This window comes from Falco biarmicus, chromosome 1 (genome assembly GCF_023638135.1).
Source record: "Falco biarmicus isolate bFalBia1 chromosome 1, bFalBia1.pri, whole genome shotgun sequence".
Classification (NCBI taxonomy): Eukaryota; Metazoa; Chordata; class Aves; order Falconiformes; family Falconidae; genus Falco; species Falco biarmicus.
The window spans coordinates 19,739,995-20,013,008 of NC_079288.1; the positions used below are offsets into that span (position 1 = coordinate 19,739,995).

The 273,014-nt window shown below is 54.6% G+C and overlaps 15 protein-coding genes, 1 long non-coding RNA gene and 2 other non-coding genes across 32 annotated transcripts; 10 read left to right on the plus strand and 8 right to left on the minus strand.

The window, feature by feature from the left end:
- Positions 1-12,416: 12,416 nt before the first annotated feature.
- LOC130160119 (uncharacterized) lies at positions 12,417-29,433 on the plus strand. The gene is made up of 4 exons (XR_008825940.1): positions 12,417-12,500; positions 13,224-13,341; positions 18,782-18,923; positions 29,165-29,433. It is a non-coding gene; the product is annotated as an uncharacterized LOC130160119 (long non-coding RNA).
- Positions 13,965-27,628, minus strand: SLC13A2 (solute carrier family 13 member 2). Its single transcript, XM_056362014.1, has 12 exons — positions 27,437-27,628; positions 24,145-24,273; positions 23,661-23,797; positions 22,356-22,582; positions 21,272-21,452; positions 20,929-21,051; positions 19,846-20,067; positions 19,652-19,743; positions 18,943-19,064; positions 16,741-16,902; positions 15,628-15,765; positions 13,965-14,859 (listed from the first exon to the last, which is right to left on the minus strand). The coding sequence occupies exons 1-12, from the start codon at positions 27,536-27,538 to the stop codon at positions 14,728-14,730; spliced, it is 1,767 nt and encodes a 588-aa protein (XP_056217989.1). The 5' UTR covers positions 27,539-27,628; the 3' UTR covers positions 13,965-14,727.
- Positions 29,434-29,877: 444 nt separating the features above from the next.
- SLC46A1 (solute carrier family 46 member 1) lies at positions 29,878-34,843 on the plus strand. Its single transcript, XM_056357703.1, has 5 exons — positions 29,878-30,270; positions 30,380-31,232; positions 31,617-31,700; positions 32,737-32,893; positions 33,442-34,843. Exons 1-5 carry the CDS (start codon positions 29,878-29,880, stop codon positions 33,515-33,517), a joined length of 1,563 nt encoding a protein of 520 aa, XP_056213678.1. The 3' UTR covers positions 33,518-34,843.
- Positions 34,844-38,062: 3,219 nt separating this feature from the next.
- Positions 38,063-45,410, minus strand: SARM1 (sterile alpha and TIR motif containing 1). Its single transcript, XM_056355620.1, has 9 exons — positions 44,618-45,410; positions 41,353-41,971; positions 40,960-41,172; positions 40,746-40,837; positions 40,017-40,252; positions 39,804-39,897; positions 39,160-39,349; positions 38,948-39,069; positions 38,063-38,367 (listed from the first exon to the last, which is right to left on the minus strand). The coding sequence occupies exons 1-9, from the start codon at positions 45,076-45,078 to the stop codon at positions 38,238-38,240; spliced, it is 2,157 nt and encodes a 718-aa protein (XP_056211595.1). The 5' UTR covers positions 45,079-45,410; the 3' UTR covers positions 38,063-38,237.
- Positions 45,411-47,875: 2,465 nt separating this feature from the next.
- Positions 47,876-51,420, plus strand: VTN (vitronectin). The gene is made up of 8 exons (XM_056357420.1): positions 47,876-48,024; positions 48,508-48,627; positions 48,931-49,245; positions 49,352-49,491; positions 49,755-49,911; positions 50,034-50,183; positions 50,765-51,037; positions 51,233-51,420. The coding sequence occupies exons 1-8, from the start codon at positions 47,892-47,894 to the stop codon at positions 51,349-51,351; spliced, it is 1,407 nt and encodes a 468-aa protein (XP_056213395.1). The 5' UTR covers positions 47,876-47,891; the 3' UTR covers positions 51,352-51,420.
- KIF12 (kinesin family member 12) lies at positions 51,386-56,232 on the minus strand. Of its 8 annotated transcripts, none has more exons than XM_056355119.1 (16): positions 55,828-56,232; positions 55,455-55,520; positions 55,059-55,333; positions 54,808-54,886; positions 54,535-54,669; positions 54,311-54,446; positions 53,976-54,067; positions 53,601-53,736; positions 53,393-53,511; positions 53,151-53,255; positions 52,782-53,071; positions 52,417-52,600; positions 52,254-52,328; positions 52,041-52,177; positions 51,806-51,942; positions 51,386-51,627 (listed from the first exon to the last, which is right to left on the minus strand). In XM_056355119.1, exons 1-16 carry the CDS (start codon positions 56,023-56,025, stop codon positions 51,386-51,388), a joined length of 2,406 nt encoding a protein of 801 aa, XP_056211094.1. In that variant the 5' UTR covers positions 56,026-56,232. The 8 variants fall into 8 exon arrangements, 7 of the variants coding, with proteins under 7 accessions (XP_056211094.1, XP_056211019.1, XP_056211151.1 ...); XM_056355044.1 differs by having other exon boundaries at positions 51,806-51,945; XM_056355239.1 differs by having other exon boundaries at positions 51,518-51,653; positions 51,806-51,945.
- A 76-nt stretch (positions 56,233-56,308) lies between these two features.
- Positions 56,309-57,054, plus strand: SEBOX (SEBOX homeobox). The gene is made up of 2 exons (XM_056361407.1): positions 56,309-56,680; positions 56,806-57,054. Exons 1-2 carry the CDS (start codon positions 56,408-56,410, stop codon positions 57,052-57,054), a joined length of 522 nt encoding a protein of 173 aa, XP_056217382.1. The 5' UTR covers positions 56,309-56,407.
- Positions 57,055-57,109: 55 nt separating this feature from the next.
- On the minus strand, positions 57,110-60,834 carry TMEM199 (transmembrane protein 199). 4 transcript variants are annotated; one of them, XM_056360119.1, is made up of 6 exons: positions 60,580-60,830; positions 60,430-60,503; positions 60,264-60,353; positions 59,066-59,099; positions 58,617-58,729; positions 57,110-58,502 (listed from the first exon to the last, which is right to left on the minus strand). In XM_056360119.1, exons 1-6 carry the CDS (start codon positions 60,749-60,751, stop codon positions 58,407-58,409), a joined length of 579 nt encoding a protein of 192 aa, XP_056216094.1. In that variant the 5' UTR covers positions 60,752-60,830; the 3' UTR covers positions 57,110-58,406. The 4 variants fall into 4 exon arrangements, with proteins under 4 accessions (XP_056216094.1, XP_056216029.1, XP_056215954.1 ...); XM_056360054.1 differs by having other exon boundaries at positions 59,066-59,102; positions 60,580-60,828; XM_056359979.1 differs by having other exon boundaries at positions 57,110-58,729; positions 60,580-60,834.
- Positions 60,835-60,859: 25 nt separating this feature from the next.
- On the plus strand, positions 60,860-68,795 carry POLDIP2 (DNA polymerase delta interacting protein 2). The gene is made up of 11 exons (XM_056359221.1): positions 60,860-61,065; positions 61,559-61,640; positions 62,344-62,441; positions 63,207-63,303; positions 63,775-63,850; positions 64,438-64,545; positions 64,783-64,919; positions 65,944-65,970; positions 66,156-66,281; positions 66,680-66,759; positions 68,318-68,795. The coding sequence occupies exons 1-11, from the start codon at positions 60,899-60,901 to the stop codon at positions 68,430-68,432; spliced, it is 1,113 nt and encodes a 370-aa protein (XP_056215196.1). The 5' UTR covers positions 60,860-60,898; the 3' UTR covers positions 68,433-68,795.
- Positions 68,796-71,015: 2,220 nt separating this feature from the next.
- TSR1 (TSR1 ribosome maturation factor) lies at positions 71,016-77,554 on the plus strand. 2 transcript variants are annotated; one of them, XM_056355410.1, is made up of 15 exons: positions 71,016-71,165; positions 71,257-71,360; positions 71,674-71,890; positions 71,969-72,103; positions 72,652-73,079; positions 73,366-73,525; positions 73,854-74,011; positions 74,310-74,512; positions 74,965-75,127; positions 75,350-75,460; positions 75,796-75,928; positions 76,347-76,463; positions 76,760-76,900; positions 77,024-77,098; positions 77,194-77,554. In XM_056355410.1, exons 1-15 carry the CDS (start codon positions 71,066-71,068, stop codon positions 77,370-77,372), a joined length of 2,424 nt encoding a protein of 807 aa, XP_056211385.1. In that variant the 5' UTR covers positions 71,016-71,065; the 3' UTR covers positions 77,373-77,554. The 2 variants fall into 2 exon arrangements, with proteins under 2 accessions (XP_056211385.1, XP_056211473.1); XM_056355498.1 differs by having other exon boundaries at positions 72,652-73,073.
- Positions 74,582-74,674, plus strand: LOC130143985 (small nucleolar RNA SNORD91 family). Its single transcript, XR_008819971.1, has one exon. It is a non-coding gene; the product is annotated as a small nucleolar RNA SNORD91 family (small nucleolar RNA).
- Positions 75,991-76,083, plus strand: LOC130143988 (small nucleolar RNA SNORD91 family). The gene has a single exon (XR_008819973.1). It is a non-coding gene; the product is annotated as a small nucleolar RNA SNORD91 family (small nucleolar RNA).
- A 405-nt stretch (positions 77,555-77,959) lies between the features above and the next one.
- On the minus strand, positions 77,960-80,265 carry SRR (serine racemase). The gene is made up of 7 exons (XM_056359476.1): positions 80,038-80,265; positions 79,721-79,856; positions 79,357-79,460; positions 79,164-79,283; positions 78,977-79,051; positions 78,530-78,739; positions 77,960-78,242 (listed from the first exon to the last, which is right to left on the minus strand). The coding sequence occupies exons 1-7, from the start codon at positions 80,248-80,250 to the stop codon at positions 78,045-78,047; spliced, it is 1,056 nt and encodes a 351-aa protein (XP_056215451.1). The 5' UTR covers positions 80,251-80,265; the 3' UTR covers positions 77,960-78,044.
- Positions 80,266-80,276: 11 nt separating this feature from the next.
- Positions 80,277-195,931, plus strand: SMG6 (SMG6 nonsense mediated mRNA decay factor). Its single transcript, XM_056354174.1, is given in 20 exon segments — positions 80,277-80,425; positions 81,458-82,692; positions 82,694-83,229; positions 85,347-85,539; positions 86,238-86,348; positions 87,071-87,177; positions 88,331-88,409; positions 89,756-89,866; positions 90,472-90,684; positions 106,306-106,367; positions 110,263-110,408; positions 136,029-136,145; positions 136,671-136,842; positions 145,579-145,780; positions 176,947-177,123; positions 180,213-180,359; positions 187,901-188,054; positions 191,471-191,682; positions 191,909-191,990; positions 193,654-195,931. Coding segments are annotated over 20 exon segments (4,281 nt in total). The 5' UTR covers positions 80,277-80,331; the 3' UTR covers positions 193,785-195,931.
- Positions 195,932-196,246: 315 nt separating this feature from the next.
- HIC1 (HIC ZBTB transcriptional repressor 1) lies at positions 196,247-200,915 on the minus strand. The gene is made up of 2 exons (XM_056355894.1): positions 200,586-200,915; positions 196,247-199,837 (listed from the first exon to the last, which is right to left on the minus strand). The coding sequence occupies exons 1-2, from the start codon at positions 200,635-200,637 to the stop codon at positions 197,892-197,894; spliced, it is 1,998 nt and encodes a 665-aa protein (XP_056211869.1). The 5' UTR covers positions 200,638-200,915; the 3' UTR covers positions 196,247-197,891.
- Positions 200,916-214,120: 13,205 nt separating this feature from the next.
- On the minus strand, positions 214,121-215,252 carry OVCA2 (OVCA2 serine hydrolase domain containing). Its single transcript, XM_056353913.1, has one exon. It carries the CDS (start codon positions 214,929-214,931, stop codon positions 214,170-214,172), a length of 762 nt encoding a protein of 253 aa, XP_056209888.1. The 5' UTR covers positions 214,932-215,252; the 3' UTR covers positions 214,121-214,169.
- Positions 215,225-234,548, minus strand: DPH1 (diphthamide biosynthesis 1). 4 transcript variants are annotated; one of them, XM_056353880.1, is made up of 13 exons: positions 234,458-234,542; positions 233,602-233,754; positions 231,127-231,190; positions 226,070-226,370; positions 223,080-223,201; positions 221,191-221,345; positions 220,352-220,473; positions 219,043-219,111; positions 218,077-218,233; positions 217,013-217,113; positions 216,611-216,689; positions 216,153-216,284; positions 215,225-215,363 (listed from the first exon to the last, which is right to left on the minus strand). In XM_056353880.1, exons 2-13 carry the CDS (start codon positions 233,734-233,736, stop codon positions 215,289-215,291), a joined length of 1,512 nt encoding a protein of 503 aa, XP_056209855.1. In that variant the 5' UTR covers positions 233,737-233,754; positions 234,458-234,542; the 3' UTR covers positions 215,225-215,288. The 4 variants fall into 4 exon arrangements, with proteins under 4 accessions (XP_056209855.1, XP_056209849.1, XP_056209865.1 ...); XM_056353874.1 differs by lacking the exon at positions 234,458-234,542 and adding an exon at positions 234,071-234,390; XM_056353890.1 differs by lacking the exon at positions 226,070-226,370 and having other exon boundaries at positions 234,458-234,548.
- Positions 234,549-262,854: 28,306 nt separating this feature from the next.
- RTN4RL1 (reticulon 4 receptor like 1) lies at positions 262,855-265,410 on the plus strand. Its single transcript, XM_056357740.1, has 2 exons — positions 262,855-262,924; positions 263,373-265,410. The coding sequence occupies exons 1-2, from the start codon at positions 262,855-262,857 to the stop codon at positions 264,734-264,736; spliced, it is 1,434 nt and encodes a 477-aa protein (XP_056213715.1). The 3' UTR covers positions 264,737-265,410.
- The last annotated feature ends 7,604 nt before the right edge of the window (positions 265,411-273,014 follow it).

A 273,014-nucleotide genomic window follows, 5' to 3' on the forward strand; every position in this document is an offset into this window, starting at 1 on the left:
CTGAGATATCCCTAGGGAATACACACCTTGGTTTAACCTACATACACTTCAGCCCATTTTTGTCCCTAACAAATAATCCCAAGTGCATTTATCTGGTAGTTTGATAAGTCTAGAAAAATACATTGGTAAACTGAATTTATCGATGTTAGCATTCAATATATTTAAAAGAGTATCATTCTCATTCCTTTCTGAGCTGCTTCTTTTGATAAAATCTATCTGTCTTTTGCCCTATGGTTGTTATAGCTTAGAGGAGCTGCAAGTTGCAGTGTTCAGTTGGAAGACTGAAGGATAAAATTCACCAGGGAGATCTCAATTATAGCCTCCAAATCTGACATGCGCTCAAGATTGTTGGCATTTGCAGAACTTTCTATTTGTTAATTGTTTAATCTTAAATGAAAATATAAAGAACCTTTATTATATATGAAATATCATTTCCTGACCAGTGATTTAGTGTTGCCTATAAAGCATAGCATCTGTAGCAATGTGACAGCCACTATAAGCTATTATTGTTTTGTTATTTTAGAAATGAGGATGAGCTCAAGAGGTGGTGTTAGACTTGACTCTGTGCCTTTCTGCTCTAGGTGAAATTCAGGTAGGTGATATAGACACGTGTTATAGTCATTGTGTCATCTAGCAATATGTTTTGTTTTGCTTTTTTGACAAGACTGCTATTAGTATGCAACTTCCAATACAGGAGTGAGATAATTAATTAAAGACAGATATTTGGCTTATGGAGTAATAACCTCTGATTCTCCTCACAGGTTTATTTTGTCTTGTGCTTAGTTATTTGTTCCTTATAACTATTCTGTATCATATGCCATGTTCAGGACCCTGTATCATTCCAGAGCAGCTGGACCTTCCTCCTATCCTCAGGGAGGAATGCTTATTCCTTCTTGGAGCTGATCACTGTATATATTTAAAGTTTCAGACCTCGGAATCAGGTTGAAATGTCCTGAAACATATAAACTTTCTTCTCAGAGAACGTAGTTTGTAAGGAGTTGGCAGCATTCTGTCAACTTTTCCTTGTTTGTTGACATTGCACTTCAGAAAGAGTCTTTCGTGATTTTCTTCCCTTTTTTTGTTACAAGGTTAACAGAAATAGCGAAAGCTTTCCTAGCCTGAAGCTGCTGGATGAGTGGTAGGTTGGCAGGCTGTCTTTGTTTGTTTGGTCTTACAGCTTCTTTTTTGGCTGCCAGTTTTTTTCTGACATCACAGAGTTGTGCAGAGTTGAGGGTATTGGAGGAGTTTTGGTGACATTACAACAACAAGAAGAAAGTCTACCTTACATCAGTTGCCAGAGCATGGTAATTTAATGAATGAATTCTCTGTCAAAGTCAAGAATATAAAGGAGTGTGGCCGATGTCAGAATCCTAGCAGTCAGAATGACTGAATCCTAGCAGTGTTTCATTAAGCCACATGATAATGGCACTGGAAACTTTGGTACTGATTTTGGGGAGAAAAGAACAGTTGACTGATCCTGACAGAGTTAGTCACCTCTAACTCCTCTATCTAAACAGGACTTTTCTAAAGGTCATACCACATAAGATTCAAAGGAGAATGCTATTGCATTCTGGTTTTAAGGCCCTGAGGGACTGTGGGAGTTTCAAGAACATGTGGAGCTGCAAGTGAGTCTTTTGAACTGTGTGAGTCTTCCAAATCCAATCCTGTCACATTCATGATTCTGAATATGTTATGCAGGTTTGGCCACTTAACGCTAAGGCATAAGCAATGAAACCATCGCTCATACATTACTTCATATTATTCCTTCTAAGGCTTGCTGCCTGCTCTTTTTATTTTCCATTTATTTTAAGCTGCAAGATTATTTCAAAGGTGTTGAATAACCCACACGTACCCCAAATAGTGTGCATCTTTTAGTTCTTGGCTGTTTTCTAAGGTCTGTTCCTCCTTGCTAACGTTCTATCATGAACATCCTTTCTGGAGCTGTGACAGAGCTTAGAAGCAACATTTGTTTGTGAATGACATGCGCTGTTTCTTCATGGTACAGATGAAGCATGTTAGCAATTTACTGTACTTACTCTGCAACCTGAGATTAAACATGTTGTATTCTTGCACCATTCTTTTACAGCAGCCGAAGAGAATCTGTTTTGAATTGTTTGAGGATGTCTCATGTAGTGCTTAGAACAGCGGATTGCACTCAGAACCTGCTGTACCTCTCAGCTCACAGAACCTCCTGTATCCCTTTCAAAAGACTCATGAATTTGCTAACAACTGGAATATTGCTTTTGTATTTGCCTTGCTTAACATATTTTCTGTAAAGCTGAGGAATACTGCAGCTAGAGATAAAACAGTACACCTTCTCTGTACCACAACCTTTAACCAAGTTTCTAACCAGTTAGTGACATGATTGGTTCTAAACAGGATGATTAATATTTAGCTAACTAGAAGACAGCTAACAGTGTTTTACTCCTGCCAGAGGCTTAGGCTAGCACATGATTATGTTCTTATAACTGGGCTTGGCAGAAGTGTGTGTGTTGGTTTGGTTGGGGCTTTTTTTTTTTTTTTTTTTTTTTTTTTTAGCCCCTTAACCATGTCTAATAACCAGTACAACTGGTTTGTCTTCTTCCTTTCTTGGAGTGTGCTTGGATGTTCCTAACTACAGTGCTCCATAAGCGGCTAGTGCCAATACATGCACTCCCTTTTAGCGTTTCTCCACTTCCATAGATTTTTGGGGGAACATTCGTCTCAGACTTCCCAAAATGCACTGACAATATTAATGGGAGAAATACAGATGCATAAACAGCATTAGTAGAGTTGTATTGCAGAAAAAACTGTTTTAGGAATACAACTCACATTTAGTTCTTGAAACATGAGTTTCTTATGAGCTCATTAAAAGAACATAGGTATAAATACCTGCAGTATTTATAGGCAAAGCTGACAGGTGCTTAATATCACCACTCCAAGGTGTTACCTCAAATTCTACCACAGCTATTATTGTCTTGATTCTGAAACATCAAGAAAAAGTAGGAATAGTTTACCTGGTATATTAAAAAGGACTAGCATACTTGAGTTTTCCTAACAAATTATAATGCCAACACAGCCTAGGATATTCTTTGACACAGTCTAGGGCATTACTTAAATTTGGGGAAATACACAGCACGTTTTGCAGGAAGGTTATGGAGCTATACCTGGCTGGTAGTCAGGGTTCTAAGCTGACCTTCCTAGCTCCTGTATGCAAGACTTTAGAGCCATCAGGGTCAGTAATTAGAACTATGTGAGAGAGGTTCCCCCATCCTTTCCAAAACATTTTCACATCTTGCTTGGGCAATCCTTCCTTCATCTTTATCTTCACACACAATAGTGGAAAACATAAACCCCTGTGCTTCCGCAAACAGCAGTTGAAATCATCCCAGAGGTATTATCTTAGAAACTAGAAAATGATTCAATGAAAGAAGGAATGAATCATATAAATACTCAAAGTGTTGTACCTCAGCAATGTCCCTCCCTTCTTAGTACAAAGCAAAGAACAAAAGCAGGCTGCTGCCTGGCATGGGCCCCTCCTAGATGACTTACTGGGACTGTGAAATCATCAGAAGCCTCAGAAAGAAGTGCTTATGCAGCGTTTATGACTTGATTTTCTTCTCTTCAGTTCTCTGTAAGCATGGGACCGGTAACTGTGTTCTCTTGAATGCCTGCATATATTCTAGAAGATGGATGAGGAAGGGCATGGGCTGAAGCAAATATTTTTATGTCCACAGATTTCCGGATGGCTTTTACATTTCAGAAACTGAAAATGGATTTTTAGAGATAAAACATATTGCATAGAAAAGGGCACATAAACATTGTCAGGTCATGAAAACATGAAACCACATTTTCATTGCTGAGGATGATTTTAAACACTCTTAGAAAACAAGCAATGTGAAATTGAGTGGTCTGTTCAAATGGAAAGTTATAATGGGAGGTAAAAATCCTGAACAGGCCATTAATTCCTATCTGGCAGACAAACAGACACTACTTTAGCACTTAGAGGAACTTCAGTGAGAACAAAATATTGATCTCAGATTGCCAGATCTAAACTTAAATGTGTGAGACACAAAAGTCAGTGTAACCCACTATAGAAGGTATTCAGTGCAAATTATTTTCTGAAAGGTCATTGTTCAAAAGATGAAAAGAATTAAAGAGGATAAAAAGAAGTAATTGCAACTGAAGTTTTCATTCTAAATTCAGTTAAAAACGTTTCATCTTCTTAAGCAAGTATTGCAAGTTCATGTGATTCTCCAAACACTCCAGTCTGTGGGGTTTCATAGGAAGCAGTAGGCTTGGTTCACCTTCCTTGTCAGCTCTTTCTAAGTCCTTAGTTTTAATGGTTGGTTCCGTAGAATGACAGTGCACTGCAGCTACTCTACATTGCTTGAATGTGTCTTTGTCAGTGTTTTTTTCTTCTTCTTTTTTTTTTTTTCTCTTGTTTTTCTGCACAGCATGCTTTTCACTCAGGCTCTTGTGACATCAGTGGCGAATGTCTGTGAGGAATTGCCTCGGGCTGGTGTGACTTTCAAAGGATAAGACAATTTGTTACCTTGCCAATGAACAGTTTATTACAATTCTAATTATTGTTATTAGTCTGGCAGGTGGTGCCATGCATGATATTTTTACAACTGCCAAAGATGCAGGTACTTCTTTCATGACAAAAAATAACCTGAGTAAGATTTAAAGAAAGAACCAGCATTCTGCTGTAGTACATGTTTGATAATTCTTTGCATTAACATAGTGTATATGGCACCTGGCTATTTTTAAATCTGAAGCTGAAGCATACTGACTGTTGAAAGATTTTGTTGTGAGACCAATTGTAATTAGAGTGTGTTAACAGCCTAAGTTAGATATGAAGGTATCTCTCCGTCTCTCAAGCTCTTTCCTCTAATCTTTATTATTCTACTTGTTGTGTAAAGACTCATCATATTTATAAACTCTAACTCACTGTTAATGACTGCCTAAGAATACCAACTATCCCTTTCCCAATGAAGACCTATGTTCCTAAACATAGGGACTTTGCTTTCTCTGGTTTGTAGGGTTGCATGCAGTCAGCTTCAAGAAATAAAAATGATAGAAATATTATGTGCATTTCAGGATGGGCTAATACAATGCCATACTATCCCTTTTGAGCAGCACAGTCCAATTCCACCCATTGCTCCCTGTACAGAATGGTTGATAAAGCACATCATGCCTTTTGCTCTGTCATGTACTGACATACTTTCTAAAAAAAGTTTCACATTGCTTATTCTGCTTCAGTAAATACTGAAGCTGCAGTGCATCCACACCAATGCATGCAGCATAGGCAGCAAAGAGGAGGAGCTGGAAGCCACTGTGCAGCAGGAAAACTGTGATACAGTTGCCATCATGGAAACATGGTGGGATGACTCGCATAACTGCAGTGGGTGGCTATAAATTCTTCACAAGGTACAGACAAGGAAGGAGAGGTGGTGGGGTAGCCCTGTATGTTAAGGAGTGTTTTGACCATCTAGAGCTTGACAATGGTGACAGTAAGGACAGTAAGGTTAAATGTTTATGGGTAAGAATCAGGGGGAGGGCCAACAAGGCAGATATCATGGTGGGAGTCTGTTATAGACCACCCAACCAGGATGAAGAAACAGATGAACTAATCTATAGCAGCTGGGAGAAGTCTTGTCATTGCTAGCGCTTGTTCTTGTGGGGGACTTCAACTTAGCAGATGTTTGCTGGAAATAAAATACAGCAGAGAGGAAACAGTCCAGGAGCTGGTGAGGGAGCCAGCTAGGGAAGGTGTCTTGCTGGAGCTGTTGTTTGTGAACAGAGAAGGACTTGTGGGGTGATTTGATTTGGTTGGAGGCTTCTTGGGAATAGTGATCGTGAAATGATAGAGTTTTTGATTCTTGGAGCAGTAAGGAGAGGGGTCAGCAGAACTGCCACCTTGGACATCCAGAAAGCAGACTCTGGCCTGTTTAGGGGCCTGGTTGACAAAGTCCCTTAGGAGGCAGGCATGAAGGGCAAGGGAGTCAAGGAAGGCTGGACATTCTTCAGAAAGGAAATCCTAAATTTGCAGGAGTAAGCTGTCCCCATTTGCCAAAAGATGAGCCGATGGGGAAGAACAGAGAGCTTTGGCTGGAACTTAGGGGAAAGCAGGAAAGCAGGGAGCTTATGACCTTTGGAAGAAGGGGCAGGCAACTCAGGAGGACTACAGGTATGTCATGAGATTATGCAGGGAGAAAATTAGAAGGGCCAAAGCCCAACTAGAACTTAATCTGGTTACTGCTGTACAGGACAATTAAAAAAATGTCTATAAATACATTTGCAACAAAAGGAGGGCTAAGGAGAGTCTCAATCCTTTATTGCTGCAGGTGGAAACATAGTGACAAAGGATGAGGAAAGAGGTGAGGTACTTAATGCCGCCTTTGCCTCAGTATTTATTAGTAAGACCAGTTGTTCTTGAGCCTGGCTCCCTGAGCTGGAAGACAGGGATGGGGAGCAGAATGAAGCCCCCATAATCCAGGGGGAAATGGTCAGCAACTGGCTACACCACTTAGACACACACAAGTCCATGCAGCCAGATAGGATCCACCTGAGGGAGCTGGCAGAAGTGCTCAACGAGCCACTTCCCATCATTTACCAGCAGTCCTGGCTGACCAGTGAGGTCCCATTTGACTGGAGCTTGCAAATGTGATGCCCATCTACAGGAAGGGCAGGAAGGAGGATCTGGGGAACTCCAGGCCTGTTAGCCTGGCCTTGGTGCCAGGGTAGGTTATGGAGCAGCTCATCCTGAGTGCTATCACGTGGCATGTACAGGACTACCAGGTGATCCGGCCCAGTCAGCATGGGTTTATGGAAGGCAGGTCCCGCTTGACTAACCTGATCTCCTTCTGTGACAAGGTGACCCGCTTAGTGGATAAGGGAAAGGCTGAGGACATTGTCTACCTAGACCTCAGTAAAGCCTTTGACACTGTTTCACACAGCATTCTCCTGCAGAAACTGGCTGCTCATGGCTTGGATGAGTTTATTCCTCGCTGGGCAAAAAACTGGCTCGCTGACCATGCCCAAAGAGTGGTGGTGAATCCAGTTACATCCAGTTGGTGGCTGCTCGCAGGTGATGTTCTCTAGGGCTCAGTGTTGGGACCCGTGCTGTTTAATATCTTTATCAGTGATTGGGAGGAGGAGATCGAGTGCACCCTCAGTATGTTTGAAGACAATGCCATGTTGTGGGGGAGTGTTGATCTGCTTGAGGGTAGGAAGGCTCTGCAGAGGGATCTGGACAGGCTGGATTGATGGCCAAGGCTAACTGTATGAGGTTTACCGAGGCTCAGTGCTGGGTCCCGCAGGCTGGGGGCACCGTGGCTGGGAAGCTGCCCGGTGGGAAAGGGCCTGGGGCTGTCGGGCGGCAGCTGCTGGAGATGAGCCCCCAGTGTGCCCAGGTGGCCGAGGAGGCTGAGAGCATCCTGGCTTGTGCCAGAAACGGTGTGGCCAGCGGGAGCAGGGCAGTGACCGTCCCCCTGTACGCTGGTGAGCCCCCACCTCGAATCCTGGGGTCGGTTTTGGGTCCCTCACTGCAAGAAAGACACTGGGGGGCTGGAGCGTGTCCAGAGCTGGGCAGGGGGCTGGGGCACAAAGCTGATGGGGAGCAGCTGGGGGGGTGTCAGCCTGGAGAAAAGGGGGCTCAGGGGGGACCTGATCACTCTCTACCTGAAAGCAGGTTGTAGACAGGTGGGTGCCCATCTCTTCTCCCAGAAAAAGAGTGATGGGACAAAAGGAAATGGCCTCAAATTGCACCAGGGGAAGTTTAGATTTGATTTTACAAAAAAAATTATTCACCAAAAGGGTTGTCAAGCACTGGAACAGGCTGCCCAGGGAAGTGGTGCAGTCACCATTCTGGGAGGAGCCATGGCACTTGGGGACATGTTTTAGTGGTGGGCTACGTTAACAGTTGGACTTGATGGTCTTAAAGGTCTTTTCCAACCTGAATGATTCTGTGATTTTATGTTTGGTCTCGTGTAATCAGTATTGCAATAGCAGCTACTTTGTTCTTGTCATGCGGCTACTACCTTAAAAAACATGCATGTTTTTCTGTCATTCTCATGATACAAAGAAATCTGGTTTTGTAAAAAAAACCCAAATAATTGTTCTTTTTATATATAACCATCTTTGCTTCTTCCCTGTTTGCCCAGGAATATGAAACAGTCATATTTTTGAAAACCAGACGGGTCTGTTACAGTTAATCCAACTGGATTTTAGTGTATTATACTTCAGTTTGAGAAGCTAAGGGGACAGGCATGTCCAGCTCTCTCTCTGTCCCCTACCTTGACGTTTTATGATACAGCTGCATTGTGACCAGACAACATGTTTCATTAATGCCACATTTATGTCCTGTAAACATGGAACATAAACCGGCAGCAACAGGAAATCAAGTGGTGTGTCCTGTAAGGAAAATGAATTGATACAATTGTTTAGTACAAAATTTAGTGTTTTGTCTTTCTGTGACTTGGAAGAACTGCAGCTGTGCTAGAATGGTTTCAGGATTTGGCTGACTTATGTGTGCACCCGCCAGGGCTCCAGGTAAGAACTGATCTTGCTGGAGCAGAGAGTGTGGGCATGTTTTGGAGTCATTCCCTGCAGGGGCTGTTCAGCAGGTACAGTAGGCCAAAAGTGGCACTGATTCAAAATAGTGGCGAGAAAGATATTACATACTTGACTGCACCTGGTGCAGAGGAAACTAAAGATGTTAGTCCCCTCCCCTTTCCCCATCAATTGTCTCATATTTCTGAGATACAGGTGTGTGGTTACAGCGTAAACAGACCAAAGATTTTTCTTCTAGGCTAATAAGTTGCATGGATTTTTTTCCTGTAGTATCTCTGCCAAAATACAGAAACATACAGTATGAACTCTTGCACTTCCACACACCCTGTGCACACTGGAGAGAAAGACTTTTCTTTCTGGAGCCAGGGTGGCAGACTGAACCTGCCCCTCTGGCAGCTATACTTCAGTCTTTTCTGAATATATTTTAGAAATTTATTTTTGTCTTGTCCATATTCTATGTCCATGCATTCTATGAACAGTCAGAGCATCTTAAATTAAGAGATAATGTATGAGCATGAAAGTGCAGTTTGTTTTTTCTGTGCCATTGGCTGATCTTGTGTGACTATCCAGGACTGTAGCACTAGCTGTGGTCATTGCCTTAGAAGAAAAGCTGTTCTGTCTTCATCGCAAAGCCTGCAAGTCTAAAAGTCATCTGAACAAATTCTGATGAGGTTACTATTTTCTGTGTAGCCTGGATGATAAAGATGTACACTAAAGGAATTACAAAGGTGATTTTAGATTGGCTAGGTAGTATCTTCTAAGACTACTATTTCTTCTGTACCGGTTGTAGCTCTTGATACCACAACACCGCTTGCTTAGGTCTAAGAAGAAAAGAAAAAGCACAGGTGTGAGGAAGCTTGCATTGTACAACTGTGTTATCTCCAATGCAGACAAATGATTTATGATTGCATGTTTCATGTAGCAGGAATGATATTGCCAGAGGTAAGAATAAGGAGGAAAATTCAAACTCCCTTCAGGTGACAGACATCTTAAAAATAAAGAGGATCCTTTTGAATTTTCTGGCAAGTCTCATCAGGCTAGTCCTTCAGCAAAAAGGGAAACGTAGCGTCACTACAACTGCCCCAGAATAACCACTACTCAATGTCTAAGATTCCCTTGATAGGCAACCAGGAAAACTGGTGCCCTAACAGCTAACTGTACCGAGACTGCATTCCGCTTCTGCTTTTGCTCAGAACTTGCTCTTCTGACATTGTGCAATTCCATATTAACGTGGACATTAGTTTCACAGACAACTCTGACCATTTTCCTTTTGCTTTATAGAAAGAAATGAGAAGCTCTGTAATCAGCAGAATTAATGAAATCTCGTGTCCTAGGGCTTTCCATTCCCTTCCAAAGAATGGAAAGCCCTAGGTCCCAGTGGCAGTTATTGGGAAAACTTGAAATTGCTCTGCTTCTCATAGACTGGACAGGGATCAAGGGAAATGTGGAAATTCCTGTAATGCTGCAAGGTTGGCAAGAGAACCTTAACACTAATCTGAAGCTGGCTGAATAGTATAAACTTGAAGCAGAGTCAAGTTTCGATGTTTTGGTTGATCATACTTAATATTTTAAGTACAGTGCCATCTAAAAGTAGTCACGACTAATGCTTTATTGAGATAGATACCCTACACAGGCATACAAGGTCTGAGCCTTGAAGCAGTTGCATCTGGTCTAATCTAAATCATGTGTAACAATATCTAAGGGTTGAACCCTTGAATTAATTGTTCTGTTCCTTCTCTATTTTCAAGTTAGTTTGTGCTTTGTTTTTTTCCTTTTTGACAATTTGAACCAATTTTATTAATTTTGCAGCTATGCTGTCCTGCACTGCCTTTGAAAAGTGTTCCTCTTGTTCCATTACTTTCCCCTTAGCTATTTAAGGGTGTTTTCCAAGGAAGATCAACACCAGACTAGGTTCTTGGCCTGGATTTAGGAACCTTGGGCATGCCCTGGTGAAGTGTCTGCAGCCACTAGACGGCACATTGCGAGGGAATCTGTACATCCTGAAGAGCAACTTGATGTTTTCAGTCTGTTAGTATGATTAAAGGATAAATAATATTAAATGTTTCTTTAATAGGAGAAAAGGCACAGCATTGACAGTAGTGATTAAGTTCTATTAAACAGTTGTTATTTTGGACACCAGGTGATTAGTACATTCAAACCACTTCATTTCCAGACTTTGGCACCTTGGTCATTACTAACTCAAATCATAAAGTTCAGTGAATCAAGTTGTAAATAGTTTTATTGGTTCCGTGTTGAAAAAAATTGAGGGTTGTGAAATTCCTTGATGACTTAAAGTTATGTATTTCCTAAGTCTTTGTACTTCTATTTTCTGTTATTTATTTATTTATTCATCATTGCAGAAATTTTAAACTGTTTCTGCCTTTGCAAACACTAAACCCAACATGCTAACTGAGAGCAAAGAGTTGTATTCCTAGAACAAATACGCCGAATGGAGAGAGCTGGAGTTTTGCACTCGGGCACATGCTACTGCCAACATGCCGTAGTTATCTGAGGGAGGATTTACCTCCAAGGATGAGAGTGGACCTGCTCTTGTAGCTTGTGGAGAAAAGTCCATGTTTACGTACATGTCAATGACTATTGGATAAAACACAGGACCTTCATGTTTCTTTTGGTTTGTATTTTGTTTTCTGAAAATATTTTTTCATCTTTTTGAGAATTATTTTATGTCCATTATATGACAAGGCTTTCTTCAAAGTAGGTTTTGGGTTTTTTTAATGAAAGCTTACAAATTAAATTGTGATATCTAGGTATATTTCAAGGTTTCAGTGCTATACAAGAAGGCTTCTTTAATGTTCATTTTAATACCTTTTAAGTGACTGGGAGCAAATTCTTGGTTTCTCCAAACCAACCTGAGGATTAGAAAGACATGCTGGCTTCATGCTATTGTGGCTTTAAAATTGTCATGTGTTCTGTTAAGTCTGTTTATGATTTCAGTGCCTGATGAAGTGACCCTTGCATCACTTACATGCCACTTTACAAATTTCAGTCAAGTTGTTTATGATGAAGCAAGTGCCTTTCTCAAATGTAAGCTATTTTCATTGTTCTATTAGCCTGCTTAAAATTCATCTGGTTTTCTGGTGTGGTCAAGTGTTGTAGAAATGTATATGTTTACCAGGATAAGTCCTTCATATTCTTTTAGGTATACACGTATGTGCCTGTAAAACTTGTGTGTGTGCGCGTGTGTGTGTGCGTGTGTCTGGGCAAGGCAAGGCAAGACAGCACCATAACTCCAGGGAAAATGGAGGAGGTGACTGCGAGTCACCCACTTACTCACTGGCATATACTGTGGGAAACCTGTATTTTGTGGTTTTGTAGAGCACTTGCTTTTTAGACAAGGCAGGCAAGAAGGCAGACATCCCCTTCTCATTAACAAATTTATCACTTACAGCTCGTACATAAAACAAACTTAGTGTCAACTCTGAAATGAAGAGCTGCATTGGAAATCATACCTAACTACAACAGGTGCTGAGCTGGCAGTTTCACAGAAGATTGTGAAATCTGATCACACAATGGGAAATAGAGCCACTCCTTGAGGGCAATATCTGGAAACATAATGGGGAACCACCCTTCAAAGGTGATCTGTGTAATAATGGGGCTTAGAAACACTTTCTACCTGCTTTGCTTAGAAAATTATGAACATTTTTAATAGTGTTACTGGGTTTTGCACAAGCACACTATATTTAGCTGTACCTCAACTAGTCCTGCGCTCAGACACACCCAAGGCAATAAACTGCCCAGTGCATACTTGCTACTACCACCACTTCAAGGTGGAAACTATTAATGAAATTTTCCGTTCTCTTTATGTCCTGGTATTATTGTTAGCTTCTCTTCTCTGTCTACAGACTACAGCTTTTCACCTGTGTTCTTCTGGAAGCTGGGCATTTGTATACCTTCTGAGTAACTTTCGCTGCAGCCATTTTCTGGTAAGTCTCTAACCTTTATGTACTCATACATGCTAATGAACATGGAACACCCAGCATTATTGCACCGGCCCCATGACACTCTGTGCTACTTGATGTCTCCCTCTTTCTTCTTGAGATTGCCATAAAGATTGCACCTGTGCTCCTGCATGTACTTATGCACACCACAGCCTCTGAATAATGTAGACTAATAGAGAAGACTTCAAAGAATCATAACACAGTTTTAAAGGGCTGGAAGGAGAGGCTGATGGGAAATGTTCTAAGAATTCAACATTTCCTGCTTAGGTAAGCAGTAATTTAGAAGGACATGTAAACTATGTGCAAGTATTTCAAAGAAAACAAAAAGCAAACAAAAGCTATGCACACTGCCCTGATGCTGTAGACAAAGAGCAAAGAAGGGAGAGGCTTGCAGCAAATCATCTGCTTGAATTTGTAATTTTTAAGTACTTGGACACATGGTGAGCAGGAGAATGAAAATATTTAGACAGATTTGGATGTTATTTGATAGAGGTAAATGCAAAGGAAAAGAGGGTGAGCGGTTTAGCAGTGACCTGAGCAAGTCATTATGTGATTGAAATCAATTACCCAGGAGATCATTAGCAAAAGAGAATAAATACCCGCCCTTGTGCTGTGGATATTCTATTGGATCCCTATCACACATCAAATCAAAATACTTTCTTTGAAAGGCACTGAAGGGTTAATACCAGACTGTTCTTTCTGAGACAGTGATTTTCCAGCGCAACTGTGCTTGTCAGGCCAATGAAGCTATCAGTGCAAAGGGAACCAGTGATCAGCAGATACCAGAATTGTTTTTACAGTTGGAACTGGAAAGAAAATACTGCAGGTCAGTGAATTCTAACATTTTATAAATCAAATGTACACTGTGCTTTGTCCTTCTCTCCTAATAATTAGGATAGAGAAAGAAGAACGATTTTTAAGAGCATGCATAATACTTGAGAGTGAAAATCACTCGGTAGGGTTCAAGTGGGATTTCCAAAATGCAATGGACTTCGTGCAAAACTTAGGCAGGCAACAACAGAACAAAACATTTAGCGCAAAGTTCAGGGGCATGTATTGTATAACTGATGTGTCTGAACCCAACCTCATTTATGGTGCTAAGTGCTTGATTTGGCCCAGTGTCTTTGCATAGTCCGGTATCTTTGTCAGTTTGGTCATTAGGGTTTGGTCATTTGGTCATACTAAAAGTCAGTTACAGCAGAATAGGGATTCAATATTTAAGAGTATTGGGGGCTTTTGAAAAGGAAGATCTTGGTTTTCAGATTCCAAGAAAATTGGACTCTTAATAATAAAGTAATTACTACTTTAATGGTAAGAGAAAATCAGTTATGCTAACTTCTCTGACTATTTGAAGGTATTTTAAGTAAGCACACAGGCAAATAGTTCATACATGGAAGACAGAAGTAGAAGCAGTGATACATATTAGGAAAAATCTCCTTAACACAGAGGTACATAAAAAAAAATCTTTAATTCAATCATAAACATTCTAGGGCACAGGGATTCTCCCCTTCTCAAGAGAATATTGATATTCGTATCATGACCTTGCAGGCTGTAATCTTACATAAATAACAATGGGACAGATGTTCTAGGAAAAAATGGTCTTTTACATTCATAACAAGTAGACTGCAAATAAATACATTTCAAAGTAATATAACAAGCTTACAGTATGTGATTTGTCTGTAATCATACAACACATGCCTTGCTGGGAATGCCCATAGAGTATATAACAATCATGTACATTTTGAACATATATACAGAGGTCTGTATATTCGTATACAGGTGAATAGTCATATTAGTTGTGACAATACACAGACATATGCATGAAATCAGGAATGTAGAGTCTCCGTCCTTCCTTTTATACACACACACCTCTCTTTCTCATTGCAGATTGCAGTCTTTACAGGCAGAACCTGAAAAGCACTTGGGGAGAATACCCCTGCAGAGACAGAAAATCTAAAGATACTTGGAACAGTTGAAAAGCCCAAGATTACCTCATCTTACTGCTGGGGTAACAGAATTGCCCTCTGAACAGCACTGTTAGGCAATTTTATTGCTGTTATCAACTGAACAATTTTGCTTGTGGATGGCTTGTCCTTTTCCACAGAACAGGCCTGTCTCTTAACTACTGCCTTGGCAAAACTTGTGTAGGTGATAGTCTTGCTCTCATTGCAGTTCTGACAGAAGCAGCTCTTGGTTCCCTGGCCTCTCCATTTTACGGGCATGTACCTGTCCTATTTGCCCAAGATGGGAAAGTTTGCAGTTGGAACAAAGATGAACCCCAGGTGTTGATGGCTAGAGTTATCGTCAGAACTCCTAGAATGTTGAGCACAAACCCAGCTTTGGCCTAGAATTATAAAAGAGAAGTGTTATTAGTTGAACTGAGCACTTTTTTCCTCCCTTGCTGATTAGGATTGTTTGTATGGTTAGATTTTCTCTTTGGCCTTTTTTCACAACTCCATCAGACCTTCATCAAATTACATTTAAGCTGGTTTTCTTCACAAATATAATTTGTATTAGGGGAAAATGAGTTTCCATTGGGTAAAACTCTTAAACTAGAAGTCCTGAAATCCTTTCAATCCACTTATGTAGGACTTTCTCATCTGACCTGGCATCTGTCTCTAATGTTACTTTGGATTTCTTCTTGAGTCAATTATAAGTTAAGAGCAGTTATCAAGAGACATGGCGTCCTTGTCCATCTTTCCCTAAGACAGCAACAAAGGGCATCAGGGCAGCCCAGTGAGATGTGCTGGGCTTTCCCCTAGTCCCTGCAGAAGGACTGTCTAGATGATGGGACTCTTTGACATCCCTATGATCTACATTTGGGCTTTTCAAACAGTTAGTCATTGCCATTTCTCATTGACAGCAAGATATTATTGGAACATCTTCAAGAGGCTTTGGTTGTTCTTTAAAAGCTCAATAGCATCTTTATAAGGCTCTGAGTGTAAAGAGTCAGTGTCACCCTTTATTAATTCACACATGTATGTTCTTCTTTCCATTTGACATCAGCTGAGTACAGTGAGTTTCTAACACTCTTTCAAGAAGAGCCAATATTAGAAAAAGGAAGGATCAAAACTAGTGATGGAAATTCTGAAAAGAATGCACTTTTGCTCACCATATCTATAACCTTGAGCTGTCCATATGAGAAGACAATGGCATTGGGTGGAGTGGCCACTGGGAGCATGAATGCCAACGATGCAGAAAGTGTACAGGGCAGCATGACATAGAGTGGATTGAGGCAGATTGCTTCAGCCTATCCAAGAAAGAAGAGCAAAGATGGTGGTTTTGATATACAAAAATGCATAGAAACCTTTTGGCAGAAGACTGATTATATTTGTCCAAGTCAGAAGACTTAATCTTTCACAGACACTGCAGCCACTCATATTTTGGTTCTGTTTCAGAAACTTCTAGCCAATGTCTTTATGCAGCAAATGCAAGACTTGATTTTGCAGTCAGTGCTTTGTGTTTCTGATTGTGGAATCTGATCACTGTTGCAGTATAAATTAGTAATAATGGTTGATTCAAATCCACAACCAGGAAAAAAAGGTAGAGTGGCTTCAAACTGGTTAAAACAAAAAATAAATGATCAGAGGAAACAGGGTAGCCCAAGCTCTGAAGGTGAGTGGATCAGTTTAGGGGTTAGCCGGAGTCTGTGGCCTACGCAAAAATATTTTGGTAGAACTTATTCCAGTTTCTGTCTGGAACCAGCTTTTCATGCTGCAGAACTATGTCTACCCCAGCAACAGGAATCTTCTGTGGAAATGCAAAAAAGTCTGAATTAGGTCATAGAGCTTGACTAATGCTATCACCTTCAGAGACTTCTGGAAGGCTAGTGGTCGGAGTGAAATACAGTAATGGAATGTTTCAGGGAAGCAAATGCTGCTGCTATTGCTGTCTGTATGCAGAACAAATAGGAAAAAACAAGTACAGCTGGCAGTGACTTCATGAGGTTGTTTAGGCCAGAAGGCAAAGTCTAATACGCCAATGAATGTAATACCTTTACTTTTCACCAGCAATGATTTTAGAAAGGTTGAACTAAGCACAGTGTGTGTGAATATACATGCATGCACATACATACATATATATTTTATTAAGTCTTGTATTCCTGATCAGATACATGAACCAGTGTTTGGCTATGTCAGTCAGTTAGTTTTTATAATTGAGCAGACACATGCTTGGAGAAGAGTTGAAAGCTCTTCTAAGATCATTTTGAAATGCTGGAACTTACCAGTGAAGCCAGAATAGGGAGGAAGAGGGTAGTGGTGGCCACATTGCTGGTGCACTCAGTGAAAGTGGCAATAAGGAGACACAAGAGGAGGACAATAGCTGGATGAGGGATTTGCTGCAGAGGTGTCAGTTTGCTACCTAACCATGAAGACAGACCAGATACCTGTAACAGAGGAAAGAGGTCTGTTGAGATAGTAGGCTGGAGAAGAAGTAGCCCTGTCACATTGGCCTGACAAGCCACATCTCATACTAATTCTACCTTCCCTTCTTATGAAAGTTCTCAAACAGCTTTCTGTAGAAAAACATGCAAGAGGGCAATGATGATAGACATGATCATTTGGTAGGTTAAATAAAAATAAACATGCTTTCCCTTCCAAAGAATTTGAATGAAGATGATACTACATTTACAGTATGTTATTGATAGCAATTAATTATTTCTCTGTTTAGGCCATTAGTTGTACATGATGAATATTCAGGGATTTATTTTTTTCTTAATCTAAACAAAGATCTTTGAACTCACTGTCTAAAATACCTTCATACATCTTTGCAGATATTCTATCAGTTTAATGGAACTTCATCACATTGTCTGAGATCTCGATCAACTATCTGAAGCTTCTCATACCTTTCATTTTTCTCAGTCACTAGAAAATACCAGCATCTTCCCTACCATTCTGGGCTGTAGTTCAGCCATCATTATTACTCAGCTGTTCTTCTCAAGAGAACATATCCTAATTGTGCCTGTCTTGCTGCTTCATGCATTACAACCTAGCTTTCTTACTGGTTTTGCAACCACCATTCTTCTTTATGTCCGCCCTGCTTCATGTCTTGGTAAAGTCAACCTGACTTTTCTGACACTGAAAAGTGCTATCTCACAGGGGAGTTGGAATCTGTCCTGAAAGGACTAGTCTGATTCCTTGTCCTAGGGCCGGATCAGCTCTACCTAAATTATTACTGATAGATGTTTTTCAAACTTGCTGTTAAAAATCTCCAGCAATGAAGTTTCCAGAATCTCCCCAGGTAATTTTTTCACTTAACTATCTTTACAGTTGGAACATTTTCCTTCTGCTTAACCTAAATCTCCTTTGCTGCAATTTAAGCCCTTTAGTACCATCAGAATATAAAAAAATACACTATCTTCCTTTCTGCAGCAGCTTTTATGTATTTTATTACTTATTTGAGAATAAATTAATGTAATTTCTTGAGTCTTTCCTTTTCCAGACATGTTTCCCAGAGATCTGATCATTCTTACTCCCTTCCTCTAAACTATTCATATATCCCCACATCTATCCCCACATCCAGCCCACATATACACAACTGAATACATTACTGTACCTGAGGACTTACCAGTCCTGAGTGGAAGGTTTATATTTTATGTCTTATGTATGATGGTCCTACCTATAGTTTTCAATTGTTTACTTTTTTCTCAGTAGAAACATGAAAATATTGATTAGAATAAGGTATATGAGCAGCTTTAAAACTTATCCAGTCACTTCCACATCTTGCACTTGTGATACTTGGTTATTTCTTCATATTTCCCATACTGAGTTGCATCCTTCTTTTCTAGAAACACTTGTACAGGTCATTGTGATGTTTGAATTCTAAACTAGTATTTCCAGGCACTTGAAGCCTTTCCCAATTTATTTATTGTCTCTAGATTTAACAAACGTATTGTCTGTTCCATCATCTAGGTCATTACGGAAAAATAATTTGTAGCACTGGGCTCTGTAGCTGGAAATTTTTATCTGCTCCTGAAGGTTCTCTAGCTAGCTCTACATTTGTCTTCCAGTAGTTTAATTTAAATCATATTTCCATAAGTAGTTTGTTTGAAGTAGTTTGTTTGAAATAGTTTGTAGACCCATCCTGGGCGCATTCTCTCCTCACGCGTGCTGCATCAATTAAGTTTTATTTAATAGAACCTTTAATGTGCCGGGGTAGTTTCTTAATAATCCACTTTTCTAGAAAACACAGTTAATCATGCTGCCTTGATTGGTAGCACCATCCCAGTTGCATAAAACAACAATAAAGATTTGTTCTAATCGCAGGACTCCTAAGGATGGTGAAGTCTGTCCTACTGCCACTAGCTGAATAAATGCAAGTTTGGTGCTACCAGCGTGCCCCCTTGCGTTCTGGGAGAGCATGCGTGAAAAGCGAGATGGAAAACACCCAGGAAGACACAAATGCCAGGTAAGCAGAGGAATGTTACCTCACTGCCTTTGGCTAAGGCAAAGCCACCTCCCAGCAGAAACACTATGTTCCATGGCATTTTCTGGTGAACTGCCTTCCAGTCCAAGAGAGCTGGAGGTGCTTGGATCTTTGACTTGCTGCCTGAAATCCAGAAAGATTTTGTAAGCCATGTTACGTTCTCCAAAGAAAGGAGGACTTCTTTGTGGGAGGTGAGTTTAGTCTGAAAATCAGGAAACACTTCTGTCAGCAAGATCAAGTAGACTGTGGAATTATCTCCTAAAGCAAATGATGAGAGCCTCATCAACAAAGATTTTAAAACCTGACTTGCAAAAATACTAATGAATGATCTGTAGTTGCTCCAAGAGCTATAGTAGAATACAGGTCAGAGTGAGTTAAAAGTATGGCAACGTATCTGCAGAACTGTATGTGTTTCTGTTACGTCATGTATTCTCTCCTGAAGACTCCAGCTTCAGAAGCTTTTACCTGTGTGCATACTAGTGTCTGGAACACTGCTGAGATAAGACTTTCCTACTTAGTTAAATTACAAGAAACAGAGAACTTTTATGGGATATGTGCATTGCCTAGCCTAAAGCATACAGATGCAGCTATGCAGAAAGAGCAGTTTGAAATCTTGTTTAATGTTTGAAATTTCCTTTGTAAATCTAAAATGTAAAACTTCCCATGTACTTATTCTGACAGTTGATTTTTGATGCCTTCAGCAAACTTACCTGTTTGTTGTTTGTCATTTTTAGAAATGTTGGAAGGAATGATGAACAACAAAATTGAAATGAAGATGGCAACTGTAGCATCAGTGACATAGCTGCAATAGATCAGTCAGACATTCAGTCTAGCCCTGTTTTCATTTTTATGAAATCTAGCCTACTTCATCGTTATTCAAAGTGAGGAGGAGAGGTGGTAATACCTTGTATCATTTTTGTTGAAAAGAACTGTTGCCCAACCTGGTATGAAACCAGGGTCTCTGGTAAACCAGAGCACTACCAGTAGTACGAAGAGGATCAAAACGGCTATCTCAGCAAATTTCATTGAGCCCAATTTCTTGGTCTCTTCTTTGATAATTTCATAGGCCCGTTGCTCTTTAGCCTTTGCAGAGGCATTTGTAGCACAACCAAAATTCTTCGGAAAACTAGAAGAAAATGGACAAGAAGCGTCAGATAAATCTGCCAGATGTCCTCAGAGTTAAGAATCTAAATTTTATACTAGTCATATTGTCTTTTAGATATATGTATTTATATATGCATATAGAAATTATATATGTTATTGAGAATGGAGCTTCCTGCCCCTGCAAGCTCATGATGTAAATATAAACAGGTGTGCTACCTGAACATATGGGGAAATAATGACAATGTCAGTGTGTAACAAGGCTATATGATCACCAGGGAGTAAACAGTTGCGAAGCTTTTTAAAAAGATAGAAAAGGAGAATTTTGAAAGAGGAATTTGAAGATGAATGTATGTACCATTTCAGGTACTACAGTGCTCTGTCCATTTAAAAGAAAGGAGGTTAGGGATAATACCAAAGTGATAGGCTAAGTATTAAACAGGTAGGTAACGCAAGCCGGTTGTATGGGGTGATTAGCATTGGGAACTGGCACAATACTAATCCTCTAGGTCTGTAGCAACTCTCATTGCAAAGGTATTTACCAGCTGTATGTAGAAATCAATTTCCTGGTTTGAAGCACAACAATCTTTCAGGACATGAAAGCAATACTGCAGAACGGGTTATATGAAGTTTAGCTTCCTATTTACATCTACAGAGTATATTTGGCTGGGTTTGGTCAGGTTCCTTGGAGAAAATGTTGCAGTATTTTAACAGGCACCTAGTATGCTAAGTTCTGATAGTCTCTGTCATAGGTGAGGACCTTGCCACTCGCTGTCTGACTCTCAAGCATAGGCTCATCTATAAAAGTATCACTTGTGTTACAACATGTAATGAGTACTTGACAACAGGCCTGTCAGCTGTACTACAGTGCGTAAAGGCTACTTACTTAAAGCCCAAGTACAGTATCTGCAGCCAAATCCACGTCAAAACCAGTAACACGATCATGGTGGGGAAGGCAAAGGAGAACCAAGAAGCAAAGTTGATGATGTTGCCGTTGTTAGGAAAGAGCCTGTAAAATGTAGATGTTATTAGCATCCAAAATTCTGCACTCTCTTCTGTATTTAATTAATGATTCAGAAAAGTGGAGGTAGTGAGGCCCAGTAAGGAAGAGAAGTTACTGACAAAGTTACCAATTTGATAGTTTTCCTTCTCTGTGTTGGCTGGAAGTCAGCTGTAGCAGAATGATGCAGTTTTAGGAGCTATGTAATCCCAAATTCAACCAGACTTACTCATCAACTTGTCCTTGCAGTACCAGGTTTGGTGTTGTCCCGGTCAGAGTTGCAATCCCTCCAATACTGGCTGAGTAGCAAATACAGAGAGACATTCCCTTGCAGAATTTCTTGTGTTTCTCCTCTAGCAGACTTTCATTTCTCTTTCTGTCTTCCTCGACTGTCAGGACATGACTATTCCCTAGGTCCCAAGACAGGAACAAAAGAGTTACAGAAGATAGCTTGGATAGAAGATGTGCCTGTGTAATTCAGTATTTCAAGGCTAGGACACAATGGACTCAAAGCTGAAGGAGCCAAATATCCTCATTTTAAGGCTGACATTGTTAATTATTTGATCCTCTGTCCATTTTCACTGGTTGTCTTGATACAGAGCAGTTTTTCGGAAGAAGAGAAGTTGAAATGTGTGATAAAGTCTGAACATACTGCTGACACTTCTCAGTGAACTAGGGCAATGTCTGAACTGCACATGGTAGGGAGAGAGGCAAGAATTCGGGGAGGTACAGCAGAGTCAAAGGAGGTGAACTGAAAGGAACTCTTTCCGTATCAGCACCTGACTGCCGGCACTAAGATTTACATTCAGAAACATTTGAGTTGTCTCAAAGATGGGAAGAGGGCAAGACAGCCGATAAAGAGAGATTGTTGCATGATTGTATATCTTCGGATTAGAAAGATCATTTTAATCCCTGACCTTCTGGCATGAAACAGGCCAGGAATTTTCCCTCTGGAACTCCCTATTATCTGATAAATTACACAGTAGATAATAATTGAACTAACATAAATATATAGGGAAATATCAAGCCCAATATAAGGCTTCAGCTAGGGGAGAATTTGTGCATTTTGTTGTTTCATTGATTAGTTACCTTCTCTTCATATTTTCAATATATTTCTAACTTCAGCCAAGTAAGTAGATCTTATTGTGCTTTTGTCGGGTTCATGGAAGAGCCTCATAAATGTTCTTTGATACAGTCAGGATGCTTTAGGTACATTCTTCTTTTAGACTTTACTTGCGAGTATAATTACAGTGAAGAAGGCATCAGGTCATCTTTCATTACCCCAAAGAGAAAAATACCCATAACCCACTCACCTTTTTCCTCTGCTTCTTTGGAGCTATCTGGTTTAGTTGGCTCTTCCTGCAGTTCAAAGGCTTTATTGATGTTTTCAGATGCTTGGCCAGCTGTGCTAGACTCTGTTTCTGACTTGTGCAACTGTTCCAACACTGCTTGTGCTATTGGGACCATCATGGCAGTGGTGGCTGTATTGCTGATCCACATCGACAAGAAGGCGGTCACAGCCATGAAGCCCATGAGAAGTCTGAGATGAAAAGGATTTGAAAAGTCAGTTCAGATCTCAGTGCTGCAATACCTTTTTTTAGGTACAAAGTTTTGGTTACAAATGCTGGGTTTGGAAAATGCTTCCACAATTCACACCTGGCACATCCTCTTAGCTAGTTTGCTTTGTAAATGACACAGTAAGATTTAAAGCAATTTTTTATTTTTTGCCATTTCAGCCAGTTGTGCTTCTACATTCTTACAACTAGGAAAATGGAAGCTGGTATCTTGGAGAAAACAGTTTATCTAGTCAGTATCCTGCTTCTGAGGAAGACATATCATCTTAATAACATGTTACTGTATTATATTTCAAAGAGGAATTATAAGTTGAATTTGATCTCAAATGGCAATCAATTTAAGCCATAAGGAGGATGATCTCTTTTTTTTGTAGTTTTATCCACCTCTATTATTTAAGATTCTCTTCTTACTCATATAAAATTCTAATCCTTGTTTCAGTATTACTCTGTTATTTGTCTCAAAATGATTCTTTAGATGAGATGTAGATTATATATTAGATCAAAAGGGCTTTATCTTGTATGCATTTTTATTCTATTGCTTTGTAATTTCCTTCAGTATTCCCTCTTATGATCTGAGACAGATTAAATAGGGCCATGTAGCCTCTGTATAGCTTAAAGTTCTAGTCTGGTAAATATTTGTTGTTTTCAAAACAAACATCCCCATATTTTCTCTTCTCTTTGCAATCAGTGTAACAGTTAGTAAAGTGTATTAGTTTTCTGCATTTTGGCTGTAGTCTTTCCTGATTGTTTAAAGCTGTGCTTTTGGCCAAGCCTAGCAGCACCCTTGTCTTTTCAGTGTCGACTTGCTTGTTGTTATTTCTCCACCTAAAGCCATTTGGAATTCAAAAAAGATGCACCAGGTCTGTAACACATCAAAGGATCCCCATTTGCAAGGTTTGCTCAGGCGCTAACTCACTTGGACTGTAGAGAAGCATTTGTAGGCTATGATTTGCAGATTCATATAGGAGACTACAGGCAACTCAGAGATAGGAACTAATGCCATAAAGTCCTTTTTCCCCCAGCATTTTTACAACTGTTACTCACAGGGCTGGTCTGACACCAGTGATAAGCAAGACTCTCAGAGCAACGCGCTTGTGTAGGTGCCAGTTCTCAATAGCAATGGCCATCAGCAGTCCCCCAATAAAAAGCATATTGGTGTCCTTCAGGTACTCCCGGCAGACCTGTAACATGGAACAAGGGAGAGAAAATAATGACAAGAAGCCAAGGGAGAAGGCATTTTCTGAGGGAGGATCTTGTTCCAAAGACATTAGCACGCAGTAACTATGGATTGCATCTAAACAGTGAATTTGCTTGGATTTCAGATTAGCCGCTCCCCCCAGAGCTCGCTCTAGACTCATGCAATTTCTGTTCCACGGGGAGGAGGACAGCCAATTCCCCGTGTAACAATACCGCAATTCTCTCTTCTTTGCATTACACTCTGGAAATCACCACGAAAATAATAATCCCAGACTGAGAGAAGCTGACCAATAAATACATAGGCAAACATGTATAGAATAAGATCTCTTACTGTTGTTGAATCCATGATATTCATTAGTGGAAACAGCAGGACAGGAAAGAGAGCTGTGACAGCCAATGGCAAGGCTTCTGTGCACCAAAACAGTGCCATCACTATGATAACATAACCGCATTGGGCCTCCTGACAGAAGAAGAGTACGTGTAGTCAGAACAGACGGTACATCTCACTTAGGCTTTGAGAAGGCAACAGCCCATAATTATATTCATTGCCTGATAAAGGGATTAGAGAAAAGGTTATTTTCTATCTTTCTCTCCCGTCTATCTTGCTACCTATGCAGATCAAATGACAAACTGTTCCAAAACCTTGCCAGACCTGTGAGGCAAAGATGGGGGCCCCCCATGGGGAAAAAAAGACACTTAGGAAAAGAAACAAATTGATTACTTTGAACCCTTCATGATAAGGGATTGGCAGTCCCTGCACAGACTTCTTGATTTTGCTGATGGTGGTATTTTCTTTTTATGTATTTCTGTCTTTGAGTTGCAGAAATAGTTACTGATCCAGTCAAGGTTTCTCCATCTTTTTCTTCACATTTCTGGATTTGGCCCAAGTGAACCCCAACAAATTTCAACAGCCTGGATTCCTTATACTGTAAATACTTCCATCTATTTTTAATTGGATTTTAAACGTAGTACAGACTTTAAAAGGCTCACTGACAAACTGGTCACAGATCAGCTTCCACTGACTTTGTCTTGTTTCTTTGAAGAAAGTATGTTACTCTTTTTCTGAGAAAACATTGCTTTAGTTCTGTTGGACAACCACTCCAAATTTATATAAAAACATTTAATTCAGTCCCTATACACTAAAGAGGTTAAAAATAAATTGTCACAATGCATTTTCATATGGCTGGGCTGATGAAGAAAGACAGGAAAAGTAACATTGCAGGCTACAGTGCCTTCCTTGTTTTGAAACGTGAACAACAATGGGTGTCAGCAAATTCAAAGGAAGGAAAAAGTGCTTGTGTGGTCTTGAATCAAGGATGTCTGCTAAAATATACTGGACAGTATGAAGAAAATGTAGTGATGATCCTTACTGAGGAAACCATGAAGAGGTGGAAATTATAATGGCCAGATTACAGAAGATTAATCCAAGGAGCTGGAAGAACGGCTGGCGGGATCAAACTTGTGATGCTTTAGAACATGCTCAGGTCTTCTGAACATGGCATGGAAGTTACAGAGTCGGTGAAGGGAAAGGATGAAGCAGCTGTGAGTAGTCTGGAGGAGAGAAGAAGATAGCAATCTGCGTGTTAAATTGCCAGAGCAGCAGGGTTGGAGAAGTAAAGCTGGAAGAGATTCATTAAGAGATGAAAAGATGCTTTTCTGAGCCTTATTTCTGAATGAGAGCAGTAAGAACCTTGACTATGCATCCCATCAAACACTGAAAGCTGTTTTCCATTTTGATGATCCTTTTTCTCCCATTTTTGTTAAGAGATGCCTTTTGAGAGACTGTAGTAGGACTTTGGAACGTGTATCATAGGCACAGTGCTAGTCTCTTCCAGCCTGCTGTGAACAGGCTCTCGGTAAAAGCTGGAATGAGGCTTTCCACAAAGTCAGTTGTCCTCTAAGGACATTCCTCTGTCATTAAAATCTTTAGCATTGTTTGTGTTCATTTGTAATAGTTTAGTGCCCAGTGCTATGTCATTATGGGACAGGTTAATAGCTCAGCAGAAGAGAAAAATGTGAAATTCCATCCTGTAAATTGTCTGCTTACAACTCTGCATGCTAAGGTACCAGCTTTTCCTGCTTAGCAGTACCACGATGCACAATTCTAACACAAAAAAATCTTCTTAGAGATAGCAAAGGGAAATGTCCAGGACATTTTAAAGTTTTCTGTTGTAGCTGACTACATAGAAACCAGAGAGTCCTTTTCAAGGAGGAACTGAACGGAGACTGACGAATCCATTCCACAGGCAATAGTTTTTGCATGGTGACAACGACTTGAGCAAGTAAGTTTGAACTCGTGGCCTCAGGAGGAAAAACAAAACAAAACAAACCCACCCACCCGCATTTCTCTGGCTGCTTAGAACTTTTCTGACCCAGATCTCTTAACTTCAGTAACTCTTTTGCCTACAGAAAGTTAACTAGCAAAAAAGTACTTTTTCTGGTTTTCTTCTTAGTAAGCTTTTAAGTGATAGTTTAAGCTATTTATTTGCATAGCAAGGGAATAGGAGGACACGCCTGATCAGTTACCACATTTCACCTCAGGCTAGCGCTACTCGTTCTTGCTTGCAGTCCTCTGGTCATAGCTCCAAAGTCTCTGATAACACTCAGAAAAAGAGCTGTGAGGAAGAAAAAGCTTTGGAACAAGTTGCATAAAAAGGCAGGTAAGAGCTAGTGGAATGAAGAATGAAGTTTATCGAAGGAGACTAGAAACTGGGAGTCAGCAGGGATCAGGAGACAAGCAGGCAGGCAGAGACCAGAGGAAAGGGCTAGGAGTTGACATCCAAAGAGCAGTGACAGGAGGAGTAGATTGGGACTAGCTATTTAATGATGCTGGGACTGTAATAAGAGACCTGAAGACCAGATTCGATCCGTCTGCATGAAGAGACTGGGAGTGCAAGAAATAAGCAAGAGCGAAGAAGTGGCAGAATGCTGGCAGTCTGCCTGCTCACAGTGCTGTAGTTAAATGATCAATGCCTCAGAAATACCTGCCCCACTACTACAGGTTTTTGTAGTTAATTTTTCCTGAAGGAATCCTAAGCAAGGTGTCTTCCAATGCTTGACATTTTAAATTTTATACATGGTTTGGAAAGATTCTTACAGAAATATGCTAAAAGAGAGTGAAATACATATTATTTCATCCTTATGTATCAGAATGCTTTGTCCATCTGACCAAGAAAAATGCCTCTTCTATCTGGCAATGACAACATGGAAAGAAGTAGAAGAAAATGTGGACTGAATATTTTTTGAAAACCAGAAGAGGGATTAAAATTGAGCTTTAGATTGTAATTTAGGTTCACACGTATGAGCTTCAGCATAGAAAATCCTTTGCTAAATCAGTTAGATGCAAAACAAAAGTTACAAAATTGCACATCACTGAGCATTCTTCTAGCATATGCAGTCACATATGTACCTGTCCATCCATCTATGTCCCATTGCTTTTATATTCCCCCACTATCAGTATTCAAAGGGGTCTGCTCAGAAAAAAAAAAAGAAAAATCTTCAAGCAATAAATGAAGGAGGTGCCTCTGAGAAAGAATCTGTACATTCTCTTCAGCACTGTCACTTAAAAAGAACAACTCTAAGGAGAGATTTGGCTCTCAAATTCAATTTAAAAAAATTCTTACCTTGGTAGGAACAGCCAGAGGCAGAGGAAGAAACAAAAGGGGTACAAACACTATGATAAGATATTTCCTGAAGGCCAGGGTCATCTGCAAGAAGCCAGCCATGGTGCTGGAGCTAGCCCAGTGCTGAAAGGCCTGAACTCTACTGCTGGAGACTATATAAACACTCGGGAATATTAACCATTGACCTCAGGAGGTTGGGTGTTGTTTTTGGAACTGTAATCAGAGAAAGAAGGAAGAGAACAAAGAAGGGAGGGGACAGCAAGAGTGTCAGACCAGGAACTTTCTTAAGACAATCGTCCCTATACCTGATAAATCTGGGAGAGAATTAACTCTTTGCGGACCAAGTAGTTTTATTAAAAGCATCCTGGAATTGACCTACACATTTTTAAAGAATATTAGTTTTGGTCTTTAATAATGCCTTCTTTGAATAGGTACTGTTATTCCTCCTATAAAAAAGAGAATCTGCTCCTCCCATAATAGGTTGAAATTGGTTTTAAAAATATGTAGAGTACTGAAAACACATCTGCACCTGTAATACTCAAATACAGAGATTAGAAACATCTACAAAAAATGTTATATAAACATCGTCGTATTCGCTGAGAAATTCTTTGAGTAGCAAAATCCACTAGAGCAGACCCCCTGTCACCAGATGCCACATCAAGTCCCCACGCAAGAAGGGACTTAAGGACTTACGGTCCTTCTCACCTGGGAGCAGGGGCACCCATTTTTGTGCAGTCCAAGGATGACCCTCATGACAATTCTATTTTCTTCTACTCAAAGGGCAGCAGGGGAAATGTTAAGGTCTGGTCAGAACTCAGTTCCTCCCACATGGCAGCCCAATATGTATATAGAAGAATATATATATATACACACATAAATATACATAAGAAAGGCTTAGGGCCAAAGAGGGAAGCTAGTACTCTTTCTGACCTAGCCTGTTATATCTCAGTGGATTGGGAAAGACTTGGCTACAGGGCATCACTTTGCAGACACTGGGCTATTTTTTTCACCTCTCTGATCTTTCAGGTTTATAGGCACGGGTTTGGTAGCTTGCAGGGGGAAGTGCTACTGGGAAATTCCCAGCAATTCTTGTGCCAGTTGCAAGAAACTTCCAAAATCTAAGCAGTGAATTACTTGGTTCTGTAAATACTGAGCAGGAACGGAACTCAACTTTTTAATTCCAAAGGGAGTGTCTTGTTAACGTCACTTTGATGTCTTTATTTGATAGATCATGTAACCGCATGCTTCAGATAATGATGATAACATTTCCATTTTACTGGTATAAATTGTCTTAGCACTGTTTATAGCTTACTCAAGCAGAGACAGAAAGAGAAAAAAAGGAAGCAGAGACAATAGGTCATATGATGCCAGCTCCACAAATAGCTTCTACTATTTCTCTCTCCCATCCCTTTTCTGCCGTGACTTGCTTGCTTTCAATAACACGCTTATGATTGAAAAAGTGGCGTTTGTGTTGCAAACTCACAGCTTCCTTGCGAGCTTGACTTAGGCATATTGCTCACAAGAAACAGCCTCATGTTACAGAGCTGCCGATCCTGAGCTTTAGCATTTCACCTTTGGTACAAAAACAATGAGAAAGAGCTTTTAAATGGATTATATTCCCTGACATTTTTGCATCCACTTAATGTTGAATTAGTGTCTGAAAAGACGCAGTGACAAAATCAGCCAATGGCAAAGTAATTTTTCTACTTTCTACTCTTATGTCCTAAGGTTGCAAGGAAAATCTAGGAGGACGCTGCATTTTCACATAGCTGGAACGTGAAGGCTGGCCTCCAGCTGCAGCCCAACAACGCAGAAGGGCCTCAGCTAACAAACCCTGCCTGTTCTTTAGAAGCAGCACATCCACAGCAGTGGTTTCCAGTGCTAGGTAAGTACTGTTCCTTTCAAAGGCGCTATAAAGGAGCTCTGTAGGTGTGTTACTGCAAAATGTGTGGTTTGTGTCTTCAGGGGGGTTTATTAGAGCTTCACTTGTAGCCTGTTAACGCTCCCTCAGTGGTGTCAAAGGAGGGATGCTATTTACACGGATGTGGAACTACTCCAGTTTATATAAATGGGTTAATCTAATACTCTGAATTGTGTTCTTGGAATTTAAGGAACAGCTTGGTCTTTGCTTATGGAGCTGCTCTTCCAGGCAGACCAAACCTAACGGGAAACCTGCCAGCACAGCCAAAACCTCTTGCGTGTTACAGTTTCTAAGTTATCTTGTCCTTTAGAAAAAAAGGAGTATTTTCTAACGGGAAGGAATAGCTGTGAGCACACGTTGCTAGAACATTTCTCAGATCTTAGTGCATTGAAAACGACGATTGCAAATTTCCTTTTGTTTGGAGACAGGAAAAAAAATAATAAAAACCCACCAGGTTTTAGGTTTAAACTTCTTCAGCCATCAATAAATACCACAGCCGGGGCTGAAACGCTGCCGGAGCATGCGTTGCCGCCCGGTCTCACCGGTACCTAACGTGGTCCCTTCCCCCGTGGCAGCAGGAAGCGCCCCCGCCGCCGCAGCCCCCCCCGGTTGCTCGGGGCGGAGCCGGGGCAGCCCGTCCTGTGCGTGCCGCGCCGTGCCGTGCCGCCCGTCCGCCGCCATGGCCGCCCCGCCGTCCGCCGCCGCCGCCCCGCCGCCCGCCCGCCGCTGCCCGCCGCTGCCCGCCGCCGAGCCGCTCCTCTTCCTGGCCACCCTGGCCCTCGGGCTGCAGGGCCCGCTCGCCACCCAGTACCTCTGGGACAGGCTGGGGGCCGAGCACGGCTACAGCGGCCCCAACGCCACGAGCCCCGCCGGCTGCGGGAACGGCAGCGCTGCCACCGAGCCCCTGCGGCAGGTGGGAGAGTGGGACGGGATGGGTCGGGATGGCACACGGGTGCTGGCACTTCCCCAGCAGCTCCGGCGTGGTGCTGGCCCAGCGCCTCAGGAACCTGTTTCTCTTGCAGGAGGTGGAAGCGCTGGTCTCCCACTGGAACCTCTACATCAACCTGGGAGGCTTCTTCATTGGTCTCTTCTCCGTGACTCTCTTTGGACCATGGAGTGACAGCATAGGCCGCCGTCCGGCTCTCATCCTGCCGGCAGCGGGTATGGCCATGCAAGCAGCCATCTATCTGCTCGTCATGTACCTGCAGCTGCATGTTGCCTATTTTCTCCTTGGACGTGTTTTGAGTGGCCTCATGGGAGACTACAACCTGATCCTGGCCAGCTGCTTTGCCTACGTGGCTGACACCAGCGACAAACGCACACGTACATTTCGCATCGCCATCCTCGAGGCATGCCTCGGCATCGCGGGCATGCTGGCCAGCATTGGTGGCGGCCAGTGGCGCAAGGCTCAGGGGTACATCAACCCCTTTTGGCTCGTGCTTGCTGTCAGTCTTGCTGCCACTCTCTACGCTGCTTTCTGTCTTCAGGAATCAGTGAAGCAGCAGAAACCAGCCAAGCTGTTCACGCTCCAGCATTACAAGGCTGTCTACAGGCTGTACACAGCCCCGGAACACCTGAGCTCCAAGCGGAAGCTCGCTCTTTACTCCCTGGCTTTCTTTCTTCTTGTCACAGTACATTTTGGAACCAAGGACCTCTTTGTTTTGTATGAGCTTGGCTCCCCTCTCTGCTGGGCTGCAGACCTCATTGGGTATGGCTCAGCCACCAGTTACCTGACTTACCTGAGCAGCCTGGGAGGGCTGTGGCTGCTGCAGCTCTGCCTTGAAGACACCTGGGTGGCAGAGATAGGATTGATCTCCAACATTTCTGGACTGGTTGTGATTTCTCTTGCTACCACAACATCACTGATGTTTACAGGTGATGTTGAATTCTTAAATCCCTGTATCTCAGGCTCTTAGCCAGTAAATGTGGGAGGCCAGTGTACTTCTGGGAGTTCAAGCACATGGAGGAAGTTCTGCCTCCATTTCAACCCGTGTACCAATAAAACAGTGGCTTGCTAACTGTAAAGTTGGCCAAACGCTGAAGCTGAAAGTGTAGCCATACAGTTCCTAGAATATTAGGTTTCCCAGAAGCTGTATTACACTGCAGACACAGACTGAAGTGCATTATGAGATGCAGGAGGGTGAATCGAGACTAAATATAGCAGGGAGAAACTGCCTGGAGCTGCAGATTTCTGGGATTGTCTTTGGAGACTTGATTCTTCAGCTGAGCTTTCCCTAATGTGCTTTATCTTGCTCACAGGTTATGGGATTCTGTTCCTTTCAATGGCAGCCACTCCAGTCATCAGAGCCAAGCTCTCCAAGCTGGTCAGTGAGACGGAACAGGGTAAGGAGTTAGGCAGTATGCTTAAGCAAGGCCCTGAAACACTTGTCTTCTTGGTACATTGAAACCAAACTGCTTTGGGAGGTTAGGATTTGCCTGGCTCATTTGGGCTCCTGTGCCCCTGCATTTACCCTTAGGCCCAGGGTAACATTTTATTTTTTCGGAATAATTGTCTTTGTTGATTTAGACTTGCTACGTTTTCAAGGTGAGGACAAGAGAAGAAAAGCAAAATGAAAAGTATTACATTCAAGGTCAGGAATAGTTCATTCATCCACCTGTTCGTTTCCAAATCTTTTACAAGCAGTAAGAGTTTAAATTAATTATATAACAAGCAGAAGATAGTAATTTCCCTGATCATAACTTTTTTTTTTCTGTAGATCAGTAACAGTGGGAAGAAACCCAGTGTTGTTAGAGGGTTATATCATTGACCATGCTGAAAGAGCTTGGATAACCTGTAGGAGGAGCATATTTGCCTTTCTTCCAGTAATTTGTTTGGAAAGCTTGCACTTGCTGCTAAATGCTGCATAGGAATGCTTCTCCTATGGGGAGAAGGGGAGAGGAGGGAAACAAGGTGTGAGAGATCAAAAGGTGACTTTGCACGGTTTGTGTTTCTCATATAAGAATGAAGGTGGCACATACTTGACACCAGATTTATGATGCTAAAATCTATAAAGTGCAGTTTTCTGCTGTACTTAATGTTTAACAAATGATAAGATGTGCTTGGCTGTAAAGAGATCTATGTGGCCCTGTCTAAAGCATTTACAATCCAGCTGATATAGAATATCCCTGGTCAGCTTTGGTGATACATATTCTGGAGGTCAGTGAAGTGGTCCTGGCTACAGAGGATCTGGGGTTGACGAGTTTGGCCTTCCAAGCTGGCACGGTGTGCCTGATTTCTGCTCCCAGCTCTGCTTACCACACTGATAATCAGACACCAGGTTTCTGATGGGAAGATTCACAGAATCCCACCGAAGGTGACACATTAAAAGATGTTTGCAGGCAGGGCTGTCTCACCGTTAACCTCTCATATCTTTTCCAGGTGCTCTCTTTGCTTCTGTTGCCTGTGTGGAAGGGCTGTGTTCACTTGTGGCTACAGGAGTGTTCAACTCTCTCTACCCTGCCAGCTTGCACTTCATGAGGGGATTCCCATTTCTCTTCGGGGCTGTAGTCCTCCTTATTCCGGCAGCTATTCTTGGGTAATTTACTTCAAATCTCTAAACTTTGCCATAGGACCTGGGAAGTGTAACATGAAAAATACTATTTACTCTACTTAGGCTCACAGTTTTTTAAGGCATATTTTCAGTTACACTTGTGAGAGGGTGTGTAGTGCCCCAGTAAGCAGAGGTGCAGATCCAGTTCTTCTGGCATCTGAATCATAGAGATAAACCTGCAGCCCAAGTAACGTAGCTGCTGATGTTCAAAGTGCTTCAGGGTCTCACTTCAACCTCAGAGTGGAATCCAAAATCTGGAGCTGAATTTGAAGGTCCTCCTTTATGGAAGAGATGCAGCTCTCTTAGCAGTCTCTCTTCCTGTCATTTCTTTAATAACTAGAGCAAAAGCTGTGTCGTGATAGAAAACAAATCCCCTCCTAAGTCCTGGGAGGGGGAATGTGTTAGGATTTGCAGCAGAAGTGCGACAGCTCCTGGCAGGGTCATTTTGTTCTGTTCCTTTGAAACTTTAAAACTCACTTCATTCAGCGATATCCTAGTGTGCCTTCTTAGGCTGACTGTTCTTTCTTTCTTAGGTGGATAGAAATCTGGGACTCAAACCATGACTACAGTCACTTCTCAGATGCTTCCCTGTCCCCTGCAGATGGCTGAGCAGCAACTTAGCAACAAGGAATTGGCCAGCTCAGCCGTGTCCATCTGAAGACTGCACTTTATTCTTCCGTTGAAGGACAGATTACCGTGGGATGGACACCCTGCTTGTCTTACTAATTCTTAAATGCCAAATAGTTGGAAATTGTGGCTCTAACTACCAGTAGGAACTTGATTTGCAGATATGAATGCCTTCTCACCGTTGTGTTGGCTCATTTGTCAGAGAAAACACAAGAGACCCAAAAGGCAATCAAGAGTAAAAGCTATTATTGGCCATTTGCAAGGCTGTTTAGTGGTTTGGGGGTTGGTGGGGGGGGAAGGTTCTGTGGCATGCTTTTAGTGGTGAGAGAGGACTGAATTCTGGTTTAATTGCCAAACATCTTCCCCTGTGAGTACTACAGTGTGCAGTAGATGAGCTGTTGGTGTGGTGAGGCCCAGAGCAAAGCCTGCAGAGTGAGACTGAAGCAGAGGTACCCAACAGCACGCTACTGAGAAGTAAGGTCTGGGCTCCAAATCAGCGTGTTGGCAATAAGTGTCACACAAATGTCATGTGCCAGACTAGGCTCCCGCAGAAATTCTTCTGATGGTTGGTGTACCACAGGAGTGCTACTGCTCTCCTTACTGACTAAACTAACTTTAGCTTCGCAAGTTGGAGTTGGCTTAGGGAGAGAATCTAATGCATGAAGTGCTTGTAGTTAGGAGTGCCAGTGGCATGTCCTGCCTGTCTGTCTGCAGCTCAGCCAGGATTTCAAAGGTCTTTTTGAGAAGTAATAGTTCACCTGAGAATACTACTGTGCAAGTAGGTGCCTTAATTGACAGTGGCCGAAACTGATGAAGTTAAGGCTAAAATTGACAAAATTGGGCCCCCCTAACTGAAGACCCTTACACTACAAATTTGAGGCCCCACCCCAGCTTTCGCAAGTGTGCCCTAAACACTGCTCTGCTTATGGCAGAGCCAGAAGCAGTCCTTCCTCATCGATACACAGTGCTGTTGCGATGAGCTGCTGTGGGGAACAGGACCAGTGTCTTTGGAGGTAAATTTTTTTGTTTTATGGGGCATAAATTTGTGTCAGTGACCTCAGTTCTGCTGCCCTTCTCAGGCTGTGTTTATGCCAGCAAGCAAACCCCATGTTCCTGGTACTCATAATTGTTCTTTTCAAAGCATTAACTGTATTGCCTCAATCCTATTTTCTTCAAACTGTCATAAACCAGCAGTCGGTGTACACTGTATTGCACATACTGTTCAGATGCATGCAATAATGTCTTTACTGTGAAATTGTTTAGCAGACATGTTACTTTCAGAATGAATAAACCCTCCATTCTCTTTTATGGTTGGTTAAAAGATAGCTTTTCTTGTACAGCTGTTGATGTAATTTTCCCTTGCCTCATTCTGTGCTTCTCTCCATTATTTTCATGCTTCTTCCTTTATTGAAGATTGCAGTAAAGCAGCAGCGGGAAGTTATCTGCCTGGTGGAAAATGAGCGTGTGAGAGTCCCGAGTCAGGAAAAATGCGGGTTTGGCATTTGCAAGCAGCCAAAGCTTGCTTTTCCCAAACACCAGAGTAAAGCTTGCAGGAGTGCCTGGTCTGTAACCTGTCCTTCAGTATGCAGTAAAGGTAAAATGCTTGCATTCAGCTTTGTTCCCTGTTTGTTAGGAATTTGCGATAAAAGTAGGGGAGAAGCAGGAGGTGAAGAAGTAGGGAAGCTTTAAGAACTTGGTGTTACGCCACTTGATCCGTGTAGTTACACCAGTGGACATAAGCAGGAGTTAGATGACTGATTGACGGGCTTACCCCAGAATTAGCCTCCCTGAGGAACAGGGCATGCTGTGAGTGTCGCATTAGATATTTGTAGCTGAACTGATTGTGAAGTAAATCTTCTCTACCAACAGACTCCACGAACGCCAATGCTAGCAGCTGCTCAGTGTTGTGCAGTGAAGTGAAACGCGTGTACTGGCTCTGCTTTCCTGTTTGTGCAGTGTGCTTGCAAAGGAGAATTTCAATAGGAACTATTATGCTCTATTAAAAAATTATAACAAAGTTTTTCTAGGCTGGCCTCCAAGAGCTGCAACCATGAAGCACATACACGATCCATGCCTTGTGGCTGTGGGCAGCAGGTAGGGTCCCTGGGGATGCAGGGAGCTACATCAGTCCATGCAGAGATGAGCGTGAATGTGGGTCTGCACAGAGAATGGTGCCTGGAGAATGTCAACTATGCTGTCCCTTCAGAGGATGAGAAAGCATGACAGCAAGAGAGAGCAAGTGTGAGAAGGCTGCAGGGAGAGAAGCATGTGACGCAAACAGAAAAGAGGTGGGGATTTAGAGTATAAACCAGATTTATTAATAATGTCTGATAGAACAACTTTAAATGCTTTCTGACATGACATAGCGAAGGAATAAGGAAGGGTGAGAACAGAATTCATTTTCTTGAGACTGCTCCAACTGGAGGAGGCCGGGTATGGGATGTTTTGCCAAGAGCAGGGTGAGTTCGTTAAGGTGAAGATAACTGAATGGTGGGGAAACAGGAGGAGTCACGGTCTGGGCAGCTGGAGTATGAGATGGGATCTCGTTGCAGGTGAGACACCTAACCTATAGAGAACAAGTAAATCTCTACATTGAATGGTGGGTGAGCAGGTTAATTGCTAGGGCGCTCCTAGGAAACAAGACACAATAATCTTACTGTGTGTTATTGTAGGGAGAAAAATCCTGAGGACTGTTTGTGTGGGACTCCTTCAGTGGCCATGGAGCCCTTGACATTCAATCAGTTACTCAAGGCTCCCTGAAGTAGCTCACAAGTAGCTTTTATCCTTTGGCGGTTTCACCTTTGGGCTCATCTGCTGGCTTCCTTGTATTTAATCTGGAGATTAGATAGGTTCTATTTCTGATGAAAGCGGGGCAGCTATAGCTACTAACCTTTCACTGGAGAGCAAAGATGCCATTAACAATGAGATGATAAGAACTATCCATAAAGCTGTGATTAAGCACCAGAATTTAACTTCCCCCCCCACCCCACCCTTCGGCCCCCCCTCAAATGTTCATGGATCTAAGCCAAAAGTAAATGCGTTTGTGCTCCTGCCAGTTAAGGCAGGCAGCAAGGCTTCGGGGAGAGCCAGGAGAAGGACAAGTTGACTGAGAGTCCTCATTACCTCCTGAAGGAGTTGAGTTGTCTTGAGCAGGGGACAGGCGGAGGAGCTTGCTTCTTTTGCAGGGTGGTGCACCAGCCTGGTCTGCCGAGCGTCAGGGCAGGCTGATGTTCCCTGGGCATGGCTTGCTTTCCCTCCCGTCTGTGCTCTGAACAAGGATGTCTTTCTGCATTACTCACTTTGTTCTGCATCAAAAAAGACAAACTCAGGTAGGAGCTGCGGTTGCTGCTGTTGTTGAGAGCCTGCTCACCCTCCAGGCAGGTGTGAGAAGCAGAACAAGGCTGGGAGTGCAGAATTCAGGGGAGGTGTGTCGGGGTGACCGTGGTTCCTCACCTGCAGTGTTTGCCAGCCATGCTCCCAGCCGGTGCTCACACCTAGCAGCATCCACCTGCCCATTGCATCGACTTCGCTCTTTCCTGATACTTCAAGGTGAGTAGCTGCAAAAAGACCTGGTGGGTGTTGAGAAGAGGTGGGTAGAAAGAAGCTGATGCGACTTGATATTGCATCCAGCAGAGAGTAGGGACAACCCTGAGCCTGAGGAGCTTAGCCAGGGCTGTCGGGGGTGAGTGGTAGTCAGCAAAGAGATACACCAGCTCGTTTTTGAAGGAACAGACCTTGGGACATCTGCTGTGGAGCACCAACACCAGAATGAAATACAGCCTGTGTGTAATAACTCCACAAGTACAGTGCAACAATTAGCATCTTCTGTATCTGTATGGATACATGTTTTCCAGAGTCACAATCCAGCTTCTATGCCCTATAAGTACAGACCTGATGAAGTGGTAAAGCTGAGACATCAGATGGAGGGAAGGGGGTTGCTTTAAAAGCACTTTTTGCAAAGATCCTGCGGAAACGTCATGTGATCTAACCCCAAACTTCCATCGCCAGAGTTAAGAGCACAAATTGGTTTTGCAGCATTAGGAGGTGAAAGGCCCTCAGGGAGGAAGCGAGCTCCTGTGATAAAGGGACATTACTGGGAAAGAGAAAGCTTCTGCTGAGCGGTTTAGAAGGCCTCTGTGTGTTATCTTTCCCAGACATGGGGATTTTGTTAGGGCTTAGCTTTTATTTGCCCTTTCCTGCTCTCAGCTTCTGACCACAATGATACTCCTGTGGCACACGGCAGAGGCCGTATCGTGCTTATGGACTGTTCCTTCTCAACTGCTCTTCTCTCTCATGTGTCCTCTTGCTATGTATCCCTCACCAATTCCCCTGTTTTCCGTCCTCAGAAGATCCCTTCTCTTCGGACATGCTTCTGGGGGATGCTGCAGCCATTTGCAGGGGTCCTGAACAGCATCGGTCTCCCTCGCACCCCCTGCATCGTGGGAGGCATGGCCTGCACGTCCTGCCACCCCATGGGAGGACGTGGAAGATGATTTGTCCACCCCAGAGTCCACCCTAGCTCACCAGGCACCGTGTAAGTGAGTACTGCATTTGGAGGGTGAAGGCGGGGGTTGATGATCCACCGGCCTTGTCTCAAGCCAGGGTACTAAGATGGGGAAAAATCTAGAGGGAGAAATTTGGCCCCACATAAAAAGGGGTAGCCTGGGCAGTCTGTGGAGGGGATGAGGCATCTGTGCTGGCTCTAGGTCTGCCCCAGGGAGGGCAAGCAGTCCAGGCCATTCTCCGACCCAGCTGACGAGTCCCGGGAGGAGCGGCCCTGGAGAAAGCGGATGATTTTGTCAATTGTGGCCTCCTGGTACTCGTGGGACCACCTGTATTGAAGGGGAAAATTTGATTTAATTTTTCCATTTTGCAAGATGCCACAGAGTAGCTCAGTTCATCTGGGGCAGGAGCCAGAGACCCCCATCCTCCACTCCAGCTCTCTAGGAGCTTTCCTTTTCCCCATGGAAAATTGAGGGACACTGGATGCTGCAGGAAAGCCCCCTCCTGTGTGCCCTGCCAGACTGGAGGGCTGCGAGCAGGTTGGGCTGCCAGCCCGGGGTGCTGGAGGGGAAGCAGGAGGTGAGAGGAACCCAGCTGAGCTGTGAATCCTGGCAGCATCACTCCTGCCCAGAGGGCTGGGGGCACAAGGGTGGGCGTTCTGCCAGCCGCGATGGGGTGGGCAGTTCTGTTACCCAGGGGAGCCCCAAGCACAAAGACAGCAGAAGGGTTGTGCTGGAGACCTTTGTCCACCTCATGCTCTGGAATACCTGAAGTGACTCACCTCCCCTTTAGCCAGTTCTGCTTCCCTCATCTGTTTTTCCCAATTTCCTCATGCCCTTTGCTACTGCTTATGCAAGCCATTTTCTCCAGGTGCCAAGGAACCCCGTGGCACATGTTCCTTTTACTTACTTAATACCATTAAATTTCAGGACGGCCCTCATGTCCTTGGGAAGTGTTTCTGGGTCCGGCCACTCAAAATGGTCTGTAACGGGTACAATGTTCTTTCCAGAGTTCAGGGCTGTCACAATCTCCTGCAGGAACATGCTCAGGCTATGTCAGCCCATCACCAGCCCCTTCCTGCTCCAACATCCACCACGCTCCCACCCGATGGCATCTCCTACCTTGTGCACCCAGTCCTTGCACTCGGGGTCTCCCATGCATTTATCCAGTGCGTTCGGTGAGAGGACCAGCACAAAATTGCGGGCACTCATGACACTTTGGATCAGCTTGTCCTCAAACTTCCCTGCCTCCAGCTTCTCCACATCGATGAACACGCTGAAGCCGTGCAGCTGCAGGTGGACCTTCAGCAGGCTGGTGGCAAGAGGGAACAGCACTGTGAGGAGAGCTACTGCCAGCACCTGGCTTTCACATGCTCTCCCACCACATCGGCCAAGACATGAGGAGCAGCGAACAGAGAATGACACGGTCCTTGGGATGCCAGCCGCCCGCCCAGCCTGCGTACAGGTGTCTGCACCCATGCCGAAAACACAGGGAGCCCGACATTAACTCCCTGCTGTGATCCCCTACAGCCTGACGAGCACAGCGTGAGAAAAGGGTAAGACAGTGTCAAAGAGGGAGAGGGTGGCAGTGACAGGACTGGGAATTAGCCTGTCCACCGTACAGCTTATGGCACATGCTGTCCCCATTTGCACTGCAGCTTTTGGCAGCCTCTCCCTCCTCCTAGCTCCATGCTCTTCCCACAGCTGATCACCAGCTTCGCTCTGGCCTTCAGCCCAGCTGCCGTATCATTGCCTGCAGGACTCACCTGGCCAGCTGTGACCCGGTGCTCCTCCGGTAGCTGATAAAAACATCAGTCCCGTTGGATGCAGTTTGCAGCGTTATAGGGGAGTGAAGTGTTTCTAGGCAGAGCAAACAGCAAGTAAAAGTTAAAAATACCCAACAGCTCATCCCAAACAACCCTCGGCCACTCGCCCCCACCCGCTTGCTCCGGTGCAGCATGCAGCAGCAGGACCCGCACCCCTTGCAGCAGTGAGGATGCGGACACGGTGGAAACCCGTGTTGATGTGGCAGTCCTCCTGCAGCTGCTGCTCTGTCACCCGGTGCAAGAAGTTGCGGTTGATGCCGCACGTCAGCAGGTTGTAGGTGTACTGACGAAACTTGGGGTCGATGCCACCCAGCCAGTCGGCCAGGTTGCTTCGGTCACAGGTGGAATAGTTTGCGAAGGTCTTCAGCTCTGTCAGCTCCCGGAAAAACCTGGCAGAGAAACAAATGAAAGGGTGGAGCGGAGGAGGAAAGGCTGCTGGACCAGGCAGGAGCTAGAGACATTTGGTACCGCGTCTCTTATCTGCACAGGCGAGAATGCAGCTACATGCTGTGGTGAAGGGTGAGCTAAAGGGATAGAAGAAGAGAAGAACAGCTGCGTGACTGCAGGAGCGTTGGTCCTCAGGACGCAGGGGTATGAGGAGCTCAGCCAAGGAAGAGAAGCTTGGGTAGGTTCCTGTCTTTCTGAGTAACTTGCAGGATTCCACCTCCCTTGTGCTACAGGTGATCTCTCCCCATCCCACACCTCTCCCATGCATTGGTCCCATTGCAGGAATCCCTCTGGGACTGCTGGAAAAGCCCTGGCAGTCCAGGTTTTGCTCCGTTCTTGTCTTTGCAAGAAGGGGAAGGTACAGACCGTTTCCCTGGTTCTGCCATTGTGGTGATGACCATGAGAGAGGCCAGCATGCCCCAGTGGTGATCCTACCTTTTCCGAGTGATGCTGGAGTCCATCCCCAAATCCTCCTGCAGCTCCTGCTCTGTCAGCCTCAGGAGGATGTCCCCATCCACTTGGTGGTCCTGCCAAGAGAAATCCAGGCTGGAAAGGTCCCAGGAAAAACTGTGAGATGTTTACACCTCTGCTGCAAGACTGGGCAAAAGGGGGCCCATCCAGGTGTCCCTCCTCCAGCCCACAGTCCTACCAGGAAGCTCTGGCAGTATTTGTTGAATCCGATCTGCTGCAGCCATGTCTGCACCTCGCAGGGCTTCCAGTTGGGAACTGTGGGCAGGATGCGCCGAGGAACCTCCTCCCCTATCATGCGCAGCACCTTTTTGGCCAGGGAGGAGGTGGTGCTGCTGGTGGAGTAGCACACCACCCTCTTCAGGCTCTGCGTAGCTCCAATTTCACTGAAAATCTGGGGACGCAAAGGGAAGAGACATCACTCTGCTTTCCCTCCTCCTCCCCACAACCTGTGCTGGGCCAGCTGAGGACCAGGGCACGTGGTGAGCTCCCGGGGGAGCAAAAGACAGCAAGATGCAGTCGTGGCAACCCTTCCCTTTTGCATCTCCTTCCTTCAGGCCAACCTACCCTTTACCTTTGTTTGCTTCTGCCTGGTTTTGATGGCAGCCTCCATGCAGAGGTAGAAGGCAGCGATGCACTGTGCTTCCAGCCGCGAGCTGTCCAGCAAGGGTACCAGCCGCTGCAGGTCGTCTGCCGTCCTCCCCTGGCTGTTGTCGCTGCTCCCCAACATCTCACAGGCAAACTGCTCTGGATCCAGCGAGGCGATGAACGGCTCCACCAGAGCCAGCGTCCCCGAGCGCTCCACCTCCTTCTCGATTTCTTTGTTGGTGGCCAGCACCGTGATGGCCAGGCATGCGTGCAGGCGGATTTGTTCATCATCTCTTGAGAACACCAGTGGGAAAAGCCACTCCGCCGCCCTCTTCTCGATCATCAGGCGCTGGTTGGCCTGCCCTCCGTACATGGCACAGTTGGCCAAGGCCATGGCGCAGTGCCGCAGCACGACGGGGTCTGTCCAGCGGCACCAGTAGAGGATAGCATCCAGGCCTCCATCCGAGATGAGCTGGTAACAGGTCTCCTCAGTGTGTTTGAACATGTGCTCCAGGATACCGGAGGTGCTCTGTGCTAGCTGAGGAACATCTCGCTCCTTGGCTAAGTTCAGAATCACTCCCAGACCGATGCGAGCAAGCCGATCCCTGCAGGAAGGAGAGGCACAGGCAGATGAGGTGCAGATGGCCACGCAGGGAATGAGAACAGTGACTGGCATCTGAACTCACCCCTCCCCGTGCTTTGATGGCGTTTGCCACCTGACAGCCAGATGTTACCCTGTAGGACACAGCTGCCAGATAAGCTGTCAGGCTGCAATGCAGTGAGATGTGACAGGAAGAACCTGTCTCGATCTGATGGAAGAGCTTGTGATGGGACAGGGCAGGGAGTACATAGCCCAGGACCACCATGCCAGAGGCTCTTGTGCTCGAGATAAAACGTACAAAGTGATTAACAGTGCAGGGTAGGCTAATGCCAGCCTAGAAATAGATCCGCTTAGTCAGCTCTGCTGGGTGTGTGTGAGCTGCTCCGTGTTTGGGGGTGAAAACTCCTTTGTCCCTGACCAGTGCTGTCCTCTAGCTCTTCTCCAGATCGGTGCCAAGCTCAGGACAGGGGTTTCACCTCTGGCTGAGCAACCACGCAGAACTGCCCACTGGGGTGTGTGAGAGATGGGGATCTGCCTGCCCTGGGATGGCAGCGTGGAGGCAGTTCGGGGGAAAGCTGTTTATTTCCTCAGTCCTGCGCACTCCTAGAAGAGGACAGCAAGAGCCTGGGTGCGGGTGGCTGAGGGCCACCAGCTGCTGCTCAGCCATGGCTGGCTTTGGGAGCCCTGTGCTGTAAGGATAGTCTTAAAGTGACACCTGAATGGGGCTGTGCCCTAAAAGCACGAAGTGAGGAAGGGGGAAATGATGGACTCTTGGCTGCCCTCCCATGAGCTTGCCTGGGGCAATGGGACATCTCCGTCTCTGGCCTTAGAAATGACCCGGTTGGTGCTGTGGTGGAGCTGCTCTGTTCCCAAGGGACAAGCACTGGTGCAGATGTCCCATGCCATGCTGCTCACAAGGGCAGTGGCACATTTGGCCCCCAGCAATGGTGGGGTGAAGGCACATCAGCTTCTCTGTGCTGGCAGGCGGGAAGAGCATTTCTGGGAAGCTTGTGGCCCACACGGCTAATGCTGACCTTGGGGTGGGTTTGGCAGCAAATGCTCCGGAGAGCTCTGGAAAAAAAAAAACAACCCGGTCCTCAGCCTGGGACTGGCTCCAAGCCCAGACTTGGCCATTGAGCTGGATGACAAACACAGCCCTGCCAGGTCCCTGGTTCCCCGCAGCCATGGGATGGGGCCAGGACCAGTCCAGCTCTGGGCTAAGCACCACTGCTGCCGTGCATGGATGCTGGGAGAGATCGCTAAACCAGAAACTTGGACCCAAGGGGGGGACCCTACCCCTCCCTGCATTGCTCAGAGGTTGATGGTGGGTCAGGCTGTGGGGAGCAAGGGGCTGGGGGCCTACAGCTGCCCCGAGACCTTGGCCTGTGAACTGCTCCTAGAGCAGAGACAGCGACTCCAGCAGTTGCTTTCTCTTGCCAGGAAGCTAAATGCTGAACTCAGACCGTGCCAGGGATGTTTCCTGGGATTAATTCCTCTCTAATGGACTTTCCTGATTTAGCTGTTGCTTCTTTTTCCCTGCCAGCGTGTGCAGCAAGGCCCCGGCTGTGAATCCACAACCCTACAGCAAGACACATTGACCATGAAGTTTGTCCAGGCTTCCTCCACGCGTGCCCAAAGCCCTGGCTGGGTCCAGCTGGGCTTGGCCATGCTGAGGGAGAGTGGAGCTGGCAGAACCGCGTGGAGGAGAGAAGGGCCTGATCCTGACCCAGCTCGTGACAGGTATATGGCTCCTCTCTGGGGCCAGCATGCTGGGCAGTGCTGCCAGGGAATGCTGAACCAGACACGGGGCACAGCAGAGAGTTTGCCTGTCAGGGGACCTTGCGGGAGGGTGTTGACGGTGTTTGAAGGGTGAGCTGTGTGTGGGTGCCGCATCAGCACTGCTGTGCATTTAGATGTGTTGGGTGCTATGTGAGCACATGCAGCCTTGTAACCGTGCTTGTATGTACACACACGCACACACACGCTCTCCCCCGGCCTGTGCTGATGCTTTGTCAGAGCCAGCCCAAAGCTTCTCATCTGTCCTGGGGAGCAGCACATGCATCTCTAGCCTCTGAGCTGGGGGCCGTGAGCTGGGGGGGCTCCGAGGGCCGCTGGCTGAGCAGCCCCCTCCTTATGGCCTCACTCCAACCCTGGTCAGCCACAGAAAGGCTCTGGGGACTGGCTTTTGTCCTCCTCCTCCTGCTGCAGTTATGGTTGAGGGGGTATCGTGTCTCGTCCTTGGGACAGAAGCTCTGGGCCAGCCAAACCGACCCAGCTCAGCCATGAAGGGTGTCTTGTCTGGGTGGCCCCCAGCTAAGGGTGGCTCATGAGGACACCCCGATCCTCACCATCATCCCTGAGCTGGGGCTGGTTCTCCTTCCTCCAGCCCTGGGGACGCAGGTTGTGCTATCACCAGGGTGTGACCAGCAAGTCAGGGACCCCTCTGTGCAAGTGCTGGCTGCGGGGGGCTGCGGTGTGGAGCCCAGGGGGTTTGATGCACCAGGAGCACCCAGAGCAGGGAAATTTGGGGAGTGTGGGTAGGATGGGTGGAGGAAATCCCTGCTGTGCTCGGGGCAGCAGGTGAGCCTGCGGGGGGTGGGGTGGGGGGTGGGGGGTGCCTGGCGGGGCAGGGGGCTTTTTGCAGACTCACCTGTTTTCTGCCACCAGGATCTGCTCCAGGAGTTTTCCTGCCTGGCACTTGGTCTCCAGCTCCGCTGTGTACAGCAGGTTCAGTAGCAGGTCCAGGCCCCCCTCCAGGCGGATCACATCGCACAGCACTTTGGCCACATCCCTCCCCAGCGTGGGCATCCCCCAGGCTTCCTCCACCAGCTGGAAGACCTCGGTGATGGCTCTCCTCAGCTCCGCGGGGCTGGCTGCCTGCTTGGCACGGGCGATAGCATGGTGCAGGGCAGGCAGGATCCGGTCCAGGGCTGCCCGCACATCCATGTTCACCCCGGGGGAAACCTCCTGGTGCTCCCTGGAGCTGCTGCTGCCTGCCCAGCTGCCTGCCTGGCTCACACACTGGGGCACCACCAGCCTCTCCGCACCCGACATGGCGAAGAACCGGCACAGTTTATAGAGGGAGACGAGCAGGGTGAGCACCATTGGCATCTCCTAGCGCAGCATCCTTGGTCACCTGCCCCCTGGGAGGGCCACCACGCCCTTTGGGGGGACCCAAGGTGGCTGGAGGGGAGACACAGGAGGGGGGACGGAGCTGGCCAGGGGTCCAGCCGCAGGGCCAGGCTGCCAGCTCCCTCTCCCCTCCCTGCCCTGCCGGGATGTGGAGCGGGAAGCAGTGGCAGGAGCCGCCTTCCCAGAGTCAGGCTCAGCATCTCCGGTCCTTAGGGGCTGATGTCACCCCGCGCAGGCGCCGCCTTTCCAAGGAGGGGCTCATCTCTGGACAGCAGCATCTCCATCCTTGCTGCAGATGCTCCGGCATCCCCCTGGACCCCTCCTTCCACAGCCCTCCGCCTGCCCAGCGTGTCCCCGTGACGCATCTGTCCCCCACCCTTGCCCAGGCTGCTGCGGAGCCTGTGGTCACCTCCACGGCAGGCAGGGACCCCCACACTGCTTTTGCAGCAGGTCTTTGGGACGCTCTACAACCGGCAAAGTGGGCACAGGGTGGAAGTAAAAGGCCAGGCACGGTGGTGGCTGTGGTCACAGTCAGGTTGTGGCCATCCTGGCACTGCATTTTGAACCCATTTGGTATCAGTGCAGAGGGATAAATAACTCCCTTTGCCTGGTGGAAATTCAGAGCAGCTTTTCTGGGCGGGCTCAGGATTTGCATGATAAAAGAAAGAGCGGAGGCTGACTGGGCCCCTTTTCTTTTTTTTCCAGGCCAGACGTGCTCAGGGCAGAAATGCTTTGGATGCTTCTTGTCTGTGTTGGGAGGAGCAGCTTAAATCCTTGGCTCCAAAACCAGGTTGTTGCCAGCTCAGACTGAGACTTAAATTCAAGTTGATGTTTTGATGCGACAGAGTCGCTTTTAATCCTCTCTGAATCCACTACGCAGGGATAGACAGAGGAAAGGGACATTAGCTCACAGCGAAGGACGGTAAACAAGGCGTCCCGAGCGGCACAGTACCACAGGAGAGGCTCAGCACAGAACCAGTAAGGATTTTCCTGATAAATTATTATTAAGCAGGGGCAATGCTACGGGCTGTTGCAATGCAGCACAGCAGAGGGGTTTGCTGCCTCAGAGGAGGATGCTGCCTGGGGAGGGCAGAATTCAAATCGTTGCCTTAGGCTTGTCCTGACAAGCCCAGAGAGCTGAGCTTTGCTTTGCTTTTAGTTTTGCTTTGTTTTGTTGTTTGAGAAGGATTCCCAGCACCAGCAGCCAGGGCTCTGGGAATGACAGGGATTCCTAGCCTTGCCCTGGGGGATCAGCCCCATTACCTGAGCTTTCCTTGCTGGTTCTGCTCAGCCCTTGGCTGCAAGAGCTCCCCAGGACCCCATTACCCGAACCAGCCCCTCTCTCGGGGTCTCCTGCCATGCCTTGAGCACAGCAGCCAGGAAAGGGCTCACCGAGCCTTCACGGGTCTGTGGTTGCTGGTGGTCGGGAGCCTGGAACAGCAGGAGGGAGCTTTGTCTCAGCTGATCAGCAAAAGCAGCTCAGACACTGCCCAGCCCTTCTTCCCCCCAGCTTCCCCAGGAGCCTGCGCCTGCTCAGGTCACTTGTGCCCCATGCTCTATTCAACAGGGATGTGATGTAGGTTTAGTGAACGCTGGGCTAGTGCTTGCACCCAGGGATGGCACCAGCCCCACCATAGCTGAAGCCAGGGGACAAGGAGGGGGGCGACAGGGCTGCAAGAGAAGTCCTGCCCCAACAACCAGTGTCTGGTGGCTTTCCTTGGCTCGCCGGGGCTTTCCAGGTGGAAATGCCTTTCTCAAAACCAAATCAAAGCTCTTTCCGGCAAGGGTGGGAGCAGCCAATGCTGGAAACCACCTGTGTCTGAGCTGGTAGAGGCAGGGCCCCTGGAAAAGTGGACACCCTGCTTGGGTTCTTCTCTCCTCAGATCTTCCATCACTTATTAAAGCGCAGAGCTGCGCTGCTCCTGCCCCAAGGCCAGGACAGACCCCACGGAGCTCTCGCCCCAGCAGTGCCACAGCAGCGGAGGCAGCCAGAGGCAGTATCTCTGTAGCCTCATGTGCGTTTGCTCCTTGCCCCTGATTAAATAAACATCCTGGAGTTATCAGGAGCTGCTAAAAGAGCTGAGTCAACATTAATTAGTAACCAAAAAGATTGGTTGGGAAGGGAATGATGGGAGCAAAATACACAGGCATTTGTTTGCCGACTGCAGTGAAAGTGCAGAGGGTTCCCGCTCCCCCCCTCCTGGCCACTCACCTCTGGCCCCTGGCCCCCGTGCACAGACCTGGTACCTGCCCCATCCCGAGTCGCCTGCCTTGGGGCTCCCCAGGTCTGCTCCCAGTCGTGCTGACGTTGAGAAAGCTGAAATCCCAAGAGTAAGTTCTCCGAAACCGTAACATTTTAGGCAAGCATAGGCTCTTTGCCCTCTGAACACCACACTCCCCTTCTTTCATTAGTGTTTTTTCTCCCCTTTCTTCATTCCCAAGACCAGGCTGGGAAACGGCCTCCCCTTGGGGCAGAGGCGGGGAGCCTTAATACCATGAGGTTTGCTATGAAATAAGTGTGGTGGGACCCCAAAACTGGTACCTGGCTCTGGCCTGCTGTCCTCCCCTGCTCTCTGATCCAGCGCCCAGCCTGCCCCCGGGCTGGGAAGGTGCTGGCAGCAAAGGCTCTTGGAGCTGCCTGCATGTGTGGGGAGCCCTGTCCCCCCCATATGCCCCCAGCTCGGCACAGGCTGTGGGGGATGCTGGGTGGGAGAGCGTCTCTGCCCCTTTTCCCCTGTTCTGACCTTGGCCTGTTTGTTTTCTCCCTTCGGGGCAGGCTGAGCAAACAGTGGATGCCGGGCCCTGGCCGCAGCCACGCTCCAGCCCGCACAGTCACAGGAGGGCTGCGCTCCCGGCTGCCCAGGATGAGGCTGCTCTTCCCGGCCCTGGTGCTGGCCCTGCTCACCGCTGCCTGGGCTGCTGAAGGTGAGTCGGAGCCCACCAGCCCCACGCTGGGTGCCTCCCACTTGCAGCCAGGGTGGGGATGGAGTGAGTGTGCCCTTGGGCTGATGGAGGGGCTGGGGAGCCTGGGAAGGGTGAGGGGACCTGGTGGTGGTCATGGCCACTGGCCACGTTGGCTACGCCTCACAGCATGGGGAGAAGGCAAGCGGGCAGCACTATCAGAGATGGCCTGGGCAATCCCTGGCTGTCCTGCAGCTGGACTGCCAGTGTGGAGCTGGGACCCCGGCACAGCCTGGCTCACAGCTCCCGTCCCAGCAGGACCTGGGTGGGAGTGGGGAGAGGTGCTGCTGTAACCCCTGGTGATGGGGTTGACCATGGAGAGGTGGGGTCCCCCCAGCCAAGACATGCCATGTTTGCTTTCACCCCTGGGGCTGGGCCGGGGGGCAGACGCTGGCCCCGCTCCCCAGCCCACGTTACTCCTCCTGCACCGGCGGGTGGCTTTTGCAGACTCCTGTGTGGGCCGCTGCGAGGATGGCTTCAACGCGCAGCGCAAGTGCCAGTGCGACACCCTTTGCATGTACTACCAGAGCTGCTGCAGCGACTACTCCACCGTCTGCAAAGCCAAAGGTACCGGTCTCACGGCTGCCCTCCTATCTGGGGCAGGGGGTGCTGGGATGGCCGTGGGTGCCTGACACCACGGAGGCTCGGAGGGGTCCGTGCTGGGTCACCTCTGCACCCACCCATGTCTGCAGGGTGAGGTCAGTGCCAGGGTTTGGTGTTGCAGCACCAGGGTGTTCAGCAGCTGACTCACTGCCGCCCGCAGCGTGGGGTCTGTGCAAATCCATAGCACCTGGGAGCAAGCGGCTGCTGCCCCCACATCCAGTGGGAGATGCCCAGGGCTCCCCAGGACGAACCTGCTCCCTCCCACAGTGACCCGAGGGGATGTGTTTGCCTTGCCGGAGGATGACTACCTTGACTACAACCTCACCATCGACTTGGGCACGCCAGAGAGCACCATGGCAGACACCACGGAACTGCCCACACCCCCGTTGTCGGTGCAGCCTACACCGCAGAGCAAGCCAGACCCTGAGGAGACAGTGGATGTGCCTGTGGATGATGTGGTCAGCACCACACCAGATGAGGTCGGGGAGCACGACCCCGTGGAAGAGCCTGAGGAGCTGTGCAGCAGGAAACCGTTTGATGCCTTCACCGACCTGAAGAATGGTTCCATTTATGCTTTCCGAGGTACCTCAGGGACCTTTCCCAGGCGCGTGCGACATGCTACCACCCCGTCACCCCGTGCCCGTGGCTGTGGTCCCTTGTGCCACTCCCACCTCCCCTCTGTCCCCAGGGAAGTACTTCTATGAGCTGGACGAGACAAGTGTGCGGCCTGGCTACCCCAAGCTCATCAGCGACGTCTGGGGCATCGAGGGCCCCATCGATGCAGCTTTCACACGCATCAACTGCCAGGGCAAGACTTACCTCTTCAAGGTGGGCCGGAACCTGGCTGAAGGGCTGAGTGTGCTCCCAGGGCAGCCAGCACAGCTCCCCAACCCACCCTGTCCCCACCCTGTCCGCCTCCATGCATGCACACACGCAGTGGCTGCCAGATATCCCCAAATCCCCGCAGCTGTCCAGGGCCCCAGGCAGCCGCAGCCTCACAACAGGGCTCCCCAGCATCTGCTCGCTCCCCCTGGCAGTCTGGGGGATGCTGCACCCACCCCCTGACCCCCCCTCTGTCCTGCACCCCCCAGGGCAGCCAGTACTGGCGCTTTGACGATGGAGCCCTGGACCCCGGGTACCCACGCAACATCTCCGAGGGCTTTGAAGGCATCCCGAACAACGTCAACGCGGCCTTCGCCCTCCCGGCGCACAGCTACCATGGCAATGAACGAGTCTATTTCTTCAAGGGTAAGGGAAGAGCCCCTGCTCGCAGGCAGAGCCTGGCACCAGTGGCCACGGGCTGGACACCCCTCTAGCTACTGCTGCCCTCCAGTGTGTCCCCCACTAATGCCCTGCGCATCCTCTCCTAGACAAGTACTACTGGTCCTATGACTTTGCCAACCAGCCCACGCAGGCCGACTGTGAGAAGTCCTCCCCCTCCACCGTGTTCAACCACTATGCCTTCCTGAACCGTGACAGCTGGGAAGACGTCTTCCAGATCCTCTTTGGTGGAAGAATGAGTAAGGGCTGGGCCAGCCCCGGGGGAAAGGGCTGGCAGGTGCCAATACGGCCCGCACTGACAGGGTGCGAGGGGTGCGGGCACCCAGGGAGGAGGGAGCGATACCTGGGAGCATGGGCAGGCTGGATGAGCGGCCGTGCAGGGCAGGAGCTTGGGCTATGCACAGGAACCCCCCAGGCCACACCTGCATCTCCCACAGCATCCCAAATCCCACCCTCTGCAGCCCGTAAGCCCCACGCTACCCGTCACCAGCCATCTCACACCACAGCGTCGCTGCTGGGGGCTGTTTATTCCCACTGGGGCTGGAGATGCCACAGGAAAGCCCCAGCCCTGGGCAAGTGAAGTGAAAGATGGAAAGGAGGAGAAGGGGGCTCAGCAGCACAGGGCTCATCCCAGCCAAGGGTGGGGTGAGGGGCTGCTCCTGGCTCTGCCTCGCCCATGTCCCCATCATGCATCCCATCCAGGCTGGGATCCTCTGGAGCATCCCTGTGGGTCTCGGAGCTGGGGGCTGTCTGTGGGGCTGGGCTCAGCTCCCCCCCATACGTTGCTGCCCCTCTCACTCACCCTCTGCCTCTTTACCAGCGGGGGCGAGCAGTCCGCGGTACATCAGCAGGGACTGGAGGGGGGTGCCCAGCCGGCTGGATGCCGCCATGGCCGGCAGGATCTACGTGGCCTCCCACCAGCCCCGCAGGAGGAAGTCTCGCCGCCAGCGCAAGAGGTACAAGAGCCACCGGTCACTGAATTTGGGGTTCTGGGGCTGGCTGCAAAACGACTCTGACTCTGCGGGTGTTGAAAGCGACTGGCTGTCCGGTTCCCAGTGCGAGACCCTCCAGAGCGTCTACTTCTTTGTAGGAGGTGAGTCTGGGGCAGCAGGATCCGGGAGGGATGCGGAACCAGGGCTGCTGGGGCAGGGGGAGGTCTCCTCTCGCTCTGCGATGTCTCTGAGCTCTGGGATGCAGCGGGAAAGTGCCCAGGGCTGGCAGCGAGGGCAGCAGCTCCCCGCGGTGCTGCCCCGTGGGCCCTCCTGACAGCCACCTCCCCTTCCTCCAGACAAATACTACCGCGTCAACCTGCGCACCAAGCGCGTGGACCTGGTGCAGCCCCGCTACCCGCGCTCCATCGCCCAGTACTGGCTGGACTGCCCGCAGCCGGGGGAGGAGAGCACCTGAGTGGCACCACCGCAGCCACCCGGCAGCACAGCCCCTAGCTAGACAGAAATAAACTGCGAGTGCTGTGCAGGCTGGAGAGCCCTGTCTGTCTGTCCGTACATCCCGCCCGGGGTCTGCGCAGTCCTTGTAGTCTGAGATCCCCGTGCCCCCGCGGGCTGTGGTCATCCCTCCAGGTACAGTAACTGTGCGTGGGCTGTGCCAGATCCCCGCTGCTGGCTCTGTCCGCGGCGCGGCTGCTTAGATCTGCTCCGCCAGCCATTCCGGTGCCTCTTCCCACTGGAGGAGAGGGATGGTGCCGGCGGCTGCCAGCCGGGAGCCAGTGGGGTCAGGTCTCTGGCACCCCCCGGCTCAGGTCCACAGCCCCAGGCATGGGCAGCTGGGCTGGGGATGGGTGCCCATCGCCAAGGGACCCCAGCCGAGGCACTGCCTGGCCTCCCCCCTCTGCCCTGCTCACCTCTTGGCTCCGGTAATCCCGGCCACGGCGGGGCCGAAGGGATGACCCTTCCCTCGGGGCTGGGACGGCGCTCAGGGCCTGGCACCTCCTGGGGGAGCAGGTGCCGCTGAGTCGAGCTCCTGCTCCTGCCGCGGCTCCTGCTGTGAGGACACATGAGCAAACACGGACCCGCTGCCCCAGCACCCGTAACCACAGGGGCGATGCCCAGCGGGTGGCCTCCAGCCCCAGCTCTCACCGCTTTCCCTGGGGTGCCTGGGGGTGCCTGAGGAGCTGATGGGAGCCAGGCAGAGCCGAGTCCTCCTGGCCGGGTGGCAGGACACCCATGTTTCCCTCGGGGAGGATCGGCTGCGGCACGAGGGGCCCTGGCAGCACCTTGGGGTGAGCAGAGCGGTCAGGCTGCTGCACTGTGCTGTGCCGCCCCTCTCCGAAGAGACCCCCGGGGTTGTACCTGGGACACGGTGGCATTGGCCGGCCCAGGGCAGCACTGGGGGCAGCCAGGGCGGCTGGAGGCAGGAGGCAGCTTCTGCAAGAGGGGAGATCAGCGGGTGGGTGGTTCGGGCATCCTCTCCCCACGTGAGGATGTCCGTGGAGCCCGGGCCCCCCATGCTCACCGGGAGCCGGGAGCCAGAGGCAGGTGTCGTGTCGGGCTGCCGGAGCCTCGTGGGGTGGCTGGTGGGGACATGGGGGGTGCGGGCACTCGGGAGCAGGGGCTGGCCGTCACTGGAGCTGCGGGTGGCTCTGCAGGGTGGGCCAGCTGGGATGTCACCGCTGGGGTCTGGGGACAGCTGGGGCTGCCTGGGGAGCAGTGGGGGAGCAGGGCAGGGCACTGGCAGCCTCTGGCGAACCTCAAGCCTGCCCGGCCCCAGGGAGCCCCGGGGAGAGGCTGGCTGGCACAGGGTGCTGCCCGGCCAGGGGCTCTGGCTGTCCCACCAGCCCCTCGAGCCCCTGCTCGTGAGTCCTGCGTGCCCCCCCGTACCTCAGCTGCTCATTCTCCACCACGAAGTCCCGCAGGAGGCCGTAGAGGCTGGGCCAGGCAGGGGCTCCCTGTGACGGGAGCTGCCCTTCGACAGGGGAGCACCGCAGCCCTGCGGGTCCATACCTGCCTCCCCAGCCCGGCCATGCCCCCTCCCTTGGAGGGGTCCCTGGCATCTCCATGCTCCTCGCTGGCACCCTGGGCAGGCACAGCTGCTGGCGCAGGGAGAGGTTTTCCAGCTGCAAGGCATGGATTTCTTTCTCCAAGGTTTGCAGCAGCTTCTCCCGAGACACCTGGGAGCACAAGGGGGTGGCTCAGGGGCATCCCAGCAGTGGGGCAGGACACCCCGCCCGCAGCCCCTGCCTGCCATACCCTGTTGGCCAGGGGTCTGGTGGTGACCCTCCGGGCCCGGCTGGCGTAGTGCAGCGTGCTTAGCGTCTCCGAGAGGCAGTGTGAGGACGGGGAGATGCAAGCGACCTGCCAATGCAGAAAAGCCACAGGTGAGCTGCCAGCCAGGGGGTCACCTGTCTCCCCCCAGCCTTCCCCTCAACAGAGCAAGCCCCCAGCCCCCTGCAGCTCTGCGCAGCCCTGCCCGGCCTCCTCCATGCACATACCATTAGGGTGATGCCCGAGCCACCCAGGGAGCGTGCCAGCAGCCGGGTGAGCTTGCTGTCCCGGTAGGGGATGTGCGTCCGCTTCCCTCGGGGTTTGGCCAACAGAGAGATGCAGTGTCCTGCCAGAGGACGAGCCACAGAGGGGGTGACAGGGCTCTGACGGGGACCTGCAGCTCATGCTCCCATGGGGGTGTCCCCTGGCCCTTACCCAGTGCCAGGAGGCTGCGGTTGATATTGTTGGCTTCCACGGAGAGCTCCCCGCTGGAGCCGGTCTCCTTCACCCGCTCGCTGCCAGCCAGGTCCACGAAGCACAGCGTGCCCTGCTTGCCGGGGCAGGTGCTGGGCTGGGGAACCCGTTTTGGGGGGGTGATGCTCTGGCCTCCCTCACCCCTTCCCCGTGGCCCACAGCAGCGTTCCAACCCCTGGGTCTGGGATTTGGCTCCTTGCTGCTCGCCCCAGCCCCACCAACACATCCTTGGGGAGGAGGACATGATCCCCCATACCCCGGGGTTGTTTGCATCTCCACAAAGAGCCCCAGCCCCCCCCCCCCAAGCCCTCCCCCTGGAGCAGGATGTGTGCTCACGGCCCGTCTGCGGACATTGATGGTCAGAAGAGCGTGGCTGCGGCTCGAGTGCCTATTGAGGGCGTGCGCCGAGGTCTGTCGCCTCTGGGATCCTGCCGGGGGGGCAATTGCGAGCTGGTAGGGGGCACCATGCCCCACACCCTGGCACGGCACCCACTGCCCACCCCCGCCAGACACGAGCCCGCCCGGGCTCTGCAGCAGGATGGGGAGCTGCCCCCCTTGGCTGCCAACAGAGCCCCATTAGCCCCAGGGATGGTTTGTGGGGGGCTGAGTCCCCCCATACCGGGTCCAGCACACCCTGAACATGGCCCAGCCCCGCACCCATGGCTCAGCACCTTGCAGGAGCAGGTTGGCAATGGCCTCCAGGCTCTCAAAGTCCACACTGAGCTGGTTCTCCACGTAGAAGCCGTGGGTTTTGCTCCACCGCAGGGGCAGGGCGCACGGTGGCCCCGGGCTCAGCAGGTCCCGCACCTGGGGGGTTCAGCGGAGGGGAGGCACCAGGGGCGTGGGGGCACGGGGTGCCAGCGGGGCTGAGCTGGGTGGCCAGGCAGGCACTTACCTGCTCGTTGTAGATCTCCAGGTAGGAGGCACTGAGAGCCAGGTCAGAGCCGCGGCTCCGGCTCTGCTCCAGGAGGCAGGCAAAGGACCTCTGCATCAGCCCCAGCAGGGCAGGGGACGCCGGCTGGGTCTCGCTCTGCCGAGATGCCAGAGAGGTGAGCGGTCACATCGCGCTGGGCACCCACCTGCTCCCACCACCCCAGCACCCGAGACCGGGCGAGAAGAGCCCATCCCACCATCATCACCAGGTCAGCTGGGGGTGACGGCGTTGTACCTGGGCGAGGAGGGGTCCCATCAGGGTGTAGGTCTTCCCCGAGCCGGTCTGCCCGAAGGCAAAGACGGTGCAGGAGAAGCTGGGGAAGATGCTGAGCCTCAGGCCCGGCCCCAGGCGGTGGCACGGGGATGCCACCTCCCGGCACGGCCCTGGCAGCGCAAACCTGCCGCCGAGGCCTGGACGGGCGCAGCGAGCGGGCACGGGGTGGGCTGGAGGGCTGGGGTCGCGGGGGGGGGGTCACCACAATTTACCCATCTATGGCCAGCTCCACCAGCTGCCTCATCCCGCTGCCTTCGAACACGGCCTCCTGTGAGGCGCCCGCGTCGAACACGGCGCTGAACCCGAAGGTGGCATCGTGCCTGGCTGCGCTCACCTGGGTGCAGGGTGAGTGGCGGCTCAGGGGGTGCTGCGGCCCCCCGACCCCCCCGGCGGGGAGGTGGCACTTACGTGGATGGTGCCATCGCCGAGGCTGTGCACAACCCGCCGGTCGCCTCGCAGCGTCTCTGTGCAGGTCAGTGGCCGGACCCTAATGGCGGGGGGGGACACAGAGGTGTGGCTGGATGGGGACCCCGTGGAGACCCCCTGTGCCCCTGCCCCAGGCAGGAGGGTCCCCACTGTGTCCCTGAGCCCTTTGCGTCCGCCCTCACCTCAGCACGACTCTCAGGCGCGTCTCTCTGCCCACCACGGCGCCCTCCCGCTGCTCTCCGGGGCTCCTTTGGGGAACAGAGGGCAGAGGGGCAGTGGGTGCCCCCCAGGCTGGGGGTCCCGCCCGCGGACACCCCGGGGCAGGGGTAGAGGGGCTCACGGTCGTGCTGTGCTCACACCACCCTCCTGTTCCCACTGTGCCCTGGCAGGGGACAGGGTGCAATGTCCCCCCGTGTCCCCGCAGAGGGACCCTCACCCTCCTGTCCTCACCAGCCTTTCTGGGGTGCCAGCCCCGCGCACCTGGCGGTCGCTGCCCAGCCCCCACCCCTCCAGCGCAGGGTGGTCTCCGTCCCCTCCGGCTCCCCCCTGACTTACGGTCTGTCCTGGCCCCGTGGGAGCGTTCTGGGCCGTGTGCCCGGCTGGGGGTCCCAGCCCCGCTCCCCCTCTGGCTCCATGTGCCCCCCCAGCACCCCTCGCTCGGGGTGTCCGCAGCGGTCGGCGGGTCCCGGCAGGAGCCACCGCCAGCCAGCGCGGGCTGCCCCGCACAACTGGTACCACCGCTCGGTTAAACATTGACTGGTGCCAGCCCTGCGGGAGAGCGGCCGCACGGCGGGGGGCGAGGCCGGGGTAGGGGTGGGGGGCTGGTGGCGGCACCTCGGCCCTGGGAAGGGGGGAGGGGGCCCGGGGGTCGCCGGCCCAGCGGCACCGGACCCCTCCAAGCCCCCCTCTGAGCCCTGGGATCCTGACGGGCCTCAGCGTGCCCCGACGGCTGTGGGGAGGGGGGCCAGTACGGGCAGCCGGGGGGTCGCTGGTCCCCGAGGCAGCCCCAGGAGCGCCGGGGAAGGGGTGTGGGGGGGGCAGCGCCGCCCGCACGGGGCGGGCCCAGCCCGCCGGGGGGGCCCGGGGGGGATAAAAGCCGGGGAGGCGGCGGCGGGGCCGGGGGAACCGGGCCAGGATGAGCGCGGCCCCGGGCACCTCCCGCGCCCCCCAGCCGCTGCTCCGCTTCCCCGACGGGGCGGCCGGGCCGGGCGGCGGGCGGGCGGCGGGGGGGGTGCGCGCCCCGGGGCCGTGCCCCTGCCCGGGGGGGCCACGGAAGCGGCGGCGGACCACCTTCAGCCGGGGGCAGCTGTCGGAGCTGGAGCGGGCCTTCGCCGCCGTGCCCTACCCCGACATCGCCACCCGGGAGCGCCTGGCCGAGCTCACTCAGCTGCCCGAGGCCAAGATCCAGGTGAGCGCGGCCGGGACCACCCCCCCCCAACCTCCCCGTCCGCCCCTTCCCGGGGCCGAGACCCCCGGCCCCACGGGGCCGCCCTGTCGGTGCCTCACCGTGTGTCCCCCCCTTGCCCGGCCCAGGTCTGGTTCCAGAACCGCCGAGCCCGCAGGATCCGCAGCGCCAAACTGGAGCCGCCACCGCTGCCGCCGCTGCCACCACCCGGGGAGCGGTGTCCCCCCACCGCACCCCCCGACGGCACCCCCCCGGGCCCGGCCCCCGCCCTGCCTCCACCCGCAGCCCGCAGCCCCGCTCGCGGCCTCCCCACCTCGCTGGGCTCCATCTCCGACCTCATCTACAGCGCGGCCATCACCAACTTGGGCGAGCCGTAGCCGTGGCAGGGACCCCTGGCACCGGGGACCCCCCCCGGCACCCAGGCCGCCCAGCTTAGCGCCACGATTTCATTAGGGTGTGGAATTACTGCCGGTGCCAGTCCCAGGGATGCCATCCAATATCCTAAATGCCGGTGCAGCCGTGGCGGGGCCGGCTCCCCATCAGCCCCTAATACCGACTAATCTTTTGGAAAAAATACCTTAATCTAAGGCCGTATCCACGGATGATTGTGGTGTAGCCGCCCCTAATCCGCAGGCACGTTTGCAGGTGCCGGCAGATCTCCCTGTATCAGATATTAAAGCGTGTTTGCAGAGGGGCTTAGCTGCCATCAGAGCATTAATCACCGTGTCCGACCCTGGCAGGGTGCCCACCCAGCAGGTGTCCAGGTCCACAGGCCGGGCGGTGCAAACCTCGGTGTCCCCTCCCCACCACGGATGCACTGAGCTGGCTCCCTCCGCTCTCTGCTCCTCCGTGGCACTCGAGAAGCCCCCAGGCTCTGCGTTAAGGTGTGTCCCCTCCCCACCCACAGAAGCCGGGCACCCTGTGGCAGGGGAAGGCAGAGCCATGCACCCCTCGTTGCCCCGTCTGCCAGGGGAGCTCTGCCATGGCACGGGCAGGCAGCCACGGCTCGTGCTCCTCCCCAAGACACCAACAGCCACAGGGCCGCGTGTCAGGAGAGGCGGCGAGGAAACCGAGCTGCTGCAAAGCCCAGTCGGGTGCCAACGCCAATGTGGCCGCACCGGATGTCATCCAATTCCTGATCCGGCTGGAGGGAGAAAGAGCTCGCCCCCAGATACAAGCTGGGTCGGGTGCTGCATCCGCGTCACTCGGGAATAACACTCTCCTGAAAGTGGGCAAGGGAGCAGGCAGGAGCAGTGAGGGCAGGCAAAGGGAGGCTTCAGCAGGGGACGACGGAGTAGGATGCAGCGGGAGAGGGAAGATTCACAGCTCTCTGCGGTGTCTTTCAGACACCAGGCTGGTGTTCCACATAGCAACCGCCATCTCCCGTCAGGCAGGAAGGTTGCAAACACACGTTATTTATTGCCAGAATAAAAGGACGGTAACTTCACAGGAGAAGAGGAATGGTGGGAGCTAAGGCCCCTCTCTGTGCTGGAGTGGTGAGAATCCACAGCTGTTCCTCTTCTGTTCTGCAGCTGCAAGATTTTTAATCCATGATTCATTTCAGGAATGTTAAGGAGCGGGAAGCACAGGAGGAGGCTGGAGGAATGCAGCAGTCTTCCTGGTAGCAGCAGCAGGTACTAACATCATAGAAGATAAACCTTCCCCAGTGACTCCTGGGGAGGGCAAAAGCCTCCAGCATGAGGGCTGCAGTTCACACGGACATGTGCAGTTAGAGTTTCCCAAGGTCCCCTTCAAGGGTCTGCACCATTACGTACAACTCAGCTAAGCCAACCACGGAGGCCACAATTACCGCTGACAGGACGCGCTGGGGACACAAAAAGAGAGATAAGCGACCCTGCGCACGCGGTCGAGCTGCTGCTCCTGCCTGGCCAGCACAGGGCATGCCGCAAGCATGCTCCGAGGCCCCGGGCTCACTCACCGCTGCAGTCTCCGCAAAGACGTACTGGCTGCCCAGGTACGTGCAGGCAAAGGCGGTCACCACCGTGACTATGAAGTTGAATATGGTGATGACAACGGCTTTAACAGATCGAACTGGAGAGAAGGGGGAAAGACAATTGCTTTTAGATAAGGCTTGGAGATAAGGCTGGGGACAAGCTATAGTCTTGCTAATGCAGCCTGCCTGAGGTTGCCTCAGCTGGGCTACAGGATACTTAAGGATTCCCATGCTTTATGCCTCCAGAAATATTTACAGGAACAACCGACAGGCTGCTCCTTTACTTGAGGAACACTTCTGTGCATTAAAAACTTCCTGTGAGATATTTGGAGAGGGGAGGGCTGTCTGATGTCATCAGCTAGCGATACAATAGTTCCCGTGACTGACCTGTAGGTACACACTTCCAGGCATCAGCAGGATGAGCGGCCACTCACCTTGCCTCCCAAACTCAGCCAATGTCCCGTTCATCTGCTAAAAGAAGGGATTAAAACTTGTGATCAGTTGTATTTTAATGTTAATTGCATAATAAAAGCAACACCAATGCCCTGTCCTGTCCCTAAGAGTCAGAATTTCAGAGAGATGCTGGGGAGCCCTGACAGCAGTTGGGTGGGCCGTGGGGAGCAGCAGTTCCAACACGCCCGGGTTTCTCTGGGTTTTCGCTTGTGCTCTGATTCAAGGACGTTGGGATGGGATGGGATCATTTCTAATCAAAGCACATCTCAGAGTGTGTTTTGTTGCATTTGGGTTCTCTGCTGCAGGCTTCTCTTTAACAGAGACACTAAAGGGTCTCACCTTACCATCCATGTTCAGGCAGCTGGCAAGAACTAAACATTGTAAAGCTCTGCATGCTCTTTGTCAAATCGGACAGCGTTACTCAAACACCAAAAACCAGGCGGGAGGCAGGGAAGAATGTGATGAGCACACAGACATGGGAATACTCCTCTGCTTCTCCGTTGCTTGAAAGGAACGCGGCTGCCATTACTACCCAGCTCGGCTAAAACCACTCTGGTTCATAGATGAAGCTGCTAAGCTCGGCAGAGAGCAAAGCAGATCTTTCTACAACAGTTAACCTAACAGGAGGATACGTGCAGGGACTTAAACACACGGGGATGGCAGATACAGCTGGAGAAGGGATAGCAGGATGGGATCACAAGGAATGCCAGCAGGAAGGGATGCTGGCTTGTGCAAACAGTCACTGTGCCAACAGATCTCTTCCTGGGAAAGAACAAGTGCCCACATACTACCCTATTTTTTCAGCTTTTACCTTGACGTGAGTGATCTCATTTCAAAACTATGATGAAAATGTGACCGTTCAGACAAAGGCAGCACAGACACTCCCAGTAAAACATTTACCGCAGGTAGATCAAACCTTGAGATCTCTGGCACAGTGAGCTGTTCCCAAAAGTCAGGCTCTCTTCTATTCCACCATCCTGACAGTCCTGTCCTGCCTCTGCCCTCAACATCTGCTGTCCCCCACACATTTACAGTGTGCACCCCTCAAGTCCCTGCCCACGTTCCCTCTGTACTGCGCCCACTCTAGGGCGCAAACTTCCTTGGCTATCGGCCAGGCTGCTACCGGCCTGGCTTCAGAAGCCCGAATCCTGCCAGCAGGTGATGCAGCAGGCCCCTCACCTGGCCGGTGACGTTGCGGGTCATCCGCCGGTACTCCTCGTTGGCCAGCTTGGCCTTTATCCGCTCCAGCCGGGCCACCAGCTCGGGGTTCTGCGGGAAGGGCAGAGCCACCGTAAGGGCCGCGGCCGCCGCCCCCTCCCACGGCTGCTGCCCGCTCATCACCTACCCTCGGCGGCACCGGCACCTCGGGCAGGTCGATCTCGCAGCCTTCCAGAAGCTCGTGCAGGTAGAGGGGGTACCCTGCGGGTGGGGGGCGGGGCGGTTAACGGCGGCCCGGCCGGGCGCGGCCCGTCGCACCGGGGGCGGCGCGGCCTACCTGCCTCCCGCAGCGCGGTGTGCAGCCTCCGCAGCAGGCTGAAGGGCACCAGGGCGCCCTGGGAGGCCAGCGCCGCCTCCAGCTCGGCCTGTAGGCCGGCGGGCAGCGCCGCCAGCTCGCCGCCCTCCGCCGCCCGCCGCAGCCGGTGCCCGGCCCGCACCGCCGACGCCATCTTGGCCGGCCGCCGCCGTCTAGGCCCTGCGGAGCGCCATAGAGCGCGGCGGCGGGCTAGAGCGGCGCCGCGGGGGCCCCCGGGAAGGGGCGGGGGCGAGCGCGCGGTGCATTGTGGGCTGGCGGCGGGGGTCGGCCCGGCCGCGGGATGTCGGGCTGCGCGGCGCGGCGGTACGTGGCGGCGGCGCTGGGCCGGTGCCGGGCCCGCGGGCTGCCGCTCTGGGAGCAGCCCCCGGCCCGCGGCCCGCGGCTCCCCCCGCGCCCGGGGGCTGCGGCCCTGCCGCTGCTGTTGCCGCGGCGGCACCTCTCGTCGCGGTGAGGCCTGCGGGGGCGCGGTGAGGGGCGGCTGGGCCCGGGGGGGCGGGCTGGGCCGGGTGTGTGGAGGGGAGGGTTGGGGGGAGGGGAAGGGGGGTGGGGGGGGCTGTCGGGGCGAGCGGGGTGGTGGGGGCCGCGAGGGGTGTTGGGGAGGTGATTGGGGGATGTGTGGGGTGCGGTTGGGTCAGTGGGGGAAGGCTGGGAAGGAACTGGGGGCTGTCGGGGTGGCTGTGGTGGGGTGGGTGGGAGAGGAGGGATTGGGCTAAAGGGACGACTGGGTAGGGGGTGGGGGACATCCAGGGCGGCTGGGAATGGGGAGGCTGGCAAAGGGTTGGAGTCATGGAAACGGGGGGTCACTGGGCAGCCCAGCGTGTGGTGGGGTTCTCAGGGGGGGCGTGTGGTACCCGAGCGGGTATGAGTTGGGGGGAAGCGCCTGGGGCTTGGGGGCTGGCTCAGCCCCTGCAAACCCACCGAGCTACTTCTTTGCTCCTAGGAACCGTCCTGAGGGCAAAGTGCTGGAGCCCGTGGGGGTGTTCGAGGCACCCAAGCAGCACGGCAAATACGAGACGGGTCAGGTGAGCGGTTCTGGGGAGCAGAGCTGACCCTGGGGGTGGTTTCACAGGGATTGGGTAGCCAAGTGATTTACCCCTAAGGAGACTGCGGCGTTGTAGCAGAAGGCCAGAAGTTTCACAGTTCAGTGCTCCTTGTCTCTGCTGCGTCTGCAGTTTGTCAGTCATCTGACAGTAGCAAGTTGATAAGAATCTACAGCGTGCGTGATGCGACTGTTTCTGCAATGGCGTTTGCCCCACTGGTGTTATTGAAGGGTTTTCTTCCTCTAGGAGCAGAAGAGACAATCCCTGAATTTGAGAAGTAACAACTAAACTTGTAACTTCTGTGCTCAGTAATCAGAGATGTGTCTCTGTGTTCCTGGGTGGTCTCTCCCCTGCTGGGCTCCTTTCTGCACTTCTCCTGTTCTATTACTTGATGACTGGTTCATCCATTCACTTTTATGGGGTAGAGATGAGGTGAATTTCTTCTCTCATTCCAGACTGTTTATATTCCCTCTTTGTTTCTGGGTTCACACAGTGGTGATTCTCCCCGTATTCCCATCCCACACATTCATACCCTTTATAAATGTTTCTAATTTTACCTCAGTTAACAGATATTTTTTTTTTTTAAACACTATTAGAAAAGGGCTTTTGGCTTCATGTTTTCTTTTGTACCTTAAGTTTCTTAAAGCTTGGTGTGTATTCAAATGCAACTGTTTGTTTCTTTCAGCTATTTCTTCACAGTGTGTTTGGCTATCGAGGAATAGTCCTGTTTCCTTGGCAAGCCAGGCTTTATGATCGAGATGTGGCTTCTCCTGTCACAGAGAAGTAAGGATTTGGTTTATATGTTGCACTGTTACATTTACGTTTTTTAGCGTGTTTCCTGTTTGCGTTAAACAAGTCTTTTTAAGGAGGACAGTGGTATGGGTCTGTTTTGTGTGACTGTATGAGTATTAATTTTGTGTTAATTAGAGACAGGGTGGAAGTATGAAGGATGAGAGTGAGTGTGTGTATGAAGGAAGTAAAAAAAATAAGTAATCATGCTCCTGGCATTTTTTATCACAAAAACACCCCCTTGTGTTGCTTTTTGAGTTAGGTCCAGGTTCCTGTGTTAAAATTGCAGGCTGTGGCTTCTGTAAATTTCCAGTGAGTTGGATTTGTCAGTTGCCTCCCCAGTTTCAACCCATTAGATAGGCCAGGTTCATCCTTCTTGCAGACTGAGTCGCTGTTCAGTTCTCTCCCCTTTTCCATCCATTTCCCCCCTGGTCTGTGTTGGAGCTGTGCTGGGAAGGGATGAGGATGAGGATCGGGGGGCAGTGGAAGTAGCCACCCCAAACAGGAGACTGGACTGAGCAGGAAGAACTTCTCAGTCTGAGAACAGAGCTGTCGTGCCTGTGACAAACACTGTTTGTCATCTTGGCTCATCTGTTGTTGTGTGGGTGGTTGACATGAATTTGATTTGGATGGAGTTGAATGATTACAGACTGTGAAATGTATTTTTTAAAAAAATATTGTTTATGAATGTGCTTGGTCCTGGTAACAAGTTTGCTGCCATCCTGTGCTCGAGCTCAGTGCTCTGCTTTTCTCTTTAAGGAGCGAGAATGTGGCAGGCCATGGTTCCAAAGAGGTCAAGGGCAAAACGCATACTTACTATCAGGTGCTAATAGATGCCCGGGATTGTCCACATATAGTAAGTAACTAATAATCTTGGTATTGAAACTTAAATATCTTCTCCTTAATGAATGGTTCAGATGGACAGGTACTGAAAGAAGGTGGCTGTGGTGGCTAACTTGATTGTTTAGAATTTCAGAACAAATTTGTTCTTCAAGACATATTTTCCCTGAGAAAGACAATCTGAAATGTCATGTGACTGTTTTCTGGATCATGTTTCCTTCTTCCAGCCTCCTTTCCTGATCCTGTTGGCGTTCCTACTCTGTTGTGTACAGTCATTATGAATGTGGGTTGCAGCATTGAAAATGCTCCTCTCTTGTTTGGGTGGAGAATTAGCCTAGAGGAATTAAAAGAAGAGATGTTCTGCAGTGAATTGGCTAAATAAAATAAACATTATGCACTTCAGAAATCACAATAGTAAACTGAAATGTGGCTGGCAACTGACCCACAATAATCCACACAGAAAGACAGAAACCTCCCTTTTTCTCAGTCCCAGAGATCGCAGACGGAAGCAGTGACGTTCCTGGCAAATCATGATGACAGCAGAGCTCTCTATGCTATACCAGGTGAGGAAAACCACCTTCAGCCTCTGTGGAGACGGGGATTTCGTGAGATGAGGTCAGAAGAGTCATCAACAGTCAACCTCTGCCAGTGAAGCAGCAATTCCTACAGGATGTTCCTGTAGGGAATCTGTCTGTAGTTCAGGGCTGGGCTAGAGACAACAGGATGACTAAAGTATGTGAAGCTGTTTTGGACAGATGGAAGTTGGGCAGACTGTGATCGGACACAGGCATGCCTGCTTTGAGCTCTCGAGACTGATCCCATGCGCATACCCTGTTGTATACGGGCTAGTCTAGTTTATTATTGGGACAGCTAGATCTCTTCCTGTCCTGTGCATTTCTTGCCCAAAGTCCTTTTGTGGCAGTGCAGTTGCTTCGCAGGCTGTGTGTGTTTATCAGAGGAATCATTCTGTGGAGAAATTGCACAGAAGAATGCTGCCAAGGGTTATTACTGGCCTGTTTCCTCCATACTTGCAGTCATGGCAGTATTATCTTTGGCTTCCTTCTTGCTAATGTGATCCATTTTTCTGCCAGGAGACTTCTGAGCTGCTCTTTGCTAGGGAAACTGAACAGTTTTGGGGTTTCTTTTTCAGGTTTAGACTATGTAAGCCATGAAGATATCCTTCCCTACAGCTCCACTGATCAAGTGCCCATCCAACATGAGCTCTTCGAGAGGTTTCTCATGTACGACCAAACAAAAGGTAATCTCTGGCTTCAGAGAGAGCTCTTCAGAGCCAGATGCCCGAGGTACTCTATAACAAGTACCCAGAACCTGTCATCTTAGTTATGGTGGAAAAATTGTGGTCTGGTTTGGGTTTTGTTACAGTAAAGCTTCCTTTAAATAGTTTTTGTAACTGTGAAAGGAGTTGCTTTGAGGGAAGAGCGCTCTGGATACAGTATGCCTCTCTGCATAAACTCTCACCTTTCCCTCCCCACAGTTCCACCTTTTGTAGCAAGGGATACGCTGTGTGCTTGGCAGGAGAAGAACCATCCCTGGCTAGAGCTTTCTGATGTGCACCGAGAAACCACGGAGAACATCCGCGTCACAGTTATCCCCTTCTATATGGGCATGAGGGTAGGTCTGTGTTGCGTGTTGCTGTGTTAGTTCTGTGATCTGCTTAACTTGCATGTTTTGCTAAGACCAGTTTACTGGCTGAAGGTGCCGCCTTCTTACTGGAGAAATGACTTTTTAATCACAGTTGTGATTTCCTTGTCATGTTGTCCAGCAGAGAGATGAACAAGAAACTGTTTGGCCATACATTTTTGGAGGACAGCTTCTGAATATTAGTGTGTGTTTGTTATTTGTAGGATGGGAAATACCCTGTACTGTTCTGCAGAACATTGCTAGTGAGATATTTAGGAAGGCTTGTGAATTGGTCCTTTATTGCCTCAGTCACAGATGGGCATGTGTGTGAGGTGGCAGTGAGGCCAGCTGCCCCGTAATGACAGATGTGCCTGTTATCCTGCCCAGGGATGAGGTGCTGTGGGTGTCTACCCCTGTTTTCCTGGCTGTAATATGGGTTAGAGGGTTTGGTTAAAGCCTTCTGGATTTAGCTGATAACTACGAGCCCTTTATAGCATAACAACTTGATGTGGACCATCCCAAATAATGAGGAGGCTCCAGTAGACTTCTGAGTGGGAGGGCTGGGAATTACCACAGCAGTTTGATTTCCAAGTCCAGATGAGCACAGCTGCTGGGGGCCCGTGCTGTGACAGGTGGATGTTTTGGTGTGGATTTGCAACTTCTGTGAAGCCCAACTGATGTTTGTCCTAACGTTGTCAGAAAAACAGGTGCCTGAAGGCAAGGAAACGGGTGTTTCTAAATCTGTAGAAAGTGCGTAATTAACATGGAGATCAACCCTCCGTAGTCGAGATCCTTGCAAATCTCCCACCTCATGATTACATGTCTAGAGCAGAGCCAGTGCCAGGCGGTAACTGATGGACTGCTTCGGAGAGCAGCTGTCTGTGCTCATGTGAGTTGTCCGCGTCGATCTGGCATGAAGCGAGAGCCCCCGTGCTTGTGCTGTGCTGACAGCTGATGAGGTTTTGGCACCAAGTGTTGAAGGGCAGCTGCTAAAGTCTTTTGTTTCTCTTGACAGGAAGCCCAGAATTCCCATGTCTACTGGGTAAGTGCCTTTTGTTTCATGAAGCAGCTAAAGGGAAGGAGTTTATTTGCTGTGGCATCACTGCTGTGTGATAAGCTCTGAGGGAGAGTAGCCCTTGCCTGGCAACTGTTTCCCAGTATTGGCTATGGGTTATCAACTGTTTGCAGCTGATTCCAGTTCTTGATAACAGTCTTTCTTCTGTCTAGTGGCGCTACTGTATTCGCTTGGAGAACCTTGACAGCGAAGTGGTACAACTCCGAGAACGGCACTGGAGGATATTTAGCTTGTCTGGCACTTTGGAAACTGTCAGGGGCCGTGGCGTTGTAGGAAGGGTAGGTATTGTGTAGCTTCTCTTGGGAAGCACAGTGCTTTGCTGGAGTCCTCTCGCTTGGGTTGATCCGCTGGTAAATTGCTTAGTGGCAGTAGAAATAGATGGAATAGGAAACTGGCAATGAAAAAAATCATTAGCTTTTTATCAGTTGTTAGTGTGCATTAATCAAAACTTCATACTATTAGAGAATGATCCTAAATGACTGGTAACAGGAAAACTGGAATGACGTGTGATTTTGGTGCTACTCAGTGGGTGAGTTGTTTGCTGTGCAATTGGTAGCGATGCTCAGGTGTGGCTCTCTCTGTTTTTCTTTTTGCTATATAAATTTCCTGTTGATGCCTGTCTGTGGAGAAATATTAAGATCTGTTGCTGATGCAGCGTGGTCTCTTGTCTTCTCAGGAGCCAGTTTTGTCCAAAGAACAGCCGGCATTTCAGTACAGCAGTCATGTCTCCCTGCAGGCATCCAGCGGTCACATGTGGTAAGAAGCACTTATTACTGCAGTGGTGGTTTAGATATAGGGCCCCACAGCGCTGAACTGGGACGCAGTTATTGGCTGAAAGGTGGGTGGAAGTGGACTGAATGGGACATACTTGATAGCATACATTTTTTTTGAGCCTCTCTATAGCGGTATCCCAGTTAGTGATAAGATGATCTGTTGATTCTTTGCACCAAGAGAGGTTTCAGGTTAATTTATCTTTCTTCTGTGGTCTATGCTGGATTTGAAAAGACATGAAGCAGTTCTCCATCTTCTGCTTTCCTCAGTTTCTGTCCCTTTCAGTCCTTGGTGCACGAGGATGCTTGGCTTCATGCTGGTGTTTCCCCAGGCAGCAGGGATGTGTGCACTGATATCCTCTCTTGGGAGAGGACTGGGCTTTGATTCTATCCCTGTGTGAAGCTGTGCAGTTTTGCGTCCACAAGGAATCGCCGCGTGGGGTTATTCCCAGTTGAGGCCAGATAAGGCCCTCGTTCTAACTGGTGTTCAAGTATCCTCTTCTGGTAGTGCAGGTAGGAAAGTGCTCAGCTGTGTTGTTCTTCTTCCTGTGCCACAGGGTTAAAGCCATTTCCCTTTGTTGTGCATTTCAGCTATGTTAGCACATCTAGTGTCATTTCTGTGTGGACAAGAAATGTGCAGGCACCTCTGTCTTCTATATGACAGGTCTTTCTGGCTTGCATTTTTTAAGTAAACATGTTTGGGAGTTAAGCTGCCTTGGAACTGCCTTTTTGCTGGGGAAAACAAGAGAGCGGCTCTTTGCCTATAGGATATACTCCTGTTTGCCATGTTAAGCATTTTGCATTGCCTGAATGCATGCCCTGGGGAATAAAACCAGCTTGTTTAGTAGTTTTTCCCTCTCTGCATGCATCCTGAAGAGACAAAGGTCCTGCAGCTCAGAAGCTGCTCAGCTTGACTTCTGGTTTTTGACTGTGTCCTCTCCATCATGAGAACCTGTTGGTTTATCTCCACAATCCTCTCGCCCATGTCACGTTCTGCAGTGCAGTCGACTGTAGTTCAAGGCAGTAAACAAATTCCTTGTTTGAACAAGGACAGGCAGATTCAGTTCTGAAATGCAAAGCAGAAGCTGTTCCAAATTACATCTGTGATGGGATTTCATATTGTCGCAGACTTCTTAACCAGTGGAGCTTCTGCCAAGAAATATGAATCTGAATTTACATGTAACCAGTTCGTAAAAATAGCTCGGATGGTTTTGTCTCCTGTGGAGTGGGAGTTAGGAAAACACTGTCGCAGATGTGTGGAGTGTGTTTATCTCCTGGAGGCTCCAACCATGACATCTTTGTTCAGGAAATGTACATTAGAGATGTGATGTAAACTGCCCAGGAGTTCTCCAATAAATGAGTCAATTTGGCAGGCAGATGTTCTTGCTGTTGAACCAAGGTACTTGCTGCTGGGCCGGCCCTGCAAATAGAGCCCCAGAGTCCCTGTGCAGGATATGGAAGAGCTCATGTCTTGCTTTCTTGCTGATGATTCGTACCTGTGTTTGTCCCTGGCCTCAGTGTGATCTCTGCCATTATTTTTGCAGGGGTACTTTTCGATTTGAGAGGCCTGATGGCTCCCACTTTGATGTCCGAATCCCACCCTTTTCTCTGGAAAGCAACAAAGACGAGAAGACCCCTCCCTCCGGCCTTCACTGGTAGAGCAGACTGAGTGCCGAGACCCACAGAGGCCTGTGTGTGTTGTAGACCTTTGCCTCCCCATTATCATTATGCTGCAGCCAAGAACACAGAGCTTTTAAACATTTTAAACCATTTTTGTTTTAACTATTGTCTAATGGGGAGGCTTTTTTTGAACTTTAATACTGGCTCTCTTGGGCTGCTTGTAAACATAAGCTGTGTTACAGTTAACCCATCCCTTCGTGGCACCTGCTGGGGTTGGAGCTGGGGGATGTAGATCTGTGCTGCTGCAGACTGGCCCCCTCGGCAGGCCTGGACCCTTTCCAATGTGTTGTGAATTCTCTGCAATGTGAGGTTTCTCTAATAAACTGGCCCTTCCAGTTGCAACCAGTCTTCCTTTATAAACCAAGGCCTAGGTTTTGCATCCAGCCTGCCCCAGCTTGTTGCTTCTCCCTTGCCCATGCAAAGTGGGGTCAGCCCAAGACTTCTTGCTGTTTCAGAGGGCAGCAGTGAGGCTGTTTTCGGGAGCAGGAATGTGAGCTCATCCTTCCTGCAATGCAGCTGCTTTTTGGGATTTAGCCAGCACGCGGCAGAGCAGCCTGTGAGCTCCGCTCCTTGTTGCACAGCCTGTCTGGGCTGTGCACTGGAGCCTGTTTTGTCAGAGAAAGGGAGTGCAGAGGTGGGAAGGTGGGTTGGCAGGCTGAGCAGGCTGCCACGGTGTCTTGTGTGTGTTAGAGCACCAGGCTGTGTGCTGTGATAGTGCAGGAGAGCTGAAGCGGGCCCTCCACCTGCAAGGGCTTGCCTTGCTGCAGGCATGTGCATCCCAGCTGCTGGAGGGTGCTTCCCTTGCTCGTGCTGCAGCTGTAACAGTGTTTTCTTGGTAGTTTCTGCTTTGGCAGGAAAAGCTTGTTTTAACCTGCAGTGCTGTCAGCGACAATGAGGTAGCACTTGGTTTTCTGCTCCTACTTGCTCAGCTCGGTGGGTTGTGATTTTTTTTTTTTTTTTTTTTTTTTGGTAGTCTGTGTGGTAGGCCCTGCAGAGCTGTGCAGGTCAGTGAAATACCTGTAAGCTTACGAGGTGTGGATTTGGGGGAATTTTACTTTTACAGGAAGGGCCCAGTCTGCAGTGTAAATTGGGTATTAACTCTTTTTACAAGCCAGAGCAACTCTTGGCAGCTCTGAGGGTTGCAGAGATCTGCAGAGACATCAGCCTGTGTGGTGGGACCCTTCGGGTTGTCTCTGGGTTTCCAGGTTTCTGGGAGACTTGTGGAGCCTGAGGTAGCTGGCTTTGTGATAGGAACCTTGGGCAGAATGTTTCCAGCCTTGCTCCTTTCCCTGATCTTCCTTAAATGACAAGGTATAACTAACTCACAGGACTGTTGTTTTTCTATATTGAGACATATGCTAGTTACTTACTCTTTCCCCAAGTCCTCTCTGAACAGCCTCTTTGTGTCTGGCTCCGCAAGGCGGTGCTGTGGCCGTGCTATGGGTCGTCTTGGCTGATGGACAAACAGACTTTGGAAATGCTGGCAGAAGAGACTTGTGTGCTGTCCTGCAGCCGGCAGATACTTGTATAGAGAAACTTAATTACTACTGCTTAAACAGTGCTTATCTGTCATGGGTCTCTTAATTTTATGTCTTCCTTTGTGTCAAGTAGGACATGCTATCTACATTGCTTTTGGAGTTTGAAAGGTTTCAATAGCCAGCCTGCTTTTAGGGGTAGAAAAGGATCTGTAGGGAACAGCCCACAGCTGACAACCCCATGTTGCTGCTGTCATGCAGATTTCTTTGCAGGGTGAGAAGTGGGGGGATGATGCCCCGAGTTCAGAGGAAGCAGTGGACCTGTAGGAACCTGCTTTTTTCCTCCTATGCAGTTGCTCGGAGTACCAGCTGCCCTGTGTCTCCCTTGGGTTATTGACTTCAGCTTTACTGGCAGTTACAACACCGCTGTAAATGTTTAACCCTATTGCTCACCGGCCCGTGCTTCTGGGGCGCTGTGGACCTAAAGCTTCCAGTAACAAGCAGAGAGCAGTTGTATTCCTAAGTGGTGGCATGGTCCTGGGGCAGGGGCTCTGCCAGCGCCAGGAGGAGCAGCTTTGGCAGCTGTGGCGTGTTTGGTGCGAAGGGGCAGGGTAGGGCAGAGGCCTGGGGCCCAGGAACAGCCGTTCTTGGCTGGGTAATGACTGGCAAGAACCGAGGTGACCAGCGCTGCCGGGAACGAGCGGGGTTGGGCCGAGGCGCAGGAATGTTTCCGCTCCATCGGTCTGCGTGGTGGAGGCGGCGGGGCCGGGCCTGCCCTGGGGCCGGGGCGCGGTGCCGCGGGGCCCGGCGCTCGGGGAGGGCCCCTCCTCAACCGCTTCTCTCCCCAAGACTGTTTCCAGGGCCGGGGTGAGCCCCCTCCCCGCGGGCGGGCAGCTTTCCTCTCCTGTAAATACCTGTACAAAAACCTAATCAATAAAGCGCAGAAGGAACGGCTCTCGCTTCTGCCTCTCATTCCCCCAGCGGCGCTCGGGCACCCCCCACCTCCCCACAGCGGCCGCGGGGCCCGGCCGCGCCCCTGCCCTCACGCCGCCATCTTAGTTTGTGTGCTCCCGGCGTGCCCTGCGGGGCGCCGGAAGTGACGCAGCGGAAGTGCTGCGGAGGAGGCCAGGCGGCAGCATGGTGGCGGCAGGCGCGCACCGGCCCGGGCCGCTGAAGCAGCAGAACAAGGCGCACAAGGGCGGGAAGCACAGCGGGTCGTCGCAGCGCCGCGCTGGAGGTGAGGCGGGGCGGGCCTGGCCGCCTTCCCCGCCGCGATCCCCGCCGGCTCTGCGCGCCGCCCCCCCCGCCTGACCCTTCTCTCCCCGCAGGCCGCGTCCCCGTCAAGGCCCAGCCCCGCCGGCGGCTCCGCGCCCTCAGCAGGGTGGATCGACGGCACCAGGCGCTGCAGCTCCGCCGGCAGCGCAAGGAGGCGGTGAGGGCCGCGGCGGGAGCGGGAAACGGGGCGAGGCGGCTCTTGGCGAGGGGGCAGCGGGAATGGGGCCGGGGCGGGTGGCGAGGGGGGTGCGAGCCTGCGGGCACCGACCCGGTTTGGGTTTTTGCGGGGGAATGGGGAGCTGGGCCGGGGGGGAGGGACGGGTGCCAGGGTCCGTTCCGTTCGGCGCAAGCAGAGCATTGCTGCACCGAGCGGGTGCGGGTGGAGCTGCAGGTGGATCCGGCCTTGATCTCGGGGCCGGGACAGGAGCTGGACTGGGGTTGGGGTTCATGCTCTGCAGCTCTGCCCACAGGTGCTGTTGGAGAAGCGGAGCCTGGGCAGCAGGGACGGGCCTCCACACCTTGTGGTTCTGGTGCCGCTGCACAGCAGGGCTGCAGCCCATGACACCCTCAGCTTGTTGCGGAGCCAGGACTCTGCTGTTGTCTGCGTGGATGATGGGAGAGCTGGTGGCTTTGCGCTTCTCTGCCCCCGACTCAAGCAGCGCTGGCGCTTTGTGACAGCACAGGCAGGTGAGGAAATGCTATTGTTGGTGTGATTCTTGGCTCCGTACCCTGGTAGCCTTAGTAATGGAGGTGTTTTGCGTGCAGGGGACCTTCATGCTGTCTTAGATCTAGCAAAGGTTGCTGACTCCCTCCTGTTCATCCTGGATCCTGCAGATGGCTGGGACAGCGCGGGGGAGCACTGCCTGTCCTGCCTCTTTGCACAAGGGCTTCCTAGTTATGGTGAGCGAGTGAGAAACTTTAAGGGTTTCTGGTGGGGTATAGGTCGAGGGGGTGCCTCATGGGAATTTATTGTGCAGTAAAAAATTCCATATATTAATAGGTGATCGCAGGTCTTTGACCGCTCTGTTTTTGAGCGTAGCATGGTCGGGTGAATGCCATTGTTACGCTGTCTTGTTGTGTTACTGCTGTGGTGGGGGAGTGCTGGAGCTAGAAGGGATGTTCTAGGTTTAGGCCTCTGGGTGTGTGGTGGTGTCACTATTGTCATGGTTATGTAGGTGTGCAGAGCAAAGGGATTCAAAGGCTTTCTTTGCTAAATTCGGTTCCTGGGCCCATATCTCCGTGGTCTCATCTAGTCTCAAAATCTTGTCTCTAAAGACAGGTTTTCTGTCTCAAGGGTTCTTCTGACTATGTGAAACTACCTTTGCACCTTGTGGTGTGAATCTGTTATTTGGGTGCTGATATCCGAGTGTTTTGTCAGTGCTTGGTAAAAGGGATACAGAAAGGTTTACAATCTGATCCTGAACTCTGTTCTATGCACTGTTTGGCAGCTCTTGCTGTCCCAGGAGGCACTGACTTGCCATCTAAGAAGCGGATAGATGCCAAGAAGAAACTTGCCAAAGCCATTGAGAAGCGCTTTCCTGAGGTCAAACTCTTCCCCCTGAACACAGAGCAGGAGTCCTTGCTGCTGCTGAGGCACCTCGCCACCCAGAAGCAGCGGCATCTCGCTTTTCGGGACAGGCGGGCTCACTTGCTCGCATACACTGCCGAGTTTGTGCCTGGTCAGGAGAGCGACCTGGTTGGGACCTTGAAGGTGTCTGGCTTTGTCCGGGGACAGACCCTTGATGTGAACAGCCTGCTGCATATTGTGGGGCATGGAGACTTCCAGATGAGCCAGGTGGATGCTCCCCCTGACCCCCTCTCTTTGAACCCCCGAGTGGTTAAAGGACAGAAGAGGAGTCAGGACATGGAGGTACAGGTGTGTGGGAGGTCAGGGCTTTGCTGTCTTTTTAGAACATAATGTTTCTAAACTTTCATCAGGAAAATACAACTGGGTGTATGTGGTTAGGGGGAGGGGAAAGGGAGTTGTATCAGAGCCAGTAGGCCTGTGTTCTGCCACTGAGCTGAGGTTCCTTGCCCACAGCACTTAATTAATGTTATGTTATGACATAATGAACAAGATACTGAAGGGAGTTTCGCTTCAGACTGGTTGCTAGCTTGAGTTAGGTGTGTTCACAGCTGGGGGCTCTGCTCTTGCCCTTCAGGACGACTCTGTAAATGGTACTGATGAGATGGAGGAAGACATTAAGGTCCTGATGAAGGCAGATCCAAATAAGCAGGCGTCTTTGCAGTCAGAAGTGGTTCCTGATCCTATGGAAGGCGAGCAGACGTGGCCTACTGAAGAAGAACTGCAAGAAGCAGAGGGTGAGTAGCAGCAATACTTCTGTATTTTTTCCTTGTCCCTGTTATGAGTGTTGTTAGAAATCCTCTGTCACTGCGATGGCTGAGGATGGCTGTGAATAAACATGCTAGTTGGGCTTCCCTGCCTAGCCCCATCACCTGACTGGCAGGCTATGTGGTTTGCCTGGCAGGTAGCAGGGTTACATTTTAGCTGCCTTTTCTGGGCCCTGGCAAATTCTGTGCTGGGCAACAGTGATTCTAGTCTAGAGCTGATCTTGGCTGTCCTGGTTGTAAATGTTGCTGAGGGGAAGGAGAATTGTTCCTGTATTAACCATTGGTGGGAATCTTACAGCTTCTCTGAAGGCTAACAGGAGGGTGGTGAAGGTCCCCAAAGGCACATCCAAGTACCAGGCTGCCTGGATTGTGGATGATGGAGAAGAAGGCAGTGAGAAAGATGATGATGAAGATGATGACATCGACGACGATATGATGGAGGCGGCAGTTTCCCAGGTACCTCCAAGAGCTGATGCTGCAGGCAGTCTCCAGGCTGTTACTGCATATTCTAAGACAATCCTGTCCTGGCTTGCTCCATGCAAGGGCACAACACAGAGCCAGGACTTGCCTGGATTTCCTTTGCTAAATCTCCCCCTTGTATCATGTTGCCTTTTTTTGCCTGTTAGATACCAAAGTGAGGGGCTGTGGTGGTATAGCTTGGGTCATGATTCACACACTGCAAGTATAGCAGGGTTTGCAGTGCTGTGTGGACATCTGCATGTGCTCACGGGCTCTGTGCTGCCCTGTGTGTCAGGAGGGGGAAAGCAGTGAGGAGGAAGAGGAACCTGCAGAGGAGGAGTGTGAGACTATGACCATTTCCGAGTGCTTGCGGGACGACCAGTATGATGAGAAGGTGGAGGAAGATGAACAGATGCTGGAGAGATACAAACAGGAGAGAATGGATGAAATGTTTCCAGATGAGGTGGACACGCCACGTGACGTACCTGCCAGAGTCCGGTAAGAAACAGGGTGCTTTGTTGGGAGAGGAGCTGGAGGGTTCCTGTCTGTCTAGTGTGGTGAGATAGGGCAGGAAGCCTGTGATGTCTTAGCCGTGGTGTCTGAACCTGGCTGAAGGATTCTTCTGAAGACTCACTCCTAGGCTCTGAGGCTTCCTGGGAAGGCACTCGCTGGGGGGCAGTGGGTGGGCCTGGGCAGCTCCCTGCAGCAGGGAGAGCTGCATCCTGACCTGGAAGAGGGTGGAAAAGGGCAGAGCCCTGATGCGAGGGCAGGTTGCCTGGGGACTTGGCTGCTGTTTCTAGCTCTCTCAGCACTAGTATCTTTTCTGAGCACTAACGTTTGCTTTGCTCCCTTTGCCCTCTCTGAAGGTGTGAGTCCCTGCGGACCACAGAAGGTGCTGCCTGCGCACCCCAAGTGACGTAGTTTGTCTTTCCTGTTATCTATTCTCCTAGGTTCCAGAAGTACAGAGGGTTGAAGAGCTTCCGGACTTCTCCGTGGGACCCCAAAGAGAATCTCCCAAGGGATTATGCCAGGATTTTCCAGTTCCAAGACTTCTCCCGAACCAGAAAGCACCTCTTCCGGCAAATAGAGAAGGGGGAGACTGAAGGAGCCTCGGTAACTCCCTTTTGCTGGTCTCTTCCCCTACTGTGTTTCCTTGCTCCTAATAGGAAAGACAAGTTAGGTGGCTGGGTGGACCTTTCAGCCAGCTGGTTCTTAGCGTGAAGCCATGAGTTCAGATGATACTGCTCTCCTGGACTCCCTCTCTAACCCAGGCCCATGTTACTTCTGACACTTTTTTGTTGAGAGAAGTATTTACAACCGATCCTCTTTTGGCAGGTTGGCTGGTACGTTACACTTCATGTCTGCAACGTCCCTGTCTCAGTGATGGAGAGCTTCAAAGAAGGAAAGCCCTTAGTCCTGTTTTCACTGCTTCCCCATGAACAAAAGGTGAGTAAGTATGGCCCTGCTGATATCTTGTAGGTGTACAGCTCCTTGTCTGATTCTCTCAGGCTGCATGAGTTGGAGAGGCTCCAGCTGCAGAGGGTTTGGCCTGAAATCTCCTCTCACTGCTCACATTTCAACGTAGGACCTTCCCTTTGGTCAGTGCAGGCTGAAGCTGTCACGGGTGTTTAGGCTAGTGTCTGAGCCTGGCCGAGGTGTCTGCATTGGTGACCAGCAGTTAGGCATTCATCTCTGTTGCAGCATCCCGTTTGCTTTCTGCTCTGTCTGCCACCACTTGCCAGCCCTGCTGGCAGCCCCTCACAGCGCTGCCTCTCTTGCAGATGTCCGTGTTGAATTTCCTGGTGCATCGGCATCCAAGCAACAGTGAGCCAGTGAGGGCAAAAGAGGAGCTGATCTTTCACTGTGGATTCAGACGCTTCCGAGCATCCCCCCTGTTCTCCCAGCACACCTCAGGTTTGTGAGGGACCAGTGGGGTGGCCATGGCTATGCCAAGAGGTGGGGCTGCGGTTTCTAGGGCAGGAAGCCTGTGATGTCTTAGCCGTGGTGTCTGAACCTGGCTGAAGGACTCTTCTGAAGACTCACTCCTAGGCTCTGAGGCTTCCACTGGAGGCACTAAACAGTGGGGAGTGGCTGGCTTGGGGAAGGTGGCTCACTGGTTTGGGCAAGGCCATGGCAGGCTCCACGCAGCGAGCTGGTAGCTCAGAGGGTCACTTTTATTCCCCAATACTCCATGCCAGCAGAAGAGGGGTGTTTATCACCTGTTTTGCTAAAGCACAGAGCCTGTTTGCCAGGGAAGAATGGGCTCAGTGGGGTTTCTTAGAGCTCAGGACTGCTGCTGGCTTGAACTTGACCCATTGCTGTTCTGTCCTAGCTGATAAGCACAAGCTGGAGCGTTTCCTGCGTCCAGATGCTGCTGTGGTGGTGACTGTTTACGCTCCCATCACTTTCCCTCCTGCCTCAGTGCTTCTTTTTAAACAGAGAAGTAATGGTAAGTTGGTAAGTGCTGAGGAGGCGGTGTCTGGGAAACAAACATTTGCAGGCTATTCCCACACCCCACTTTGAAATGCACCTCTCCGGAAAGTATGACTTGAAAAAGCAGCCCCCTTCACACTGTTGGAGAAGATTAACACGTTTCCTTCCCCATTATGACCTGCACCTTTGTCCATGCTGGGGGGTTGCTCTGGACCTGGAACTGTTTGTGGAAGGGGGTTGTGGTGGGGGAGCCGGTGATGGAGGCACCTTCTGTGGCGCTGCCCTCTGATGCATTAGTGACTCTCCTTGCAGGAATGCATGACCTCATCGCCACTGGTTCTCTGCTTTCCATGGACCCGGACAGAATTGTCATCAAGCGGCTGGTGCTCAGTGGCCATCCTTTCAAGATCTTTGCCAAGACGGCTGTCGTGCGATACATGTTCTTTAACAGAGGTATGGCTTGTCTCTGTGTGGTGGGAAGAGGGGATGTGGAAGCAGACCTCCTGCCCCTGCGGTGGTGGTTGTGTTGGTGCAGCAAAGCTGGTTTCTTACCTGCCTTTTATCTTTTATGTCCAGATGATGTAATGTGGTTTAAGCCAGTGGAGCTGAGGACAAAGTGGGGTCGTAGAGGACACATCAAGGAGCCATTAGGTAGGTTTGATTCAATATTTATTTCTGATGCTGCGCAGGATGTGGGCCTCCTGGGCAGGAGAGACGGCTCGTGGCCTTTTCTGCTTTCTGCCTAGGGACCCATGGTCACATGAAGTGCCACTTTGATGGACAGCTAAAGTCCCAGGACACAGTGTTGCTGAACCTCTACAAGCGTGTTTTTCCTAAATGGACTTATGACCCCCATGTTCCAGACCCTGTGCCATGGGTGAGGAGCGAGAATGTGCTGCCAGTGCAGGAGGTAGAAATGGAATGAGTCTCCAGCATGTTTGGACTTTGTGCCTTAGCTCCCTGGATGCTATTCTCAGCCTGTGCGCAGTGAGGACAGCACTGATGTCTTGTTACTGCTCGGGTCTGTACAGGGGTGGCTGTCTCACCAGCTGCTGCTCAGGTACGAGCTACAGCTATTTATTTTAATGGAAAATGTTTTCAAAAACATCCAAGTGCCTCTGTCTTCGTGGTAGCTGGTTGTGGAGGCCAAAGGGAGAGGCTGCGTGCACACCTTGTGTGGGAGCCCCTTGGCTCGCTGGCGCTGTTGTCTTTCCCTCACGCCCTGCCCCAGTGGTGCGTGTGGGGATTTTGCTGCATCAAAGGCAGGAGTTTGCTGGGATTATTGTGATGCTGAGAAAGAAAGGTGAAGTAGCAGCTGGGGAGAGTGACAGCCCAGTTCCCTGGAGGCCTATCCCAGAGCAGGGCAGCTGTGGAGGGGAGAACAGGCAGTGCTTTGTTTCCAGGCCCCCCCAGTAGCAACCCTTTACTGTGGAACCAAGTGACTGTCTCTGTGCTGTAGAGACCAGCACCAGCTCTCCCTCATCCCTCTACAAAAACTCTGAAATGTTTGGGGTTGTTCATCTGTTTTTAGTAGTGCACAAACCAGACTGTACAAATTCAGAGTGAGGTTTCTGTTGCTTGAGACACCGCTCTGTTCTCATTCTGCTTTCCCAGGGAGGTCTGTGAGCCAGGTCAGGGAGCTCAGGTCCACGTTTCCCCCACACAGCACGATGCAAACATTTTCCACATCCCGAGGGACTGCCTGGAACTGTTCCGAGAGCACAGCCGCCACTCCCACGCCAGCTGTTGGCTCAATCAGCAGCTTCATCCTTTCCCACACCAGCCGCGTGGCTTGCTGTCAGGACAGAGCAGCAGCTGTCATCCCAGCAGCAAGTACTGGCTGCTCCAGGGCTGCGGAGGGCACTGCATGTGCACATCTCTCTGCAGCGCCCTGGGAAGGGAGAGCAGAGCTTCCGCTAGCCCTTTCCAGCTGGAGACAGTGTGGGTGTTGCACAGCTGTGGTGGTGTGCAGGGGCTTGTGCTGCCCTGGGAGAGCGTAGGGGTGAGAGTGGAGGGGCAGAGCATGGCTGGAGGCAGCTGCCTGCTGGCAGCTACCGTGAGAAGGGAGCCGGGAGCGTTTACCTTGATTTCTTCCTCTGAGACTGTCAGGACATCATCAACCAAATCCCTGATGATAGGCCATGTGTTTGGGCCGATGCTCGTTTTAACTGCATCTGCGATGGTATCCAGTGGATGAAGGTTGGGGGTCAGTTCCCCTCTTACCTTGGACTGGTAACAGTCATCCACGTTGCGTGGCTCAGCAGCAAACACTTTCACATCTGGTCTCAAAGCCTGTGGAGAGCAGGAAGAGCCACTTGGTTGAAACTAGTGTATGCCTGTCTGCTGCTGCTGTGCAGGCAGGGGGGCAAGCAGGTCACGTTGCTTCTGTGCAGAGCCCAGGCACCCAGAGATTTTCACAACAGGGTGTCCATTTCTGAACAGAAAAGCTGCTGCCTGCCTTGGGAGTCCTGCCCTGCCCTTCCCACAGGGAGATGCAGCCATCGTGTCCCAGATGAGCTGCTGCCTTACCTTGATGGCAACTGCTATTCCTGCAATCATTCCTCCGCCTCCGACAGGAACCACTACTGCATTTACCTCAGGTGCCTGTGCAGAAAGGAAGCGTGAGTGCTTCTGGCACCTCGGGCACTCCTTTTCACTGTGCCCCTGCCTGAGGAGCAGAGCTCCGGGCTGTGACCGGGCTGTGCGTTTTCCTCACCTGCTCCAGCACCTCCAGGGCAATTGTGCCTTGCCCTGCCATCACTGCAAGCTCCTGGTTGGGGTGCACCATGACTCCTCCTGTCTCCTGGACTACACGAGCTGCTGTCTCGGCTCTGGACTAGGGGAAAGCATGGATGGTTGCCTCTCAGTCTGGCTATGCCACTTCTCTGGCTGCTTTCTCCATGCCTTACCTTGTCGCTGGGCTCGCATGGCACCAGTGTGGCACCGTAGCTGCGGATGGCAGCTTGCTTACAGTGCGGGGCTGTCCGGGGCACCACGATGTAAGCAGGGATCCCTGTGTGATGGAAGAGGAGGCAAATCCAACAGCCAAAAAGCCCCAAGCAGCCAGTTAGCGCTGCAGGAGTGGGCCATGCCTTGCCTATGCTAGCTCCTGCAGGTGTTCAAGAGTGGAATGCCACTGCTTATCTCCAGGGGCAGCGGAGCTGGGTGGGTTGGAGCTGCCTCTGCCCAGGAGCCAGCTCGGCACGTACCCCTGGCCCTGTACCTGCTGCCTGGCCCCTCCGAGCCGGGGCTGGAGCTCAGGGTAAGCGTTACCTTCTGCCTGGGCGGCACAGGCGAGCGCCTGCCCGTGATTCCCGCTGCTGTGCGTCACGACAGCCCGGGGCAGCGCCCCTCCAGCGCGCTGGCTTTCCTCGACGAGGCTCCTGACCGCGTTGAGGGCACCGCGGATCTGGAAGGAGAGCACAGGGGCCTGTGCTGCTGCTGGGAGCTGGTGCACAGGGTGCTGCGGGCAGGCTGGGAGCCTCCTTCCTGGCAGCCCCCCGTGCCCTGGGAAGCCTTTCAGCCCCCGCACAGGGGGGCAGGAGCCACGTTGGCTTCGAGGGCTGGGCGGGCAGCGGGTTTCTGCGCACCTTGAAGGAGCCGGTCCGCTGGAAGAGCTCGCACTTGAAGAGTAGCCGCCGGCCGGCCAGGCGGGCCAGGCTCCGGCTGGTGAGCAGCGGCGTGCGGGGCAGGCGGTGGCGCAGCCGCCCCTCGGCCGCCCGGACGTGGGCCAGGGCCAGGCGGGGCGGCGCCGCCATGTGCTCGGTGCTGCGCGGCCGGCGGCCCCGGGGGCGAGCGCGCATGCGCACGGCGGAGCGTTTTGGCCCTGCGCGGCCGCCGTCCGTCGGGCCCGGCTCGCTCCTTCCCCCCCCGGCGGAGGGAAGATGGCGGAGGGGTTGGAGCGCGTCCGCGTCTCGGCCGCCGAGCTGCGGGACATGGTGGCGGCGCAGGCCCGCGCCGCGGCTGGTGGCGGGCGAGGTGAGGGGGCGGCAGGGAGCGGCGGGGCGGCGGCGGGAGGCGGGAGCCGCTGTGTGGGGGCTTCCCCCGCCCCTCGGCGGCACCTGCCCGGGGGCGGGCCGGGCCCCTCGGCCGCGCCGCCCGGCTGGGGCTGAGGTAGGGGCCGGGGCCGGACCGCCGCGCTGGGCCCGCCTCGCCCGGGGCTCGGTTCTCGCCGAGGTGCGAGCAGGCGGACGGCGGGGCAGGGAGGGCAGGGCCCGGGGGGGCTGCGGGGCGCCCCTGGGGAGCTGCGGGCGCGGCTTCCCCCGGCCTCAGGGCGGGCCTGTCCCCCGCCGCCCCCGGGCCGAGCCCCTGGCAGCGCGGTCGCGTCTGGCTGAGGGGCCGCGAGCTGCTGCCGGTCGGGCAAAGCTGAGGAAACGCAGCACGTAACGGCCCCGCTTTGGTGAAACACTTCATCGTGTGTTGTTCAGGCTGTGTTCTCTAACGAGCTGTTGTGTAAACACAGTTATAGAGAGGAGAGAAGCGTTACTGAGTTGTGAGCAAGGGGGGAAGATGCATCTGTGACTCAAACAACCCCTTGGCAGAGCAGGGGGGGCTGTTGGAGAAGGTGGCACCTGCAGGCAGAAAAGCTCCTGCACCAACAGCAGGCAGGGAATTGCTGCCGAAACCTGTAGCACTAAAACTTTATGGCTGGTACTCGCTCAAGTCTGGTGGTGTGCTCTCATCTCTCCTTTTCTTGGCTCATTGTCGCTTTGAGGTAAAACCTGTTGTGGATTTGTGTTTTGTAGGTGGCCGAGGGTTTGGTCAGTTTTGTTGTACCTTAGGTGGCCGAGGGTTTGGTCAGCTTTGTTGTACTTTCTCATTTTCTACTCTTGTTTTGTGGTTTCCTGTAAACCTTGATGTAGATTTTCATGTCTGTTCTCTTGGACTTGCCCTGAAGGGTGGTAGGCTCTTTCCCTTTACTTAATATTTCTACTTGTGTATTTGTCATGATACAGTTTTTTGTCCCTGGCTGGTTTGTGGTGGGAATAAATTTCTTCTGTTTCTCCCCAGAAAACATGAAAGAAGTGAAGGAGCCAAGGCATCGCAAAGACAACAGGCGCCCGGACCTGGAGATTTACAAGCCTGGCCTGTCCCGGCTGAGGAGCAAGCTTGTGCAACCAAAGCACGAGGCCTCAGAGAACCAGAGGAGCAGAGCTGAGGAGGGCAAGGAAGAGGGTGCCAGTGACAAAGGCTCTTTGGGAGGAGGGGCTCCAGTCACGGAGGATTGCAGCAAAGGCAGTGGTCCCAAGCAGAATGGTCCTTTGCAAGAAAATGAAGAGGCAGAGACTAAAGGTGGTCTTCAGAGCCAGGAGAACATGTCCAAGCAGCCTGCTCTGGATGAGTGGTGTTCCAAAACCACCAGGAGAACCAAGAAGCCGGACCAGCAGATCTACCAGCCTGGGAAACGTCTGCATTCAGCTGCTAAAGAACCATCCCTGCGCTCAGCTTCTGAGGAAGTCACCAGTAAGATGGAGCAGCTGAAAGTCGAGAGAGATGAAGAGGCTGAGAAGGGTACTGGAAAGGACAGTAACAGGAAAACCAAACCAAGCAAGGAGGATAGAGAGGGGAGCCAGGTAGGGGAAGGAGTGAAAGCCTCAAGGGGAGAAAAAGGAAGACGGATAGAGCGAAGCGACAGGGTAAGGAGAAAAAGTGATGAGGTGATGCAGGGGAAGCTGGGCTCTACCAAACGGTACTCCCGCTCTGACAAGCGTCGGAGCCGGTACCGCACCTGCAGCACAAGCTCAGCTGGAAGCAACAACAGCATAGAGGGAGCTCCACTTGTGGATGGGGTGGAGAGGCGGCAGGAGCGTGCCAGAGAAAGAGTACGTCCTAGGAAGCAGGTCTCTGCATCCTCCACTGACTCCTTGGATGATGATAGAATCGACGAGGCAGAAGCATATGTCTCCAGCAGGGGTTCGGATAATAAAAAGCATTCAGAGCAGAGTCGAGCTTCTAGGAGTGAGAGCGAATGGAGCAGCAATGGCAGGGAAGTCAAGGGACCCTTTCGAGTCACATTTGACAGCAAAACTATGAACAGGGATATCAGTCTGGCAGATACAGATAAAAAGAAGCCTCTGAAGGCATTTGTTAGTTGCAAAGACTCAGAGCCTTTTGAGGCGAGGAACCAGAGCAGAGAGCCCCAAGGGAGGGGCCGTGGGATTCTGTTCCTGCCTGCCAACACTGATTTCTCTGCCAGCACCGTGGGCTCTCCTGAAGCCAGTCACCCTGGGCCCAGGCTCCTGCTCAGCGGGGCTGGGGGGTAAAGGCCTCCGAAGCAGAGGCCGAGGCGGCACTGCTCGCAGGCTGTGGGACCCAAATAACCCGGACCAAAAACCCGCTCTGAAGAGCCAGACCGCTCAGCTTCACTTTCTAGACACGGACGATGAAGTGAGCCCCACTTCCTGGGGGGAAGCCCGCCAGGGTCAGACATCCTACTATAAGTTCCAAAACTCTGATAATCCCTATTATTACCCTCGGGCCTCTGGTCAAGGCTCCCAGTATCCTTACGGTGGGTACTCCCTGCAGTATCCTATGGGTCCAAGCAATGGGGTGTACCCAGGAGCCTATTACCCGGGGTACCCTCCCCAGGTGGGGCAGTACATGTGTGGCCCGCTCCCCCCAGCTCCTCTGAGTCCTGAGATGGAGCAGCAGATGCGGAACATGCAGCAGCAGGAACTCAGCAGACTCCTCCGCGAGGCTGGGAACCAGGAGCAGCAGCTCAGCAATCTGCTTTCCAGAGACCGCATTAGCCCGGAGGGGCTGGAGAAGATGGCCCAGCTGAGGTTTGTGCCTGTGCTGTAGCGGGGCGTGTGGCAGAGTTATTTTCAGGGTGGACTACTAGAACTGTTATCCAGAGAATGCTGTCTCCTTGGGGATCTGGCATACTGGAGACATCAGCATCTTGGAAACTGGAAGAGGGGGTAGTGGCTTGCTAGCTTTTGATGTACTGGGTCTGTTTTTCACGTGCTAGTGGTATGTGTGTATTGGGAGGAAACTGTGGGTGAAGATACCATTTGCTTGGGCTGGGAGCTAAGCCGTGGCTTTTTGTGGTTGTGGAATGCCTTGCCCTTGTCCGCAGGGCCGTGGAGGAGCAGGACAAGCACCTGCTGTGGCTCTTGGGTTCTTGCCTTTGCTGGAGCCACTCTCAGTTCCAGTGCCCTCATATGCTTTCAGTATTTGCTGGTGGACTTCTACTTCTTTGCCTGTCCTCTGTTATCTGCTGTGTAACTTGTGTTCTGGACTTCAGGGGCAGTGACTGTTGGCTTGTACTTGTGAAGCCTTGTGTGGGGTTCCTGATGCTGTTAACAGTGACAGCACCTTTCAAGCACCAGGTGGTTTTGCTTTTGACATCACTTAATGCTGTGACATACAGTGGTCCAGTGGGAGTAGCCTGGTGACACCAGCTAGCATGTGGGAAGTGACACTGGTGCTCTGGAGGGTGGTTAACAAGGCTGGAGCAAGTTTCTACTTGTCATCTTTCACATTTACCTGTGGCCTCTGAGTCTCCAGGGCTTCCCTGGGGACTTATTTTTGGAGCTGACTGGCAGGAAAATTAGCAGGTGAGCTCATTTCGGGGCTTGTTTGTTGTTTTGGGCGCTTGTGCTACAGACCACAGGGTGAGATATGTCTGCGCTTGAAGCCACACTAGAGGTTTCAGCCCTTCCTCAAGGTGTCAGGGTCACCTAGAGCTGTTGTCTGGAGGGAGAGAAAAGACTGCTCAGTGCTGCTGTGGCCTGTGTGAAGCCCACCCTGCCCTGGGAGTGTAGGCATGGTTGACCCCGTCCCTGCTGGCAGTGTCCCTCTGTCTTGGTGTCTCCTGCTTGTGTCTGAGTGTGTGCTGCCAGCCTGTCTGCGGAGCCGTGCTGGGGCTCTTGGATGCAAGTGCTGCTTATCGGATGCCCATCTGCAGAAACTTCTTAATTCTCTTGGTCAGTGTTTCTGCTGTCCAAGTGCGTGTGTGCACAGGCTTTGGGGACTGCGTGGGGCAGGGCAGCAGAACCATGCTCTGTTCTTTGCACAAGGAACCTGCCAGCATCCTCCTGTTACTCTGTTGGGCTCTTCCAGGCATTGCCACCTGGCTTCCCTCCAGGCTTTACCATCTATGCTGTAGTACTGTTTTCTGTAGGCCTCAAAGTACTCTTAAGGGACGAGGCTGCCAAGACAGTAACAGCTGAGGATGCCCTTTACTGTAAACTTGCCCCACATATTGTGGAGCTGTTTCTAGTTTGCAACTATGTTATTAAATTCAGGGGAAGGGTTCTGCTCCAGCATCTGGGCCAGGCTGTAGGTAGTTGGTGAGGGGAATGTGATTTCTGGGACTCAGAGGCTTTATTTCCTTCAGGTGTAATGTTCTCAGCTCTTGTTTGTCTTTGAGGAAGTGGGGGTCTCTGTTTGTGCTGTGTATTTTGGATGGATGGAAGGGAGGTGGGGATCGTTTCAATGGCAAGGCCTCTGTTGCCCTCTGGTTCTTTGTGGTTTTGTTCCTGGCCCGTTGTAGCCAGACTTTGTGCTCAGAAGGAGCAGAGTCTGGCAGTGCATGCTTTCTCTATGTTAGTATAAGGAGTTGCTTGTGCCTTGCTCTTCCCAGTGGCAGAACTGTAGCAGAGCTCCTTGCTCTTTGCCAGGAACTGATCCATTCCGATGCGTACATACAAGGGGGATGGTCTTTTCAGATTTGCTCTCTTGGAGCAGGAAGGGTGTTTGATTGTAACAGCTCTCATCTCCCTTTGAGATGAGTGTGGAAGCGTCAATTTGCCACAGCGTGCAAGCCGGATGAACTGCTGACATCTCGTGCTTGCTGGATGAAAAGCAGCAGGTGGCTTGGCACATGTGCCCTGGCAGCTCAGGCCCAGGCTGGGCAGTTGCTGTTGTGTTGACCGCTAATTGTGTTTTGTTGTAGGATGGAGATGCTACAGCTGTATGAACAGTGCATCCTGATGGATATAGAGTTCTCTGATACCCAGAATGTGGACCAGCTGCTATGGAAGAATGCGTTTTACCAGGTGATAGAGAAATTCCGGCAGCTCCTCAAGGACCCTCAGGGTGAAAATGCCCAAGAAATTCGGAACAAACTGCTCCAGCTTCTAGATGAGGTAAGAAGAGTGAAACATCCCCAGACTCCACTAAACCTTTGGGTGGGATTGGCTGGTGTTTGGAATGGGGTGGTGTGACTGGGCAAGTAGTCTTCTTGATCCTATTCATATCTCTGTGTGCCTTAAGCCATCCTTGTGCAAGGAGAATGTTCAGACGGATTATGGTTTAGTGTGGCAGGTGTAGGTCCAGGTGGACATCTGTTATAATTTAAACCAGGCTTGTTTCGGTGTGTTATGTTAATTAGAAATTGATTTAAGCTAAATGAAACAAATGCCCTGAAGTGGAAGTAAACAGAATGAGAAATGAAAAGGAGGTATTTGTGCCATCTTTATCACATTTGCTTAAAATTCATTGTGTTAAACTGCAGCTCAGTTTACTCTTTGTTGAAGGTAGGCTGACAGATCCGAGAGGATGTGTTTTATAGAATTAGGTTGGTGGGAAGGGACTGCTAGAGGGCTTTAGTCCAACCTCCTGCTCAAAGCAGGACTCCTCAAACACTAGATCAAGTCAATCTTGGTTTGTCTAGCTCAGTCTTGAAAACCTCTGAGGCTGGAGATCCCCTGACCTCCTTGTTGTTTCTGAATAGCCAAACCTCAGGGAGAGGAGGCTTCTTTCTTGCCTGTGGTAGGGATGGTGTGATGATTTTATACTCATCATCCGAAAGATTGTAACAGCTAAGTATGTGTGTGTTTTGCAGGGCACTTCTTTTTTTGATGGCCTACTCCAAAAGTTGCAGGTGTCGTACCAGTTCAAGCTAGAGGACTATATGGACGGGATGGTCATCCGCAGTAAGCCTCTGAGGAAAATGGTAGGTTGGCTTCCTTCTGGAGGCTTCTTACCCTGTTAATCATATGCAACGTGCTGAACTCAATGTGCTGCCCTTGACAAGAGGGAGGTAGGCAGCTGAGCTCCAAACCGGTGCCAGTATGTTTGCAGGGAATGTTTCTCAGCTTCTAGAGAACTTGTTGAACCAGTGCTGAGGCATTAACATTTCTTAGCTTCTTTTGCAAAGAACTTCTTTTTGTACCAGCTCTGTGACCAGGGCTAATAAAGGGAAAGTACTCTGACTTTGCCTTAGATATTGAACTTTTCTTTCTGCTTGGAATCCAAAATAATGAACAAGGAAAGCTAACAGTTGCACTGCCTCCCTGACACTTGACAGCATATTGCCCTGAGCTGTGATGGCAGGTGTGAGGGACAGCTGGGGAAGGATATTTTAGTCCAGCTCCATTCCCAGAGAGATGTGTTTGTCTAACAGCTGTCCTCAAATTGGTCATGGGCTGAACAACTCTCTCTTGGAGAGAGATGGGACATTGTTGTAAGAGAGGAGTGTTTAGGGGATTGGCTTGCTCCTAGAAATGCTGAACCAGTGCCATGGAGCCTTGTCATTTCATTCTGCTGCCCTTTTGCGAGACCTTCAGTGTGTCAGTGACCTCCTCTTAGCTCTCTACAGTCCCTGTGCACGCACCGGGTCTGCAGGTGAGCCAGGGCTGCGATGTCCCACATGATGTACTGAATGCTTCTTTCCAGGTGAAGTATGCGCTGATCAGTGCTCAGAGGTGTATGATTTGTCAAGGGGACATTTGCCGATACAGAGAACAAGCAAATGACACGGCAAACTACGGAAAGGCACGCAGGTATTGTGTTTTTCACCATAGCGCCGGGGACAGCTCTTCTTCTATCTACAAGGGATTTGTCTCATTTCACGCTTAAACTTGCCTCTAGCCAAAGAAGTCTTTCCACTCCTTTTTATTGTATTGCAGTCCTGTGAAGCTGGAAGCTGTAGCTCAGACTGTTTTGCTGTCCTAGAGAGCAAGTCAGCAGATCTAGTCATCCTCCAGCCATCTAGTGTAGAAGTTGTCCTGTGCTGATCCTGCAGCAGGGAGGGTTTATGCTGTTGAGGCTGGCAGAATAGCTGTTGAATTTTCTGGTAGCTTTTCAGCTAGGAGAGGTTTCTATATGTGTCCATATGTACTGACTGCATCAGGAGTTCCTGGCACTTGTTGCTTCCTGTCACTCTTGTCTTTCTGATGTTTTTTTTCTGGAGCGAATACTGGTGTGGGGGCAAGTGAGCACAGCATGGGGGATGGAGCCCTGAAGTCTGTGGAAATTTGGAGGTCAGGGCAAAGAAAGCTGCCAGTTTTGGGGTCTGTGGACATTGTGGGGTATGCTTGATATCTGAAGGAGGCTGGAGGGAGTGTAGTGGGTTCATTATATGTCTGAACAGTATTGACGGATCAGTGTGGCGTGAAATAAGCTGGAAAATGGATAATGGAATTGAGGGAAGATTGGGAGAAGAATGGAGGGATGAATGGATTGCCATTGAACAGATACGTCTTCTCTTGTGATAAGTATCTTGAAAATATGGGGTGCAAGCTAAGGAACATGGGGGGTTTGGTCCCAGCTGCTATGGAGCTAAAAAGGGGACTGAGAGAGAAATGTTCCCTGAATAGCCTATGCTCTGTGCCAGAGGCTGCACAGGGGACAGTGCTTGCTGGGTCTGGCTAAATGCTCATCTTCAGGCTGAGCCATGAACATTGCCTTCTGCAGCTGTATCTGCTCCCTCTTTTGACCTTTGCCCCAACTGCCTCTCCAGGCCAGGTGCAGGCTCACTGCCTGTGCATGCTTTTGCAGGCAGAGGGCATTTGTGCAAAGGGCCTGTTCCCTGCAGCACTGCTCATGCTGTACTGCAAGGGGAATTCTGCACCCTTAAACAGCAAGGAAGGCAACCTGATGTCCTTTTAGTAAGCCCTTCTTTTTTTTTTTTTTTTTATCTTCCCTCTTCCTCAGCTGGTACCTGAAGGCACAGCAAATTGCTCCCAAAAACGGCCGCCCATACAACCAGCTGGCGCTTTTGGCCATCTACACGGTAAGACGCTCATCATGAAAGGATGTACCAAGCATCGGGAGAGCCTCTGGGATGGCTGTGAGATTCCATCTGGTGGACAAAGGCATTGTTTAGGGCATTGTTCCCAGATGTGTGTTGTTGTTTTTTTTTTTTCAAAAAGAAAAAAGCTGATGGCAGGATGTGCTGTGTGGATTCCAGCTGCTGTGGCTTCAGGCAGCTTTGTTAGATACACGCTACTCCCTCAAGCTATTGGCATTTTGGGGACTGTTCTGTGGGCTGAATGCAAATGTTTTAAAAGTGGGTTGTGTTTAAAGTTTTGCCTGAGATTTTTGTGCTGAAGACCATGCTGTCATGAGGGTGCTGTTACTGTTTGCCACATCTTCATTGAACCTGTGGGCACTGGTCTAAGCAGCATTCATATGCAATTTTGAAGTTTCCATTTAGCTGGCTGCTGTGGCCGTGCAGGAAAACTTACTTCCAGGAGAATGTGACAGCAGGTAATGGAAGCATCAGGCTGGGACACAGGAGCTGGTAGCGGTCTGCCTCTTCACAGCACTGAAGGATGCTGGTGTAAAGCAGAGCAGCTGAGAACTGCAGGGTTCAGAGGTGCATTTCCTTCATGGCTGGGAATGACCTTTCTGACTCCCGGTGTGGGGCTTGGAGCAGTGAAGTGTCCTGCCTTCTGTGGTGTTTTCTAAGGCCAGCAGCATGTGGCCAAAACCCTAAATGGCTGTGTGTGTTGGTAGCATTAAGTCCTGGGGGTTGCCTTCTGACAGTATTCCCTGTGGCCAGCCTGTGGGAGAAATGATGCTGAAAGTTGCTCCGAGCACGAGGGGATTAGCCTGGCAGCAGGCTGAAATGAGGGGGGTGTCCTGCCCCACCACAGGCAGAAGTCTGGCAAACCCCCTAGTCTTCCTGGGCCTCTGCTCTTTGTAAAACTCACGTGGAGTAGTTTCCATATTCGTAGTAATGTTGAAAAGAGTTATTTCCTGAACTGTCTGGAATTCAGTATTTATACCTTTGCCCTTTGCCATGATGTCTGGTGAGAGACTGTTTTGTGTGAGCCTCTGGGCTGATGGCTTCTGTAGAAGCCCTGAGGCTGGGGTAAGCGAGTCCACAGCTTACCTGTGCTCCCTAACCCTGGCAGAGGGCTTGTGCTTTGTGCTGGGGGTTGTAGGTAGCTGTGAATGTGGACAGAGCGTTCAAGGTCCTACTTGTCATAAGGTTTGTTGGCATGTCTGTCTGTCCCAGGCAGTATTGAGGAAGAGGGCATGCGTATGGAGGGACAGGGATGGCAAGTATGCGGGAGCTTGGCTCTGAATGCCCCAGAATGAGTGGCAGCTCTGAGTCTGGTTGTGTTTTTGCAGAGGAGAAAGCTGGATGCTGTCTACTATTACATGCGCAGTCTGGCTGCTAGCAACCCCATCCTCACAGCCAAGGAGAGCCTCATGAGCCTGTTTGAAGAGACGAAACGCAAGGTGAGTTTTGGAGCTGGGCTGCAGGATGCTACAGCTGCCTGTGCTAACTGTCCTGTGCTGGAGAGCTGTGATCCAGAGCAGAGGGTGATGGTGGCTTTTGGACTTGGAGTCACCACCTGTCTACTTCTAAGAAATTTCGTGTTGAGAGGCAGTTTTCAGAGTGGTAGTGTCCTTTCTGCCTCTCCTCAGACTGCTTTTGGGGTTGTTTGAGCATCTGAGTCTCGTTTCTGGGTCTCAAACTATAGAACAGCTGAGCTCAGCAAGTTGCTGTGGTGTGCAGCATGATCATTGCCTTGTCCCATAGGTGCCCCACACCTGTGAGGGTGGACCAGAGAGGCTGCAGTCCCTTTGTGCCCCAGAGGGTCATCCCAAGTCAAAGATACGGCATGCTGGCTGTCACACAGCTTCCCTTGTCCTGGAGCCGTTGGGGTTGAAAACCTCTCATCTGCATTGTCCTGTAGTATCAGAAACCGAATTCTGGACCTGTCAATGAGTTACTGTGGTTCTGAAGCAGGGGAAAGGGCTAATTTCTCCATACAAATGGAATTATTTACTTTTCCTGAACTTTGATCCCTGAGTGATCTGAATCTGTCCTGTCTGCCCAGGCTGAGCAGATGGAGCAGAGGAAACATCAGGTGCTGGATCTGAGCCCCAGCCGCCGGGGGAAGGGCAAGAAGCCCACATTGCGACAAGTTGGAGATGATGCCACACGGCTGGAGATCTGGATCCATCCCTCCCACCCCCGCTCCTCCCAGGGCCACGAGTCCGGCAGGGATTCTGAGCAGGACAACGGTCTTGGGAACCTCAGCCCCAGCGACGTGAGTACTGCAGGAGGCGGCAGTTGGCTTTAGTGTCATGTGTTTGGAATGCAGTGGAATGACACTGGATCTGTTTTGCTTTCCTGTTGCTAAATTTTCCAGTGTTTTGGCTTCCCCTATGGGATCTGTGCCTGGGTCAGGCTGAGGAGCTGGTGACCTCGTGCCTCTCATGTTTAAGGCATGTTGTTACCATCCATTTCTTGGCAGCGTGCGCTGGTGTGGCTGATATGGAATAGGAGAGGCACAAACAGAAGATGCTGTAAAATGCCTCTGTTGAGGGCTCTAACTTGGGTGAGGTTGCTGGTGGGAAATGAGGTCAAATGCTGAAGACCAGGGTTAATAGTGACCTTGTAACTTCTGAGGCTTGTTCTGGAAGTGGGTCACTTGTCCCCGTGCCAGATGATTGGAGGTTCGCACTGGGAATGTGAAAACCATGTTTTTAATTTCCAGTGTAGGTGTTATATTTGCATTACTTGTTCTGCTGAGAGGCCAGAGTAGCGTGCCTTTCTTTTGCAAGAATAAGAAAAAAAATTGACTATTGGTATGTCTCGTCGGTCCGTTGGAGCTGTGTACCTTGCAAGAGGAGCCCGAGTGAACTCTGTTTGTCAGGCACAGGAATGCAGGCAAATGCAGTGGTGGTTGGGAGCTCATCCTCTAGGAATTCTTGCACTGCTTTGGCACATGCAGCTTGCAAGAGAACTTGCCAGGGAGCTCTGGGCTGCCTGTCCTAAAATGGCTGTTAAGGATGTGAGTTTAGCAGAACTGGGAAGACCTTCTCCGCATACTGCGGGGCCCTGGGCTGCTCAGATACGATTGCACTTTTATAACTAGTTTGTGACTTCAGCTGGGTGGAACTGGGGTGAAGTCTTGGGGTTTTGAAAGATAAGCTCTGGCACATCGTTGCAGCATTTTTAAGATGTTACTGCCCTTGGTTGTTTTCCCTCCCCTCAGCTTCTCTTCTGGAGACCTTTGCTTCCTCAGCATCATTGAAAAGAACGTGCCAAGCTTTAGCCTCTCCATAAATCATTGATGAAGATGCTTTGGCATAAGATGCTGTGAGTGTTTTTGAGGCACTAGGGGTTTCTCTTTTGCAGCGCTCCCATGTGAGGCAATGTAACAGCTAGCAAAGTGGGGGGCAGCAATTTCTTGTTTTTTATAGTGCAGTGCTGTTTGCTAGAGCTTGCATTTGGTCTTTTCTGTGGTGTCTGTGCTCTCTGAAGTGCAGGTTGCTGGCGATGCCTGTACAGATCGTGTGTCTGATTACTGCCATTATTCTTGATTTCTTCATCTGTTTGAAATGTTGATTCATGGAAAGCACAAACTTTCTGATCGTGGAGAGGTTGCCTGATCAGAAATATAATGGCAAGAGGGCGGGGGGGAGCTGGGGGCCCAGGTTTGGGCACTGCTGGTTTTGGCAGCCTAGGTATTTGTGCTCAGGCAGCCTGTGCCTGCTGTGGTGCAGCACTCCATTCGTGTTGGCACAGCTGCTTATGGGACTGTGCTGTGGCCGTGTCACTGAACTGCTCTGGATGGAAAATAACGAGGTGAAAAGCAAACCTTAAATCTTTTGTCACTGCCAAAGCTCCTGAGCTGTGAAGCTGTGAGCTGGGTACAGACAGCAGCTCTTTGGGAGTCTCTGGACTCCTTGCTCTGTGAAGCTATGGCCTCTTACCCTCTTCCTCACTGCACCTCTCGGTGGTGTGCGGCTCCTGCTCTGGAGAGGAGAGGAGCCGGCTGCCTGTTGCCACTGTGCGGCACTGTTTGGCCTTGGAAGGGCCCTGCCTGCGCCAGGGACAGGGAGCAGTTCTCTGGCAGCACCTCTGCCCCACGTCCCGCAGCCGGGCGGGAGGGAACAGCTCTTCTCCCAGGGGATGTCTGCCAGTGCTTACGTGTCATTTTGGGGAAATGAGTGTAAATGTGTCATTGCCTCCTTGGTCCCTTCCTTGCCAGCTTTTGCCCTTGAAAAGGCTGAGGCAAGCCCTGTTTTCTCATCTGTACTGACAGCTGTGCTCTACAGGTAGCTCCTCAGACATCAGTCTTTATGGCAACTGTTTCTGAGTTAGAGAAGGGAATTTTGCAGGGCAGAATGGCAAAGTGTTCAGCTTCCAGAAGCAGATACAACACTGCAAGTATAGACCCTACCAGCTCTGGATGTGTGCTGGGCAGAAATGTGGGGGAGAGGTTCGCTGCACCCTTAAAACGGAGGCTGTTGCTTCAAACCCAGCCCAAGTCAAAGGTATTTTTACTGTGGAGATGCTGGCTGTTTTACAGGTGACAAGAAATTGATTTGAGATCTTTTCTGTCCTCAGTGGTCACTTTCTTCATTGTGCAGGCGGTTAGGTGCCAGTCCTGTTACGTGGCACGCTTGGCAGGGAGATGTGAATGTTTACTCTCCCAGGATCTGCTGATGTGCGCGCCGTCCCCGTCAGCGAGCAGAGAGTCTGCTCTGCGTATGCTTGCATGTCTCTTCTCAGTGCTGACTTTATTTTATCTTATGCAGCCCTGTATGAAAACAGAAACATCATTACTTTATTTTAGGGTTAGAAGCCAACTGAATGGAGTTAGTGAAGTGTGATGGCATGTCTGCAGAAGGCCAGCTCACGCTGCAGCCATTGCTGTGACAAGGGAAGGTGGCGTGCAGAGCAGGCAATTTGCCTTGTGCTGTGTTTAGGTAGAGGCTTGGTATAGCTCACAGTTTGCTACATCATCTTTTCTCGGAGGATGCAGAACTGGAAGAATGTCTGCCCACACCAAGGGACATGTATCTTTGGCCCCTTCCTCAGTAACTGGATTTGGCACTGCTGGCATGCATGGTGTGGGACAGTTTCACACCGAGCTGAAGAAGTGTTTTGAGTTGCAGACTGGCTGTTTTGTGCTTAGGGTTTTGTCCATTATGTTTGCAGCCTTTTGGGGTTTCATTCTGTGAATGGCTGTTCTCTGTGGTCTCTTGTACGTTGCATGTTTCTAGGTGTGTGGTGGCAGGAGAGTCCAGGTTGGCCCAGTGCCCTGCTTACCTGACAATGTCAGGTCGCTTTGTGGGGGATTCCAATAAGAAATGCAAAAATGGAGATTGAACCAATGAGCTGTTGTGTTTCTTTTTAAAAAACAGCTGGACAGGGCAAAGTGAGCTGAAGAGCTGAGTCTCTGCAATTTCTTCTCTGCCGTTGATTTCGTTTGCTATGGGTCTGTATTGATCTTAAATCTGCTAGTACCATATACAGCTTACAGTGCAGGCTGTGAATTGGTAAGGTAAACAGGGCAAGTGTGCTGTCAGTCTCTTGAGAAAGTGTTAATATTACACTGAGTTTGAGATTTTAATCACTCCTCTCAGGAAATGCTGAGTTAAGGTTCCCACAGTTGCTATTGCCTACTGCCTGTGCTCTGCAGTAGATACTTCCTTGTGTTACCACACAGCATGCATGCACTAATAAAAGATTACTCCATAGCCATAGCTAAGATTAGGGAAGAGAGGTTTTCCCTTGGCAAGACAGTAATTGAATAATACTTCTCTCCAGATGTCTGAATACTTTAGCCTCATTAAAGAATTAAGGCTCCTTGCCTCTTTGTGAGAGGTCAGTCTTGTAGAGCCATCAAAAGTTTGGTAGGGCCACCCAAAAAGCTCTTAGGAAAATCTAAGGTCAGAGTCAAGATCCGCTGTCTCAGGCCTGCGTGTTGGCTGCAGGAACATTCCTGTTTCCACCCCTTGGCCTGCTGATAAGGGACAGAGGTGTTGCATTTGCCTGGTGCTGGGTGCCCATGGAGCAGCCACCCCTTTGCAGTAGCAGAGAAATTGTGGTGGAATTGTGAGCTCTGAAGTTTAGAGCAGGTTTTAACCTCTGTTTCTTTATACAGGCTCTATTCTTAGTGGCAGGGAATGTGGACAGTGCATCAGGATTTCCACAAGTAAGCAGTAAATACCACCAGGAGGTCTACCAAAAAAAAAAAAGAGAGGTTAAAGTTCTCTCAATAGGCTGAATATAGAGAGAGGGTTTATTTTGTGTTTCTTCTTTGTTACCTACATTACTTGTCTTGAAAGCTTATTACATGTACAGGTGTTGCTCTGTGCTGGTAATGGGTGCAAGTACCAGGAGACAGAATGACGATGTCAGAGTTGTAAGCGCTGCTTATCTTTGTGTGATTATTTGTGTTTTCTTTCAGATAAGTAGTGCTGGTCTGTTTTGGACCCCTTCGTCTCTTTCCATCTCCTGAGTCCTAGAAAATCATGAGTGCCAAGCATGCAGGGAAGTGGTCCTCTGCAGCTGGCGGAGGGCACTGTCTTCTCAAAGCACTGGAGGTTGTGAGAGCTGTCCTGCTTTTTTCCCCTCTGGGCCAGGATTCAGCTAACTGGGAACTTATCCAACAATGCCTGGTTGGGGCTGTTTTCAAAAATTTACTGTAATTTGTTTCTTTCAGAGATGAGACATCTCTAAGGATTCTTATCTTATGTCTTTCTCAGTTCTTCTTGCCTGCTTAGTTTTATTTCTGACTTTGCCTGCCTCACCTGTACACCATGATGCTGCATCCACTTACACTTCTGCAGCCCAGTTGCAGTCCAGGGGTGGAGAAGGCACTTTTGGGAATGCCTGTGCATGAGGACTTCCCAGTGCTCCAGGCTGCCCAAGTCACCGCCTCAATAGAGGCCATGTGTCCTTAGTGAAAAAGGTCGCTGTCCTAGTCAGCTCCTGCATGTTTCACATCTGTTTTTCCTTGGTGGTATTTGTTGTTTCTGCTTTGTGCGCTTGTTCCTCTTGGGCAGCAGCCACTCGGGTGACTGGGCTGGCTCCTTCTCCTGGCTGGTTTCCATTGGTACAGTTTCTCGGCTGGGGGAGCTGTCTCTTGGGCTCTGCATCCGGAGAGGGGTGCTTCTAGGGAGCAGTGGGATAAAACCTCGTGTTAGTCTGGTAGCAGTTCTGGTGGGGGTTTCTTGGCCATTTTGCTCCATCAGCCTGACCTTTGCTTGGAGCAGTCACACATGGGAGTGGGAGCGACCTGTGTTCAGAGTTGGGATTGCCTTGATTTCACTACCGCTGGTGCCTAGGAGTGTCTGGTTTGTTAAAAGGCTGCTGTGGTGTGTAGCTGGTGTCTGTGAGCATGGCACAGCTTTGCTTATGCAAATACACCACAGACACATCCCTGTTTACTGAGAGCGGCTCCCTTCAATCTCTGCTCTTTTTTTAACCTTGTAACTCTTTCCTGTTACATATGGCTAGAAATAAGTGATAGGAAAAAGTGGAAATGATATATTGCTGTAATGATGTTTTTTCTTCCATGCAGATGCATGAGTAAGAGGCTGTTTGGGGAGCTTGTTTCTGGGGTGTCTGCCCCTGAGTTTGCTACCAGGCTGGTGGGATCATTTCTCTACACTTTCCAGCCTGGCTGGGTAGTTTTTCTCAGGACAGCGAAAGATTGGTCTTTTCTCTGCCATGCAGGCTGTCATGAATAATCCCTGCTGGCTGAAGCACAGGGCTCCCTCACCTGTTATCTCCATGGCTTCAGGTGGGCACAGTGCTCAGAGTGGTCTGTTTTTTATTTTCCAGATCAAAGGCTTCCAAAAAAAATATATGTCTGGGCAGCTGGGGCTGGGCCTGTGGTTTAGAGGGGCAGTGTGAAAGCACAGTGATGACTGCCTTCCCCCTGCTGCTGGGATATGACTCCCCAGAAGAGTAACCCTGCAGGCTGTACGCGACGCCCTGGAAGCCTGTGCAGACTCTGGCATAATTTCAGGCATTTTTCACCCACACTTTATGCCTGTGCAGGGTGGAGGGAATGGAAGCCACTATGCCAGCAGTGCCTGGAGATGCCCAGTGGGCTGTCTGCTGAAGCCATTTCTCACACCAGTTAAACATCAGAGCTGCACCAGAGTGGTGGCATAGGTGTGTCCCCAAAAGGAGGGGACGCCCTTTCGGGACAGAGAAGGGAGTGTCCCCTTGGTTTTATTCAGCATACAAGCCAGTAGTGGGATATACACAAGGTCTTACAGCAAGGCCTTGGCTCAGGCTGCCATCGGTACCTTGTCACAGGAAGGTGGCTTGTGTTAAGTCAGGAGGTTTGTCCCTTCTGCAGTTAGGTGCTCTCTAGTATCTGGTGCAGTCCCGTCTGTGGACTGTTGCATTATGGTCTGCCCTTGCTGTTAAGGAAAGGCAGTGGTTCCCCTCCAGCCTGCTGCTTGTTGCTGCGTTTGGTCCAACCTCTGCTGTGCTGTGAGCCTCTGCTGAGCCTCCCCTGCGGAAAAAAAATGAGCAGAGAAGCTCTGGGGTGGGAATGCTAGGCGTTAGCAGGCAGGTAAAGGCTGCCCTTATTTCTGTCCCTTATCCACCACCCACCTGAAAAAGCAGCAAGAGATGTCGCATCCTTAATTTTTGTGCCCAAAGCGGGACTTGGGAGGGAGACACCTGGAGTTCCCTCTCTCCTGCCCAGGTAGCCTCTTTTCTTTGCCTCTGCAAGTTTGCAGGAAGCTGTTGGGTTTGGTTACTCATTTGTGGAGGTCAGGACTAAGTCTGGGGTTTTTTTCCTTTGTGTTTAGGAAACAGTTTACAAATTGTTTTGAGCATGGGGGAGCTGGTGGCGTGTGAAAGAGGCTCCTCCGCCTCTTTGCTGCTGGACTTGCATTAATTCTCTGCCCTACCTCTTTTCTCTAATCTCTTTCTTGGTTGGTAGCATGAGTATTTCTGAGTGCTTTCCCCAGCCTCCGACCCCTCTGTCTCCTAATATAACCTCGGTCACCAAACCACCTTGGGGCTTTATTTTTACTTTAGCCGTTTTGTTTTGCGTGGTTAAGGTTGGTTTCTTTCCCCTAGCAGTGAGAAGACTTCTCTGCAGAGGAAGTAAGAGAGTGCCAGGCTGCAGTTGAAACTGGTTAAACACTGAAACCACACTCCTAGCCTCTCTGGGTTTGAGACGTGACATTCAGCCATGCAGCTTAGCACTGGCTTTTTTTGCTGCCAGTTGTGCACCCTCCCTATTTGCACTTATCTTTTTTTATAAGCTCTGTTTTATACTTTAGAATGCTGGTAAAAACCTTCTTGGCTCCAGTTCATGCATTATTATTTTATTTTAGTGATCCAACCAGAAATGCTGTTGCACCTTGCCTGCACTTGTGATCTTCTGTGGATGCTCAGTGCTGCTGTGATAAAGCTCCTGGAGCTCGGCAGAGCTCACAGGACCTGGTTACTGGTTTAGCCTGTGCGCACAGGTTGTGTAGAACCCACATGTTGCCTTCCAATGCAGCTTGACCTTTTGTCTCTTCACCCAGAAGGTGAAGGCTAAGCTATCAGTAGGAGTTTCCAGAAGCTGGTATTGATCTTGGTTTTTTGGGGGTTTTTTTTCTTTCTTTTTCTTTTTTCTTCTTAGACCACGTTGGTGGTTTGACTTAACTGTGAAGAACAAGGCAGGGACTAATGTTACTTGAATGGGAGAGACACCGACATGTTCTCCTTCCGGTAACAGGCATCTGGTGCTAATGTGTGTAGAAGTATCGTGGTGGATCAGAGGTGGGATCACTACAAGGACATCAATGTGTTATGCCTGTGTGATATCCCAGTGTTCAGAGAGGCACTGTGGTGAGGGGAGTGAGGCTTCAAGTTCCAACAAGCTTCTCATACTCTAAAACCAAGTACAATCATCCAGAAACTGCCTTTCCCTGTCAGTCACTCTTTCCTCATTTCCTCTCCTGCTGGTGCTGATCAGCCAGGGATTTGTGTGTAACCAAAACCCCTCCTGCTGCTGCACATTAGTCCTTTCTCGTGGCCATGGATTTGATGATCCAGGGCTGCAGAGTGGTGTTGGGAGGGAGAGTTTGCACTTCAGATGAGAATGCTGCCAGAATTGGCAGTATTGGTAAAAGAAGTGAAACGCCTAATAGCAGGGTTGGGAAATTTCCCAGAGCAGGGTGAAGGCTGTAGATAGTGATTTCTCTTGAGCTTTTTTTTTTTTTTGTTAGTCTAACCTTGATCTTTGTACGAAGTTGGCCCAGGCCAGGTTTTTCTGCTGTCTGTTGTACACGTTTTTTGGGATGGGCACCTCATATTTCACAGCCAAACCTCTTAATTCTGCCACAGAGAATGTTTGTTCCTCTTCAGTGTTGAATGAGCCATTTCCAGACAGGCTTCGTATCCACTGTGGAGGTGGGTATTAGGAAAGAAACTTCCTTCCGGAGGATCAGGGAGTGGAACCTGCTGGAATCCATGTCATTTCCTCTGTCCTTGGCTCTACTTTTCCTCCCCAGCAGATTTCATTGCTGTATAATTCAACGTGGAGAGGGAGATGCCTTCGTGCTGTGTGTTACACTCCTCAGGTAGAAGCAAAGGTTTCAGAAGTACTCTGGGAATGCAGCAGGGAGGACAACTACCTCCAGGCTGTGGGAGGCTGGGGCACAGGCTGGCTGTGAGCAGCTCCGTTATCCCTGCCGGTGAGCGTGGCCGGAAGAGCAGGAGTGTGAAGATCGCATGTGATAATGCTGTCATTCTTCTGGAAGGCACGCTCTTTGCTCAGCCTGTTGTCCAAATGTCTTCTCTGTTGGCCTAACTCCATCCTAAGCCTTTCAGGGTTGGATCTCTTCAGTCTTTACCCTTCTTAATTTCTGCTATTGTCTCCCTCCTTTGTGCTTTAGCTCCACAAATAATCTACTCTGGAGTAGTAAAGGAGGCTGACAACACCTGAGCTTCATGATCAGGAGATCTTTTATGACCAGAACTCATCACACGTTTCTCAGTGTCAATTTTCTGTCACAGGAAGGGGATGCTCTTTACTCCTGACAAACACTTGGGGCTGGTTCAGTGCACAGCATGTGGCCTCCCCCTTACCTGCTGGACAAAGAAAAGGCTCTGCCTGGGTCAGCTCACTTTCAGTGCTTAACCAGATGCAGCCTCAAAGAGCTGAGCTTGTATCCTAAACGACCTGCAGCACCAGAGCCAATTTGTGAAAAGTTTTGTGTTGAAAGTTAACTTGATATCTCAGCTGAGGACTCTCTGGCGTGTTTGCATAGATTCGTAGAGTTTATGGCCAGCAGGGACCATTAGATCATCTAGTCTGATCTCCTGTATATCACAGATCCTTAAATTTCACCCTGCTACTCCTATATGAAGCCAAATAACTTGTGTTTGGCTAAAGCAAAACTTCCAGAAAGACATCCAGTCTTCAGAATCCACCCTTTTCCTGGGGAGTTCATTCCAGTGATAATTGCACTGGTTCTGAAACACTTATACCTTATTTCCAGAGTGAATGTTTCCAGTTTGTTCCTGTGCTTTACTATCGCGCGAGTGTAAAGAGCCCTTAAGTACCGTGGAGGCACTTTGCACCCTGCAATCAAATCGCCTCCCAGTCTTTTTTGATACACTAAACAGATTGAGCCGTTTAAGTTTTTTCACTGCAAGACATAATTTCTAGCCTTTGAATCACTTTTATGGCTGTTTTTTGGACCCTTTCCAATATTTCAGCGTTCTTTTTAAAAATAAGGGCACTAGAACTGGGTGCAGTATTTCAGTGTCAGCCTTGCCAGTGCCGTATATAGATGTAAACGTGCTGTCCAGTGCCCGCTCCCTGCTTGTATAAGGGATGCATTAACCCTTTTTGCCGGATGTTGTGTTGGGAAATTGGCCACTGTAGTCCCTAGAGCCTTTCTGGAGAAGCTGCCTCGGGCACGGTCTCCTGGAGACTTAATTTTACATGATCCCAGATGCATAACATGACATTTGATGCTGGAAAACCCCAGATTTTGAAGCGATTATAATAACCTTGCGTGAATGCGCTGTAGCCATCGCTACTTACTGCTCCATTTGCCTTTGTGTCGCAGGCAGTTTGACAGCAGAAATTGCTTTCAGTTTGTTGATGAAAAACATTGCTAGTGAATCTCAACCAACCTCCTTCCATCCAGTTCAGCACGGGTCCCCAAAGACCATTGCTTTTTAAAAAGCTACTTAATCAGTTTTTAATCTGTTCAATAGTGATACTTTTTTTTTCAGGAATGTTGCATGTTACTAATTCATAGAAACCAAATGTAGATACCAGTTTGGTTGAAAAGGAAATAATGTGTATAAATACTCTATTCAACCTGTTTTTCCTTAAATCAAAAGTTCTGCTAGTAAATTAATTGTTAAATAATGTTGAATTTATTTATAGGTCAGATATTTGTTTTGGAGCCAGTGTTACCACAGCTTGATCTTCACATTACTGAAGTGGACAATTTTCTTGCTTATGTTTCCCGACTCACCTGCTCCCTGCAGGGATAAGGGAGAAGTGGAAAGCTCATTGGTTTTGCTGAGGACCTTCCTAAATGCCTCTTTTTCTCTTGCTGGGTTGCTGACTTGTAACTCTTAACAGCCATGAGGTATGTCCTGGAGCTGGAGCTGCTGTACTGCAAAAGATGAGGAAGCTGCAGGAGTGTCTCAAGATCTCTTTACCTGTAAATTAATTTTGTATGCCTCAAGGCCACGATACATCAGGGTTCCTTCTTTCTTCCATGCCAAAGCAAATTAGATTTTACATTTGTGCAGTGTCTGATATTAAGTATCAGGATTCTCGCTGGAATTGCTTCTAATGCTACAGAAATTAATCCATTTCAGGGCAGGACATTGCAACTGCTAAACAGAAACCTGCACTGGAACACGTGGCAAGAAGTAGTCAAGGCAAGCTCTGTATCCATTTGTGGTTGCAGGTGGTATATGAAGAGGAATGATTATGGTAATTAGCCCAGCTGGAATTTGCCCACAGCCCTGTGGGTACCTTGTAAACACTGCAAAAATGCTAGACAATCTTAATAGCCCTTTTGTCTCCTTTGTGTAGGTAGCCATTTGCACAAAAAACACTTTTCACCAGCGCTTTGTTGCAATTGCACCTGTAACAGTAAAAACCTCCTCCTGGTATCTTGCCAGTCGAGCCCGCTGCATCGTGGGCTTTTCAAGAAGCTCTGTATCAGTGCTTGGTGTTATTCCAGTGAGATACTGCTATAGAAAACACCAGCCACAGCTGTGCCTTGCAACTTGGGAACGGCACAGGATAAAAGCTCAGGCTGATGTCATTGTAAGGCCATCTCCAAGGGAGGTAGCGGGCTCACTGCTGCTTTCCGGTGGTGTAAAGCTCTGAAGGAGCTGCCTGCGGAAGAGAGGAATAATCTTAATAGTTAATGTGTTATATATCAAGCCGTTGGGTTGGGAGTGAGAATATGGCATGGTTTGGGTGCCTGGTTGTTATTTCATGCAGTTCTCAGCAAGAAAGCTGTGCCTGGAAAAGCCTGGCTGCCCAAGAAACCCTGAAAATATTTGGGATGAGTGTGGTACGTGTTTTGGAGCAGAGCTCTGTGGCTCTGTGGTCTGTATTCCAGCTCCTTGTCACTGAGGAGACCCCTAGACTCAGGAGAACATCCCACTGTGCTCCAGTCCCTTCCACTCCAGTGGAAAACAGTGCATTTGTTACAGGCAGTTTTGCATCTGGTCTCTTGATTAATGGACTTGTCTTTTGCAGCCTATTTTGACTCTGACACAGCTTTCTGCTCCACAGATGCTTTGCTGATGTTGAAGAAAGTTTGCCTCGCTTGATAAAGACCAGATCCTGAAATTTACTTCCAAACCTGAAGTAACAATTTTTAACTTGAAACGCTTTTTCCCCAGGAGTCGCTGCTCCAGAATCCTTCCCTTATTTGGTGCCTCCTTCACAGCTGGGACTGATGCTCAGGTGCCAAAGCTCTGTGCACTCCTTGCCATGAGCCAAATGGGTCTGTGCTGGGTTCAAGCGCAGCAGCTCTGCTTCCCAGCCTTGATGCTGGCACTCCTTTTCCTGTGCATCCTGGTGGCATTTCCAGTGTTTCTGTGCTGGGGTGGGAAACACTGTTTTCAACCCTTTTTGATCGGTGCACAATCTCTTGAGGTTGGGTCTTGCTTTCTTCTTTTCTGGCTCGAGACATGACAAACCTTTCCTGAAGCTGTCTGATCGCCTCTGTTCTGTGTGTTGTCAGGACGTATTCCTCGTGGCCTCTCAGTGATTTGAGCTGGCTGTTCCAGGACCGTTGCTATCTCTGCACTTAGCTGCTCTGCGAGAAGTTGTTAGTCACTGTTGATTTCTTCCATGGTAACAAATCCAGTTTGGTTGGCTGTGCGGTGTGTGAATGCTCCCCAAGCAGCAGTGGGCTGCTTCCTCTGGTGAGGTTGCCTCTTCCCAGGTGGATTTAGTCTGTCTGCACATGCTGACTCATGACAGCCGAAACAGCTGTTTTCAGCTTCAGGCACTACTGTGTGCAGGGACCCCTTCTTCTTCTTGACAGCTGGTTTGTTTTTATAACTAATGCCTTCACTATATGCTCATAACTTCCATATCTGTGATGCCCGTTTTTCAACTGGAAGAGCCAAAATCCATTTTTTGATAGTTTCATCGTTGTATAAGCCTTACTTGGTGGACTCACTCTTCCCAAACGACCGATTGGGACCAGCCAGATTTCATTCCCTGTCCCAAGGAGCAAAGGTGCCCATTAAGGGCAGCAATGTAAGTGCACAGGGAGTCCTGTCTTCCCCTGGCATCAGCACAAGGACTGTTTTCAGGAAACCTTTGGCAGGGGCCACCTTTCGACTGCACAGTGAGTGAGATGAAGGCAAGAAGCTGTTGCAGGTCTCATGCTAGCACCATCAGGGTAGCAAGCACGCTAGCAGGGCTTTGGGGAAGTGTTCCTCTGCCATGCGAATGCTGAACAGCGGGTGATGGGACTTCCTCCTCCCTGCCCCGAAGCTGGGCCGCTTGGTGGAATTCACTGTTTTCCTCTTGCTGTAAGAAGTAGCGTTTGATGGGAGGAGCAGGGGAGGGCTCCCGGAGACTGAGGGACAGGTGAGTCACTAGAGAAAGAGTCATTCAGAGAAAAGCCCAGTCAAAGCAGCCCATGGCCTTAGTGTGAACTCGGAGATGAAAGGTCCAAAGTTAAGTGATGAGCTCATCAAAACCTTGAGGCTGTGAGAGAAAAAGTGATGAAAGAAGTGTGAGAGGTGCCTGCTTGAGATGCCACAGTGCTGGGGCACACAGGCCTCTGCCTGGGCTTGCTGAGTTCATGCTTAAGTTGGCAAGAGGTACAAAACATGCTTCTTTCCTAGAGGCAGGTATCCTGCTTCCTTTAAAAAAAATAATTATAACTCTATATATACATATATGCACATATCTCCATGTCCCAATTCAGCACTGGTTCCTGTGGAGTGTGACTGGGTAGTCCTTGGGACTGAGAATGAAAAGGCTGAGTGTGAAACTTGCTCTGAGAAGATGGGGGCGAAGCTGATGTCCTGGCAAGCCCTCCCAGAGCCGGGTGTCATTGTGGGAACACTCTGGGCACGTCCCCGCTGGGCGCAGGCGTCACTTTCCATTCGAGGTGGGGACTTTTGGTACTCCCCTGCTGCCAGTAAAGTGGTGCGGGGATTGCGGGGTGAGTGCTCCGGGGGCTGTGGGTGAATGTGGGCATTGGAGAAAAACTGCCCCAATTTCTTCTTTCCTTCATGTGCAGCCTGCTGCTCAGTGTTGTGACAGGCTTTCCAGTAGAGATGGCTCAGGCCACGAACTCCTGCTCTTTCCCGTATCCCCCAGCAAAGAGCACAGAGCATGGACCCTCTCCTCCAGCTCTTGCAGGGAGCAGCAGCATTTGGCACTGGCCGCTGCCTCACCAAGGCTCTTGCACCTAGGGGCTCAGACTTGTTAGGCTGTGTCTCTGTCAGGGTGTGTGGTTGCAGCTGGAGCCAGAGAGATGGTCACAAACCAGCTTTCAACCTCCACAAGCTGTTGCCTGAGGGAGGGGAAAAAAAAAAAAAAAAAAGTACATGTTAAGGGTTTCAAGGTCTGAGCTGCCTTGGTGTCCTACGGAGGATGGTGGAGAAGCAGCTACATCCAGAGACTTCACTGGCTGAGTGAATAAGGGTTTTGCAGTGCTGTCCCAGTATTCTCCAGTCTCTTCTGGGTTTCATCTGCAGAGTTAATAAAATGGTGGCAAATAAAGTTGAGTTCCAGTGGAAAGGGCTCTTAGGGCAGCAGTAAAATAGTGAGTAAGCAAGAACCCCTTGCTGCGGGGGCCAGTTTAATTGGTCTGGCTTGTTTTATGAGACAGGTTTTATGTTTAAACTCGCACATGGCCCAGGAGCGACTCTGCAGCAGGGCATCATTCTCCTGCATGGGTCCTCTGGGAATGCAGCCCGGGTTAATTACACCTAACCGAGCAATCGCACCTCATGGAGCAGCTGGCATAAGTCATGGCGTGAGCTGAGGGGTTCGGCAACGGGGTAGGAGGCAGTGCCAGAGCTGGGACTGCCAGTGATAACCGTCCCCTCCCGGCAGGCCTGGTAGGGAGCTTGGTGCTGCCAGGAGGCATCGGCTGATGCCCATCTTGCACCCTCTGATGTGCGCCTGGCTCTTGGCCGGGCAGTGCCACAGCCCTTCCTAGTAACCTCGTCCCTTCCCTGTGCCTCTGTTCCCGCTGTAAATGGAAGTGGCGTCGCTGACCTTTGCAGAGGAGTTCAAGATACAAAAATCTTGCAGGAATGGGAGCAGAGCTCTGGGTCGCTCCTGGTCAGCATCTCCCTGCGCGGTGCTTGGAGCCTGGCTTTTCTCACCATGCTGAGGCTGTGCAGGCACGCGGGTGCGGGAGGAAAGCCTCTTGTGGAGATGGTAAGAGGGAGGCCAGTCCACTCCTGGTGTGACACAGCCACCTTTAAGGCCAGGCAGTGAGCTTACCCACCCATAGCCTTCTTCAAAGCCCTTTAGATAAGGACCGGGAAAGCCCAGAGCTTGGCTGAGCTAGGGAGGCAGCTTAGAGCAGTAGTAAGTAATTATTCAAATCACATTTTGGTGTTAGTGGAGCTAAGCAGGGCAGGAGGCTGCGTTTGTGCTGTATGCTACAGCCAGCTCCCCCTGTATCTCCTTAACTCCGTGTTGCTGTAATAGTTCAAGAGTAGCGCTGCTGCTGCAAGCTTGCAGAGGCTTTTGTGAAACATCTGAACACCTGCTCCCTCTCTCTTAATTGCTTAAGGCTGGATGTGAAGGAAGGGGTGCAGCATCACCCCGATGGCCCCTTGCTTCTTTCCTAGAGCAAGTGCTTCTAGCTTTGTTGCTGAACTCGCCAGCGCAGAAAAGCACCCGGGAGGACATCCCGCTCCTCTCTGCGTTGACCAGATGCTTTTTCGCCTGCGCCACAGTCGTGGAGCACGGAACAAGTTGCTTCTGCCGTTTTGTTGGGGTTTTTTTCCCCGTTGGTGGGAAGGGCGGCCTTTGGGGACTCCTTTTGCATAATCCCTTAGGCTGTGCTTCGAGCTTACTTACCGGGTGCGGAGGAGGAGGAGGAGGAGGCAGCCTTCGGCCAGAGCTGCCCGGGGGTGGTGCCCGGCGGGCAGGCAGCCCTGCGAGGGACCCGGCAGAGGGTGCTGTGTCTCCACCGCCTCTCCCTGCTCCTGCTCCAGCTGTTTGGCACTTGCCTGTGCCTGTGTGCATGATGTTTGTAAGAATTTGGGCATGTCCATTTGGTTCCCATCTCCAGTGCCACCCCCAGCATCCAGGCCAGGTTCTTCTGTCACTAGGGACATTCTTAATTCACAGGAAATCGGAGAGAGTTTAATTGTTTTCTCCTCTCTCTCTCTCTTTTTTTTTTTTTTTTTTTTTTTTTTTCCCATGCAGCTGAACAAAAGGTTCATCCTCAGTTTTCTCCATGCCCATGGGAAGCTGTTTACCAGGATTGGGTAAGTGTGCAGGATGTTTATTTTATTTTCCTACATTACAAGTCTTTTTGGAATTTAATATTGTTAGCAACTAAGCTGTGTTTGGAGCTGAGGGCACAGGGTGTGAATTCTTGCAGGCCTAGCCTCCTGGTTCTTATTCTCCTTACCCGCCCTCCGATCCACACTCGTTATTGTTTGGTCTTTTTCTTCCCGCACCTTAAGGCTCAGTGCTGCACCGGGACCCTCTGGCAAAGGCTGAGGTGGGATGGCTGATACACACACAGGAGGGACTAGAAGGCTGTTTTCTCTCTCTCTCTCTCTCTCCCATCTCCTTGCTCCCTCCCCTTTAATCTGTGGGCTTACACCCTACCCCACCCCTTCCATTCTCCCTAGCTCTTAGCCAGCAGAGAGGTGATTCTGGGGGGCTCTCAGTGACTGCTGCCTGTGAGGAGCACAAAGCCATCAAGGCAGAACCGTGTGGTGGCTGCAAGCTGCTGTCCAGAGCGTGTCAAGACAAGCCTTGCCCTTCATCTCCTTGCTGCCATTTCAGTGAAAGCCTCATAGCTGAGAGCTGCCCTGGCTGTGGGAACTGGTTTATACAAAGTGCCTTTGGCAGTGTCTGTCAGAAACTGGTTTGGAGGAGTTGAACAGCTACCCCTGAAGCAAAGCAAGACTGATTTGGCCTGGGCTGAGATCCCAACCTTGGGGACATCCTTATGACCCAGAGAGCAGAGCTCAGCCTTGCAGCCGGTGGGCTTCCCATAGAGCTGTCCCTGCTCCGGGTCCAGACTGGCCCTTGCTGCTGGGTGATGGGGCAGCTGTTGCAAAGAAGCCTCGTGCGGGTCCCCACAGTCTCTGGCAGCGGTGGTCTCTGCTTGAGCCTGCCAGTGCCTCATAAGCAGACGTTGTCTTGTGAGCTCTGTTGGCTCCTTCAGTCTCTTGTGGAACTGTTGGCTGCAAGTTACAAGACTGAGAGACCTTTTCCAAGCCACTTAAGTAAAGGTAGCGTGGATGCAAAGTGGCTTGTCCCTGCTGTTGGTTTTTTTTCACTCAGATGTGCAGTTCCCTGTCTCTGGGCCTGCCCCCTTTCCCTCCTGGAGCAGGGAGGCACAGCAGCACAGGACACAGCTCTGATCTTGCCTTGCAGCCTGAAACCTTGGTGCTTGCTCCACCCAGCATGCTTTCTGGGATGACCAGTCAGGAGTGGCATGTGCTTGACCCTTCGTAAAGCAATGGGAAGTAGGAGCTGGCTGGCCGATTTGTTGGAGATGTGTCTGAAGGCGAGGGGGAGAGCAATGTGCTCACTGCCAGGGCTGTTGATCTCTCCCTGAGTCACAAGGCACTGATTATCTGCTCGCGGGCAGCAGGCTGGCCTGCAGTGAGGAGGCAGAGCTGGATATTCTCCTGCCTGCAGGAAAAGAGGAGGAGAGCTGCGAGAAGCCATGAAAAGTTTGGTAACTGCAATATGTCTGTGCCGGAGGGCAGAGCATCCGGGGAGCTGCTGGTCTCCAGCTCTGTGGGGCCAAGCTCACAGCCGAGCCCTGGTTGAATACATGCCATTGCGGGGATTAATGGGGATGTTGCAGAGGTTGCTCGCATATTTGGCTCCTGAGAGTTTTGTGAAATTAAGATGCAGCGTTTGAGGTGGTTGCTTCCCAGGACAGTCATTTAGAAAACCAAGTATGTTTAATGGTAGAATATTCCCTGAAGTACTTGGAAGGGAACTAGAAAGTAATACCGTGACACAGGAAGAGAAAATCATCCAGCCCTGTTAAACAGCTTCCACATTTAAAATAGGTAAAAGGTAAGGGGTGGCTGAGTCCTCTTTGGGCAGGATCTTCAGTGATTTATCTGTTAAAAGTACGGAAAGGATGATGTTGCCCTAATTGGACTCTTTTGCTCCTAAAACCACAGGTAAGCAATTTATTAAAAGCTTCCGCTCTGCTCCTGACCTGCTGGTTCTGAGCTCAGTGGGGTTCCTGCGTGCCGTTCCAGATGTGCTGTGGTATCAAAGCACAGCTGACAAGGCTGAGGAAGCCCTCGCTCCTTCTTATTGTTATTCCATGGCAATAATCTTCATCTCCTTGCTAATAACCCGTCCTGCAAAGGGCTTCTCCATCCCCAGTGTCCTGTCTGCTCAGAGAGGATGTTGCTGGATACGCTGGACATAGTCTGAGATTTCTCAAAATTAGGAAGTCTTTACAAGCAATCAGTTTGCTTTAATTCCCTGTCTGCACCCCAAATTCAGGGAAATTGCTTCTTCCAAGGAAAGCAGTGCTTTTGTACAGGCAGACCTGCTCTGTTCTGCACAGCTACAAAGTACAAGGGGCCTATTTGTTACAGCCCATGGTTTGTGGGAAGGTAACAGAGACTTTGATCCGCTCCAGCAAGCGGTGCCCACGGAGAGGGTACCATTGCTGCTAGGCAGAACCAGTTGAAAGGCTTCCGTGAAACATGGTTAAGAAGAAAGCCATTACTGTCTTTAAAAATAGAGCCTTTTACTGTCCTGAAAGTCTGTTGGGGAAGCCCAGCAGAATTGCCCATGTGGGTTACCAGAAGTGGCTTGCTAATCCAGCCTGTAATGTGCTGATATCACCAGATCTGAATCTCTCGGGGAAGACAGAGGAAATTGCCATGGAGGCTCCTGAGGGTGCCTGCCCTGGCTCCAGATGCTTCACCCACTGCGGATTCTGGCTCCCTTGCTCCCATGTGGGCACACTGGTACAATGTCACTGATAACTGGAGCGGACAGTTGCTGTGAGATAGCTGTAATTCTTGCTGGGTCTACCTGTGGCTTGTTCTAGTGTAGGAGCAAGAAATAACACAGTAAGCTCAGCAGAAAAGGCAGCAGGACAGGAGGACCTGCCCCCCCCCCCCCCCCCCCCAAGCCCCCGCAGTAGTTTCCAAGGTTTTTGGCAGCTTCTTGGTTGTAAAGTTGTCTTCACGGGATACCAGGTGAGGACTCTGGGAGGGCTGTTGTAGGCAACTGTGTCTCAGTCATTTTATGAAACGACTGTGCTCTTCTTTGCAATCAGTTCAGTTTTTGACCCCGCTTCATTTGGGAAGTTGCTGAGGATCCAACAGCCCTGACAAGTAACCTCAACTAATTCCCATAGCAATGCCAGATGAAGAGTAGGATAAACGTGTCAGATTTCCGTGGGCGCTTGTGAGTGGTGTTGAAAGCACACCCCATCCTCAGCCGTGGCACTGCAGCCGCTGGCTGCTGTGTCCTGATGAGCGACAGCAGCGCTGTGTGCTGCAGGGACCAGCTCCAGCTTTGACATTTCCAGCAGCTAGACAAGGCCAGTCGTTAGTCTGCAAGTCCTTGTCCTGTGGGGCTCTAAGTGATGAAGTTTAGGGGCTCAATCACAGTGCCGGGGAGTGTGTAGCCTGGGGGACAGGGCTTGGTGCCATGGGATCTGATTCTGCAGTGAGGAGCCCGGGGACAGGCACAGTTCTGGAGGAAGCATGCTCTGGCCAACATTCAATGCACTGGAATTGCCACATCCGCATGTGGCACCAGTGTGTGCAGTTTGCTGCAGCCTGGGCTTCTCGGGAGTCCCATGGGCTGCTCCTGGTCCAAGTGAGCTGCTGGCCTCTTGGCATCCCTCCCAGCTTGGTAGAAGTCAGTAGAAAAAAATGGTTGGTCAGAAATGACTCATAAAGGCCGTGTTTTCCTGCCAAAGGAATGCTGCTTGTCAGTCACAGAGTAATCCCTCGCTACCCTGTGCTAAGGAAGGCTTCAGCTGCCTCCATCGCAACCTGCACCCTCATTCCCCACGGCTCCTGGACAGGAGACAGCACCCCAGGGGGTCCCCCTTCCCCAGGAGACATGACACGGAGTGAGCTGTGCCGACTGACTGCCCTGCACCCCGGGGCATAGCCTGTGCACTACAGACTCTCTTTCTGTCTGCAGGATGGAGACTTTCCCTGTGGTGGCCGAGGAGGTCCTGAGGGAGTTCCAGGTGCTGCTGCAGCACAGCCCCCCTCCCATCGGAAGCACCCGCATGCTCCAGCTTGTGGCAATCAACATGTTTGCAGTGTACAACTCCCAGCCCAAAGGTACCACGTGCTGCTTCAGGGGAAGCAGGCTGGGGATCAGCCACTCTTTGTATGGCAGAGTTGCTCATGTGGAGAAGGCGGGGGGGATGGGACAGGACAAGACACTCACCAACTGAAGATAGATGGGGAAGTGGAGTGGTGGTTGGATGCCTGGGGGTATTGGCGTGTGTAGGGACAGCAAAGGGACCTTGCTTGGCTTGGCCTCGGTGGAGCTGACTGAGGTGTCTGAGGAGTGAGGAGGCATCGCATCTCCCTGGAGCCTGAGTCATCAAGCACAGAAGGAAGGCACTGCTTTGTCACTCTGCCTTCCCAGCATTTAGCCTGGGCACTGCTCAGTGCCTGTGGCAGCATCAGAAGGGCTGGGAGCATCTCAGAGGCCTTGGCCGTTGGGAGAGTGGTGTTGCCTGCGGCTGTGGCTGTGCAGGTGGCTGGGTGACCCGATGCGACTCTGAAAGGCCAGGTTGGAGGCTGTGCCCCACACTGAGGCATCTGGAGAACAAAGCAGATCTCGTATTACTCATCCTCCTCCCTTGCCTCCTCCGTCCTCCCGGGAGGCTGTATGTGGTCTCTTCCATTGTCGAGTTTAATGTATTGGTCAGCAGAGATGCCACCAAACCAGAGTCTCTTTCAATGAGTTTGACGTGGTACTTCCAGGGAATGTGTTCTTCCCTCTGGCTCCCCGAAGTGCACACAGCGGCAGGTACCCAGGTCTGCCTGAGCCACGTGTTTGGGAGCAGGGATGGGGCTGTGCTCCTTGGGTGGGAGGGAACAGTTTCGCATGTGGATTGTTTGGGATGCAGATCCCAAAGATGGAGGCCTTCAGCTGATGGATTTCAGTTAAAGCCACTATGTGGGCGATCAGGCTGAGCCCCGGAGAGCTGCTGCTGGAAGATTTATCCCTCATGAGCCAGTTGGCCACTTGTCAGACTAGTGGTTAGTGGCCAAGGTCAGCTGATGGAGTGAACCAGTATCAGCCGGAGGACTGGGAAGCAGCTCCTGTGCACTGTGCCTGCTGCCCGGCCAGCCTTGCAGGCACCCTCCTCTCCCAGGGGAAGCCCTGGGGGAGCTGTCAGTCCTGCTGGTGAGGCAGGCTTGCCCTCTCGCCTGCTAGATGCCAACCAGCGACAGCGTGTTTATCTTTGAGCTGCAAAGTACTTTACAATTATGAGCAAATGCCTCTGCATGGCCCCCCGGTAGGTATATTAATAGCTATGTCTGTGCTGCAGGCAGGAGCGGGTGGTAAAGAGGAAGAGATTTGTCTGGGCTGTACAGCAAGCCCCTGTGGCAGGGCTGGAAGCAGTCCCAGCTTTCAGACCACTGGACTCTGCTCTTCCATCCATAGCTGAGTTGTGGATGTGTGTGAGTGACAGAAAGGGAGTGCTTTTTATCTCATGTGAAAAATAAGTATTCTCTGAGTTTTCTGCCTCCTGTGTGGGTAGCTGCCAGCTGCTCCCAGCTTTCAGATCTCTGGAGAAAGTGAACCTGTTCCTGCTGGGGACTGCAGGCTGCGCAGAGCAGGTGGCACTGTTCATGAAATGCCTGCAGGTCGGGTGGCACTGCGGCTGCCATCTGATGCCTGGCACCCTTCAGGGATTTCCCTGAGGGTACTTTGCTCCGGTGACCCTAAAATATCACTGAAAATATTGTTGGCAAAGCAAATCCTGTTGTCAGCGCAAATGCCCTGGTGGTCTCCGAGCGCTCGTGTGCCGAGTGCTGGCACAGCGCAGGTTGGGCTCAGTGCCGACACTGTGATACTGAGAAGACCTGGGTTCAGAAGGAAAAAAAAAGGAAAAAAAAAAGAAAAGCAAAGGGTCTGGAGCTTAATAGGCAAGCAAGAATGTTTGTTGAATTATTACCAAGTGCCCAGCACAGAGCGAGGGTGTTGGCTCCTTCCCTGGCGTGTGGGTTGCTGTGGGCAGAGGACTGGCTGCGCATACGGCAGAAACGGCTGTCGGGAAGGTGCGGGGTTTCCATTTCCCAGCACATGAGTCACCTCCCTGGGTTGCAGTAGCATGGGCAGCGATGGGAGCGGGTGTGAGGAGGCTGATCCACCCCTGTGGATGTGAGGGAGGCTGGGGAGGGCACAGGGAGCAGTCCCACCCTGCCTGCATCCCAGTTGCCAGGAAGTGTTACTGGGGAGCCGCGAGCTGGGCTCGCTGTAGTCAGAACTTGGCTGTATCAGCTTCGTGGAGCTGGATCTAACTTTGCAGTTGGACCGAATGACCTCCAGAGATCTCCTCCTACTGAAATCTTTCTGCAAATCTGGGATCAGAATGTGTCTGTGTCCTTCCCATCGCAGGGGCCTGTCTGACCTTCAGCTGCGAGCTCACAGTAGCAGGAGGAGATCTGTGGGTTTGGGGCCAGGGAGGGAGGTCTATCTGAGAGCCTCTCTTCCCTGCTGGCCAGGGGTAGTTCTCTCTGGGGTTAGCTGCTCCCTCCCTCCCCTGCCATGTATTTCCAGGTCTCTGGAGCCCTAACTACTCCCGAGAAACTTGGAAACTTGCTTGCTTGCCCTGTGTCTGGTGTCTAATCAATCCCTTGTGCTGGGATTCAGTGGTGCTAGCAGTTGTGGGGCGGTGTCGCAGGCAGAACAGTCTCGACGTGGGGAATTTTTACAAAATGTTATGCCCACGAACACAAACATTTAATCATAGATTCAGGTATTGAGAAAAAGGAAACTTGAACAATGAAATTCTTTAATAAACACCTTCCCTTACTGTTTCTCTGGCTTACGCCAAACACCTATCCTGCCTCGTCTTGGTCTCGGCTTCCCCAGTTTTCACTGCAGATTGTGCTTGGCCTGGCCCAGTTCCTTCAGTGAGGCAACAGGCAGCACAGGAGGCTGGGGACTTGTGTGTAACTGTTTTCTATCTGCTGCTGTTTGCTTTTTACTTGTTTTCTTTTGCTGAGGTGTGGGTTGGCCGTGGTCACCGAGGGATGTCCCTGCCCCAGTGTGTGTCCCCGGGGCAGTTGTGATGTGTCCTCCTGCGTCTCTCTGGCTCCTACGGCTGCCACCCTTCCGTAAATCAATCTGTGCAAGGTCACCATGTGCTCTTCTGGCAGGCTGACTTTTTGGGGTGCACTGGGGTGTTTAAACTGGGTTCAGAAGCAGCCAGCTGTGAGCAGCACCTGGCGTTTTCATGGCCTCTTGCCATGCAGGTCGCTGCTGCAGCCCCCGTGTACCCAGACCTTGCAGCGTGTGCCCCAGGCAGGGCTCGGGTGAGTGCAGTGAGAGCCCTGCAGTCTGTGCCCAGCGCAGGCAGCTGCACTGTGCTTGTCCCCCGGGGGCCACACCAGGCGTGCCAGAGCTGGTCTCGGCTGCCTGTGCAGCCAGGCAGCACTGGGAAGACCCTGGGAGATGCATCGGGTCTGTTGTTTTCTCTGACAGAGGAAGCCAAAGAATTCCTGCATGAAGTGCTTCTCCCACTGTTCGTATTCCTCTGAGTGAGCCATGTTCCCCATCATCCAGGGAGGCGTGCAGGAGGCGTGCAGAGTCCCTCTGACCTCCTGGTTGCCTCCTGTCAGGAGCATTCAAGGTGTGAAAAAGCTTTCTGTAGACCTCAAACCTATGGGGCAAGGAGGGCTCCCGCAGGGGAAGGAGGCAGAGAGAGACACAACCACTCTACATGGTGGAGACATGCAATTGCTGGAGTTTTTCCGTCATGGCATGTAGGTGACTACCAATGTTTTGCGCCATCCTGGGCTGGGGCGGGACCTTTGTAGGGTGGCCTGTTTAACAGTTTGGTGGCCATCTGCACAACCAGCTTACAGAGAAGTTTGGATCCCTTTATCCCAACCGCAAACACTCCAAGAATTTTAATTTTTTTTTAATTCTGTAATTTGGGGAAATAAAACTCTGGTTTCTGAAAAGACTAATTGAAGCCGTGCTTGCGGCAGGGGCATCTCAGTGAGTGGAGAGAGAGAAACCCCCTCCCAGCCCATCTGTGCCCAATTTACTCCGATCTGGCCTCTCTGAGGCTTTTTTTCTTTCTCTCTCTCTTTAATAATTTGTTTTATAATTCCTGGAATCAAACCCATCTCAGACACACTGTTTTATTTTACTGTATTATTGGATTATACTTCCTATAAATCACTGGATGTTATTCATAGGCCACCACCAGAATAACTTCCCCTCTCTCCCCCGACGGCCCCGCATTCCAAACAAGCGCACACCAAAGTGGGGGTGCAGCAGCGCGGGGCACCCTAGAGACACTTCCCGGAAATCCCAGCAAATTTGCCTGGCTGCGGGTGTGAAGCATCAGGCTGCAGCACCTGGATGCCTTCTGGCACTCTTGGGCCGGTCGCGTTGTGCCGTGTGGAGGTTGTTAGGAGGTCGGGCTTAGGTGGAAGTGGAGAGGGGAGGGGGCTGCCATATGTGCATCCTCAGCACATGTAGGGAATGAAGTTGCATCCCCCGGGGCCGAGCAGAGTCGGGGCACAGAGGCACAAGGAGGTTCTGGCCAAGCACACGGCTTTAGCTGCAGATTGGGAAAGTGGCTTGTGTTTCAACCAGAGGGAAGTCATGGCAGGGCAGGGTGACCAGCCTGTAGGGCATCTGCTCTGCCAGGGCCGATGGGTGACGAGGAAGACCTGCTACTTGAGCAGCAGTCCCAGCCTGTGGGATGTGAGGAAGGTTCAAGAGGGGAGCCGGTGAGGCTGGGCTTTGGGTGGCAGCCCTCCTGGGTCTGCTGCCTTGAGCGGAACACGGTCAGGTTTTCTGTGCGAGATAGGGTTGGCTGGGAAACCTCGAAGGCTTATGCAGAAAGGGAGGATTCACATCCCACTCCCTGCAGCAAATTCAGAGCAGTGTCTGTTCCCTTTGCACTGCCACACTCGGAGCTGTGTAGAGTGGCCCAATACTGGACAGGCCACTGGGTGCAGAGGTACTCTGCAAAGAACTGCTCTTACACGGTGAGTGTCTGCTAACTACAGCCTTTGCAAGGGTTTGCATGGTTCTGCTAGCTCCTTGAAGACCTGCTCCACATTCTGAGATGCTGATCTTGCCCAGGTCTTCTTGATAGACACAGCAAAGGATCCATAGGTTAGTGCAAATCAGCTGCAGCGTCTAAACAGGTGCAGAACTTTCCCCTTTTGCTTGTGTGTTCAGCACCCAAGCCTGGCTGGAGAGGATGCATCGAACCCAAAGGACGCCCTGAAATCAGGCTGTGCTTTTGTAACCAGCAGCCTGCTCTGCTGCCATCTTGCCACTGTGCGCAGCTCTGTGCTGGATGGAGCGTGTTTCGCTTTGCTGACCGCAGCTGCTCTGGCTTGCAGGCTAAAGCGTGAACCCTTAAAATAACCCCGGAGATGTTGCAGAGGCTGGTGGCGTCTGCCCTCGACAGAACCTCATCTCTGACCATCTTCACGGTTCTTGTTTGGTTTCTGATGCTCGGACCCAGTTTGCTGGAAGGGCTAACTGCAGCATCAGAAACTAAGGCTCAGCGGAAGCACGTACCTCTCTTCTGCTGCAGCCACATCTCAATGGCTTCTCATGAAGCTCTAACCACATCTTGCATATTGGAGCAGACAAAAGGTGCTGGGACTCAAATGCAAGGGAGTCCAGCGCATCTGACTGAGTTTAAAAATAAAGCAGTGCTATGGACGACTGCCTTGGTTTGGTGAAGTTTTAAAATTAGGCACAAAAGAAAGCTTGATAAACCTCAGGCTGTAGATAGCAGAAGCGGCAATTTGATCTTTCACTGTCTGGGGAGCAAAACTGAGTCTTTTTCTCCTAATTCGCCTCTTTGCATGGTAAATATGCGCTTCACCAGCGTCCAGCTGGCACCTTTGAGCAGGCAGCTCTCTGGGCCACGACAGCTTTGGGCACAGCGACTGGGAGGCTGATGGAGATGTCTTATTGTAAAGCTGTGTCTTGGGGAGGCTGAGCATCTGTAGTCCTGTGCCCCACTGAGAGCAGAGCCCGAGGTCCCTCCACTTGCCTGGGGGACTTGGTTTTATAATGCGAACACAGCCCCCTTAATGCAAGGAGGATGGAGCTGAGCGGTTTTGCAGCTGGCTTTGTCAGGGCTGCTAGGGCTTCGGTTGTCATATAGCAAGCGTGGACTGAAATGTCTGTACCGAGGTAGGCAGCATGCACCTGGCGGTGTGCTGGTTCCCTCTGGGACTGGGTAGTGCTGTCTTTAGTGAGGTGATAAGACATAACGCTTCCCAAACCTGAAGTTTGGAAGAACTGGAGATTAAATTCATCCTTCCCCTCCCTTCACGTTGCTGCTCTTACTCGGTTCAGGTTTGAGTTGTCATCGGGAGAGGAAACCCACAGGAGGGCTGGCTGGTACTGGTGTCCATCCTTCGCTGGGCTGCCTGGCTTGCACAGGGGCTCTAGAGCGAGCAGGTGCTGAGGTGTCAGTGCCTGGGTAAAGGGCTCTTATGCTTAACCCGTTGTGGGTGATGTCTGCTGCTGGCTGTGTGCGGGCACAGCCCAGACCTCGGCCGTGTGAGTGGGATGAAGGGTTGAAATGGTGCAGTGGCAGATACCTGCATTGCTCGTCTTGGGAGCTGCATGGCTTCCTGTGCTGAGCTGCTTGCTCACACTGAGCCTCCTGAGGGACACGTGTCCGGAGGTGGCAGCTGACCCTCCAGAGTTTCTCCTCTGAGCAGTTGGGAGTGTTGGAGGCTGGCACAGTTGCCAGGAACTGTCTGCGCCTTTCCTTTCAGGGAAGGAAGCTGTCTCAGACTTGAGACATCAGCAAAGTTCAGGTAAAATACTTCTGGCCCAGACGTGTCTTCAGAGTCTCGCTCTTGGGCTCTTCAGGCTGGTGGCAGCGATGTTTAGACCAAAGTCTTCCTTTGCTTATTCCCCTCTGTTTCCTGTTTAAAAGGCAGATTGTCACATATTTGGGGATTTATTTACCGTAATTGGAGTTATTTTCCTGGCTGCTGGCTTCTGCCCTCTGATGCAAGATTCCTTAGCAAAATGTGTGTTCAGAAAGCCATGTGACTTTTTTTCCCCCTTGCCATAAGTGCCAGCAGGAGATGCAATAATCAACGCGCTGCAGGGAATTTCCACTTGCAGTTCAGGTTTCTGAAATCTAGACGTTGGCTTCGGAGGCAAAAGATTGAGCAGGGCTTTGTGGCAGGGAAGGGGAAGGTTTCCAGCGAAACAGAGTGCTTGCTGGTGTGTCAGACTCTCCAGTCCTGCCCTCCAACCCAAGTGCAGCAAAAGTCCCCATCAAGTGGTGTCAGATGAGCTCACTGGGGGCTTCTGCCTGGTCTGCCTGTCACACAAACACATCCTTACGTCTGCTCTTGAAGCTGTTCCACCAAACACAGGGTGATACCGAGATCTCATTTCAGGGCAACAAATAAGAGGGGAGATGATTTGTAATCACAAAGCCCGAGTCTGCTTTACAGCCAAGCTTCGAGAACTTGAGCAGCAAGTCAGGACAGAGCCAGTGACAGGCGAGGTCAGGCTGGAGGGGCTTTCATGCTGTGGTGCCACCAAGGCACGGGCCAGCTCTGTGAACGCTGAAACAAACCCACTATTTTGATGAAGAAGCAGCGTCGCTGTATAACATTAAAGGCAGGAAACGGAGTGCTGGCACAAAGTGTCTGTCCATCCTGCTGTAAATTGAGAAAGGAGGTACCTGAGGCAGCTGTCCTGGGGCTCTGCCTCACCCCTGCTTTGGTGGTGGGGAAAGAGGGGTGCCAGGGAGCTGGAATGGGGTTGCACCAGGTGCAGCAGCTTTAGATGTTTGCAGCGTGACAGGAAATCCTCTCGCTTTTAAAGAGATGTTTCTGACTCTTTAATGTGCGTTGCACCTTTGATTTCTTCGTGCATCTAAGCAACACCAAGTCAATTACTGTATTTTTGTTTAATTCTCTGAGAGAACATTGTATAATTAGGCTAATTATGGTGCTTTGTGAAGTTGTAAAACTCTTGATTGAGCTTGCGGGGCTGTTTTATAGCCTGCCAGGTGTAGGCAGGGAGGGCTGCCTGCCCCCGTGCCCTGTGCAGGTCTGGGTGCAGTGCCAGCTCGGTGAGGGGAGCTTCCTTCCTGGGGGCTGCTCTGGGGGCTCGTCCCCTGCCAGCTCCCTCCTGCCTCCATCTGCTTACGGGCTGCAGTCCCTCGGTGAATGGGATGCCTGGTGCTGGGTGGGCTTCAGCTGGGAGTGAGCACCACTGGGGGGCTTGTTGGGATCTCTTCTTGCCTTAAAGCTGAGATCAGGAATGGCAGCGCAGCCAAGGCTGTGTTTCTACTCTCAAGTGCATCTGCAGCTAGGAGGTGATCCCACGTAAGTTTACATATGGAGATTTATTTTCCCTGATTAGGGTCTGCTGGGGGCTGCGTGTCCTGTGCAGCAGGTTCTTGTCAGCACAGCACCAGCTCTGCATGTGCTAAACATGCTAATTGATGATGATGAGGAAGATAAGGACTTCTTGAGCGTGACCAGGAGTCACCCTGGCTAACGTGATGCTCAGTCTGTCCAGCTTCACAGCCAGGATGGGCTGGGGCAGTTTAGCCCTGGCTGGGTGATGGCACTGAGGGTACACGGCCCTTTTCTAATCGAAGGGTCGTTTTTAACGCTGATTGATGTGGCTGTGGTTAATGTGACTGTAGGGCTGGCTCAGAGGTGACACAGAGAGGGAACGAGTGGTTTGTCTGTCGGTTGGCACAGGTCTCCAGCGTGCGCTCTCAGGTCCTGCGGAGCGAGACAAGAGGCGGGTGGGAGCATGTCACCGCAGGGTGGGAGGGAGGTGCCTTGTAGGGATGGTTTCGGCCATGGGGTTTCTTCATTCCCCCTTCTGTCCCTCCCGGGAGCGTCTGGTCCCCTGACCCTGCCTCAGTGAGCTCCTGGTGCTTCTGCGCCGAGCAGGGGAGCCTTGCCTGAGCAGTGCCTGCTCTCTGGGGTGATGGCACAGAGACGGAGCAGGGAACAAGCATAAACCCTTCAGAGCGGGGCCGAGGAGCCGGGGTCTGACAGGACCTCATGCCTGGTGCTGGGAGCAGGGCTCATCCCGCCCGGGGGGGCCCATAACACATGCGGGGCCGTGGCGGGGAGCGGCGAAACGCGGGCTCGTGCATCTTTAAAAGCAGGCGCAGCGGAAGTGATGCTCTCGGGCCCATCTGTGCGGGGAGCGGGAGACGCACCCCAGCTGGTGCGAGGCCCTGGCAGCCCCGGGAGTTGCCGTCTGTTGGGGTTTACTGCTGTCTATGTTGAAACACGGCTTGGGAAGGAGGGGGATTGGTGGCACGGTGCCATTCCCGGTTCGCCTGGCCTTCTCGTTCCTCTCTCCTCCTCCTCCTCCCCGCTCCCTCCAATGCTTTAAAGTCACATTTCCAGGCCAGACATAGAATTAATCTCTGGGCACTTCACATTGCTGGCAGCGCAAAGCAGGATGTGGGATCTTTTTTTCTCTCTCTCTGCGTCTTGGCTGACTTTTTTACCTCTCGAAGAATTTGGAAGGGCCGTGAGATTCCCCCCGCCCCCCCTCGCCTCAGTGCCGTGCAGTTTTTCAGCACGCTGATCACCCTGCTGTGGCTTCACCCTAATAGATTTCATATGCTGACACAGTTGACATCAGTACCAAACTATTTTACATGTGATCTGGTGTATTTCCTGAGGAAATCTGCAAGATATTTATTAAGAACTAATAAAATAAACCTCTCCATGAGCTTTTAGGTAGTTTTCAATTTTTCATGTCTCTCTCGTTTCCTCTTATCAATGAGTTTCTATTTTCTCCCTCCTCTCTGACCATTGCAAAAGGAAACAAAAATAAATGTTTTAAACCATTCCTGAATGGACACTGGGAATACTTCTGTAGTGATGTATTAGCAAAGTCGTATTTTTAGTGCTGTATTGTCAGGACTAAAAATATCCCGCTTCAGTGCATCCTTTTTATAGGGCTTTGTGTGTGTATGTGTGCGCTGAATGTTGTACAAGTTTGCACCAGTGTGTAAAGGTCTGTCTTTGTACTACTGCAGTGTTGCCTCCCCATCACAGCTGGACTCCATTAGGCCTTGAAAATTAAAGTAATCCTGGTTAAGAAAGGAGAAAAAAAACCCCCAACCAACAACTTAATCAATCTCGCAGAGCCGCGTTTCCCCAGCCGAGCCTGGATACCTGCATGGCAGCCCCGCTTTGAAAGACTCCAGCGGCTCAGGCTTGCGTGGGCCGGTGGTTTTGCTGCTGTGTTCTGCCACGGAGGGTGTTCCCGGCGTGCGCTGGCTGGAGAGCAGCGGCTCCGCTTTCCTCGCTGTGGTGCGGAGTGGCGGGGCGAAGGACGAGCTCGCTATTGCAGTCGCCCCGTGGGTTCCTGCTCATTTTTCATGCCCAGGAAGCCCTTGGGGGCTGCGCTGTGCTGGCAGGCGGGAGTGTGGGTGTAGCTGGGAGCGGGCTGGATACTTCGCGTTTTCAGAGGAACTTTCTACCTTTCTGCTATTTCTGTCTGCTTCGATTAACTGTGTGATGGAGAGAGCCAAAGGTGGGGGCTGGGCTGAGAAGCTGCCTCCCCTCTGCCCCCCGCAGCCAGCGTGGGGGGACCCCCGCTCCGAGGGCTGCTCCCCCGAGCTGTGATGGGAGGCGACTCGCTCTCGCTGCCGCGCACGGTTGATGCAGCTGTTTCCAAATATAATTTGTTGGCTGCTTGGCGTCCGCAGATACTCAGCGCAGCGCTGCGGCCGTTGCTTTGGCCCCCAGGAACAGCCTTGCGTCACAGGTAGTGGGTGCTGCGACTGACGGGGGACCTGACGGCCAGCCCCGGAGCACCATGCGCATGGCATGCAGCGTTTTATGAACTGATGCGTCTCACGCTCCAGCCAGGCGCAAGCGCTCCCCCTTCGCCCGCCCCTCCGGCGGCTTGTCTCCTCTGAGTCACTCGCTGCTTTACTCGCGGGTGCCTTGCTTTACTGTCTGCTGCCGTCTGGAGAGCCGCAGCCTTTCAGTTTCCTGTAGAGCAGTTCAGCGAAAGCAGTAATTAGGGCCCGTAAAAATTTATTTTATTAGCATGAAGTGTTGGTGGGTAATTGGCCATAATTTGAACCCAGCCAGATTGGAGATTAATAAAAAAAAAAAAATAAAAAAAAAATCACAGAGATCTTTTTACCAGAAACACCAGGGCTGTTACTTGCAAACCCTTCCCGAGGCGGGTGGGATGGGGTGGGCTGGGCTGGGATGGGATGGGATGGCAGCTGCTGCGGAGAGGGCGGCCGGCAGCGAGTGCCTGTGCTGTACCCGTCCTTGAGGGTGTTTGACACTGGCATGGGAAGAAAGGAAACCTTGTTTTCCAAGAACTCTGCTCTTTCTCAGCTTGATAAGCATTTAAAATAAAAGCTGCACAATTGGAATTGGCAGAGCATCCTCATTCTTTTGTCTGTCTGTTTATTTTTTTCCCCTCATCCCTCGACATGTGTGCTACAGCCCAGGGTTACTACACCCCGCAGAACCACAGGCCTGTAGCTCTGCAGGCGCGCGTGGAGCTCTGCCCACCCCCAGCCTGGCTCTTTGAAGCCTGGCAGAGCAGCAGAGATCCGGCTCCATCCCCGGTCGGGCCCTGACCCTGGCAGCCTCCTGATGTCCAGGGCACTGAAGTATTTGGCAAAATGTCTGTTTTCAGCCCCTTTTGGTTCCCCCTTTGCTTGTGGGACAGCAAACCCAGGGCTCTGCTTGGAGCTGCAGTGGTGGCTTTGGACTCAGGCTGTGACTGCGCTATACGGACCCGATCGCTTTGGTATTTATAGACTTCGTTAGAGTAGCTTGAACGCGGCCAACGCATCAGAGCGGGAGCGGTCTGACTGCCGAAGCCTGCATCCTGCGCGCTCCTTGCGACGGCTGGTGTCAGCGATTGGAGAATTAACCGCTCCACTCAGGGAGTAAGGAAGAGCCAAGCCCCTGCACACATGTCACGCTCGGTTACTGCTGGTTGAATCAGACCAGGGAGTTACTTCAGGTTACTAGTCCTGGTTGTTGCTTTGGTGGAAGGGATAGGGGTGTTACTTCAGGTTAGTAGTGCTTGTTTTTTGCTTGGCAGCCTGGGCTGGAACCTGGTGTAACTGTTTCCCAAAGAATATTTTTGGTTTTAAAACTGAAGGTCAGCAGTTCGCAAGTGCTGCACTTGCAGCCAACTCTGTGGTTCGCCTTGTGCCACCGGGCCAGCAGCACTTGAAATCCTGATCAATTGATCTGCAACAATATGAAACCACGAAGGGTGACTGCCAGTTAAAACTCCCCGTCTCGCCCCGTTTTCCCCACCCAAAGTGTCTTTCTGCCCGTATCCCCTTTCTTGCTGCCTGTCTCCCTCCCTCCCTTTCGGCTGTGTATTGGAGTTTTTGTCTATCTTTTTCCATCTCTCTGTCTCTTTTCATAACAGTTTTTAATAATGTTTTAGTTAGTTCCAGCCTTTTCCCTCAATGGATCCCATTGGAAAATGCATTTGAAAGGAAACAGTTATACACTTCCCTTCCTTTGAAACTCTGTTGGCACCTTTTCCAGTGCAGTAAACCATACAACATGGATTTTCAAAGTTTCCAAACACAGACATGCTGGCGTTAAATTTATGAAAAAATATTTTATTCGGCTGTATAGTAACTATGAGTCTCTGAGCTGCTGGTCACAGTGAAATCGAAGCTCGCTTTGGAACTGCAACAGGTTTTCAAATCTCTGCAGGAAACCTAGCGGCGCTGGCTGTATAGGAGCCTGCAGCTCCCTCGTGCCCTCCTGGCAGAGGATGCAGCAGCCAAGGAAAGGGGTGCTGGGGCACCCCAGGGCCGAGCCCACCACCCTCGGTGCAGCCTTTCCCTGCGGATAGCTCTGCTGGGAACGGTGCAGCAACAGTAGCTGCAGGGAACTTCACAGTCATGCCAATCCTGTCTCAAATCACAGGGGAAAAGAGGAATTTGGCATGAAACTGTAATGTCTTGTGCTTGTTAATGAGTGTAGAAGGTTGAGGCTTTTCAGTTACTGAGTCCCGTGGCGGGGGCGTTCAATAGCCAGTGTGAGTGTGCGCGTGCTGCAGTCTGCACGGGGGTTTGGGACCTGAGGCTCCGGCTGCATGTAAGTTGTTGGAGCACTGAGATCATATTTTCTAATATTGGGGCTCGGATGTTAAGCTTCCTGGAATGGTTTCCCTGCGTGCTGTGGGTTTGTGCCTGTGGTCTCAGCCCTTCCCGTAGGGAATTGCTCACTTGACACCTGAGAACCTCCCTTTGTGTGGCACCACTCAGAGCAGATTTTTTTTCCAAATTTCCACAGAAGACCATGGCCCCCGTTCACCGTGAGAGGTCGGGTGGGTGGATCTGGTCTTATCCTTTGCAAGGACCATTGTGAGTGGTTGTTTGCAAACAGAGCGAACCTCGAAACCTGTGCTCAGCAGCACTTCCATGTGCTTGAGGTGTGGTGTAATGCAGATAAGGCCTCCTGTGATAGACGAGATGATGACGTGGCAAAGAGATCCTGGGCTCAGTTTTCCTGTTGTCCTTTTGCTTGTAAAATTCCTTTCCCTCCACACGGGAGTTTTCCAGAGAAGTTGCTGATTAAGTGTTACCATCATGCTCGGTGCTGCATGGAGCACAGGAAAAGCTAGATAATTCAGGTCCAACTAATAGGACAGCGTAAACACACTGGCTTCTGTTTTAAAGCATCTCAGGTTAGGATGTCTTTCTGTGTGGTATCTCTAACAGTAAAGATGGGGCAGGACAGAGTGGGGAACTGAGCTTAAGGAAAATAACAGGTTTTCCAATTTCTTGACTGTTCACCTGGAGATACAGGGGATAGAGTTCTCCTAAAAACAGTCCTCCAGGAACTGCCTTTGTTCCTCCTCAAAGCAGAGGTGCCCAGTGTCTGCAAATTTCATCCCCTCTGTGTCACCATGGCCAGCCAGCAGGTGAGGAACACACAAATACTGACCACGTGCATTGGGAGGAGTTAAGGTGACTTCTGGATCCTTCTGGAAGTTCAGGACCCAGGCAAAGATACAGTTCTCCAGATTAGCGCCGAGCTATCTTAATCCCCAAAACGTCACCGTGTTGTGCAGCTGTGTCCTGCAGCCATACTGAACGCACACCCGTTTTAGCACATCGGAAGGCTCTGCAGGAGGGTCTCCACTGACTCTTAATTTTCTGCATTGACTGAAAGTGGTAACTTGAGGGAAGAAAAAGTGATATGTCATTAGGACTACCTTATAATAAGTAAGTGTGATGGCGTGAACTTGAACTTGCATAGATGGCTTTAAGTCTGGGCTCTTGACCTTTGAGCGCTCGACTTTGTGTTTATGTAATGGGTTTTGTATGTGTAATTCCCATCGTTTTTAGAAAAGCGAGCTCCCCCGTGGAACCACACTGACCTCATCTGGGTTCCTTGGCTGGCACATAAATCTAGATTCACCACACAGCCTCTGCTGTGGCAGGAACACTGGACACGCAGGGCTGTTACCCTCCGTTCCGCACCAGGCGCTGGGGAGAGCAGCCACTGATGGTACCAGCAGAGCAGCGTGGGGACCTGGAGAAGGGGCTACTACGCTGTCACCTATCTTGTGCTGCTTCGGCCCCCTTTTCTACCTGCCTTTCTAGTGTCTCACCTGGCTAGGTTTCTTCTTCCCGCGTCTGTCCAAGCAGATGAGCCAGCTGCTGCTTCAGTTGGAGCGGCACGTGAGAGCTGTCTGATGAGCACCCAGATTTCCATAGCCCCCCCGCCTTGGCAAAGCAGGGGTGGACAGAGGTGGCAGAAGGCATGCCCAGACCCTGCCGCCGTCCCTGCCAAACTTCTGGTTCCTGCTCCAAAGTGTGAAGGTGCTAGGGATTTTGCTGAAATGGTCTAAGAATTTTTAACTTGAGAAGAACAATATATTTTCCCTAACCTCATTCTGGCAAATGGCTGAACCTTTGTAGATGAAATTTTCCCAATAAATTTAGTTTGAAGCTTTTGGCATGAAGGATTGCAGCCTAAATGGTTAAAGTTTGGCGAAGTTCTTAGGGACTAAAACCAGGGTCTTATGATGGAAAGTGTTAGGTAAGCTTCTCTGTAGGCACAGCAGCTGGGCTGTGCTCCTCTTGAAGGGCTGGCCGGGTGCTGGGGGTGCCACTGGCATCAGCCGGGGAAGCTGGACGGACTGAGCAGGCGCGGGAGGTGGCCAGGGGCTGGAGCAGGAGGTGAGGAGGCAGTTCAGGCCTGCAGGCATCCGATGAGGACCCTGGGATTTACTGCCTCCCTGGAATTGGGGGGGGGGGGGGGGGGGGGGGGCACGTGGGTTTCGCTTTATGTTTTGGCATTTGCTTTGCAAACTGACACACTGGCGCTCTGGTCCCTCAGGAAGCTGTAAAAAGAAGAGCAGCAAACGAGTGAATGTGTTGAAACGGAAGCTCCGCACTTTGCTGTTCCTGCCCCATCAAAGGCTGCTCTCTCTGAATGCGCCTGTCTGCAGGCACTTTCTCTCATTAACTTTACTCCAGGCTTGAAGTGCTCACCAAGGTTCACACCAGAGGAGGCATGTTCCAGGCTGTCTGTTTGCATTTGCTGCCAAAGACATGCCCACCTCCAGCATGGGGGGGGGGGGGGGGCGGGGGGAGGGTGGTGGAAAAGGCTGCCTTTTATTTGCTGTGATTGTCCTGGTAAAACTTCACTTGGGGCTGGAGTAAATCTCTTGGGAAGCCCTGTTCACACCTCCTCCCCCGTTGTAAATAACATCTGACACAATTATGGTTGGGCGCATGCAGCTCCTGGGTGGGATGCTAGTAGCAGCTTGCCATGCCTGCTGCGTAGCACCGAGCCGGGCTCCCCTGGCAGCATACTCCCCTGAGTACATGCACCGAGGAGCCTGCTTTCCTCGCTGGTCCTTTTGGGATGAGGCTCAGGGCTCTGGCTGTGCAGCTGGCTTCTTCCAAGGAGGGCTGACAGATTGTGCAGACAGAGGATGGGCTGTCAGGGGTTTTCTTGTATCGGGCTGCATCATCCTGCCTCACCGCAGTGCCCCTGACACCTTTTAATGTCGCCATCATCCACATTGTTTCTTCCTTTGGTACAGTGTGCCCTGTTTCATCTGATGCCCTCCGCACGTACTGAGCCCTGCTCGCCTTTGGGCCCTTTAGCCCTTGCAGCCGCATCAATCCCATCCTGCTTGTGCATCTTATAGCAAATATTCCCTGCGCAGCAAGAGACAGCTGGTGCCAGGCTGGTCTGGAGCTATATATACATGCTGATGAGCTGGCTTACCAGCTTGGAGGGACATACTTTCATACGAGCTAGCCAGGAGTTATGTACATTTGGGTTTGCCAGCCTTTTAGCTGCCAGACAGGTCAAATTCGTGTTGCTGTCAGTTGTTGGCAGCAGAAACAGCGGCTCTGGGGATTGCGCAGAGCCTTGAGGCTAGTGAGGATTTTGTTCTGCCTGTGTCGTAAGTCCTAGCATCAGCTCACCCGCTTGGAGCGGCTGTGGTGAAGACAGTGCTGAGAAATAATAGTTTCTCTAGTCATCCTCCAGGCTTTGCCAGTGTGGGTGAGACTAGATGCCTTTGCCCCAGCTATGATGATCTGGGAGTGTCTCAGTATGAATGTGACTAGTGAAATCTGGGATGTATGTGCCTCCCCGAGCAGAAAGAATGTTCCTGACACTGCATAGGGTGTTTCGTATCCAAAACTGACTCCTGCAGCCTTGCTGGGGCCAGGGGTGCAGAGCAGGATCCTGGCCCCGCCAGCTGGGTCAGGCACCCCAAGTGCGGAGGGAAAGCTCCAAAGTGCTGCTTAGTGCAAGTGGAAATGGCTTCAATCTGTGTTTTGACTGATGGGTCTTTTCAGGAAATTTCTGAGAATAACATTTCTAAAAATGGCTGCTTCTTTCCACTGATATTTCCTGGAAAAGGCTGCAGTTAATTTTAAACCACTATCCTTTTCCCTTTTCAAGTGGAAATGGCTCTGTGCTTGTCCTCAGGGCTAATGTCATTCTTTCTGCCCTAGCCTGGGTTGCGTGGTGGGGAGGGGCAGTGTGCCACTGCCCTGACCTCCTCTTCCAGGACCTGTTGGGTTTCCAGAGCTGCAGAAATTGGGGTGTTGGGGGCAATCTGTGCACATGTCTGCTCTCCCTGTTCAAATGAATAACTGTCTCTCCCTGAGTCACTTCACAATGATGTTTTTTGTCAGTGACTCCTGGCCAGTCCCGAGTAGACAAGAAAGCCGTCTCTAAAGTCATTCCCTAAACAGAGCCTAAAGCTCTGTTTGTCAGTGTCAGGAAGGATATACTGAGCTGGTGGTTGTTGCACCTCAGGTGCAAGGATCCAGCCCTGTGCATGGATGCTAGGCTTGGGGATGGTCAGAGCTGGAGGCGAGCTCCCGGATCAGCTGGAGGGAGCTGGCAGCACAGAGCTGTCCTGGGCAGGCAGCCCCTTCGTGACAGGCAGAGCACGGCTTCCCCTGTGGCTCTGGGGCAGGCTTGCTGCTTCGGGTGGGAATATGTCATTAATTTTTATACCTTCCCCTGTAAACCATCGACCCTTTTTATGATGTCATGAGGGATTCCTTAATTTTGCAGCTGCTTCCTGGTTACGTCAGAGAAGAGCCTCCCGTCCTAGAGCCCAGCGCTGCAGTCCAGAACGGCTGGAAACAAATGAAGTGTTGAATATCTAATGGCTTCCACAGGGAGAGCTGCTCCATCCTCCCCAGGCCCCCGGCATTCCTCACCTCCTAGGCCTCCCTCCTTCCCTCCCTCGGACAAAACCGGGTTTCAGCATGAAGCAGAGGGAGCCGAGGGCTTCTGGGCGGTCCCAGCTGCTTTGGGAACACGTGCAGCGAGCTCCCCAGTGCTGCTGCGTGTCTGGGCGCTGCAGCTGAGACAACCCCTGCCTCTCCATGGGGAGAGGTTGGTATGGGGAGGTGGACTGGGGGCATCCAGGTTATTACTGCAATCCAGAGTTGCTTTGGGAGGGATTCAGCCCTGTGTGCTGCAGGTGGTGGTGTTCAGCTGAGCTGCAGGGCTGTGCATTGTTCTGGGAAGGCTGGGGCTGCCATCGTGTCTGCTGCCTGCAAATGCAGAGTCAGGGAGCATCTTTCCAGGAAAGCTGCCCATCATTCCCAGGCTCTTTGCAGGGTATTAGCCAGGGCTGAGCAAGTGCCTCCAGGTTCGCAGGCTCTTTCTGGAGCAGTTGAGTGCGTGTGTGACTCGCCAGTGCCCATGACTCACTGGTCCTCTGTGAGGGGTGTTGGGGAAATGCCCTGCAGCTGTGAGTATCCCACTTGCTTTGCTGCTTTATATTCCGGTCGGCTGTGTGCGGTCTCCACCATGGGCAGGCGGCGGTGGGACCAGCTGCCTGGGCCGGCAGCGCAGCTCTCCTTACCCGCATCCTGCAAACAGTCCCATCCCAGTGGGCTGCCCTATAGCCCTGCCAACACTGCGTCTGGCGGAGAGTGACTCACAGGGAAAACACTTGTGTCTGAGCGGTAAGAGAGCAAACGAATTGCCTTCAGGTGGTGTCAGCTTGGAGGTGACCAGCCTCTGTCTTCTTCCCCGCAGGGCAGCAGCCGGCTGGTGAATCAGTTGTCTGTGGTGCTGAGCTGCTGACATACCAGCCGGGTGCCTTAGGCACAGCTCGCCTGCAGCCCCACACTCTTCAAGCTCCTCCACCTCCTGTGTCCCCTGGCCAGCCCATTATGTCAGTCCTCGGGACTGTGCCCAGAGACCTGTTCGTTCCTTTGATTGCATTCACATTGGGTCCTTTACCTTGTCACTGAGGAAGCTGGGTTCAACTGTTGCTCCTGGGGAGCAAAGCACATCCCTGCTGCTCTCTCTGCCTGCGCTGGGGCCACCTGCTGCCAGCGCTGCTCCAGGCTTCCCGGACTGGAGCCGCAGCTCAGGTTAGAACGGGGAGGCCAGCATGGAAACTGTCTCGCTGGAGTCCTCCTGACCCTTGGCTAGGGCAGTCTAGTTGCCTGAATCAAAGGAATCTGGTCTCCTTCGAGACTCTAACGCTTGTTGGCTGGTGTTGTTTTAACTGTAAAAGATTCAGCATTCCTTGTGTTGTGTTAGCTGGGATGGATGTAGGAGCATGTCTGCTGCTTGCTTGTGAGCTTGGGGGTTGCCGTGGCTCGCTTCCACCGCTGCCTAGAGCATGCTCGGAGCGGAGCAGCTGGGAGCCCTCACTTCCAGCCCCCCTGCCCCGTTCCTACGAGTGCCCCCCTGGCCGAGGCCACGTGGCCTGCGCTTGCTCTGCCCTGATTGTCCCTCGCAGGATTTCCTTCAGCACATGGCACTCGAGCAGCCGCGAGAAGCTTCCTCCAGCAAATCCCTCTCCTCGGAGGTGGCTGTCCCTTGCATCGCCTGCCCTTTTCCCATTCCCATTTCCTGTGGCTGGTTGCGTTGCCCTAATAGAGGTTTGGCATTGCTGTTTTGCACACCCTAGTGGGAGAGGGGATGTGTTTATCACTTTTCCTGGAGATTATCTGTTTAAGCACTCTCTGACAGTTACAATAACAAGGGCAGCGTGTTGTGTTTCCCAGCAAAAGGACACTCGCTGCTGAAAGATGTATAGCACTAATTAGAAATACATAACATCCGGCCACATGGCAGCCTTCTCCCGGCCGCTCCATTTCCTGAGCTCAGACGACTTTGACGACAGTTGGTTTATGTTTTCCATGAATATAACCTTCTCAGAGAAACAGAAATTTCTCCCCGTTACAAAAGTCCCCTTTCTCGCCGTCTCTCTCTCTCCCCCCTCCCGATGCCCCCTTTCCACTGTGAAGCAGGTAGATTTATGACTGAAGAAAGCCTGGGTTGGATTCTGCTGCCGGCTGAGTCGGAGCAGAGCTCGCAGCCCCTGCGTGGATGCAGCTGAGAGCCCAGGTAGATGCTTGCAGAGGGCGCTGCGGCAGCTGTGCTGGCCGACCCACCCCGCTCCCCCGGCTCTCTGCAAAGGAAACTGCCTCCTGGTAGAAAAACTGCTCTCCGTGCACACCAGTACCCAGCTGGAGAAGAACCCTTTTCTGTGTGCCAAGAAGAAACAGGAGGACTCTTCTGCAGCTCAGAGGGTTTTTGTGATCTTCAGAAAAACGGCCTGTCCCTGGTTCCCGGTTGCTTTTCCTCTCTGCGCGCAGTCTGATGCTCACCAGCTCCCATTTTTTCCACCCCATCCCCTCTCCCTCCTCTCGCTGTTAGGCTTTGCTTCACAGCAGATAGCCTGGGCGCCGCTGGGGGAGTCTGGGTCCAATCTCCAGCTCGCAGCAAGCAGCAGTGACTAGTACAAGGACATTTTTTCGGAGGTCCCCGCATGCTGGATGGGAGCAGGGCAGTTCTGCTGTGTGTAATGCATGTTAGGTGTAAGGGAGGTAGGAAGATGGAGCATGCTCAGGGAAGTGAAATCTTAGAAGGTTTTAGCTGCTGAAATGAATTCCTATTGAATATGGAAAAACTGCTGTATTTCAGATGTTTATAGCTTGGCCAAGTGTGGACAGATTTCTAGTAGGACAGGAAAACTCTCTGTTAAAAAGGTTATTCTGCAGCAAAATTTCAGATCCCCTTTCCAGGATTTGCAGTTGCTAGATTAGCTCAAGGAAGAGGTTGTAAGTGTTTTTTTTCTAACAGGGGTAAGCCACTGTCTTGTTTCCTAGCCTTATTCTCACAAGTAGCCGAACTGTTTTGGCTGAAGATTTCCGGAAGAATTCGGGCTGAGACAGGCACCCAGCATGGAAACTTAAGCTCTGATAGTTAATGCCTGAGCCAACTGGAAAAAGGGTCTTATAAGTGGCTAGTATCAGGCAAGCTTCATAACATGGTGCTCAAAACTCTCCCTGCAAAAAAGACTGTCAGAGCTCACGTCCTGCTGACCAGTCCAGCATCTGGAGCCCTAACCTCCACGGGGGGGTGGGGGTTGCAGCGGGCTGCAGGGCTCTCGCTTATTTTTCTGGTGCAAAAAGAGAGATCTTCGAGGCAAATTCAGCCTGTGAAGTGTGGGGTAATGCAAATTACCCAGCCTGTTGTTTCAGGCTGCAAAGTGTTTGATGACATTCCTGCTTTAACTGCCTGCTCCTTTCTAGCCCTGTGCAGTGTTGCACGTACCTTAGAGTTTTGCTGGCGTAGTTGATGTGGGGCTACAAGTGACTGAGAAATGGATCCAGCCTAAGAAAGCTCCCAGAAGGTGGGTTTTTAGGCCAGCTCAGCTTCCTGCCGTGACTACAGCGTGGCTCCACGGGCTGTGTGTAGGTACAGCAGATGGTGGTGCTGCGTGCGACAAGGGTATGGGCTTACCCCGAGTTAGGCTCGGCTGCAAGTGCTAAAACCCTGACCTGAGTTTGTGGTTTAACAAGCAGTTACTTAGGCAGCAGTGCCAGCTTTACCCACCCTCCTCTTCCCCCACACAGCACCTTTGATGGTGATGGCACAGCTGAAAGGTGACATTTCTAACCCTGATAAGCTGCGTGATTCTGGTTCACAGGGTGGCTGCGCAGGCGAGAGCTGAGAGGTGATGTGGTGGCAGGAGCTGTCAAACTGATACTGGCATTAACAGGGACCTTTGCCTGGTTGCAGGGGGAGAAGGTGGAGGGGGTTGGTTGTGGTGGTTGGTGCACAACCTGGTGTTGGGCTGGATGTTTTCCTGCAGGGTGTCACTGCTGTGGCTGCTGGTGGCACAGAGGAGCCATATCTCTGACAACCTTGGGGCCCGTGGTGTTGTAGCATCTTCTTTTGTGTGTGATTTCTGTCCGTAGTCTGCCTGACCACCTCCGCACCGTGCCCCAGCTGTGTGGCATGGCTGGGTCTGAGTATAGGAGGGTTATCTGATCACAGCCTGATTTGGGGTTTCAGGGGAGGAAGTGGAGGCTGGGCTTGTGGCAGCTTTAACTGATGAGATGCCATCGATGCCACCTGAAAGTGTCTCTGGCACCAAGCTTTCGGTGACTGCCTGTGGACCTGGCGATTTAGTTCTGCTTCACCTGCACCAGCTGAGCTGTGGATCTGGGGAAACAGATATGGGAATTAGAGGGTTTGCCCTGACCTGGGCAGTCAGGGTGTCTTTGCCTGCTCTTGCTGGTCTGTGGCAGCTGGTGTCCCCAAGTTGTACTAAGCACTGTTCAACTGCAGGGACAGGAATCACCAAAGTGTCACTCTGGCTTCCAAGAACATCTCTTTCCATGAAGTTGGTGTCTAAATGCATGGTGCATTACCAGCAGCACAGACCATTGCTCAGCTCAGAGGTAATGACGCCCTGTGGGCTCCAGAGCAGATTTATTGCTCCAACACTCCTTTCAGTATATCTTCTACAAGATATTTTTCCCTTAGTGCCAGAGTAGGCTCAGACACTTCGTGCTGGGGGTGAGAGACCTTGCTGGGGGTTCAGAGAGCTAGTTTCCCTACTGCCCATCACTCCGAACACCCACAGGTTTCTGTCTAAACACCTCCCTTTCATGAGCATTTGATTGTACCCTCATCTTGGCTGTCTTCTGTGGCGTGGGGGGGGTTAGCCTGCAGCCCCACAGCCTCTACATCACGTGGTTGTGACCACTGGCTCCAGGCTCCCAGCTCAGTGAAAGCCAAGGCTCTCTGCCTCCCAAGGAAAGTGGTGAAAAGGCACAAAGAGAAAGTTTCTCCTGATTTATGGTACTTACCTCTTTCGTCCGACAATTAAGCTCTTAAGAGCCTTTGCTGGTAGGGCTGGGAACTGGAGTGCTGGTATATGTTCAAGGGTCTTGAACAAGCACCCACCTGGACACTTGTCGTTCCTTGCCAGGTTGTTGGGCTGAAGGAGCCTCTTCGAAATGAGGCTGACAAGCTTGGCCGGGAAATGAACTTCCAGGGCCAGGGGAGTTTTGTGTAATTTAATGATGAGATGACAACACTCACAGTAGCTGAGCTGGAACAGTGGGGAAACAACCCTTAAATTTGGGTGTCCTGTGCCTCTTACCTGTACAGTGGGAAGCATCACAGGCTGTACTGGGGCTGAGCATCGTTGTGGTACATCAAAGCACTGTGGCTTTATGTAAACTGGCTGTGAGCAGGTGGGAGCGTGGTTCACATGTGTAGCGATATGAGATGTTTGATGGAGCTGTGGCTGTAGTGCTCAGCTTGAGTGAGTGGGTTGCAGATGGCGGTACCTGCAACAGCTTATGGGCAAAAAACATTATTACTGTTTTTTAGTTGTTCAGTGTTGTATGGGGAGCTTGTAGCCTGTCACAAGAGCTGCTGGTGGCAATGGGAAGAGCTGAGGCTGCAGCACCAAGCCTGGCCATGGTCACCACCGAGCATTGCTCCAGCGCTTGGAGCCAATCTCTGACATACAGTCAGGGCTGTGCAGTGCTGATGATCCTCAGCATCATGAAAGCCTTTAAGTTTTGCCTTTCTTGGAGGGAGAGGACTTAGCTTTTGTACCAGCCCAGATTGGGGGTGACTGTGCGTCTGGCTTGAGCACAGTGCCCAGAGTCCTGGGGTGCTGGCTGAAATGCCCAGAGCTTTTCACCCACATGAGGACTCACCAGACTCACATGTGGCAGCACGATGGCCGTGGTCTTGTCTTGTGCCCGCTCAAGAAGTGAAGAGTCCAGCATCTTGCCCGAGTGCGGGAGGAGGGAGCGCTGGGAAGACAACTGTAATTTCTTGAACTGGACTGTGTCCAGAGCACTGGGACTAACACTCTTAATTGTGGGAAAGGCTTCATGAAAGAGATTTACTGTCCCAGAGTGGTCACATCTTGAGTTTTATGTTTCCTCCAAAAGTTGACAGCCCCTGTAGTACAGCACTTCCTACCATTGCTCTGCAGCACCAGCTCAGCCCTGGCTCCAGGAACAGAGCACCCTTCCTTGGCTACCAGCTCCCACTGGTGCCACCTTGGGTTACCCTCAGTGGTCTCCCCACTGGGTGCTGAACTCATGGGTAGCTGTAAGAGCTGGACAAAATCAAGCCTACAAATCTTCCTCCCATTTTTTCCTGTATTTTCTAGGTGTGTTTTAGTCTTTTTCTGGTTGTTTTTAACCTCCCCCCGCACTGCTCTGAAATAATTTGCACTTAAAACCCCAATGTTTGCTCTCTGCACCTTAGGTGTTTTGCTAGCCCTGGCCGAAACAGGGTCTCAATGTCTTGCTTTAATCCTCTTGCCCTTTGCTCAAAATCCCTGGTCTGCCACATCAGGGGAGTTCAGCTTCCAACACCTCCTCCTTGCCCACATGCAGCTGATGCCGACTGCAGTGGAGGTCCTTGAGAGCTGGGGCTCCGCAGGGGCTCTCCCTCCCCATTCTGACACTGGGGCTTTGCTCACACGGGCACCGGTTTGGAGTCAGTACCTGCACGTTTGCATTCACTGGGCAAGTCCTTTGCCTGGCTTGTAGCAGCTTTTCTGACGGTGGCTGCCTGTCAGCAGGGTGAGGGCTGGAAGCCCTGGTCCTGCAGCAGGTGATGCACCAGCCGGTGAGGAGCAGCCTGCACAGAGCAAACGGTACAGACTGGTAGGAGACCCCTGAGCGGTGTGGATGCGTCCCACCCCGGGCTGGGAGGAAACCCCTGAGCGGTGTGGATGCATCCCACCCCGGGCTGGTAGGAGACCCCTGAGCGGTGTGGATGCATCCCACCCCGGGCTGGGAGGAGACCCCTGAGCGGTGTGGATGCATCCCACCCCGGGCTGGGAGGAGACCCCTGAGCGGTGTGGATGCATCCCACCCCGGGCTGGGAGGAGACCCCTGAGCGGTGTGGATGCATCCCACCCCGGGCTGGGAGGAGACCCCTGAGCGGTGTGGATGCATCCCACCCCGGGCTGGGAGGAGACCCCTGAGCGGTGTGGATGCATCCCACCCCGGGCTGGGAGGAAACCCCTGAGCAGTGTGGATGAATCCCATCCCGCTGGGCAGCGGCTCTGCTCCCTCCCGCAGCACTTCCCCGGGGAAGCCCCCAGCCAGCCACTCCCCTCACATCTCGAGGGAGGATGTAAATTGGGGGCAGAGGGGATTTGGAGGGCAGAGGCTGCCCCTAAGGCTTAAAAGCCTTCTGCGAGCAGGCAGCGCGGTGCCTGAGCAAGCGCGGGCAGCCTGGCATGCCCCGTGGTGCTCTCGGCATCGCTCAGCGTAACCCACGCCCGGCTCCAGGCAGTTCCCTCGAGCCAGCTCCCTGCTGCTCTCAGCAGCCTCAGAAGTGGTTTCTGGCTGGGTGTAGATGTGCCCGGGGGGTTTGCTCTCACTCCCAGCCGGCTCTGTTTGGAAGAGCTGTGGTGGTATGGCATCTACTTGAGTAACAGTTTCAATTAAGCTCTCTTGACAAGCTGTTGTGTGACTGGTGAACTAATGGGAGGAGCCCCCTCCTCAGCTGCTGAGGTTTAAACTCCAGCAGGGACAAAGATCAAACATGCAGCTAATTACCCTTTTAACACTTAAACATATCTCCCTCCTTCAGGGGAAGGCATCAGCTCCAAGCAGCAGCTTCTGTGCTGGGAGGCCTGAGTGCTGGCTCGGGCTGGCTAAACACGTGAGGTGAGGTTGGGCATGACATGGGCAGTGTAACTGCAGCCCCTTCCTGCTCTGGAGTGGCCACTCGCCACCTTTTTTCCTCTCTATGTGGAGTAATTGGGTCCAGGACAAGTGTGAGCTGGGGAATTGCCCACCCCTGCAGAGATCCATGTCCCATGCTGGAAGCAGAAAGGGAGGCTGCAAAGGCGAAGCAAGATGGAGCATCTGACCTTGCTCCCCACTGAACCCTCTCTCTGTCTCCTAGAGTGTGTCTCTGAAGACTGCCGCTCTGTCATCCAGGAACAGGCCACGGCCCTAGGGCTCTCCATGTTCGCACTCTTGGTGAGGCGGTGCAGCAGCCTGCTGAGAGAATGCGTGCAAGGTAAGGGGTTACTGGCAGGATCCATGCAGCTGCCTACGAAGCAGCCTGGTGGGGTTCAAGCCCTCATTCCCTGCTATTTTGTACACCCCTTTCCCTCTGCTGGGACCCTTGGATTCTCCCCCAGCATCCCAAGCTCTGCCCAGGTTATGGCTGGATCAGCTGGCCAGAAAGCCCCTGATGTGTGCAGGCCAAAACATTTGGAAGAAAGGAATGGACTCTGGACATGTTTTCTGCTGGCTATTGGGAAACTTCCCAAAACTGGGACCTCGGAATCCTATCTTTATGACTGGTGCAGTGGCACTCCACTGTCCTCAATCAAAGGGATCACAGATGTCCTGGCTTTCCCCTTAGACCAGTCTGTGTAGGGAGAACAGACGTGTCTTTGTGCTTGCTGTGAGTTGTGGCTGTTCCCTTGTGGGTCCAAGGCTGGGATGTTGGGATCCGTGTCATGCACCCCCAGTCCCTGCCTGAGCCTGGCTCCTGGCTGCAGTGAGCTGCCTCAGCTCTACTGTCTTGTATTTGCAGTTCAGCCACGAGAGGTGGAGCAGGAGGATGATGAGGAGGACGACATCAAGGTCTCTGCCTTGCCCCAAGACCTGAAGGAGCTGCTCCCCAGTGTGAAGGTCTGGTCGGACTGGATGCTTGGCCACCCAGACACCTGGAATCCTCCTCCAACCTCTCTCGAGCTCCCCAAACAGTACGTGCATCCTCTGGTCTGTCTTCTGGTGTCTGCTCCCTCCCTGATCCTTGTGCCACCTTTCCCCCTTGCTCATGCTTACTCCTGGCTGCGGGGCTCTGACCTGAGCACCCAGAAGAGGCTCACTGCACAGGGGATGTTTGGGGGGGCACTCGTCACCCTTGGTGATGCTGACTTCTTCACTGATGCTTGGGTAGAGCTGAAGTATCTCTGAGGGGGCCTGGCAGGTGCCCTTTGCTTCTGTGTGTGTTAGAAGACGGCCCATGAGCCGGGTTTTTATCTTCTGCTTAGGATGTACATCTGCTTTTGTTGGGATACGTCTCTTTTACGTGCTCTGCTGGCCCAGCCAGCTGAACAGGCAGGGCCTTCCTCTCTGCAAGAGGGAAGTCCGTTTCCAGCATAAGCATTTCGTTGCCTTTTTTTGACTGAATCAGGCCAGCCCAGCCTGCCCAAGGTTGGCCTGGAGCAGCTTGCTTGCTCGCAGAGCTCCAAAAGTCGCCTCCCTTCTTCTTGCTGCTTCAGAAACAGCTTGTGTCTACCCCTGCAATGCACAAAAGGGTTAATTTTCTAAACTGGTCGATTTCAACCCATTAGTCCATAATGCGGACTAGGCAATTTGCATATTTTTGGACAGAAAATCGAGTGAAGGGGCCAAGTATGGAGTATGCGAAACAGTGTCTGAGCATGCTCTGTAGCTGCTTTCCCGCAGGATTTTCCATCTGCCTCCGGTACTCCGGATCCAGAGCCTGAAATCACGTCTTATTGTTAATCCAAAGGAGCCAGAACCCAGGGTGATGGGAAGGCGCATTAAGAGTAATCCAGCAAAGTGGCTTAACCATTAATGGGTCCCCACTCCGTGCGTCAGGTCCAGTCCTGCTCTACTAGTTTATTGCCTCTTACTCCAGTTCTTTTTCATTTGGCTGAGGAAATGGAAATCTCACACAGGAAGTTCTGGGCCTCATTTTGTGGAGATGGAGTCTGTTTTCTGTTTGTCGGCTGCTCGGTGTGGGACCGCTGCCTGCTCATGTGAACTGCTGCCCATCTTTGGGCAGGAACTCAAACTGGGATCTATCACGTGAGCCTGCGTGCACCAATCCCCCCTTCCCCTTGCGCTGCCTGCGCAGGGAGCCGCTGAGCCCTTGGCGACGGGCAGCTTCAAGATGGAATTTCTGATTGGGTTCGTGCAGCCAGCGCTCAGCGCCTTCCCTGGGACGAGCTGCCTCCCCCCACTGTGGGGCATGGGGCAGCATCCCCCCGGGGTTGCTGGAGCAGGTGCAGGCTCCTGCTTGCCCACTGGGGTGGGAGAAGGCAGCGGTGGCAGCCTGCCCCGGAGCACGGCAGTGCGTGGCTCTTTGGGGAGCAGTGGGCATGGGTTGGGTGGCTCTACTACACAAGGTCTTGGTCTGCTCGGCGGAGGAATGAGGGTCTTTGTCTTGTAGCAGAGGTCCAACTGACTCCCCACCTTGCCCTCTCCATGGAGGGTGGCTGAGCAGCTCCTCTTGTCCCACCATGCCCATACTCTGGGGCATGGGCAGCCTTCCCCAGCTGGCTCCCAGCTCCTCCAGCCTGGTGCTCTTTGGCTTAATGCAGAGCATCTGTCTTACCCACAGTGAGGAGACTGGCTGCGCTTTCAGCCCAGACCTCTTGTGCGGATGGGTGTTGGTGGTCTGGGGCTCTGCGACAGCAGCGGCTCCGCTTCCCTGGAGGTGTGGGTAGTGATGAATAGCAGGGAGCCAGCTCCGCTCTTGGGCACGACCTGGGACTTGCAACCTTTTCCCTGGAGGTAGGAAAGGAAAAGGGGAGCACTGGGTTAGTGTTTCAGCTCTCTATTGACACAAGCCTGCTGACTGGCCTGGGGCTGTTCAGTAACCAGGTAGAGTCACCAAGGCTGGAGGTTTAGATAGGAGCAGCTTCAAAGAAGTTTAGAAGTAAAACATGGGTCAGAGCAGCAGGCGTGTTGGAGTAAGCCAAGGTTTATGGGCAGGGTGAGCCCAAGAGTGAGGAGAGCATGCAAGGAGCAAGCACAGATGCCAAGTTGTAGAACTCGGTGAGGGGCTTGTGCTGTTTCATGTGTGTGCTCTGTGCCCCAGCGGTGGTGGGACATGCCATGAGGCCCCCACCAGTGCCAATGGAGAAGCTGGCTGGACACACTGAAACCGCCTCCCAGAGCTCTGCAGCCGTTGCTTTCATTGCCCCTTGTGATGGTGCGGGCACAGAAAAGGGATGGTAAAAAAAACCACAAACTGAAGCACAGAAGCACCCTGCAGGGATGCCATGAGCATGCTAAAGCTTCTGGAAAAAACAGGCCCTGTACCCACCTGGCAGCCCACTAGGAGCAAAGGCCTGGCCCAGAGCTTGCATCAAAGTGCAGCTCGTCCGGGGCCAGTGCTGCTGCCAGAATGACGGCCTGGGCTCGGGGCCAGCAGGGCAGCTTGTCAAGACTCCGCCAGAGCCTAGGGCTCGGGCTGCCGGGGCTATACGTCCTGAGGCCTCTGCTCACACTGCATTCGCCGTGTTCAGGATCACTCGTTCTTAGTAAAGGAGAGAGCTGGGGGACTTTGAGAACGTCTAAACTCAGCCCAGCTGTGGCAGTTGGTTTATTGCTTTCAGCTGGTACTTGAACCCGGGTCCTGGTCTTGGAGTCTTTCCCAGGTTTAATCCCCGGAGCTTTCTCTGCAGCTGTATGACACTGCGCTGACCCCGAATGAGGATAGGAAAATAGAAACGGTGCCAAGCCAGAGTCTCTTTTTCATTTGGAGTCTGGCTGTCTGCCCATGACCAGGGTTACATAATGGGAAACATAGCTGGGGCTCTGGAGAGCCCGCGTTTCACCACGCTGCCCAGACCTTCGCGTTCTGATGCTATATATCTTCCTAATTGTAGCTCGGATGCATTTATCACACTGCTGGATTTGAGTCCTTACAATAAAAAAAAAAAAAAAACCACCCCAAAAAAAAAAAAACCCACACCAAATTCCTCAGCTCGCTGCTTTCCCCCCTTGGACAGAGGCGGAGGGAAAGGTGTGAGGGGTGAGCACTGCTGAAATCCAGCATGTGGCTGCGAGCCTTGCGGGAGTGGGCTCTGTAGAGTGGGATGGGAAGCTCAGGAGGCTGCGTCTTCAGGGTCCTTTTTTTGGCAAGGGCTTGGGAATGAACCCCAGCTCCTGGTGGGCATCCTCTCCCTACCTGGGGGCTCAGTAGTCCTGAATTCAAGCCAAATGAGAAGCTACACCTTTCCCCAAAACCACTGTCCTTGGTCTAGCACACTCATCCAGCTTTTAGCCACACCTGCACGGTCACCATGGCTCAGGGGATGCACTGGGATGTGTTTTCAGGCCAGAAGGCCATAGAGAGGTGACAGGCTGCTTAGATTCCTCTCTTGGGGCTGCTGTGTGTATTTGAGAGGTTGAGGTGTCCTTCCCATCTACCAGTTTGGGAGAGGGGCTCAGTGAGCTTTCTGTGGCTCTTTTTCTCCCATTTCCAGAATAGGAACTAAACCTGACCGTGGACATCTCTGCTTCAGAGCAGCAGTGTCCTGTGGCTCAGAGATTGTGTGTCTGGACTAGTTGTTGCCAGGTCTTCTAGCAGCAAGCAACAGTCACTTCTGTATCTGAAAATTATTTATATCTGCATGTTTCACGGCAAACGTTGCATTGAGGTCCGAGCAGATGGTCGTTTTGAGTAGTTGCACTGATGTGCAACTGGGTTAGAGAAGTGTCTTTCATACCAGCTGTCCTCAGGATTAACTTGCAGAGGTTGGGGTGTAAAAACAGGGAGTCCTGGGGAGAGGGAAGCAGAGTGGATCTCCTAAGGCAGATATTAGCAGCAGATGGGACAAAAGGCAGATCTCCAAGGAGGCTGCTGTCATTCAAGTGAATCCATCTCCTTTTGGGACATATGGTTGTGAAGAGAGCTGGGCAGGGGAGAGCACAACTTCTCCTTGCTCTACTTTGTTGCCACAATGAAACCGTTGCTAAATGAAGTGCAAGAATCAATGGGGAAGCCACTGGCTAGACAGACAAACTGCTGCAGGGCTGACCCTGGCAAATCTGCGCTTCTTCCATGCTGGAGTGAAGGGCCTCTCACTTTGTGGAGACTGTCTGCAAGCATTTAAAAATGGTTAATTTAAACCAAGTATTAAATTAAAGCCAAAAGCTCTGAGCACATTCTAGAGCTTACCTTCCCAGAGAGATCTGCCAGATCGTTCTCATCACATCGCTCTTGCAGAGAAGTGTCACTGAGATGGCAGCTCCCACTGGGAGGGATGGACAGAGTCTTGGACAGGGGTGCCAAGACCTTGCTGGAGACTAAATGGAAAATCCCTTTTGCAGATCTCAGCCTTAGTTAGTAATGCTGGCCACCAGAGTTTCTCTATCGAGACATCAAAGCGAGGATTGAGAGGTGTCTCAGTAGTGTAAACCTGGCTGAGAATGAAGGCACAGTTGACCGAAGCAGAAGCCAAAAGTCTCTATGGAGAAGGGGGCTGTGGGGAAGCAGAGGCTGGCTGGGAGGAAACTGCACCTCTCCTGGGGAGAACTTCCCTCTAACTCCGAAGGCATGTTCTTGGGAGAGGAATGGGTTTATGGACGCCCGGCTGGCCAAAGGGAACACATACAGGGCAGAGCGGGGGAAATCGTTGGTGCCATGGGGTACAGGGGCTGTGACCACATCGCCCCCGCTCTGGGCAGCTGTGTCTGAGTCCAGGACAAGGTTGGCGAACGCCTTTTGGGAAGAGCTCCCACCGCCAACCCTTTTTTATTCCTTGCAGAGGAGCTGCTTTCAGTTTGGCTTCGCCTGGGCCAGGAGAGAGGAAACCCAGGAGGGGGATGCGGAGCGCTTTGTGCTGGGGTGGGCACCGGTGCCGCCTTGCACCGGGAGCCGGTGGGTGTGCATCGCCTGGCCCCGGGAGCACGCGAGCCCGAGGCGTTTGCCATCTGCACGGCAGCATGGCTCTTGGCGGCTAGGGAACACAATGCAGGGCTTCTTCTGCGCCGCGCTTTCCGGGTTTGTTCTGCAGCTGTGGAGTTTGAATGTTAGTGTTTAAACAAGCTGGTATTACACAGGAAATGGCCACCTCCACAGGCCCCCGCAGGCTTGTAACATGGGGTCATTGTGCTTGATATTAATCACCAGGCAGCCCGCGCCCCTGGTGAAGATGGTGGCTTACGCCGGCACACCACACGGCACTGTGGCGGCCGGGGATTTGGCGAGCATCAGGCTGGCCCCGGCACCCTCTGCTCTCCCCACATTTCAGTGCGTGCCTTTTGCCTTGCGGTGATGCCTGCCCATCGTGGGCATCCCTCTTTGCTCAGAGCCATCCCCACGCAGACCCGCACGCTGGGGCTGCGCTCCAGCCTGTGTGCTCAGCTGCGCACTTGTGCGGTGCTCTCACCGTTGCCTGGCCAGGCTGCGTCCTGTCGGCGTGCAGCTGGGCTGCGCTCACACTGACAGCTACATTAAACCTGGAATTCTGAGGCAATAAAAAAGAAATTAACTCTTATTTTTTTTCCCCTGTCCTAGTGGAATAAGCAAATGTAAATGTGTCTGTGGGGAAGTGAATGAACCCCCGTTCTGAGGAAAGACCTCGCGCTAACCCCCTTCTCGCTTCCTCGGTTAAAAGCTCTGGGAGCCTTATCCCGGTACCTGGGAGCTGCGTGCCTGGGCTCGGTGTCAGTAATTCAGGGCCTCCCTCCACAGAGGGATGCCAAAGATGTGGCACTGTGCATACGCAGCGCTTCCAAGCACCTGGGCCTGCCTTGGCTTTGCAGAGACGCTCCGGTACTGCAGCGCCGTTGGGTGACATAAGCCAGAAACGCTTGGAGGTGGTCACGGCAGCATCCTGGGAAGGAGCAGTGGGGAGAAAGTGCCTGGCAGGGCTCCCGAGTGTTGTGTGACCTTCTAGGGCAAGTGCGTGTCCCAGCAGGAGATCCACGGTACCGTACAGTGTCGGCATGAGCTGTTTGCCTTCGCTAGCTTTGCCAGCGGGTAGCAGCTGGTAAATGATGTTGGTGGTGGCAATGCTGGGAGATACACTGCAGAGGAGCTGCACTGAGTGTAGCTGCACCCGAGGGGAAGGCAGCCCCGCTCTCTGCAGCGCTACCTCTGTATCACAGGAGAAAACCAGAGCAGAAACGCCAACACATTCTTCTTTGTTGGCTTTTTGAAGGCTCTGCAGGGTGTTGCATGTGAGAGAGTGCTGCCCGGCTGCCAGCCGCTGCTACAGAGCTGCTCAGGGTTGCATTGCAGTGAGGTCTTGCTACCTGGGGAGCCAGCACAGTCTGTGGTTTGACTGAAGCAAGCCCAGAGTGGAAACCTAACACATGCAGTGCAAATGACAGATGTGGCAAGGCACTGCAAAGCTATAGGGAGCCGGGGATGAAGGGGATAAAGTGACAGGAACTGCTTTTGTGCTCGGGGGGTGGCAAGGGGCTGCCCTGCCTGGCAGCGCTGCCGAAGGGGCTGGGGGCAGGCAGCTGCCGGGGCAGAGGGGAGGGCACTGCTGGGCTGGGTGGCTGCGAGGGTGTTAGCAGCATCAGCTTGGTGGCCGTTCACATGGCTTTTTTCTGACTTTGGGTGCCAAGCCCCATGGAGGGAGATGGCTCCCTGTACTTCATCTGTGCTGCTCCTTCACCCCATTAGCACGTGGACCCCAGTCCTGCCCAGCATCCTACCCTCACTGGTCATCTTCATCCCCTGCCTACAGCTCTGTTTCTTTGGGAATACAGGCGAGGTCTTTGTTTCTTTCCTTTCTCCTCCACCCTGACCCCATGCACCTGGCTGCCTCAGCCCACCGGGAGCATCCTCAGCATCAGTGCCCGTCCCCAGTGGGCTTGTTCCCCAGCAGCTGCAGGCACTCTCCCTGTTCCTCTCCCCTGCTGATGCCTGCAGCTTCTGCATCTCCTTCATCCAAGCTGAGCCCTCATTGCAGCCCACACTGGTGGGGCCCCACCAGTGCTATGTGACCGGACTCAGGCAGCCAAGCCCAGTTGCCAGCAGGGCACTGGGGGAGGGCTGAGCCTCCCAAGCCCTGTGCATCTCCCATGGGCAGAGCTCGCCTTGGAGGTGGCCCAGAGCAGCCCTATCACATCCGGTGCTTGTCTCTGCAGCCTGGGCCGGAGGATAAACTATCAGGGCTGTGGGGCAGTGGATCATTCCTCTTATTATTTTCTTCTTTTGCAGATAGGGGTCGTGGAAAGTTCAGTTCCTTTTAACCCTCACAGCTCTGTTTATTTTCCAGCTGGTAGCACAAACGCAGCATTTCCCATTACATCACAAAGGGCCTCGGACAGATCCCTCCGAAAAACGTGTTGCAACTGTTTATTTTTTTCCATATTTAAACATTTCTGACAGCCAGACCTGGCTGAGCCAAGCAGTGGAGCTTTGTGAATGAACCCAGCTCCTGGTGTCTGTGCCCAGAAGGCTTTGAAGGACCTCTTCTCCTCTGCGGTGTGCGGGCTGGGGCTGGCTCCGGGACGTGGGTGACTCTGCGTTACATGTGTGCTGATTACGTGCTGGGCTTTGATTAATGGCTCCTCATTCTGCCTGGCTCCCAGGACGCTCTTGAAAACAAGATGTTTCATTTCAGTGTGCTTTCCTGGTACATTGATTCCCGTAAATAACCGAGTGCAGACTCTGTCCACCTGGAGCAGTTCAAAGAGCAGGGGGGCCTCCCTCCAGCCCTGGGCTGCCTCGGGCCGCACCGGTCACTGCTGCGCGCCCAGTGATACTGGCTTCCCTGTGCTTTTCAGTGCCCCAGAGGTGTGGGGTGGATGAGCAGCCCTCCTTTCTGCCACCAGAAGATCAGCCCTTGTTTCCCCTGTTCTCTGCTTTTTTCCTAGTTTATGCACTAAAACAAAAAAAATATCTGAGTGCTTTTAGAAACAGGAGAAAGAAATGCAGTAGGAGGCAGCCTGGTTGGCTGCAGCGTCCCGGTGCTTGTTGCCTGCTTCCCTCACGGTGGCCCTCTCTGGGGTGCCAGGGTGTGCTCAGTGATGGGATGTGTGATGAGAACGTGCGGAGAGCAGTCCAGAGCTGCCGGTAGCCTTGTGTTTGCACCCGGCTCCCTGCATGTCACTGCTGCTGCAGGAAGGTGAGACGCTGCAGAGGCAGCTTTGTAGGTCACTAACCAGTGTTGAAACCATGGCCAGAAGCAAAACACGGCTTAACCCCCCGCAGCTGGGGTTTAACTAAAAAAAAAGATATAAAATCTCTGTGCTTTAGAGCGTGGCTGCAGCACGTGGTCGCAGCAGATAACAGCTGCGCGAAGGAGAGGGTGCCCCAGCCTGGGCTGGAGCCCCCCAGGTGCCTCTTTTGCCCCGACAGCAGCGCGGGTGTTCGGTCTGTCCTCCCAGCAGGGTTTAAAATTGAGTAACAAGCATCGTTGCTCCCATCTGGAACGAGCTGGGTTCCTGCCGGCACTGCACAGGGAAGCTGCTTCCCGCGCATGTGCCGGCTCGGGATCAGGCAGAGGTGGGCAGAGCAGCGGGAAGGGCGAGATCCTGGGAGCCGTCCCCATCCAGGGGGACGGGTGGTCGGTGTCAGCGCTCGCAGGCGAGGGTTGCAAGCCCTCCTGGGTTCGGTGCCAGCGCAGCTGCGGCTGGAGCCCTCCCGGTGGGGTAGGTTAGCGGTGGTGGCGTGCCTCGCCTCGCCTCACCTCTCTGGTATTCGCTGCAGCATTGCAGGCAACTCCCAACACATTCCAGCCCCGAATTGCTCACGTCTCTCCTCGTTCTCCCAGGGTCTCAGTAGATGTGTGGGCGACGCTGGCTGACTTCTGTAACATACTGACCACAGTGAATCAGTCGGAGGTGCCCTTGTACAAGGACCCAGATGACGACCTTGCCCTGCTTAGCCTGGAAGAGGATCGGCTGCTTTCGGGCTTCGTTCCCCTGCTGGTCGCCCCCCAGGAGCCCTGCTACGTGGAGAGGACCTCGGACAAGGTCAGCAGTAGGCCAAACATCCCCCCTCGATTCCTCCAGACTTTTATTCTTGGGAAGTTTTCTGTGCAAACGGAACACGATTAAGTCATTGAGAAGGGTGTTAAGGGAAAATATCGACCTTTCAGCCGCTGACATCCAGCTCTGTGTCATGAAAACCCCTCTCGACTTCCTCTGGTGTGTGTGTGCTCGCTGGCATGTTGTATATACGATCATTTCCTCACTTGTTTAAATAGTGCAGCTTGTGTTGGCAGTGCTCTCAGTGCACTCCAAATGGTTTGCATCATGCTTAAAGCACCCTCCCCCTCCCCCCGGCCACAAAACTCTGCCTTAGGAAGGCAGCCAGGACTTTTTTCCTTCTCTAAAGAGGAGAGTGATAAATAGGTGACTAGAGAGAAGCAGACACCATGTGTTAACGTACAAAAGGCTTTTAGGAATATGAAGCATTCCCCACTGCCCGCTCTCTATTTTCCTTTCTTTGCTCTAGGAGCCCATTCTAGCCTGAACTTTCCTTTGGCTGTTTGTTTTTAGAATAATGAAATCAGTTCCCTTGTTGATGTGGGGTTTTGGGTCTGCTCTCTGCCACCACCTGGCCAGAAGGGACCTGGGGGCTGCACTTGGATAACGTGTCTGAACCTGATGGGGGATATAAGAGGCACAATGGCATTTGTTTTGCACGCCCTTGGAGGCACGGCAGGATAAGAGTGGCTCTCAACAGTTTCCTGCTTGGAGGCAGGATCACAGCACCAGAAACGCTGCTCATCTGGGAAGCTGTGGCGTTGGTGCTGCGAGAGGAGAAGTGGAGATGCAGAGGCTGGCTTCCGTGGAGAGCCTGCATGTGACGGTGGCAGCGTGCCTTCCCATGTGCCACTTCTTGATATTTGCCTGAAACGATGGTGAGAAATTTAGGACATTTGTCACAGAGGGACCCAAGAGGTGCAAATTTGTTTCACCTCTCTGCCCAGCCCATGCTCACAGCACTGCCCGTGGCACAGGGTCCCAGTAAAACCGAGAGCTCTCCCGGCTTGGCGAAACACCTTAGTCCAGGAAATCATTGTGGAAAAATCGATTTTCAAGGTTCTGTTTGAAGGGGTTAAAATAAGAAGCGTGCGGTTGCCATTGCTGTCCTCAGGTAGTCTGTTTGACCAGTGTGTGTTGTGGCCTTACCAGGGTTCTGCTGGGGACAGTCCCAGAGCCCCATTCTCTGTGCTGGGACTCCTTCCCCAGCAGCCACAAACCAGAGCCCCCAGCAGGCAGGTGAGGTGGCTGAGCAGCTCCGTCTGGTGCCCCATAACTTGTGGGAAGGGGTCGGTATTCCCTGAACTTTGCCTTTTCTAACCACACACCAGTTTATTCGGAGTGCCATCTACCTGCCCTGCCAGGCATTTGCACTCATCTTTGGAAAAGAAGAGACGTATCTTTTGCCCTATAGCTACACCTCAGCTTCTGAGCTGAGTTTTCTCACTCTCCTAGCTCCCTTTGGTTGTGGTGCTTTATAAAGAAACTGTACAACACCACTGGTGGGGGCTGGTGCCCTTCGCAGCTCAACAGCAGCCACCCAAGCATCCAGGATTTTTAGGCATGGTGGTACCAGCTCAGCCCTGCTGAAAGGACGACAGATCCCAGAGGGAAGAAGCTGGGCCTGGCTGGGTCTGTCCCCCCCTTATTTTTGTTTTTTTTTGCCGCCTCTGTGGGTCTTGTTTGGTTTGAAAGGGGCTGACTTGGGAACCGTAATCCCACCCAGCAGGCTGGGGTGTTTGTGCAGGTCTGAGCCCCCCTGTTGTGTACCAGTTGTGCTGTGCCATCTCCTGGTCTCTGCCTTAACGCACCAAATGCATCACACTGAGGTAGACAGAGGAACCCACTGGTACCAGCGCTGCCTGGGACACGCTGAGCAGAAGCACTGGGTTCTGTGAGGTCTGTTCTCCATCCAGTACTGACCGATGTTTTCATTAGTGGTCAGACTGGTGAAACAGCAGGTGTGCATATTCACTTTGCAGAGGACACCCAAGAGGATTAAGGGGAGGCCAGCGAGACAAAGCAGAAATCTCAAAAGCCTGACTTCCATGTAGGGATTCAAGAGCTCAGGCTTTTTAGTCTAGAGGAAATTCAGGGAAAATGCAGTAAGCTGCTGCACAGAGAGCAAGCTGTCCTCCAGCTCCGCGCTGAAAAGCACAGAAAAGAATGGGCATAAATTGCAGCAAAATAGATTAAGACTAGACTTTAGGGAAGGCTTCGTACCTTTGGGTAGTTAAGCACTTGAAAGCAGCCTCCTTAGCGATTCTGCAGAATCTCTTCCGGCTTGGAGATTTGTAAGAGCAGGCTGGGTGGCTCTCCCAGGTACAACATGGGTGGACGTGAATGCTTTAGAAAAGGAGGCAAAGTGACCTCTTTGGATGTTCCTACCCCATTTTCTGTGATTCAGTAATGCAGTAGAAAGGGACTGGAGTGGCAGCTGCATCGTTACAGTCAGATGACTACCTTGTTCCACAAATCTTCTCCTTCTGCAATATTAATGACGTGAATTATTTGACTCTCCAGAAGTAGGCTGTTGTAGAAGGCAGTGCAGACCAAGCCAGGAAGGTATGACTGAGAGGCACAAATACATATGCCTTTCACAAATGACTGTGAGCAAGATACAAAAAAGCACTTCCCTGCAAAGAAGCCCCTAATCCAACTCAACCAAGGGATCCTTGTGTGTGGCCCCCAGTCCACCATCTGCTCCCTGCCCTCCTTTTAGTGTGCAAAGCCCAGATGAATCTGACTCCTCAGCAGACGCATCTCTGGGCTGTTTGCAGTGGAAGGGTGCTGTATCCGTGCTGAGCATGGTGGCACAAGGGGATCTCTGTCCCTGAGCCTCAGTGAGGCGATGGCAGCAGGCACTGCAGCGGAGCAACTCTGGCACGTACCGCATCCAGCTGCGTTGCAGGAACTTTCCCATTTGCCTGCTCCTTGTTGGTCACTGTTTGACTGAGCTGGGAGCAGGTGAGAAATGTTTTTTCTGTGCAGCAAGAACTGCCTTTCCTATACTGATTTTTCATTGCTTTTTAGCAGGAGTTATTTTTCTGCACCCAATTTGTTTCTCTTGTTCTCAGACTTGGCGCAGTTTTCAGCCCAAGTTCCTGACACTTCTTTGCTGGAGAGGCAAAGAAAATGTACTGCTCTTTATATGGCACCCTGTGAATGTCTTGTGGCCTGGGAGGAAGGTTCTGGTATGCCAAAGAGGCTCTGGGAAGCTCGCTGTGGTGCCTTTCCTATCACTTGCATGGCTAGGAAGAGGCGGTTGTATTTTTACTGTTTTTTCTCCCTTGCTTGCTGATGCTCCAAATCCTTACCCCATGCTTTTGCACCATAGTTTTTTAAGGAATTTGTAAAATTTTGGAGGGAAGGCATCTGCTGAAAGGCAAGACTGGAGAGTATTGGGTTTAAAATGGTGTTAGGTTATTGGCTCCTCCAAGAAGATGGTTGTTTTGTAAGCTATATAGGACAAACACTGTGCTTCTTTTTGTTCTCCACATCCCATTTAGTAGATGGAGCACAGTATTCAGCCAGAGTTTCTCAGCAAGTTTTTGAGCATTTGGCCTGGCTCTTATTTTGAGTGAAAATGTTCTGACTCTGTTCGTTGCCATGAAGCCGCGCGTTCAGATTCCTGCTGGAGCCAGTGTGACACTCAGAGCTTCCCATCGTCTCTTGCACTGTCATTGAAGCTGTAACCAACAAAAGCTGGCTCCAGGGTGAGCATAACTTGGTGATGTTTTCCTGGGCGTATGTTGGGCAGATATCCATTGCAGCTTGTGTGATGGAACACCATTGAACGTACCAGTCAACAGCAAACTATGCAGCCTGGTGCCTGAGCTGTCAGACTGTGTCTGCAGCATTTGCAGCTGAAGGAGACGCTGCCAGGACCTCACTCACCCAAGCGTTGTACCCAAGGCAAGAGCAGGGAGCAGCAGCATAGCTGCATAGCTAAGGTCCAGGAAGAAGGGAGGTAAAGGTGGTGTGTGGTGCCGCTGTGGGGCACTTTGAGTGGAAAACGCTTGTGTTGTGTTGAGGTTAAAGCAAGTCCTAGCTGTGGTGCATCTGAGCTTGCCGTGGGTCTGTTCTTGTGCAGCCCTGGGAACCTGGGGCATGTCCTGGTTTCCTCAGCTCTCACCAAATCCTGTTGTCTGGGGAGCATCCTGCTCTGCAGTGGCCCCGTGGGGCTGGTGGCAAGGCTGGAAGAGGGCTGCAGGTCACCCAGCATGGAGCAGAGCAGGGAGCTCCTCTGCACAGGCACATGGCATCACAGATTGCCTGCATCCCTGCAAACTCTGCACGGGCTTGGTGTGTGCATCATCCCATGCTCTGCCGCATGCCCCAGCCAGGGAGATGTGGAGGAGAAAGTGTTAATGTCCCTTCCCACAATAAACCTCTCTGCATGGGGGGTCCTGAAACCTGAGCCTCTCTCTCCTCCCCCAGCCCTGACACACGTTAATAAAAGGTTTTTAAACGCCAATAAAAAGGCAGCAGCCCCAGCTCACCAGGTCCGGGGCCCAGGGTCCTTGGGAAGGCACTTCACAAATGTGTTTTTTGCATTTTCAGGCTTTTGGCTGGTGAATAAGATTGAGGAGAAATACTCCTTCCCCTGATAACAATACAGTGAGACGCAGGATCAGCAGTGTGTGGATTAAAACCAGACGGTGCATGATTAATACATATGCTTATAGGGCTAGTCACTGTGGTTCCCTTCTCTGAGAAAGGCACTTCCCCCCCCCCCCCCCCCCCCCCCATGTGCACGCTCATGTGTGGAATGGACTGTCTCAGATCCTCACCACTCAGCTAGTCTCAACCCTGTCTCACCTCACCAGGCAAACGAAAGCCCTAAAGTGCAAGGGTCTGAAAAATAGCTAGCAATGTTTTACTGCCCCAGACCTACAAATTGGGTACTGCGTGGCTCTTCCAGCTCCAGGGTGGCCAGTAGCTTCCCACACTTGGTGCCGATCTTGTTGCACAAGTCCTTGCTTCCTGCTATTCACATTACCTGTCAGTGCAGATAGCCTAAAATCCAAACTTGGTTCTCCTTAGAAAACATAATTTTCTTTCCTCTGTACTATCCAGCCCTGGTGGACAGTCCAAATTTGACCCTCTCTCTTGTTGCTCTAGATCTGCAGAACTAGTAGCCTTTGAATTAGCTGTTTAGGAGCTAACTATTATTTAGGCTTGGAATAAAATTAGTCCTGTATTGTTATTCACGTCACTTATTTATTATTATTGATACCATAGTAGTTCAGTCTTCTTAAGGCTTGCAGATATCTCTTGGCAATGTGTAGTCATGTCTGATGCTTCTTGGAAAGGGAGCCCCAGGTCTAAAAGCGCAGGAGGAGTAGCTGTCAGAGTGACTGGGCTCTGTCATGCCTTGAAACACCAGAGGTTTTGTCCTTTCCAGGACCAAATGACTCCTGGAATGCCAGGGATGAAATCCACGTTGGAGTAGCCACGCTGCAGTGATTTTGGGAGGACTTTTGCAAGGCATCAGAGGAAGGGTAGCAAGACCAGGACTCTGAGAGCACAAACTTTGTAAGCAGAGAGAAAACCCCAGTGAGCAAATGTAACTGTTTTTTTTCTCAGCATCCTTTCCATATTCCCATTCCATAGCCTTGGAGCATCTCCCTCCAGCTGGCAAGGAAAAGCACTCAGCCCATGAGAGTGAGAGCTTCCAGCTTGGAGTTTTGTCCAGAGAGGAAAAGGGAAACTGTGAGCAGAGATCGGAGCCCCAGGTAGGAGAGTCCAAGGAGGAGTCATCCTTGAAAAACTCCTTCCATTCCTGCCTGCCTCGGTTTCCAAACAAGCAGTGAAAGATCCCTGCCACAGGCAGTCCTGCTTGGAGCGGGGACTTGGCAGGAGCTGGCAGCCCCGAGGCGGCAGTTAGAAATGTTTACATTTTCTGACCAGTATCTGAACTCCATCCCAGCCTCGACCTTCCCTTTCATGTGGTGCCTTTGGATTGTAAAACGCAATTAGGCTAAATTATGGGCCATGTTGGAAGATGATGTCATTGGGTGATGGAGGAGGGGCTGGATTTTGTGCCACCACGAAGGTAGCGCGCAGAGTATCACCTGCTTTGAACTCCTCATCCATCCTTGGCATATTCTCAAACCACAAGTGGCAGGGGCTGTGTGGACACCACCGGAGCCTCCCTCTGCCTTTGCCAGGTGTCATTGGCATAGTAGGAATTGTCAAGCCGAGTCCACGTCCCCTGGTCTGGGTGGCAGAGGTGGGTACGCTGGTGTCCCTTGTGCTGTTTTAGACGTACCTTCATAGAAATGGGTGTGAGTGCTGTCTTAGTGACGGCTGCTGTGTCTCCTAGGGCTGTGCAGGGCATCTTCCAGGGAGGCATTCTGTTCATTTCTCATTTGGTCTTGGGTTTTAATCACTCTTTAAGCTAGGAGAGTTTTGAGCATATTCTTAAAACTGCATTTCTCCAGCTGAAGGTAAAGGGAACTCATGGCAAACAAGCACTAGCGCTGCACAAGGACACTCAATACAGCCCTGGAGAAATCCGCAATGTGGAATAATAGTTCAGGCTCTTAAAAGGGGGGGTGGGTTTTTTTTTTTTAAAAAAAAAAATACTGCAATAAATCTAGCGAGTGGAATCTGAGGGAAATGATCCCATCTGGAAAACTCCAGCGCTGGTGCTGCTGAAGGCTTAAGGAGCGAGGCAGATCGCAAAAAGAAAACCCTGCAGTCTGAGGATGACAGGCTTCTTAATTGATGTCCATTGCAACTGGTACTCTGCCAGTTTATGTTGGCCACCTTCCAGCGTGCTGTAATTTTGGGGCCAGGTGTGAAACGTTTCTGTTCCATCTTGTTCCCAAGCACCTACAGAAGCCTCACACATCTCACTTGAGGCTTCAGCCCTGTAGGAAACAGCTGTACAGGTATAGGTGAAAGGAAATGTCACAGCTGGGCTTGGAGTACTCCCCTGTGCCTTGCCTAGGGCTCTGTTTGGGGGGCCGCTCTCCCCCCGCCACGCTGGGTTTGGGGAGGTGGCCACTCTCACAGGCACACCTGCCCGTCTGTCAGCAAGGTGCTTTGAACATCAGGGAGCTTCTGGGAAGAATGGTCAGAAACCCCCTCTTCAAAGAGGAGCCCACGGTGGTGTGCGTCAGTCCTGGAAGTGGGGAATCCAGCCTGGGAGAGCCCCAGATGCTGGCGAGCTGTGGCCATCTCCTCTGGTCTTTTCTGCCTCGGGGGAACCACAGGGAAATTTCCAAGAGAACAAGAGCAGGTCTTGTAGAAAGCACTGAGCCTTGATTTCAAAAGCCTGAGAACCCAGTGGGATCTCCAGCAAGTTGTCACAGGAGCCAGTTTTCAATCGCTGTTAAAAACGTGCATTATTTGCAGGCTAAATCTGTTTTGTTTCGATTTCCGCTAATTTAATTTCGCTCTAGGTTGGGAAGTCCTCCATTGCTGCTCTGACCCTGATATATAAATGTGTCTCATGTCCCTCCATAAGCTGAATAGACGGAGTAAGAGGTGTGATGGTCTCGCAGGCACAGTTTGGATCCCCTGAGCCATTCTCCTGGTGCTTCTGAGCTGTGGCTGTCTGGGCTCGATGTGTTGCTGCTGCACCAGCTTGTGATGAGGAGGTGACGGCTGTGTCCTGCTCTCCATACCTACCAGGCACCGCAGCGTCCTGCAGCCCTTGCTCCTAGTCACACAGCTTTGCTTTTAGCTGTATTAAATAGTGTGTTGTTTGCTCCCGAGTAGGTGACTGACCAGTTTTAAGGTTTTTGTCTGTTGGGGAGTTGCTCTCTTCAGAAATTGGGAGGGTAGGAGACGGTGTCTAATCTGCAGGCTTTATCAGTAAAGGTTTTCTTTGTCCAGGTCACTGAACCTATTGTTAAGCAGCATAAGCCCAAGCAAGCTTCCCCGCAGCCCCGCCAGGACTGCCCTCCTGTTTACGCTGACATTTTAAGACCTCTGTTGACCAGATTTTAATCCAGTCCGTATCCTGTCCACTTGAGTCTCTGGGGCATACTAGCTTTTCATGTCCTCTCGCCCCAGCCATGCAGAGTGCTCAGACAACTGCCTGCCTGATGACGAACAGCCATGGCATCAAGCTGCAGAAACAGTGTTGAAGGCAGCAGGAGTTCAAAGCCGTGCAGCTGCTTTGCCACAGCGAAGCATTAACAGATTCCATAGCCCGGGCCAGGCAGGCGTGATGGCAAGGAGGAGCGGATACAACAGTAACTCCAGTCCAGCACCCCTCTGCAGAGCTGGGGTCCTGCTGCTTTGCCTCCATCCTGAAGCTGAGCGCTGGTGTGTGAGAACTGCAGTCTCACTACGAGGTGAGGAACCACCTGCCAACGTGTTAAGATCCAGTTACACGTGTTCTCTTAACGTGCCTGTTAGTGAGCATGAGAGTGGCTTTGTGGTCTGGAGGCAGCTTGCAGGGAAGTACAAGGTGCTGCCTTCCAGGCAGCCCCATCTCTTGGAGGAGAACTGGGGAGGGAAGAACCAGCAGTTGGTGGAAACAACCTCCCCTACCCCTGAGGTGCCTCTTTCCTCATGTGTGGAGGGAGTGAGCGGTACCTGGTGCATGGGAAAGCCATGGGGAATTTGTCCAAGCGGCTTTGTGACATTTCCATCCCTTCATCCCCTGCCTTCCCTCAGCCTTGGATCCACCTCTGCCTCTCCTCCAGGATCATCTTGGACAGGGCGCTTTAGGCACTGCGTTGGCTCCAAGTGGATCAGGCAGCCTGGGTGTGAGCTGTGCACGTGTACCAGCACGTGTGGGGTTCCCCAGCCAGCGCTGCACAGTTTGGCTCTGGTGTCAGCAAAAGGCTCTTTTAAAGTGTTTTCTGGAAGTGTGAGATGGCCATCAGCTCAAGGCAGAGACTGATGGGATAAATCAGCCTTGTCCCGTGCCTGGTTTCAGGTGGCATCAGATCTTTGCGTGTGGAGCAAGGTGATGCTTGCTCTCGAACATCCTTGCTTCTGTCATCATCAGGCCAGGTTTATGTAATGAGATGGAAAACTTATTTACGTTCAGTCCTTTAGTCCTAAAAGCTGCCTCCAGAGGTTTAGCACAGATTCTTGGGAAATGGGAAATGTCCTATTTAAGAAACTCGCTGACAGCACGTTCCCAGAGTTGGCATCAGTGGAGTGACCTAGGAAAAGAGTCAAACCGTGAAGTCTGCTGTGCAGCACCAGCTCGGTGTATGCTGCATGCAGCTTTTGCTTCCCTTGGGGTTTTTCAGCAGGTAATGGCCTTGCTTCTGCTGCACTGGCAGCCTTACGGCACAAAACCTGCCACCTCTTGGCAGGACATCTGGCCCAGATAGTGCTCGGCTCAGGCTATAAAAGAGGTATTCACCATGACTTTAGCATACTCAGAATGACATATTACAGTCCAGGCCTTGTGGAATTTGCTGATTAGTCTGTAAGTATATTGAAAGGCCTCATTAAAACACCATTAATGCTGGATCCCCTCCCAATGAGCCATCTCTTATTGCTACCCAGAGAAACTTGGAGGAAATGGAAAGGCTGCTCCGGCTGGCCGAGCTGGTCCCTGGGCATGAAGCATGGCCGCACCTCAGACTATCTTTGTGGTGCTCAAGAGTTAATGTGGTGCTTCTGATCGTGTGGGGGGTCCCTGGGACTCAGGATTGCCTCTTTGCCTTGTGCTTCGCCAGCTGGATATGCCGCCACCACTGAGACTCTGCATGCCAGTACTAAACTCAGTCCTTGACCTGACCCTTCATCTCTGCCTGTGGCTTAGCTTTGGGGGTGACCCTGTTCCATGGCACTGTTCTGTCTTTGACCAAGTGAAATGCTTAAAACATCCCTGCTGAAGACAACAACGACGGCTGTAGTATCCACCAACACAGCTATTGGAAGGACCTCAGGAAACCTGAAAAAAGACCCAATTAATAACTCCTCATTGTTATCCTGAATAAGAAAGATCCACGTCCTGGGAAGCTTGCCAGAGAAGTGGATGGGGTGGAATGCAGGGAGTGGTCAGCCCAAATAACAGATGGGGATCTACTCTGTCTCTATGGGAGACGGAAGGTGACCTCTGTCATTGAGCTTGGAGTCTGCTCCCCACGTTTCTGCTCTCAGCCAGACCTTGTGTTGTTTTTGTGGATGCCAAATCCATCTGCCAGTGCTGAGCTGAGTCTGGGCGAGGATGGAGAGCCCAGCTTCTGTAGCAGGTTGGAGCTGTAACCCTCGGTGTCTTCGTGCTGTCACAGCCCAAATCAGAAAGAGAAGACACCACTGTGGTCTTATTTATTGTTTTCGTTTCTCGCTGTCATTGAAGTCAAAGCACTTCCCAGGCATTAATGAACGTATCTCCACAACACGTTATGACAGAAGGAAAAGCAATTTCCTTGTTAGAGATTGGCAACAGAGGTACGCGAGGCTGAGGGACTGACCCAGGTCCCACAGGAAACCTTAGCTTCAGGATGAGAACAAGCCCCTGATACCCAGGATTGGAGGCCAGTGCCTCAGCCCCAGGCCACCCGTGTCCCTTAGGAAGACGAGGGGTTCCAAGTGAAGGTTCACTGGGAAGCGTTAAAATTCTTCCCAAACGTAGGTCTCGCATGAGCGACATTGCTGCTGCTGGTCTGACTGTATGTGTGGTGGGACACTAAAAATGCTGGATATTTAATCCAGATAATCGAATCAAAAATTTCCCCATAACATATTTGCATATATTTCCTTAAACATAAGGTAGAACTTGTAATTTATTTAAATTAACAAAATCTGCCGTAACATTTTGCATACCAGCATTTTGCATAAAGCATTTTCTCTACCATGTGTAACAAATATTTGTCTGTAAGTTTATATATTATGAATAGCAACAATAATAGTATTTATTTTTAGTCACTTTGTTGACTTTTTAAAAAAATTTCCCAAACCTTTGCCGTACTTGGGATGAGTAGATGCATATATAAACACAAATTCTTAGTATGAAGACATATGTGTTTTTTGAGGTCTGAGAAGTTACTGCCTGCCTGGTCTGCTCAGTTTGTGAACAACAGGACAAACTGACATTTTGGTTCTGTATTTGTCTCAAATATAAATGAATGATCTAGTGTTTATTATAGCATCCGTTATTATTGAAGGAAAGAGATTTATGTCTATAGACAGAAGAAGATGCGGTTTGCTACGTCCTTCCAATGCGGTGTCTGTTCACCTGATATCTGGTCCATGAGTGATGCTTCCCAGAGAGCAGTGGCTGTGGAGCAGCGCTCCCAGTGTGTCAGGGACATGCCTGCTGATGGGCATTTTTTAAGCTGATGCAGTCACCTACCAGCTGCTGTTGACGTACCACATTTCTGGTGCTGAAGTCACTTTCAGAGATCATGCTTGCACTCTTGAAGTCATCCAGATGCTTCTTGAACTTGTACCCATTGCCAACTTAGATTATTAGCTCCCTCTAGTACCAGCAACTTTTTCTAGTTCAGTATCTGTCCTAATGGACAAAGATTTGATCAGCACTGATTGGAACTTTGCAGAAACCTGATGAATGAAATGCTCTTGTCAGTCTGGGCTCGGGGAGCTGGATTTGCTCAGCAGTTGCCCTTTTTCACACCCGTAGCTGCAACCTCCTTTTAGACACAAGCATCCTCACCGACTGCCCTGTGACTTGAGAGCTGCTTGCTAGTGACTGCCCTGATGTGGGAAAGGAGAGACCCTCCGGGTATCAGCATAGAGGGACACCTCATGTTGTGGTACCTGCTAAACATACAAAAGGCTTCATCACGTGGGAAAGGCTGGGGTTATAAAGATAAATCCTTGTAGGCTGAAAGGGAGTTGTGTGAATGGATTTGGCTAGGCGGGAGTGGGAGCGAATGTAAGTGCATTGCGTGGTTATATCATTGCAAGTGTGTAGGCAGAGCAGTTGCTAAACGGAAAAGTGGGCAAAGAGGTGGAAGTGCTGGTTGGGAAGCGCAAGGGGCTCACAGCTTCGAAGGTACCAGGGGGTCGCGGTGTGCTGCTGACCTCTGCAACAGGGAGCTGCCTGCCATGCAGTAGCTGGCCAGCGCTGTGGGAAAGCTGGAGCCCAATTTCCAGGCCATTACCTGCCTAATTCTGTGTCAGTGACCTTCTTGCGTGGTTTAGAGACTGAACACCCAGGGCAGCACTTCTGAAGGTTACATGAACGATGCAGATGAGACGACAGAAATGAAGTCAGTATGAGCGGCCGCTGCTCTCCGCATTCCTGCCTGCGGCGCGTTCGGGAGGCGTGTTGGCTTTTTGTGGCACAAGTGGGTCTGGTCTGCTGTCGGCTGTACACAGGACTTCAGGATCCATTCATACTTGTTCTTTTTGATGGCCTCTGGCTTTCTGTTTCCCAATAGTTGGGTGAAAGTTGTTCAGCTGGCACAGTGGCACCTTTAGGTTGCTTAAGGGTACAAAGCTTCACTTGACTGATGGGGTGTGGAGCGTGCCTTCCTCCCTTGGGAGGGTCTGAGCATCTTCAGTGCTTAACCTGTGGGGCTAGCAGAGCCCTCATTGTGGCCACTCTTTGCTCCACAGCATCTCTGGCCATCCTCCCCCTTTCAGGATTAAAACCCACCAGTTTGGAGAATGCTTTATTTAAATGAGTTGCTTCATGTGTTTTATGTGGTTTTTTGCCTAAAATGAAATGCCTTGGCATGGTGAAATGTGAGGACAGGAGAGAATTTGCTGGAACTTCTGAGAGACTTAGTGCATATGCGCTAACAGGATATAATTTCTGTCCTGCCCTGCCTCTCCTCATGCAAACTGAAGCACATGGGCTGGTCCTTGTCATGATGAAATCGAAGCCTGGTTGAGATGGCTTCAGGGCAGTCTGGTGATGAAGAGGAAGCCTCATAGACTGTTAGCCCTCAGAGATGCGCTACGTGCTCCCATCCTGTCTTGGGCAGTACCACCCCTTCCTGCAGGCACCTTACTCCTCCTGTGTCTCCTGTTCCCTTAGGCAGGATTCCCACTTTTCAGCTCTTCCCAGATTTCACCTCTGTTTCCCCCTTTTTAATAGGAATGCTTGGCCTCTTGCACTCCAACTTGGGGAGGAGCAGCTTGTTTCTGTAGCTGGCCTGGTGCCAGATGTCATCACTTCAAGCAGTGCCACGCTGCACATCTTCAGCAGTTTGAAATGGAGAGACAGAGAGAGACAGATAAGATCAGCAGCTTTAGGTGATGGCATTGTTTCAAATAAACCATGCATGACCCAAAGCTTCCACTTCAAATGGGGAATGAAATTGCTTCATCCTTTGACAGCTTGCTCCATGAAAGAAATTTATCTTCACTTAATTGCTTTAGATCCCAAGAGGCTGTGTACAGTAATTTCTAGGAGATAATTATATCAAATTAAAAAAAATATGTGACTATCCGACTGCTGAGCATGAGTGCAGTGGCCAGAGAGCAGGAAGGAAAGAGGCACCACATCTGACTCATGCGCACAGGTTATCACTTCCTCTCCTTCTCGTGGTCCACAGCCTGGACCACAGGAGACTCTTTGCAAGGGTCTGGGTGCCGACACGCTGAGCAGGGTGCTCGGAGCCAGGAATCCTGCTCTGCCAGAGCTTCTCCAGGATCCTGCCTTTGCTTTCCTGCTGGGGCATGGCAGGGATTTCCGTCGCCCATACCTTGTCACTTGTGGACAGTAAGCCTTGCCAGGCAGAGCTTGGCAGCGCCTTTATCCGGTTAGTTCTCCTGTGTAGTTGTACAGTAGAGCTGAGGAACAAGAAAGCTTGTTGATTTAAAAACATGTATATTTAGAAGCAGAGTGTAAACTTCCTGCCCAGGCTGGGATTGGATTCTTGACTATGTTTGAGTTTCCAGTTTTCATTTCCTTTGCCCACATACTTAACATTGTGTATCTCCCAGAGTGTGCCCCAGACTAATCTCTCCTTAACCCTCCCTTGCCCCACATTTTTCTCTCATTATTTGCACATCAGTTCCAGTTCTTCCAGGAAGCAGCAATCTGATTGTCACTCCGTGCCATGGCTGAGCCTGAGCTCCTGCAGGTCTCCCCCGTCCCCCTGGCAGTGACCTCAGACCCCAACCAGTGGCAGCCCCGAGCTGGGGGCTGCAGCAGGGACAGAAGTGCTGGCAGTTGCCATCCCTCAGAAGAAGATGGACTCTTGTAGCATGGGTTGAAGTCCTGAAGGGACATCCCTCTTTGTAGCTCACAGGAAACAGTCACTGACCAGTTCCAGGAGGAGTAAACCGCTCCATCATCTACATCATCTTCTCTTTCTTGCCTTTAAATCAGACTGCATGCCCTCCTTGACCGCTTCATGTGACAGCTCCTGCCCTGCCTTTGCCTTTATGGCCCATCTCCTGAGGACAAAGGTAATTTTGTTCCCCCCAGGGTTGTGACAGGTTTTGTGTGTGATCCTGCGTGGGCTTTGAAATGGTTGTCAACAGTCCTGGGCCAGAACTGAACTCCTCCCCACCCCTGTGATGTGCAGGCTGGTTTTTGAAGTGCGATGCTGCTTCAGCTGTTCCCAGGAAGTCTGCAGGGGAACAGCATTTGTACTAACGAGGTAAAGTCCCTGTGTGTTTCTGGAGGGGATCTACTCAATGGGCTCTTTGATGTCATCTCAGTTTTTGGACTTACATCAAGTAAGTCTAAAAAAGAAAAGAAATGTTTTGGCTTAGCCTAGAACATTTGCACCTGAGCAGGGTGACCTGTGGCTGTGCTGGTGGCTAAGGAAGAAATCCACAGCCTCCGGTAGAGCTGTGGCCTGGAGGAGGGAGACAGAGGCTTCTGGTCCCAAATGCTGCCCACCCAGACAAGCTGGCTCCCAGGGTTGTCCTAAGTGGTGAGGTGGCAGGGCTGTCATGTGTAAGATGCCTCCTCAGGGCAGTCCTCACACATAGCACTGCCCCCATGTGCTGTTCAGGATGCTGATGATCTCATACCACCCTGAGTGCAGGCAAAACCAGCCCTCTGAGATGCTGCGTGGTGTACCGTGTCAGTTCACATGTGCCAAGCTGAACAGCATCTCCCATCTCTCTGCGTCTCTAGAGCCTGAGAAATCCTGCGTTGGGATGACCATCTCCAAATGTCCTCATATTTCCTGCATCGTGTTCTAGCTCAGACCTCACAGTGCTGCCACAGGGCTTACATTTAATCATCTGCTGGCTTGGCTGCCCAAGCCCAGCGCTCTCCAACAGGTCACGCATCCTGATCTTCAACTGTAGTTTGTCGTTATCTTTTTTTTTTTTTTGTATGAGATGTCCGGACAAAGCTTGGCACATTGCAGTGGTTAGCACTGTCTGCTGCTGTCCTCGGTGACCTCTGCAGCCCAGATAGTCTTTGCCCCTTTGTGTCCTCCTTCAGCAAGTGATCCTGGGCTGGTCTGAGGTTTTGGTCCCTTAGTCCCAGGCTCAGAGAGGGAAGGAGGGGAGAGGCTTATGGCAGCAGTGTTTGGTTGTCTGAAGCAGGGAGACTCCTTTCGTCCAGCACGGTGTGGTTGTGTGGGGATACGCTGTGTAGCACCGTGACTGCCCAGATACAGCAGTCCCATAATAGTTAGCAACCAGTCAACTGGAAAGGGCTGCTCTGCTGAGGACAGCAAGGAGAGGGACATGGCTGGAGGTGAGGGACCAGCCGGGTATGGCGCTGCACGGCCACACCAGCCAGCTCAATAAGCTCAAGCCAATGCCTCTTGGTCCCTGGGGTTCAGATGTGGCACCTTCAGCCACTGTGGTTTTGTCTGTGATTTTCCCATAGTAGCTATGTCAGCAACAGTCACTCTGCCCATCTCCTCTTGTCCTTTTCCTTTTCTCTCCTCTGCTTTCTTAACATACTTCTTTTTACTTGCTCCTTTTTGTTGCTGTTAGTGAAGAGTATATCACCTAAAGCCATTTGCAATACAGTTTCTGCTCTTAATAGATTCAAAGACTGGCTGCCCTGACAGCCAAAGCCTTGGGGGACAGGCGAGGGGGCTGCAGGGGGGGTGGGCACCCTTCCGCAGAAACTGGCGGAAGAGCATTGCAGAAACTGAGAATACAAGGCGCTCATCTGGCTTGAAGCTGCTGCTCAGAGCGCAGTCGGCATTTTGTTGCAGAGGCCACGAGTGAATGAGTTAATGATGATCCCAGATGGCTTCAGAGTTTGCCTCTTGCCACCCCTTCCTGTTCCCCCAGGATCTCAGATGGTGGCGGGAGATGAAGTAAAATTCTAGAGTTTATTGTAAAGTTCATCTCTCTCCCTAAATCATGCTGGAACTTGTGCGTGCTGTGTTGGCAGCTTCAAGGGGATGCTACCTGGTAATTAATTAGTTGTCAAGAGACAGCCCAGAGGTTCCAAGTCTTTATATTCTTGCTAATAGAAATTGCTCTGATTACATTTTCCCCCTTGGCTGGAGGGCTGAAGAGCGCGGAGCAGGAGCTATGGTCCATGGGCAGCTGGAGCACGCCTGCCTGTCCTTTGTTGGGACTCCTCTGAGCGTGCTAGCACACGCTGCCGTCAGCACGAGCCCTGGGGGAGCCCAGTCCTGAGCCCTGTCTTGGCCAGCCAGTTCTGCTCATGTTTCTCACCACACGCTTCCCCTGCCTTTGCAGGTGAGACCCTGCCACGATTTCCCTTCAGCTGCTCCTCGGGGTCCTCCCTTGGCATTGTCGCTCCTGTCAGCCCTTCCCTTGCAGACCCCTCCCCAGTCCGGACAGAGGTGCTGTGCATGTTTTCTTTGCAGAGCCCTTTTTCTGGGCTAAGCTTACAGAAATCTTTGGTGTCTACAGAGATTCCTAGTGCTTCTCTCAGCCTCACTTCTCTTCCTTTCATCTTTATCTCCATGCTTTTGCAGTTAGCTGTGAGCAGATTTAAGTTTCTTCTTGCAGAGAGAGAAGTGTGGTCAGGGAGCTACGTGATTTGGGGTCCTGTCTCAGGCAAGCAAGGCACTGCACACACAAAACTGGTCTGGGGCTGGGTTATCCAATGGTTTGTTAAAGGACCATTTACATTTTTGCACGCTATTTTATGTTTTTCCCATCTTTTTGCAGAGACTCTCTGCTAACACCTGACAAATCCCCCTCTCCCCTTCTCTGGCCAGTGTCTGTGTCCCCAGCAGCCTGGTTGTGTCTGACATCTGGAGCAGCTTTGGGCCCATTCAAAATCAGCATCCTTGGAGCCAAAACCCATCATCATCCAACGCTCCTCCTTACCGTGCTTCTCTAGCCAGCACCACCATCCTGGGGGGAGCACTGTATGACATCCCAGCTACCTGGGAGACGTCACTCTCCTCCTCCCTCTGCAGCAGAGAACATTTTCTGTTGTGTCCCTCAGCAATGTACTGAATCAAACCTTCTCATGGCTCCAGGAAGCACTTATCTGGCAAGGAGCTGAGTGGCACTTTGGGCACCTGCAGGAGGCATAGCGACCCAGGCACGCTGGCGTGAGCGGACCTCTCCAGTGATGCAAAGTGGTCCATCTCAGCCCAGGATGGAGCTTGCTTTGTCTCCTTGTGTCTGGGAGAGATTCCAGCTTTCAAGCAACCCTGGGTAGGCAGCTGCAGCAGGGCTGGGAGCTGGGGCTGCTCCCGGGCCAGGCAGGGCACAGCGGGCAGCGAGGCGAAGCTGCTGGCTGTGTGACGGGAGAAGCAGCCCAGCTCTTCTCCTGGCAAGTGTGTGCTTGGGAGAAGAGCCCAACCCGTGGGCAGGGATGCTGCAGCTCTTTGAAGCCCGTCTCTGCTACCTTAGGGAGCAGCTCTGCCCTGGCTGATCCCAGGAAGCATCCCATCCGGCGTCCCTCTGGATGCTGTAAATAAGCTGCAGCGAGCAGCGCTGCTCTGCCGGATGCTCTCACGCCTGCTGGTGCCGTGCCTTCCCTTCCCACCCCGGGGAGCCGGGCTCCGACCCACCTGACTGGGCTGACTTTGCAGACATATGGTCCCTTCTCTTGGTGTTTAGTTAAGTGTGGGAGGACTTGATGCTGTAACTCCTGTAGCTTTTAAGCTATTGTTAATGCTGATACGGCCCTGCAAGCAGACGTGGCAATTTTACAAGCATGGCCCCAGCCCTAACAAAGGCAATTAGGATGCTATTCTGTTATAGCTGGGGGGGAGAGAGGTTTCTAGTGTCTGGAAGGAGCAGTCTGGAAAGGGCATAATCTAATGCAGAAGATGAAGACAAAGGCATTTTGGAGGCAGGATGTGGGGAAACGGGGGCATGGCAAGCTCAGAGGGCAGATCTGCAGTGGCAGTTGGGGGTTACAGGAACCCAGCAGCTCAGGGCACAAGGCAGGAGCGAGCAGGAGGGTAGCAGAGACACGCTGCTCTGGGTGAGCACAGGTATCAGCTGGGGTGAAGGTGAAGAGCAGGGCGCTCTGTGCTTGGGCAGGAGGTGGTGGCTCTGGGTGAGAAGGGTGAAGGTTCAAGCTGCAGAGTGGGAAATAAACCCCAAATGTGATAACCATTGGAGTGTGATCTTGCAGAGCAGCGAGCAAAGGAGATGGAGGTGACAATGGCACAGGAGTGGCACAGGGCTCTCAAGTGATCTTGAAGCTGTGGAGGTGGCACAGGAGAGCTCCGGGGAGTAGGAGGGGGTGGTAAGGGCCACCACTGCCATGTGGTTTGGTGAGATTCAACCAGGGCAAGTCAGGAGGCTGTTTCCAGTCACAGGGCTTGAGCTGCGTTTCATGCTGCTGGCTTCTTCCTCGTTTGGCTTCTCCAGCATCTGATCTGACTGTTTGTTTGCTTGCAATGATTTCAGTTGTTTTCTATTTTAGCTTCTGACCCCGAGTGCCTGGGCTGGGGCAGGCAGGCACCGTTTGAAAGCCGCCACTTGGCGGCAACAACTGTTCGAGCCGTGGAGCAGCACCCATCTAACCCCTCTTTTCACACACTCGGAGCTTCCCAAACATTAACCTTTGGATTAAAATTTTCCATGCTTGGGCCCTCCCCAGATGTGATGTCTGAGCTTGGTTTGGGTTCATGTTTTTCATGTTTGCTGGATTTGTGTTATGGGAGAATGAAAGAAATACTTTTCCCATTTCAAAAAAAAAATTATAGTCTCCTTTTTTTTTTTTTTTTTTTTTAATTTGGGGATTCACCAGAAATGGTTGACGTTTGAGGCTGAAAACAATTAGCTTGGCTGCAGCAAGCTGGTGTTGCAGGCACTCGGGGAAGTGCCGCAGCTCCAGGTGTGTGGTGCTGCAGGTATCACCGGCGCAGCCTGCACAACCCACTCCAGGTACTTGCAGGCGCTGCCGGCAGAGCCAGGAGAGCCTTGGTGTGTGAGTCAGGCTGAGTAACTCCAGATTTGGAGGGCGGCTGGTTTTTTGTTGGTTTTTTTTTTTAAAAAAAAAAAAAAAAAAAGTTGTTTTTCAGGCTCCACATGCAGGATCACGATGCACTGGGGCCACGCAGGCTCCCGGGCTGCAGTGAGTCAGGCACAGGGCTCACCGCGCTGTTTTCAGTCCTCTGCTCCGTGTTGCATGCAGGTCGTGGCATCGTCGGGAGATGACGTGCGGTAGATACGGTGGACCGTCACCCTGGGGTGGGAGCGCTGTGGCATGGCTGCTGCCTCCAGGCCCCCTGTGCAGTGTGGCTGTCACTCCCCTCGTTTCTTTCGCCAGAGGAGCAATGCCTCATTTCGTGTGGCATGGGCTGGTGGCTGCACCTTCCCTTGCCCTGAGGCCAAACACCCAGATCCTGCTCTTGACACCTCCTTGTCCAGTTCAGGGCTACCTTGGACACGCTCAAACACTCTGAATTTCCCTACATTTAATTTTCTCTTTTTTTTTTTTTTTTTTTTTTTCTGGCTGCGGCACCCCTCTTCTCTGCTCCAAGTCTGTGTGCTGCTCATCGGGTGGGGACCTGTGCTGCTCACACCAGCGCTTGTAATGTCTGGCCTGCAGCTCTGCCAGAGGCCAAAATTGGCTCTCAGCGCATGGCTGGATCGCGAGGACAGTGTTAGATGGAGGGTGGAGTGAGCGAATACCCCTCTCTTCCTACTGTGCTTTCAGGAAATGTCTCTAATGCAGCTGTAAGTGTGAATGAAGTCAAAAGGATGGATCGGTGCCCCTGCTCCAGCCCACCCCACTTGTCGGGGCCCATCCAGAGTCCCCACCCTATTGTTCTGGTTCAGCTCCTCCGTTTCGGGGCAGGGGCCCTGCTCTGCGCTCAGCATCCCGCTCCCGGGAGGAGGAGCTCTGCAGAAAACAAAGACACAGCGAATAGTTTTCTTCTCCCCGACAAGCCGCCGTTCCAATTCCTCTTTCCCTTCCCTAGGTGTGTTTGCAGCTCTCAGCCCGGCTGGAAGCGAGCGACTGTAAGAATCGGGCCATTAATCATCGGCCAGAAGAGCTGAGTATTGGGTATAAGTAGCAGAGCTGTGCTCGCTGCTTCCTTAGAGGCAGAGCAGGATCCGCGCGGGCTGGAGCTTGCGTCTGGTGCATAAAGTTACCTCTCTGGTAGGCTAACGGAGCGTGTCTCGCTCCGAGCAGCCCCTCCTCGAAGAGGACATGGGCTCTCAGGCACAAGAACGTCATCGGGAGTCCCCTAAGTGGCAGCATTTCACTGTAAAGCAAAATAACAGTGTTTGTCCCTCCCTGAAGTGGCTGCTGGAAGTGGTGTGAGCAGCTTCCCGCCCTGCCCCGAGCCGCTGGGAGCACGCTGCCAGTGTGGTTCTTGTGGTGGGTGGAAATGCCAGTATTGCTAATATCACTGGGGCTGTGGTGTCGCAGCCGACCGAGCTGTGGTGGCATTTTTCTGGTGTTATTACATTGCCTTCTGTATCCCCACCCTCTGTTTTCAAGGGAATTTAGCGGCGGCCCCAACGGAGGAGCCGACGGTCGAAGGAACTCCTCCCTGCACGCAGCAGCCACAGCCCCAGCCCCACTAGCTGCCCTTTCACGTGGGCTTTGCCTGCTTGTTAGTTCAAAGCAAAGCTGCTTCTCTTTCAACTTCCAAAGTTGAGGGGAGCTGGAGTGCCCCAAGCTCCCCAGCAGCAGCCGGGGCCAGCCAGGCGTGCGGAGCAGCAGTGGGGCAGCTTGGCGCTGACGTTGCTCAGTCTGGCTTCTGGTTTGTGGAGCGGAGTTTTCTCATCGCATTGCTCTGACTCAGGTATCTGTTTCCTCTGATGTGGGCAGCCGTTGCTGGAGCTTTTGCCCCGGGCACGCAATCGTTCTGTCTTCCAAGGGCTGGTGGGATGTGCGGGAGAGCTCCCCGAGTGCTGCCACGACCAGCCGATGGCTTGGGTCCCTGGGGTGGTAAAAGCAGCGCAGGAGCGGCATCTACCACACCGCTACGTGTTCTAAAGTTCCCCTAAAATCGGTGGGGCGAACATCCAGTTTGTCTCCTAGACTAAAAAGCATGTAGGAAATGAAACACACACAACCTGACTCAAGCCGGCATGTGCTTGTTAGCTCAGATTTTGGGCCGCCTCACCCACCCGCCCGGGTGTCAGCTCAGGGACCCTCAGCCTTCTGCTCCCCATCCAGCTCCCTGCAATGGCAACACCACATTCCCTCCGCACCAGGTGCTTAGGCAGGACCTTTCACAGTGCTTATTTGATTGCGTTTTCCTGGCTGAACAGCCTTCCCTGAATTCGGTATTCTTCTGCCACTGAGACTAACCACTCTAACCAGTTTCCCTAGAGCGGGATCCCAGTTCAGCAGGTCTGGATTGTCACCCTCTGAGAATTGCTTTTGTTTGAGGAAGTGAAAACACCCATGGGGAGGCTGCAAGCAGCGGCCAGGTGGGAGCTGTGCTGCTTTAGGAGGTTTTAGCAGTTCTCATTAAAACAGTCTCCTGTAGACTCAGTTACCTAAAAGAAAAGGAGAAAATTCCAAAGACTTTCATCCCAGTTCAAATATTCACCAGGGCAAGGAGCTGTGGAAGTTACGGTGGGATCTCAGATGACATTCTCTGAAAAATGAGCTTAATAGACTGCAAGTATGAAATGCTCAGACCAGCAGCAGCTGTGCCCTCTGCAAGGGCTTGGCCAGCATCTGCACTTCTCCCTTGCCTGCGCCGAGTAATGAAGGGCAGAGAGGGGCAATCAGGGGGTCCGCCTGAGGAGCCCCTCCACGTTTGAAGCCTTTGGCACCTCCACGAGATATTTAAATGACAGGCAGACATATAGGGATCTGTAAATACTCATTTGGTGCCAACTAAACCACAAAGAAGATACAGCATTTGTGGTCCAAGGAAGTTTAAATATTTGTGGTCAAACTTAAAATTCGACATAAAACTCTCATCTGCCATGGAAGGCGTCCAGGAACTGCATGGAGAATGTATAAGCTGTGTAAACTCCCAGAAACGGCTTCCCGGCCGGCTCTGCCAGGACCAGGCAGAATATTCCAGCTCTTACCTCTCTTCTCCCTCCTGCTGCCGAGGTCAGAAGTCAGGTTTGCAAGGGACACAGCAGCCCGTTTACACCTCCAGGGGTGGAAGTCCATGATGCTATGGGTGTTACCAGCTAATACTGTGGTTTCCTCGCTGCCTGTAGCAGAGGTCAGGCTGGAAGGACAAGGGGTGGATGATACGGGCAGAGCAGGTGGATGCCGTAAGGGTGAGCTCTGGTTTGCACCATTTTTTGCTACTTTCATACGGTAGATCCTCATAGCTCCCCTGTTCCTGTGTTGTAACTCTTTTTTTCTTCTGCCACCCAACTTCCCGCTGTCTCAGCTGCTCCTACTGGTGTCTTGTCCCGTGGGACAGGAATCACCACGTTACTCTGTGGGTCAAGTCACAGGGCAGTTGTCTAGTTGTCTCCACGTGGCAGTCCTCGTGAAAGAGCTCATGCTATCGGCGAGAGCCAAAAGCCTGCTCTGCCCTGCTTCGGTGCACGACAGCTTTATCTGCCTGGGTGAGGGGTGGGTGTAGGGTCCGGAGGGGCTGAGCTGAACCTCCACATAGCGCTGCAGCGCATTGGCATGATGGGGACGGACATGCTCAGCAGGAATAGTGCATCTTCAGGGCAAACGCCCCAGAGAGGCCAGCTCCCTCCTGCCACGCTCAGGAGGTGCTTTCTGAAACAGGGAGGTTGCCAGATAACCACAGCTTTTTCCCCATGGCGTGAGCAGCCAGGATTTGGCTCCAGCCTCTTTTTTTTCCATGTACCCTGCAAAAAGGGCTCTTACTGTTGCAAGAGCACATTGAGATCTGCAGTCGAGATGTTGGATTGAACATTCATCAGACGCATTTTGCGAATCCCAGGAGAGACAGATCCTAGCCCTGGCACGGGAACAGCTTCTCTGGTCACCAGCACAGCGTGGCCCCACAAGCAGATGTACCCGAGAAACTCTGGGGGTGGAGAGGTGCAGGGTTGGACCAGCCTCGTCCCCAACACCAGTGTCCCCTGGAGTAGTGGCCTCAGAGGAAGGGCAGCGTGAGTCTGCCGAGAGCGGAGCGGTCCCCTTTCCCTTACTAAGCAGTCCTCCCTTCCTCCACCAAAGAGCCTGCTAACCACTTTCTTATCTTTCTTAACTCTGCAAAACAATCTCTGGCAAGGCAGGCATCCTCCGAAATGGCAGAGGAAATAAATTCCCCCAGTCCCTGAAAAGGAAAAGACCGGAGACTCTCGCCGCAGGGAGAGCAGCCCATGCCCTCTGAAAGCTGACGGTTTTGCCATATTGGCTTTGCTGAGGATACGGATTTGCTTCCTCCTTCCCCAGTCTGGGACCACAGGCTTGCGGCAGACTTTCAGGGACTTGTCTTCCCTGGTTAGCGTTCCAGTAGGATCTGCAAAGGAGGAGCAGAGCAGGCTCCTTTGGACTTGTCTTGGCTTTACTCTGTGGCCTGAATTTTTCCTTATTTCCCCCTGGGAAGTTTATGGATGTGCTGGGAGCTGGAATGGGAGAGGAGGGCATCGAGATGGCTATAACAGGGAGTCACTGACTGTGACTTGCTCCTTCTCCTGGAGTCATCGGCCTCTTTCAAAGCTGTGATTTTTTTTAGCCCCTTGTTCTCCCGACAGACAACCGAAATGTGTGGTCCTGTGCTCAAGGTGTTACCTTGGAGAGCAGAAATACCCCAGATACTGCACAGCTGCAGGGGTTGGTTTGCCCAGCACTGGGGCATGTGGCCTCCAGGGGTGGAAGCAAATGCTTTCTCCAGTGGAAATTCCTGCAGTGTCTTATTGGAGCCAACGTTTTACAGTGGGAAGCCTGTAGCTGTTGGCAGCAATGCCTGAGGACACAATGAGAACCAGGCAGGAGCCACACACACAAACCAGAAGAAACATCTCCATCCCTCTGTGGAGACCTCTTGTACCCCATCATCTTCTCTGGAACTTCTCACCCAGCCTAAAGTCATACTTTTCTCTCATTTTGCTGCTGCCCTGTAGGAATGGACAGCGGGGGTAAAATGAAATAAGCTGACCACCCACCTCCTGCCTAAAAGGTGTTTTACACAGCCTGGAGCCAGCTGCTGCTCACTGGAGAGATGAACTGATGAAAAGGTTCTTTATAAAGCACATTTGACAGGTGAATAAGACATCAGGGCAAGTCTTTCCAAGCATCAGCAAAAGCCAAAAGCTTGGTTTAGAAACCATTGGGAACTTTCCTCTCTGGGCTGTGTAGCTCCTCACGCTTCAGAGGAGCAGTTGGTCCTGGGCTGGGCTGGAGCTTGAGGTCCTTCTGGGCACAGGAGCTTGAGAGGGATCTGGAGGATGGCTTTCCATCCAGAGCATCTGCTTCAGGTGACTTTGGTGTTGGTTCTTCCACACAAGTCACAAAAGGTTCCTGCAGCACCCTCAGATGTGTTTTGGGGTCTTTCCCCAACCCTGTGGTAAGCCACCACAAAGGGAGGGAAGAGTTGAGAGGAGCTGCACTGAGAGTCTGGAGGAGCTGTGAGATGTTTTGTAGGGCAGTGCCAGGCTGTGCCGTAGCACAGATGGTTTCAGGGACATAGGCTGGGACCTGTGGCAGTGTGGGGTTTCCATACGGAGTTTGGAGTGTCGGTAAAGAATTCAGTCTGTATTCCTGCCCCACAGCCACTAGGTGCCAGTCAGGGAGAGAGAACTGGCCCCTGGCAGACAGACAGCTCTGGGGAGGGCTGCTCCCTCGGTGTGCCAGCCCAGGGATCCCCTCCTCTGGGGAGGGCTTGCTGGGAGCAGGCTCCAAGCCCCAGAATCGCTCACAGCTTCCCCCACGTCGCTGGGTCTCACCTTCACATCCTACAGCTGCCAGCAGTGACAGGTACCAGTGCCTTGGGTGCAATTTGAAGACTTTCATGGTAGGAATCTGTGCAGACTGCTCAGGGCTTCTTCTGATCTCTGACAGCAACACGTGGATGAGTCAGCTCAGATCTATCACTGTGCACCCCTCTATCACCTGTGCATTTTCTCTACATCACTGTGTGGGATGAGCGCGGCTGGTCTTAGCCTGGCCAGCCCTGGTGATGGTGGGCAGTTGGCTCACTTTCCATGCTGCTTTCCAGTTTGAAAGCCAGTTGTGGCTGAGCTATGTAGCTGAAGTTGGAAAGATGGAGACAGTTGCCAGGCCAAAAGCACATCTGCTCCGATGACTTGTCTGAGACCATGTGCCCTAGTGCAGAGGCTGGAGCTGTGCCTCTGCAAGACTCGGGGTGCTAGGAGAGAGGTTTGGCTAGGACATGCCTATGCTTTCCCTTTGGGGAGCCCCTGCTTTGCGGAGAAAGCGGTACTCCAGCAGTGGCAGTGGGGAAGAGCAACTGGAGTGGTTCTTCTGAGCTCCTCTGTCTTCCCTGGGTGATGCACCTCTCTGCTGTGATGGAGCATGGTGTGGTGGATCCTGTCCCCATGAGAGCTCTCTGCTTGGTGCTAGGCACTGCCAACGCTGGCACTGGGTCCTGCAGAGCCAGGGCAGCAGCGAGGTACATCAGAGCCAACGGTGCCTTGGTTTGGGCTCCGTTGCAACCACAGTTGCCCTCGGGTCACATGCAGAGTTGCAGGCATGTGGGAGCAGTGTCCGTCGAGCCTGTGTGTGGGATTAGTTGAAATCAGAAGTTTCTCAGAGAAGCTGTGGCTGAAGTCAGCCCTCAGCTGCGGAAACCAGGGTTGTGATTCAGCTGTGAGCGCTGCTGCCCAGCCGTGACGGACACTTCGGTCCTCCCTACCCAGGTGGCCAAGCCCCTCCAAACTGTATTTGGGCTGGGCAGGATGAGGGGTTCCTCGGGCCACATCCTGGCTGGGGAACGAGCCCAGAGAAGCTGGACTGTGATAAGCCCAGGGTTAAACCTAGCCCAGCTTTTGTGTGAGCTTATGAGATGAAAACCCAGAAGGGATGAGACCAAAACGGGTGCTTTCCTCTGCGCTCCGAGCTGGCTCCCCAGGGATGGGAGGAGGTGGCACAGGGCACTGGGAGGCATTTAGCCATGGCCTGCATGGAGGTTTTAGCAGGGTCAGTGCAAATATTTCAGCTGGGCCATGTGGGCGCTGCGTAGTTTAGATTGTTTGAGGCTCGCTTGGTTTCAGCATCATTCAGCTACTTCAGCTAAGCCATGTTTAAACTGATGTGGCAAAAACAGTGTTATCCCGACACTGGATTGTGCTGGAGCTTGGCTCTGAGTCCTAGTCCTATCCCTTTCCCATCTCCGAATCTGGGATGGGATCTCTCCGTGCTATGACTCAAACTTCTCGTGTCCTTTTCCCCTTCTGAATCCAGCTGTCAGGATGTGCTCGTGTCTCCCGCTCGCACACAGGAATGCAGAACCGGCAGTGGCAGCCTGTCCTCCAAGCAAACCCTTCCCCAAAGCCGCTGTCTCCCGTTTGCTTGTGGGGTCTAAGGTTTTCCCGAGAGGGAGGCTGCCAGGCTCCTTTCACACACCGCCAGCAGCAGCATGGCATTGCCGGAGGCTGTGGGGCACAGGGCAGCCTGCCCTGGACCGCGTCCCCCTGGGATGTGGCAGGTCCCCCCGGCCGAGCAGGGCTCCCCTGGCCAGCTGGCTTGGCTGCCAGAGGCTCTTTGGACTAGCTGAAGGAGTCTGCATTCCTGCCTCCCAGTTATTTGCTCTTTAGGACGCTGCGTAAAATTAACAAGTTGTAAAAGTTGATTGAAGGCGGCAGTGGGTGTGACAGCGATTTGCTTAGCTGCGGGAGAGCCGTGTGCGGAGCAGCAGGGCTGGTGAGGCTGGGGCAGGGGGCAGAGGGACTGTCCCCCCAGCTCCAGGCATGTCTCTGACCCAAAACGAGACCATGGCTGGTTTCTGGTGGTGTCACCCTGCCAGCACCAGGTGCACATGTTCCCCCTGGGCACAGCGCTCACAGATCTCGGAGTGAGTCCCTTCTCTCCCCTTAAATCTCCTGGAGGACGCGTGCTGGCGTCCAGGCTGCATCTCCTTTGGGCCAAGTGCTGGCCACCCCATGGGGGAGTCTTCTGCCATCCTCTTGTTAAAGAGCAGCACACAGCACTCAGGGAAGTTTTTCCCATCAGCATGTTTTTTCGCAGGGGGGAGGGAAATACAGCCAAGGCCATAGAGGGGATCAGCTTCATTAGATCTGGGAAACCCTTGTTAGACCTGGGGACGCTGCTCACCACTGGCAGGAGATGGCACGCGCAGGGTCCTGGTGGCACTGGCACTGCGTAGTGGTGTTGAAAATCAACAGCTGGTACAGTTAATGTGCAGCCCAGTGGGTCTCTGCAGGCAGTTAGTGTGTGTTAATGTGTGTCCTGCTGTGTGTTACTCAATGATCAGTATGTTAATGTATGACCCATGAATTAGCAGTCAGAGCGCTAATGAGCTTCGTCAGCGTGCCCTAGCAGCCACCAGCCCGCCGGTGGGTGGCTGGTGCTGGGAGCTGGTGGTTAGCCTGTCTGATGCAGCAGGAGATTAGAAACCTCTCCTCCCCGGGCCTGATGAAATCAGGCTGGCAATTGGGGCCGCTTGCCACCAAAGCTACCTCTGGCCTGTGCCTGGTCCCCAGCCACGTGTCCCCAAGAGGCACCGCAGTGGCAAGGGGCTCGGTGATGCCTCGGTCGCTCACACCTCTGGGGAACTGAGCCCGGGTCACGGACAGGGGCACCAGACCACTTCAGCAATTCTCAGTTTCAGTTTTCCTTTGAGAGCGGCTGTGTGCGTGTCAGGCCTATTTTAATACCCAACGATGAGTTGAAGCCAGGCTTTCGGTTCCTGCTGTCTCACTGCACGGTCAGAGGGGGAAGGGCGCACAGGGCAGCTATATTCCTCTCCAGGGCCGGGGGTATCTGCTGCGGCATCACCACATACATCAACGCGGTGTCATTTTGTACTTGACCATTCCTTCAGGAAGGGTGGGTATGGTTCCCAGTGTCCTTGCCACACTCCAGTCTGGCAGCAAGGAATAGCCATGTGAGCCAGCCAGCACCTTCGTGGCCATCCCCGCTGCCCTGGGCATCCCGGCGCTGCCGCGGGCACTCACGTTTCTACTCTGAAACAGGAAGTTTCTGACAAAAGCGGGTTGCTCTGCAGCACGCAAGGTCCCGCTCTGCCGTTCGAGAGAGACCTGGGTGCCAGTCACAGGTCACTTCTTTCCCAGCATCTCAGAGGCTGGGCTGCCCCGCAGTGGGGCCAGCCTGGCTGCCGGCAGCCTGGGGCTCTGCCGCATCCTCCTCGAGCAGGGCTGCACGTGACGGAGATGTGCAGAGCATTTGCTCCTTCCCTGTTTTTCATTCATGTGGGCTGGAAAAATGTGTTCATGAAACGAGTTGCTGTGGCATTATGTCATGGGTCTTCAGTTGGGCTTTTTTCTCCCCAGCAGATGAGCTGAATTTAACCATCGGGCTGTGCTGGCTTGGCAGTAAATGTGGTGTTTCCTACTTGTTTCTTCTTCAGGAGAGGAAGGATCAAACCCATCTACCCTTGTCCCCAGCCCCAACCATGGGTGAAGGGAGCTCTTCTGCAATATTCCTGATCATTCCCAATCCAGGAGGCTCTGACAGGGAGATTTAAGCTTTTGCTGTGCAGAGATGGCTGCACTGCAGCTGTGTCAGCGCTCAGCCCTTCATGTATACATGAAAACCTCATGGGTTCTAAGCTAGATGCAATGGCTTTTATTTCTAGAGATGTCTTGAGAAAACCCTTAGGAGTGGTGTCAGGATGGGGTGCCCATCTCTGCCCCACCTGCATCCCCTTCCCCGATGCTCCTGCTGCCCGCCACGTCCTGGCATCCCACGGCATGTGGCTGGCAGCAGGGTTCAGCCCCTGGTGCTGCCACAGGCACATCCCCGCAAGCTGTGCTGGCAGTGGCAGGGGCTTCACTCACCCAGCAGCCCTGGCACAAGGGAACTGCAGATACCAGGACTGGAAAATCCCTGGGTTTGAGTCACCCCGGGTGAGTCAGGCCAGGTCTCCGCAGCGTTAGCCCGTCGAGCTGGGGATGAAGCAGGCGGTGAGGTGAGGTTTCCACCACTTCCCCCGGGGCCGCTGCAGCCCAGAGCTCTCAGGAGAGATGTTTCCCATGACAGTCATTCCTGCTTTGCTCTTATTCTGTTTCCTTCTGACTTTCCCCTGTGCAGAATCATTCCTAAAGGAGAGCCAGGAGGATGGAAATGTTCCTGTGGTGACACTTGCCGGGATTGCTCCTGGCTGGATGTCCCAAGCAGCAAAGGGCTGTCCCGGGAAGGAGGGTCCTCAGCAGCCCAGCCTGCTGAGCCTGTGTCACCTTGTTCATTGCTCACGTCTGTCCCGTAGGACATGTTTTTAGGAGCAGAATTAGTGGTTACGGGTCCCTTGCTCCCTGAAATACTACATTTTTGCAATCACCCTGCTCGCACCACCTCTCCGCAGTGGCGACTGCCTCCCGCCGGGAGGAAGGGGCTTCTCCTCCCCCTCCGCCTGTCAGTGCAGGTACGGGGGGGGGGGCACAGCATCCCGGGGGGCAGCTTCAAACGAAGGTGGCCCCGGCTGCTGGTGCATGAGGGTGCCTTGCTCAGGCAGTAGCCGGGGTGGGAGGTTGGAGGTCAGAGGAGGGTCAGGTTTTTGACACGCACTGCAGCGACACGGTGGTTAAAATTAGCCCGCAGAGAGGAAACTGGCAGCGTTGTGGAAGAGCAGAAGTTTCCTCTCACGGCAGCCTGGTGCAGTGGGGCCACATGCCGCTGCCAACCCTCCTCTGGCTGCGGCACAGCCCCATCCAGGTCACGCACCGCCACCGGCATGGCAGGGTGACGAGCCTAAGCCGGGGTTGGAGCATGTGACATCGGTACCACACAGCGTGAGCGGGCAGGGGGAGAGCAGGCAGCAGCCCCGGCTGCGAGGCACCTGGTTGAGTCACCTGTGTGGGGTCTGGCCCTCTCCTCGGCTTTGGGATCCCAGTCCTGGCAGCCTGTGGGGACCCTCTGGGGATGGGGATCTCTGAGGCTGCTTTGCTGTGTATGAGCTGAGCAAAACTGGGAGGGGGTTGGGGGAGCAGCAGGAACTTGGGCATCGACATGGACTTTGTCTCCACAGTGTGCAGCACTTTTAGCCCCTGTTTGCTGACTTTCTCCCTATAAATCCGCGGCTCCCCAGGGGTGACACCAGTCAGCAGGAAGCACTAGGGGAGAGCTCTGCAGGTGCAGAGCCCTGCTGCAAGGGGACGAGGTCACTTGTGGCAGAGGTGCCGGCAGAGGCTGTGCCGTGGAGGCACTGGGCTCCCGGGCTCTGGAAACTCCATTTGAAAGCCTCATAAATTGGATAATTACCCAAGCTATTGCGTTTCCTTCTGGCCAGATCTGTCCCAGCCTCCCTGACGGGGCTCCCCAGTTGGTCCGTGAGATGGGCCCACGGGATGGGGTTGGGCTGGAGATGGGGAGGGGCTCAGCTTTTCTCAAATACCCCCACCCGCCCGCTCTCGCACCTGCATCCCTCCCCAGCTTTTGCTGGGGGGGAATCTGGCGATGGAGCCAAAACGAAACAGTAAGAATAGGCCACATCATTCATCTCATGCTTCAGCAGGATTTTCCCCCATTCGGTGGGGCTGGCTGCCCTCCAGCAGCCCCACGGCCCTGGAGTGCACAGATGAGGCAGGACAGGACACAGATTAGCGCTAGGCGTCCTGACTTCATCTGCCTCCTTTTCCTTGGGGACGGTGAGCTATGAGGCATGGGCAAACGCCTTCCATCCCTGTTTAGAAGAAGAGGGGCACCCTGCACATCCCGGTGGTGCTGTGCAGTGTTGCCTGCATCCCACTGGACCTTCTATCCCCAAATGCTTCCCCCTGGCCATTGCCCATCTGCCTCCCCTTTGCACTGACTTTGTTTTCCTTTCCCTCTCCCCAACCCCCTCGTCCTCACCCTGTAGGTTATTGCAGCTGACTGCAAGAGGGTCACAGTTCTGAAGTATTTCCTGGAAGCCCTTTGTGGACAAGAAGAGCCTTTGCTGGCATTCAAGGGTGGAAAATATGTGTCAGTGGCACCCGTCCCAGACGCCATGGGAAAGGAAATGGGAAGCCAAGAGGGAAAACAACTGGAAGATCAGGTACCGTGCGGGAAGAGCGCGCCTCGGTGAAGGAAGAATCACCCCTGTGGGGCCCAGCCTCTGCCTGCCCTGCAGCTCCTGCTATTTATAGCCAGCGTAGCTGCGTGTGCATTTTATGGGGGGAGGCGGGGGGGTGGCAAATGGTGCACAGCCCTTGTCTCCCGAGTGTACTTCGCTCATGCCCTTTCCTGCCAGTCCAACCCGCGTGCCTCTATCTTGCGCGCTGCTATGAGTTCCAGATGCTGCTTTTTCATACCCGAAGCGGGGGGAGCTTTAATAACGTGCAGCGCCGCAGCCCCGGGAGAGGAGGTGGGCGAGGGGGTGTCAGGGTTCAGCTTCAGGATCAAGTTTATAGCCGTGGAGCTCGTTGCGGCGGAGGCCTGAGCTCCAGCCTCCAGCACACGTACAGGAAGAGCTGACATTGGCGCCCCGTCCCTCCCCTGCCTCTCACATCCTGATGTGATTAAGGAATTCAACTCTTGTTTTTCTGCCCTTGCTTGTTCCTGTAGGCCTTGCTTCACTCCAGGCTCCGTGTGTGTGTTTAAGGGCCCTGCCAGCCGCTCTGCAGGTTGACTCTTTTCTTCTGTTTAATCTTGCAGTTGGAAAGGCCAGGGAAACAGGAGAGAGGGGTAGAGGTGTTGGAGCAGGGAGCTGGGTGGCCCAGCACTGCCCAGGCTCGCTCCGGGTCCCCTCCCTGCGCCAGGGCCAGGCGCTGCAGAGCACCGTGCAGGGGATAGCACCTTGCCTGTGGCCCCCTGCGCCCCAGGGAGCTGACAGCCAGGGGAGCCCAGAGCAAGAATGTGCTCAGCACCCTCCTTGTCCCAGCAGCCATCTCTGGCCGAGCAGGGGACAGATTTTAGATGATTTTTTTGCACTGGGGCTCAGAACAAAACCCCAGGCAGCAAGAGATGTGTCTGTAAGGTGGGAGACCTGGACACTTTTCTTCTGGAGAAGACGCAGGAGGCTTTTCAAGCTAATACCGCCAAAAGCGTGTGATATGGGGGCATCTTCAGGTTCTATCCAGTATAAAGATGGGGAGAGTCCTGTTCTGCAGAGCACTGCCTTTGTTGAGTCAGTCCCTCCGATTTTTGCTATGAACAAACATGATAATGGAGGGTAGCTCCTTCTTGCCCTTCCCCATAGTCTGCTTGGCTGTGGGAACCTCTGCGTGATCTCATTGCACAACCCGGGAGCTTCCTCCTTGGTCTGTGATCGCAGGGAAGCTTCCAGCTGACCAGCATGACCACCATCAGCCTGGGCAAGCAGATCCCGACCCACCGCAGCAGATCAGCATCTGACACACACTTTTCCCTGAAGCCCTTGCGCGACGCTGTCCCTTTGGCAGCATCTTCCCATCCCCTGTGGTCCAGGCTGTCCCGGCAAAGGGAAGTAAGCCCAAGGGCTCCGTCTTCCTCCTTCCCATGGCTAAAAGTCACAAGGAGAGAAGAGGACGTGGTTCTGTGGCCAGGCGGGTGTGCCGGCTGGGTGAATTGATTGAGAATGTGACTGTGCAGTGCTGGAATTGTTTTAAATTAAGACTGTGAGCTCCTGCCCGAGTCCCTCCTGCTGACACGTGTTGTGGCAGCCTGCACAGGGCAGTGAGCATAGCAGTGCTCATATCCCTCTGGGGAATCCTTTTGTGCGGGATCCATCCCCTGCAGCACTCTGAGAGCTCAGAGCAGGTTTTTCTGCTTGGTTGCCACCTGGGAACATTTCCCAGCCCCATCACAACCCTTGGCTTTTGCACAGAGAAGGGGAGATGGGTAATGGCAGGGCTGGGGAAAGCCTGTGGTCACTGCACTGGGGAGCAAGAGGGGCTGGGCAAGGCAAGGGGGGTATCAGCAGCAGTGGCGGAGCTGAGCCCCCGGGCAGCACGGCTGTGCCGGCAGCTGCTGGTGGGCACTTGCTGAGGAACAGGGACTTGTGGTCCCTCCTTTGGGCAGGGAGCCACTGGGGAGAGCAGCGAAGCTGGGGTGGAACTGGGTTGTGGCTGATGCTCAGTTGCATACCGGCCATCACCTCCTGCCCTCTCCTGTGTCCCAGGGGTTTGGGTGCATAGGGAAAGGGCAGCGCAGCCTTCGCCTGGGGTGGGAACAGCGTGGCTCATTCTGGCCTCTCCAGTTCAAGGGTCTGCAGATCTTCTGGGGGAGAGACCCAGGGAAGGGTCTCTAGGAGAGGGTGAAGATGCAACACGGTCCAAAAGCGCCTATGCAAGCAGGAGGTTGGAGAACCAGGGACACTTCAGTTCAGCAAAGACAAGGTTCCTGCCAGCAGGAGCATGGCAAAGGCAGACTAGAAGTAGGATGTGAATGTTAACAGAGGAAGTAATTAACCATTGAAATGACTGACCTCAAGAAGCAGTGGATTCTCCATCATGTGGAGCTTTAAAGTCAAGATTGAGTGTCTCCTCCTAAAACATCTGTTCCAGCCCACCTGGAAGTTTTGGGGTGGGTGCAGGAATATCTCTGGCCTATTCAGAGATCAAAACGGAGAAGGGGAACAGGCTCTTTGGTCTCCTGGGTTCATGGATCCAGGTTTCTTGACCAGAAGATCAGCTCGTGTGCCTAGCCTCAGCTGAGGCAGCAGGGTTAGAGCAGCGTTGTACAGCCCCAGTGCAGGCAGGTGGGGAGAAGCAGCATTTGCTCCAAGGATTGTGCAGCCTAAACAGCCAAGCAAAGCTGAGAGACAGGAAAATGCCAATAGTTTTACAGAACTGAAGCCTATAAAATATCAGTGACTCACCCAAGGCTGTGGGAAGAGTTTCCCAAGGTGAGGAAGAGGGTTTGATTTTAGAAGAGAGCTTTATGCAGGGCTGCCCCTGCCCTGCCTGGTCGCTGCCTTCCCTGCACCGTTACCTCCTGTCTCACCTTGTCATTTCCTGGATGTTTACTATTTATTTATTTTGTTTGCTTCTTTTGGATGTTTAGAAGTAGTCAGTTGCCCATCAGCAAGTGGTGGTAGACCATGGCTGGCAGGGGTTTGTCTGCTGGAAGGGGGGAGGGCAGAACAAGCATGGTCCCTGTCACCAGCATCCCTTACAATGCTTCTCTCCTGGTTTTTTTTGTCTTTCTGCATTTTCTCGGAAGAAGGAAGACGATGTGAGGATTGAAGCATATGAAGATGATTCTGAGGCTGAAGGCAGTGGAGGAGAGATGGACATCAAGGAGCTGAGAGCCAAGAAGCAAGCCCTGGCCAGGAAAGTAGCTGAGCAGCAGCGTCGTCAAGACAAGATTCAGGTAGGACGCTCTGTGCGACTGCAGTGCCCAAGTTGGCTGAGGAGCTGCTTTGCTTTGGTACATGGGCTGATCCTGCCTCATGGTGCCAGTGGTGCGCAGCTGCTTCCCTGCCATGCTTCAGGACCAGTGGCCTCTTGGGATGTGCCGGAGCACCCTGTGCTTCCTGGGTGTAGGTGCCCTGTGCTGCCTCCATGAAACCCAGCAGCAAGCTTAGCTTTGGCCCTTTGGAAAGGCCAAATCGGTATTGCTGTCCCACCCAGGGTAAGATCTGCCCTCCCAGGCCCTGAGATTAATGTTTCAGGGGCTCCTGGGACCCTCGTGAAGCCAGACACAGCTTCTCCGCGGAGCTGCCAGCACACCCAGGAGTCCTGGCAGGGGAGTGCTTCAGCTGATGGCTGTAGTGTGGCGTGTGCCAGGCAGCGAGCTGTCTCCCACCCAGGGCAGAGGCTCCGTGGCAGTGAGGTTCGGCGAGAAATCGCCTTTCCTGCACAGCGGGGCACAGGCAGACGGGGGAGAGGGTGGGACATGAACAGCAGAGTTCAAGCAGGAGCCAGCGGCAGGAAAAATAGTCTGCAAACGGCTGCTGCAGCCAGAGTGCCACTTGCAAAGCATTGCCATCATTATGGGGACAAACAGACGGGATACAGGTGATCCTGGCATGGCCTTGGCCTGATCTGAGCATGTTCCCCAGTGGGAGCAGATGAACTAAGCTGGTTGGACTGGGAGCAGACGCCTGGCGATGCACACTGTTGCTTTAAGAGCAATCTTACATGCATGGCTGTTGGCTGCCTTGTTGCTCGCAACCCCTCTTCCTCCAGCCTCTCAGCCCAGATGAGGATTTCTCAGCAGAGGAAAAATTCTCCCTGGCTCCCCTCCCCCTCACCTCCGCCCTCTCTAATGCCCAGGGCCCTTCACTTCCATAATTCTTCATTTTCCAGCCTTGAACGTAAGCCAGACACATCTGTCTGGCCATATGCGTGAACTCTGCAGTGTGTGCCGAGGTGGTTGTAAAACAGGGCTGCTGAAGGCCCTACTGGGAGAGCGTGCACATGTGTACCCTCCGGCTACTGGCGCCGGGCCCAGAACCACTGCGCTTCGCTTTTCCAAACCCACCCCAACCTTTCAGATTTTTGCCTTTTTTCTTTTTCATTTGAATTCGGAGCAATTCATATCAAGGCGAAGGTAGAAGTTGTGCCGGGAGGGAGGGGCCGCCCCCGCAAGCGAGTCCATTATTGTTGGCAGGTACCTGGGTCGCATTAATACGAGGAGGAAGAAAGCAGCAGCGAACGAGTGAGAGATTGGAGAGATGGGCTGTAAATTAAAGCGGCCTGAAGCCTTCCAGCCTCCCAGGGTTGTTAAGCGGGAGGTGTAAGTAAATTCCCCACTTCCCACTGCCTTGTACAGACACAGCAAACAGGAACTGCACATGTTCAGGGAGGGCAGCGCGCAGCAGATCCCGGCCCCGGCGACTAGCCCAGCTGCAGCAGGGCCCCCCGGGATGGCCGCTGCCCATTCTGCGGGGAGAGTGGGGGCTGCCTGATGCTGTCAGGGGCTTTCTCCCCCTGGTGTGCTCCTCCCTTCCTCCCCAGCCGTGCTGGGGCTGATGCTCGCAGGCAGAGAGAGGTCAGAACGAGGGTGTGGGCAGCTTCAGGGGCTGCACAGCTGAGAGCTGAGGTGCAGTTGGAGTCTGAAGGCGCAGGGTGGAGGAGAAGTCCTTGGGGCTTCGGTAAAGTCATCCAGTCCATAGCTAGCTGGGAACAGCCCGGAGCAGAACACGTGTGCTTGCCCCGGTCCTCTCCCTGCCCTGGTAGTGACCACGCAGCCGGAGCTGGAGAGGCGGAGGAGCTCAGGTGGAAAGTGCTGCCTGGGGAGGCCAGGTCAGAGCCAGCTCAGCATCCACCGCCTCCGCTTTCCCACTCTTGGCCTGTGATCCTTAACCTTCCTGATCATCCCATAAGATTTTGTGTTTCCTGGGACCTGGGAACCTTCTGCATTCCCTGTTACATCCTGTTTCTCTCGTTCGCCGCTCACCTAGGGAGTTCACGCATCAGCTGCTCTCTGAGTCCCCCTTTCACTGTCCTGGGGACAAGCCACAGCTCCACATATTCATCCGAGTCCAGCAGACGCGACTCCTGTCTCAGCACAGCTGAGAGCCTCAGCTCTCTGTGCACGGCCATGTGCACGGGGTGGGGACTCGGGTCCAGAGAGCCCAGGTGCTGTGGCTGCCTACTGTAGAATCTGGGCTGGTGTGTGCAGGGACACAGTGTGGGGCAAAGCCCTCATCTCTTGGCCATCCATTTTCTTTTTGCACCCAAGGGGAGTGTTGTGTCACAGCCTCACCTGCAACTTACAGCGTGGCGGGCGCTTCTTGCAGCTAAATGCACTGCCTTCTCCCCGGCAGGTTTTCTTGCCCTATCCTTGCCTTTGGCATCCTCCCCATCCATCTCTCACAGCCCAGCTCTGCTGCTAATGGAGATCATCCACCCAGCACTTGTCCCAGGTTCACTGCTGCTGCTTACCTGCCTGGCATCGCCTGGCTGCGGGTCCCCGCTGCAGCTCCCGTGCCGGGGTCACATTTACACCTCCGGGAGGAGGTTTGGGCTTTACTGTGCTCCTTCAGACCCTGCCCTGGCCGGGGGTGTGCGGGACTGTGGCTCCAGCTGCTGGGGGAGCCCAGGTCCAGGCAGGGTAAATGGCAAACAGGGGTGGCCCTTGGCCAGCACCAGCTGTAGAGGGAAGAGGAGCGCTCAGCTCCATTCACGAGCTTGGACCCCAAAACTTTCACTCTGGGGAGGGGGTAAGAGATAGGCCAGAGCAGGGATAGGTCATAGTCTCATCTCCCTGGGCAGCCCTGGTTGCTTGGAGGCAGCCCTTTGCTGCCTGGCCCTGGCTTACGAGTTGGCTGCTGCTCCCTGGCTCCACTGCCAGCCTGCCGCTGCCCTCACCACTTGCCCAGATGGGGACAGAACCGCCTGCCAGCCCCATGTCGCAGCCTGGTGACAGCAGCGATGCATTGGGGCGAGGTGAAAGACCAGGCACGTACCTGGGTGCTGTCCAGGTATTTGGAGAGATGAGAGGCCAGGCAGGCAGGTGGACAAGGGGAGGCATCAGTGGCACTGCCGGGGCCGGCAGCGTTCTCGGGCAAAGCTGTCCCCTGCCGGCCCCGGGTCCTGCCGCCTGCTCCCAGCCACCCCCGCTGCTTGGCCAGGCCCTTGGTCCATGCTGTTCGGCGTCCCCTGTCCTTTGTGCCGCTGCTGTGCGCTGGGAGCGGTCGGGTTTCCTGACCGGTTGAAAACATCCCACCTGAAACATAACAGGCTCTTCCTCTGGATGCTGCTATTGTTTTGCTCAGCATTACAGAAGCAGCTTAACCGGGGCGGCCAATTATGACATGTCTTCCCAAAATAGCCGCTCTCCTGTCCCTTCTGAGCCCACGGAACGGCCGCCCCCTTAAGATGCAGCCGCTCCTTTGTGGCGGTAGTGTGAGTAAGTGGCTAAATATAGCCGTATCCCATTCACGCTCTCCTCGGCGCGCAGGAACAATGCCGCGGGTGCACACGCGCCGACACGCACCTGCCTGGGAGCGGGTGCCTGCTGGCTGCGGAAGATGCACACCCACCCACGGCGGCTCCGCCACGGCGGCGGCCCCGCTTTGCTACCAGGCACGGGGCACGTTTACTCCTGAGGAAGACGAGCCTTGGGAGGAGGAAGCCCTCGAGCAGGAGACTACAGAGGCATTGTTCTCAGCCCTGGAAAATCCGCCTCCGATTCCCGCGGAGCACGCGGGGCTGGAAGGGGCAGCGGCGCCGGGTGTCCCCGCGGTTGGAGAGCGGGTCGGGGCAGCAGAAGTGGTGGCAGGATGGTGACGGCCCATCCGTCCTGGCAGAGAGGTGTGACCCCATGTGACCCATCCCGAAAGCAGTGGGGCACTCACCTCTGCTGAGCTTCGGCTCCAGGCCTCTCTGCTAGCCCAGCACCAGGGGCAGAGGAGCCCTGGGGTCCGTGTGCGGAGCCCCAGGGGTCCATGCGGAGCGTCCTCCTGTCCTGTGCTTGTGGTGGGACCCTCAGGTGTCCCCCCTGGCACTCCGCAGAAGGTACCACCGGCTGGGCTGGCTCTGGGGGCACTGGTCCCCTGTGCCCACTGGAAGCCCTCAGCCGGACATCGGCTTCCGAGGAATCCCCCAGGTGATCCCAGCTGATGGATGAGCTGGGAATTGGGGACCGTGTGTGCAGGAGTGTCTGCTCTCAGTGCTGCCACCAGCTGGGGCAGCCGGGGGAGCCACCTCCGGCTCCGGCCCAGCTCCAGGGAGAAGCCCCAGCTCCTGGGAGAAGCCCCAGCTCCTGGGACAAGCCCCAGCTCCAGGGAGAGGCCCCAGCTCCTGGGAGAAGCCCCAGCTCCAGGGAGAAGCCCCAGCTCCAGGGAGAAGCCCCAGCTCCTGGGAGAAGCCCCAGCTCCAGGGAGAAGCCCCAGCTCCTGGGAGAAGCCCCAGCTCCTGGGACAAGCCCCAGCTCCAGGGAGAAGCCCCAGCTCCTGGGAGAAGCCCCAGCTCCAGGGAGAAGCCCCAGCTCCAGGGAGAAGCTGCAGCTCCTGGGAGATGCCCCAGCTCCAGGGAGAAGCCCCCCTGGCCAGAGCAGCAGGACAGACAGAGGGCTGCAGGTGGGAGCAGCTCTGATGGCTGCAGTGTGCGGGTGCAGGAGGCAGGAGAGGGGAGGCTGCCTGGCCCTGGGGGGAGCAGGGACCCCCCCGGCCTCAGAGGTCCCCTGCCACCTCCAGCAGTGCCACCAAGCCATGCAGTGTGTTTAACCCCAATAAGACAAGGCTAAAATGTGGCCATCCTAAAGCACCTGGGCCATTGAGGCTGTACCTCTGCAGTTTGAACCGCGCCGCTCTCCCCAGGGTCTTCTTCAGACTCCAGGGCACGTGGGCCACCGTCTCCCGGTCCTCACATTGGGGAAACTGAGGCACAGCGGGACCAGCAGCTCGTTCCTGGCCGTGGTGGTGGCACAGAAGCCAGGCCCCAGATGTGGGCATCCCAATCCGCATCCCCCACGCTCTCGGTCCTCCCCACAGGACCGTGCCCCACGCACCGGCAGAAGGGTTAACACCGCACTCGCCTCCCGGTTCCCCGCACATGGGCTCCCTTTCATCTCTGGCGAGGGGCCAGCCAGCCTCCGCATGAATCACAGGCCACTCCTCTCTCCCCCAAAACCCCTTGGCCGGAGGCTTCTGCAGCCTTTTACTCACACAAACAAAAATAAATCTCGCTGCCGGCCTCTGAACTCTGCAAAGGCGAGTTTCCCTCTGGCTCCCCGAGCGGCCCGGAGCTGTGCGCGGGGACTTGGCACGCTCCCCGCCGACCTCGCTCTTTCACTCCCGGCGCATCCTGTGTCCTTCTCTCACCGGGCGGCCCGGCGAGCGGAATGGGACGTGACGGCCGGCACAGGCGTTGCTCACCGCTGCCAGGAATTGGCTGGGTACGGGCTGCAAAAGCTGCTGGGGCAAATGCCACACACGAGGGTACTGCCCCCTGCCGCCGTCACCCCCGTGCCCCTGGCTGGAGGGGTAGGTGAGCCTCATGCTCACGCCGTGCTCCTGATATTGCTCTCGCCGGCCAGGGCGAGCCCCAGGGTCAGGGAGCCGTACTGGGGTGCAGGCAGGGGTCTGTCGTCGCCCATCAGAGGCCACATGGTTTCTTCATCCCCTTCCTGCTGGTTCAGGTCCATCAGCCTCTTTGGCCGCTGTTCAGAGGACATGGTGCTTTGCTCTGGGTCTCTGCCTTGGTCAGCCGGGCCCTCCTCTGTCTCTCCATGGCAGGTGGAGCTAAGCAGGGGCTGAGCTTGTCATCCTCCCAGGGACAAGTGTCTCCTCCTGCACCCCAAAACCCTGGGGAGGGACCCCACCTGCTGCTCTCCTTACAGCAAGCAGGCAGCGGCAGCACCATGCTGGAGGTGACTTCAGCTTGTCCCCAGCTGCAGCTCTTCTCGTGCCACCGGGAAGTGCCAGCACCTCCCTGGGTGAAGGCAGGGCGCAGGCAGGCATGTGGCGTGTGGCTGCCCATGGCAACATCTGTATGGGGACATTGGTGCCATCGCAGCTGCCCCTGTGCGATGTGGGTGGCGTATCCCCACGCAGCAGGCAGAACCTGGCACGCTCCCCACTCTGCCCATCGCCCCTCGGAGTCGATGGGAGCTGTGGCCCCAGGCCCTGCGCTGCCAGAAGGAGGGTGGGAGACACGTGGTGAGGTTATGGTTGCTGCCTGGCCTGGAGATACTTGTGGGAGGTGGCAGCATCAAGCCGCCTTGATTTAAAGCCAGATGACAACACTTGGAAATGGATTAAAAACCACTTCTTTCCATGGCCACTGCTGGCCCGTGCAGCTTGTCGTTCCAGGGCGCCTCCGAGGCTTTGGCATGACTGCGGGAGGGTTCAGATCCTCACCCTGGGCAAGGGGAGCTCACTGTAATGTTGGGCAGAACAGGATCCAGAGTTGCTTCACGTCCCCAGGGCACATCTTGTGGGTGCAAGCCCAGTCTCACAAGGGTTTGCATGGTGGATGTGTTCCACAGTGCTGCTGTGCTCCGTGGGTGACCGGTTCCTATTAGAGGCAACAAACATCAGCAAGTCCAGGGAAGCTATTTTTAAGCAGAGGAAGCACTAGAATAGCATCCTGAGTTTTTTAAGCCTGTGACTTACTAAAGAGCCCAAGTCCTTCGATAGCGTTGAAGTAATATGTGAGCTCTTGGGTCCCATTTGGGCAATTGGCATTGTCCAGACGTCCAGGTGCAGCCCCAGAGGGTTGCTAGGGAGACCCAGAAGACCCCCCCATGTGAGGGTGAGCACCTCTGGTCTCCGGTGAGTGCAAAGGCATCAGCCAAGGACAGTGCTGTGTGTTTTCAGGGCTGGAACCCACCTGGTTTCCCAGCTGGATGGAGTCGGAAAAGGCAAGGCATATGTAGGAGCTGGTGGGACAGCCAGTGAGGTACTCAGCCAAGCATCCCTGCCCCACAGACCTCCCTTCTGGCTGCCTGCTCAGGGTTCCTGTGTTGGGATGCTGTTGGCAGGGCTTGTGTGTCCCAAACCAGTTTGTTTTGGCTCTTGTCACCTTAAGCTGTTTCCATGTGGAGCCCCAGAACCCCCATCCTCCAGCGCCCCTTTCTCCCTGCTGTTCTCTATCAGCCTCAGTCTCTTGGCACCGGTTCAGATAGTCCTGGCATCTGCCACTCCCACAAATGGGACAATTCCCAAAACACCTTCATTTTCAAGGCTGGTCCCGGTACCCCCCGGTGCCTGAACTGGGCTGTCTTCCTAGGAGAGTGCTGTCTTGGAGGCTTCTGCCATCCCACTCACATGTGCTACGGAGGTCCAAGAGTTGGTGTTTGAGGTGTGCAGGTGGGATGGATGCAGCCTCTTGCCAGTCTCCTTCACACGATGCCCTTGCTGGGTGAGGCGTGCATGCCAGCCAGGCTTAGCTTCTGCTCTTAGGGTCCGCAGGTCGTAGGACTGACGTGCTACTCACTCATCATGTGTCCTTCTCCTCCAGGCTGTGCTGAAAGACCAGAGTCAAATGAGGCAGATGGAGCTGGAGATCAGACCTGTCTTCCTGGTCCCGGACACCAACGGTTTCATCGACCACCTCAGCAGCTTGATAACGCTGCTGAACTGCAGGAAGTTCATCCTGGTGGTGCCCCTGATCGGTGAGTAGGGCCAATGCTACGGCGGGGGCTTCCCCTCGCCCCCAGCGTGGGCTGTCCCTCCATCCCAGCTCCCTTTCTCTGTGCCCCTTGTGCCCGCAGCGCCTGTGTGGTCTGGAGCCGACCTTGTGCCATGGGGCTGGCTTCCATCCTGTCCTGTCTTGTCCCAGCCACGGCCAACGTTCCTTTGGCCTGTGATCACTCTTCTCCCCTCCTGCCAGCTTTCTGCCCACGGTGCTCAGCAAACTCCCCTCCTCCTGGGGCATTTGGGGGTGCCAGGGGCTGGGAGAGCTGGGTGGGCGTTAAATGGGATTTGGAGGGAATTTTGGAGGGAGCAAGGAGGAGGAACTGTTAAACAATCAGAGCAGATAGCTTATCCCAGCTGAGCTGGGGCTTAGGCAGCCTGAGCAAATGGCCGGCCTGTGTCCCAGCGTCTCAGAGCTGCTCAAGCCCAGCCCTTCTTTTTATCCTTATAAAGCTCGCAGTAAAACAGCAAGCTGGTTCCCGTTATTGGTAAACACTCACCCTGGCAGATAACGGCTGTGCTGCTGGGTGGTCTCCCAGGGTGGCGGGAGGATTTGGTTAGATGCCTTTGCTCTGATTGTTTGATCACGCTCTGTGCTGGAGGTAGTGCTCCTCCGGCCAGTGTCACTCCAGCACCCGGTGCGTCCTGGTGCCAGCCTGGCATTCAGAGGATCCCTGAGGGCTGCAGGAGAGACTGGAGTAGGAGCAGGACCAAGCCTCACAGAGCCCACAGCCTACCCTGTCTCTGCTGCAGCCCCGGGATGCTGGGGGCAGCTCTGCCCCGTGAGCATCTCCAGCGTCCAGGCAGCGAGGTGTATGCTTGTGCCGATCTCCTGGCCTGCGGCACGCGGGGTACCTGCCCTCCAAGCCATTGTGGGGCTTCCTCCTCAACTCCCAGTGTCCGGCAGACTGCTCTGCTTGCCCCAGAGCCAACATCCAGCTGCCACCCTTCCCTGCAAGGTGAACAGCCTAGTTCAGGAGGGGTCCCTAGCTGGGGACAGGACCCCTGGCTGGGGGGAGCAGGGCTGGCCGCCTGCCCAGCTCAGCACAGGAGCTGCCAAGGAGCTCCGTGGCTTGGCACCGAAGTGCCAGGGCTTTGTGTGGAAGCAAAGGGAAGGAAGCCGGCAGCACCGGCAGGGCCTGGGCAGCCCTGGGGGCTGTGGAATGGATTAACACCTGAGAGCGCTGGGATCTGCCCTGGAGCCATGGCCCTGCCTCCCACTGCACGGCGGCGTCCTGAGGCTGCTTGGCTGCACGAGGCTGCTGCGTGGAACCCCAACCAGGGGCAGCAGTTACGGGAGAGCTGAAAACCCTGGTCCTGTCCCTGTCCAAGATGCCGCTGCCCTCCACCTGCCAAAGGAGCCTGGCATGCCCTGCCCTGCCCTGCCAGGGACAGGAGGAGCAGCAGCGACTGAGCACCTTCAGTGCGCTCCTGCCCTGCTGCCTCCCTGCACAGCCCATCATAGTGGGGGCAGAGTAACATCCCGCTGCCTGCCATGAGCCTCGCTTCCCACTGCTGAAGCACCCTGAAGCCAGTGATTCCCTGTCCTTGCCGAGTGTCGGTCAGATTCCCCCTCATCCCCCAGGAAAGCCATCAGTGCTGAGACCTGGGTGCAGGCAGGAGGAACGTGCCTCCCGGGGTGAGCCGGGGGCATGTGTCTGCTGGGGGCAGGCTTTGGTGCCATGCACCAGAGCAGCGATACGTGGTGCCCTTCCCCTGGCACGGGGCACTCCGCTCATCCTGGGGATGCAGCAAGGGGTTAAGCTCGCAGCTTCTCCTTGGGTTTGTTTCTCTTGCTCTTTAACCTGCTCCGTGCTCCTTGAAGCTGACCCCGCCATGGAGAAGCCAGGCCTGGTGCAGAAGCACAAACAAGCCTCCCCTTTGAAGCCTGTTTAGCTTGGAAGCAGGAAGGCGGATTTCGGGAGGGAATACCAGCTTTTCCTGTTTGATGTTCCGTTCTTGCACGGCTCCCCCCACCCCGGGCCCAGCCGTGCATTGTGTGGAAATGGCAGCATCAGGTCGGTAGCAAGAAGAGTCGCCGGCCAGCAAAGAGCAAAGCAGCTCCATGCAGCTTTAATTTGAATACCCAGACAGTGAGTGCCAGTCTCACCATGGAACAGAGCGATCACGCAGGCTCCCCGGGCAGTGATTCACAGCACTGGGGAGAGGCCTCAGACCCCGAGCTCTCTCCCCGAACCCCCAAGGAATGCATAGTTCCCACTTGAACTCAGGACTTGGCTCCAGGCTCGGAAACAATCTTCAGAAATGAAGCCATGGCTAAAACACACACTGTGCGCACAGAGGCTCCCTCGCGCACACGTGCACACCAGCTCTCTCGCGCGCCCGGCCTCGCGCACACGCAGCCCCGTACGCCATCGCAGGCAAGGACGCTCGTGTGCACATCTGGCCGCACGCTTGTGTGCCCGGCCTCGCCGCGAGCAGCCTCGGCAGCATCTTGCTCGCAAACGCACGCTCCTTCTGCAAGAGAGCAGCTCTTCCAGCAGCCCCAGCGCCGGAGGGTGGGTCCCTCCTGGAGCTCTGCTGGGATCCCTCGAGCTTCTGCTGGGCACTGGGGGCTGGAGCGGCTGGGGTTCCCGGCCGCATGGCAGCGGTACAGGAGGCTCCAAGGCTTGACAGGCTCCAGTTAAGGCAAACGGGCTGGGAATCCGCCTGATCCCAGGCTCAAGCGGTGTGTGTCGGGGCAGATATGCATCCCAGATGGGTGAGGTGTTGGAGAGTGTGTGTCCCCTGCCGGGAGCCTGGGACAGCCACTTCAGGTGGGAAAATAGGGCAGGGCTTGCACGGGAAGCAGTGACCGGGTGGGAACTGCCTGCTCCCATGCGTGACCCTGTTCCCGCGTGTGGTGCTACGGCAGGTGGGCAGCAGCTTTCATGTCTGAATAAGCACAGGGAGCCCAGAGGTGCAGAGCCAGGCGGTGCAGTGCGGGACAGGAGGCACGGTGCTGCTGGCCACTGCTGCGCTCGGAGGCGAAGGAGCAGGCTGCAAGAGGCCGTGGCTTTCTGACAGCCTGGGACACATGTGGGTGTGCTGTTGGTTGTGATGCAGGAGCGTGAAGCAGTGGGCACAGGGATGCTCCCAGCGTTTCACAGAGCAGAGCGAGGTGCCCTTAGGGAGCATTAACCCGCCCTGCAGGGACGAGGTGCCTGCACTTTCGGGGCCAAGCCAGGTGACCTGCAGAGGTAGAAGGCAGCAAATCTTTTCCAGACCCACAGCCAAGTCCAGGAGTACAGGGACGCTGTGGCAGCTGAACCCAGATTTCCTGAGCCAGCTCCCAGTGCCCCGGCCCTGAGGCCTTGGCAATTTGCGTGCTCCAGCAGCCGGTCATGGGAGCACCTTGTCCCATAGTAACTGTACCTCCTCTTCCTGTTTTAAGTGATAAACGAGCTGGACGGCCTGGCCAAGGGCCCTGAGATGGAGCACCGGGCTGCAGGCTATGCCCGCCAAGTGCAGGAGAGAGCCAGGAAATCCATCGAGTTCCTGGAGGAACGATTTGAGAGCCGGGACAACTGCTTGAGGGCTCTGACCAGCCGAGGCAACGAGCTGGAGTCCATCTCCTTCCGCAGCGAAGACACCACTGGCCAGCAGGTGAGGGGCATCCCAGACGGGGAGGCAGCACTGCCGAGGGCTGGAGGCTCTTTGCCACCCCCTTTGCAGAGAGCTGGGCAGGCTCCTGCGGGCTGCGTGTGTTTCGGCTCGGAGTGGCCCTGCTCTCTGCTGAGCGGTGGCAGGGTGTTTCAAGGCAGTGCAAAAATCAGGCTGGTGGGGTTGCAGGTTTTTTCGTGCCAAGGGTAACGTTGCCCTTCTCTTCCAGGGAAACAATGACGATCTGATTCTGTCCTGCTGCCTCCACTATTGCAACGACAAGGCCAAGGATTTCATGCCCTCCAACAAAGGTAGAACATCCTCACGTCCTCTTTGTCCCTTCTCTGTTGCATTCCACAGACTCTTCTCGTCTTTTTTTCACGGCCCTTGGAACCAATCTCTCCCACATTTTGCCTCTTTCAACACCAAGGTGCCACCTCCTGCCTCCAGTCAGCCCCAGGCTGTGGCCCTCCCACTGCATTGCCAAATGTGCACCTCACTGCGCTCTGGGGATGCCCCAGGCTGCGAGAAGACCACCATCAATGTCCACAGACACATTTTGTGGTGCTGGCAGCAGTGACGAAGGGCCCAAAGAGCCTCCTCCCTGCGAGCCCTGATGCCTCCTGTCCAGAGCCCTTTCCTCTGCTGGAGCCCAGTTGGCATCAGCCACATGTACTGGGACCAGACAGCCCCCAGGCTTTTGCCAGGGCGGTGGGGATGGGAATCGCATCAGCAGCTGCCCAAGAAATCAACCCGCATTTGTCAGTGTGAATTCTTAGCAGCTTAACTTGTCAGATTCACAGAGAAACCGTCACCAAATGTTTATGTGCAAATGATGCTGAATTTTGAAATCATGTGGATTATGGGGAATGGGGCCTGACAAGCTGACAGCCTCTGGTTTGTAACAAGGAGGCGCGTCACCAGCGCGGAGCAGAGGATGTTTATTGTTACACATTTCTTAAAGTGTCCGCACAAAACCTCCTGATCCTGCTTTCAGCAGCCATCGGCCCCAGGCCTACCCTCCCGCCAAGCCTCTGCTCCCCTTCCTGCTGCCATGGGCTGGCCGGGACACTCACCCCGCCATCATCTGCCCCGACACCGTGACTGTAGCCCATGTTCCTGGCCACACTCCCCTTCCCCTTGTCCTGCCGCTCCCCGCGCAGCCAGTCTGGGCCCATGTTGGGCTCCCATAAACTCTGTTTTTTCCATTCCCGTCCTGGCTCAGAGGCACTGTGTTTCCTGTGCTCATAGGAACAGTACTCTGGTCACAGGACCCAGCTGCTTACACATACCCCATATGCTTCCCCTGCTTCGCACACACATAAGCGTGGCTCCCACATCCCAGCCCGGCCCGTTGCGTGCGGGGCAGCTCATCCATCTGGGGGCAAGATCCCTTCGGTTGTTTCTCAGGCTTCAACTCTTTCTGGCTGTCTGAGCCCCAGCCAGAAACGCCTCGGTGTCAGTGGCGACTCCAAAAAGCTTCACAAAAAATAAGGGGTGGTTTTAGATCTTATAATGAGATCACCAGAATAATAGCACCAGCTTCCTGCTGGAGCCAGGGTCGCGGGCCGTCTTCCTGGCCTGGGTCAGGCAGCAGGACCTCCTCTTCCCTGCCTGCGGCACGGTGCACCGTGTGCCATGCGGGCAACGCAGCGTCCTGGCACTGCTCATCGGCCTTCCCGGCCCCAGGGCTGTGGGCAGGGGTCACGAATCATCCCCCAGCCAGCACAGGGCGGGGAGAAGGCAGCCTTCGAGATGAGGTGCTGCCTCCAAGCCGTGCCGGGAAGCCTTGGCAGGGAGCTGGGAGCGCTGCCGGGGTGCCGGGTGGCCCTGCCGTGCCTGGGGCGCAGCACCCTGCGGAGGGTGGCAGGGCATGGGGGGGGGACAGCATGATGCGGGATGGGTGCAAGGGCTGGCGTAGAGCAGGGGGCCCTGAGCTTCGCACCGCTTACTCTCTCGTTGCTCTTGTTGCAGACGATCCCATCCGTTTGCTCAGGGAAGTGGTTTTGCTGACGGACGACCGGAATCTGCGAGTCAAAGCATTGACCCGCAACGTGCCAGTGCGGGACATCCCCACCTTCCTCAAGTGGGCCCAGGAGGGCTGAGGGGGCCGATCGGGGCTGACAGCCCCTGAGCGAGTCACGCAGCCTGTTGCAGTGGGAGACCGGCTTCAGCGGCAGCCCTCACCGCGCGCCGCCACCGCCTTCCAGCCCACCATGAACAATAAACGCCACGTCTTCAACCCACCCCAGAACGGCCGTGCTGCGAAGGGCCCTCCCCTGAGGGCAGACCAGCTGGGAAGGTCATTGCTGTGGATGGTTCACGTGGAGGCTGGGCTGCTGAGGGTCCCACCAGCCTTTGGGCAGTGCCAGAGCGGAGCTGGCAAGCCCCGCTGGCCAGGGAAGCTTTGGGTGAGCCCCGTGCCGGATCACCAGCCTTTTGCTTGGTTTGCTTGGTTGCAGAGAGCTCGAGTCACGCGGCGGTGGCTCTTTGGGTTTGTAGGCTGGGTAGGGCAGAGACTGGGGCTGTGCCAGCGCAGACTTTGGGATTGCTTAATCTAGCTCGTGCCCCTCGGGGAGGCCGTGGACTTCAAGGGCAGGTTCCTTCCTGCCCCAGCCTGTTCGCCCTCCGTGGCCCAGGCAGCCCCAGGCCTCCGGCCCCCTCCCCGCCTGCGCCTGGCCCAGGCAGGGGATGCTGCTTGCAGCAGTGCTTGTCCTCTCCCTGGTGCGGGGTTTGCTTGTGGAGTTTCGTTTCAGAGTTCAGTAGAGGTTAGTTTTTAGGTGTGTGCCCTGCTTGCTTTGTTGGGGGGAGGCTTTGAACACCCCCACAGCTGCTTTCTGTCCTGCTCCCCTGCCATTACCTGCCCCTTCCCTCCTCCCCCAGATCCCTTAGTCCCACCCCACTACCTTTTTGACCTAAGACTCGGCATGAGGCTAACAAAATTCTCCAAGTCCCTGAGAACTGGCTGGCTGGCAGGTCCGTGTGTCCTCACGTTGCCACGGGCTCCTCTTGCTTGTGGGATCCAGCTCCTGCCTGTGGCTGCGCGGCCGGGCAGGGCTGGGGGGAGCCAGGGCAGCAGCCGGGCCCCCACTGCTTGCCTGGCTGGAAGGGTCCCCTCTCAAGTTGCCCCTTCGCTGTGGAGGGAGCCATGAAGGGACCCCGCTGCCTCGTCACTGGGTCATACCCCACCAGGGGCTGGTTGGGGTGTTGCTGAGCCCCCACGCGCAATGTTGTCCCATCACCAAGTGTCCCATCCCCAGCACCGTTAACATGCCAGATACAGAAGCTAAGAGGGAGCGTTAACCCATGAACCGGCGCCCCTGGAGCTCTGGCAACTCCCAGTCCCATGAGCAGAGGGTGGGAGTGACCCCGAGACCGCCCCCAGTCCCTGCTGGGGCGCCGCGGCCGTGGGAGGGAAGCGGCAGAGGTGGCGGAGGAAGCAGCAGGACGGAGCCCAGCGTTTTCCTTTCCTGCGTGGGTGGCTCGGACCCGGTGTCTGCATCAGGAAGCCCAGCGTTACCCCTGCGCTGGCCACCTGGCTCACAGCGAGGACCAGTGCCAGGGGCAGCGCCTCGGCGATGTCGGGCCGCAGCGGGGCTGCCCAGCACAGCGATGGAGACGATGGAGACGAGCGGGTTGCGCTGGCTAACCTGTGCCCTCGGAACGCCCCCGAGCCTCGGGGCGCCGTGAAGGAGGGGCTGTGCCGTGGGGCAGAGCTGGTTTGACAGAGACTTTGGGGTGCCCGTGCTTGCTGCAGGACACACGGAGCCATCACCACAGCTGAGCCCACCTGGGGCCGCAGCGCGCACAGCACCCACACCCGGGTTTGATGCCTGCAGCCGCCTGCAGTGCCGCGCTGGCTGTGCACAGCACATAGACTTCGCCTTCTCCACGCCGCAGGGTGTATTTAAATGTTTGTTTTCTAACAGAGCTGCCCCAGGGCTGCTTTGCAAAGCTCTTTCCCGGGGTACCACCAGCTCAGCGGGACATGCAGCTCTGCCAGGGCCTGACCCCTCGTGCCATGCCACAGGCTCAGCCGTGGGACAGAGGTCTTGCTGCCACCAGACCGGCCGGCACGATGGCGAGCGGAGCAGGGACTTGCTGGCTTGAGCACCCTGTGCCTGGGGCCGTCTGTGCCAGGCTGCTGCCCCGAGCCCCCGCGGGGAGCCCATGTCTCGGGGAGGTGGCCACGTTCAGGCTATTTTGTTAAATTGGTCTTAATAATTTTTGGTATTAAACATTTGTCTGTGCAGCGTGTTGTTTCATTTGCCATCGGCGAGCGAGTTGCTGTCAGGGGGTGGGCACAGAGGGCACCGGGGAGGGACGGCAGCGGGATATGTTTGTGCTCGCAAGCGTGACAGCAGCCCTGGCCCACCTGCAGCTGCTGTCCCTCCCCAGCCAAGGGGGCTCTGGGCAAACCAGATGCACCGCAAAGCCCCTCGCCTCCCCTCCCTTTGCAGCCATCGTCCCCCCTCCAGCCTGTGCCCACCAGGGTCACCGCCCAGCCCTGTTCAGCACCGACCCCACACCGGCGGGACCCACCCCCAGAGAAGGACGCGAGGCCACGCACGTTAATGTCACTTTATTGCTCGTTCGGTTTCCACTATAGAAAAAAAAAAGGGGGGCGAGGAGCCCGTGTACAAATCGGACGTGATACAGAGGGGGCCGGCGGCCCCGCTGGGTGCTGCCAGCTGTGCTTTGGGTGCTGCTGCCGCTCGCCCCACGGCAGCCCTCCGGAGGGACGCTGCCAGCCCTGGGGACCCCCGGTGGGAGACCCGGGCAAGGCCGGGGGGGCAAGGGGGGCACCTGGGCAGGAGCGGCCAGCTCAGGCTAAGGCACAGTGGCGGCGAGGCCGGGGACAGTCGCTGCTGGCGGCTGCCCCGGGGGCCTCGTGTGCAAAGGAGAGGAGGGGGCTGAGGGAGGGGGGAAGCTTCACATTAGCCCCAGGCAGAGGGGTCAGGGCACAGGCTGGGGGGGTCGGGGGGGGGGGGGGCTTTGCCCACACCGAGCAGAAGGCGGGAGAGGAGGTGCGGTGGTGGCAGGGGGTGCCCCAGTGGGGGACTCAGCCCCAGGTCACCACAGCCCAGCCCAGGGCAGCCCCCACGCCTCCCACGGCTCCCTGCCCCCAGCCCCTCCCGCAGCCCCTGCCCACCGCCCCATAGCTGACAAACCAGACTGCTTTGTCTTTGTCATGAACTCCCTGGCCCGGCCTGGCCACGCTGGGGACGGGTATCTTTGGCCAAAAAAAAAAAAAAAAAAAAAAAAAAAAATCGAGGCAAGAGGCCACCCGAGGGCAAAGCCACCGGGTCCCTGAACCCCCCAGGGCTCCCCGGGCATCCCTGATGGCGAGGCGCCTCTGGGGCAGGGCCCAGGGGCTCAGTCTGTGACAGACCCTGCCCCACCTCCTGAAAACAGGGTGCCGCTGCCCGGGCCACGGGGTTCAGGCCGGGAGGTCAGTGCTGGCTCCGGGGCGAGGAGCATCGAGATATCCCAGCCTCCCCCCCGTGGCACGGACACGACCCCCGCCCCGCTGCCCTGCGCCCGCCGCTCAGACTCCACCGTCCTGCTCTGTCAGTCTTTCCCCGAGCTCCCAGCGTGGCCCCGGGGGGGGGTCCGGCCACCACGCAACCCCCCAGCCCCACTTGCCGCTCTCGGTGGGGACGGCAGCTCAGAAGCATCGCTCTGGCTGCCACGGATGAGCTACTCACGGTCCCACGGCGGTCCAGGCGGCACAGTCCGGGTCCCAGCGCACCGGTGGCTCCCACCATGGGGTTGGGGTGACTGGGCAGCTGCCAAGGGCATCCCCTCACCCGGGGGGCAGCACCGGGGACAGGCCTGAGGTAAGGAGCGGGCTCATGTCCTCCAAAGCCTCGGGGCGCAGCCCAGCCTCACAGCTTGTGCTTCGCTCCCGGCCCCGTGCCGGGATGGGGGGGCACCCTGGCAGCCCCCCTGGCCAGGGGGCAGCTGCACTGCGAGGTCAGTCCCTGAATTACCAGCTTCTCCCGGGCAAGCCGGGGCGCTCGTGGCGGGACACGCCGTCCAGCCATCCCGGGGCAGCTCTCATGGGACCTTCCGCTACGAGCAAGTTCTCCAGGGCCGTCGGCAGCGCCGGGGGATGAGCACCCACCACCTCTCGCCACGCCCCCCCCCAGCTCCACACTGGGCAGCAAGGGGAGCCTGGCAGCCCCCCATGCCCCCCAGCCAGGCCGGTGCTAGGGGGGCGAGTATCGCTCTATGGTCCGGGCAGCCTCGGCATGGAGGTGCGGAGCCTGCGCCAGCACCTCGGCCGCCTTGTCCTGGCTCAGCCCCAGGTGCTCGGCCGTGAACTTGGCCAGTGGGTAGAGGCTCTCCATGGCCTTGGGGTCGCTGAGGAAGTGCGAGGTGTGGGAGAGCAGCTCGGCCGCCTTCTCCTGCTTGAGCCCCAGCTGGTCGGCGGTGAGGCGGGCCATGGCGTAGACGCTGTCGGGGAAGTCCAGCTTGGCTTTGCCGTCAGGGCCAGCCGCGTGCATCTTCATGTGGCTGATGAGGTTGCGCTGCTGGGCGAACTTCCCACCGCACACCTGGCACTCGTAGGGCTTCTCGCCTGAATGGATGCGCATGTGCTCGGTCAGGCGGTACTGGCGGGTGAAGCGCATCCCGCAGGCGTCGCAGGCAAAGGGCTTGAGGCCGAGATGGCTGCGCATGTGGCGGGTCATGGTGCCGCGTTGCGTGAACTTCTTGCCGCAGATGGTGCAGGGGTAGGGGCGCGTCAGCCAGTGCGTCTTCTCATGCTGCCGCAGCGTGGCCGGGTCCTTGTAGGACTTGTCGCAGGAGGAGCAGCGGTAGGGCCGCAGGATGTCACCCAGCCCCGGGCCACCCTTGTCCAGGAAGGGCACGGCCTGCTCGGCCGCTGCCTTGTGATAGAGCTCCTCTTCGTTGTGGGCCTCCACGTGGGCATTGAGCTGCTCGGAGCTGGGGAAGCCCTTGCCACAGGGGATGCAGACGTATAAGTTGTCGCCCAGGCTCTCCGGCTCGTAGCCCAGGTGGTTGCAGTAGCGGTCCAGTGCATCGCCGGGCGAGGGGCCCTCGCTGCTGCCCGTCTCCTCGCTGGTGCTGTTATCGGGCTCCAGGTCGTTGCTTTCCACGCTGGGGTAGCGGGGCTGCGGCGCTGTGGGCGGCGACTCGGCCTTTTCCTCCCGCTCCAGCTCCTTCTCTGCCTCCCCCTCGTCCAGGTAGGGGCCCAGGGGCTCGTGCTTCATCCAGCGGTACATCAGCTCGCGCCCGTCAGCACGGGGCAGTGGGGGCTCGGCGCAGGGTGGCGTGCTGCGGAAGGGGTCGGGGACATGGGGGTGCCCCCCTGGCTCGCCGCCCGGCGGGGAATCCTTGTAGGCGGCGGGGTGGCCAGCCAGGAGGCCAGCGCTGACGGGGGGGCTGTCGTGCCGTGGGGGAAGCGAGGGCTCGCGGGGCTCGCCAGGCAGCAGGCGGTCAGTGGGCAGGAGCTGGGTGGAGGGGCCGGTGGGGCTCTTCTTGGAGAGGTCGAGGCCGCAGGGCGGCGAGCAGTGACGCTCGGGGGGGCACAGCCCATGGGGGTGCAGCGGGGCGCCCTGGGCGGCCGAGGCGTACAGCTCCCCGCATTGTGTGTTGAGCGGCGGTGCCGGCTCCACGGGCGGCAGGTCCACGGGCCGCGGCGTCCCCGAGTAGCAGGCCTGGATGACTGGCGTGGTGGCGCGCAGCCCCCGGCCCAGCTTGTAGGGCGCATAGCCCCCGCGCAGGTGGCAGTACTTGCCACTGCGTTTCAGCTTCTTCTTGCAAAGGGCCACCAAGCCGGGGATCTGGAGGTAGCTGGCGGCGGCCAGCACGGCGCCCAGGCTCTGCTCGCTGCCCGGCTCGCACTCAGCCAGGCGGCCGGTGTAGATGAAGTCGAGGATGAGGCGAAAGATGCCGGGGCTCACCATCTCATGGTCCAGGTTGAGCAGGTTGTCGTGCACCACCAGCGACTTGAGGTAAGCGCTGCTGGCCGCCAGGATGTTCTTGTGCGCGCGGAAGAGCGCGTTCTGCACCACGATGATCACGTCGCACAGGAAGCCCTTGGTGCGCTGCGTGTTCAGCTGCAGCAGCAGCTGCCGCGAGTGGCTCGGCACCTCCATGGCGTCCAGCATCCCGCTCCTCGCCCGCCGCCCTGCAACACACCGCCCCGTCAGCGCGGCACCCCACCTGCCCCCCCCACCCAGCCCTTCGGCCCACGAGTGGGGGGCTCCAGCCGCACGTCGGGGGGCTCAGCCCACACGTGGGGGAGGTGGGGGGGGGGGTGTCGGGGCTCGGCCCCCAGCGCTTCACGCCGCTGCGTCCCGGCCACTCTGCGCGGCTGCTTGGCCGGTGCCACCGCTTATATGGGGGCTCGCTTCGCGGCGGGCCGGGGGGGTGGGAGGGGGGCGAAAACCCCCGGAGGGTTTTGGAGAAAGTGACATCACCCACCGCCGCCGCCAGCACCGCGCCCCGGCCCCGTCGGCGCCCCGGCCCCCCGCGCCCACCTGCTCGAGGGGACCGGGCCGGTGCCCCCCGCCCCTGTACCCCTGTGCCTGCCCCCCCCCCCCCCCCGGGGCCGCCGCCTGCCGTTACCTGCGCAGCGCCGCTGCCCCGGCTCCCCGCCGCGCCTCCCGGCTCTTATGCATCCCCGTCCCGGGAGGCGGCCGGCCGTGCCCCCCCGGCGCCCCCCGCCCCCGTTTCCTCCCCCCCCCCCCCCCGCGAGGTGAGCGGGGGGACAGCCCGGGGCGGGGGGCAGCAGGACCTCCCCTCCCCGCCTCGGCTCCGGTGCCCGTTCCCCCCTGCCCAGGTGGGTAAAGTCAAGCGCCGGCAGAGCTGCTTTTTGGGGTGGGTTTTCCCCCCCTCCCCGTATTTTTTTAGCGCGCCCCCCTCCCCCCGTTTACCTGGGCGCCCGGTGGCCTCCGCCAACCAGCCGAGGTCTCGGTGAACTCTCATGGCTCAGCCCCGGGGGGGCCGCCGCCGGTTGCTGTTCCCCTCCACCCTCCTCCTCTTCTGGTGCTGCTGTTCCTCCATACCCCGCGCTCCCGGCCGGTCCTACGGAACGGGAGGAGGAGGAGGAGGAGGTGGAAGAAGTAGCGACGGTTCCTCGGGGTTCCCGACGCCGCCAGCTCGGAGGTGAAACCCGGGCTGCGAACTCCCCCTGACCCCGGCCTGAACTCCGAGCAGCGCCGCTGGCTGTTAAAGGGACGGCGGGAGGTTTTCCTCCTCCCATCCCCGGGCGGGGCACCGACAAGCCGGGCCCCCCCCCCGTCCCCTCCCCTCCCTCCCCATCCCGGTCTCCTCCTCCTTCTCCCAACCCGGTTTTCCCCCTCCCGGTCTCCTCCCGCCGCGACCCCGTCGCCCCCTCAGGGGTCTCCATCATTAGCACATCAGCTTTTGCCTGGAGTTACCGAGGCGGCGGGGAGGGGGGGGGGGGCGGGAGGCCCAGGAGGGCCCCCCCGTCCCCTCGGTAACTCCAGGCAAAAGCAGATGTCCGTGCCCCCCCCGCGCTGTCGGTGCCGCTCGCAGGGCGCCATCTAGCGGCTCCCGGTGCGCTCCACCCCCGCCGTTACCGGCGGCGGCTCCTCCCCGTGCAGGTGCGCGGTGGGACCCGACGGGGCGGGCGGTGAAGAAGGATAAAGCGCTGGGGTCCTACCAGGCTGTGCTTGCTGCCCCACGGATGGGTGCTTGATACACCCCCGGGTGTAGCACCCAGTGGGTGGGAGAGGTGGAGTGGGTGTTATCAGTGCAGGGTGCTGAGGGGGGACCCCAGTGGGTGCAGGTGATGTAGGGAAGGGGGTTGGAAGGGCGAAGGCAGCCGGCTCTAATCTGGGGGGGAGGTAGAAAGCGGGGGGGGGGGGGAGTGAGGGGGGCTCAGCCCTGGCGTCCAGATGTGTGGCAGCGGCTCGGGGTGGGCGGGGGGCTTGTGGTGGTTTGGGATGAGGAGGAGGAGGAGGGGGAGGCAGCCACGTTTCCCCTCACTTCATCCCTCCAGCTGCCCCTGGAAAAGCTGCTGGGCTGGGGGTGCAGCCTGGGGTGTCCCCCTCCTTGGCATGGGGGGAGCTGCCTCTCGCTTCACACTTTCACTTCTCCTTTCTCACGGCCGCAGCCTCTTGCACAACCTTCTTGTGCATCGTGATGGGCACCTCCGGGCCAGCCGCTAACCCCAGGGGGGTCCCGCCGGCACCCCATGACCTGAGCAGGGCACCCTGAGTGCTGGCCATCCCTCCTGGCTGGGGCCAGCCCGGATGCTTGTGGGGTTTCACTCCAAAACCCTGGTGCCTTGGTGAGTGGCAGCCTCCGGAACAGGATTTGGCCAGCCCTGATATGGTAGAAAAAAGGATGGGTGCTGGTGAGGAGGGTGCGCGGTGGCAGTAGCCGTGGCCCTCCCAGCTCAGCATCACTTGGCTGGAACGCATCCTCAGATTCCCATCTGATCCAGGGTGTCCCAGCTCACTCTGGGAAAGCCACCCTGGGGACTGGAATGAGCTGCCCACGGGGACCCTGTGGTGGGTGGGCGCATCCCAGGCACCGGCTCGGAAATCCCCCTTCCTGCTCCCCAACCTGGGCTGGCGCCCACAGGAAGCATTGGGATCCTGGGAGAGGGACGTGGGCGACCCTCGTTACAGAGCCCTGGTTTAATCCCAACTCCCCGGGCACTAATTCCCTCCTCCCCACCCCCCCTTCCCCCCACCCCTTCAATTAATGGCTGGAAGTGTTTCAGGTTCTGGCAGCGAGCTCTGGACGTCGCTGTGAGCGATGGCTCCCGCGGGCTCCGTCCTGGTAATTTATGGGGCTGAGTCGCATAAATCACGGCAGCCAGCGGCTCCCAGACAGCTGCCTCCCCCGGGGCCACCCGGGACCCCCGGCTGCCCCAGCTACCTGCTGAGTGACGCCGAGCCCTCGGGGCAGTGACCAAAGGGGGGCAATGGAAAAACCTTCACCTTTTCCATCCTCTTTTCCAGCTCCTCGCCCATTCCCAGCCTCTCCCAGGAGCGGAGGGGATCAGTGCCCACAGGGACTCTGGGCAGGTAGAGGGGGGTTGGATTCACTAGTATCCCCACTCCTGCCCTGCTCTGCACCCCTGGGTAAGCCCCAACCCCAGGTGGCCTGACTCGACATCCTGCACCCAGAGATCCCAAAATCTGCCCGGGCTCCCCAAGGATCCACACACATGCTCAGCCCTGCGGGGGACAGCCGGCCGGGCTGCGGGAACACGGGCAGAGCCAGCAGCGCGACCGGGAGCGCACGGGGAAAGGGGCATTTTCGCCTCAATGTGCTGAGCAGATTGGAACCAGCTCTGGTTAAGTCATTGGCTCTGTTGGGAGGTCTGAGCTGGAGCGTCTCCCGCCTGTGCCCCCTCCCCACGATCAATCAAAGTTGCAGCAAATTAGCCCAGATGCTGGGAGATTCGGTTCAAATCCAGCTGTGGTTTGGATCGCGTTCGCATGCCTGGCTTCATGTGGGACCTGGGCTTTTGGACAGGATACAGCCCCCCGGTCTCTGCAGGGCCCTGTTTCCCAGCGCAGCCTCTCCCCAAAGCCCACACACATGTCTTCGATTACGGCGCGTTGGCCAGCCGGGCCGCATCCGGCACCGCCAGGAGCCTGCAGCCCCCGCTGGCAGCTCGCACTTCATTTTCCCGCTGGTGCCGGGCTGTGGCAGCCCCCCGCGCCCCGCCGCTGCAGCCTCTGGCCTTGCAGGGGGATGCACGTCCCCTCCGCCTCTGCCGGGCTGAGGCCGTGAAACTCATAACAGTCCTGAGCTGCTCCTGGGGGCTGGATGGGTGCTGCCCACCTCCACAGTTAGGCAGGACCCTGGGGATGCCTGTGCTGAGCCCTGCCTGCTGCGAAGCGAGGCTGGGGGCAGCCACAGGACCCTGCCAGGTGCTCCCAGGGTGCCTGGTGGCCCCCAACATGAGAGGACCCCTGTGAGGTGGTGGGAAGGGGGGGGACACCCCCCAGCATGTCACAGCCCCCTGCCAGCCAGGGTGGGCAGGCTGGGGGTGGCTGCTCCCTGCAGCTGGCTGGATGGCAACACTGGGGTGGGCAAGGGATGCCTTCCTTGGGGGCTGATGGAGGTGATGCTCGGGGGGGGGGGGGGGGACGGGACGGGACGCCCTTCTCTGTGAAGTGATGCTTGATGGGGCAATGGGACCCCTTCTGTGTGGGGTCATGCTGAGGGGGGTCCCATCCCAAGGGGGTGATTTCTGCAGGGTGATACTTGGCCAGACAAGGGCACCCGTCCCTGCAAGGTGGCATTTCCTGGGGCAGTGGGGGGACCCTTTCTCAGGGGGGGACGTTCAGGTGCATGAGGGACAGAATCACACAGTGGCTGAGGCTGACCACAGGTCATCCTCCAACCCTCTGCTCAAGCAGGGCTGCCCGAGGCCGCCTGCCCAGATGGATTTTTGGGTCACCCCAAGGATGGTGACTCCACCACCTCCCCGGGCAGCCTCTCCCAGTGCTCCCCTCCCAGTGAAAAAAACGTTACCTGATGGTCAGAGAGAAGCCCGGTGATTCAGGCTGCGCCCATCACCCCGGCCTTGGCCCTGGGCACCACCGAGCCGAGCCCAGCTCCATTGTCTCTGCACCCTCCCTCCAGGTACGTATATCCAGGTACATATATACATTGATAAGGTCCCCGAGCCTTCTCTTCCCCAGGCTGAGCCTTCCCAGCTGTAGGATAGATGCTCCAGTACTTTAACCTTCTTAGTGGTCCTTCATTGGCCTCTCTCCAGCATGTCCTCATCTCTTGCGCTGGGGAGCCCAGCACCGGACCCAGCACTGCAGGAGTGGGCCTCCCCAGCACTCACCAGAGAGCAGAGATCCCCTCCCTCATCCTGGAGCCCAGGACACCATTCGCCTCCCTTCAAACCAAGGGCACGTTGCTGGCTCACTGCCAACTGGGTGCCCCCCAGGACCCCCAGGACCATTTCTGCTGGCCCCTGGGCTATCCCGGTGCCTGGGGCTGTTTCCCCCCAGGGACAGGGCTTTGCACTTGTTGAACTTGGTGAGGTCCCCGTCAGCTGGAGGAGCCCAGTGGGACCCCTTCCTTGGAGGGTGGTGCTTGGGCAGACAAGGGCACCCATCCCTGCAAGGTGATGTTTCCTGGAGCAGTGGGACCCCTTCCTTGTGGGGTGATGCCTGATGGGGTGATGGGAGCCCTTCCCTGCAGGCTGACGCTCAGGTAGGTGAGGATCCCGGCCCTGTGGGGTGATGCTCAGTGAGGTGATGGGACACCCTCCCTTATGGGTGATGCTTCATGGAGCAGTAGGACCCCTTCCTTGTGGGAAGATAGTCAAGATGGGTGAGAAACACTTCCAGTGGGGTGATACTGGGGGATGTGATGAGACCCCATTCTCTATGAGACGATGCTTCATGGGGCAATGAGACCCCTTCATGGGGCAGTGGGACCCCTTCTTTGTGGGGGTGATACTCGGGCAGACAAGAGCAACCATCCCTGCAAGATGATGTTCCATAGGGCAGTGGGACCCCTTCCTTGAGGGGTGATGCTTGATGGAGCAATGGGACCCCTTCCCTGCAGGGTGACACTCAGGCAGGTGAAGCCCCCATCCCTGTGGAGTGATGCTTGGTGGGATGATGGGACCCCTTCCCTTCCAGGTGATGATTGGTGGGATGATGGGACCCCTTCCCTTTCAGGTGATGATTGGTGGGATGATGGGACCCCTTCCCTTTCAGGTGATGATTGGTGGGATGATAGGACCCCTTCCCTTTCAGGTGATGCGTCGGTGGGATGATGGGACCCCTTCTTTGTGGGGTGATGCTTAAACAAGGGCACCCATCCCTGCAAGGCGATGGTTCCCGAGGGAATGGGACCCTATTGTGGGGTGAAGAGACCCCTTCCTCATGTGCCATCATCTCCAACCCTCCTCATCGACCACCGCCTTTCCCCTCTCCCCCCCCGCAAACCTTTGCAAGCCCCACGGGTGACCTGCCCCTCTCCACCCACAACAGCAAGCCCCCGCTACAACACCCCCCACGCCCCCCCCCCCGACTGGGACACGTCTGCAGCCACTAGTGGAAAGCCCACGAGATGGCAGCAACGGGCCACGCTCCGGGATGCGACCCCCCCCCCCCCAACTACCCCTCGGGGGGCTGCCGCCCCCTCCCCCACACACACCGCCCCGGTCCCCCCGACGCGTCGGGGGGACCGGGGCGGTGTGTGGGGGGAGGGGGCGGCAGCCCCCCGAGGGGGCGGTGGAGCTGCGCAGCCGGTTGCGGGTGGGCCGGCCCCGGTTGCTGACTAATCCCGGGGCTGAGTCACGGTTGCGGCGGGGAGCGCTGCGGCAGCGATTCCCACCCCCCCCCCCCGGCTCCCCTTCCCGAACCGGAGAGCCCCGACGGGGCGGGCGCCGGTCCTGCGTAGGGAAAAAAAAAGGGGGACACCCCCCCATATATCTTCGGGGGGGTGTGTGTGAGGACTTTTGGGGGATTTCTAGTGGGGTGGCATCACCCTAAGGTGGGCAGTTGGCGGAGAGGGGGGAGGTGAGTTTTTTGGGGGGGCTCATTCCCTGAACCCCTCTGCAGGTATTTGGGGGTGTGAGGAATGGGGTGGGGGGTTGTGGCCTGGGCCCCCACAGCAGCGTGCGGCCTTGCGCTGCGCAGCGGTGGATGCTGGCGGGCGCGGATGCTGCTGTCAATGACAACGCCGCTGTTGCTGTGGCGACCGCTATGATGCTTCGCCAGAGCAGAGTGAGGTCAGACGGCTCCAGCAGGAATCGGGGAGGGGGGGGGGGAGATGGATGGATGGGGGGGGGGAAAGGATCCCTCCCCCGTCCCCCTGGACACGACTCAAGGCCCATATTGGGGGGGGGGGGGGCTGGTATTTGAGATGGTGGTGGGGGGGGGGGAAGCAGAATTAACTCAGCCATGAAACCACGACTTGTCTGGCTCGGGGGCACCGATGGCTTTTGGGGGACCCCAGTCCCAGCGGGAGCATGGGCCAGGTCCCGCCAGGAGGCCAGAGGGGTCAGGGCAGCAAGGTGCTGCACTAAGTTGCCCCCCCCCATACTCTAAACTCACCCCCTCACACCACTTTGTGCTGTCCCATCCTCCACAGGGCATTGTGCTGGCACCCATGGGTGCTTGTGGCAGCGGAGGGATGGGGGGTCTTGCTGGGGGGCAGGCAGGAGGTGCTGCCCAGGACATTGCCGTGGGTGGGAGGGGCAGGTGGGCAGGGGGCACCCCACGGCTGGTGTCCGAGTGTGGGAAACCCCCGGCACCATGTGCAACCTCTTTCCACGAGGGGAGGGACTCAGGCAGCCCCCACATCGCCAGCCCCATGGTGACACCCTGACAGCGGGACAGGGCCACGCTCTGGCCTAGTGGGGTGGCCAGGGCAGGGGGTGGTGGGTGCCCTGGGATCCTGTGTGTGCCCGGGCAGACACCCAGGGCTTGGGCAGGGGGTGCCCCCCGCCGCAGCCCCCGGGGTCCTGGCACCCTCTGCTTGTGCCTCCATGGATGCACAGCCCCTGGATCTGGGGGACAGCTGCAGGTGGGATGCAGGGTGCTGGGTGCTGCTCCTCTGTGCACCTCGAGGAGCCGGGGACCAGGTGGGAGCCGGGGGGGATCGGGGGGGGGACCCGGGGTCCCGGTGCAGCCCGGACCCCCTGCCCGGCTCCGTGCCGCTGTCCTCCCCCCGCGCCGATATAAATAGTAGCGTCTTCCCGTTCCCTAAATTTCCTCGCTGACGTAGCGCTCACGTCATTGTGTAGGTTGATGCTTTTCTATGAATGAGCCGAGATCCCCGTTACTACGAGCCCGATCCTATAAAAGCCCCGCGCGCTGCGGACAGCGCAGCACCGCCACCGGCGCCGGCCCCCGCCGGGAGCCGCAGGGCCCGGGCCCGGCTCGAGGGGCTCCGGGGCCCGCAGGAGGTAAGGCACCGCAGGGCTGGCCCCCAGGTAAGCAGGGACGGAGCCCGGGGTGGGGGCGGGAGGGGGCAGCGGAGCCCCGCGGCACCGGGCGCTGCACCTGACCGCCCCGGGGGGGGGGGGGGGGGGGGGGGAGGAAGGGGGGGGGCGGGGCGAGCGGGCCAGGGGACCGGGGCAGGGGGGGGCTCTGCGGCGGGCGAGGGCGGCGCGGTACCGCCTGGCGCAGCCCCACGTGCGGGCTGGGCAGCGGGGGGCGGCGGGGGCGGCGGGGCCGGGGCGCGGCGCCGGCGGGGGCGGTGCGCGGGGGGCGGGCGCTGTGCGCGGAGCCGCCCCGGGGGGGGCGCACGGCGGGGCCCGGCCGCCCCCACCTTGCGGGGGTGGGGGTGCGGGAAGAAGCGCGTGTGTGTGTGTGTGTCCCGCTGCGGGTGACACCGGCGCCCGCTGTCCCCCGCGCCGAGCCTCTCCGCATCCATCCCCGACGGGACAGCCCCCCTCCAGCCCCATCCCGCGGTGCTACTGTGTCCAGCACCCCCCACCCCCGCGTTTCCCCCCACCCCGGTGCCCCCCGCCCGGGTGCTGCCAGCCCCGCAGCCCGGGGATCCATCGCCTTCACCCCGGTGCTGCCTCCCGGGGCGTCGGAAGAGCTCGGAGACCCCGTCGAGGAGAGCCCGAGTCAGCGCGTCGGCACCTTGGCTCTAGACTGCTTACTGCTGCGTAGGGACAGGACAGTAACAGTCTACAGTCATGGCTACTGAAGCATGACCCACCGCCGGCCCCGGCCCGCCACCGGCCCCGGCCCCAGCCCCGCCACCGGCCCCGGCCCCGCCGCAGCGCCGGGGGGGCGGGAGCTGTCCGTGGTGCTGAGCCGTCGGGGAGCGCTCCCCGCCGGGCGGGGGGGGGAGGGGGGAAAGCGACGCGGCGCGGCGTGGCGCGGGGGGGGGTCCCGGTGCCCGCCTGACCCCGCTCTCTCTTTCCCCCCCCGCAGACACCGAGCCCCCCACGGCGGACGGCCCCCCCCTTCCCGCTGCAGCCCAGGTAGGGGGGGTCCCCCCCGGCGGGGCGGACACGCGTGGGAGGGAGGGGGGCGGGGAGAGGGGGGGAGGATGCTACCGACACTCCCCCCCCCCAGAACCGGGAGCCCCCCCCGCGCCGCGGGTGGGGGTCGGGCGCGCTCACTGCGGTGGCGGGTCCGCCTCCTCGCCGTCGCCAAGGCACCGGCTGTGTGTGTCCCCCCCGTCCCCCCTCCGACGCCGCCCGGGCGACCGTGGCTTTAGATTGTTACTGTGCCGCTGGGGGGGGTAACAGTCTACAGCCATGGTCGCCGGGCCCGGCGCACTCGCACCGCGGGCAGCACAGGCTCCCCCCCCCCCCCCCCCCCCTTCTTCGGGGGTACCCGAGGCGGCGGAGGAGGGGGCGGGCGGGGGGGGCGGCAGGGTCCCGTCGGGGGCGGCCCGCCTCCCGGGGCAGTAGGAGCTCACATGCAGGATGCAGCTCGCCGCACATCAACTCTTACTGTTCGGGGGGGGCGGGCGCCGAGCGGCTCCTCCTCGGGCAGCGGGAACAGCGAGGACACCCCCCTCCGAACCCCTCCGTCTTGCCCCCCCGCCCCGCAGCCCCTCACCTGCCCTCCCGGCGGGGCCCAGGGGCCGCCCCCGCCGGGCTGGTCCCGCCGCATCCCACGGCAGCCGCGGTGCCGTGTCCCCCCTCCCCATGCCGGTGTGCGCGGTGCCGCGGCGGGGCGGGGGAGGCCGGGCCCCGTTGCGGAGCGCGGCCCGACGGCGGGGCTGCAGCGGCGGGGACTGAGCGCGGCCCGACGGGCCGGGGCGGGCGGCGGCCGGGGGCGGGCGCAGGTTGCACAACCCGCCCGGCGCGGCCAGGAGATTCCTGAGAGGCGAAGTCAGAGCGGCCCGGCCCGCCCCGCCACCGGGCACCGGGCCCTCGGCAGCCGGCGGCGACCGGTGCCGGCCGGGCAGGGACACTCGCTAGGGGCAGCGGGGACCAAAGTCCCGGAGACGGCGAGGCTGGAAGGGGCGTCGCGGCGGCAGAGCCCCCGGAGGGGTGCGGGGTGCCTAATCCTGTTGAGGCGGGTGCGGGGGACACCACAGACAGGCCCCCGGTGGGGTGAGAATGGCAGCGGTAGGACAGGGACAGCCCCCGAACAGGGACCTCTGGCCCCAAGGGTGCTGCAGCTCCAGCACAGGGCTCCCATGGGTGTAAGCGGCTGTGCCAGGCAGGGCCCCCTGCCCATGCTGCACCTTCCCAGAGCAGCCCCGTTAGGGGCACCCACCCGCCCACTGGGGTCACCCACCCGGCAGCTCTGCCCTTGCCCAGGAGGGCACGGCCACTGCCAGGTCCCCAGGGGCCATGGTGCAGCAGAGCAGATGCTGGCAGGGGCATATCGCAGGCACCGGGTCTCCACCGTGCGCTGCCCCATCTCCAGCCTTTTGCCCCCTGCTTCTCCCAGTGCTGGCGCTGGGCCATGTGCCGCACACGTCCAGGAAGGGGAGTTTTGGGCAGCCCCGTCAGTCCTTGGGTAAAGCTGCAGCTGCATTGGCACCGCAGCCATGCTGCAAAGGGGATGCTGGCCATGAAAACCGCCCTCCATCCCCCGGATAAACCTCCGCACCCATGCCCTGGGCAGGCAGCAGCAACAGTACCGCAGTGAAGTCCAGGTGGCACCCAGGTCCTTCCCAGGGCACTCCTGGGTGAGGGGACATGTCCTGCTGGCAGCACCGTGGCCCCTTGGACCCCACGCTCTGGCCACAGAAAGGCTCCAACTGCGCTGTTGTTGTTTTGAAGGCCAAGTCTCTCCTGCTGACACCCTGGAATTAGTTTGTCTTCCAGAGTCCTTAAAAATATCCTGGATTTCTGACACTGGGACTTGTCTTCCGACGGCACTTCCAAGCCGCTGGGCCTGGGGCCAGCCATTGGCGCCAGGGGACAGAGGCCATCCAGCTCCCGTGCTCCTCCTCAGCACGGAGATCGTGGCGGTGCCAGGGAATAACACGTCAGTGCCAGGGAGGAAGACAGCGCCTGCCGCTTGCCATTTCTATGGTGGGATGGTGCTCAGCAGGGCATGGGCATGGTGGCGGGCGTTGCCTTACCTCCGCCTTGCTCCTGGCGAGCGTCCCCACACACAGCCAGGAGGGTGGGAAGGCTCTTCCCCAGGGACCTCTGACCCTACAGAGCCCCAAGGCCAAGGACTGGGCTGCAGCGAGGGTCCCCGAGGGGCTCTCCCTGGCTGGGATTCCTCCGTCCAGGAGTGGACAGGGTCCCAAAAAAACAGCTTCTGTCCAAAGCCTGTGACCCGCTCCCGGCTTTGCCAAGGTGCACCCGTGACATGCTGGCACCACGGGAACACGGGGTGGGCTGGGGAGGGCTGAGCCAGTGAGGCTGGTGGGGCGGGGGGGCAGGGAGAGGGGGTGCTGCCGCCCCCCGAAAGGCAGGACAGCTGCCTGCTGCCCCTGGCTGCCCGCACACCGCACGCGCTGTTGTTGCCATCTGACAGCTCTTGGCGAAGTGGCCTTTTGTGATTCAGCCGTGTTTATCCCAGCCCGCGGCCCGGCCCAGCGTGGGTTTCCATGGAAAACTTCCATCCAAAACAAGGAGAGAAGGAGCTACAGCGGGAGTGACTCAGCCACAACTGGAAGCTTCTGCGGGTGAAGCAGGGAGGGGGGGGCTGTTCCCAACGGCTTGGTCCCGCTCTGGCAGCAGGGCATGGGGATGGTCCCCAGCTCTCCCCAGCCTCTGCACGGGCAGGAGCCAGGCAGGGCTGGGGGCACATGCCCGGAGCACCCCCTCCCCAGCCGCCTGCATCAGGCCCTGTTGGTGGGGACAGGGGAGGAAGAGTGTGAGATGAGTAAGGCTCAAACCTTGGCAACATCCACACGCGATGCCAGGCTCGGTGGGATGTCGCTTTTTCCAGCGCTGCCCACGGAAGCCCATGCCTGGCGATCCCCACGCGGGTGGCCGGCAGGGTGGGCAGCGGAGGAGGGCTGAGTCAGCAGCAGCGCAGGGGGGATGCGGAGAGCCAGCGGTGGGTGTTTGCGGGGAGGCAGCAGCGTCTCTGCTGTCCGGGTCTTCTCCCGGCCTCCCTGGGAAACTGGGAGAGGGCTGGGGGGGGGCAAAGCTGAACCCCAGACCTTGAGCCCAGGGCCCTGGGGCCATGCAGGGGGCTGTGAGGCAGCCCCTTCCCCTGGGGTAAGCGAAGGGCCCCACCTGGGGAGCAGAGGGCTGACACCCACCTCTGCCAAAAGGGCTCCCAGTGCTGCTGGGTAACACCAGTGGCTGTCCCCAGGGCCCCCGTGCCCCAGGCCAGCGGCACAGCTGCCACCCGGTGCCCGCACTGGCTCCATCACTCCCTCCGCAGCGCCCCTTGCTCGGGGACAGCACCCACCACGCCATTTTTGGGGGAAAACCCAAGTGCCCTGGGCTATGCGGGGTGGGTGGCAGGAAAGCCCCCAGCCCCCGAGCTGAGGGAGGGGTGGGAGGGCAGCGGTCAGTTACCTGTGGGGGTGGCTGCGCCCCAAGAACTGCAGCATGACAGCAGCCCCGGATCTGCGAGAGGCAGGCAGGGTGTTCAAGGGGAAAAGGAGGCACGGGGCAGAATTCCCAGGGCAAACCCCTTTGCCCGGAAAGGACATTCAGCAGTGGCTGCAGGGAGACCCATCCCTCCTCCCACCGCACCAGAGGCCGAGCAGGACCTTCCTCCACTGCTCACACAGACGCCTCCCACAGATGAGGGACACATTTATTTGTTTTTATTAATTTGTTTCAACCGGTACAGAAGCCACCTGGAGGAGCCATCTTCTTACGCACCCTGGGAAGACACAGGTACCGTAGCCCCCCAGCTCAGGTCACCCGTCCCTCAACACCCCTCCACAACCCACCTGACGGAGCTTCCGGCAGAGCTGGGACTGTTCCTGGGCTCCTTCCCGCTTCGCAGCGCAGCGAGCTGCGGCCGTGCCTCCCCCCGGGTCGGGTCGGCGGTTGCGGGGCCGCAGTGCAGGCGGGCAGCCGGGCAGCGCAGCGAGCAGCCATGGCTGCAGTGCCTCCTCCGCACCGTCCCGCGGAGCCGCTCGGGCAGGGGGCTGAGATGCTGCGCCAGGAGACCACCGCGGCGAGCTGCAGCTCTGTGATAATTAAACACTAACAACGGGCTGGCGAAGAGCCGTCTGCTGCCATCCTTCCGCAGCGGTTGAGGGCTCAGGTGGGGGGAGCGGTGGAGACAAAGGCCCCGACGCTTTGTCACAGCTGGCCATCACGTTTGGCCTTGCTTCCCAGAGCTGCTGCTGCAGCCAGGGCACAGCCCCAAGCTGCATCCCTACCCCTCCAAAAACAGCCTCTGGTGTCCCCGGCGCAGCGACAGAGCGGTGACAGACACCCGGCACCTTCACCTCACCCAAGCAGCAGCACAGATGTGACACAGCCCATCTGGTGCTGCCCTGCAAAGTGACAAAGCAGGCAGGCACTGCCCAAGCCCTCCCAGCCCCCTGGGACACCACCAGCCTGGGGCTCGGCTGCAAGGACACCAGCCACATCCTCCTACCACCACCACCATTGTGCTGCCGCATAACCAGCAACAAACCAGAGGGCAAAATCTCACAGAACCGCTCATTTCTGCTGGTTGGCTTTAACCCATGGCAGCTCCCAGGCCTGTTCCTGGCTGAGTGAGCACAGAAAGTGCTTCTGTCCCCTGACCCCGGGCCTGCTCCTGTACCACAGCATCCTCCATCCCCCACAGCGCCGACACCGTGCTGCCCCATGGCTTCCCTGCCACCAGTGCTGCACATGCAGGGGACAAATTAACGAGTTTCATCCAATTTCTCTTTTACCCACTATATTGCACTTTACCCCCAAGGAAAGCAGAGGTTAGAGATAGGCCCTGGGCACACCACCTCTGGGCTGCAGCCTGGAGAGCACAGCCTGCCCCAGCACTTAACTGTGCAGCAGTTGAGCAGGATGCCTAAAATTCTAACAACGATAAAGGTCTCCATGTGCTTCTGGAAAACATCAGAGCCAAAAGCATAGCGACAAGTTTTTGTTGTTTACGAAGGCACCTTGTATAGAGACAAAAGTCTCCCAGCACATGCACACTGAGCCAGCAGATATTTAATTCTTGAAACAAACACCAGCCCTGGCACTGCCAGGGATGAGAGGTTTTTCTAGATCCAGACCAGCTGGAAGGCTGGCTCAACAGCTTTCACCAGCAGTATTACAAAACATGAACCTTTGGGGTGTAACAGCTGCAAGAGCTCAGTGCTCTGCAGATGTTTCCTGTGGCTCAGCTGAGGGACCCTGATTTTGAATAGCTAATTGAGTCTCTGAAAGCACCTCACACGTAGAGCAGTGTCACCCCCCTGCCCTCAAACCCCTCCAGGTCATACCCACAGAGTCATGTATACAACAAAGCTGCAAAAAAAAAAAGCAGAGATAACAAACCATTTAGCCTGACCCTGTGTTAACACTGCACATCAGAGCAGTGAGCTGATGACTCTGGCCCTTCAGGAGGGCATGGAAACACAGTGATGTTTCAGCAAGATGGCAGGCTGCACGTGGCTCACTGGAGCCCCATTTATTACAGAGACTGTTATCAAACCGTCCCAGTCCCCGTGGGCTCAGTCTGCCCCTGGCTGGGACGGAAGCGGTCCAAGAAGTCCAGGTAAGCCTTCTTCTGTGGTGCAGCTGCAGGGACGAAGTGTCCGCCAGGGTGGGTGAGGACAACAGGCTCCACGAAGTGCTGGGCCAGCTCTCTGCTGAGAGGGGCAGCGATGACAGCATCAGCATCGCCCACAACATGCAGCGTGGGCAGGGCAATGGGCTCCTGGTAGAAGTGGCCGTGAGCCGGGGCACGGCTGGCAAAGCCAGCCACCAGGATGGCGAAAGCCACGGGGAAGCGGGGGTCGCCGCGGGCCCGCAGGGCGCAAACCATGGCTGCCAGCGCCGCGCCCTGGCTGAAGCCCAGCAGCCCGTCAAAGGGCCCGTGCTCCGCCAGCGCCGCCGCCACGGCCGCCAGCGACTCCTCCAACCCCGCCGGCGCCGGCGCCACCTCCCCCGCCTCAAAGGTGCCAGGCCCAGAAAACCACCAGCCGCGGGGTGGGTCGTCCCCGTCGTCGTCCTCGCCGCCGCCGGGCACGGGGTGCGGGGCGTTGACCGCCACCAGCTCTACGCGGCCACGCAGGGCCTTGCGCAGGGCGCCGGTGCGCTGGCGGAAGCGACGCTCGCTCTGCCGGTAACCGTGCAAACCCAGCAGCCGCAACGGCCTCCCCCCCGACATGGCGCCAGCCGCCACCGGAAGCTGAGATCGTCGCTTCCGCCTGACCCCCCCCTTCCCGCCGAAACACCTCGTTCCCATTGGACGGCATGGCCAGCGGGGGCGGGCGCTGCTTCACGCTGAGGCGCCAGCGCGCCCCCTGGCGGCGGGAGGCCGGGGGCGGTGCGGGGAGGGAGGCCGGGGGCCGCCCGGGACTCCCGGTGCTCCCGGGGGCGGCCGCGGGCAGAGCCTGCAACACGGCCAGGCCTTGCCAGGAGCTCCCCCGCCGGCAGCCGGCGCGCTCCTTGCGGGCAGCGGTGCCGGCTGGGTGCGTCCCCACCCGTGCCGGTGCTGGTACCGGTAGCCCCGGCGGTGCTTACCCTCGGGGCGTGGGGGCCAGCGGTACCCCCCGGCCGGGTCCTGGAGCGGGGTGGCAGCAGGACGGGGTGCGGGCTGCGCTCAGGAGGCTGCCGTGCCCCCGGTGCTCGGCCCTTCCTCACCCTCCACCGGCGGGGGGGGCGCGGACGGCTTCCCCTGCAGCAGAGAGAGGGGGGTCGGGATGGGGCCCCGGCCCTTGCCTGACTTGCGCTGCGCCTGCGGGCGCTCAGCCCACAGCACCCCACGGGGCACGGCTGGGGGGGGTCTCCCCTCCCGGGGAGCTGCGAGGCAAGGTGGGTGCTCGCCCCGGCAAGGGCTGGGGGGGCTCGCGTGTCCCCCATAGCCGGGCTGGCCCCGGCCCCGTTACTGTTCACCGGGAACGAAGCCACAGGGTGGCGCTTTTGACACGTGGCACTGAGCACCGTAAGGCACCGCACGCCGTATGGCACAGGGCACCGTGCGGCACTGCACGCTGCACGGCACCGGGCACAGCACCAGGCACCGTACGGCACTGGGCACAGCACCGGGCAGTGTATGGCACCAGGCACTGTATGGCACCGCACACCATATGGCACCGGGCACAGCACTGGGCACCATACAGCACCGGGCACCGTACAGCACTGCACACCGTATGGCACTGGGCACCATACGGCACCATATGGCACTGCATACTGTATGGCACTGGGCACAGCACCAGGCAGTGTACAGCACCAGGCACTGTATAGCACCAGGCAGCATACGGCACTGCGCACTGTATGGCACCGGGCAGCATATGGCACCAGACACGGTACAGCACTGGGCACCATACAGCACCAGGCGTGCAACTCGCACCAATGCCCCCACCACCCATCCCCTCCACCCGGCACAGCCACTAACAGCAAAGGGACGAGAGGGGACCCGCTGCCCCGGTGACACCTTGTGCCCCGGTGACGCCATGCTGCCCACCTGGGCCGGCCGGCCGCGGCGCGGAGGCTGTGCGCTGGCGTGGTTCACCGTCCATGGCCCCAGGGACTGGCTGGCGTAGAAGTCCATGGGGTAAGGCTGCTGCCACTCGATGTCCTGGAGAGCTACTGCGGCCTGTGGAGGGGACATGGAGCTGAGTCCCAAGCCGTGCCACTGCGGGGGAGCCAGCAGCGTTGGGAGGGGTCCCAGCGCAGCGGCTAGATGTGCCAAGCAGGGCGCTGCCGGAGCGAAGGTCACGGCACTGGGAATCCCACTGGTTTTACAAGAGATCGGAAATGCCGGTGGCGCACCCAGACTGTGCATGGAGCGCAGGCATGGAGAGGAGAGGACACTGCCCGGCTGCAGGGATGGCAGCTTGCAGCACCACGGCTCTGCGGGAGGCTCTGGCACATCACCCCAAGCCAGGGCTGGTCCCCCTAAAACAGGAGGGGGTTTCTCACCTCGTAGGGCGTCAGCAGCGGCTTGCTGAAGGCTTCTCCCCAGTCGATGGAGAGCCGGGGACAGGCTACCTGCACCCACCTGGAAGGGAAACAGGGCCGCAGATCAGGATGAGCATTTTGGGAAGAACAAGCCACAACGAAGCCCCACAGCAGCCCCCCAGAAAGAAGCCAGGTGGGCAGGGAGCAAGGTCCCTACTGTGCTGGAGCCACCCTGCCAAGGACAGCCATGTCCCCTCCCTTCCCGGTGGGCACAGCACGCACAGGGATGCACACTGCCAGCCCAAGTGACAGCAAGACAGACGTGGCAGGGACGGCTTCCAGCAGGAACTGGAGGCCCGGACAGCGATGTGGCACCCTGGGGACCCCAGTGTGAGGGGCTGGAGGTAGGTCAGCAGCACTCACGCATCCACGTCAGGGAAGAGCCGCAGCTTGCTTGGGAAGATCTCAGACAGCAGCACCCGCACGAAGGGCCGGCCCAGGGCACGGAGACGCAACTCCAGGTGCTGTGGGGAGAAAAGGCACCCAGAGGGTTTAGGGGAGCCCAGACGGATGCCCCTGGCAAGCCCCACAAGCCCTTCCTGGCCATCAAACTCTCTGCGAGTCCCAACTCTGCCCCACAGCCACATCCCCTCAGCAGTCACAGGCCAGGTGCAGTGACAGGGACCACAGCCATGGCTCTGGCTCGTGCCTGGCTCTCCCCAGCACGTGCCTCAGCTTAATGAAGTAATTACCACTCAATGACAACAATCTGTTCTCGTTAGTGGCTGCCTTCCCTGGGATGCCTGCCTGCCGTGGGCTGGCTGCGGTCAGAGGCTGCAGGAGGAGGAGAGGGGCCCAGGAGGGGCCAGGGATGTCCTTGTCCTCCGGAGCTGGCACTGGTTGTCCCCTGCCTAGCCATGCCTGTATCCTGCCTGCTGCAGAACAGCAGCTGCTGGGACCTCGGCACCTGGCTCTGCCCGCTGGTCCCTGAACTGCCCCAAATCTCACCTGTGGCTCCCCCAAAATTTCCAGGTGTGAGCAGGGCCACCGTGCTCGAGGCACCCCACTCCCATGGGGCAGGACACTGTGGTCCTGCTCCCCTCACCCAGCCGGGATGCAGAAAGCACCAGCATGGTGGCTGAACAGGGATGTGAACTGGATCGGAAGTTCATCCAATTAAAACAAACCCAGGGAATTAATTGCCAAGCTGCCTGTGGGGGGGGGCCTCCAAGGCTGGCCAGCTCTCCCCAGTGAGGGGCAGGTTTAATGAGCCTTTGTCTGGCCTCCCTCATCCACTGCTAATTGCCCTGCCTGCTCAGCTCAGGGGCACGCAGACCCAGGCCAGTGGCAACCGAGGGGCTGCCAGCAGTGCTGGGTCAACCCTCACCCTGGCAGCATGGCCACTGTGCCAATGGTGCCATCGCTACCAGTCCTCCCTGCAACCCAGGAGCAGTGCCCAGGGGGGGCCATGGGGAGGGGGTCGGTACCTGCAGGATGCGGGGGGAGCCCTGGCGCCCCAACGTGCCCAAGATGAGCCCCCAGCAGTGGGCACCGGTGGCGGTACGGATGGCGTCCTGCCGAGCGCGGCGCATACGCTCATGGCCGTAGTGCTCCTGGGAGAAGACCTTGCTGTAGGGATCGTACCTGCAAAGCAGAGCCAGGCTCACATGTGCCCCATCACCTGCTCGTGCCCCACCACCTGCCCCCCTCCATGCTGGCCCCAAAAGATGCCCATCCCTCATCAGCACCAATTGCCTCCCACAGCATCCCTGCCCCTGGCCAATGCAGGGTCCAGCTGGCTTGTCAGTGTGGGGACAAGGATGGGGACAAGGTGAGTGCCCCACTGCAGACCCCTAACACCTGGCATAGCCTGGGCTCCACGTTCAGCTTCATGCTCAGCTCCCCCCCTCCCACCCCGGCTCATCAATTATGAAGAAATCTTTGATTTGTTGCTTTGTTTGACGAGGAGAATTTTAATCAAATCCCACTCGGGTTTCGGCAGCTTCACCAGCGCCATAAACCTGACGTGCGCCTCCCGTTAGTAACAAACGACCTACTAAGAAATTCAGATTTCGCCAAATGGGCCCAGCCTTTCACTCTTGATATTTCACCTGCTTTCAGCGGCCTCATCATCGCGCTTTATGGCCTCTGCCTGCAGCAGCCTGCCTTTAATGGCTGCACCTCCACGAGCTTTCACAGGTACTTGTCAAAATGTTTATATTCAGCCGAAGTAAATGGCTGGCGTTCATCTCCCTGCCGCACCTCTTCACCCGCCCTGCGACCCCTCGCCTGCCTGTGCCCACTGCAGGCAGCTGCCTGCTCAGCCCTGGGCTGGGGGGTGCTCCTGGGGTGCCTGGTGGGGACAGTTGGTCCACAGTGTGCTGGGGGAGCTGGGGTGCTCCCCGCTGTGGGGCTGCTGAGGACCACAGTGGGTGCCCACGGGCTGTCCCTACCTGTATGCAGGTATCCCCGGGTTGGCAATCATGATGGACTCCAGGTGGAAGCGCCCGTCACCTAAATACCTGCCGAGAGAGGAGGAAAATCTACAGCACATGGCAAACAGCAGCACCCACCCGTGTGCCTGCTGGTTTCCCGAGCCCTGGTGTGTGGAGATGCCGGGAACCCAAGTTCCCGGGCTGGGATGCAGGGGCAGCAGGCATAGCCAGAGCTCCCTGTCTCTGCAGCCCCCCGGCACGCTGGGGTGGGGAAGCAGCCGTGCTGGGGGCAAGGAGGGATGCCCACGCCAGGTGGCCAGGAGCTGCTCCATCTCAATGGCTGGTTCTAGACGTTGCTGCTTCCATTTCTAATCGGATTTCAAGTCAGCAATTACATTTCAAAGCCTTTCATTCAGCTGCCCTAATGGAGTGAGGGCTTGGAAAATGAATTCAGACGTAAAACTTGACTAGATTTTGCCCTTAATTGGAGAATGACATTTTGGGAGATCAAAGCTAATTTGTCTGCAAAAGTTAGCCCCAGAGACAGGGGAAAGAAGAAAATAATAACGCAGGGAGGACGCAGGTAGGCTGGCAGTGTGTACCTGCAGGGGTGGCTGGTCGGTACCGTACCGCAGCTCCTCCGGCAGCAAGAACGACCCACTCTTGACAATGTGGTGCCAGCCTGGCCACCCTTGCCTGATCCTGATGCTCTCAGGGAGAGATGGAAAGCAGCACCTTCCCCGCACACCAGTGCGTCTCAGAGTGAAACCAGAGCCCCCCATCCCGACCCTGTGCCCAGCAATCATGAGCCCCATTCCCTGTATGGCTGTGCTCACCGTTGCTGTTGGCTCCCGGCAGGGCGGGCAAGAAGGGGGTTGGCAGGGCCAGGACCCACACCTGGGCTCCCCTGCTCCCCCCAAGGGTAGGGTCCTTGTATTTATTTATTCTGCAGTACACTGTATTCACACTACATTAAGCATTTCCATTACCTAAAATAATTAGGTGATAGGAAGCGAAGTGCTCCCTCTAATTTGCTGTCCTTAAATAAAATTAATGTTGCTGTGATGTTGGGCCCTGGCCATTTGTCTTTTCCAATTATCTACCCACCCTTCCATCTATTATCTATTCTGATATACGACTCAATTATTTCCTCTGGGCTACGAGCGCACGCCACTCCAAGCAGTGCAGGGAGCTGGAGGGGGTCCGTCCCAGCCTGCAGATGTCTCCCTGCTGCCCCCCAGAACTGCCCCATAGCTGGGCAGGGAGTAGAAGCAGGGTGGGCAGCCTGGGCCAGGCAGAAGGGTCCTGGAGAACCCTGGGTACTTACACGACGGCATCAATGTCCTGGGCGAGCCGGGGTGATGTGCAGCCCAGGATCTCCCCTGGGGACAGCGGTTTGCACTGGGGCACACACACCTTGTACTGGGAGCGCAGCTCCTGTGACGCTGCCTGTGGGAGACATGGGGTCAGCGGGGACAGACTGTGGCACAGAGCACAGCCAAGGCCAGCTGTCCCTGGCACCACTGGGCACACCTGGGGACACCCCAACCCTGGCAGTCCCAGCTCCACGGGGCACCAGCGGCAACGGCTGTGCTGTTGTGTCCCAGCACAGTGGCAGTGGAAGCGAGCCCGTCTCCTTGGGGCAGCACTGTCACAGAAGGTAACAGTCCCACGCAGCCAAGATGCTCAGCGAGGCTCAGCCAACGTATCAGTTAAAAGACAAGGGGAAATGCTTAATGCTTTGATAACCCCATGTTTAGATAGGCATGGCTCAAAAAGCTCATTCATCTCCTCCCGTCCTGCCCAGCTGGCCATTCCGGGGCAGACAGACAGACCCGCCGGAGCTTCCCCTGTCACTGCCAGCACTGCATCAAAATGCCAAGTGCTCCGCCGCCTGCCCTGACATTTACAGAGCAGCTCCCGGAGGGAGCCAGGGAGGGGTGCCGCCATGAAACATTGATCAGAGTTATTATGAAGTACTTGATCAACATTACGGCAGCAGCATATCATCGCACCGACACATCAGAGGGGAACCGTCACCACCAGTACCCTGGAGCAGCCACTCCAGCCCCTGAGCTGGGGCAGGGAGGGACTGAGCCAGGGCCAGGGCCAGGGGAGATACAAGCACCATCCCATGCCCTGCAGTGCCAGGGGTCTCCATCTCACCTGCACCGTGGAGACAAACTGGATGGTGCTGACAAGGGCTAGGGACGTGCCTGCTGCAAAGTTGAAGCGAATGGTCTCAAGGAAATGGGATGTGTCGATCTTTATGTCCACGAACACGTAGAGCATCTTCAGCCCCTGTGTGGCGTCGATAGGAACTGGTGAGAGGAAAAGAGAGGGTGTGAGTGTGGGATACAGCTGTGGCCCTAGCAAGCCCCCGGCTGCTGCTGCCTGCAGCTGGGGAATAAAGCATGTTGGTGGGGCTCCCTGCACCCCAGCCTCCCTGGTGTGGGCAGGTCAGAGTGGGCTGTGCCACCCCTCTGCCCATGCCGGCACCCTGGGCAGGGGGTGCAGATGGGAGCCGTGGAGAGCACTCGCTTGTTTCTCTCCGGATAATGGCAGCCTGGGGAATCAATGAACACAAATCTAATTACCCCTGGTGCTAAGAAGCCTGTGTCACCACGATTAAGTGAATAATTAAAGTACACAGAGTCCACATCGATCCACAGCTCCACGTTCACTTCCCATTTTGGTGCTCTTCACCTGATCACAATTAAGTGCAAATTACTCCCTCCCACGGGGCACGTGGGGCCCAGGAGGGAGAGGGCAAACGCCTGTGTGCTGCGCAGGGACGCACCCCGCTGTCGGCTGCGTTGGTGACGAGCACTGTGGGCAGCCCGAAAGGAGCCCAGCACCCTCTTAGCGCTCCAGGGTGCCCTGCAACCCATCCAGCCCAGTGCAGGCAAAGACCACACAGCCAGAGACAGGCTGGCGGCTGGGCTGGTGACAGGCAGCCGGGTAGTGCCTGCCTGTCCCTGCAGGGAGCAGCTCCAGATGGGACTCCTGTCCCCCGGAGCAGCCCGACTCTTGCACTGGCACACTCCCGAGCACTGCTGGATACGGCCCCTTCCTCCCCTTTTCACTGTTCATTCATGAATAGCAGGCTACAAACCACGGGTTTTACACTCCCTGTTCCAGTGGTGCCCATAACCCTCCTTCCGCAACAAAGCACCTAGCACAGGCATTTATCACTGCAAACACTCACGCTGATGTGGTTTTCAGGACAGAGTTCTCAACTGGGGAGTCAGTATTTCATACAGAGCCTGATGCAATTCTTCAAACTCATTTATACAGCCCCATAAACGTCCGGGAGGGCCGCCAGGTGCCGGGAGCGTGGCAGCAGCAGGGATGCGCACGCCTGCCGCTTGCTATGGCAATTCTGCCGATCCACCTTAAAACCCAGAGCGTCTTATTGTTATTTTTGGGCTGATTCCATCCTGGGTGGACTTCAAAGTTAGCAGCATCTGGGACAGCAGCGCAGTTTCCATGGCAACTGGATCCAGAGTACTGTCCGCCTGGGGAGCACACAGCCTCCTCCTCCCGTCCCCGCCCTGCCTGTGCTGCACCCGCAAAACTGCCTTCCCTGGCCCCATGCTGGGGCAAGCAGGACACCCAGGCTGTCACTACCTTCCAACTTCAGTCCCCCAAAGCCCACTGCTGCGGGGCTGGGGGCGAGAGCAGCCCCATCTCCACCGGTGGCTCCGGAGCAAGCGGCGTCCTGCCAAGCCATGGCCCTGCTGCCCTGCTCTTGTGCACAGGGCTGCGATTTGTGTGCTGCGGCAGCGCATGGCTGAGCAGGACGAGCACGCCCTGCTGCCCCCAAAATCCTGCCCGCAGGCAGCCGCCCAGCCAGCCTGGCCCCATCCAAAGCCAGCAACCGAGGCTGGAGAACAGAAATCCCTTTGGGGAGGGATTAGCCCTTGGCATGAAGTCTCCGAGCTGATGTAGAGCAGGGCGGGGAGCTGCTCGGCATGGCAGGGTGGCAGCAGCACAGCCTCTGCAGTGCCACGCATGGCTGCCTCGGCAGCGCCCTGGGGCCAAATGTCACCTACTCAGGCAGCTGTGTCCATAGTGAACCAAGAAGTCAGCACCCAGGGCCCGGGCCGTGTAGTCATCCACGCAGCACGCGCCGTAGGTCACATCACCCATCACCACCGCCTCTGCGCCTGTGAACCTGTGGGGAGGCACAGCAATGAGGGTCACGGCTGGCTGCCATCGCCACAGCCCACGTCCTGCCCCCCAGCCCCGTGGCACGCCACTAACGGGGGACAGCATGCTGCCATTGAGCCCTTCGCCACGCGCCAAAGAGGACAAGCACTGGCTACTCTCCGAGATGTCAACATGATTAAGCTGGAGAGCGGTAATCCGCCTCTTCAATTGGGTAAAGCTGTTTGCAATTCAGCGGATTATCCGCTCATCAAACAATACGCTGCCAGCTTCCTAATGCTCCAGCGGGGAGAGGAGCGGAGGGAGACCCAGTGCAGCGTGGTGCTGCCGCTCCCACCAGCCAGCCCCCGGGACCAGAGGCACCAGGATGGGCACAACAGCTGCCCTGGCATCCCCAGCTGTGCCAGCCAGGCTGGCCAAGCCACCACCCTGTGCCCAGGCACCGCGTGAGCCAGCACACCCTAGCCCACACCTGGCTGTGTCACCCAAGGGTGCCAGTTTGGCCAAGCTGGGTGTGCTCCAGGAGCAGCTGGTGCTTAGGTGGCATTTGGCGAGGAAAAGCACCAAAAAAGATGGTGCTGTCCCCCATCCCTGCTCCGACATCCCATTGGTCCAGCATGAGTCCACCTGGCACCTGCTGGCCAGTGGAAGGGCACGCACCAGCACCGGGTGGTAAAGCCAGAGCTCTGGCATGATTTAAAGGCGCTACCTTTGTGGGTATTTTATTGCACCAATTTGGGGGATTATTAGCTTGGCTGCCTTCCCAGGGAGCTGCCGTGGTAGTTTACGGATGAAAGCAGGTATCGCGATGACAAAGCTGCACGCCTGGAGGGGCTGCTTAAACCAGATGCTAATTCCTTATTTACACTGAGGTTGCACCAGCAGCTGTAGCTTGGTGCCAGCGAGGATCCCCCTGCTGCCAGCATGGGGCTGGGGCAAAAGGGCCAGGGGAGGAGGACACCCCAGCACAGTGTCACCCCCTGCCAGCACCCGGTGTTGGCTGGGGGCCAGGGTCCCGCGCGCTCCCCCCCAAGCGCCAGGCAGGGAGCGTTACGTCGGCAGCAAGAATAGAAATGGTGGGCAGAGCTGGGCAGATGGCAGAAGGTGGAGAAATGGCGGAGTGTGCTGAATATTAACAGCTCCGGCCCATCCGTCAGCGCCCAGGGAGGGGGACAGGGGAGCAGCTCTGCTGGAGCATCCCCAGAGAGGGGGCAAAGTCATCCCTACCTCCCGTGTCCGGCTCGGGCATCTCCCGTTCCCTGCAGTGTCCCAAGGGCTGGGGATGCAGTTAGGACCGTCAGAAGATGGACCAGATCCCGTGGTCCCTTGCTGCCAGCTTGGCCCGGATGGGAGGGTGGCTCCTCTGCTGGCTGCATGGCTGAGCCATGGGGCTGGGGGCTGCTGCGGAAGGTTCGAGAAGGCTCTCCCCACCCCCCTCAAGCCCCCAGCCCCCTCCTCTAATGAGAGGTGATGAGATGAACATGAATCAGACTCCACACATCTCAGCAAAAGTGGAAAATTATTCAGCTCCTTAAGATTCAGGACGGGGAGGTCTGACTCAGAACAGCAGCCAGCGCCGCTTAATTTTTTATAGATTAAAATGTATGCAAATTGGCCCAAACCCCAGAGAAAGTCCCTGGGGGTGAAGAGCAAGAAAGTGAAATAGCAACAGCAGAGGGAGGAGGGCAGAGGCTGGTGGAGGCACCCATGGCCCCTGCCCAGCGTGCAGGGCTGCAGGCAGCAAGTACATGGCCACCAGCCAGTGGGCAAGGAGAGAGGGGGCTGAGCCCTGCCCCAGCCCCGGGGAATCATCCTGCTCTGGCTGCAGGGAGCAGAGCCACAGTGAAGCAGGGAGCAAAGAAGCCGCGGGACGATGTCTGATGAGGAGGGAGCCCAAGAGTACTGGCTGGCTGGGTGCTGGCAGCGCGGCGGTGCTGGCAGGGGAGGCAGAGGCAGCAGGACAGCACGTGCCGGGGTCGCCCGCGCTGGCTGGGCTGGACAGCCGAGTGGAGCTGCAATCATCTCCCGAGACAAATCAAAGGCAACCACGGGGGCCTCCCCTTGATGTTTTAATCAGTTTGGTGTCGCCAGAGCCTTTCATCAAACTACAGAGGAAGGAAACGTCAATTAGCAACCACCTGCCTCCGACACAGGCCAAGGAGCTGCTCACCAACCAGATCGGAGCGGGATGCGGGCGAGGGGCAGCCATGGGAGCATCCTTGAGGGGGTTTCACATCCCCGCAACTCATCACAGTCGCGGATGGGTCCCAGCAGCATGCCAGCAGGGAGGATGCAATGAACGGGGCTGTCCCCACCCAGCACCAAGCCGCTCACTACAGCTGGGAGCTCATGAATATTGAGCACGTGGGGAGGTTATTCATCTTTTACGTCCTGCAAACCCCAGCTCATTCTGAAAAACCACCCGGCCTTAGCATTTTTCTCATCTCCCCCTAATTCATTATCTCCTCCTTTAAACAGATGGCTCCCAAAATCCCATTTATAAAGCGCAATGCTCAGCATTGGCAGGACACGTGCTTGGGTGGGTCAGGTCCCGGCCACGATCCCGGTTGCTGGGATCCCCAGACCCTCCCAGCCCCACTCTCCCCTGGCTAGCGCAGGACGGAGGAAACAGCAACCCGGGGACAAGTCTGGGGGCTGAAAATGCTAGGACAGAGACAGGTACGCATGGGGCCAACATGTCCCCAAGCATGGGGCAGCCAGTCCCTGTCACCCAAGTGCCGACAATGGGCTGGTGCAGCCCTGATTTACCGAGTCACCTCAAAAAAAAAAAAAAAAAAGAGCATCTGCTACTGGCAGGAGCATGGGGTCCCCTGACACCACAGCAGCGCATGAACGATACCGTCCTGGTCCTCACCCCATGAAGCAGAGCTGCTCCCGCCGGCAGAGTGGAGTCCTCAGCCCCAGCATGTCCATCGTGCCTGGTGCCACCAGACCTTTGTGGGGAGGGGACTGAAGGGACCGGGCTAAGAGCAGCCAGCCCTGGCACCGTGGAGCTGCTAGAGGATGAAGCCGGCACTCTGGAGCGTCCCATCCTGCTGGGGACAGGGACACGGAACAGGCTGCTCCTTGCTTTGGAGCCATCTGCCTCATCTGTGCGTGGCCCTTCACAGCATGGTCACATTGTGGCGTGGTGTCACCTCCCTGCTGGGAAATGCCTGGGGATAAGCAAGAAAGTTATGCCCTGCAAATACCCCACGCCCTGTCCCCCAGGGGAAAGGCAGAGCACCCCGATCCCCCCCAGACACTAAACCCACTGCCTGCCCTGTAGCACCCAAGCCCAGTCCATCTCGGGGGTAGATGCCAGTGAGTGCCACTGTCCTGGGGTGTGGGGACTGAGCGCAGCCCCAGCTGAGAACAATACACTTAATTAGCAGAGAAGCCCATCACCAAGCCCCATTACCAGACTCCCAACTTCATTAGCACAGGAAGGCTGCACGTAATTAAATAATGAGTTTGCAATTTTACTGCAAACGGTGCTGGAAGAGCCCCGTTGCAGCTGGGCAATCACTGCCCGCAGGCAGTACGGGGGCCCTGCAGAGCATCTGGAAGTGGGTCAGGATGGAAACGGAGAGGTGCGTGTCTCTGCAGCCCCACAGGAACAACCATCTCCAGCTGGATGATGTCCAAGGTCCCCTGAGAGGACCTCTCCCTCTGTCATCACTGGAGGTACCAAGGCTAACTCCACCACCCCAAGGGGCACATCCCGGGGGTACCCCAGCTTTGCTGGCTCTATAGCTGTAAAAAACCAAAAGTAAAGCAAACCAAGGGCCCAGCGTACAGTGGTGGCAAAGCCACTACAGCCATCATGTGCCCAGATGGTGCCTGTCCTCTCTTCCCCACAGCTGGGCCACAGTGCTGCCCGTCGGTGCCAGCACCCCAGGCTTGGTGGGGACACAAGGAGCCAGTGCAGGGCACACGGTGGTGGACACCACGCCTGCAATGGCACATCCCAGCCCAGGGAGGTGACAGCCCTAGAGACCCCCCACACTCCCCCCTGCCCAGTCCCCATCACACCATTACCACCCGGACTGAGGTTTTAAACAACTCCAGTGAAGTGAGAACTTCATTCTCCCTAATGATGCTGTTGTGTGGTTAATGACGGTGATTAAAATCCCTTACACAGCATGCTGCACCAGGCTGCCAGTACCTCCAGGTTGCACTTTAAGGACAAGGGGAGAAGGGAAGGCAGTGCTGGCTGGCAGAGCTACAGCATTGTGCCGCTGAGGCCGGGTCCTGACCTCTGTTAGCACCCCAGGGTGGCCCTTTGGGACCCCCCCAGTGATGCTGCCAGCTTCACAGTGCTTGGTGCCACATGTGGCACACCTGCCTGACCAGGTGACACGGTGCCACACAGGCACCGGGGACCTGCCAGGCATACCAGCTATCAGGGTATTTTTGTCCTTGCTATCACAGCTGCTGGCCATAGTGGGGCATTTCAAGCTGCTGGGCTGTGTTCATGGACATTTAACTCTTTACCACTCCACCAGAGACGATTCAAGATGCTCTGCCACTCTGACACAGCCCTGCATGCTCCTGGGCATACTGTAGCACAGTCACTGGGATGGTCTGTGCACCCCCAGCCCCGCCTCACGTGGATGGATGCTCAAAAGCCATCAGGCCATTGGGATGTACGAAGGCTGTAGCAGGGCAGCCTGCGTGGGCATCAGGACACCCCTGCCCACCCCAGCATCACCCATCCTCTCTGCCAAGCCACGGCTGATTAGCAGAAGCTGCTCACTCTGTCACGGCGCAGGGAGATGGAGGGATTAGCAGCTGCGAAGCCTGACAGCTGACTTTATTAACAAGGAATCAAAAGCCCAGCTGAGAGCCCAGCTGATCCACAGGGAGAGGATGGGTCCGCTCCTGGCTGCACAGCCCCCCCACCAAGCTGGTGGTGCAGGGGGCATCGCTGCCACCTCCCTGGCACGACAGTGGGTAGGCTGGAGGGCTGCCCCCCTCCCCGAGCCGCGGTCCGAGCTCCCCCCACGCGCCTCTCCATGCTGCCGCCTCCCAGCACGAGTTACCCTCTGCTGAATTACATCAGCCGTGACAAACAGAGCCAATTTGGAAGGTGCCGTGAGAGCGTCGTGATGCGGTGTCGGCAGCCCGCCGCCCCACCAACTCAGCAGACCCCGGGCCCACCACCCCCCCCACAGCTGGCCACTCGCCCCAGCGCAGGTTCAATAATAACCAACCTATTAAAGCTAATTAACTGGGCCTCATGCAGGTCAATGCTGTAAGTGCACTATTTCAAAAGCACCAGGCTACGCACCCCACCGGCCTTTCTGGAGGCAGCGGCTGTGACACTTTGGCTATGTCTTCATGCCATCAGCCCCTCAGGGCTTGGCAAGCATCAGTGCAATGCTGAGAAACCAGACAGAGTGCCTGGGGGGTCCCCATCTGGCAGGCCCCTCCCCTTCTTGCCCCCACTGGGGCTCCCCAGTGGCCTGCTCCCTCCGCCGTTGCTGTGGGGGATGCAGTGACACTGCCATTCCCTTGCACAGGTGGTGACACTGCCATCCCCCTGCACGGGGACAGCCAGACCCACAGCCAGCACCATGTCCTCCCTAAGCCACCAGTGCTGCGGCAGAGTGAGGCAATATCCATGCTCTCAGCCCTCCCCAGCACCGCCAGGCCCCGGTGCAAAATATTTTATTAAAAGGCAGCTCCAGCAGAACGGATAAATACTCCATCTGAGCAGCGGTAGACATGGCTCTGGTTGAGTCGGAACGCACAGGGATGGGCACTGTCACCCCAGGGACAGCAGCTCCAGGCATGGCTCTGCAGCCATTACCAGAGCACGCAGGGGAGGAGATGCTCGCTGGCATCCCCAAACCCCAATTCCCACCAGCAAGGAGGGGGCAGGAGGCTGCAAGGATGGGCTGGGGAGAGGGGCTGCTCGCTGAGCAATGCCCCCCACGGGCACAGGTATCCCTGGCACGCTCAGTCCTCAGGTCCCCCCTGTCCCCAGTGGGAAGGGGACACGCCACCCCACAGCGGATGGTACCCCAAGCCCCCATCCCCAGCCTGGCCGCAGCAGCCACCAGCGGAGCACGCGGCTGCAGAGATTCCCGTCACGTCGGAGGCTCGTCCAGCCCCAGCACTGGGTGAGGAGGGCCAGCAGGAGCGGCGGCGGCCGAGCCACGATTCCACATTAATGCCAGTGATGAATATTAATAGCAGGAACAGGCAGGCACTAACGAGGCCACCTGCTGATTCCCACCTCACCTATGGCAATGTAACTGGGTCCCAAGAGTGTCCCCAAGAGACAGGGACAGGGCTGGGCTCACTCTGCCCACAGCCATAATCCTCCAGCCAGCAGTGCTGGTACCCAGCACAGCCACGTCCCCAGCCAGAATGGTGGATGACACCCAGCGCTCCCAGCAAGGGACTGGCAGTTGGGTGTTTCTGGGTGCTGCGTGGTGGCAGTGAGGGAAGGATACAGCCCTCCCGCCCAGCCTCAAAGCCATCCCCCATCCAACCACCAACCCACTGGCACTGCTACATCCCCTTTCTTGGCTGGGCACCTCTACCCACGCAGCACCCACCTCCCACCGCAGCACCCACCTCCCACCGCAGCACCCTTCACCCTGACACCCAGCACCCCTCCTCGGCCCTGTGGAGCACCCCTGGCAGGCAGGGCGAGTCCAGCAGAGATGCCAGCACCCCAGCATCCACCAGGAAGTGGGGCTTAAGGTTTCATTCAGATAAAAGAGCGCCTTAATCCGCTGCCTTTGAAGTCGAAGACATGAAAGCGGCTGGGTGCCAAAGCCGGAGAGGAGGCAGCTCCGCTTAAAGGGACAAGCCCACGCGGAACCACGCACACTCACACCCGTCCCCTGCCCCCCGCACCCGTCCCCTGCCTGCAGCACCCACCTTCCCACTGCTCCCTCACCCAGCTCGAGCATGGGGCTGCTGCGGTCCTGCGGGGGAAACGATGGCAAAGCAGGGACAAAGCCCACAGGCACGGCCGCCTTCCCACCCGGCACGGCAGCGGCTGCTCGGCTAGCGGTGGCAGGGAGGCAAGCCTGCTCACCCTGGGAAGGCAGCTTACTAATGAGTGCCGTGACCCCGATGGCAGACAAGGCACGCGGTGCTATTAGCACTAATTCACTGTACAAAAACAGAGAGGGGCTGGGGAGGGGGCAGCCGCAGCAGGGAGAAAGCCGGCAGATGGGGAGGGAGGGAAGCGTGCTCGGCAGTAAGGAGATTACAGCCAATTTCTGCAAGGTGCCTGCATCTGGTGCCACTGCAAAGCCCAGCACCTCCAACCTCACCTCCCAACTGGCACAGAAAATGAGGAGAGGAGCCATGGGGAAGGGGCCACCTGGCAGGAGCCACTTGCAGTCACCCCCTCTGGGCCATCACTGTGGCCTCAGGCCAACCTCCCCAGCTGGAGAAGGGCTGCCCTCGAGCACCTCCGTGCTGCCCTGAGAGCAGCACAGCTGCAGGAACAGGATGGGGCCACGGGGATGGATGGCAGGAGACCTGCGTGGCAGCAGTGCCCCACCGCCAGCCCTCCCCTCGCTGGCTGTGCTGCCATGGTGGAGCTGGTGTCAGCCAGTGTCAACAGGGCTGCTCCCCGGCTCCAGCACCCCCTCCAGGACCCCGGCACACCGAGCTTGTCAGCAGCTCCTGGCAGAGCAACACAGCGGGAGGAGAAGCCAAGTGGCAAGGGCCTGGCTGGTGCTGTGCTGGTCCCTGTCCCCAGGTCCCTGCAACCTACTGCAGGGCAGCAGCATTGCCTGTGTCCCGCCAAGATGTGGCCGAGGTGTCCCCATGATACACCTCCCTCAGCAGTAGCCTTGGGCCTCATCCTGCCCAGCGGCTGCCCCCTTCCCAGCAACAGCTCTCATCCCCTCGCCAGCCCCTGGAGCCGAGAACGGAAACATGGAAAACCCATCATCTTACCGCTCAACGATGTCTGCGATGGTGCAGGCAAACATGAGGAGCCCTTCTGGCATCTGCAGGGCCACTGGGGAGAGAAATAGCCCCAGGGTTAAGAGGGGCTGGAGAAGACGCCCTGAAGCGGGGACCTGGGCACCAGCCCCCAAGGCCAACGTAGCCAGCTCAACTGGCAGCTGCAGAACAACCCTCTGCAAAACAGCCAGAAACTGGCCAAAAATCCCAGTGGCTCTGGTAGCTGGGGTGCACATGGTGCTGCCTTGGGCCATATCCATTCTCCCTGCTTGCACACACCTCATCCCTTTCTGAGCCCGCTGACGCTGCTGGTCCCTCCCGCTTCCCACAATAATGAGTTCCAGATTTTAATTATGTGCTGCACAGGAAAAGGTACTTTCTTCTGTTTATTTTAAACATGCTCCTAATAATGTAAACGTGTGCCCCTGGTTCTCCCAGTACAAGAAAGAGCGAATAATCATCCCCTATTCAGCCTCTCTGCATCATTCACAATTCTGTATCCCTCTATCATATCCCCCTTTGTTCACCTCTTTTCCAGCCAAAGGATCTAAATCTATTTAATCTCTCCTTGTACAGAAGCTGTTCCAAACCTTTGATCATCCTTGCTGCCCTTTTCCACACCTCCCCTCCCTGCTCCTCTCCCCATTTTGGAAGGGTGGCCAGCAATGACAGTGTTGTGCCTAGCAGGAATTTATTCATCAACGAATGATGCTTCCTGGTTTACTCCTTCCTCACAGCTCGGAACAATCCCTTTGCCTCTGCAGCCCAGCTGGGCCCCCCAGCACCTGGGGTCCAGCCAGAAGCACCCCATGGGTCCCCTCAGGCTTCCCTGGGGCAGTGGGGAGGAGCAGACCACACTGGGGAGCTGAACAGAGAAGGCCCCACTAATCCCATTGTCATTTCACCTCCTCATCCCACTAACACATCCCAGCTCCAGTGATATCTATCCAAACATCCTCTCCAAATCCCCCTCCAACAGAGATCCCCGCGCTGCCAAGCCCAGCCCACTGGCCAGTGCGGAGCTGTATAAAGGCTTGACCCAAAGCAGGCTAATCTCACCCTGCCGCAGCCCGCAGGGCCCAGGAAAAGGTGCAGACACTCTGCCAGCCCCTGCCCAACTAGCAGGGCCAGGCAGCTCAGAGTCCTGGCATTCCCCAGCGCATCTGGGACCATTTGGGACCACCCTCCATCCCAGAACGCCACTAGCAGGCAGACCTGCAAACAGCTTTACCTTCCCCAGCGAGGAGCTGGCAGGAGGCAGCTAGGTCACCCTTTGCCAGCACAGCACTCTGGGGACAGGGGATGACACTCCAGCCCCCACAAACCCTGCAGGCAGGGCCGGTCACAGCCCAGCGGGAGGCTGCGTTCCCCCAGCAACAAGTCCCTGGCCGGGCTCTGCACACGGATTTTTAAATCCCAGCACGGCTGGCTGGCTGATGGGCTCCGCTCCCAGCTCTGAAGCCTAAATCCCAGCCGCATATTTACATTTAATTAGGAGGTGCCAAGCAGCAAAACACAGCAACGAAAGCCAGAGCGAAAGGCAGAGCGGCACAGCCGGGCAGCCTTGCCGCAACCTGATGGGCAGCCCTGTCTCCCGCACCGCAGCCAGATCGGACTGGACAGCCCTGCAGCCTCTGGCCCCTCGGCATCATAGCCAAGACCAGCTCAGGCAGCAGGTCCTGGAACATCCCCCGTGGTGCCTGCCAGCTCGGTGGCAGCAGGCAAAGACATTCCCAGGTGGACACAGCATTTCAAATCTGGCTCTGCCCAGAGCCCCAAGCACCACACAACCCCATGAGCAGCCCCTGCCCGCATGTGAAGCGAGGGTGGAGACACTGATGACACCTGGGGATGGAGAGGAAGGCTCCAAGCCCTGATGCCTGTAGCCAGTCGCACATGGAGAGCCGGCTCAGCCACAGCAGGATGCGCACGCTGCAGGGGGACAGCCCTGGCACCATCCCACAGCACCACAGTGCCTGCTCCGGGGTCACCACGGCCACTCTCCACCCCTCTGGGGCTACAGCAACCCCCCGAAGAAGGTCCAGATCAGGGTGCAGCGTAGCCCAGCTCCCTGCCAGCCCCTGCAGCCCCCCAGGACCGGGTGTTGCAGGGCTCCCCCTGCCCGGCCCTGGCAGCATGGCAGGAAAACACAGGGAGAGAGGAAAGCAGCAGGGACCTGGCCGGCATCCCAGACACATCTTGCAGGCTGACAGGTCCGTGCAGCTCAACCTGTCCTGTCCAATGTGATTATAATCCAGAGATACAGATCTATTAAACCCCCTCGAGAGAAAGAAAGCTCTCCAAAACAAAGCTTAAACATGCCGGACAGCCCAACACCATCCCTACCCCAGCCTCACCAGCCCCACACCCCACTCCATGAGGGTCCCCTTGCTACTGGGGAGCTCAGCAGCACCGACCCGCCACACTGCAGCCCCAGGACACCTCGTCCCCAGAGCTGATGCTCACCCTTCCTGGCCTGAGCCTGCCGGATCCGCCAGATGGTCTTGGGGATCTCGAAGTTGTAGTTTCGGGGCAAGGCCTCCGCCGCCTCCCGCAGCTCCGTGTTCCCAAGGATCTCCTCGGGGATCTGCTGTGCCACATGCCGCACGGGGCCTCGGGCTGCGGGACAAATGGGGTGGCCTAAAGGAGCAACCGGGAGGGCAGCGCACCCCGTGCCCCAGGTACCACTGGCATCGTCGCTGCCCTCATGCCACCCCCGGGGACAAGCAGTCAAGGGGTGGGTTTCTGTCCTGTATGCTGGCACTTTTTGGGGGAAACTACCTATTGTTTTGCCCAGAAAGCACTGCTGCAGCTATGTGAAACGCTATGAGCATCGTTGGCTCTCCCCAGACGGGGGGGAACACCAGGCACGACCCCAATGGCTCCTCCACAAGCACCCCGGGGTCACCCACGGGGGGACCCTCCTGCCCCATACCAAGAGAATCCCGTTATCCCTCCGGGAAAAAGGCAACAGCTGCGGGTGAGCTAGGCCCGTCCTCGGGAGCTTCATCCTGAAGGCGGCCCCCGCCAGCAACCGCCCCCCTACAGCTCGGCGAAGCCAGAGAACGGCGGGGGAGTGACAGCAGGGGGATTATTCACTATTTCCAGCCCAACACCGGCACTCATGAGCCACCAAACCCTCCCCGCACGGCCCACGGTCGAACCGCCAAAGGGCCAGCTGGGCCGGGCCGGTGGCGGGGGAGGCCGGGACGGTGGTGCCACCGTCCCGGCCGCCCCCGCCACCGACCCGGCCTCCCCTGCTAAAACAAACCCAAATAGCTCCCGGCACCGAGAACGCAAAGTTAACGCGGCCTCGGCCCACCTGCGACGGCCACCGGGGCCACGCTGCCGACCCTCCCGGAGGCCGCCATGGCTCTGGAGCACGTGAAGGCGGGCAGGCAGCACTAAGCAAACCCCGCGCTAGGCCAGAGCAATCGCCGGCCGAAAGATCGAGTGGAGTAGCGCACCGGCGGGCCCCGACGGGACGGGCGGTGCAGCGGGGACCGGTGGGTCTCGGCGAGGTTCTGATGGGCCCTTGGGTGTGCAGCGGGCTGTGCCAAGCGCTGCGATGTCGGGGATGCCCTCCTTCACGTCGGGGTCGTGGCCCAGCCACATCCCCCCCGCCCCCCCTCCCCGGTGCTGACAGACCCTGGGCTGCCGGTCCCAGCATAAACACAGGAACGGGAGCACCGGGACCGTTGTCATGGTAACGGGTACATGTGTGTCATATCCCACCCCCCCAGTATCGCGGGACAGAAGCCATGTCCCTGCGAGGCGTGGAGCAGGAGGGTCTCGAGGACAGCGGGGATCCCCGGGGGTGGCAGGGGACCAGGGAGGCAGCGGAACGCCCCCCGGGACAGCGGGGACCCTGGCGGGGCAGTGGGGACATCAGCTCCCGGTGGGATAACAGGACCCCTGTGGGGCAGAGGGGAGGCAGCGAGAGAGACCCTGGACGGTCAGGAGGGACAGTCCGGGGTCAGCGGGGACAACCTGGGAGTCAGCGGGGTCCCGGTAGGATGTCGGGACGGCCGTGGGGAGTGCGGAGACAGGAGGGACCGGGGAGGGGCAGAAGGGACAGCAGGGACCGGGATGCAGAGGGGACAGCGGAGCTCCCGGTGGGGCATCCGTCCCCCCGTGGGATGGCAGGGACCCGGTAGGGTGGAGGGGACGATAAGGGGCGGAGGGCACCGAACGGGGCTGCAGGGACCGTGCCAGGGCGGAGGGGACAGCGTGGACAGCAGGGATCCCAATCGGGTAGCGGGACACCGGGACACCGTGAAGCGGAGGGGGCGGTCAGGGGCGGCGGGGACGGTAGATCCCGGAGCAGCGGCAGGGACGGTGCAGGGTGGCCGGGACGGCGGGGACAGCCGCGACCCCGGCAGGCGTGCGGGGGGGCGGGGGGGGCGGCAGAGCCCCGGGGGGGATACCGAGGCCCTGGAGCGGGACACACACAGACACACAACGGCGGAGGGGACGGTGATGGGGCGGCGGCGACAGCCGGTCCCGGGGGAACCGCAGAGCCGGCAGGGGGTGGCGCTGGGCCGTGCCCCCCGGGGGGGCGGAGAGGCCCGGGGAGAGGCGGGTGGCGCGGGGAACGGGAGCAGCGGCACTTTCACGAACTGTCCACGGGAGGCGGGAGAGGCGGCGGCGGCGGCGGAAGGGGGGGGCCCGGCCGGGCTCGCCCAGCCCTGCCCAGCCCTGCCCGCCCCGTCGCTGCCCCGCCCCGCCCTGCCCAGCCCTGCCCGCCGCTGCAGGCAGCGCGGCACTGGCACCGGGCGCCCCTTTATAGGCTCGTCCCGAGGGGGTGGGGGGCGGCGGCGGCCCCAGCCCCGAGGGGGCGGCTCCCCCCTAAAAGCCGGCGGCGGGACGCGCGGCGGGCAGAGGCGCGGCCGGCGCTCCCCGGTGCTCCGGGGCCGGCGCTCCCCGGTGCCGCTGCGGCTCGGCCCGCCATGCCCCCGCGGGGGCCGCTCGCCCGGGCCCCGGCTCCGCGTTCCCGGTGCAGCAGCAGCCGCCGCTGCCGCCGCCGCTACCGCTCGCCGCCGCCGCGCCCGCGGCTCTGAGCGCCGCCGCCGCCGCCGCCGGGAGACCGCGCCCGCCCCGGCTCCAAGATGCTCCGCCAAGGTGAGCGCCGCACCGGGAGGGCACTGGCTACCGCGGGCACCGGGGGCACCGGGGCCGGCCCCGAAGTTTGTCTCCCCGCCGAAGTTGGGGCCGCGCCGCCGGGCGCCCCCCGCCGCCACCGCGTTACCGGCGCCGCCGCCACGACCGAGACTCGGGCAACTCCCGGGGTCCCCGGGGAGCGGCACCGGCGGCGCACGGCGGGAGCGCGGCGCGGCGGGGAGCGGGTGGGGGGGGCCGGGAGGAGCGGGCGGTCACGGCGGGCGCCGGGTCCCGCAGGACCGGGGCCACGGCGAGTCCCGTGGGCACCGGGATACGGCGGGTCCCGGAGGCAGCGGGGCCGCGGCGGGTTCTGGGGGTTGTCGGTGCTGGTCCCCCGGGGCGAGGGGAGAGGAACCGGGGCTCACCGGGGGACGCGGGGGGTTCGGCGGGGAAGTTGGGGCGAGCCGTCCCGTTCCGCCCCCCGGAGGAGATTCGCTCCACTGTGACATCACGATATTTCCATGGCAACCGCCTGGGACATCATAGGGGAGCTTTTTGACATCACAGCGAGGGGAGAAGCCGGCCCTCCCGGGGGGAGTCCGGGGCAGGGCTGGGGTGGCAGGAACCCCAGCCCCGCTACACCCGGGCCGGTCCCAGGGAGCTGCCGAGGACAGCGGTGCCGGGGGGGGGGGAGGCCCCACTGGACCCCCCACTCCCATCCCACCCTCTGGGGAGGGGGCAGCCACGCACCCCCGGGCCCTGCCCTCACCACCACCACCGCATGCCCCTCTCGGGTGAGGCTCCGGCAGCAGGAGAAGATGCCAGCTGAGTGCTTGCAGCCCTCCGCAGCCCCCCACGTCGGGGTGCAGACCCCCGGACAGGGCAAAGCCCCCACTGCCACCCTGGGGATGCTTTTTCCCACTGGGGGAAATGTCACCTTGCGGCTGCGGGGCCTCACGCTCGGATGCTCCTGTCTCCAGCTCCCGCCTCAGCTTTGTTCGGTGGATTAACCCAACAGGGCTGGTGGTCTTGAGAATAAGCCCCGAGCCCTCGGAGCAGCCCCAGTTCACAGCTCCGGTGCTGCTGGCTGGAGGAAAAGCATCATCCGGGCTGGGAAACCGGGAGCCAGAGGTGGAGGCAGGCGACGGGGCTGCTGGCAGGGTTGCATCCCACCAGAGGTAGCCTGTTAAGGTCAAGATCTACAGCTTTCATTTCTGGAGCTAGAAAAACAAAATGCAAATTGAAGAGCCTGTGGGCTAATGCAAAACCTATTCTTAAAGTTTTTGTCTTGTTAAGCAAGGAAATAGAGTGCCAAATAGGCTTTGTTAAGTGGCAGTCTAATTAATAATTTAAAATCTTGTAGCTGTCTTTCATTAGAATTTATCTGTACATCAACCACAAAATCAGTCAAACACACTCATTTATAAGTTAATGCCATTCCTGAATAATTCAACAGGCAGGCAGAGGAGGCCTCCATCCCGCCGAGAGGCTCTGCCTGCCCCGTCTCGCCGTGGCCAGGTGTGCCTGGCCAGGGGGTCCCGGTGCCCAGCGATCACCCTGAGTGGGGTGCAGAGGGGACCCCCCGCCTGCGAGGCCAGGGGTGATGGGGAGAACTGCTGCTGGGGTGAGGCGTGGGGGCCGAACCTCTCCACGGGGCTCGTGGGTGGTGGGTTTTGTTGAGGGACAGGGCAGAGCAAGGCTGTGCTGGTGGGAGGTGGCGTGGGCTGATGGTGGCACTGCCACCGCCTTCCCCGTCCCGCTGCCGGGGACCGGGGTTGGGCTTGGGGATGTGACAGGGCTTGGGGCAGCGGGAGCCAAGCTGTGGGTGATGTCACTGGGGAAAGCAGCTCCATGTCCTTGCTCACAGGGGTCGGCTTTGCATGTGGTGCCACGCGGGGCAGAGGTGTTTGCAGCAGGATGAGCAGCACTGCGATGCCCAGCGGCATTTTGGGCCTTCCGCGCCCTCTGTGCTCCAGCCACGGAGCCACTGGGCAGCCCCGGTGAGATTCGGGGTGGATTTTGGCCGCTGGGATGTCATTGGTGGCATGGCAGCGGGTGACAGCGTGGCGTGCAGCTCCTGGGTGAGGGTGTCAGGAGGGCCGGCACTGTGCTGGGCACCCTGCTGGAGGTGGCTGCAGGCAGGAGTGTAATGCTGGCGATGCAAGAGAAGGAGATTTCCAGGTCAAGGATGACACCAAGGTCATGGGCAGCCACGTCCCTGTCCCTGCCATCACTCAGCCCATCGATGGGGCATCCAGCCCTGGTCCCTCCCTGCAGGGGAGCAGCCGGCGGGCAGGGTGCAGGCACAGGCTGGGCTGCGGTTCCTGCACCGGGGAGCCGAGAGCCCAGAAACATTTCTGCTTATAAAAGTTTAATTTCTTAAAGAGCTGAGAGGAAGCCACAAGCTCTCTGTGCCCGGCGAAGCAACGAGGGTGGCTGGGGGTGGGCAGGATGCGGCCCAGGCTGTCCCTGCGGTGGTGCTGGGGGGGGAATAAGGGGGGCTTGGGCAGGCGAGACCTGCCTGGACGTGGAGCCAGAGCTGGGATGTGAAGGAGCTGTCGTTGCTCGGTGACCCGTGCCGATGGAGCTCAGCAGGGTCATAGCCGTGGCCACGCTTGGCTAAATGTTATTCCCACCTTTTGCCTAAAGTGCCGCACTCAGCACCCCGCGGTCCCTTCTGGGTGCCTGAGGCTGTGGGTGATGCTCCAGGTGGCCTCAAAGTGCTGCACTAAAAACACCGGTGAAGCTACCAGGGAGACATAAATCCGTGCATTTTCCGGTGGGATTTCACACCCACCTTTCCCCAAGGCACCTGGCGGCGCCGGAGCCAGCGGCACGGGCTGGAGCTGCGGGCAGTGGGTCCCCGTGGTGTGGTGTGCAGGATGAGGCTGCGAGTGGGATGTTGTTGCCTTGGGGCTGGGCAGGGACTTGGGCTCCTGTAAACAGCCGGAGCGCTGGTGGGTTTTGGCAGCAAAAGCCAAAACCCCGCTTGGAGGCAAAACCCAGGCAGGGAAGCGCAGAAGCCTGGAGGGACATGGGGGTGGCTGGGGTGGCCAGGGCCACCCCTCACTGGGGTGTCCCCAGCTCCCAGAGGGTGGCCCTGGCCAGCCCTGGAGCAGTGTGGGGGCAATCCCCACCTTGCAGAGGAGTGACCCAGGACACGGCTGCTTCAGCCCCATGGCACAGGGGACAGCTGCCTGTCCCACCCCACTCCACACAGGGCCACCCCTGGTGATGCTGCTCCCCATCCTCACCCTGGGGTGCTGCTGCAGCCGTCCCCAAACGGCCGAAAACTCGGGCTTTGTTTGCAAAGTGCAATCCCAGGGCTTAGCCACGTTTGGTATAAACTCTGGTTATTAACAGCAGTTTATGTCTTCAAAAGCGCTTTGGTGGAGCTGCAGGCAGCAGCCGGCAGGCGAGGCACCAGCACCTGAGCGGTGGCTGTTGGGGTTCCTAGCGGTTTGGAGTACCCAAGGTGCTGTCCTGACCTGGCACCCACTGAACGAGGCTTGGTGGCTGATCAAAGAGCAGAGGCAACAAGTGGGAGGCCGGGAGGCTGCGGGGAGAGCTGTGGGGCCGGGAGCAAGCGGGATGGTGGTGTGAGCCAGTGAGGAGGAGGAGAAGGGTCTGTGTGCTGGCGTGGGCAGGGGGTGCAGGGCACGACCCCAGGGGCACCACTGGAATGCACGTGCATCCTTGTAACTCTCCGTTGAGGGTGCTGCTTCCCCACTAGTTTGGGTGATGTTGCCCGAGCCTAAGGGGGGACGAACCAGCTCAGCCTCAGGTCCCTCTGCCAGCAGTGCAGCTGCTGGTCTCCCCACTCCGGATTGCAGTGCTGCATCCCATCTCCCAAATTGAGGAAGCACCGATCCCCCTGTACCATCCCTGCAGAACGGCATTGCCATGGAAACCCACAGCCCTGCGCCTGTCGCCCGGCAATTTGAGGGGACGCTTTTAGGAATATTATTTTTACTGATGACCAGTGATGGAGGCTGGGTGCTGATGGAGGAGGAAATGCCTGCGCGCAGCACTGGGCGTTACGTCCCCTCCCTGATGGCCGATCTTTCTCCTGGCCGCTTTGCCGAGGGCAGGGCACGTGCCGATCGGGCAGCCGTGGCTCTGCCCGCGTGTTAAGCGCGGGCAGCGGCAAGTGGCAGATGCAGGACGAGGAGATGCAGGGGGCAATCTTCTTTGCGCAGATTAGGATTGGGGGGCTATTAAGCAGAAAATGCTCCATTTGGTGCAGAAAGCTCCTTTTCCTCTTTAACAGCACATGTGCCCGCTGGCTGCTTGCTTCCTGGCAATGCTGGCACAGTGGCTTGGAGCCGGCACGGCAGCTTGCAGTCAGCCCGGCTTTGGTGAGCAGCTTTTTGCTATGCTCCTGCCCGGGCTGGTAGTGCTGTGACCTCCTCGGTGACTCCCAGTGCCGAAATCTGGTCACACTTGGGGCTGTGTGTCTCCCCAGCTCATAGCAGGCAGGACGGCATGGCAGCAGGTTTTGGCACTGGAGAGGTGACGGGGCGTCCATGGTGGTCCATTGCATCCTGGCGGTGCCTGGCCGTGGGGAGAACGTGGTGCCGGAGCCAGAGGGTGTCAGAGATGCTCCATGTGCACCCTAAGTCCCAGCATCACCATCACCCAGGGAGGCTGCGGTGTTGTTTACCGGGGAGCAGCGGCGGGAGGGAATTTGGCTGCTGCGCTGGCAAGGCTCCTTACGGAGGCAGCCCTGCAAGCGGAGGGGAGGTGCCAGCGGCTCTGCCAGCCCCGTGTGCCGCACTTGGGAACCGCTTTTTTTTTTTTTCCATCTTCATTTGCACCAGTGTTTGTATTGATTTGCTCGTGGAAACCTCAGTTCTGTGGCCACGGGCCCCCCACCATGCCATCTGAGGGGTGCAAAGCCTATCCTTGGGCATGGAGAATACCTCGGTGCTTTTTTGCCCCATGGCAAACCTGCGGTGGCCTGGGTGAGCTCTCAAGACTTTCTCCTGGCTGGACATCAACGAGCATCTGGGCATGGGGATGTACTTGCACGGGGCAGAGCCTCTCCGGTCTCCTGGTGTGAAGGCAGAGGGGTGTGAAGGCTGCCGGTTGCATCCGCTGCCATGCCAGCTCCTGCCCCCCGAGCTGCCCTGCCTCCGAGCTGCCTGCAAATCCAGCAAATCCATCGGGTGCTGGATGCAGCCATCCCATGGGCAGCACGCTGGAGCTGGGAGAGGGACCAGGACGATCCCTCCCATGGCAGGGATGTGCCGGGGTGTTTGTGCTAACAAGCCTGGCGTATTATAATTTCAATGGAATTTAAAAAACAAAATAGTCCTCAGACAAACGGCTCCGCAGTGCCTCTGCCAGGGCCTAAGATCTGCTGCTATCTATTTTTTAATAATTGAGGGTAATAAATATGTATTTCTTTCTCCTTTCTCTCCGTACTCTGCAGCTTGTCAGCTCCCTGCGTCTCTCCTCTGATCAGACCCCATCTTTGCCGCACGGAAAGAAAAAAAAAAAAAAGGGAAAAAAAAAAGGAAAAAAAAAAGAGGGGGGAAAAAAAAGATCCTTTAAGCAAAAAGGATTAAAGCCTTGAAAGTAGGTCTGCCCGAGCCGCTCGGATCCCTCTGCTCCCCGCCAGCCGCAGCCAGGGCCAGGGAGGGCTGTGCCGGGGCACGAGGAGCATCCCCAGGAGCAGGGTCCGGCCCCGGGGGGGTCTGTGGGTGCGGAGTGGGGCTGGGCAGCCGCAAATCCCCTGGGAGCCCTGTGGCGGCTGGGCAGAGCCACCGGGCAACTTGGCAAACCGCTGTTCCGAGCCGGTTCTGCTTCGGCGGCAAATATTCCCCAGTGCTTTATTCCCTCCGGTTTTCCGATAGGGATGTGTGCCTGAAAATGAGGAAGGGGTTTGATGGCAGGGGCGAGCAGGGGGCACGCTGTGGGACCACCACCACCACCACCCCCCCCCCCCCCCGGCTGTGGGATGCTGGGGCGGAGGAGGCGCTGGTGTGAAGGAGGTGGCTATTTATAGCTTCCCTCAGCTTTTGTTCCTTTTCCAGTAGAGCTCCTCTCGAAATAGAAACAGCGCCGGCTGCACGGCCACTCCCGGGGCCCAGCCTGGCTGTGGGGGGCACCTCCCGGGCCAGGGCAGGGGGACACCCCCTGCCGCGAGGTGCCATCGTGTTGGGCATCCATCCCCCTGTCCTGCATCCCTTGTGATGGGGCTGGCATGGGAGGGGGAGGTGCCCTGCTGCAGCCCCCCCTGTGCTGGTGACGCCCACCCCGACCTTTGTGGGGGGTGAATGGCTCTGGGGGGAGCAGCTCTGAGGGGTGGGGGGGAGGGGGGTGGCACTGGGTGCCCCTGGGGAGAGCGGGTGCAGCCCTTGGGAGCACCCTGGCAGGGTGCGTCCCCATTTTGCAGCTCGGCTGTTGCCTCTGCTCTTCCCTCCCAGCATCCGACTGCCCCCCCTCTGCCATCTCTGATCAATATAGCTGGGAAAAACAAAACAAAACAAAGTAAATATTTAATATGATCCAGGGAGCCACGGCGAGCGCTCCCCCCGTCTGTCTCCTCTGCCAGCCGCTCGCAGCAGCTCCCCAGCCCTAATGAGCCTGAGTGCAGCAGGGATCGATGGTGAAGGCAACCTCTGCAGAGGGGTCAGGTCCGCCACATCCCCCCCGCCCCGGTGCTGCACCGGAGCTGAGGCTTGGCCCCCCAAGCCCCCCAGAGCTGCCTGCCCTCCTTCTCCTCCTCTTCCCGCCCCGCTTTTCCTCTTCTGCATCCCCTTTGTCCTCTCCAGCTCCCAGGAGGGATGAGAGCTCCGGTGCTCCAGCACAGCCATCCCTTGTCCTGCTGCCACATGGGACATGAGCTGTGTTGGGTGTCAGCTCCGGGCTGGGGGGCTTCTGTGGCGTGTGGGATGGGGCGCATGTAGGGCTGGATCCAACGCAGAAGGACGGTGTCTGGCTCCACGGATGGAGGTGCAAAGCCTGGGGGGAGCCTGGACACCCCTGGAGCTGGCGCTGGCTTCCTAACCAGTGCTGAGCCGCTGTCCCCACTGGTGGTGTGACCTTCTCCTTGGGACCCTCTCACCCCCTCGCCTTGGTCCCCACTGGGGACCTGCATCCCCTGGTGTCCCCCAGAGACCCCGAGCGCTGACGCTGTTTGGGAAGTGCTGGTGCCAGGCGGCTGGCAGGCTGGCCCCAGCAATGCCAGCATGGGACCTGCCTCATCGCACTCCGGCTCCATGTGTTTTCTGAATTCAGATGGTCCCTGCTGCTCCAACACCAGTGCTGACAGAGGGACAGTCATTAACAAGAGCTGCCTAATCAAACAAGAGCTGCCTAATCAAACAAGAGCTGACACAGTTGACCTCTGCCAGACAAAGTCCCTTTCGTGCCCCCCCAGCCTGCACTGTAGGTTTAGGAGACTGGCCGAGCCGAGCCCTGTCCCCAGGCAGGCATTCCAGCGGATGGACCTGTGCATCACCACGTGGCCTCATCCTGCCCTGGGCCGTGGCTGGTTTCCCAGTGGGATGCAGAGGTGGCACACTGGAGGCAAAACTCGAGGAGCATCTGGCTGCACTTCTCTGCTACCATAGCACTTTGCAAATTGTTTTTCTGTGGAAAAGTCAGTTGTCCTTGGTGGTGCCTGGGATGAACCCAGGGCTTGAATGCTGTCCCCAGGTTGGGATGAGAGGAATGCCTGCTCTGCCTGACATCCATCATCCAACCCTGCCAGACCTCCAGCACTGCGAAGCCCCAGCCAGGCTGCCTCTGGGGATGGTGATCGGATTTACAGCTGGAAAACAACCTGGTGTGCCCTGAGCACAGAGCAGGGAAGGTCCGTGTCATGACTCCAAGGTGATACCAAGCATCTTCCTGCAGCTCGGGGGTCTCCGAGCAGGTGGGGGAGTGCAGAGATGCCGGAGCAGGACTCCCCACGGGATGTATGGCAGCAGCGGTGTGAGCCGGGACAGCAGCACGGGTCCTGCGTCACTGATGCAGACTTGTGGCAAGGTGCCGAGAAAGTTTTGCAGCAGCATTAGAAAATGTTGACATGTTTTTTGAAACAATTTCAGATCTGATATCTGCGCCAGATTGAGTTTGTAACCAGCTTTATTGTTTAAGCCTGCTGGGATTTCATCAAAGGCGTCTGCTGTTTACCCAGAACCATTTCATTGGAGAAAACAGCAAACAGACCTGCATTTCTATCTGATTTCACTTTTTCCTTTTCCTCCTGAATTTAAGTGCTTGTGAAAAGCATGGCTGATAAGGCAGAGCAATGTGGATAAATCCCAAGGACTGGTTTGGTGGAGGCTCCAACAGCTGCTCTGGGTTTATTAATAGACGGAAGGCAGTTGTGGGACCGGCTGCCGGGCTGGAGCAAGGCACCGGCCTCGGGGGCACCTGGATGTCCCCAGCCAGTTTCAGCATCTCCATCCCAGCAGGTTGAGCCGGGTCCTGGCTCCTCGGAATGCCAAAGGCTGGGAAGAGCATCCACATGGTGCTTTTTTACCACTCTCAGTGCGATATCGGATTTAAGCTATGAAGGAGCCAGTGTCTGTCCCTCCCCAGGGAATGGCAGCGACTCCGGCAAGCTGGGCCAAAGCCAACGCAGCCGCAGGAAGCTGAGAAAGATGGAGAAACCAAACTAGAGAGGGGCTTGGTGTAAACCACAATAATCCTCCTCGCACCTTGGTCCCAGGGGGCTGCCTGCCCAGCTCTGACTTCTGCCCATCCCTGACCTCCTCCTGCTGGGGAGGAGGGCTGGGGGCTCGAGAGAGGACCCAAGGGGGTTTTACAAGGAGCTGTAGCCCCCTCTGCCACCGACTGCTCTGCCCCAGGCATCCTTACCATGGCTGCTTTGTGGGTGCTCCTCACGGTCACCCATCACCACCATTGTCTTCTCCAGGGTTCGGCATCTTCCCCGCTTGGGAATGGCCTAGGTGTCCATCCCCACCTTCCCTGGCCTTTGGAATGCAGACACGACAGGCTGGGGTTGGTGGGGTGTCCCCCGCTGCCTGTCCCCGAGCCCCTTCAGCCAGTGGCACCTCGCCGGCGCTCCAAGGGCTTGTCTCTTCCATCGATCACACCTGCACGGTGACAATGTAATTTTTATCTCTGGTTGTTTATTTCTCAGACAGAACTACTTGTAAATTCCGAGAAGAATATATATCCTGGCGCGTGACAGATCCAGCACACGGCGATTAATCTGCCCTCTTAAGACCTGAATGCAAAAGTGTCCCAATGTCACTCCTGGACGGGGTGTCGAGCCCCGGGCTGCGCTTTGAGGATGTGCAGAGACCCCGTGGCAGACCGTGCCCTGGTCCAGGTGATGCTCCCCTACTACTTATTGCAGTCGCTATCAGCTCCAGTGACTCCACACTCAGGCTCTCCGGGCTCAGGCTCCAGCTTCTCTTTTTGGGAGGTTTATGCAAATAGGTCTGGATTTTTTTGCCTTTTTTTTTTTTTTTTTTTTTTAATTCCTCGCTGCTGCTGCTCAGCTGTGCCCCAGATACCAGAAGTGCTGAGGACAGGTGTTTGCGTCAGGTCCTGCGGCACCCGCGTCCCAGCCGGCTGCCTGACCAAGGGGAGGAGGGATGTGGCGAGGGGATGTCCCGGGGGGACAGGGGCAGAGAGCAGCTGGCAGAGGCCAAGGATGGAGAGGAGAAGGTCTTTCAGTGGCTGGTACCTCCACACCGTGATAGGTGAAGGTCTTCTAATGCCTGGTACCTCCACATGGCGCTAGCGAGGATGGGCACTGGTGCCAGTGGGTGAGGTCTGTCCCCAACCTGAGCATCCCAGCAAGGGGCAGAACAGGGCTCAGGGTGTTGATCTGGGCTCTGCAGCAGCCCGCAGCCCCGTCAGCAACACCCTCCGTGCCATAAAGCCGCTTATTTACAACCTCCTACTCGGGAGCATCTGGGAAGCAAAGCGCGTCATTTCCAGAGAGAGCAAAATGCTGCATATTTCAGTGTCTTTTGAATTTTTTAGGTTTCCCTGAACTGTGCTAATGGGTTGGTGGTGGCGGGGGGGAGGCGAGGGCCCAGCCCAGCTCCCGGCCTGCCTTGCTGCTCTGCCACGCGGCCATGACTGCATTGCTGCTCTTAAAATATTCAGTGCTGTTGGCCACAATTTCACAGCGGGTCAAAGCACGCCGAGCCAGCAAGAAGGAGGGAAAGTGTGACAACGAGATTAACCCTGGCCCGGCAGGCCCCCTCCGCGCTCGGCAGGCTGAGCACGACGTGCTGCAGCCACCTCATCCCGGGGGACAGGCAGTGAGGCCGGGGGGGGCCGTGACACCCGAAATGCCTCCGGTTGCTCCGTCTTGCTGTGTCCGTGGCATCACCTCCAAAATGCTGCAAAGCACCAGCAGGAGCATCCTGGGTCCCGCCAGGAGGGCTGAGCATCCCGTGGGCTCCAGCATCTCTCCCAGGCAGGGGATGCTCCTCTCCTGGCTCCAAGCTGCTGTGAAGTTGGAGCTGTGCTGGATTCTGGCACTGCCCTGGTCATGCCACTGGATGAAGGGCTGAGGATGCCCCCCTGGGTCTGGGGGACATTGCTGAGAGTCCTCAGCATTTCTGCACTGCAAGACATGGTGGTTCCCAGGCCTTGCACAACCATCAGTTAGTGCCGACGATGGAGCAGCAGATTTACGATGCAGAAGAGCAGCTACTTGAACCTAGAGGGGTTTGCTGACAGGGATTTAATAATCCTGCCGTCGGCCCGGAGTTTCCTCTGCAGTTGCTGGCTTGTCTGCCAGGCTTTTGTAAGAAAACCTGGGCTGTGGTCTGTGCCACCCCTGCAAGGGGGGATGGTGGGTGGTGTCTGTGTACCGGCGTGGAGCCCAGGGTGGATGGGGGATGCTGCATGAGGCAGAAGGGTCTGTCCCAGGCTCAGCCCTGGGAGCCACGTGCTGCCTGGAGGCTGGAGACCTCCAGCAACTGCCCCTTGCATGGGCTGCGCGCTCTGGAGCTGGGCTACGCCGCACGGCCAGCTTGGCTGAGGCTTGGCCTCGCATCTCCTGCACTTTCCTTGGCTTCTTGGTTGCATGCGGTAACTTTGGAGCTCACCGACAGTAGCACGGATGATCCGCAAAGCCCTTCTCCTTGCACGCAAGCATGGTGTCATCTGCGGGAGGTGCTGCAGCTGATGGGTGCTCTCCTGGGGTTTTAAGGATGCTGTAGCTGAGCTATCGGGGTGTCCTTGGGGGTCAGGGTCAGCCCCCAGGCACCCCCCAGCCCTGGGGAACAAGAGGCTGGGTTGGGTGCTCAGTGGCCATCCCACTATCCTGGGCAGCCACCTCTAGCCTGAAGGCAACCAGCCCTGCGGTGACAGTCCCCGAGCACACCGGCTCAGCCCCGAAATGTCACCCCCGCGGCGTGCACAGGCATGTTGGCATCTCTGCCGTGGTCGGGGCGTGAGCTGGCCCCGGGGGTGCCCTCCCGCACCCTGTGCTGGCAACGCGCCGGGCTCTTCTCCCTAATTCTGCTTGATCCTTGTTAATGTACCAGCAGATGTTCTCATTATCCATTTAAACATATAATCCTTCCCCGAATCCCGCTAAGCTCCTGGCCTCCCCGATACCTCATGGCAGTGCGTTCCACAGGTTAATTATCCATTTTTAATTAATCACCCAGCGGAGAGTGACCTGTGAATAAGGGATGTGAAGCTCCAGCAGCTGGGAATAGTTGGCAAACCGTCCCCAGGCAGAGCCACGCCGGTGTTGAGCTCTCCCTGGGTAACAAACCCGGCTCTGAAAATTTCTGTTTTGTGGATCTGGCAGGACCAGAGGATAGGACAGAGCCACGTCCCATGCGGATGGGACCCCTCCACACCCCATGTCCCCACCAAACCGGGAGCAACCGCGTCCCCGCTGGAGCTGTCTGGGTCCCACTTGGGAGTGATGGAGTTGGGGGGGGGGGGGGGCAGGGAGGAGGAGTGAGGTAGAGAGGGAATAAAAATCACATCTTGTTTTTAAAAGGCATTTTTGAGTGAATGCTGAATAGGGTTTGGGAAAATTGCCTTAAAGGCCTGTTCTCTGCAGGGACGGAGCTTTTCATGGAGCACAAGTATTTTGAAACTTAATTGCACATTTGCACGGGCTAGTGTTTTTATTTCTCTCAGGTCTCCGAGGTGGTCTTTGAAGATTGCTGTCTCTCTGTAATGGTTTTCTTTATCTCAAATAAATTCCGCACACCTGCAAGGGGGAGCTGCTTGAAAGAAATGATGTTGAAATTGGCTCTCGATTTAATAAATCTGCAAATGGAGTTAGGATGCAGAGAGGCGAGGTGGCTGGTGGGGCCGGTGGGCCTCCTCCCCATTCCCCACCTTTCCTCTGCCCTCTCCATCACCTGCTTTCAGCCTCTCCATGGGCCAGGGCGAGTGCAGGGCTGAGCAACGTGAGTCCAGATGCTGCCTTTCCCCCCCGGCAGCTGTTGCCAGCACATCCGAGGGGGCTCCGCTGATCGCCCTGCCGTGCAGACCCCTCTAACGCCCGCCTGGCCGCCTCCTGTGGCAACGCGTTACCCTGGCACAAACCTGCCTGTGGTTCCGAAACCGGCAGTGAAAGCTGCTGTTGGGAGAGCATTTAGAGCCCTGCCACGTGCCATGAGTGTGCCGGGCAGGAGACGATGCTACAAGCCAAACACCAACTATCCCAAGGACCCTCCTTTGAGTACCTTCTGATGCCGTTTTCTTTCCTGGCCTCAGGTTTGGGGTTTGGAGCTGTGGTTTGCTCCTCCCGCAGCCGACCACCATGTGCTGCCACCATTTCTCTTGCTCCGGTAATCCATGCCATGGCTCCCCAGCTCTCCAGGGAACGTTTAGCTGGCTCTCCATTTCGGAAGCAGAGCAAAGCACCGGAGAAATGCCTGTGGCACAGTTCAGCCACGCTGGCTGTGTCGCTGCAGCAGGCAGAAACAAATCCCCAGGTGTCCAGGGCAGCGAGCGCCGGGCAGCCCCAGCTGTCAGGCGGAGAGGAATGGGCGGCTGCGGGAGTACACAGACAGGTTAATGGCAGCCAGGGATGCTGCACAATTGGATTTCGCCTCCCTATTTCTTAAGGAGTCAACATCTTTCCTCCCTTGCTCAGAAATCTGGCGGTCCCGCTCCTCCTCCCAGGAGCTTAGGTGGCAGCAGGGTGACCTGTCACCCATGGAAAGGACCCAAAAGGCCATTTAAAACCCTCCCTCCCCTCACTGGGCTCCCCAGACACGCGGTTACCCGCAGAGGCCTTGCTGCCTTCTGCACAAACCCCAGCTGCTCGTGCTAACTCAGCTTCAGGCTGAGAACAAGACGCCGGGCGATTTTATTGCATTGCTGGATTTTGTTCCACTCTGTTATTCACCGCGATTGAATTTGCTGCCGTGGAGGCAGGAGCTGGCCCAGCCAACGCTCCTGTGCTGCCCTCACTACTCTGGTGGGACCGCGACCTTGTCTCAGTATCTCGCTTTGCCCTCGGCTGGGTAATTTGGTGCCGGCATGGGAGCCGGGTATTTGTCTTCCGCTGAGCATCCCGGTGCGGTGCGACTCCCTTGCCTGAGCCAAATCCTCGCTCTGCTCCACTTTTAATCACTGACCTTGTAAATGCTTTCAGGGAAAGCTTCCGTCTTCCCAGCTCTCTCCTCTCTCTTTCTCACCTGATTGTGTCCCTCCATCCCCACGTCCCCGAGTAGCTGTCAAAGTTTTGATGCCATGTGCATCACCGTGGCACTGGAACCTCAGCAGAGCAGAAACTCGTGTTCGGGTTATGCAAACCCTCCCCAAGTTTTAGACTTGCCGGTTCATGGTGTCAGCTGGGAAGCAGCAGTTAATCTTTCTCCTTCCCTGCTTCTCAGACTTATGTAAAAAACCACCTCAGGTTTGCTTGAGATGGAGGTTTCCTGGCCTGTTCACTTTTTGTGCTGGAAGCTGTGTGGCGGCAGGGCGGGGAGCATCCCACCTTTCCGTGCAAGTGGTCCTTGATCGGTGTAAACCCACCTGGTGGCATCGATGCCCCCCTCCCCACTGTGGGCTCCATGGCTGGACCAGACCGGGGATGCAGCTTCATCTCACCCCCAGCCCTTGACAGGGACACGGAGCCGATCCCAGCGTATTAGGAAACACAGCTGAGAGCTCTGTGGGCAGCCAGCGGGCAGAGCTGGCTGGGAAAGCTGCCGAATCCTTACCCTCTTCATGTCAACAGCAACAGCTCTTCTCCCCCACCGCCTGTGCCATCACCTCTGCCCTGTGATTGAATTAGGGGGCTGTAACCCACCTCCCTCCTGGCCCTGGTCCCCGCCGCGCCAGGCTCAGATGCTGAACTTGAGAGCCATAATTTAATTAGTCTCAGGCAGACAGCATGCTCGGATAGCTGTCGGGATGTCTCGCCTCCTCCCTGCCCAGCCATGTGCTGATTTATGCTCCCAGGCGACAGCTGGGATTTTGCGCGGGATTTTTGGTCTGCCAGGATGCATCGCTCTTTTCCCAAAGTGGGAAGCTCGTGGGGGGAGCAAGGAGTAGAAGCGAGACGGTATGGGCTGCGGTCGGTGCAGTGTTTGCCTGTGTGACCCTTTGTTAGGCTGGCCCTTCGTTTGGGGGAGGGAGCAGCGATGGGGAGCGGAGGCACCCTGTGTCCTTACGGCAGCGGCTGCTCCTGGACTTCCTGGGTGCAACGAGCTTAAAGTTGCAATTAATAAAGTGCTGATGATGGGAACGCAGGGTGGGAAGTGAGCAGCGCTAAATGAAACCTGAAAGGTTATTCCAATAAGCAGCAGCACAGTTTCCAGCTGCGCTCACTTTCCTGGGAGCTGAGGGACGATGGATGGGATCCAGGGAAGGGCAAGAGATGCCGAGTGGGATGAGGGATGTTGCTTGAGGATGCTCAGGTGCTGGCAACGCCTGCGGCACGCAGGGGCTGCTCTGTGCCCTCACTGGGAGAGCAACAGCATGAGAAAATTTGGCAGGGGATTCTCTGTAAGTGCTCCCAGAGGAAGCCTGTTGGAGGCCAGCAGAAGCTCGGCACTTACTGGAGTGAAAAATATGGCAGGGGAATCAAAGTGGGAAGGGGACTGGCTACCCCATCCTAAGGATGCTCATGCCAGCACCCAGCTGGGAGTATAGCAGGTGGGTGCTGCCTGTTCTGCAGCCCTGGTAGCCCCTCCACAGGGGCCAAATCCTGCTGCAGGTGCAGAGCCTGGTGCCCCCCACGTTTGCACGGGCAGGGTTTTGGGGAGCAGAGTGAGCCGTGCTGCTTTTGGCAGGGGATCCTTGCAGCATGGAGAGCCGGCTGCCAGCCGCAGCGGGGGCTGCAGGGGGGAGCGGAGCTGGGAGCCAGGCTGGAGAGGAGCTGGGCAGGGTGGAGGTTCCTGGGAAAGGCGTTTCTCTTCCAGCTGAGCAGGCAGGAGCCCGGGCAGGCAGAGGCAGCCAGCGGTGGCCTCTCCCTGCCAGATGTAGCTGTTCCAGCTCTCCACTGGTGCAACACCATGGGGCTATTATTAGACTGAGCTGGGTCCAGTGGGTAGCTGTAAACTCCCCGATGCCTCCAGTAGCTTGGCAGATGCCAGGGCAGAGTGGGATCTGCCGGCACTGGTGGGGACGAGAGGCTCTGTCGAGCTCAGAGGGGGTGTGGGTGGCAGCGAGGGGTGGCAGAGCCTCCCCAGAATGGGGGCAGAGGGGTGCACTGGAGCTGGGCTGGAGCCGCAGCAGGAAAAGGCAGTTAGTTGCCTAAACAAGAGGTCTGGCTGATGAGGAGGGCATGGAGCCCCCAGGAATGCTCAAGGGGTCGGTGGTGGCTGGGAGAGATGCTGCCCTGGCAGAGGGGTGGGACGCAGGGCTCTGTGTGAAGCTGCACCTGAAAACCACATCTGAATTTCGCAGCACGGCTCTAAAATGGAAACACGGTGTCCCCATCACTGCCGTCCTTGGCAGGAGGCACGGGGAAGCGCAGCGGGGCTGCGGCACACCAGGACACCCCTTCCCGCGCGGGAGGAGGGCTGGGGCTGGGGAGACATGGCACCTCCCCGCTGCCACCCTCTCCCCCAGCCTGGTTTCCAAGCAGGAGTGTTTAAATGCCTTTTATGTTGTGACTCAAATGATGAAAGGCCTGAAAATGGGACTAACAAAGACGAGTTGTACTTCAGAATAAAAAAACCCATGAAAGCAGCAGATGCTGTCATAGGAATAAATTGTATCAACAGTGATCAGATGGGAAGTGAAAAGTCAGAATGGAATTGCTCCCTCTTTCCCGTTTCCAGTGAAAATTTCTGGGTCCATGAATTTAGCCAGAATCAGGTAGGATGAAAGGCTTTGTCTGACAAGGCATTTCAAAGCATCTGGGAGCCTCCAGAGAAGATGTGGCCACTTGGACAGGGAAATGGAGCCCCTCAGTTTTAATGAGCATTTCAATTGTCTTCCTTTATCCTTCTGCCAACATCTTCCTTTTTCTTCTTCTCCTCCCCCCCGCCCCAAGCCCGATTTCTGCTGTTTGTGATTTGTTTGAACTTTGCAAAACATGTATTTAAGCAACACAACGTGAGGAGGCAGAGAGTAAAACACCCCTGTCACTCCACACAGCCTGTTGCTTCTTGCAGTAAATACCTCCCGGCTGCGGCCAGCCCGGCCATTTCAGCTGCTGCCAGGTCGGCACCACCATCCTTCAGCATCACCCATTCCCTTCCCAGCCCTGCAACGATTTACCACCTCCCCGACTCCCCTTCCTGCCGCGACTGGATCGCGTGCAGGCTATAATTAATAGAAATTAGACTGTCAAGACCTTGCAGCCCCCATCCCGTAATTACTTGGCCTTGCTGCATTCAAGGCGCAGAGATCAGCAGCGAGCTCACAAGCCACGGGCGATGGCAACACATCCCGTTAACAAGCTATTTTTATTAAGCTTTTAATGCAGGCACTTGCGTGGCACTGGGGGATGTGCAGCATCTCCACAAAGTCTGCTCCCAGGGGGATGCGCAGGGGGATATTTTGGGATGAAATGCCGGCATCGGAGCTAGACAAAGCAGGATATTAGCAAAGTGCCGTGTCCCGACCACGTTCATCACTCGCACATTAATTCCTGGCACCCAGCCGCTCCGGCTGCCCGCTGTCCAACTGTACAGATTTCAGGGGCTTGGCAAGGCGCTGATGCTCAGCACGTGGGTCCTCAGCTCCCCCACATCCCCCCGCACAGCAAGAGCCACGTGGGAGCATAATGATCCCCGACATCTAACTGGGCACATAGCATCTCCCCACCGGCTCATTAAACCTCCTAACGGCCCCGGCACAAGGCGTGGGTGCCGGGCAGAGGAGCAGCAGAGCGCGGCTATTCACACTGCCCTGCTTTTATCACTGTGCTTTTCGCAGGCTGGGAAAAAGTTCAGTGCAAAGCACGGGAAAGGTCTCTGAAAGGCAACCGCACTCACGACGCAGCGTGCCAGCATGCATCTCTGGTGGGGATGGGATTTTGCCGGTCTCTGTGATGCGCGTTCGGCTGTTGAGCACAGGGATGCTCGCTTGGAGGGTTCCTGGCATCACACGCCCACCCTGAGAAGAGATAGGGTCTGTGGAAAGGTGCTGCTGCCCATTTTGGGTGTGGGAGAGAGGCCTGAGGCTGTGGGCTGGGCTCCAAATGACGCCATCACTGCTTTTTTTTTTTTTTTGGGGGGGGGGGGGGGGAAGAAAATGTGACAGAGCTGGCAGCTTTGATGCCTGCCTGTCAGCCTCCTTCCCCCCTGCTGCAGGCGGAATGATGTGCCGCTGAATGGGGAAGAAGGTACATGACAGGCTCCAATTTGCCCTCTTCTCCACCAAACACAAGGACATCCAGGAAATCTGAAATGCAGAAAGACTGAAAAGGGATGAAAGGGAGCGTACGCAGCACGGTACGTAATTAGCTTGTGGATCTCAGTGGCACAGGACACTACTGGGGTCGGGACCTCAGCAGGATTACACGTTTATAGAGCTAATGCTCTCCCTATTAGCCATGCTAGCATAAAACCCCTGCAGAATGGCCCTTCGCCTCCCTGTTGCGGGCCACCATCCGCTCCCTGCTCCATCCATGTAAAAGTCCATCCAGCGCACCCCTGGATTTCTGCAGCCTCTGGTTTTTGCATCTCTTGTGTATGTGGGCTGGATGGCAGGGCAGTCGAGCATGCACCAAGAGCCCAGGCAGCTGTCACTTTGCTCTTCCTTCTCACATTTGCTCTGTTCTGGCTGTATTTCTGATCCTAGAGAAACCCTCTGTCGGTCCTAGCCAGCCGCTGGCAGGGAAATGAGCTGGTGAATGTGCTTTCGCTACACATGAGTTTGTTTAGCATTTGATACTGATCTGGCTGGTGCTCATCTGGGGTGGGTTTTGTCATTTCATCTGCAATTGTTTTGCTGTAAAGTGCCTCAGAGGGTTCGCTAGCCGGCTGTTTTACAAGGGACACCGTTCTTATTACTGCTGTGAATGAACTACTTTGCATTTCTGTGAATGGGAAGGAAAACTTGTCACCTCAGGACAAAAAGGGAGTGGAAGTATCTGATGATCCCCTGAGAGCCTCAGACAATCCACTAAGCTCAAGTCATCCTTCTATATTTCTCTTTCCTCCGGGGCAACTGGAATTATTAGTCCCTTCTCCGGGACCTCAAGATCTCCCTGTCCTTTGCCAATTCCCGTCCTGGCTTTGCTGCAGGCTGCTGGCACGTCCTGCTGGAGCTCGTCCTGTGCCAGGGACCAGCAGAGGATGCCTGGTGCCTGCTGAGGGGCAGGACAGCAGCACCCAGAGCCAGTGAAGTCCCTGGCTGTGCCTGAAATCCTGCAGTATCTATGCACGCCACGCTCTGGGTGTCCCCTGGGCCATGCCATCCTCTCCTGGAGGAACAGGAGCATCCTGGTGCCCATCGACACCTCCAGCCGTGGCATGACCCAAGGACTTGACTCATCTATGTGTAAATAGAGATGTGCCATTTCCCTCCAGCATGCCTCTGCTCCGGGAAGGTCCTGGTGGCTTTTGAGATGCTGGTCCATCATATGCAATAGGATGAGAGAACAGGAGCACAATAAACCCTCTGGCAGCAGGGAAAGGAGATCAGGAAAAGAAGATAATCTCTTCTCCCTGGTAGCCAGGGATAGGATTGCATGGGAATGCTTCAAAGCTGCGTGAGGGGAGGTTTAGACTGGACAATAGGAAGCATTTCTTTACTGAGAGGGTGGTCAAACCCAGGCACAGGCTTCCTAGAGAGGTGATCCCCCATGTGTGTCAGTATTTAAGAGGCATTTGGACAGTGCCCTTAATATGAGGCTTTAATTTTTGGTCAGCTAAAGTGGCCAGGCAGTCGGATTAGGTGATTGTTGTAGGTCCCTTGCAACTGAAATATCCCATCCCATCCCATCCCATCCCAGATCTGCTTCCAACTCCATGCAAGCAGCAGCCCAGCCTCTGACCTAGCTAGCCCTCTCCCAGATGCTGCCTTTCCAGCTCTGCACCGAGGTACCAGCTCTCTCCCGTGCCTGCAGCTGTCAGACCAGCAGCATCCGCCCGCAGCTGCACTCCAAGGCCATCGCGGTGGTGCAGGCGTACTGCAAACTGGGGTTAAGCAGAGCAGATTACACAGGGAAAACACACTCTACACTCCCTCTGTTTCTGCATGTGTTAGCCCTGAGACAAGCATTTACATTAAACAAGTTTCTACAGCCGAGTTTCCGATCCCACTGCCACTACCGCCATTGGCCTCCTTTTTTCCCCCTTTTTCTTTAGCTCAAGCGGCGGGAGGAGGAGATGCAGACACGGAGAAGGGTGCTAATTAAACAGGGAGTTCCACATTAGGGCACAAATCCTCTGGACCAGCACAAACCCTGCCAATTTCTGCATTTATTTATTATTTTTTCAGTACAATTGTAATTTCCAGTGGTGCCTCCAGCACCAGGAGAGAGTTCAGGGGCTGCTCTTGGAGAGGATTAGCACGCTGGAAGCATTATTACTTTCCTTCGCTGTGAATTCAGGAGTGATTCCCTGATGGCTGCACTCTATATAGAAGTGAATCGGTGCTAATTTGTTTTTGAGGATCACACATCCACCAACATGTGAAAGACAATCCTGCCTCTCGATGTATATTTCAAGTCAGTGCTACAGCAAACAACAAAAAATAAGCAAGCAAAGGAAGCCAGACCTCCCTCGCCCAGAAAGCCAGAGCTGGAAAAGAGCGGACTTTCATTTTTTTTTTGCTCATGTGACCTGGTATTACTTCTTTCCAGGCGCGTTTTGGGTTTTGGTGGTGCTGCCCGTGGCAAAGGGCACTGGGGGCTTGGGCATCCCTTGCACGAAGAGCCTCAGGGATGCTGCGCAGGACAGGATGTCAAAGAGACTGAGCATAAAAGGCTCGCGGTTTTTTTTCTTTTTTTTTTTTGTTCCCTTTTAAAATCGTCCTCGAGTTTAACTGCAGGAGAGAAAGAAATTAACTAATTGAATCTGTAACGACAGAGGGGCTGGGCACCTGACAGGAGGGTAGCCGCCCTGCCACCCATCGCTCCTCTCTCTTTATTTGTGTGATTCAGAGGGACGTGGTCCGTGGGGAGATATCACAGCGGCCGAAATGGAAGACAAAGCTATTGTTTCAAACAGAGTTATTGATTTTTACATTATTACACTATGAAATTTATGGTCTGGTTTCAAACTGCAATAGGAGTTAATGACCACTATCCAGAAACTTCCAGGTGACCTTGGCCTTGACTTTGGTGGAGGAAGGTGAATAGCTCCACATAACGGGTCAGCAAATGTAAATGAACTTGTGACACCCTAAAGGACTTGATTTTGGGGTGCTGCTGGCCCCAGGGTTCTGCCCTGAGCTTTAGCTCCCATCACTCCAAGCTGGTTGACAGCAGTGATGGAGAGAGGGAAATTGGACCTTCTCAGCTCCAGGCACAAGCTGCTTCTGCTGTTAAGCAACATTTTGCTCCTCCTGAAGCCCCCAGCCAGAAGCACCAGGATGTCCTCAGTGCTCCTGACCATGGTTCTCCATCTTTAACTGCCCTCCCGGCGCAGTTTGGCTGGCCAAGGGTTTGCTCCAGTCGGTCACCACTGGAGAAACGCAATCCAGGAGGCTCCAGGATGGCTGAGAAGCACCTGGGAGAGGAACACAGCCCAGAGCAGGGGAGACCCTGCAGGAGGGGAGAGCAGTGGGCAGTGCCTGCAAAGGGCTTGGCCCGTTCCCGGTGCTGGCCAGCCCTCCCATCCTGGTTGTGCCATTTGCTTTTTAATGTCGGGGCTACCAAAGCGGGGTCAGGGTAACCATGAGGTGCTGGGGACACGGAAGGATTCATAGGGGCTACAGCACTCCCTAGTCTAAAGCCTTTTCCTGGCTTTTCTTTAAAAGGTACCTCCTGATGCTCCTTTGGCACCAGCCTCTTCCCAAAGCTTTCCTTAGCAATATTCCTTCCAAATTTCCTTGTACACTTCCACCTCTGGAAACAGTCTTGCCAGCAAAGGCAGGCAATTCCAGCTGCTGGAGAAGGATTTTTTCTTGTAGTACCTTCTCCCTGGAACATCCCCGATGCTACACCCTGAGCTAAAGTCATGTGAAGCCAGTAGCCTCCAAGCTCATCTTCTGCCTCGGAGGTCATAATTGCCATTAAATCACAGCTTGCCTAACCAAATTATGCAAAACCGAAATTATCTCCAATGATTTTTATGTTGCTGAAATGTTCCAGAACTGCCGGGGTGATGACTGGGGGATTGGGAGCAGCTGTCACTCCATCAGAAACCATAACTCCAAACAGCTGGGATCTGTCAGTTATTTATGACACCATTTGCAAAAAAAATAAAAAAAAAATTAAAAAAAATTGATGAAGGTGGATGGGTGGTTGCCGCTCTCTGGCTGAAAGGCAGCTCGTGCAGAAAGCAAAGCCCTGTGCCAGGTCCCAGCACCGGGAGCTGCCGCTGTCGATGTGGGGAGCAAACCCACCGAGGAAGCTCCTGCTGCAGGACCACCGGGCAGCACCTGAAGGGCTTTGCAGGGACACTGAAAGCTGCTGCTCACTGGGGAGTTTGGTCTTTGTGACAGTCAGGATGGGCTTGTTTATTTTATTCTCTGTGTTGAAATTAAAAAAAAAAAAAAGGAAAGAAAAAAAAAGAGGGGAAAAAAACCCACACACAGCTACTAAGCACAGGTCTGACACTGCTTTGTCAAACCATCCCAGATCTGTTTTGGCTCGCGCCCAGTTGCTGTCGCTGCTCTGGCCTTGCCTTTCATCGTCCACCGCTTGGCAGATGAAATTGTGAACATTTGAGGCTTCTTTTTCTCCCTAAACAACAGTTTCTCTCCGTGGGGGTGTGAACATCCCATTCTCAGTTAGTTCCCAAAGGATCCTTTTCCCTGGGGGTCGTAGTCGTGTCTTTGTCATGTCTTTGTGTCCCGGTTCGCTCGGGGTGGATTTGGAGATCATCCTTTGATAGATCCTGGGTGTGAACGGGGCAGGAAAATCTGTCTCTGGAGCTCGCTGACAGCGAGGTGGTGGTGTTACACCAGGTGTGAATTTGCCCTCAGAAGAGGGTGAGTGATGAGTAAGCTTCTGCCTTTTTGATAATCTCAGCTGCGAGCAGAAGCCAGATGCTTTGTCCCCACTTGTAGCTCACTCTGGTTAAGTATTATTATTTATATTATGTAGTAGCTATACATAGTGTTTTATGGCAGTAAAGATACATAAATCAGCAACCAGAAGACGAGGGCTTTGCTCTAAAGAGCTTATAAATCTAACAGCTTGAGCAGCACCGGTAATGGACACAGTAAGCAGGCAGTCAAGTTGCATGTAGACATGAGCTAAGATGGGTCTCCCAAAGCAGATGGCGGTTTAGGAGAGATTTGAAAGAGAAGCAACCTGCTCCATCCTCGAGACCTGATCCTGCGGGAGAATTAGACGGGCCGTGACCCATATAAGCTTGGCCGGGTGGAGAGGTGGAAGCATCCATCTGAGCAAAGCAGCTCGCAGAGGGGGAGCGGGCAGGGGGCAGCAAGGGCTGGTTGCAGGGCTGCCAATGGGTGCAGGTACATCTCCCACAGGACCGAAGCATCTAGCCTTGTCCTGAGTGGTTTCTTTCCCTGGAGCCTGAGACTCCTAATTAACATGTGGCATTGTGTCTTCCTAAATAAACGAGCTCTGCCTTGCTTGGAGATACAGTAAAGCCAGCAGAGCACCGGCGCAGGTACAGCCAGCTCTTGGGAGCAGGCTGCTCACACAGCACAGCCAAGGCCAGTGTCCCCACGGTGGTAGCAGAGAAATGCTCCAACCCTGAACCTTCCCCCTCCCCCCCCCCCCCCAATCCTGGGTATCAAACCAGCTTTTTCTTCCCCCCCCCCAATTTCTTCCTGTGCTGGCACTGGCCCTGGAGGAACCTGGTCGGGGCTGGGGGGAGATGTGCAGTGTCTGGCCGAGCCCGCTGGCTCCGGGCGTCTGCATTCTTCTGGCCGCTTTCAGCTCTTGCAGAAATTGAGGCTTCACGCTAAATGCATTACGCTGTATAACAATTAATCCCGTGCTACATCTAGAAAGTCCTTACTCATCAATAATGCATGTGGGAGGAGTGATTTTCACTCTCAGTAATAAGGCTAAGACAATGGAAACAAGCAGGTAATGGAGAACATTTATAATGATGTTAATCTAATAATGAGTCTAATGCTGTTAAAAGTAAGACTGCAAACTGGACGCATCCAAAGATAAATTATTTCAAGCATTCATTAACTGATGCCTAATTAATGCCCAATTAGATGCTACATGGGAAATGGTTTGGACAGTTGGACAAATTCATTCCAATCACTTAAACCTCAGTCAAAAGCAGGAGGCGGCAGAAGGACACTGCAAGCAGAAGCCAGGGTGACAGTGCATCAGTGGGAGAAATCCAGGAGATAAAACACCCCCTTGCTGATTTTATCCGTGTCAGCAGGGCTTTGGTTTTTTTCACTTCACCGTCAGGTTTCTGTAGGATTTTTCTGTGCTGCTTTTGAAGCAATTCCTCCCTGGTGAGCTCCGACACACATGCTGGTGACCCTCCATCTGCCTCGAAACCTTTACAAGATGAAGCCGAAAGGGCTGTGTCAGGAATAACGAGTTCAACAAGTTAGGCAGGGTCTAACCCTCAGGGGAGGGGGGCTGGGACCTCTCGGGAAGCCCAGCGAGACCCAAGTGCTCCTGGCTGTCTCCCCCCCAGTGAAGCTTGGCTGCTGGCCATAGCCAAGCCATCGCAGTGCTTCTGGTACCTGCCGCAGGAGCTGCATGGCTCCGTGACCACAGCCTCTTTGTTTCTTGGGGGTCTCATTCCTGGATCTAAAGTGGGACCAATCCCAGGGCATCCCAGGAACAGCTTCTCACAGCACTGGGTGATCAGCCGCTTTTACGGGCTTGGAGGGGAAGCATCAATGATGAGACCATGTGCCTTGAGTGCATCCACTGGGGAGTCCATACATTTCCTCTTTCCAAGTCCTGCCCACCTAATTATTATTTTTTTCTAAGCATCCGTCCTTCTGTTTCCCCATTCTCTTCATGCCCGAGCTGCAGCACGTAGGTAGAAAGACATCCCTGGTTTTTCTTCCTACAATCGTACCCTTGGGAAGCTGAGAACCAGTAACACCCCAGACCATCCCCACCACCATCCATGACCATGGGAGTCACATCTCCCTCTCCATAGGAACTTCAGGAATTAACTCACAAACGCCTGTTAATTAAAGAGATGGACTTGGCTCCCCTCTGACCTTTACCTCTGGAGTTATCCCTGTAGGCAGGGAGCCGTTAAACACTGCGCTCCCTTTCAGCAGGAGCCTCTACCTTGGCTGCGCTCCAGGGAGACCCAGGCTGCCTTCGTCCATTGCCGTGCCTTGCTAACAGTCGCCTGTCATCGCCATCCATATACGTGAAATTGTGTATGCTCCCAGATCCCTGCCCAGCTCCACCTCCCGTCAGTAATCCCGTTAGCCTGGCAACTGTTGTGTCACGGAAGAGCGCATAAAACTGTTGTTTGGAAGCAATATGTAATCTTCCAACCTGCTGCTTATAGCTGGGAGATGGTTTATTGATTCAGACCCTTGTGATTTGGTATTTGCAATAACAGACTCTACATGTGGGAGATCGTCACAGCACTTGTGCCTGGCAGGATTTTCCTAATAAACATTAGACCTACCGAAGGCTTCGTACTTCAGTGTCACCGAGGTAGGATGGGGAACATGAAGCTGTCCCACCTTGGCAAAGCTCACCCGTGGGTAAAAAACCTATCAGAATGTATCTGCAAACCTAGCTTTATCTTTACCATCGTTATCTGGTGCTCAGATAACCACAATATCCTTGGGATACGGCTGTTTCCCAGGCTGCACTTGCACGGTGAGTTGCAGCGAGGGCTCCTGTTCTGGCAGGGAGTGCTCGGGAGTCAGCGCTGGCACGGTGCTCCCACCAGCACAGCTCCTCTCTCCTCGCAAAAGCACGAAATGGTACGGCGGTGACTTGGAGAACGTTCCTTTTCCTACACAGCCATAGGAGTTGTCGCCAATTAAACATTCCCGACTTACAGCCCCTTTCTGGCAGCGGTGCAGGAATGAGACATTTCGCCTGGTAGCTGATGTTTCATTTCTGAAGGGCAGTGCCTGGAAGAAGTCCCCCCACTTCTCATAGCAGCCAAGGCTTGGTCCAACGCTTTGGTTAGTGATGCTATTTTTTTTCTATTAACAGTCCAGTCAGAGGTGACTGCCTCTTACCGGTGATTTATGGAGAGCCTGAGTAACCCAGTTTATCTAAAAACGTGACAACTTTGCCTTGAGAGGATGGGTCCAGATGGACGGGTCACCTGCTGTTAACTAAACGGTAATAGATCTCCATACTAGGCAAAAGGCAATGGTAACCACGGAGTTATATTTCAAACACAATTAATGAGAAAATCGTGAGGTTTTCTTGCCTCTCCCTTGTATTCAGCTGTAGGCGGTGAAAAGAGGGACTATAAAAGCCCAAGGGGTCCAGCTCACAGACTAGCTGGTGATAACGACGTGGAGTAATTAGAGATGAACTCCACTTCCACTCTCGTTTTTCAGATTATTACAAGCTGAGCGCAAGGCAAGGACTCGTGGGCAGGATGGCATCGGCAGCTGTACGCTGCTCTGACGGTACTCCTTTCTCGTGTAAAGTCCAGAGGCAGAATTCATTAGACATGAGCAAATTTTGCATGTAAGAGGAAAAAGCCAAATCTAGGAGGAAAATCTGAATGAGAAATGACAAGTCTGGTGCAATGAGTCTGAAAAGCCACTCGGCGCAGAAGGAATAGCCTGAAAGCAAGCCTGGTGCGAGGAGTGGGAGCGAGACGGGAACAGGGCGGCGAAACCGGCACTCTGAGAGCCGAGCAGAGGGAGGGGATGATTACTGCCTTGCTCACCGCTTCTTCTCCACAGCGAGAAAGCCCCGGTCACAAGCACACACTGTAGCATTAGAGGATGCAATATGTTTTGCCACAGGACATCCATTTAAAAATATGTTTGAGCATCCCACTTCCAAACGGAGTTTTCAGCTCAGCCTTTTCCACCAACTGCCGACAATATATTTTCCTGTAAATCACTTGGTTTTCAGGGTGGATGGTGGTGTCTAACAACTGTAGTAAAAAGAGATGGCAGGGATGGGTCTGCTCCTTTGGGGGAGCTGGGTGTGTGGTGCAGATGCACCGCACACGTGTAATTTTAGGGGATGTGCTGGGAATAATTAAAGCTCTGTACCTTTTCCTCTCTGGTATGTAAGCATGGGTGATATAAGAGATGCATTACAGGAGGGATGGACACCTGCGAGGGTTTGCATCTCCTCTGTTTGCTCTCACACCTTTGCACAACGGCATTTTCTTCGCTTGTGCTGGCTGCCTGCAGGCAAGGGGCTCTGCTGCCTGCACTGCCAGCACGAATTCTCACCCCGAAAGTTTCCCCTGGCTGTTGCGGACTGGGAGCACAGCCCTGCCTGTTGCAGGTAGGGTGAGGAGGCAGGGAGTAATCCATACATCACGTTTCATCTACCGTGGGTGATGAGCCCACTCGTCACAGCCACGTGGGTAATTCATGAGCAGAGAGGAGGGCTGAGTTAATTGGGGGTGTTCTTCACCCGGAATAGTCCCCACGGTGGTTGGTGATGGGTGGGCGGGGAGGTGCCCCAGTCCCCGCTGATGCCGCTCTCCCCTCTCTCTGCACAGGGGGGTTTGCAGAGCTGCTGCTGGTGCTGCTGGGGCTGAAGGTGCCCGGCGCCCTGGGCTGCCCCACCGACTGCGTGTGCTACCCATCCCCGATGACCGTCAGCTGCCAGGCTCACAACTTTGTCACCATCCCTGAGGGCATCCCTGAGGACAGCGAGAGGATCTTCCTCCAGAACAACCAGATCACCTTGCTGCTGCGGGGCCACTTCAGCCCCTCCATGGTCACCCTCTGGATCTACTCCAACAATATCACCTTCATCGACCCCAACACCTTCGATGGGTTCGTCAACCTGGAAGAGCTGGACCTGGGGGACAATCGCTACTTAAGGGCTTTAGCTGCAGACACTTTCCAAGGGCTGGTGAAACTCCACGCCTTGTATTTGTACAAGTGCGGGCTGAGCTCCCTCCCCAGCGGGATATTCGGTGGCCTCCACAACCTGCAATACCTTTACCTGCAAGACAACCACATTGAGTTCCTTCAGGATGATATTTTTGTTGACTTGGTTAACCTCAGCCATCTTTTTCTCCATGGAAACAAGCTCTGGAGCCTCCATCAGAACACGTTCAGGGGACTAATAAACCTGGATCGGCTGCTCATCCATCAAAATCAGCTGCAGTGGATTCACAGGCGGGCTTTTCATGACCTCCGAAGATTGACCACCCTTTTCCTGTTCAATAACAGCCTCTCGGAGCTGCAGGGGGACTGCCTGGCCCACCTGGGAGCCCTGGAGTTTCTCAGGCTGAATGGGAACCCATGGAGCTGCGACTGCAAAGCCCGTTCACTCTGGGAATGGCTGCACAGGTTCAGAGGCTCCAGCTCCAGCGTCATCTGCGAGTCCCCCGAGCAGATGCATGGCAAGGACCTCAAGGTGCTAAGAGCAGAAGACTTTAGGAACTGTTCAGGGTCCGAGTCGCTCCATCAGATTAAAACACATACTTTCTCCACAGCAGACAGAGGAGCCTCCAAAACCCACCACCCTCACCACTCCTCCAAGGAGAAGGGGAAGGAGAGAGGGGCCGAGAACGGTTTGCACAGCAGCCAGCCCGCCGCTCCCCCCGGCTCCCGGCCGGGCTACCGCAAACCCGGCAAGAACTGCACCAGCCACAAAAGCCGTAACCGAACCTCTAAACCGGTATCCTTGGGGCCACGGAAAAACGGGCAGGAGGTTCCAGACTATGTGCCTGATTATCAGCACAAATTCAGTTTTGGGGTGATGCCGACGCTGCCCCCCAAACGCAAGGGTAAGTGCACCCGGCGGACACCCCTCCGCCCGCCCAGCGGGGTCCAGCAGGCAGCCGGCTGCTCGGGGCTCCGGGCATCGCTCCTGGTTTTTATGATGGTGTTAGCGGCTGTCATCCGCTGAGCCCCCCGGCTGCGGGAGGAACGAAATCTGTACTGCCACCAATCTACAAAGGACCAGAGTTTCTTTTCTTCTTCTTTTTTTGTACGTGGCTAGCGTTGGCCTGGCAAAGGGAAGAACATTGTCTCGGCTTCTGACGGTCTCTCCGTGCCCGGCCGGGCTGCCAACGCGGACTGTGCCGAACGCAGCGGGAGCGGATTAAAAGGCATTATCACACCTTGTCACAAACAGCCTAACCGAGCACCTACAACAACAACAACAAAGCCAACCTTACAAAAAGCAGATAACGGGGACGGTAGCCAATTCGTCGGTGACAACAGCTGGACAAATGGACTGTATCCATGCTCTTGTGAAATCCTGTTCATCCGAGAGCGCTCTGAACGACCCCTCCAATTACCGAAAGGAACATAATTGCTGTAAAAACCATCACCGATTAAGCCTACACTGTTTCTCTGAAAGTGAGTGCAAGGACACTGATACCGATGTAGTAAGGACATTGGTTCTCCCACGTTTTAGCCCTTTTGGCTCCAAACCCAGAGGCCAAAGTTGGCTGGGAATCTCGTAGAAGACAATCTCAAACCCCTGAATATCTCAGGCATTACAGCAGAACAGGGCTTGCCTGCTGGGCTTGGAGTAGCCAACAACCAAAGGAAAGACTGATTAGAGGTGGAATTAAACAACAAAACCGACAAACCCAACACTTAAAGAGATGAGTACCCACAGGAGGTGCGTTTTTTTGTAACCATGTTCACACATCTGAAAAAAAAACAACAACCAAACCCAACAAATGCACAGGCTCCCCCCCTTCCCCTCAATTATCCATATGTATGTCTTATAATGTTTATAAACTATACGGAAACTATATCTTCAGAACTAAGGATTGTATTGTCGAATTTATAGCAGACCAGTATATGATTTTTTTTTTTCTTGAGAAAACAAACCGGCAGCAGTGCCTACAGATGCTGAAAGCCATCGGGCGGGCTCAGTACGTGCGGGGGAACCACAGCGGACCAATGTTCTCAGCAATTCAGAGCACTAAACTTTGGGAGGGGTGGGGGGGGTGGTTGTATGCCATGCAGCCAAGTCCATATCCAGAGAGCCAAAACTCACCCTTACATCCTAAATTGTAATAGGGGGGGAGAGAGAGAGAGAGATATTCGTTAGTCCAAATAAATAGAGCCATAGAGCTCTGTCTCCAGAGAGTGCGGCGAGGCCCCAGGGAGGAAAGGGGCTTTTATGGGGCTGGAGGCAGAGAGGGGCTTCCCAGCGGCGTTGGTGGTGTGAGGACCTTTATAGCTGGACTAAGGTTTTCACTGGGGCAGCAAGGAGCAGTTTCCAGGCTGCAGATAGTCCTGACAGCGTCAGGGGAGGTTTTGTTTCTGAAAAGGAACAGGTCGTGTCACAGGAAGAGTCAGAGAAGGGGGAAAGTAGAGCTCATAGAGCAGCGAGAAGCACAGTGCCCAGGGCTTCTGGTCCGCCATAGAAGAGAAAAATAAATGGTCCAAGACAGCCATATGGAGGGGGTTGTGGCTAGGTGGAGAAGAGGGAGCGGACCTGCTTGTTCCCCTCGTCCCGAACTAAACCCCGCAGCGGAGGGACGCATTTGCTGGCCGTAGGGCACAGCAGAGTGGGCGGCTTCACCGATGGCAGCCCACGGGCTTGGGGAGATGCTGCCCAAAGTCTGCAGTCGGTGTGACTTCCCTGTCAGCGTGGATGTGTGAGACCAAACAGACACTGAAGTTAATGGAACAAGGGAAATAAAAGTGATCTTGGACAAGAAAAGGCTGCTGTTCATTTCGTAACAGTCTCCCAGCGGTGGCATGTTTCTAGCCCGTAGCTCATGTGTGAGGCTGGAAAGGCCAAAGGAAACGGCTTGCGTTTGCCACCAGACACACCACTAGCTTCAGGAAGAACGGGTCAGCTCGAGAAATCTGCTCCCCCCAACTGCTTTGGGGATGGGGAGCAGGGATTTATGCGGCAGCATATATATAGCATATACCTCTGGAGGTATCTGGAAACAAAAAGGGAAACTCCTATGCAAAAAAAAAAAAAAAAAAAAAAAAAAAAAAAAAGGAGAAGAAAATTCCCTGATGCACTTATTTTTACGAGCAGTTGGGTGGTGGGAATGGGCAGCTGGAGGGTCAAGGCATCTTCTGTTCTTATGGCAAGCAAGGAGGGGCAGGGGCTCGGATGCTTCACTTTTAAATACCCTTCTTGGGTAATAGCAGGAATAACTCTGGGAGGAGAAAGGAAGAGGTTACTTCATCAAGCCCGCTCCCTTCCAGCTCCTATCCAAACTTTTCTGTCTACAGGGCTCTAAAGCTCCACTAAAGGGATGTCCAATGCAGCCAGAACAAATAATCCGTGATCTGAAATAGCTCCCTCATGTCCTACTCTCTATAACCAATAGCAACTGAATGAGTCTGGCACTGTCCCTTAGAAGTGGAGAATGTTGTTATGTTGGTTATTTCGTTTCATACTCTGGAAATCAAAGCTCTCAGTGGGAGAATGAAGAAGAGAAGCACTTTATTAATTTTTTTTAAGTCTGTGTGTAACTCCTGTAATATAGGAGTGAAATGTCAGCACAGGAGATGCTAATGTTTTATAAATGATTTGGGTGCAGCAGGCACGATGGATAGTCTTTGAGATGAATTATATTAGAACAGACTACGCCTGGCTCAAAACCATAATTGTATTTTTAGTATCTTTTTCTTTAACATGTAGGAAAAATAAAGGCAACTCCATGGTGTGTTACAAGCCTTGTCAATCAAGCACTCTAACTCTGAGCAATAAAGGCTCCTGTTTAAAAACCAGAAGGGAGACATGATACGCTGCTAAATAGGAGGTGTTGTTTGACATGGTGTCGTGGTTTAACCCAGCAGGTAGCTAAACACCAAGCCGCCACTCGCTCACCCCCCTTCCCAGTGGGATGTGGGAGAGAACTGGAGGAGTGGGGAAGTAAAATCCATGAGTTGAGATAAAGACAGTTTAACAAGACAGAAATGGAAAGGAAAATAATAACAACGATAAAATAATTAGAATATCCAAAGCAAGTGATGCACAATGCAGTTGCTCACCACCCACCAACTGATGCGCAGCCAGTTCCTGAGCAGCAGCTCCTGGCCAGCTTTCTGCCGAGTTTATATACCAAACATGACATCATATGGTATGGAATATCCCTTGGGTCAGTCGGGGTCAGCTGTCCCAGCCGTGTCCCCTCCCAGCTCCCTGTGCCCCCCAGCCTGCTGGCTGGTGGGGTGCCGTGAGAAGCTGCGAAGTCCCTGACTTGGTGTAAACACTGCTTGGCAACAACCACAACATCAGTGTTAGCAACACTCTTCTCATCCGAAATCCAAAACACGGCTCTGCACCAGCAACTAGGAAGAAAATTAACTGTATCCCAGCCAAAACTGGGACACAGGGACTAGAGGTTTCTGATGTTCCTCCTGCCTTTCCCTTAGCTGCTGTCCCTCCCTGCACCCATCTATCCTCCACAACTACAGCTCTTTGAGGATAAACTAAATTTTTATGGCATGCTCTGACACTTAGCCTCAAAAACGAACTTCCCATCTGCATGGTTCAGCTCTGCCACGGCCCTTGGTTCACTCTTGTGTGTATTTTCCCCAATCCCTTCATACAGCATGTCTTCATGCATTTTGAATGTTGCTCTGAGGACTGGCATAAATCCCCTCTTCTCCAAAGCAGCACTCCCACAACCCCCAAGCACACATCTCTCCAGTAGAGCAGACACAGGTATCACCATGCCTTGCCAGAGACAGCCTGGCTCAGGCTGGAGGTAAGGTGGGGAAATTTGAGATTTAATTAGAATCACGCCCAGGCACCAAAGGTTTGACAGGGAGGTCCCTGGGGTAAAGGGCTGAACCTCCGAGGTGGTGGTAAGCACTGCAGCCACTTTGAGGCAATGCTGGGCAGTGGTCCTTGTGCTCTTATTTGGACAGGCTGGGTTGATGGCCAAGGCCAACTGCATGAGGTTCACCAAAGCTCAGTGCTGGGTCCCACACCGGGGTCACAGCAGCCCCCCGCAGGCTGGGGGCACCGTGGCTGGGAAGCCGCCCGGTGGGAAAGGGCCTGGGGCTGTCGGGCGGCAGCCGCTGGAGATGAGCCCCCAGTGTGCCCAGGTGGCCGAGGAGGCTGAGAGCATCCTGGCTTGTGCCAGAAACGGTGTGGCCAGCGGGAGCAGGGCAGTGACCGTCCCCCTGTACGCTGGTGAGCCCCCACCTCGAATCCTGGGGTCGGTTTTGGGTCCCTCACTGCAAGAAAGACACTGGGGGGCTGGAGCGTGTCCAGAGCCGGGCAGGGGGCTGGGGAAGGGGCTGGGGCACAAGGCTAATGGGGGGCGGCTGGGGGAGCTGGGGGGAGGGGGGGGGTGTCAGCCTGGAGAAAAGGGGGCTCAGGGGGGACCTGATCACTATCTACACTAACCTGCAAGGGGGCTGTAGCGAGGTGGGGGTTGGTCTCTTCTCCCAAGTAACAAGTGATGGGACAAGAGGAAACGGCCTCAAACTGTGCCAGGGGAGGTTTAGATGGGATATTGGGAAAAATGGCTTCACTGAAAGGGTTGTCAAAAGCACCGGGACAGGCTGCCCGGGGGAGTGGTGGCATCACCATCCCTGGGGGTGTTTAAAAGCCGTGTAGCTGTGGCACTTGGTAGTGGTTTAGTGGTGGGCTTGGCAGTGCTGCGTTAACAGTTGGACTTGATGATTGCAGAGATCTTTTCCAACCCAAATGACTCTGTGATTCTATAAACCTAATCCCCTCCGTACTCTACAGCTCTGCCTGGGCTCCCCCGGCTGTGCCAACATACCCCTTCCCAGCGACGGGGGACCAGCCACAAACTGGTGCCACTCACCACCACAAGGCTCAACCTTCGGACACGCATCGAGTCCCCTCTCTGGAGTGCGGGCAGACAGGCTGCCTGTTGCCGATGTGGTTAGACGCTTCCAATAGCTCCCTACAGCTGGGCTGCGAGCTCTGAACACCTCCCTTGGGAAGCGTGTCACTTGAGCATTTATTTGCTCATCGGTTTCCCGTTCCTTTAGCATTTCCCGGTCTGCCACCTGCACCATGCACCGCTTCAGCAGGCGAGAGGAGTTTCTATCACTGCGGCTGCTTTCCCCTTCTTTACATCATTGAGCGTAATGCTCTAACTTTGGGCTGTTCATGCAAATCCTTTCCATTAAAAAAAAATAAAAAATAAAAAAATGCCAGAGAACCCAGAAAAGACCCCAGACTGTGCTGCTGGAAACTCACCCCTGGTGGCAGAATCCCGTTTCTTGAGTCAGAGCCAATTTTCTCTCCATTGTACCACTTCTCCACGGTTTCATCCCGTAATTGCTAATACAGAGCTTTTCAGACATGCTTTGAAAACACAAACCATACGACACCGCATCTCTTTTATCCTCCCAGGCAGGATGAAAACCAAACTCTGCTTGGATATTGAGAATAAATTTTTAGTTTATCAGTCTCAACCAAGAGCACGAGTTTGCAGCTTCTCCTATATTCCCCAGTGCTTCCCAGACAACACTTGTGTCCCCCCCCCGCACCAATTCCAAATTATTTCCTTCATCTCAGAAAGTTGCTGTGCGAAACGTACCCCCCTTCAGAGGGACAGAGAAGAACAAAAGCATTGCCTCACACTTCCCATAAGCTAAATAACGCTTTCTGTGGTCCTTCAAGTTCACCCTTCCCTAAATCCTCCGTCTCTGTATGCTTTCCGTGTCTTAGCTTCAACCACATCCCTGGGAACGCCTCCCAAGATCCCATTTCATGACCAAGAATATTTCCCTTTCCATCGCTTACTATCTCCTTGAGTCCTGTTGGTTGACATCGCTCCTCTGTTCCACCAGCCCTCTTCTCTCCCTTAGTACATCCAGCAGCCCCTGAGCTCACGACTGCTTTGGCAAAACACGGCATCACCTACACCAGACGATGCCGACGGGAACAGCGGATACAGGGATGCTCTTGGATTGCCAACTGCATTGGAGTTTGTGGGTTACAGATGGAAGTGAAAGCAGCTATGGAAACGACACAGAGGAGTGCAGCGGTGCTCACGATTTGCAGCGTGTGTTTTTGGGAAGGTATCACGCTAGCATCGCTGGCGAGCCAAACCACCTCTCTACCCACACAAAAGCAGCCCCAGGAGCAGCATCCCTCCAGAGTTCCCATGCAGCTCGCTGTCTCCCAATACACTCTGTCCTCCCCTCTCCTGGAGAAAAGGCCTTCAAAGGGGAGAAGGAGCTTTCATCTCAGTGGCTACCTCAGTCCCTGGCCCCCGCTCAAAAGCGGCCAATTAGGCAAACAAAAGCACGAGTTACCACACATTGCTGTAAGGAGCCGCTCACTCAAATCCACTTTTTCCCCCACCCCATGAATATGGGGGAAATTATCTCCATGCCCAGTTGCTCTGCAGATGCATCCTTACCCCTCTGCAGGCATATCCCCACCCTCATCCCCACCACCCAAGTCCTTTCCGGAGCTGCCCTCCATCCTCTTCCTCCTTTGTGAAAACAGAATCAAAATAACTGTTTAACAAATCAGCCATTACCTTCTCTCATGTCACCAATTCCCCACTATCATTTCGTAATTGGCCAATTTTCTCTTTTACCTTCTCTCTGTTCTGAATGTGTCTCGGGAAGCTCTGATTGTGTGTTAAAATATCCTCCCTAATTCACTGCTCAATATCTCTTTCTGCTCTTCTAATTGCCCTTTTAACTTGCTTCTAATTTTTTTATAAATCTCCTAATCCTCTTCCTGCACAACTTGTTTACACGCACCGGAGAATGTATATGTATTAGCAGATGTTCCTGGGTAAATAATGCACAAAAGAATATTACTGCTTCACGCAAGCTGCAATTACTGCTTTCCTCCGAATAAACCCTGTTTAACCCTCCTATTTAGGGCACACACCCCTGCTCTCGCTGCACATCTCCAGGCTATTTCACTCCTGCTGCAGAACATTAACACCACCAGCTCCACCACAGCGGAGCTTGCTCGCTATCTTCTGGAAAAAAAAGAATTAAAAAAAAAAAAAAAAAAAAATCAAAGGATAAAGGGAACGGTACAGTTATGTTCCAACAAATCTTTTTTTTTTTTTTTTCCCCAGGAACATAGCTAGAAGAAACGAAACAAAATAGTACATGACTCGAACAGAGCGGCACAACCCCAAGTAATAAACAAATTTGATAGTCTTGGTGCTTTTGATTTATGGACAGCTTGCTGCACTCCCTGCTCTCAGGGAGTCAGTTGTCAAAGCCCTTGTGCTGCAGACAGGCAGAGGGTCAGGCACACATTGTTTGCCATCCGCTTTGTAAAAGCACTTCATAAAATTACTCAGAACTTCCCTTCTCTTTTCCATTTCTTCTCTCCATTTGTTTGCGGTCTCCTCCTCACAAAACGCTATAGTGCCCGCCAGATGCTTTGAATTCTGCCTTTTCCTGCGAAAGGGTGATGCTAAATCATGGGTTTAAAGTTACACATCTTGTTCAGATGAAAAGACCTGGGTCATCACCCAGGAAAAGCGACCCTGGGTCCAGGCAGAAGTCAGTGTTTGCAACCCAATCCTGGATCTCCCTTGGGAACGAAAGGCATTGCTGGTACTGGGAAGCTCCAGGAGACAGGGACTATTTTGTACTTACAGCCAGCACTTACAGAGGCACCCTGCTGCTACCTAAATACCAAATTGTGATTAACAATAAAGTTTTGGCCACCAGCACATCTCTGGGCATAGCATCGGTGTCTGCCACCTCCATCTTACCCAAACCATGTCCTGCTACACCCTGTGAGGCTGCCTGCACCTGCGCTGAGCATTGTACCTGCCTGCAGACACCTGCCCGAAACCTGCCCAGGGCACAGATGTCGGAAAAAAAAAAAATTGAGAGGGAGGAAAAGCAAAATCAGATGGAAACAGTAAAAGCTCACCTCCTGCTTTTTCAGAGGCTGCTCTGCCATGCAGGGTCAAAAGCAAACCACTTCTATTAAAATACAAAATTGTTCCTATGACAGACTGCATATTTCCAAGGCTGTTACAGAATAACAAAACTCTTAGCTATTGGCTGACTTGCCTGGAAAGGTTTCCATTTCTTTCCCACATCCATACACTTTATTTCCCAGAGAAGCAGATCCTACTCCCAACAAGGGTTGCCATCCCCAGAGATGGATTTTGTTTGCTTCAATTTGAGCTGCACCAGTTTCATTTGATTCCCCTCCACCCCCCCGGTTCCTGTGGGCAGGTACCGCAGCATCCTCAGCACTGGAGTTTGTG

Excerpts from the sequence above, each read along its gene's own strand:
- POLDIP2 (XM_056359221.1), top strand. The coding sequence starts at position 60,899 with ATGTCGGGCTGCGCGGCGCGGCGGTACGTGGCGGCGGCGCTGGGCCGG. Across the intron at positions 62,442-63,206 it reads GCTTCTCCTGTCACAGAGAA|GAGCGAGAATGTGGCAGGCC; the intron begins GTAAGGATTTGG and ends TTTCTCTTTAAG. Across the intron at positions 64,546-64,782 it reads CATGTACGACCAAACAAAAG|TTCCACCTTTTGTAGCAAGG; the intron begins GTAATCTCTGGC and ends CCCTCCCCACAG.
- DPH1 (XM_056353874.1), bottom strand. The coding sequence starts at position 234,145 with ATGAAGCTCCCGAGGACGGGCCTAGCTCACCCGCAGCTGTTGCCTTTT. Across the intron at positions 223,202-226,069 it reads GAGCAGCTCTGCTTCATGGG|GTTCACAGGCGCAGAGGCGG; the intron begins GTGAGGACCAGG and ends GCCTCCCCACAG. Across the intron at positions 216,285-216,610 it reads CGCTGCTGACGCCCTACGAG|GCCGCAGTAGCTCTCCAGGA; the intron begins GTGAGAAACCCC and ends TCCCCTCCACAG.
- SLC13A2 (XM_056362014.1), bottom strand. The coding sequence starts at position 27,538 with ATGGCTGGCTTCTTGCAGATGACCCTGGCCTTCAGGAAATATCTTATC. Across the intron at positions 24,274-27,436 it reads CTCTGGCTGTTCCTACCAAG|GAGGCCCAATGCGGTTATGT; the intron begins GTAAGAATTTTT and ends TTCTTCTGTCAG. Across the intron at positions 19,744-19,845 it reads TTCAACAAAAATGATACAAG|CTATGTCACTGATGCTACAG; the intron begins GTATTACCACCT and ends GATCTATTGCAG.
- OVCA2 (XM_056353913.1), bottom strand. The coding sequence starts at position 214,931 with ATGGGAACGAGGTGTTTCGGCGGGAAGGGGGGGGTCAGGCGGAAGCGA.
- KIF12 (XM_056354802.1), bottom strand. The coding sequence starts at position 56,025 with ATGTTTAACCGAGCGGTGGTACCAGTTGTGCGGGGCAGCCCGCGCTGG. Across the intron at positions 55,334-55,454 it reads CGCCTGAGAGTCGTGCTGAG|GGTCCGGCCACTGACCTGCA; the intron begins GTGAGGGCGGAC and ends CCCCGCCATTAG. Across the intron at positions 53,737-53,975 it reads TCAATGTCCGCAGACGGGCC|CCCAGCACCTGCCCCGGCAA; the intron begins GTGAGCACACAT and ends CGGGTTCCCCAG.
- VTN (XM_056357420.1), top strand. The coding sequence starts at position 47,892 with ATGCCGGGCCCTGGCCGCAGCCACGCTCCAGCCCGCACAGTCACAGGA. Across the intron at positions 48,025-48,507 it reads CGCTGCCTGGGCTGCTGAAG|ACTCCTGTGTGGGCCGCTGC; the intron begins GTGAGTCGGAGC and ends TGGCTTTTGCAG. Across the intron at positions 49,912-50,033 it reads ACGAGTCTATTTCTTCAAGG|ACAAGTACTACTGGTCCTAT; the intron begins GTAAGGGAAGAG and ends ATCCTCTCCTAG.
- SARM1 (XM_056355620.1), bottom strand. The coding sequence starts at position 45,078 with ATGCCAATGGTGCTCACCCTGCTCGTCTCCCTCTATAAACTGTGCCGG. Across the intron at positions 41,972-44,617 it reads ATCCTGGTGGCAGAAAACAG|GGATCGGCTTGCTCGCATCG; the intron begins GTGAGTCTGCAA and ends TCCTTCCTGCAG. Across the intron at positions 38,368-38,947 it reads CTGAAATTTAATGGTATTAA|GTGGTCCCACGAGTACCAGG; the intron begins GTAAGTAAAAGG and ends CCTTCAATACAG.
- TMEM199 (XM_056360196.1), bottom strand. The coding sequence starts at position 60,751 with ATGGCGTCGGCGGTGCGGGCCGGGCACCGGCTGCGGCGGGCGGCGGAG. Across the intron at positions 60,504-60,579 it reads CACCGCGCTGCGGGAGGCAG|GGTACCCCCTCTACCTGCAC; the intron begins GTAGGCCGCGCC and ends CCCCACCCGCAG. Across the intron at positions 58,730-59,065 it reads GGCTGAGTTTGGGAGGCAAG|TTCGATCTGTTAAAGCCGTT; the intron begins GTGAGTGGCCGC and ends CCTTCTCTCCAG.
- TSR1 (XM_056355410.1), top strand. The coding sequence starts at position 71,066 with ATGGTGGCGGCAGGCGCGCACCGGCCCGGGCCGCTGAAGCAGCAGAAC. Across the intron at positions 74,513-74,964 it reads GACGTACCTGCCAGAGTCCG|GTTCCAGAAGTACAGAGGGT; the intron begins GTAAGAAACAGG and ends CTATTCTCCTAG. Across the intron at positions 75,128-75,349 it reads GGGAGACTGAAGGAGCCTCG|GTTGGCTGGTACGTTACACT; the intron begins GTAACTCCCTTT and ends CTCTTTTGGCAG.
- RTN4RL1 (XM_056357740.1), top strand. The coding sequence starts at position 262,855 with ATGCACCGCACACGTGTAATTTTAGGGGATGTGCTGGGAATAATTAAA. Across the intron at positions 262,925-263,372 it reads TCTGTACCTTTTCCTCTCTG|GGGGGTTTGCAGAGCTGCTG; the intron begins GTATGTAAGCAT and ends CTCTCTGCACAG.
- HIC1 (XM_056355894.1), bottom strand. The coding sequence starts at position 200,637 with ATGAGAGTTCACCGAGACCTCGGCTGGTTGGCGGAGGCCACCGGGCGC. Across the intron at positions 199,838-200,585 it reads GGAGGCCACCGGGCGCCCAG|GGCGGCGGGCGAGGAGCGGG; the intron begins GTAAACGGGGGG and ends GGTGTGTTGCAG.
- SRR (XM_056359476.1), bottom strand. The coding sequence starts at position 80,250 with ATGCGCGCTCGCCCCCGGGGCCGCCGGCCGCGCAGCACCGAGCACATG. Across the intron at positions 79,857-80,037 it reads AGCGGACCGGCTCCTTCAAG|ATCCGCGGTGCCCTCAACGC; the intron begins GTGCGCAGAAAC and ends CTCTCCTTCCAG. Across the intron at positions 79,284-79,356 it reads CATGCGAGCCCAGCGACAAG|TCCAGAGCCGAGACAGCAGC; the intron begins GTAAGGCATGGA and ends GCTTTCCCCTAG.
- SLC46A1 (XM_056357703.1), top strand. The coding sequence starts at position 29,878 with ATGCGTTGCCGCCCGGTCTCACCGGTACCTAACGTGGTCCCTTCCCCC. Across the intron at positions 30,271-30,379 it reads CCACCGAGCCCCTGCGGCAG|GAGGTGGAAGCGCTGGTCTC; the intron begins GTGGGAGAGTGG and ends TTTCTCTTGCAG. Across the intron at positions 32,894-33,441 it reads ATTCCGGCAGCTATTCTTGG|GTGGATAGAAATCTGGGACT; the intron begins GTAATTTACTTC and ends TTTCTTTCTTAG.
- SEBOX (XM_056361407.1), top strand. The coding sequence starts at position 56,408 with ATGAGCGCGGCCCCGGGCACCTCCCGCGCCCCCCAGCCGCTGCTCCGC. Across the intron at positions 56,681-56,805 it reads TGCCCGAGGCCAAGATCCAG|GTCTGGTTCCAGAACCGCCG; the intron begins GTGAGCGCGGCC and ends TGCCCGGCCCAG.